At 41.4% G+C, this 288,358-nt stretch overlaps 9 protein-coding genes and 1 long non-coding RNA gene across 20 annotated transcripts in view; 6 read left to right on the top strand and 4 right to left on the bottom strand.

Annotated features, from left to right (window-relative positions):
* The window catches only part of rnf144b (ring finger protein 144B), a 23,258-nt gene extending 5,815 nt beyond the window's left edge, over positions 1-17,443 (bottom strand). Inside the window, 6 exon segments of the mRNA XM_061673751.1 lie at positions 4,233-4,440; positions 5,333-5,393; positions 5,988-6,092; positions 9,357-9,422; positions 9,424-9,623; positions 17,130-17,443. Coding sequence (XP_061529735.1) covers positions 4,233-4,440; positions 5,333-5,393; positions 5,988-6,092; positions 9,357-9,422; positions 9,424-9,534 — 551 coding nt within the window. The 5' untranslated portion in view covers positions 9,535-9,623; positions 17,130-17,443.
* LOC133401160 (uncharacterized) lies at positions 13,457-13,958 on the top strand. The gene is made up of 3 exons (XR_009768385.1): positions 13,457-13,514; positions 13,603-13,661; positions 13,752-13,958. It is a non-coding gene; the product is annotated as an uncharacterized LOC133401160 (long non-coding RNA).
* Positions 17,444-20,273: 2,830 nt separating the features above from the next.
* On the bottom strand, positions 20,274-30,502 carry iqcg (IQ motif containing G). Its single transcript, XM_061675638.1, has 9 exons — positions 30,374-30,502; positions 30,258-30,286; positions 30,032-30,154; positions 25,312-25,396; positions 25,066-25,227; positions 24,350-24,424; positions 20,895-21,026; positions 20,702-20,791; positions 20,274-20,418 (listed from the first exon to the last, which is right to left on the bottom strand). The coding sequence occupies exons 1-9, from the start codon at positions 30,500-30,502 to the stop codon at positions 20,311-20,313; spliced, it is 933 nt and encodes a 310-aa protein (XP_061531622.1). The 3' UTR covers positions 20,274-20,310.
* Positions 30,503-31,951: 1,449 nt separating this feature from the next.
* spire1b (spire-type actin nucleation factor 1b) lies at positions 31,952-66,910 on the bottom strand. 5 transcript variants are annotated; one of them, XM_061673744.1, is made up of 18 exons: positions 66,022-66,909; positions 63,499-63,527; positions 57,959-58,186; positions 57,610-57,735; positions 50,399-50,473; positions 49,961-50,125; positions 49,148-49,234; positions 44,443-44,572; positions 43,434-43,475; positions 41,204-41,254; positions 38,454-38,617; positions 38,248-38,341; positions 37,963-38,105; positions 35,189-35,326; positions 34,885-34,955; positions 34,732-34,759; positions 34,201-34,472; positions 31,952-33,735 (listed from the first exon to the last, which is right to left on the bottom strand). In XM_061673744.1, the coding sequence occupies exons 1-18, from the start codon at positions 66,344-66,346 to the stop codon at positions 33,480-33,482; spliced, it is 2,424 nt and encodes an 807-aa protein (XP_061529728.1). In that variant the 5' UTR covers positions 66,347-66,909; the 3' UTR covers positions 31,952-33,479. The 5 variants fall into 5 exon arrangements, with proteins under 5 accessions (XP_061529728.1, XP_061529724.1, XP_061529725.1 ...); XM_061673740.1 differs by lacking the exon at positions 43,434-43,475; XM_061673741.1 differs by lacking the exon at positions 41,204-41,254 and having other exon boundaries at positions 66,022-66,908.
* A 3,846-nt stretch (positions 66,911-70,756) lies between these two features.
* LOC133401154 (V-type proton ATPase subunit C 1-A-like) lies at positions 70,757-78,587 on the bottom strand. The gene is made up of 13 exons (XM_061673738.1): positions 78,451-78,587; positions 78,058-78,200; positions 77,148-77,215; positions 75,928-76,013; positions 75,628-75,722; positions 75,327-75,418; positions 73,048-73,146; positions 72,900-72,968; positions 72,644-72,736; positions 72,332-72,425; positions 72,115-72,212; positions 71,859-71,985; positions 70,757-71,257 (listed from the first exon to the last, which is right to left on the bottom strand). The coding sequence occupies exons 2-13, from the start codon at positions 78,187-78,189 to the stop codon at positions 71,159-71,161; spliced, it is 1,152 nt and encodes a 383-aa protein (XP_061529722.1). The 5' UTR covers positions 78,190-78,200; positions 78,451-78,587; the 3' UTR covers positions 70,757-71,158.
* Positions 78,588-82,813: 4,226 nt separating this feature from the next.
* LOC133401153 (antizyme inhibitor 1-like) lies at positions 82,814-95,794 on the top strand. 3 transcript variants are annotated; one of them, XM_061673736.1, is made up of 12 exons: positions 82,814-83,072; positions 84,436-84,557; positions 85,277-85,480; positions 85,618-85,791; positions 85,990-86,162; positions 88,354-88,488; positions 88,647-88,728; positions 89,062-89,136; positions 89,274-89,439; positions 89,546-89,664; positions 94,666-94,880; positions 94,946-95,794. In XM_061673736.1, exons 3-12 carry the CDS (start codon positions 85,379-85,381, stop codon positions 95,058-95,060), a joined length of 1,356 nt encoding a protein of 451 aa, XP_061529720.1. In that variant the 5' UTR covers positions 82,814-83,072; positions 84,436-84,557; positions 85,277-85,378; the 3' UTR covers positions 95,061-95,794. The 3 variants fall into 3 exon arrangements, with proteins under 3 accessions (XP_061529720.1, XP_061529721.1, XP_061529719.1); XM_061673737.1 differs by lacking the exon at positions 82,814-83,072 and adding an exon at positions 83,671-83,861 and having other exon boundaries at positions 89,549-89,664; XM_061673735.1 differs by lacking the exon at positions 82,814-83,072 and adding an exon at positions 83,671-83,861.
* A 15,310-nt stretch (positions 95,795-111,104) lies between these two features.
* Positions 111,105-244,113, top strand: ubr5 (ubiquitin protein ligase E3 component n-recognin 5). Its single transcript, XM_061673734.1, is given in 60 exon segments — positions 111,105-111,335; positions 120,240-120,284; positions 120,392-120,473; positions 120,816-120,892; positions 121,977-122,096; positions 123,455-123,734; positions 130,506-130,665; positions 132,510-132,659; positions 148,562-148,773; positions 155,922-156,038; positions 166,118-166,228; positions 166,344-166,498; positions 171,946-172,063; positions 177,838-178,022; positions 178,159-178,268; positions 183,638-183,651; positions 183,653-183,751; positions 185,401-185,547; positions 187,554-187,665; positions 187,779-187,933; positions 188,024-188,221; positions 188,340-188,550; positions 192,313-192,439; positions 192,569-192,720; positions 197,779-197,874; positions 199,409-199,521; positions 199,523-199,536; positions 199,617-199,714; positions 200,152-200,309; positions 200,407-200,498; positions 200,624-200,770; positions 202,289-202,407; positions 202,490-202,616; positions 209,699-209,828; positions 213,860-214,020; positions 214,156-214,395; positions 214,513-214,636; positions 216,532-216,643; positions 216,742-216,873; positions 220,799-221,056; positions 221,169-221,437; positions 224,035-224,246; positions 224,351-224,581; positions 225,124-225,197; positions 225,268-225,440; positions 227,462-227,608; positions 227,942-228,159; positions 228,382-228,502; positions 228,651-228,996; positions 229,144-229,231; positions 229,315-229,459; positions 232,262-232,392; positions 232,596-232,656; positions 232,823-233,004; positions 240,686-240,770; positions 240,852-241,007; positions 242,514-242,627; positions 242,791-242,935; positions 243,045-243,130; positions 243,288-244,113. Coding segments are annotated over 60 exon segments (8,517 nt in total). The 5' UTR covers positions 111,105-111,273; the 3' UTR covers positions 243,501-244,113.
* Positions 244,114-246,365: 2,252 nt separating this feature from the next.
* LOC133401151 (protein LYRIC-like) lies at positions 246,366-259,592 on the top strand. 3 transcript variants are annotated; one of them, XM_061673733.1, is made up of 13 exons: positions 246,366-247,013; positions 247,216-247,338; positions 248,497-248,569; positions 249,163-250,209; positions 252,133-252,183; positions 252,313-252,459; positions 254,639-254,710; positions 254,791-254,859; positions 254,984-255,120; positions 256,245-256,364; positions 258,140-258,250; positions 258,413-258,533; positions 258,803-259,592. In XM_061673733.1, exons 1-13 carry the CDS (start codon positions 246,684-246,686, stop codon positions 258,868-258,870), a joined length of 2,469 nt encoding a protein of 822 aa, XP_061529717.1. In that variant the 5' UTR covers positions 246,366-246,683; the 3' UTR covers positions 258,871-259,592. The 3 variants fall into 3 exon arrangements, with proteins under 3 accessions (XP_061529717.1, XP_061529716.1, XP_061529715.1); XM_061673732.1 differs by having other exon boundaries at positions 254,981-255,120; XM_061673731.1 differs by having other exon boundaries at positions 254,969-255,120.
* Positions 259,593-262,129: 2,537 nt separating this feature from the next.
* On the top strand, positions 262,130-269,214 carry LOC133401979 (lysosomal-associated transmembrane protein 4B-like). 2 transcript variants are annotated; one of them, XM_061675516.1, is made up of 7 exons: positions 262,130-262,310; positions 263,512-263,623; positions 265,189-265,262; positions 265,554-265,676; positions 265,780-265,878; positions 266,869-266,964; positions 268,329-269,214. In XM_061675516.1, the coding sequence occupies exons 1-7, from the start codon at positions 262,212-262,214 to the stop codon at positions 268,410-268,412; spliced, it is 687 nt and encodes a 228-aa protein (XP_061531500.1). In that variant the 5' UTR covers positions 262,130-262,211; the 3' UTR covers positions 268,413-269,214. The 2 variants fall into 2 exon arrangements, with proteins under 2 accessions (XP_061531500.1, XP_061531499.1); XM_061675515.1 differs by having other exon boundaries at positions 263,476-263,623.
* A 5,983-nt stretch (positions 269,215-275,197) lies between these two features.
* On the top strand, positions 275,198-287,955 carry LOC133401150 (calphotin-like). Of its 2 annotated transcripts, none has more exons than XM_061673729.1 (4): positions 275,198-275,487; positions 280,928-282,247; positions 286,388-286,450; positions 287,330-287,955. In XM_061673729.1, the coding sequence occupies exons 1-3, from the start codon at positions 275,400-275,402 to the stop codon at positions 286,444-286,446; spliced, it is 1,467 nt and encodes a 488-aa protein (XP_061529713.1). In that variant the 5' UTR covers positions 275,198-275,399; the 3' UTR covers positions 286,447-286,450; positions 287,330-287,955. The 2 variants fall into 2 exon arrangements, with proteins under 2 accessions (XP_061529713.1, XP_061529712.1); XM_061673728.1 differs by having other exon boundaries at positions 286,385-286,450.
* Positions 287,956-288,358: the final 403 nt, after the last annotated feature.

Below are 288,358 nucleotides of genomic sequence, written 5' to 3'. Positions count from 1 at the left end.
GTCACGGGCATTCCATGTTGGTTTTCGGCATTGCCGCTTACATAGAGTGATTTAGAGTGACTGTACCTCCACAAAAAAGGGTGCGAAGAAATCATGTGCAAGTACGACCAGTGCTACTAGTGCAAAGGTTCGTGTAGAGCCCTGCTCAAGGCTCAGTCATTGCACCAATCCTTCTCAACATCTATAGTATGTCAGTAATCTTCCTGATGCCAAGTTGTCGTGAAGTTAGTTGACACAGTTCTCAACTCTGCTGTGCGCATCATCAAGTCATGGCTCAAGTCAACCCCAAGACCGTGGCTTCCAGTTTTGTCCAACATTGCACATCCTGGACGACTAAGAGGCAATCGATATTGATGCCAAGACCTGGATAATAAGAATAAAATTAGCCCCAAATCAAGCAATTCCTTCTGGTTCATCATAGAGGACATTGCCGATTTTGACATCAAGATGGCATGGCCCAAACAATGGTGTGATGCTGAACAGTACATCGCAACAAAGATCTGATCCCTGACCCACCGCCAAGCCTGCAGGCTTCGATCTCCCCAGGAAGAAAAGGGTCACACTGAAATGCATACGAACACTCCATGCTCGGTCAGTCCACTTCCTCCACAGGTGAAAGATGAAAGACAGCCCTGCTTGCGATTGTGGTCACTGAGCTCAAAATAATGATATTTTAGTATAATATATGACCGTCCATTCCTGACTGAAACACACCACACACAGGATGCACTCCCCTGGCTTGCCAACCTTGACCAACAACTGCAGTTTCACCCTGCACACTGTCATACAAAAGAAGCGGATATGTTAAGAGCTTGTTGAATTGGTTGTAGAGACATTATTTCTTGGATCATCACTGAAAATGAGCCAGTTGCATCATAAAACATGCCAACTCTTCAGATTTTTACTGTAAATATTCTGTTTTTATTCTTCATCATCGTTCACCTTTAATTTCTATAGTAATACTGTAGCTCGCCTATGGCAACACAATGAGAGGTTCTAATCTCAGTTTGGGCCATTCTGTGTTTTTGGCATGTTTTCCCTTTGCTTGCGTCGGTTTTCTCCGGGTACTCCAGCTTCCTCCCACGTTCCACACATACAGACCTTTTCCAAAAAAATTTAATATCATGGAAAAGTTTGTTTATTTCCATAATTCCATTCAAAAAGTTAAACTTTCATAGATTATAGATTCAGGGCCCACAATTTAAACAATTTCAAGTATGTATTTGTTCATTTTTACATAATTTGGCCTTCCAGCTCATAAAACCCACGGTATCAGGAATTCAAAAAAATTGGAATACTGTGAAGAAATCACCATTTACTTGGAAGTTTTTATCGGGGAAAAAATAAATTAGGGTCACATTAAATCAATCAAAATTTGGTGCTTTCAAAACGATATGTTAATATTTGCTACTTGGTTGGGAATCCCTTTGCTTTAATCACTGCCTCGATGCACCATGGTATTGAGGCAATCAGCCTGTGGCATTGCCTGGGAGTTATGGAAGCCCAGATTTTCCGTGATCCTTGCTGTCAGCTCTTCTTTGTTTTTGCGTCTGGTGCCCCTCATTTTCCCTTTGATAATACCCCATAGATTCTCAATATGGTTTAGATCCAGCAGGTTGGCTGGCCAGTCAAGCTCTGTGATGGCATGAGCATCAAACCAGGCTTTAGTGCGTCTGGTGGTATGGGCAGGAGCCAGGTCCTGCTGGAAAATTAAATTTGCATCTCCATACAGATCCTCAGCAGAAGGAATCATGAAGTCCTCTAAAACATTCTGATAGACTGTTGCGGTGACCTTGTATTTACAGGTAAGAAAGCAGAGTTTACCAACACATGCGCTGGACATTGCACCTTAAATCATGACTAACGGTGGATATTTCACACTGGACCTCAAGCAGCTTGGGTTCTGTTCGTCACTCGTCTTCCTCCAAACCCTTAGACCTTGATTCTCAAATAAAAGGCAGACTTTACACTTTCGGAAAAGAGGACCTTGGACCACTGTCCAACAGTCCAGTCCTGCTTCTCCTTGCCCCAGTTGAGACGCTTCCTACGTTGGCTCAGAAGTGGCTTGGTCCGAAGAACCGGACAGTTGTAGCCCATCTTCTGGATGCGTCTGAATGTGGTGGGTTTTTTTTGGCTGAAGCTCACTGTCATCACTTTTTCTGGTTCCACTAGACTCTCCATTAATATGCTTGGATACAGCACTCTGTGAACAGCCAGCCTCCTTAGCTGTGAACTTTTGTGGCTTACCCATCATATGGAGGTTATCAATGATGGTCTTCTGGCCAGTCATCAAGTCTGCAGTCTTCCCCATAATGAACCCAACTGAGACAACTGAACCCAACAGAAGTAATTTAATGACACCTGGGGCAACCTGTGCAGGTGCTTTGAGTTTAGTAGATGATTAGTGTGTGACACTCAGGTTAAAACATTTATGGCCAGCAAAAGTTTGGCTGATTTCTTCAGTGTTCTAATTTTTTTAATTCCTGATTTTGTGGGTTTTATGAGCTGTAAACCCAAATTATGTAAAAAAATAAACAAATAAATACTTGAAATTGTTTAAATTGTGGGCCCTGAATCTATAATCTATGAAAGTTTAACTTTTTTAATGGAATTACATAAAATCTTCCATGATATTCAAATTTTTTGGAAAGGGTCTATATGCATGGTAGGTTAAAGGAAGAGTCTTAAATGCCCACAGACATGAATGTGAGTGTGAATGGTTGATTGTCTATATGTGCTCTGTGAATGACTAGCAACAAGTCCAGAGTGTAGCCCGCCCTTTTGCCCAAAGTCACCTGGGATAAGCAAGCTCATCCATGTCCTTAATGAGGACAGGCGCTATAGAAAAGGGGACCGACTCAGATTATGTATTTTGCAGTCTTGAAGCATGTTAGTTGAGATCTTTTTTCCCATAAAAGCTATTCTGATATAGTCCTTAGTTTCTACTGATCCAAATGACTGGTATTTGAAGTTTCCCAGTCTCTTTTGCAGCCAATAAAGATAGATTGCTTTAATCATTCCAGTCTGAATTGCTTGTGTGGACATTGCACATCTCCTTGCTTTGAGCAATTAACATTGCATCCATTTGTACAATTAAGAGAACTGTTCTTTTCGAAGCAAAATCTTTTTTTTCTTTTTTACTTTTTAAAGAGGCTTCCAGCCACACTACCCTGAGAACGCCCGATCTCGGCCGATCTCGGAAGCTAAGCATGGGCGCTCCCGGTTAGTACTTGGATGGGAGACCGCCTGGGAATACCTGGGTGCACGGTGGACGACTGGTTAGAGCGTCTGCCTCACTGTTCTGAGGACCCGGGTTCAATCCCCGGCCCCGCCTGTGTGGAGTTTGCATGTTCTCCCCGTGCCTGTGTGGGTTTTCTCTGGGCACTCCGGTTTCCTCCCACATCCCAAAAACATGCGCGGTAGGTAAATTGACAACTCTAAATTGCCCATAGGTGTGCATGTGAGTGCGAATGGTTGTTTGTTTGTATGTGTCCTGCGATTGGCTGGCAACCAGTTCAGGGTGTACCGCGCCTCCTGCCAGATGATAGCTGGGATAGGCTCAGAAAATGGATGGATGGACTTTTTAAAGACACAAAAATGTATTTGTGCAATGGCCACGTCAGTCACCTGATCTGAATCCGAAAAAGCATCATTTTCACTCACAAAACAAGCAGCAACTGAATGCTTTTGAAAAGCTTCTCCAACGAGGTGGGGGTAATGTCCATGAGTTCCAGACTTCAAAAGGTCTGTGTATTAAAAATGATGGTTGGAAGCTTTATGGCTACACTTATGTTGTATTAAGTATCATAAAAACTGTCACTGTTCAAGTATTTGTCCAAATACTTCTGGACCACCTAAACAAATTCCTGTTTCATCGCAATGGAGAGAGGGCTGCTTCCCGACAGTACACAGGCTCCTTCTGTACAGGGAGCAGTCTGGCTTTGGGCCCAAACTCCTCCCTTTGGCTCAAACACAATGGAATCACAATATTACTCAGTGCCTCCCAAGTGACATCAATCAGTCTGGCAGAGTCGCAGCTCCGCGAGCTAATATTAAGTCGGAGCGGAGAGTTTCCATGTGGATAAGATAAACACTAACTGTTGGAATAGTCAAGAGACCAACAGTTTAGCAACACATGTAAGTGTTTCTTTGCATACTCCTCACTCATCTTGTACAGCTATACAGTTTGTTCCACACTGAGCGGGTTCAGATTTTGTGCCTGCCTGACTGACCTGCTTGCATGAGTGTGTGACATCATGGGTTGGCGCTCTGGGCAGGTGTGGCTCCCCTGCCAGGGTTCTCTACACCCAGAGCAGAAGATGGCGTGACAAGTGGGGCACGGCACAGCGGAGGGCTGGCCCTCGGAGCCCAGCACCACATCACACACGGCCTGGCATTCAAGCACCGGACACCAGATTTTACGAGGATCCAGCTTCACTCCTGTGGGGAGCACATTACGAGTATGCATACACTTAGCATGTTACAAGTACAGTACAGTGGTGCCTTGACATGCAGGTATACCGGTAATTTGTTCCATGACCAAGCTCGTAACTGAGTTTACTCGGAAAGAAATATACACTTTTACAATCGAAATGAACTGAAATGCCCTTAAATCTGTTCCAGTCCCCAAACACCGCTTTTTGTTACATTACATATTTTTGATGAAGTAGCCCTGTATTGTATCAAAACATAACAGAAGCGAATGTAAAGAAATAAACTGCTTTTATAAAATGTAATAACTGTACATACTGTGGATGTGTGCCTTGAAAGGGGCGTGGCTTTTTGTGTGATTTCAGGTACTGGAGTAGCTTAGTCTGCATGTGAGTGTCTGGATGAGAGTTGGTAGCCAACAGCTGCTCCTTGCGAGCATTCTCATTTCATATTTGTGTGTTTCACTTTTCTGAAGGTACGTCAGCGACTGTGGCTCTCCTTGCCCACATGTGACGGCAAGGAGACAATGACGTAAAATACAACAACGACAAATCGACCAAGCAACAGCTTGTACCTCAAAAAACTTGCAACTCAGGTCATCCATAAGTCAAGGTACCAGTGCATACATTTTCTATGGCCAGGTGATTATAGTATTTACTTATTAAATATCAGCGTCTGGGGTAATGTATACAAATGTAATGCAATTGGAGTAACTGTAGCTTTTTGACATAACACAGTAATGTGTTACATTACTGTAGGAGGGGACAAAAAAAAAATCAGGCAGTCTCAAAATGAGGCTCCGTGGTGCTACTTGGTGTAGGCTCCAGCTGATATGCGACCTCAAATAGCCCAGTGCCTGTCGCCAGGCATCAGCACAATAGCGCAAAAATACAATACCCACCTCTCTCAAACTTCAAACGCTGATACAGCTTAGTCTGATCTGCAGAGGCCAAGTCAGCTATCTGGAAACACAGACAGAATAACCTTGATTATATTTGAACTACAAACTGGAAAATGTGGAGTATATTTTTTTCTTTTCATATTGAAGTTTAATGTTTTTATATTTATTAAAATGCAGTGAGATTGTAAATTAGGGGCTGCGGGAAGGTTTACATTTCTATTTTTGTAAACGTCTGGTTTGTTTAAAAGTTTTCTCTAAATATTAGAAAAACTGTTTTTTTCTGTGACTTAAGATATTACCTCATCTTTAAACAAAAAAAAATAGTAATAATAATAATTCTATCCTGTGCAGAATTTAACTTAACATGTTACAAGTGCACACCACTGTAAAATGATCACTTTAGTGTAGATAAGTTCTGTTAGTATTTATCATACCGCAGATAGTGTACATACTCTATATGTACTGTATAGTCAACTACTGGAATTCACTGTTCTTTATTTGTAATTTAATGTACAATTTCATCACAGGTACATACAGTTTTCTTCACAAAAAGTGTATAAACAAAGACATCTGGCGAAATTGCTCAAACATATTCTTTTTTTGTTTGCACATGGGCTTCACTTTGGTTTCCCTTGTTTTTATTGTCAAGGCATACCTCAGAGTCAAGTAGCACCCCAATGTTTCTGCAAGCCATATCTGGGCAGGTGATGGGTGTCCCCCCACCCTCCGTGATGGTCAGCTGAACATATTGCTGCAGACACTGGAGGGAAAGAAATATCTCATCAGCCTTAATCATAATATGATATAGAACAAGAAACTTTTACTCAAATAGCACCTTGTGCATCCATCTTATGTTCATGCTCGAATAGATACTAAATGGGAAAGCAGAGAACATTTTGAGAACTTCTGCAAAAACATAATTCATAAGTCATATATTACTCAACTATGAAATTATAGAAGTTTAGCTGGGATTTCATAAACATTGAGATATGCAGACTGATTTGAGGAACATAAAATAAAAACATGTTACGAAATGTCTGTGATTGGGTAACATTTATGATTTAATCATTGACCTGGTTATAAAATATTAAAAACAACAACAAACATTGTAAATGTTCCTCAAACTGAGCTGAAAAAAACATTGTCAGCTGTCATTAACATCCATCCATCCATTTTCTGAGCTGCTTCTCCTCACTAGGGTCGCGGGCGTGCTGGAGCCTATCCCAGCTGTCATCGGGCAGGAGGCGGGGTACACCCTGAACTGGTTGCCAGCCAATCGCAGGGCACATAGAAACAAACAACCATTTGCACTCACAGCCATGCCTACGGGCAATTTAGAGTCTCCAATTCATGCATGTTTTTGGGATGTGGGAGGAAACCAGAGTGCCCGGAGAAAACCCACGCAGGCACGGGGAGAACATGCAAACTCCACACAGTCGGGGCCGGGGATTGAACCCGGGTCCTCAGAACTGTGAGGCTGACGCTCTAACCAGTCACCCACCGTGCCGCCGCTTTCATTAACATATACCGCAATTTCTTGTGTATAATGCGGAACCATGTATAATACGCACCCCCAAAGTTGACCTAAAAATTCTGGAAAACCCTTCTACCCGTGTATAATGCATTTTTACAAGGCATGAGTTTTCTTCTACCCATATGATCAAAACCTGAAGTATTATCTGTATTTTGTTAGTTTTTTCAAAGAATTATTCTGAAGTTAAGCACTTTATTTGAACACATAACTTTTTTTAAATTTACCTGCTCTTATTTTGAAATTCACAGCCCTACTTATATTTAGTAAATGAGAATGAGATCATGAGATCTGATTGAACCATAAGCAGTTGATTTGCCAAGACTAAAGTTGAAACAATCATTCTATATGCTTGATCTAGGAGTAAAGAGGACAAAGTTGGGTGTATTTTATATGAAGATTTTTAAACCACTTTTATGGCCGTTAAGTCAAGTTCGTAGACTAAATTTGAGTCGATGGGTGTTGTCTTGTCTGGTTTCCGCAATATCTTAGACACGCCCCTTGGGTATTTAACCTCTGACTCCCACCTCTTCTTTCTCTTTCGTCTAGTTCTCTTGTTTTTACTTGTCCGCCACTCCTCCCCCTTCCTTTTCTTTTGTCCTCTGGCGCCTCCGGCATCACCACGTGTGCGAACACCCACCGCAACCAAGCCGGCGGAGTTTCGATTGACGAAACCGGCCACGCGGCTTTGATGGGTTTTTTTTCTTAGCCGTGATCAGTCGGCGGAGCCTCAGCAAGCAACTACCTGCATCCCGTACCGGTGACGCATGCAGCTACGAACTACAGCTGGGCTCGCCACAAGGTCAATCGGCAGGAAACCTACGAGCTCACCCCGAGGGAACAACATTTTTCTTCTTCCGCCTCTTTTGTTTTTGTTTTATTTTTCTCCACATTTTTCTACAACTAAACCATTCCCACCGACCAACTGGTCTACGGTGGTGGATATCTTACAATAAGCAAGAATGTACAACATTAGTGGCTAATAATTGTGGAAAATTACTAGCTTCACACAAAATCTCAACTTGGTTTTCTCTCTCTCTCTCGCTCTCTCTCGTCCGGACTGAACGCATTAAACGCTCACGTTTTCAACTTTAGTCCAGCAACACTGTGTTCTGTTTCCCTTTTCGTACACCTATTTTTCCTCTCTTTCACCATTATTCGTGTTTCCTTGTTGTAGTTAGACCCCTGTTTGTGTTTCCCTATAGATCCCTCGTAGATTTCTTTAAATATTCTATAAAATTCCACTCTTTGTTGTGTTTTGTGTGTGCGTTTTAATAAGGAAACTTCTGTAATCGAGTATTTGTATTTCATAAAATGGAGCAACCTTTAGATTATGAGACTGATAAAAGGTTTGTCGTCGGTTTTAATTGTATTCATTAAAAAAGTGACGTGGTGCCCTTTATGAAACAAACTAGCTTGATTTATAATGTTAAGCGTCAAATCACGCTAAACCGGAAGCAACGCAGGCGTCGCTGCTTCGACAAATTTATTTCTTAAAGTACGTTTTATCCAAATGCCAAGATACGCTACAGATGGGTACAATTCGTTAAAGAAAACATGAAGGGCCAAGCGAAACACTTAATTTTATTTTAATAGGATTCAAATGAAACTGTCAAGCATTTCAGAAAAGCATTATCATACAACAAAACAAGGAAATTAATTATGGCTGTTGTTCACTCAACACTCATTTAAAAAAAAATATTTCACAAATTCTGCCAGTTCTGTAAACTTATGGGCAAAACTGTACATATATGCAGTCATACGTACCCCTGTCATATTGGAATGAAAGTGTAGGCTATACCTTTTTCATAACCTCCTGGTGGCATTGACATATTAGAATGACAGTGTACACCTCTCATAACCTCTAGGTGGCGGTGGGATATCGGAATGAAAGTTTACACCTTTTGCATAACCTCTAGAGGGCGGCATACATTTATTAAATGTGAATGTTTTTTTTTTCATTTTTCCCTATACCTATGTATAATGCGCAACATTTTGAAAAATTTTTGGGGGGAGAAATTTGCATTATAAACAAGAAATTATGGTAGCTATACAAGTTTTCTACAGTTTATGAGGTCAAACTGATTCTCCTGACATATCAGCAACCCGTTTAATTACAGTTGTCATAGCAGGGAAGAACAACATTTCAAATTGCTACTTGTATGTTACAGACAGGAAACAATTTAGTCGTATACCTTTGTACCCCTGTTAGGTGATTGCAGACCCTGTTTATCAGAGATCATAAATGGGCTTAGTGACTCTGACTCAGAGTGACAGCTTCATAGTCTCTGGTGTGTTATGAGCACAGTATGAGCAGAGGGCAAACACTTTCATCGATCTAAATATAGCATGGACGAACAATTCTTTTTGGAGTGACCACAGTCCAAAGTACAGGAAAGGATTATGTTTCCTGTATGATACTATACACATAATGAAGAAACACATACACCCAAATTACTGTAATAGTTGTCACTAACGTTCATTTTTACTTACAGTTGTACAGAAGATGCACTCACAGCTGTGCAGTGTCCTGGTGAGTGCAGGCGGATGCTCACAGAGGACATAGCTTGCAGAAAACTGGACTGGACAGGGGGTCCCTGTTGTTAGAGGTAGAGGGATCTGGTTCTGTATCCTTAGCTCCCCAGCTCGGTGTTGAAGTTGTGCTGGTCATACTGGAATGAGGTCAGGAGCAAGTATGACTGAGTCAGACTGCTTCAAGCAAATCTGCTGGGAACGGGGTGGGGAGTAGCCTGCATGTTGCTGAAAAATTTACAAAACAGCACAGAATCAGTTGTCTCTTCTGTAAGTGTCATATTTAGAGATATAGTTGTCATAGATAACCCTCCACCCTGTACTGAGAATATCCAATCACCTTCCTTTTGGTGAGCAGGGTAGACAATGTTTAAAAACAAAAACAAATATGAACTGGGTTCCAAATTATTATGCATGTAGGATTAAGGTTAAATAAACATTAAGTTTTTGTCGGGTCAATTTTGCATGTTGTTTTTCCAGTCTCTTCAGATCACATACAAGTTGTTGGGAAAAAGAAGGATCTTTAGGATGGCGTTCTGGATGATTGGTGTATGGCCACCATCTCCCTACAGGGCTGCGACATCAGCAAGGTGGTGGCAGAGTGATGTTTTGGGCTGAAATAAACACGGGTGTGAGAGTAGGCCCCTTTAGGATGCCTGGATGTACCAATATAACTTCTGCAGAATATGAGTTTCAGTTTCTAACTGACCATTTCCTGCCATGGTGTAAAAAGAAGAACCGTGCCTTCCGCAGTAAAATAATCAACATGCAAGAATGCACCATCCCATGCTGCAAAAAAGAGAAATGAAGCTTTAGCTACTATGTGCATGAAAGGAGAAAAACCTACAGTGAGGCTACCAACATTCACTGAACTCAAGCCTACTGAATACCTGTGGAGCATCCTAAAAAGAGGATTGACCGTGGTATACCTCCAAACCACAACTCTGGGAGCCAATTCTTGCATCCCCGAATGAGATACAAGCAGAAACTCTGCTTTGATTTAATATTTCAATCTATGAGAGAGTTGTTAAGGTTATATCAAAGATGTAACTTGAGTGATAAAAAGATGATTTTTGGTTGAAATAGCATTTTTCTGTTTGTTTTTAAATGTGTGCCGCAAAAACTATTTCAGTTCTTTACACAATTACAATGTTTTAGACTGGTGTTCATGATCATTTTGAACACTAAATTTTAAATAATTTGGCCCCCCAAAAAATCTGTTGTATTATATAGATTATATATAAAAAGTATTTTCCCCTTCGCAAATTCTTTTTTTTTTTTCATACCCCCATTTTCATGTTTAGCAAAAAAAAATTATACAAAGATAAGTAAGACTAACCCAGGTAAGTAGTCAGACTACAGTTACTTCTTCAAAACGACAAGTTACTTTTGAGTCATCAATATTTCTCGCCACGTATTAATTTATGGCTTGTGGTGATTCGTACAAAGAGCAGTCCAGATGTTCAAAAACATTATACCGATCACGCAGACCGCTCATTACTCAATAAACACAACAAAGCGATTGGGAGGTGATTGTTTATTATACAATGCACAGTGATGGTACAGTACCATAAAAGTGCAAAGAAATGCACAATTTCACTGTCGCCACTATTATCATGGACCACAATTGGCATCTTGAGTGGCTACGGAAAGTATTCAGACCCCCTTAAATTTTTCACTCTTTGTTATCTTGCAGCCATTTGCTAAAATCATTTAAATTCATTTTTTCCTCATTAATGTACACACAGCACCCCATATTGACAGGGGAAAATATGGAATTGTTTAAATGTTTGCAGATGTATTGAAGAAAAACTGAAATATCACACAGCCATAAGTATTCAGACCCTTTGTTGTGACACTCATAAATTTAACCATTTCTTCTGATCTTTCTTGAGATGGTTCTACACCTTCATTGGAGTCCAGCTGTGTTTGATTATACCGATTGGACTGGATTAGGAAAGCCACACACCTGTCTATATAAGACCTTACAGCTCACAGGGCATCTCAGAGCAAATGAGAATCATGAGGTCAAAGCAACTGCCTGAAGAGCTCAGAGACAGAATTGTGGCAAGGAACAGATTTGGCCAAGGTTACAAAAAAAATTCTGCTGCACGTAAGGTTACTAAGAGCACAGTGGCCTCCATAATCCTTAAATGGAATACGTTGGGATGACCAGAACCCTTCCTGGAGCTTGCTGTCCAGCCAAACTGGGCAATTGAAGGAGAAGAGCCGTGGTGAGAGAGGTAAAGAAGAACCCAAAGATCACTGTGGCTGAGCTCCAGAGATGCAGTTGGGAGGTGGGAGAAAGTTCTAGAAAGTCAACCATCACTGCAGCCCTCCTCCAGTCGGGGCTTTATGGCATTGTGGCCCGACGGAAGCCTCTCCTCAGTGCAAGACACATGAAAGCCCGCATGGAGTTTGCTAAAAAACACCAGAAGAACTCCAAGATGGTGAGAAATAAGATTCTCTGGTCTGATGAGACCAAGATAGAACTTTTTTAATTCTAAGTGGTATGTGTGGAGAAAACCAGCCACTGCTCATCACCTGTCCAATACAGTTCCCACAGTGAAGCATGGTGGTGGCAGCATTATGCTATGGGGGTGTTTTTCAGATGTAGGGACAGGACGGCTGGTTGCAATCGAAGGAAAGATGAATGCGGCCAAGTACAGGGATATCCTGGACTAAAACCTTCTCTAGAGTGCTCAGGACCCCAAACTGGGCTAATGGTTCACCTTCCAACAAGATAATGACCCTAAGCACACAGCTAAAATAATGAAGAAGTGGCTTCAGAACAACTCCGTGACTGTTCTTGAATGGCAAAGCCACAACCCTGACTTAAACCCAATAGAGCATCTCTGGAGAGATCTGAAAATGGCTGTCCACCAACGTTCACCATCCAACCTGACAGAACTGGAGAGGATCTGCAAGGAGGAATGGCAGAGGATCCCCAAATCCAGGTGTGAAATACTTGTTGCATCATTCCCAAAAAGACTCACGGCTGCATTAGCTAAAAAGGAGGATTCTACTAATTAATGAGCAAGGGGCCTGAATATTTATGGCTGTGTGATATTTCAGTTTTTCTTTTTTAATAAATCTGCAAAGATTTCAACAATTCCATTTTTTTTCTGTCAATATGTGGTGCTGTGTGTACATTAACTCATTCCCTGCCAATGCCGTCATTAAGAATCCAGCTATTCCCTGCCAATGCTGGCTAAAGATGTCAATGGCGTTTTTTAACACGGATGGGTAGGGGAGAGTCTTGTGCAGTTTGTGTGATCGTCAAGCCTCTGGATAACTGCAATGAAGATTGGCACCTTGCCACCCCCCCCCAAAATATTGCTGCGACCGACAGGAATGAGGCCTTAGATCATGCGGAAATAAAGGATAACGCTCCGAGCCGATCGCGCAAAATGTTGGCCCATACATCTCTCTCGGCCGCTTGCTGGCTGTTCCTCTGCCGACCAGGATTTGAATAAATGGGATCCGAAATCGTCAAAGAGTGAACTCCCTTCTGGATAGCCAGGCGAGCTTCCTCCGATGAAGATCGACGAAGTCCGACGATGAAGGTAACTGGTTTGCAGCTCGCGTTAGCTACATTAGCGAGCAAACACGCTCCTTCAGTCCTTGTTACATAAAAACATAATTTAGTCCCACTAGTTCACATTAGACGGTGGATGACTGGTTAGCACATCTGCCTCACAGTTCTGGGGACCGGGGTTCAAATCTCGGCCCCGTCTGTGTGGAGTTTGCATGTTCTCCCCGTGCCTTGGTGGGTTTTCTCCAGGCACTCCGGTTTCCTCCCACATCCAAAAACATCCATGGAAGGTTGATTAAAGACTAAATTGCTCGTAGGTGTGAATGTGAGTGCTTGTTTGTTTCTATGTGCCCTACGATTGGCTGGCGACCGGTTCAGGGTGTACCTCGCCTCCCGCCCGGAGATTGCTGGGATAGGCTCCAGCATCCCGCAACCCTAGTGAGGATAAGCGGTAAAGAAAATGGATGGATAGTTCACATTACAATGTAACGTCTGTTGCCAGTAATGATTTGAATTTTCCATTTCGTCCATCTTGCAGGAATTTAACACCCGCAAGTCGAGGGTCTTTTAGGATTGCGAAGAAGGTAATTTTTTTTTTTTTACCCTTGCAAAACACGTCATCAATAAAAGGTATTCTCTAGTAATTGTATGTATTTTTTTTTTAAATTACAGGCTATGCATCCAGCAGGCGTTCGACTCCCCTTCCAGTACGCAGTGCAGACAAAAAAAAGGTAATTGAAAGCTTTTTTTCCTCCACGTCTCATGACTGCAATTTCAACAATGTATTTTTATAGTAGTAGTTATATTTCTAAACCGCTCAGGTTCTGCTTTGAGCAGACGGAGTGACTGGTTTCAAGGAGAAGGACAACCACACAAGATTCCATTCAATGCCAACAGAAGAATAAAATAAGATGTGGATAAAACTTTGCTATATTTGATGCGCAAGGTAATAAAAACCTGGACAATATCGCAAACGGTAGAGGAGGAGAATTTGGAGGGAAAAAGTGCAAGTGTGAGAGGCCCATTTGTTCATGCATTTTTGTCTAATGTAAATTCTGTACATAGTTATACTTGTAAATAAATAATTTTTCAGTCAAAAGTACTTTCTCAGTGTTGTTTTATGTTTAGATGTTTGAGATTTTCACGAAAGAAAAAAAAACATTGTGAGGATAAGCGCTAAGGAAGATTAATGAATTGTGTCAAAGTAATTGTTCTGCTTGATGTGTCTGTTTTTTTCTTCCAGAAACAGATTTGGCTGAAAGTAGCCTATATTTGACTGCTGATTACTAAAGAACGGTATCAGCTAGAGACAAACTTTTTTTCCTGATGAAAGAAGAGCGTCTGATCTTTCATTTGGAGGTTGTGGTGTTTACATCGTCATAGTACATAATATTCTGTGGGGCTTGGAAAAATCAGTAAAATTGCTCGAAAACGCCTGTCTGTCTAGGGGTTCCCCACTCAGGAACCGGCTGGCAGTGAATGAGTTAATGAGGGGGGGAAATGAACTTAAATTATTTTAGCAAACGGCTGCAATGTAACGAAGAGTGAAAAATTTAAGGGGGTCTGAATACTTTCCATACCCACTGTATTTATCAGTTAAGCGTCTTTAGAGAAGTGTAGAGAATTGTGTGCTTGTTTACATGTTTATGTACCATGTTATGTTAATGTATTTTCCATGTCAAGTCTGCACTAAGTTGCTCATTTAATGTGGCTTCAACTACACTAATATTTAAGTTATTGCTTCATGTTGAGGACATCCTTCTGTAACTTGTGTGGTGTAGATAAGTTTGGTTAAGCTAATGCTTTTTTTGGTACTGTGGATAAGTGAAATTCCTGCCACTTGGCAGCTGCTGAAAGTAACTAAAAAGTTACTTTTTTCTAACTTAGTTACTTGTGAAAGCAAGTAACCAGTAAAGTAACAAAGTTACTTTTAAGATCAAGTAATCAGTAAAGTAACTAAGTTACTTTTTCAAGGTAACTGTGGCAACACTGGATACATCCCTCGATATTTGTAGCCATTGAACCCATAGTACAGGTGGATAATGAACAATACAATTACTTGTGGCTTCTGTGCACTTGACATACTGTATATAGGATATGGATGATGACGCAGCCTTAGCATCCTGGGGTTCAGTTAACAGTATCATGCTCAAGGGTCCTTCAACATGGTCACAGGGGGACTGAGGATCAAACTTGCAATCTTCAGCTTGGGAGACAACCACTCTACCAACTGAGCTAAATTGCCTCAATTCAATGTTTTGATTATACAGTATATTGTAAATATTACACTTTTTTTGAAACAGTGAATTATGTCTCATCTGAGGACGAACGTCCCAATTAAAATATGTTTATTGTCTGGGGGGTGCTTTTATGAGCTTTGCCGCAATGGTTGGACACAGTGTAGCGTAACCAAGGAAACTGCGGCGTCAAATGCACTAATGCAGCCTGTCGGAGCAACTCCTAATCAAACATTACCCACCCAATGTTCTCTGTTTCATCAGGCTGTTAAAATTGGCTGGGAACTCCATTGATGCCCCCCCACACACACACACACGGCCAGTAGTGACCTACATTTTAAGTAGGTGACCTTTAATTATCTATTATTGATCATAGCAACTGGTGTAGCAAAGCATGGGGGTATTTTCATCTTTATCAATCAAAGATACACAGCTAGATGTGTCGCATGGAAAATAACAACAGGAAACACAAACGACAAACTGGTTTGTTAACAACCACTGTCAAACTTCAGGTTTGACCTTTTTAACCTCAACATTTTGAATAGCTGCATTTAAATGGCACCAAAGTTGACAAAACATTCAACGTCTGGTACTGAAAATCTGAATTTTTAAGATTAAAGAATAATAATCTTACAGTGACTAGGATTAACAGTAAACTCCTATACAGGAACGACAGATTACTGTTGTTACAGCTTCATTCATTATGTATTTGACCCTGGAAAAGATTAATTTAATTGGCATTGCAGGAAAACCTGAAAGGTCAAACAAAATTCATTCCATGACCTGGTTGACTTCCAAGTTGTACTAATTCCAAAACAAATGTTGCCATTGCAAATCATGTGAATTTAGTTTGTTCCTAGCAATCTTAAACTGTCAGTATCATAAAATATAGGTGAACTGTACAGGTAAAGTTTTAAGTACACAAAATGAAACTAAAAAATAAATAAATACCTTTATATAGAGAGGGAAGAGTTGGCAAGCTTTCCTGGTCATTTTGACGATAGTCATCATTCATGAGTCATTCACACACCATTTCATACAGTTTGAGCCTTTAATTTAACCTATCATGCATGTTTTGAAATGTGGGGGAAACCCTTGCAAGCAAAGGGAGAACATGCAACACACGCACACACACACACACACACTTCAGATGAAGAAGTGCAGCACTGTTTGTGCGCCCCTTTCACTGAAACCTCTCCTTGCATGCCTGCATGTTTGCTATCTGGCTCTCTGTGGTGTGCAATAAAAATATATAGCAGAGTGTAAAGTTCGCATTGAGACAATATGATCTGTCAAATAAATATTCAATTCACATTTGACATTAGAGATCCACTGTTTTGTATATCAAACAGCAAGATGAGATACCAATGAAGACTCATTGAAACTGAAAGAGTGTAACATTCTTGTCACTGATTTGTCAAACCCAATTCTCTTGTAATAGAGTTCAGTTTACAATACAGTAATAAGGTGTGGCGCTGGCCATGCAGTCAGTCATCTGAGATGGCATCCCAGCCACAGGGGATCATTGTTGACTAAAGAAGCAAGAATCAGACCTGCCTCTACTTTAAACAGTCAGTCCTTGTTTGCTGCAGAAAGGCAACTGGAAACATCATTTGCAAAGCAACTCCCACTCACTCAATTAGTCTCCTTCTGCTTGGGGATATATATATATATATATATATATATATATATATATATATATATACTATCCAGAACATATATTGTGGGATTTATAGGAAACCCAAAACCTATTGCATACAGGTGCCCAGTCCCACCATTTGGATTTCTTCGTATCATCTCTGACGTAATAGTCAACATTAAGATCATATCTACAATAAGCACAGCTCTGTAGCTTTCCCATGAAAGAAACATTCACCTTCAAGGCTGCATATTCGTCACAAGGGTCGACAGTGAATAATAAACGCGAAGTTTCCGTGTAAAGTGATGAACGCGGCCGCTTACCTTGCGTGTGGCCAAGTGTGAAGGAGCTGCTGCGTGGGTGGCGACACTCCCGATGCACAGCAGCCGCACTGCTTCCACAGCGCCACTGACACGCGTGGGTTTGTTCCTGGGTCTCCTAGCTGCTCTTCGTATGACGCTATCGTTCTCTCCACTCGTGCCGGTATTTGGTCACCGGCCGCAATAAGTCGCTCCCTTATCACCTCTTGAAACATTTTGATGTTACAAACAATTCGGGAAAAAAACTAAATACAAAGGTAAAACACTTTTACAAGGCCGCCCTTTGTTCCTCGTCGTCGTTGCGGCATGTAGATACACCGTTTGCTGGCTATTTTGGGCGTTTGCAGCAATGCTAACTTCCGACCTTGCCAAGATGGCGGCGGAAGAGACGAAAATTTACGCTCTTTTAGCAAAAAAAAATGTTTTTTATATAAATTATATATATATATATATATATATATATATATATATATATATTTTAAAAAATTAATATATTATATATATATATATATATATATATTTTATATATATATATATATATATATATATATAAATATATAAAAAATATATATTTGTTTTCCGGGTAAAACTTTGAAATACAGTCAACTCACTGACTACAATTGAAGCCTTGGACCACTGAAGATGCCTAAATCGGGTAGAAGAAGTGACATAAGCGGGGAGTGTGAAAGTGTGCCGCCTAATGATGACTTCCGCCGTTTGCCAAGAAATCTATTGTCTAAAATCCACACTGCAGACAATGCTCTTAAAAGAGGAGGTCATATATGACATTTCTCACTTTATGTCTAAGGCCCAAAAAGAGGAGTAATTCTGTACTAACTGGGACCTTTTGAAATTTGAGCTTCCGAAATTGTTGAGAAATTATTTGATAATAGTTCTTTGTGTGACTTTTACAAATGTACCCAGTATCTTAATTGTTTTTTTTCCTACCCCCCTCAGTGGCTCTACCAGCCTGTCCGCTCGAAATCCACCCAAAGGTGTTCTATCAGTTTGAGGTCAGGCCAGTCAAGTTCATCCACACCTTTATGGAGCTTGCTTTGTGGACAGACATGTTTGAACAGGAAGGGGTAATCTCCAAACTGTTTGACTGTCCAAAATCTCTTGGTATGCTCAAACATTCACTGGAGTTTGGGGGCTATTATTGTGGACATTTCCAACTTTGTGGGAACAGTTTGGAGATGGCCCCTTCCTGTTCCAACATGATTGTGCGTCAGTGCACAAATCAAGATTCATGAAGACATGGATGAGAAAGTTCGACATGGCCTCAACCCTACAGAACACTTTTGGATAGGGATGTCCCGATCACATTTTTTATTTTTTTTTTTATTTTATTTTTTTTTGCACCCGAGTCTGAGTCTTTGATTTGAAGTAGCTGCTGATACTCAGTCCTGATCCAATATATATAACTACCAAAACTCAACTGTTAATATTTGAAAGAACAACCCAAAAATACATCGGTTACGATGCTTATTATAAAACAAAGATATTACTGTTCCATTTGGCAAGATATTTGTACCTTTGGATTATGTTGTCACTTTGTGACATTTAAAATGTTATTAAATGAATTAAACCGATCTTTTTCACCTGATCTCGATCAGCTGAAAATCACTTGATCGAAAATCGGGGTGGTTCACTACTTTTGGATAAATTAGAGCAGAGACTGAGAAACAGGCCTTCTCCTCCAACATAACTTTACAAATGCGCTTCTGGAAAAATGCTCATGAATTCCCATAAACACACTGCAGAGGGTGGACCGATGTCATTTTAAACCCTATTAAGAATGCGATGTCACTTACAGTAAATTCATATCTGAGTCAAGGCAGGTGAGCAAATACTTTTGGCAAAATAGTGTATTATCAAAGTTGGTTGGTATTGACTTTTGTCTTGTTTGCAATTATGACATATATAAAATCCCTGTTATGATGTCAGCTTTTCACTGCCAGGCATTTATCTGCTCTCATCTAAAAGTGTTATTTTTCACCTGATAACTATTTGATTTGGAATAACATACATTCTACAGTATAGGACTACAAGTAAGCGCAAATCTCACTTTATGGAATATTGGTTTCATCCTTAAATTATGTCCAGCTAAAACGAATATTAACGAGAGATTTAATAAATATATTGACGTGAACAATAACTTTTCTGATGAATGCCCTGAAATGGTTGTTCACCTAGTTTTGTACTGCCAAACTGTTTTTTTTTTGTTTTTTTAGCATAAATCTCTAATTTTATTTACAGTAACATCAAAAAGAAAGTTGTGCTCGCTTGGATGAATGTGTTTTGTATATCCAATGTTCTTAAATGCAGCCAGCATTTAAGAACAATCAGAAAAATAAGTATTTCACCTGAATACAATAATGTAAATAGGTCATTCCAGAATTGGAGGACGTAAAACTGACCATCCATCCATCCATTTTCTGAGACGCTTATCCTCACGAGGGTGGCAGGCGTGCTGGAGCCTATCCCAGCTATCATCGGGCAGGAGGCGGGGTACACCCTCAACTGGTTGCCAGCCAATCGCAGGGCACATACAAACAAACAAACCATTCACACTCACATTCACACCTGGGGGCAATTTAGAGACTTCAGTTAAGCTAGCATGCATGTTTTGGGGATGTGTCAGGAAACCGGAGTGCCCGGAGAAAACCCACGCATGCACGGGGAGAACATGCAAACGCCACACAGGCGGGGCCGGGGAGCACACAGAGTAAAAAAGAGGCGGGGTGAGCAGTGGCTCATTTGCATGAGACATGACCGGGGGGCTTAAACCAGGCCAAAAAGGGGGTGTGTAAAGGTGTCATGTAATTCTTGATCCTTGTGGTACAGACATATTATCAAGACACCTGCAAAATCTTTTAAATTGTGAAAACTATTCTCTCTTATAAGTGAAAGGCATGCTCTGTTGGGTTGAGATCGTGTCACTGATGCCTTCAGTGAACTCTTGAACCCATTGAAATTTGGTGCAAATCTGGAAAAAAAAAATGCCATAAAGTAGTTTATTTAGCAAATTCACTTTCTGATTCGTGATGGAACACACAAACGCAAATACCGCACTTTTTCCGACTTTTGTTTCAAGTTTTAACAACAACCAGCACAAATCGGCATGAGGTTCTCTTTGATGCTACTTTTAATTTGAAAATGGACCAATATAAGTGAACACAACTCATTTCTTCTTCTTTCCTTCCTTCTTTTTCTTGCTTTTCTTGTCTTCTACTTTCCGATAAATGCCGAAGCCTTTGCGGACCATGCAGCCTCGCCACCAAGACTGCACCTATGAAGGTCAAATGTCATGGGTCAACTCACGAAAGCCCCATTTCCCCATTTCATTGTCATTGTTGCACACAAATGATCGCGCGGCGCTAGGGTGTGCTATGGCTCCTCCTGGAATACCAATAGCATCTCCCTGACACCCTCAAGAAATGTTATAATTTATCTGCACAATGCTGACAACCATAGACCCAGCAACATAACAGCCCAACCTGCCCAACCTTCACTGACAAATTTAAGTCTTGCGGTCGGCAACTCGGACAAGCAAATGAATGAAAAGTTGTTACCTTGAGAGCAGCTTTATTCCTAACCTCCAGCTGACGCAGTCTCTCCTCCTCTTCCCTTTCCTCCTTCACCACCTGCTCCATCTCGCTGAACTAAAACAAAAAAAAAAGGAACACCTAGTTATTAATGTCCATCCTGTTTTGCATTTGGAGAGGTGTTCACTTTTAAACATATTCAAAGCTGGTAGTTGTTCACCCTTTTTTGCATTGTGGTCAACTTTTCCAAGTTTGTGGTTCTCTTGTAGCGCGTGCGGGTGAGATGCTGCTCCTTCTCTTGCATGTTCTGTTCAGTGCACTGCTGCCACTGTCGCAGCTGCTCTTGTAACTCCTGCTCAATGAAAGGAACATGATGAGCTTGGGTTGCGAAATAAGAGCCATACATGTATAGGACACATTTAGAGAGAGAGAAAAATACAAAACAGTACGTAATTCCTTTAGTGTGGCATTTACAGCTGAAATGGCCAAGATAGAAGTAAAACTGAAAACTAGCACTTGTTATTAAATCACAGCACTGTCTCTGTGTTAAGTGATACAAGTATACACACGTACAGTATACAGTGGGTCCGGAAAGTATTCAGACCCCCTTAACACATTCACTGCCATTGACGGCTTCCATCCATCCATTTTCTGAGCCGCTTCTCCTAACAAGGGTCGCGAGAGTGCTGGAGCCTATCCCAACGATTATCGGGCAGGAGGCGGGGTACACCCTGAACTGGTTGTCAGCCAATCGCAGGGCACATACAAACAAACAACCATTCACACTCACATTCACACCTACGGGCAATTTAGAGTCGCCAATTAACTTGCCATGCATGGTTTTTTTGGGGGGGATGTGGGAGGACACCGGAGTGCCCAGAGAAAACCCACGCAGGCACAGGGACAACATGCAAGCTCCACACAGGCGGGGCCGGGGATTGAACCCCGGTCCACAGAACCGTGAGGCAGACGCTCTAACCAGTCGTCCACTGTGCCGCCCATTGACGGCTTTAGAAGTCAAATATCCATATTAACTGGGAAGGCTGGCAGTGAATGAGTTAAATTTTTCACTGTATATTACCCACTGTATAAAATGTATGTACATATAAAGATACACAGGCATATGTAAAGATATATTTAGATCATACAATATTAACTGCATGAATTGTACCAGTAGTTTTCAAAGGTAAAATGACTTGAGCAAAATAAGGTTGCCTCCCACAATCTTCTGAGCATCCTTTACCGTTTGTAGGCCCTCTCTCTCTGCAGCCAAGCAGCTGTTGGGCCAAGATGCTAGGTGCTGAGGATGCTCTCCACCACACATCTAAAAAAGCTCCTCAGGTCACCACTCTCCAGTCCGGCACGTCGCAGCTTCCGGAGGAAGTAGAGACGTTGGTGTGGTGCCTTCTTGTGCAGACAGGAAGTGTAATGGCTCCATGTGAGGCCCTTGGAAAAGTGGAATCCAAGGTATTTGTAGCTGGAGACCACGTCCACTGCTGCTCCTCCAATGTGCACGGGGGAGAGGATGTCTGCCCCTCCTGAAGTCCACCAAAATCTCCTTGGTCTTCTTCACATTGATGCAAATATTATTATCTTTGCACCACCCCACCAGATGTTCTACCTCCGCTCTGTACTTGGACTCATCGTTGTTGGTGATGCACCCCACTACTGTGTTGTCTGGAAACCTCACTAAATGACTGCTCGGGAATTTCACTGAGCAGTCATAGGTCAGTAGAGTGAACAGGAGGAGGCTAAGCATGCAGAGCTGGAGGGAGACAGTACTGAGGGTGATGGAGGAGACGACGATGATGTGGATCCTGACAGTCTGTTGGTCAGGAAGTCCAGGACCCAGTTCCCCAGTGATGAACACATCCCTAGAATGTCCAGTTTTTCACCAGGATTTGTGGGAAGATGGTGGTGAAGCAGGCGGACGTAGGACTTCTTGCTTTCTAGGTGGGTGATGGCTGTGTGGACCACTGATGAGACGGAATAAGCAGTGGCGGGGTTCTTCTTGTATGTGTATGCGTACTGGTGAGGGTCCACAGTGAGATCGATAGAGTTTTTGATCTGTGCCATGATCGGCTTCTCAAAGCACTTCATGACTATCGTGTAAGGCCAATAGTCATTCAGTCACTGTGGAGCTCTTGGGTACAGGGATGATGTAAGCAGCCTCTAGGCAGGTTGGGACAGATGCTAGGTGGAGCTAGGTGTTAAAAATGTCTGTTACCACCTCTACCAGCTGGTGGGCACAGTCTATCAGTATTTTCCCCGTTATGTACGGCCTTGCGGGGGTTAACCCTTTTCAGGGTCTTCCTTATATCTGCTGAGGGGGATCTGATGTTCATTGCTTGAACATAACGTGCATATTGAGGGCAGGGAGCAAGGAAAGTCACAGCTGTTTTACGTTCTTGGAGGGGAGACTCACTGTTCCAAAAATTCACGTCGTGCCAAGATGAAGTACATCACTTACTGTATGTTCAGATGAGGGACAGATATAGACAGGGACTTTAACCCATATACGCTACAATTTGGTATCTTTCTTCCAGCCAAAACAAACTTGGAGCGTACTGTATCCATAGCACCTGAGAAGACACACTGTCAAACTAATCAAAGCTAATACTGTATGGCAACAGTCGGAGAATGTTTCATGATAGCGAAGGCATCGCAGGGTTCTAGAGTCCTATGGTTTGCTGGAATCTTAAAGCTTTAGAAACGGCTTTGTAACCCTTGCCAGACAAACAGATGTCAATTACCGTATTTCTTGACGGTTCTCGAATTTGTTTGGATTGTGTCTTTTTTGTTTGCAGCTTTTTTACATCTTTTGTCCGACTTGACTTTGTCAGACAACTTCTGTTTAAGTGATTTCTTCATTGAACAGGTCTGGAGGTAGTCAGGATAATAATCAGATTTAGACTGGGAATAGTCACAGACGATAAGATGAAAAGAACGACTGACAGTTTCTTTGGAATGTTCAAGCCTGATTTGTCAATGAGTCCTAACCAGCGCTCGGACACGGAGCACTTTAAGCACCAACACTTTTCAGTAAGTTACCCGTCTTGTAGCAGTGTGTTGGTCCATGACCGTATTGGTCCACACTAAAAAATATAAAGGAGTGTCAGAAATTTAGTACAAGTGGTTTGATGATTAGGTTAACATTTGCCATTTCCTGAGAAACAACCACACAGTGAGCGGCACGGTGAGCGACTGGTTAGGACATCCGCCTCACAGTTTCTTAGGACCGGGGTTCAAATCCCAGCCCTGTCTGTGTGGAGTTTGCATGTTCTCCCTGTGGCTGGGTGGGTTTTCTCCCACATCCCAAAAACATGCATGGTAGGTTAATTGACAACTCTAAATTGCCCATAGGTGTGAATGTGAGTGAGAATGGTTGTTTGTTTCTATGTGCCCTGCGATTGGCTGGCGACCAGTTCAGGGTGTACCCCGCCTCTTGCCCGAAGATAGCTGGGATAGGCTCCAGCACGCCCGCAACCCTCGTGAGGACAAGTGGAACGGAAGATGAATGAATGAATGAACAACCACACAAACTGAAATGATGACTATTGTTAGTGTTTGTTTCAACCAGAAGTGTTTTTAACCAATATTTAATAACCCAGATTGTGGCTCTAATATGCCATTGTAGCAATATAACAATTGTTCAGTGCTATTTGTAATACCAACCGCATTTTGTTTTTTCAGGAAAATCTTTGATTCTTCATGAACTCGCTCCTGCAGGTTCAAATGGTCCTTCAGCAGCTAAGAGTGAGAGATTGAACGAGAGAGAGAAAGGGAGAGAGAGCTGATGTGATGTTTGAAATACATTTAACTTTGGACTCACATGTAAATATCCTGTTACATTATAATAACGTACAAATTACAATGAATTTATTAGGATTCACAACTGAAAAATAAAGAATTGAGAACTATAAAGCTGATTACTGCAACACAGCATATCATAGCAGTAGCAAGCCCGAGGGGCTTTTCTTAATATGTACGATGGGAAGTTTTAGAAAAAATACATTTTTGGTGGAGTATAATATAAATTATTTCACAAAATAATGTTATTGCTTCAATTTGGACCAGCTATTTTTGGGGTTTATGCAGTGTTTGTGGGATTTTGTCCAGGTACCCCGGCTTCCTCCCACACACCAAAAACATGTTTCTTCAATTGAAGACTCGAAATTGGCCACAGAATGTGACTGCGAATGGTTATTTGTCTATATGTGCCCTGCGATTGGCTGGTGACCAGTTCAGGGTGATCCCGCCTCTTGCTCAAAGTCAGCCGGGATTGGCTGCGGCTCACCCACACCATCACAGAACATGGACGGATGAATAGTTAAAAAGTAGGGTGAGGCGCTAAGGCAACACTTGGAAAAATAATAGGATGTTCCACTCACAACAACTTTGTCTTCAAGTCGCTTCTCAGCTTCCCTCATCTCATTTTGGGTTTTCTGGAGCTGCTGCTCAGTGCTTCTGTCCTCGAGATCCTTTCTTGCAGCATTTGAATCAATAAGTCGGTGCAGCCTATCGTTTAGATCCTCGTACAATGTTTGCAGTTCCTGACGGGAGGGTACGCGTTGAGGTTGGAAACGCATTCATTCACAACATCAACCACCAATGGCAAGTTAGATCTGCCGTATCACCTTCAGTTGATCGACTTTCTGTTGGAGCGTCGCTTGTTGTTTTGGAAGTGTACGTCTTCTCCTCTCCATCTCCCTCTTTGCCTCTCTGGGAGCAACATACTCTCATTATTATCACACATAACACATATCAGCTTACCTGATGAAACACATAAAGAAATGTGCTGCCCGGACAAACCAAAAAACAAAAACAAAAAAAGGCACCCGCGCATTCCCCATGACATCATTTGATGATGGTAAAGCAATCCAATGTTCACAACGTATTGTACAACCCCTATTCCAATGAAGTTGGGACGTTGTGTTAAACATAAATAAAAACAGAACGCAATGATTTGCAAATCACGTTCAACCTATATTTAATTGAATACACTACAAAGACAAGATATGTAATGTTCAAACTGATAAACTTGATTGTTTTTAGCAAAGAATCATTAAACTTAGAATTCTATGGCTGCAACACATTCCAAAAAAGCTGGGACAGGTGGCAAAAGAGACTAAGAAAGTTTGAGGAATGCTCATCAAACACTTGTTTGGAACATCCCACAGGTGAACAGGCTAATTGGGAACAGGTGGGTGCCATGATTGGGTATAAAAGGAGCTTGCCTGAATTGCTCAGTCATTCACATGCAAAGATGGGGGGAGGTTCACCTCTTTGTGAAGAACTGCGTGAGTCAACGAGGAAAAGAACCATCCGGACTGTTATGGACGCAAAGTTCAAAAGCCAGCATCTGTGATGGTATGGGGCTGTGTTAGTGCCAATGGCATTGGTAACTTACCCATCTGTGAAGGCACCATTCATGCTAAAAGGTACATACAGGTTTTGGAGAAACATATGCTGCCATCCAAGCAACGTCTTTTTCATGGATGCCCCTGCTTATTTCAGCAAGACTATGACAAACCACATTCTGCACGTGTTACAACAGCGTGGCTTCGTAGTAAAAGAGTGCGGCTACTAGACTGGTCTGCCTGCAGTCCAGACCTGTCTCCCATTGAAAATGTGTGGCGCATTATGAAGCGTAAAATACGACAACGGAGACCTCGGACTGTTGAACAGCTGAAGCTGTACATCAAGCAAGAATGGGAAAGCATTCCACCTACAAAGCTTCAACAATTAGTGTCCTCAGTTCCCAAACGTTTATTGAATGTTGTTAAAAGAAAAGGTGATGTAACGCAGTGGTAAACATGACCCTGTCCCAGCTTTTTTGGAACGTGTTGCAGCCATAATATTAAATGTTAATGATTATTTGCTAAAAACAATAAAGTGTATCAGTTTGAACATTAAATATCTTGTCTTTGTAGTGTATTCAATTAAATATAGGTCGAACATGATTTGCAAATCATTGTATTCTGTTTTTATTTATGTTTAACACAACATCCCAACTTCATTGGAATTGGGGTTGTATATGCCCAACAAGAATTCGATTGTTGTGGAGTCTTCTTCAGCACGTCCCAAAAATCATAATGGGGTTAAGGTCAGGACTCGCCACGTGTGGAAAATGAAATACAGTGGATACTTGTGGTTCAGCACCCCGGATTCACCTATTCGCATATAAAAAAAATAAAATAAAAAATAAAGTTCTTATTTTTCCAATTTGTTTTTTTTTTCTTTTTGGGGGGCTAACCAACCCTTAAAATGTTCATTGGCGGTTTATATCTGCTAATTCAATAATGTTTTGGGTTGAAAAACAATAACATATTTTTTTCTTTTATTAAATCTAATGATCATGGGCATCAATTATCTGCAAATTTTCGCTATTCAGTTGTACGGCCCAGTCCCTATCCCCTGCAAATAGTAGGGTTCTACCGTAATATTATCCTCCCTAAAACAGCATAATGAATTATGGAACTGCCTTCGTGTTGTGAACGACAACACAGGTCTTATAAACGCTACAGCACTTGCTACCAAAAACTATCAATTAATTCATCATTCTTCTTCACCTGATGCGGCCATCACTCTACAACAGTGTTAATCTGCATGACCATTTTGCATTGTTCCAAAATCCAATCTGCATGCTCTCTAGAAACAGAAACATTTATCTTTATTAGCCACAGTGACAAATGTTTTTAAGTTAACACAGCTCAATATGGCTATTGTGGAAATATTCTTACTTTCATTATTAAACAGTTTTTGGTTTTACTGTAATTTTTAAAATTTTATTTCCCACAGTACTTCCAGGTTTTAACAATATGTTGCACAGCCAGGAACCCAATTTAAGGAAGTTTTGTTTAGTTGTGAGTTGAGAAGCTTCTCATTTGTATGCTGCCAACTGTATTAAATGTACAATATTTATCCAGAGGGCCATCGGTAGTGTCATGGTTCCTATTGCAATCTTTTGGAATGCCCCAGCTGACTTTGGCCAAAAGGCAGACAACACCCTGGACTCGTCAACAGTCAATCACATGGCACATACGGACAGACAATCATTTACACTCGCATTCAGTGTCACTGAGTGGGAATTGAACGCAGGCTGCCTGCACGAAAAGTCAGGCCAGTAAACCATCAGCGACTCGGTATAGTTAGCCTCTTGCTCTCGTTCACGCGTCAGTCTTTCTTTTTTTTTTTTTCACGCGACTGGCTTGCTCTCCCTGGGTAGAGTGTTAGTAGAGCCAGACTTTTAACACACCCACCGTTCATAACCTGAAAATGTGTGCGCTGACACCAAAGAAGCGTGACTCATTGAAGTCTGAGGCTGGCTGTAAATCATGGAGCATGGAGTTTTCCTGGGACTTGTGAATGCCATTGAAATTCATTTGGAAAATATAGCACTTTAAAAAATACCTTCCATAGCGAACGGGTCATCACCAGTGAGACATGAGCACCGCTCCGTCTAACATGTTAGTCTTTTAAGGAGAGCATGTGGCTTTTTTAAACCTTATGAAATAAATGCAATAAAAGTAATGTAACAGAATACTGTTAATAAAAGTAATGTAACAGAATACTACATATGACTGAACGCATGTTTGGAGGTACATTAGTAAAAAGGTGTGTGCCTGCCACTCGTAAAAAAGTGTGTGCCTGCCACTCGGTAGATCATCAGTGCCCCACAACCTTCCTTGCGCCACAGAATGTGCAAGTTGCTTTAACATTTTTGACGCCCAAAAAAGAAGCAAATAAAAACAAATGATTGCAATGACTCACCATTGCGCCATGACAATGATTGTAGCGGCAGCCATGCACTTAAAACAAAACAAAAAACTCCAAGCTGCCAGCAGCATATTTGATGTGGAAATGCACCTTGCAGGTGGCAAAAAGTATGCTGGCGCCAATATTTCCCCCTAAATAAGGGCCAAGTAAAGTGGTAGGGACACATTGCAAACAGCCCAAAAGGTCCGCAGCTGCATGCCTTTTTTGACTAACGCACACAGGAGAATATGGCCCTATATCAGCTACGATAGGCTGCAGCTCACTACGACACTGAACAGGATGAACAGTCTGCCACTGCCTTGACCTTGAATAATCACATTCACAAACATGATTGGTGATGGTTGATTAAAGAATCTAAATTGCCCACAGGTGTGAATGTGAGTTTTTTTGTTTTTGTCTAGATGTTTGATCAGCAACCAGTCTAGGGTGTAAAGGAGAACTGTGATAACTGGTTAAATGGTAGTTAAACATTCAAACTGTCGCCCTGACATCGGTGGTCATGAAGTCTTTTGACCGCCTTGTGCTGGTCCACCTCAAGAGTGTCACAGGACCCCCTGAAGTTTGCCTATCGCGCAAACAGGTCTGTGGATCACGTGGGCAACATGGGACTGTACTTCATCCTGAAACATCTCGACGGCGCCCAGACATACACGAGGATCCTGTTGGTGGACTTCGGCTCTGCGTTCAACACCACTCCTCTCCTTCAAGCTTCTTCAACTTAACGTCTCGTCTACCATCTGCCAGTGGCTCTCCAGCTTCCTGACAGGCAGGACACAGCAGGTGAGTCTGGGGGACACCACCTCATCCACACGCACCATCAGCACCGGGGCCCCCCAAGGATGTGTCCTCTCTCCACTGTTCTTCTCTCTCTACACGAACGACTGCACCTCAACGCACCCGACTGTGATACTCCTGAAGTTTGCAGACGACACCACAGTCATCGGCCTCATCAAAGACGGTGACAAGTCTGCATATCAACAGGAAGTGGAGCACCTGGAGCTTTGCTGCAGCCACCACAACCTGGAGCTCAAGATGGTAGAGATGACCGTGGATTTACGGACATATCCTTCCCCACAGCTGCCACTCACGCTGTCCAACTGCCCTGTGTCAACGGTCGAGACCTCCATCTCTGTCAGGATATTTTTACATCGCGCTGCATTATTTGCATACTGTCGTTGATTACTGGGCACTTATGTGTTTGAGAACTCTGTGCACCATTTGCACAATCGTCACTATCCCAGATCATTGCACTATTAGTCACTTGAAATTGCTCTAAATTGGAGCTAAGGACTTCCTTATTTGCACAATTCCATTATATCAGCATCACCACACTAGTGGTACACTTTCATTTCTCAATGACTCTCCATACCTTTTTTGTCCTCAATGTATATTTTGTCATAGTTGCTGTTTGTTATACTAGAGTGGCTCCTACAACCAGAGACAAATTCCTTGTGAATCTTGTAACATATAATACTTGTCCAAGAATGCTGATTGTGATTCTGAGAAAATATTTTTTTTAATAAATAGTTCATGATTATTAAGGATGTATCATTTTCACATGATGTTGTTTGGTTGAACCTTTTGTTGCTCTCAGCATTCTTCTCCTGGTCCTGTCCGTCCACGACCTGCAGCAGGCAGGTGAAGCTCTGTTTCTCCTCTAGCTCAGCCTGTAACTTGGACACCTGCTGTGAGATATAGTGACTGGACGGACAGAACACAACAAACACCGCAGGGTTCACGAGCAACCTCGAGGTAAAATCCTTCCTGATTTATTTAACTGGCCGTAGAATGTGTCACTACTCACCAATCTCGTTTCACCTTTTTCACTCTGGCCTGAAGGCATAAACACCAAGAAAATACAGACATTGAGGATGATTGCACTACTGTATAGTCGACTATGTGGGACTGTCAAGTAGTCACCTGTGACTCTTCAGTACAGCATTCCTTGTGGATCTTGATGGTCAGAGCGTGTTCCAGTATGTCCAGCTGGTCTGAGCACTCCTCAAGTACAGCTGCCAGCCTGAAACTCTGGATCTGGGACAAATACATCTGGGGACATATTATTATTATTATTCATTCTTAAACTGCTCATTTGGTAAGGTATCGTATTGGTAACTTAAGTGGGTCTTCCAAATGGACTGCTGTAACACATCGTACTGTGAGGCAGTAAACCAGCCAATTAGCAAAGAAATAGGAAAATAATTACATTTATCATTGTGATCAAATGGTTAAAAAAGTGGAATTAAAAATATTTTCCATTTCACAATACGCAATTAAACAACAAAACGAACACAAACTTCAACACACGAAAGATTGTTTTACGTTGGCACAGTTAGGGGCAAAAATATGACGTCATCCGCCGTGTTGGTTGCTAGAGAAGTCGTCAATAATATACTAAACATAGTGCTATTAGGAGATTATGCACTGTACACGAGGGGGGGGGGGGGGGGGGGGGGAAACCTGATACTTGCCTCTATAACATGACGCCTGTGAATCTAGTGTCATAAAAGCCCCGTCGAGCCGGCAAACGACGTGGCTCGAGTCGAGGTGATAGTGTATACGTTGCTACGGTAACGTCGCTGTCACGTGGTGCAACTGCACTTCAACCTGAAATTCAAACAGACGCCCAAAAAAGTGTAAACTAAACTTCAAAGCGACAATGTGATAATCGTGTGTAAATGTGGTAAAAAGACATATTTGTTTGTACTGTCCAATCGAGTGCATTCATCATCAAGGACGAAAATTGAAACTGGGAAGAAAAAAAATATATATATACTTTATTGACCACTAAAAACGAGTACAACAACTCAAAAATAAGTAAGGGAGACTACAGGTGTTCTTTGATTTATTTTTTGTTTTTTTGTTGTCAACATTTATTTATTTGTTTAGTTACTCATTTACTCACTCAGCATGGTAACATGGAAACCAATCAGTAAGAATCTGGGCCCAAAGAAACACCAACAGGGTTAAGTCTGTCGTCTGTATTAAATAAGCTACCTTTTTTTTTTTTTTGAAAGTCCCCAAATTTAAAAGACATATACCACTGAAGCTACTGAAAATTACAACAACAACAACAAAATTAAAAACAATTGGGTAAGTAAAGTGCTATTAGTCCTTCAGGATTAAGCGCAGTGAGTCTTGTGCTGTTCAGTCGGTCACATTGAGGGAAGTTCTATAGATGGAAAGTTAAACCTCATTTGTAAAATATTTATTTTGATGACAATTAAGTAAATGGATTTTAATGACTGGTCCAGACCTTTAGCAATAGGAAAATGCAGCCCCATGTAAAATGGCCTACTGGTTTAAACACTTCTCTATTTCCAGTCTTTGTGGTACCTTTTATGTTTTTCTTTTATCGAAGCACCCTTTAAAGCACAAATATCTCCAGACACTGTTCGGAGTATTGCAGAGGTGTGGTGACACACAGACGTATTTTGAAATAAAATTTAAAAAAAAAAAAAAAAAAAAAAAAAAAGAGAAAACAAAAGTGTAGGCATTTCATTTGTTTATTTTTGATCACTTGTGGCACTCTGTCCAGGGAGTTTGAGCTTGATGGTAAGATATTGAAGGTACAAGCTACACCGTTCATGCATGATGGTATCACACTGTGATGCTTCTCCTGTGGACTTCCCCAAGTGAGCCAGCAAATCACTTCATAAAAACTTAGTGTACTGTAGATGACTGTCAATATATTTGCGCGATCATATAAGACAACGTTTAAGGCAGAAAATCCAAAAATAGAATTGCACATTTATTTCAGCCACCTAGTCTGTTTCTGGATGGCAAAGGAACAATGTTAAAGGCATTACATCAAGACTTTTTGTACGTACTTTTACAGTATGTCCCCGCTGCTTAACTGTAACCAAACGTCTGTACAAAAACAAGAATGTCAGGCATTTTATCTAAAGTAAAAGTCACCATTTTCAAAATGTATTCACCCAAAAAACTAAGTAAACGTAATGTGGATTATGTATTGCTAGCGCCCAACAGGAGCAGCAAGTTAATACATTTATAAGTGCCAAATATGAAAATGGAGAAAGCAGCTATTTGAAATAAATGATTGAAAGGCAAGTATGAAAGGTTATATCGGTGGTTATGATGTGTCTGCATGTGCACGAGAATGCACATTTAAAAAAAAGACATAAAACAGAATTACTGAACATGGGCACTATGAACCATATACAGTATGTTTGTTATGTTGTAAATACAAAATCATTTTGTTTGTGATTCTCACAGTAGTTTAATTCAAAACAGATGGATTTTGAATATTTTTTGTGAAATGCATGATTAAGTAAAATTTCAAATAAAGAACCGTTGTTTTATCAGACCACACAGTTTTTAGGATTAGTTTTTTTGTGTGTGTGTTTTTGTATTGTTGGTTTTTTTCCTCTTCCTTTTTATTGAGGAATACGAATAACTGATGAGATGTAATAAGTAAGGGTTTGAAGAATGTGATCATATGTTGGGGCAAGAATACATTATGCGGGTCAAACTGAGAACGACATACAGCGGCTGTCGTCTTAGGGCAGTACAACTGCACACAAATCTATTGTAGGTGATAAATGGATGAATGTAACAAGCGACTGAATACTGAATGGGGTCAAAATTCATCGAGCAATACTTGGTGGAGAAGCCTTCATCAAAAAAAGTTGAGTGTGCTGTAGAGATAAAAATGAGTACAAAAGTCAATTGAAACTAATACAAAATGTAATATTTGAATATCTTGACTCTCACTTTATCCCATGACTGTTGTGCAGGCCCCACAACGCTGTTTCTTCACTCTTGTGCTTATTTAGGTGTGAGCTGGGGTGGACCACCCTACCGTGCCATCCAAGAGGAGGACAGTTGTCCACTTTGACAAAAGTCAATGGGATTGTTGTCCTTTTTCTCCCGAAAGTAATTGAGTGGAAATTAAAGGGTCAACCATAATATGATCCAATTGATTGTAGATCTACACCAGACAGTCATCTGGAGGAGCTGTACACGATGACGAGAGACGGATGGAGACAGTCTAGATGGAGACAGTCTAGATCTCACTGATGGTTCGCTCTGAGGGCCGGTACTCCTCCCTTCCTTTGGGCGAGGACATGTACAAGGACTGCGTCTTGCGTTTTAAACGCGCTCTCTTGGTGGCCAGTGACAGGCTGTGCTTGCTGGAGGCGATGATGTCAGTGATGAACTTCTTGCAGTCAACACACACCTCCATGGTGGCCCAGTCTTCGGTCAGCTCTGATGGAAGCTCAAGTGCTTCGTGAGACTTTAAAGAGCCGTGCTTGGACAACCTGAAAACAACGGGATCACTGTGTTTTATACTGTATATCAATGTAATGTGGAATAATATGTATTAATATAATAAAAAGAAAAGATAAAATCATCCTGAAATAGTTGTATTAGAAATTCTGCCTTCCGAGAGGCATTCATTTAACACTGCACCAGACTGAGTCTGAAAGATAATTCTAATATTTGAGTTATTCGGCAACATTAGAGAGCGAGAGAATATTACAAACAACCCTAAATGCAAGCGACACAGGCATTAATCGGTCTATGTCTGTTTGTTTCATTGACTTCCATGGAGGTTATGATTTTTGAAAGCATGCAATATTTGAAAGGGTACTACTGTGAGCTGTGTGGTTATACACTTTTCTAGGTTGTTTAAAAAGGACCGACAGTAAAAATTCTATCTCGGTGTGCTTCAGCATCCCCAAAATTGTGCTCCAAACACATTCCATACAGTTCATATGTCTTACTTGGACATTGTCTTGTGGATGCTCGGTCGTCTATGACCGCTGGCGGACTTGTCAGATTTGACCTCCCCAGAAGCCTTTCCAGCTTTTTTGGCTCCTGATTTTGATGTGGTAGCTGCCGATGCGCCGTCCGCAGCTAAAGTCAGCCGGTCTTCAGCCACAGAGAGTCCTTGTCCCTCAGAAGTCACGCCACTCATCCTCTCCCTGGGTTGAGTGTTAGTAGACCCGATGGAGTAGATGGGAAGGCTGGAATAAGGTTTGGATGGCAATCTCATCTGTCATAAAACAATTCAAAAATAAGGTTGTAATAAATTCAACCAGCTTGTGATCTTATTTCAAATGATGACCCCCAGAGAGGTTATGTTTCTTTTAAAAACATAAAGGAGTTCAACATGCATTTTAACACATACTTTATTTAGTTTAATTCTGTCATTTAAAGTTTTGGTTGCACACAATTAAATTCTACTCGACTTTTCGTCTGCTTTATAAATTCAATAAATAGGATGAAAGTAAGAAGGATTTGTGACACTTCACCTTTTTGCAACACTGTGAACACACAGGCCTGTAAAGAAAAATGAAGCAATGAATGAAAGTTCTTTCGTGTTCTTTGCTTTTTTTTTTTTTTTTTTTAATTTAAATATTTTTTTTTTTTTTATCTGTGAAACTGTTATGTGAATGGTGTTTTACTTTTTGCAAAACTGGCAGATGTAGGACCAGGTGAAAAAGGAAAATCTTTTGGTCCGACAACAGAAGCAAAGCTGCAATGAAACCATGTAAACATGTGAATTGGAAATCAGTTTTTAACAAAAAAACAAACAAACAAATGTACCGTTAATGATAAAAGAATATAATTCAGCCACAATCAAGTCTGTTCCTCGAACAATATACAGCACTGTATGGTGAAGATTGCTGAAGCGCTCTTCATGTACATCGTTATTAAATAGTAAAGCATGTATAGTCTACTATGATAAAATAACATGTCAAAGCTTACCTTTCCCTTCTTCATTGCGGTGTAGACTTCTTTATACTGCTGAAATTTCTCCAGCTCTGCTTTTACCAACACCTGTCTGATGTGCATCACCTCCTCTACTGTCAAAGACAGACACTCCACAGGGAAACAAAACTCCTCCTGGAAAAAAAGAAAAATAATCACATGCACAACAGCACGCACATACATACACACACACACAGACACAGCAGTCAGTGTTCCTGGCAACATTTGGTGCGCCACACTTGCTGGAGGTAAGAGTGGGGGGCAGAGTACCTGGAGAAAATCCATGCAGGCACAGGGAGAACATGCAAACTCCACACAGGTGAGGCCAGATTTGAACCCAGGTCCTCAAAACTGTGAGGCAGATGTGCTAACCAGTCATCCACAAGCTTCAATAAAAGATGTTTTGTCCGTGGGTTGTAACGTAAGCAATCTAGATGTGTCCAAGTTGTGCGCTAGACTGGTAAAAAGGTGTAACATTAAAAAAAAAAAAAAAAAAAATACTGTAAATATTGAACAGTACTCTCCATAAGAATTGATAACCTTAAGAAAATAAAAAAATATTTTATTTGTCTCCTTGATACTGCCAAGCTGCACTGTAGGATGGATTATACAGGTCAATAAATTAGAATATGGTAGAAAAGTCCATTTATTTCAGTACTCATACATTATGTGGATTCATTCCATACTTTTCAGAGGGCAAATTCCTGCCTAATTTCTATTTCTACATTTTCACGAAATATTCTAGTTTTTAGAAATGGCGAATTTTGTGTTTCTGTCTGCTGTAAGATATAATCATCATAATTATACATGTACTGTATATTAAAAAAGTTTTTATTTTTATTTTTTAAACCTGTCCTGTTCAGCTGCATGGCCTTGCAGATTGATGGATGTGTATGCATTTTGTGCTGGAACAGCTTTGCTGTGCAACGGGGAAGTTTGAAATACTCCCTCTGCTTATTCTTTATTTTTTAAATTATTCTGATGTTGATTGAAAATGCAACCATGTCATGTCAGTCATTAAATATTTTATTTTGAGTGTGTGTAATGCCGCTATAGAACATGAATTGCACTTTTTGGATTGAACTACCTAAATAAAGCTTTTGACGTGAATCTAATTTCTTGAGATGTACCTGTACTACATACAAAAAAAAAAAAAAAAAAAAAAAAGTCTTTGGAAAGACTTGGAGAATTGGGAACACATACAACCAGAACCAATGGACAGTGTCACGCCTGAACCCTTGCTCAAGGGCTACCTGAGCAGCAGGTTAAAATCCCTCACATTTTCTTCAAAAGCATTCCGTGGTCCATCATCAACGTCTATTTTAGAATTTTGGATTTTAGTAGCAGTTCTTTTCTCTCAAGGTACAAGTCAAATACATTTCTGTTAAGCTTATTGATGTATTGTACTTTTGTCTAATTGTTTGGAACTTTTCTTGGGCAAAAAAAGGCAGGTGTACAAAAGACGCAAACTTTGAGGGGAACAACTCAAAGAATGTACAGTGGGTACGGAAAGTTTTCAGAACCCCTTAAATTGTTCACTCTTTGTTATATTGCAGCCATTTATTAAAATCATTTAAGTTCATTTTTTTCCTCATTAGTCTACACACGGCACCCCATATTGACAGAAAAAAAAAACTTAATTGTTGAATTTTTGCTGATTTATTAAAAAAGAAAAATTTTAATATCACAAAGCCATTAAGTATTCAGACCCTTTGCTGTGACACTCATTTAACTCTGGTGCTGTCCATTTCTTCTGAACATCCTCGATAGTTCTTCACCTTCATTGGAGTTCAGCTGTGTTTGATTATACTGATTGGACTTGATTAGGAAAGCCACACACCTGTCCATTTAAGACCTTACAGCTCACAGTGCATGTCAGAGCAAATGTCAATCATGAGGTCAAAGGAACTGCCTGAAGAGCTCAGGGACAGAATTGTGGCAAGGCTACAAAAAAAAAATAATAATAATAATAATTCTGCTTCACTTAAGGTTCCTAAGAGCACAGCGGCCTCCATAATCCTGTAATGGAAGATGCTTGGGACGATCACAACCCTTCCTAGAGCTGGCCGTTCGGCCAAACTGAGCAATTGTTGTTCCCAAAAAAAAACTCATCGCTGTGTTTTAGCTCAAAAGGGTGTTTCTACTAAATACTGTTTTCTACTAAATACTGAAATACTAAGGGTCTGAATACTTATGGCTGTGTGATATTTCAGTTTTTCTTTTTTAATAAATCTGTAAAAAAATTCAACAATTCAGTTTTTTTCTGTCAATATGGGGTGCTGTGTGTACATTAATACGGGAAAAGAAATTAACTGAAATGATTTTCGCGATACAAAAAAAAAAAAAAAAAAAAAGTTACAATTTTAAGGGGGTCTGAATACTTTCCGTACCCACTGTACATTGGAATCTCTCAAGTCAAATTTCCCAAGGGTCATATAATGAAAAAAGCTAAAGGTTTCGGGAAAACTCTTAAGTTGGACTCCCGTTCAACAATTTACACCATGTTTTGCTTTTTTATACGTAGCTCACCATATGAAAACTTTGTTGCAGTCATATATAATCCCACTGCATCAAACTGAAAGGCTTCAGTATGATGCCGCTGCAAAGAACAACTACTGACAGAACAACGACAAACAGAAGAAGAACCGGACAAGTGAAGACAACTACACACATGTATGGGAGGTAGGCAAAATAAGTGTATTGTGCATCCTGTAACATATTGTGTTCATCTTCATAGTTTTCAAGTGTTGAAAATCTTAACAGTAACTCACCAGAGACTTCGAATTCTGTTTAGAGGGCAGCTGAAATGGTCGGACATTGGTCGGCGTTTCCTTCTCGATCGAGTGTCTCCTCTGAGGGGTCCGGCGCCTCTCTGGCTGTGGCGTCGATGAGATGGGCAGGAACTGTGGTGGAGCTGCGATAGCAGTAATAGCGCACAAAAGGAGACATCAATTGGTTTTCATGAAAGTATGATGTATTAGAAAGACCTAATCAGCATTACTAAAAATATAACAAAATATGACGATTTAAGAGGTGAATATTAATTCAAAACTCACTCTTCTTTCCCAGTGCTGTCTCTGGAGATGTGTCATCCATTAGAGATGTTGTTACACTAGAGGTGCTTGCTGATCTGTTCCCTAAAAACTCATCCTGAATAAATATATGGAATATACAACAACACGTATTATAACAATTTGCTCTGCAGACATCAGATGCATTTTGGAATTAAATTATGCCTCAAAAAACACAAGACCCCACTGACATCAGAGTCGGAGGTGTCGAGTTCGGCAAGGCTGGGAGCCTTCAAAAGCTTCTTCCTCTGGGGCACAGACTGAGATCCGGAGGGTTCTGCTTTGGGAGATGCCGGTTCAATGGTCAAAGACAAAGTGCTGGATGTCCTCCTGCCCATGTACGGACTAAATTCATCTGCATAGAGCCACGCACAAAAGACTTGCATTAAGATAACCAGACAAAAATAACACTGGATCTCAAAACATTTTCTCATAGGTTTTCTTGCATCCATAGTTTTTGGTTTGTTATTAAACTTATATCCTGATTGTCTGATAATAATAATTTACCACAGTTTCTTTGAATGACGGTAAAGTCAAACAATGCAAGAATCCTAGGAATGGAGGACAATATTTGGAGATCCTTTTGAGGTCAGAGAGGGAAGGGATGGGTGAATTAGGTTGGTCAGAGGGCGAGGGACGGGAGGAAGCTGGTGTTATACACAGAGCACGGAGGCATCTTTCATGAAATATTCAAATCCTGGCCTCCAGACTTTCCTCCCCTAAATATTAAGGAAGAGAAAATTGCTTATACTATGAAGAAAAAAAACACAGTAGTACAGTATGTATACACAAAAAAACTATTCCAATGAAGCTGGGACATTGTGTAAAATGTACATAAATACAGAATACAATTATTTGGGAATCCTTTTCAAACCATATTGAATACACTACAAAGACAAAACATTTCATTTTTACACTGATGAAAGTTAGTTTTTCTGCATATATTCTCTCATTTTGAATTTGATGCCTGCAACACATTCCAAAATCCGGGAACTACGCTGAGAATGCCCGATCTCGCTCGATCACGGAAGCTAAGCAGGGTCGGCTCCTGGCTAGAACTTGGATGGGAAACCATCTAGGAATACCAGGTGCTGGGGTTTGGGCAGGAGGCCAATCACCTGCTTCCGTAAAGAGTACGGATTACAGAAACTGTAATTGCGCCCTAATGTGCCTCATGGCACTGAGAGCTCTGGAATAAAAAATAAATAAAAACAACACACACACATTCCAAAAAAGCTGGGACAGGGACAACAAAAGACTGGGAAAATTGAGGAATGCTTACAAAAATACAAAATATAAAAAATAAAAAAATACAAAAAAACCTTGTTGAACAGGTTAATACGAAACAGGTGAGTGTCATGATTGGGTATAAAAGGGCCCGAGTTCTCTGGGCCAGAGTTCATCTGATTGCTGCAAAGTGGAAAAACATACAGGTTTTGGAGCAACATATGCTGCCATCCAAGCAAAATCTTTTTCAGGAACATCCCTCCTTATTTCAGCAAGACAATGCCAAGGCACATTCTGCACACGTCTGAACAGAGTGACTCCGTAGTAAAAGAATGCGAGTCATAAACTGGCCTGCCAGCAGTCCAGACCTGTCTCCCAGTAAGAATGTTTGGTGCATTGTGAAGTGCAAAATACGACAACGGAGACCCCGGATTGTTGGGCAACTGAAGTTGTACATCAAGCAAGAATGGGAAAGAATTCTACCGACAAAGTTTCAACAATTAGTATCCTCAGTTCCCAAATGTTTATTGGATGTTGTTAAAAAGGAAAGGTGATGTAACACAGTGGTAAACGTGCCTCTGTCCCAGCTTTTTGGGCCTGTTTTACAGGCATCAAATTCAAAATGAATGAATATTTTCAAATAAATAAAGTTTAGTTTGAACAATAAATATCTTGTTTTGTCATGTATTCAACTGAATATAGTTAGTATAATATATGTATTGAAAAGGATTTGCATATCTTAGGATGCCTTTTTGTATTTGTTTTACACAGCGTCCCAACTTTATTGAAAGGGGGTTTGTGTCTAACAATGTATTTATTTCTGTTAACACAATCAACAGTTAGTAAAACAACTCTTAAAAGGAGGTGAAGGGAAGCTATAGTGGACATAAAAAGGCTATACAACCCTGTTCAAATGGCAGGTTTTTGTGGAAGAAAGAAATTAGACTAAGATACCAATTTTTCAGTATAACCTGTCCAACTCAACAGAAAAAACATGACGGGAAGTAAAAAATAAAAAACAGATAATGTGATTGCACAAGTGCGCGCGCGCACACATACACACACACACACACACACACACACACACACACACTCCCTCTAATAAATGGGGATGTGGCTGTGTTCAGAATTAAGCAATCATATTTAAACTCATGTTAATTGGGGGTAAGCACATACCTGCCACCATTTAAAGTGGCTTTGATAAAGCCCATATAAATTAAGGTGGAAACATATTTACAATTTTCTGAAGGACTCAAATATCAAAACACTTTGGGTGGAATTGATAACAGAGGGGGTAATTGTTCTTTTTCTTGATATATGAATGAAGAAAAAAAAAAAAAGGGCACTCTTGTCATCCAGGGCAAAAGGGGAGGTGCTTGAGCACCACTTGGGGTTTATGGATGCAGATTGAGAAGGAAGGTGTGAGTCAATGTGAAAGAAGTGTCTTGGGTCAAATGAAAAGCCACGGTTGATAATTGCTCCTCATTGAGGGGAAGAAGTCATCCATATGAGCTCATCAGCGAAGGGGCATTTTTGTGCTGCTGGATTCAAACTCGGGCTGAATGTTGATACCATAATTGTGCACTCAACTGCAATTTGGAGTCTTAATATTTGATCAGATAATATATTAGTTGAGAGCCAGGGAGGCAAACAGACAAAGCCATTGGGTTAGGGCTGGGAAAAACATTTTCAAGCAGCAGAGCTCATACTTTACCTAGTCCTGTACGGAACAAGTCCTGTGGCATACTGCGAGTTTTGCCAAAACCTAGAAGGGAATGCCTTCTTCATTACGAAAGCTACACAAACCTTTTACTTGATGTCACAGGTCTATCCTTAGTTAAACAAAGTTTTAAAATGGAATAAAAAGTGTGATTATTATTATTATTTGTTAATGCATGAATTTACTCTGTCGTGAAGGGCCTCTCCTTTCGAGACTCCACATAATTGGAACCCATAGGACTTTACAAAATTGCCCAAATCCTCAATTCACATTTAGATGATGATACACACATGATGTCTTTTTTAGTTTGGAAAATAATGCAGTTAGAGCGAAGCGCTGGTATGAAAAAGGCTGATCCTTTTAATTCTCTGACAAGCATCAAAGTGGTGGCTTTAGCAGCACCCTATGACTAACTGGCAACCCGTCTGGGTTGTACCCTGTCTCTCGCACAAGGTCAGCTCAGCTAGGCTCCCCTGTGCGCCTTAACAGGATACGTGGTAGAAGATGGGTCGATCGATGGCTGGATGGATGGTTTGGGCTGTGTAGGCAATGGACTAATGAAGGTTGTGGTTTTAAAATATAGTAACATACGCTGGTGTTGTCTCCGTGCTCACTGGGAGTAATTATCGTCTCAGTATTGAACCATGAAAAGGTGTCAAGGCAACCACAGAAACAAGCCATTCTCATCTACTTAAGGAAAATTGTTTTCTCTTTTTATTTTCATTGGTTAAATCAGTCATGGATCAAAGAGGAATGATGGATCTATTTATCTATATTTAATGTTGTTAATCACATAAAACCGAAAAAGAGCTAGGTCCGGTGTAAGACTATTGATAATAAAATAACTGCTGTATATTTGTTGCAAATACTGTCCAGTACTACAACACCATAAATGCCTGCTTTGATCCAGTGGCAGTTCTCGAGGGACCAAAACTTTTAAAACCGTTGATGATAGTAGTACGGCCCACCTGGGGAAAAAAAAACATTTCACTTGGACCCAGTCTGGTCACCATGCAAAAAAAACGGGCTAGAACCGTCACTGACCAATGCCCATACTTACTCTAATGTCCTGCATTGTCTAATTTTGGGCAATTATGTACCATTATATAAAAAAATGGGCCCACAAGTGCAAATGGAGGAGCACACATACAAGATAATCCCACAGCATGAATGATTCAGTGTGATAATAAAGATTACTGTATGTTAGGATGAGAGACACTGGCTTCAGTAAGAGAAAAGTCGATGCCTCAGTGACACACTGAGAAACATGAAAAAGCCTTTTGTACGATGTACAACGATAATGACTCCGAAAGATGCCACGTTGGCAGAGATACTTTTTCTGCAGCAGTCATTTACTTGAATAGGAAAAGACCAGAAGTACCAGCAAGGCAAATGTTATGTAACTAGTCCATAAGGTTGGACAGGAGAATTTTTTTAATACTCTTGTACAAACTTCCGCACATAACAATAGACCAAGACATTGCACTTAAAACTGGTGTATAAATTAAACACTGGCTTCTATGGTCACGGTAAGTAGTGAGGGGCGGTGGCAGTGGGTTCGACCACAAACTTTAGCGGCTAGTTTGAGTTAGTTGTTATCATCTTAGAGTTGATAACTTTTACATTTGGATGGCTCTTAAAATGTCACGTAAAACATTGCCTGTACAGTTAGTGTATTACTGTTTACAATTTTGGGTATTTCGTTTGGGAAGAACGTCACAGAGCAGATTGTGTTCAACCCGAGAGGTTTAAAAGATGCTGGTGTGAAACAACGTTAATATACCGAGGCTAATAGAGGGGGAATGCAAGTTGAAGAAGAAAGGAACCATTCCCTTGTAATTGTTTATTTGAGTGTAACACTGCCTTCCAAATCATGTTTCAGAAAATTTCATTTTGTTTTTAACATTTGAAATGAATAGATGTTTCTGTAAATTGTTCACTTTTTTTTTTTTTTTTTGAATTACACTCATCTGCATTCGCTCTTGGTGAAGAGTGTCCCCCATTGGCACATTGCACATCCACACACACATCAGCCAACCTTCACCAACTACTGAAGCATGAAATATGAATGCAGTGCACAGACGCTCTATGTGTGTGTGTGTGTGTGTGTGTGCGTGCGTGTTTGTGTGTGCATGCTTGATGATGAGCAGCCATAGCGAGTGAGAAGAGGAGAAGATATCATTTTAAATAACGAAAGCCAGGTAAGCAGCAAGAGGAACGTTACCTGAAGCATCAAAACTGAAAGACATGCTAAGTGGACGAATTACTGAAACGAGAAATGCATGGCATGGGACAGTCATTTGGATTAGGAGGTTATTTAAGGCAAAGGGTTATCATAAGTAATATACTTTGACTGCAGACAGAAAGACATTTTGGAAGTTAGCATGCTTAATTTGAGTTTCAAGTGTAGTTGAAAAAAAAAACAAATCTTTTACATTTTACAAGCAATTAGCAGCAGTGAGTGTACTGTAATTTGCATTCCACTCAGTATTACAATTGAACTCTCACTATATTGCGGGCTATATAGTTAGCAAAGCAATAGGAGGTGATAGCTGAGATGCAAATGGCAGCATTCGCAAAGAGAAGAGAAAGAAATTAATGTGTGTAACAAAAGTAGAGTATGAATACCTTTGCAACCTAACTCTTATGAAGTAATCCTGGGCTATTTGGGATTTGTAAGTCATTTGTAAGCACAGTCACAAAGTAAAAGTGGAAGACTCATACGTCACGTTAAGGGTAAGTTACGTACTGTGGGCTGTGTTTGCGACATACAGTAAGAGGTTCTTAATATCCGAGACAACAATGGAAATGGATTTTTAAACATTTCAGGCATCTATCCTGGGTGGGATTGCTGTATGAAATTGACATTTTGCCAAAATTAACAAATAGTATCTACAGATACAATATATTGGATCTACAATACAATATCTACTGTATGTAACTAATGAAAGGAAATAGGATAGTACGTATAGTCTTTTTTTTTTTTAGTCAAAACTGAACATTCGTAAAAAACCCAGCATTATAAAATGCATCTTTTATAGGCTATTTACAGTCCAGACAGTACTAATATAGACTATAGAGAACTGTGCATATAATTCTATGTATTTTAGTTGAGTTTTAGTTTGTTTTTATGGTTGATAAATAATAACATGTCAAACAGATGTGTTTGTCCCTGATCTCAAAAGTATGCAAAAGAGCAGCAGGCACAAACAAGAAGGTCTTGAGGGTCTTACCTAGCCTTCCCCTGCGGACCATATCTGGTGTCACGGGTCGAAGTTTCCTCTCAGATTTAATTTCTTCTAGGATCCTCTCATGCAGGGTGGGGGGAGGCTGAGTTGGTGGCTTCAGTTTTCGTGCAGACACCTACCAAACAATGTGACGATTGATAGAAAAACAAGTGCATTGTGATGCTTAAAGGCTGATCACAATTGTCTTCAATCATAAAGTATGCCAAATTTATCTAAGAACTAGATATTTTTGGTCATGTATGTGACCACAATGTAAATGACTGGGGATCTTCAAAACCTTTTATGATACTCTATATGTACCATAAAAAGTTGAGCAAAATTATTATGTTCCATCAAGGCTCCATTTGCATGTTTCAGATGACACAATCTCGATTTTTTATTTTTTTTGCACTCAATTAGAATATGCACATGGCAGCATAGAGAGAGAGAAATGCATGGAATCAGATCCTGTACCCTTCGAGTTAAAGCAGACATCTTTCAAATGTGAATTAAAATTCACTACATATCGGATATACCCCATCAACCGAGATTGGTAGTAATGTGCTACATTTACTCCATTACATATACTCAAGTAACATTTTGGATAAATGATACTTGTCAGAGTAGTTTGAATGCACCATACTTATGAGTTTTACTTGAGTATTCATGTGAAGCAGAATCGATACTTTTACTCTGTTACAATGATCAACATGCAGCAACATATTTTTTTCTTATTTTCACTTGTCACATCCGGGCACATACACACATTCAGGGTTTCTTCAGGGGGTTGATGTGGGGTCGGGGTGTGCGTGTGTCAGACCAGGTTTCAGTACGTCAGTGCTCTTTCCTGGTCTAGGAACCCTGCCCCTCGGCCCTGCCTGCCCCCAGGATTTTAATGCATTACACACACTCATCCCCCTTCTTGTAATGCACCACAAACAGCCATCTCCCGGGGGGGTCTTGGGGGTAGGCTGGTTTGGCTGGGGCCCTGGATCCCTCGGTGTGGGACATGTCCCGTCCACCGGGCCGCTCTCTGGTGGACTCCTGGGCCCGATCCCGCCTCTCGATTGAGTGGGAGGGGTCCTCAGCCTCCGCGGTGCAGGCACAGCAATTACAGGACACTTCTGTCAGTCATTGTGAATGCGAAACGGTGTTCGAAATTCACTTGCATGTGTCCGCAGACACACACCCATGGGACTTATTCACTGGGTGTGGAGCGACTCACTCATTGCGACAAATAACTTATGACTATGCAAATTTCCTTATGTATCCCCTCACTCACACTCTGGTCCTATAGACGTTTAGAATTTACATAGCCACTCCCACCACACTTCAAATTCTGTCCATAAAAGTGATGAACAGAATCGGTGACAAAGGGCAGCCGTTGCGGAGTCCAACCCTCACTGGAAACGAATCTGACAGACTGCCGGCAATGCGTACCAAACTCTGACACCAGTCGTACAGGGACCGAACAGCCCGTACAAGGTGGTTTGGTACTTCATACTCCCAAAGCACGCCCCACAGGACTCCCCGAGGGACACAGTCGAACGCCTTCTCCAAGTCCACAAAACACACTAGAGTTGGGCGAACTCCCATGCACCCTCGAGGGCCCTTACGAGGATGAAGAGCTGGTCCACTGTTCCACGGCCAGGACGAAAACCACACTGCTCCTCCTGAATCTGAGATTCAACTTCCCGATGGACCCTCCTCTCCAGCACCCCTGAATAGACCTTACCAGGGAGGCTGAGGAGTGTGATCCCCCCTGTAGTTGGAACACACCCTACGGTCCCCCTCCTTAGAAAGGGGGACCACCACCCCAGTCTGCCAATCCAGAGGCATTTTCCCCGATGTCCACGTGTTGTTGCAGAGTCGTGTTAACAAGGACAGCCCTACAACATCCAAAGGCTTGAGGAACTCCGGGCGAATCTCATCTATACCTTGCCACTGAGGAGCTTTTGATAGGACTCCTTCTACAGCTTGACGGCATCCCTCACCGCTGGTGCCCACCAACAAGTCCGTGGATTGCCGCCACGACAGGCACCGACAACCTTACGGCCACAGCTCCAGTCGGCCGCCCCGGCAATAGAGGCGTGGAACGTGGTCCACTCGGACTCAATATCCCCTGCCTCCCCAAGGACGCGGGTGAAGTTCTGCCGGAGGTGGGAGTTGAAACGCCTTCTGACAGGGGATTCTGCCAGACGTTCCCAGCAGACCCTCACAATACATTTGGGCCTGCCAGGTCGGACTGGGATCTTCCCTCACCATCGGAGCCAACTCACCACCAGGTGGTGATCAGTTGACAGGACCTTCGGCCACCGCCCAGCTCACACTGCACCCGAACCCTATTGCCCCTCCCACAGGTGGTGAGCCCATGGGAAGGGGGACCCACATTAGCCTTCCGGGCTGTGCCCGGCCAGGCCACATGGGTGCAGGCCCGGCCACCAGGCGTTCACCTTCGAGCCCGACCTCCAGGCCTGGCTCCAGAGGGGGGCCCTGGTGACCCGCGTCCGGGCAAGGGAAACCTAGATCCATATATTTCGTTCGTCATAGAGGTTTTTGGAGCCGTGCTTTGTCTGGTCCCTCACCTAGGACCTGTTTGCCATGGGTGACCCTACCAGAGGCGTGAAGCCCCAGACAACTTAGCTCCTAGGATCATTGGGACACACAAACCCCTCCACCACAATAAGGTGACAGCTCAAGGAGAGGGTCTGAAAATGATTCATTAATAAATTCATTCATTTACCGTATCGCTTATCCTCACTAGGGTCGCCTATGCCAGCTAACTTTGGGCGAGAGGCAGTGTACATCCAGAACTGGTTGCCAGCCAATCGCATGGCACACAGAAACTAACAACCATTCACACTCACATTCACACCTATGGGTAATTTAGAGTCTTCAATTAACCAATTAACCTAACCTACCATGCATGCTTTTGGAATGCGGAAAGAAACCGGAGTACCCAGAGAAAACCCACGCAGGCACGGGGACAACATGCAAACGACACACAGGCGGGGACGGACTTTTTTGAACCCGGGTCCTCAGAATTGTGAGGAAGATGTGCTAACCAGTCGGTCACCGTGCCCCCTCTTTGATCAACTCAATCAAATATGTTTTGCTCAGTCTTTCTGTGCGGGCACGGTGGTTGGGGTGACCCATGGAGAATGCTGCTATACATTAATGAAATTAGTTTGCTTGAAACACCGGTCAGGCATGTGATTGGTCTGGCTGGAGAGCTGTGGCAGTTCTGATGTTTAAATACATGTGATAGCTTTCCGGAAATCTTTGACATTATTATTAGTACGTGTAGTGAATATTGGAACCTTCCCACCTTCCCGGGGTGCTAGACTTACTATAGCCTCTGAAGCACATAAGAAGAAATGTGCTTAAGTTGACGAAAAGCGCACAGTTGCCACCTTTTCCCCTCTTACAAACATGGGAAACTGTGGCCTACTGCCAACAAGCAACAGAAAGTTTGCAAATTCCTCTCTCTGAAGTAACAAGTAATTGTAGATGCTATTTTTTTCTTCTTTCCTTCCTCAAGTAATTTAATAGAAGTGCTAAACCTCTGTGTTTAGCTCCACACTTCATGATCGTACCTAGAGTGCTACTGCGACTGCTACCCCAGAGAGTGTGCGCGTTAAAAAGTGAAAAGGTACAGGTTGGATATTTTGGGATGGTTTATTATGTAAACACTTCACCAAACTATATTGCTTGTTGAAAACAATGCTGGAGTAAACAAATCCCTCAGGTGAAAAAAGTATATATTCCCCCTATTTAATGCTATACTGGACTTGTCATACAAAAATTGGAGACAATCGCAGGACTATGCTGACAGCAATAGAATCTCAAATCAATGGAGAAGTCCAGATCCACTATTATCCTGCACAGGAACAACTGCTATGACTGGAATATACAGTCATATACAGTTATGTGTTTCTTAAGTTACATCACTCAGTCTAATGCATTTTGCTACATCAAAACTGCATGACTACGGTTTGTACAGTGCTGCATTGTTACGTGGTAATGTTGAAGGGTTTATTGGCTGAAAGCAGGGCATTTAAGGAGAACACTCAGTGAAGAGCTGAAAAAGATGTTTGTTCATTGGAACAGCCCCATGGCCTCTTTGAGATGAGCAGTCCACCATGAAAATATAAAAATTAAAAGAGAAGATTTATGTACAGTGAACACCCATTATTCATGGTGGATGAGGACCGAGCTCTGCCACAAGTGACAAAAATCAGCAAGTAACAGAAGGCCACCCAAAAAGGTTTGTAATCGCTTACAGATGTCACAAGATGGCGGAAAATCACTTTCTCTATTAGATGAGCCTACGGCCTGACGAAATGAAGTTCCTGCCCTAAATTCCACTTAGGTCCTGATCACAAAGAAGCCATAAGATGGATCTGTTCATTATATGTTTCAGCAACGTGTAGTGACAGACAGATGAATTAATTGCTTCTTTCGTTAGATGGCAGGAAGTACAATAAACATGGAATTCCAGCAATTGCCATTTTTGTTTGTTGGTGTGCCATGAGATTGTTTTACTGTAAAATGGGTGCCTTGGCTGAATGAAGTTTGAGAAACACTGGTCTAGTAAAAAAAAAAAAGCACATACTCCAACATAGCAATGGTCAGTATCTCACTAAGGGTGTTGCAAGCTTGTACTGGGAGGCATTGTGATAAGAGGACGTAAGAATTTAGTTTCACTCACGGGGTTAAGGGGTGGTCTGGATCGAATGAACTCCAGTATGACTTCATGAGCACTCTTCTTAAGCCTGGGTGGGATGTCTCCTTTCACCTTAACAAACACACAAGCAAATGCAACTACTGATCCATCCCTTGAATTGCAAAAATGATTTGAAACAATAGACGTTATTGCAGTTCATTTGGTCAAGGGTGAATGCTGTCATCCACCCCCTGTTGCGCACCAAAAGGGTGGACCATGATAGAGGTGGTCTCTGTCCATTCTCAAGTAAACTCTGGAGCTGTTTGGTTCACTTCAGTTCATATTGCCAGAAAAGATTAGGAATCCAGTCTTAAAGTCAAATGTAATTCTTTTTGTTTTTATGAGACCAAATTCAAGACAATAATCTGAATAATCAGCCAAGGCTAATGGAACAAAAGAAAAACTGCATTACGAAATACAACAAATTACAGCAGCAGTTGTATAGGGTTTAAACCAGGCCATTTAAATTTTTGGTTGCTGTAGTAATATGATATTAACGTATTTTAACATATATTTGTATGTATAGTTTCTGTCCAACCATGATTAATAACATTTAACAAACATTTCAATGCTATTGTCAGTGTCCAATGTCCATCATCTTTGAGACAAAACGTTCTTACTCATACCAAATGTACTCAATAGTATCATACTGGTTTACAATTGAAAATAACCCAAGGCTGTAACTATTTTCGCCTTATTATTCAAGCAAGTTGCTCTTGAGAAAACTAGAACATCACAAGCGCATTAAGCAGACCAACACATAATCACATGTTGACGCTGTCCAGATTGGATACTAACCATGACTTTGCGCAGTTTGTAGCGTTTGGACCTGATATCATTCATGAGCATTTCGTAGGGAGTAAGCTGGTACTCGGTAGGCAGCGGGTCATACTGACGCTCCTGCACCTTTTTCAGCTTTACTCCTTCTCGAAGGTCTCTCATCACCTGAACCCAAAATCGAGCCTGACAGGAAGTAAAGGGCATCAGAAAGCAGGGAGGCAAAACAAATATAGCATGACCCTTTGAAAGATAATTTATTTGGACAATCTGGATAATGCTTCCATCCAGTTAAATATGGTTGCTAAATCTATATGAAGTTGTAAAGGCATTTATTAAGACGGACTTGTAGTATTGTTGTGGTCATGGTTTGATTTTTATTAAGTCAGTTAGGCCTTTATAATTGAGTTGAGACAGGTTCAGTAAATTGGTTGAGATCCATGATAGTTTGTATGTTACCCAATCAGCATTTTGTAAGTCATTCAGGTCTCTTCTGGAATCTTCTGTTGAATCCTCCTCCATTTTACGAAGATTCTGTAAGAGAAAAGAGAAGGCAGAGTTAGACTAAAGAGAATAAGTGGATTTTAAATGTCATATTATCCAGAGTGAAGACTTTATATACTGTAAATTGCACTTCCCGACTTGACAGCTCTCATGCGAGTGATGGGTGGGAGAGCAACAAATCTGCAAGGTGCCGTTTTCTGGCACCCTACATTAGGGTACGAAACAGTGGTATAGTATGTAAATTATGGATGAGATACTTTTTTTCCATTAATTGGCACTCTTTTCTTTCTGTCAAAAACTCCAAAGGCTTGTCTTTTGCCAGTCGGGGACATAGATGAAGAAAAATCACTCCTCACATTTTTAGATGAGCATTGTATGCAAACAGTGAACAAAAAGTGAAACCCCAATTCCAGTGAAGTTGGGGCATTATATAAAACCTAAATAAAAACATAACGCAATGATTTGCAACTACTTTTCCCTCTATACTCAATTTTATTACACTGCAAAGACAAGATACTTAATGGTCAAACTGATAAAGGTTTTTTGTTTGTTTTTTTGCAAATATTCACTCATTTTGTATTTGATGCCTCCAACAACGTTCCAAAAAAGCTGGGAAAGGGGCATGTTTACCACTATTTTACATCACCTTTCCTTTTAACAAACCACAATAAGTGTTTGGGAACTGAGGACACTAATTTTTGAAACTTTGTTGGTGAAATTCCTTCCCATTCTTGCTTGATGTACAACTCCAGTTGCTCAACAGTCCGGGGTCTCTCGTCGTATTTTGCACTTCATCATGTGCCACAAAGTTTCAATGCGAGACAGGTCTGGACTGCTGGCAGGCCAGTCTAGTAGTAGCACTCTTTAAACTCTTTTACTACGAAGCCACGCTGTTGTTACACGTACAGAATGTGGCGTGGCACTGTCTTGCTTAAATAAGCAGGGATGTCCCTGAAAAAGACATTGCTTGAATGGCAGCATATGTTGCTCGAAAACCAGTATGTACTTTTCAGCATTATTGGTGCCTTCACAGACGTGAAAGTTACCAATGTCATGGGCACTAACACACCCCCGTACCATCACAGATTCTTGGTATTGAATTTTGCGCTGATAATCTGGATGGACCTTTTCATCTGTGGCCCAGAGGACACGACCTCCATGATTTCCAAAAACAATTTGAAATTTGGACTCGTCAGACCACAGCACACTTTTCCACTTTGCGTCAGTCTATCTCAGATGAGCTCGGGCCAAGAGAAGCCAGCTGCATTTTTGGGTGTTGTTGATATATGGCTTTCGCTTTGCATGGTATAGTTTTAACTTACATTTGTACATGTAGCAACAAACTGTCTTAACTGACAATGGTTTTCTGAAGTGTTACTAAGCCCACATGGTAATATCCCTGACACAATGGTGGTGGTTTTTAATGCAGTGCCACCTGAGGAATCGAAGGTCACGGACATTCAAGAGTGTCTTCGGACTTGTCACTTAAGTGCAGAGAATTCATCCGATTCTCAATCTTTTGACATTATGGACCAGAGATGATGAAATCCTAAATTTCTTGCAGTTGTACATTGAAATACGTTGTTCTTAAACTGGTGGATACACTAGGTTCCAAGTCCCAACTTCATTAGAATTGGGGTTTGAAGACAAACCTTCACATTAAGACCTAAGAATAAAAGTGAAAGTGAGAGCCAGTGTACACCCTGAACTGGTCGCCAGCCAATCGCAGGGCACATATAGACAAGCAATCATTCACTCTCACATTCACACCTACGGGTAATTTAGAGTCTCCAATTTAGAGTCTCCAATTAATCCATGTTTTTGGGATGTGGGAGGAAACCGGAGTGCCCGGAAAAAACCCACGCAGGCACGGGGAGAACATGCAAACTCCACACAGGCGAGGCCAGATTTTTTTGAACCCGGGTACTCAGAACTGTGAGGCAGATGTGCTAACCAGGATATATGGATATTTTGGGATGGTTTATAAAGTAAACACTTTATAACACTCCCCCCTATTTAATGCTATACTAGACTTGTCATACAAAAATTGGAGACAATCGCAGGACTATGCTGACAGCAATAGAATCTCAAATCAATGGCTGTGACTGGAATATACAGTAAGCTCTATTATGTGTTTCTTAAGTAACATCACACAGTCTCATGCATTTTTGCTACATCAAAACTGCATGACTACGGTTTGTACAGTGCTGCATTGTTACGTGGTAATGTTGAAGGGTTTATTGGATGAAAGCAGGGCAATTAAGGAGAACACTCAGTGAAGAGCTGAAAAATATGTTTGCTCATTGGAACAGCCCAATGGCCTCTTTGAGATGGGCTGTCCACCATAAAAATATCCAAATTAAAACAGAGACATTTTCTGTACAGTGAACTATTATTCATGGTGGATGAGGACCGAACTCTGCCACAAGTGACAATAATCAGCAAGTAACTGAAGGCCACCCAAAAAGGTTTGTAATCGCTTACAGATGTCACAAGATGGCGGAAAATCACTTTCTCTATTAGATGAGCCTATGGCCTGACTAAAGGAAGGTCCTGCCCTAAATTCTACTTAGGTCCTTATCAAAAAGACACCATAAGATGGTAAAATAATAATTTATAATATTTTTGTATTAGACATGGCTCCACGAATTGGCAGATTCGCAAATGCCAAACCGTGAATATGTGAGGGTTCAATGTACATTGAGGAAACAGAATTCATCCACAAATCCATTTTCTATAGCAATTATCCTTTTCGTGGTCAGAGCAGGAGCTGAAGCAGACTGGCATTGGGTGCGAATTCATAATACATAAAACATAAATCATAAATCTCCTTTAACATTTGTCGTCCTTGTATTCAACGTTGGTTTGCTGCTTTTCTGTGAATGTCTTTTGGCAGGAGACATTTAAAGAGACAACAAACATTGCTTGGCCTTAAGACGGCTCCCCTGTGGGTTGTCACAACACTGCTATACAGATAGGCAATGCTGTGTGGGCGAGGGAGACGCACATATGCGCAGGCACAGATGTATGCATACATTACCCAACAAGTAATATATTCCCATTCACGGACACGTAACGTAAGCATCCATGCGTAATCACTTAAACAGCAGTAATAGGTTACAGTAGTAGTAGTTACAGTTATGAGAAACAGTATGTCCCTATTCAAATACTAGCATTTTGTGATATAAGACATGGGAATAACAATCATTTCAAAACTTTTTCTACCATTAATGTGACCTATAACCTTTACAACTCAACTGGAAACATCCATCCATCCATTTTCTGAGCCGCTTCTCCTCACTCGGGTCCCGGGCGTGCTGGAGCTTATCCCAGCTATCATCGGGCAGGAGGAGGGGTACACCCTGAACCGGTTGCCAGCCAATCGCAGGGCACATACAAACAACCAACCATTCACACTCACATTCACACCTACGGGCAATTTAGAGTCTCCAATGTATGCATGTTTTTGGGATGTTGGAGGAAACCGGGGTGCCCGGAGAAAACCCACGCAGGCACGGGGAGAACATGCAAACTCCACACAGGCGGGACCGGGGATTGAACCACGCTCCTCAGAACTGTGAGGCTGACGCTCTAACCAGTCGCCCACCGTGCCGCCCAACTGGAAACAAACTAAGTCAAAACAAAACAACTAAGTATAAGGTGGTTGCACAACTTGGAGAACTTTGTAGGTGAGAAGGAGATTTTTGTAAAAGATGCAATACTGTACAGGGTGCCAGTGAAGTTGAATGTAAATAGGCAGTGAAAGGGGATGTCATGACTTACTTAACGACACAAAATACAACTAAAGGTTTCAGGACTGGTGTCACAAAAGATACATTTCAAATCCAAACTACAACCTCAACTTTACCCATTCAAAATAATCCCCTGGAGTCTAACGCACTTTCTGCCACGCCTCCATGCAATCCTGGAAGCATTCTTCCAGGATCTTCCGCAGCTCCGCCATCACGGCCATGTTGATGTCGTTGACGTCTGCAAAACAGATACCCTCCATGACCCCCTTGAGCTTGGTAAAGAGGGGGGGAATCAAACGGAGCTAGGTCGGGTGAATGGGGTTTGCTCCAGCACAGCAATGTTCTTCTCAGCCAGGAACTGTCAGATGCTCAGCGCATTGTGAGTAGCCGTGTTGTCATGGCAGCCACGAGTTGTCCTGCCACAACTCTCGCCTATTTTTCACGCACTAAAGCAAACGCCGCTGGACCTCTTTGTAGACATGCTCATTGATCATCTGGCCCACATTTATGGGCGAAACTCCTAGTTTGGGTTTGAAATACAGCATATATTCTGTGACGCCCGTCCTGGAACTATTCTGACACACCTTCATAGTTCATGCAAAATAGAATATAGAAATTCGTTATTAGAATAAAGACATTGAAATCAATACAAGCCATTACAGCTTTGCGAACCCAAAAAAGTTAATGGTGGCCAAAGAGTTTAGCACTAGTAGCACAGTACTTTAGCAATTAATTCTGCGGCAACAAGAATCCATAATATAACCCTGTATATAACTTACTGTATCTCTTGATATTCTGTAATGTACAGGGAACATAAAGTCAAGTCACCCAAGCTGAGTTGGGTGGTGACACAAAACACTTTTAGAGACATTATAAAAAATAAATAAATAAATAAAGTGATGGGGTTGAATTTGTATGCGATGAATAAGGCCATTGGAATAAACTGTGATTAATTGGAGCCAAATTAACCCTAAAAGAAGAGGAAAAAGTCCATGCTATAATAGCTTAGCCCAGCCATTAGTAACGTTACATTCATTCTGCTTTCTTTTTCTATTTTTTTCTCCCACCACTAACAAGAACAGTTATGTAACTGACCAAATTCCCTCTATTCATTCACATGCATTATGCACACTGAAAGGGCAGTTTTAGAAGAACATAGCAGGACGGAACCCTGAGGTGGAGACACATGCACGCACACACATAAATACAGTACACACCTTCCAACAGGAAGTACACTGCTGCCCAAGAGGCAAAGCCTTCACGTGATGTCAAGAGGTCAATGAACAGTAGAAAAACATTGCATGTTCATGGCAACAGCCTAACAGTGGGTGATGAGGAAAATAAATGCACTGAAGAAATGATCCCGTGTTCAACCACATTGCTGTTGCTCGCCCCTCACATTTCCAGTCTTGTCATCTAGTAGAAAGCTGTAATCACATTATCTTTGAAGTTAACGCAATGTAATTAGGCTCCCAACATCAAATTATTATGTAGCCCAATCTGAAATAACCTGACATTGAATAAATGACCCGCAGTAATAATGTTAATGCGGTTGGCATAATCTATCAGTTTGTGAAAAGTTCAGCTATTTCATGGAGCGACCCCATGACACAGCACCAACGCTATTAGTGCTGGCGTCTGTCTGAACATTGGTTTGGAAAGTTAGTGTGACTTGGCAGTTTTGTCTGCGTGTCAGCATGTCAGATCCTGTCTTCTGTGTAGGACATGCTACTTTGTCTTCATTGTGGCCCAGCCTGTCAGCTCAAGAGCATGTCTTATCAACACCACACTGCACCGCTACCTCAGACCTGCTCGTCATTTGTATTTGTTTTTCACACCGAAACTGTAAGCCTTTCGACATATTAAACTGACAGTCAATGAAATGTATTTTTGTTATTTATAGAAATGTTTAAATACTTTATAGCCCCTCCATTGATTTGTGGGTGACATTTCCTATTAGTGAAGAACATGTAAAAGAAAGAATTACACTTCTACTATAGAGATTAGATTGAAGACATAACTTAGATCTCTAAAAAATCTGTTGCAGATTTAGAGATGCACAATTATTTCGACAATGAATTAAACCTCCTCTGCACTCAAAATGGGTGGCAGAAACTATTGACTGGGTAAAATGGACTCAAGGTAAACTTTGTATTGTATGATTACGTTGTAATTAACAAGAAGGTTCTTGTTCTACTGTACCGAATGCAGTGTAAGGAAGGGTCTCGTTCCAAACCAAGTCAACAAGTGAATTAGTTAGAGGTCTGACTAAAAGTATGTGGCGTTATGTCATAGCATGACTCCTAAAGTATGTGCCGTGATAAGCCTATTCATTTATTTATCCACAGGCATTGGCACAGATGCATTCAAGTATCAGCTGACTCTCTGAATGCTGTCCACCTTCCTGGGAGCCTCAGTAATGTGCATGCCTATTTCATTTTTTCCTTTTTATAATCGTCGTGGAGAAGCTTATCCCATCTGACTCTGAGCGAAAGACAGACTGCACCCTGGGACTGGTCTCCAGTCAAGCGCAGGTGACAAAGAGGTGGAGAACTAGTTAAACTGAACGTTCGCACCTACACTCATTGAGTGGGAATCATTTCCACACTGGCTGAATAACGACACCTCTAATGTTGTGCCACTACCTGGAACAGAATCATCAGTACAGCAAATCGAAAATGTAGGCCAGTGTAATGCATCATTTCATGAGGAAGGCCACTCAGTAGTGGAGTCACTGACGGTGTTGTGGTTCCTTCACCTGACAACTATGCAAGCAGTGTAGGTTCAGTTCCCATTTAGTGCAGGTGTGAGTGTTTGTCTGTCTCTTTATGTGCCCTGCGACTGACTGGCGACCAGTCCAGGGTATAGTCTACTTTTCGCCCAAAGTCAGAACAGTTCCAGCTCACCCATGCCACTTAACTGTATAAGCGCGAAAGAAGACGGCACATAACACGGGAGCTGTGCCGTCGAGGAGGCCTTTGCTCTTTGCACATCTTCAAGATGTAATTAAGTAACAACTTCACACCGACATCAGGATTTTAAATATTCAGATACAATAAACTAAGTCACCAGATTAAAAAAAACGCAGGATAAATACATAACCTCTGACCTCAGTCAACATCTGAAAAGAGAACCCATGGATTCATACTGAAATTCTTTGCCAAGGAGGCTTTGTATGGAGACCTAGTTTTGAAGCCTTCACCATGTGCCCTGGCAGTTTCAGAATGTTGCTGTCGTCCCAAGCACTCTTGAGGCATGTACTGTAAGCCTACAGCACTAAATCTCCTGCTTCACCAAGTCTTTCATAGCAAAAGTAAAAGGTCAGTCATCATCCCCCTGTAAAGATTGATGTGACGGGGCAGGACTTCTCCACGACCATAACCATGACGAGGGTAATAAAAAATGACGACTCACCTCTTTGGCACTCTTGATCTTGTCCAGGAAAGTCCGTAGTTCCCTGGCCTCTGTGTACAAAGCCCGACATACAGCCTGGTAGTGACTAGGTGCATCCGACTGACTGGGTAGATGATCCGTACACAGCTACAAGAAAGGCAGAGGTTTAAAAGAGGTAACTGAAAGGAGTTGAGAAAAATCAAAGTGACATTTTTTTTCACTGGGCCACAAATACGGTACTTGGCAGCACTCCTGGCTAAATGCATCTGGGTTTAGTTCATTCGCTTTATACACAATGTGTGAACGGATGGATTTTTAAATAAGTTTTCACACTCCAAATATAACAAGTATGGCAGCCAAATGTCCGTACCTTGAGGATACCTCTGTAGCCATGGACACTCGAAATGTTGTCAGGGTCGTCGTTTTCTTCCTCAGTTGCCTCATAGCCTTCGTCGGGGCAGACGTCTCTTTCGGCCTCGGCTATGTTGAGCATCATGTCAATGAGCTGCTCCAGTGGAGGACTGAGCTCCCTCTCTTCATTCTCTTTCAGCCCATAGTCCAGAGCCTTGTAGATCATGATGCCCACAGACTCTATCACCTGCAAGTGCACATAGAACACCATACACTTAGAATCCTAACAGTATTTCGCTATCCAATAACCTAAACACTTTACTCTGTTTAAACTCTTTCATACCGAAATGTCAGCACTCCATCTTGTTGGAACCAGACTGGTCTCGAGCTGCATGAGTGTCTATAGATGAGTGTATAAGGCATGCTGCCCTTGAAATGCTATATTTAGTCACTAAAACTGCATATTTTGCTATTATCTCAAAGCAATAAGGTTGTTGGGCATCTTATTTTCATGTAAAAAACATTTTATAAAACCAAAAGCTTTTTTTAAGAAACCAAAGAAAATCTGTCAGTTTCCACTAAATCATGTCACATGCAAGCAGTCCAAAGGCCCATGCCACTCCCTGGCACAGAATCTGACCTTCTATGTTATACTATAGACAGTAACTGCAAACTTATCTCCATACATGCTTCACAGTCATATAATACTAATATTTTCAAAATCATTATTCCTTATTGCACTGTTTTTATTTACTCCCTGCACTCTTCATGCAGCGTTATCAACTCTTCATAAATTCATTTTTGGCAATTCCGACAATTCTGACACCAATTTATAACATTTCAGGCATAAAACTATTAAAACCTCCTTCGAACAGATTGAAGTATTGTTATCTCACAAGGGTCGAGCAGACAGAATGCTAAATGTACTCCTGCTGTTTCTAGAAAAATAATCTGAGCTAGAGCCTTTAATTGCCATTTTTATCAATTTGATTCTTTTGTGTTGCTGTTTTCTCTGTTTGGACTGACGAAGCATAAATCTGGAATGAGAGCGTCATGCTTAATAAAGCCAGAAAATCTAGGGTCCAGAAAAAAATGTGTGAAGTGAGAAATCACACAGTGAATTAATCAGCTAGCCGGAGCACTTTAAAAAGAGAGAGAGAATCGGACAGACTGGTGTAAACAAGTGATTTTTTAAAAATTTATAAAAAAATGTAAATGAAATTTTAAAAAAATGGGCCCAAACAGAGACGCATGGAAGTTTTAAAACGCGAAATATGTGATAATTACAAACCATAAACAGTGTTCCCTACCTAAACCACGGGTTCATCAGTTGCTCCCATGGTATAGCACAAGTGATTTAAAAAAAAAAAAACAGTATTTTGTTACAGTAAAGCACTCACGTGTGGGAAAGGGAAGTCACAGTCGCAATTCCCAGACGTTTATTGCACCGGTAGGACAGTAAAGCGCTTAAACACAATGAGCACACCCACGCAAGAGCTGCTGTCGGATGACACACACTCACACGAAAACTCGCCGATGTCACATGTCACGAGGCCCCCGGCCTCTCTATATTGCGGCATTTTAAACAGGGGTTCACTGTCTTCTTACATCAATGCATTTGGGTTTCGGTTCTTCAAGGGTATGGCTAAGTGCCACCTCTTAGTCTGTGCCAGAACACACATGCTTACATACAAACACATAACACAAGCAGACAAAACATACTCCCCCAGGGGCTGTGAAGAAATGTATAAACGTATGGATTGCGCGGAGAAGGTTTTCCGGCTTTTTTCTTTCTGGACCTTAAATTGCTTGTCTTACCTTCAGAGGATCTGATCTGTAAGCATACTTACTGGACACTCAAAAGAAGATGATTCTGGCAATAATTTTCACTTCGAATGTGGATGAGAGGTACGCTAAAGTTCTTTCATTATAGCATTCATTTAACTGATCTGCTCTTCATAAAAAAGAAAGGATTGAAGACTGATTAATTGTATTTTTTTTTTTTTTTTTTAATTCCACTTCAACTATTTCTTAAAATAAATAAAAATAGCATCTGGGTTTATTTTAACGGAAAATAATGAAGTCATACTGTATTTCATTTAAATGACTGGGCGGCTGTGGCTCTGACTGAAGGGTCAGCGGTCTGAGTCTCAACACTGACTGTCTGTTGTCAAAGTGTCACTAGGCAAGACAGTGAAGCCTAAATTGCCTCACCCTGTCAATGAGAAACTGCCTCTCAATTTCCTTACCTGCTTAAACAAAGGAAATGTATTTTTTGATTCAACTGCAAAAAGGTGACTGTGATTTTAAGGCATCTGAACATGACAGCTACCCAACCGAGCATATCCAACTCAACTTATAAATCTCCCCGAGTGCTTCCCGGCATTCCAAGATTATTTTTTTGAGTCACTTAAGCATGACTGCACTTCTTTGCAAACTGGCTGTCATATGATAGCATGTCTACTTTGTTTTTCTCTGGTCAACAACTCCCCGAACATTAAATTTACAGTGGAATACGTAAGGTCAAACAAAATCCATTTGAAATCCGCAGGTCGATTTCTAATTTGAATTATTTAAAAAAACACATATTTTTTCAGATGGTAACAAAGTGTGCTTGTCTGTACAGATGATCAGATAATGAAATGTTCAACCACATTTCATCTAATCTGATCCTAACTTGTCAGAGATTTAACAGGAAACTTGTTTTAAAAAATTAATGTTCTGTCACTTATACCTCTGTCAAATCTATTCAGATCAGCTCGCAAATGGTCATGGCTTACGTGGGATTGCGTTATATCTTATTCCCTTCGATCGCTGAATCTGAATGAAAGCTGCATTTAGCTTTGAAGATATTCGATTTTAAATCACTCAATTTCACAGGTGACAAGTGTTTAAGCCAAACATCTGCACTCTCTGAGCTCAGAGTTGTTACATAATTTGTTAAGAAAAAACACAAACAAAACTTTTTTTCTATTTCCACCTTGACACAGAAACTACGTAGGAGTTACGAAGGTCAGTTTTCATCACTGACGGTTACATGAAACTTCTCAATTCCAAAGCTGAGATATCAAGAGAAAACATAAGAGGCATGAGTAATTTAACGGAATGGGGTGGGGGGAAAAAACCTAACACTAAATTTTTACACTGTATCACATGACCACTCAAACTGAAGCTAAAAACGGCTCATCACATTCTTTGAGACCACGTGCACACAATGTGCTTACTATCCAACATGGAATTGTTGTGGCTGTAATGGAAATAAATATACACTGCATTCCAAATGATTATGCAAATTATATATTTTTCGCAAATTTTCCAAAAGTTGATATAAATCATAGTCGGCATAATTTTCAAGTCATCAACTGTCAGAATAGAATTCAAATGTTTTTGAACAAAACTCACAATGATAACAGCATTTTTTCTTTTTAATATAAAACTTAAAATGCACTGTTCCAATTACACACAACAGTTTTCAAGACATTTGACAGGTTTATAAAGAAAAAAAAAAAAAAAAAAAAAAAACATTAATTGATTATTGAGGCCATATTTGCTGAAGTCAAAAGCTATTTTAATCAAAAACACACGGTTGGAATCTAATAGGGTTTTGACAGTAACTTATAGGCAACACTGTTGCCAGAAAGTTTTACTGTTAAATTCTTTTTTAAAAAAGCATTAAAAAAACTGGAGGTGTGAATAAATAGAAGCATATACCACAAGGCTTTTTTTTGCAACAGTGCCACATTGTTAGTGTTAAGTGTTTCTATAAAATAGATTATGATCATTCTGTTTCTTGTATTGCCATACATTTTTTTGGCACATGTCTCTTGTTATATACGCATCTTCTTACTGACACCGAAATGCTTAACACTGTGGAGCCATGAATATTACAATGCTGGGATAGATTACCGTACGCTTGGACATTGCAGTAAATTATACATTTAAATATAGCTTCCACTGCATCATGGGATTTTGTTTGCTGTCACACAGTATAAACAGAGAGTTACTATATACAGTGCCACCAGAAAGTATTCACACCACTTCACGTTTTCCACATTTTGCTACATGTACCGACCTATTCTAAAGCAAATTTGAGTATGAGTTTCTTTTTTCTAAAAAAAAAAAAAAAAATTTTTTAAAAATATCCCATACCACGCATGTTTTTTTTTTGGGGGTGTGGGAGGAAACCGGAGCGCCCGGAGAAAAGCCACGCGGGCACAGGGAGAACATGCAAACTCCAACTAGATGTGGTAACCAGTCAGCCACCGTGCCGCCCATTATTATTATTATTATTATAACACTGTGCCAACACTGTAGTTCTGCTTTCCTTTTGGCTTTGGCAATTGCTTTAAAGTACTTGTTTCGCTCCGGAACTTGTCTAGCTACCATGTCATTGGCTGAGAAAACCGGACGTGGTTATGTTAATCAGCCCCACTGTTACGTACTGTATGTGGGGAAAGTGCAGTACGGCTCCCTCACAGACACATTTTCAGAAACAGGGAGATATCAAAAGATTAACTTGGTTGGTTGTTTAATTTCACAGTTTGAGTGGGCAGGTACACCAGAGACCCAACTTTCTGAATACAAACAGCAAATTTTCCATAACTTGACCCGTTTAAATTATAAATATAAACCCTAGAAAAGCACGCTGTTCTACCGTTAAATAATCTCCTTGGCAGAGGCACTAATTACCCCAATTGTTTCATTTGGTGAAAGGTCCAAACCAAGAGCGCTCTTCCAAAATGAAACAAAAAACAAAGTAAAAATTAAAGAAACAAAAACAATCTGTCTTACTCTTCTCATTTGGTGAACATGCTCAGACTGACATAGTTCATTGTTTTACCAGTATACAATTAATGTTGGTAAAATTTGCAGGTCTGGGTCAATGTCTTCTTGTCAGAACAACCTCATTATTTGTACTATTTTGGACAAGAGTTCTGCAAATACAGCAAACTGGAAAGAACTCAGTATCATGCAAAAGGTAATCGTGGTCAGCAGAAGTTTCTACAATCAACAGACTGACAAGAAAAAGAAATGTGAATACATACACAGGCGGGACTATCCCCCTTTTGCATTCTGGGATGGGGAGAATGCTTCAACTTCAACTCAAAATTGAGAAAATAAGTCTGTAAATGTGTCTGCATTTACATGAAAATTGTGTGCCACACCTCCCACAAATATATGGAAAGTGGACATTTTTAGTGTAATTATACTCACAAAAATACCAACAAATGGAAATTAAAACCACACCGCTTGCCCTTTTGCACGGAGAAGAAGTCAAATTGATTTGAATGGCGCTTGAGAAAAATAACTGACTCTCAAGTAAAACAAAAGGAAACAAGGAACCTTGTGTAGTTGATATTTTGCAAATGCCGGTATGGCAATAAAGGAGTAGTTTGAAACTGAAATCAATATTTTGTGTCACGTTTCGGCTAGCATTTTGATCAAGGTTGAGCATTTAAATGGGGTAAAACCTGTAACATGACCAGAAAATAAAGAATAATTCAAACAACAGTAAAATATCCTAATTTGCAAGAATTCAAATACAAGTGAGTTACTCACCTCTGTCTGTGTGCTCAGGTTGTATTTACCTGTAGGATAAAAAGAAAATGTGTTACATGTTAAGCGGCAGAAAACTACTCAATAACACATCTTACATGGACCACCCATCCATGCATCCATTGTCTGAGCCCCTTCTCCTCACAAGGGTCGCAGGAGCGCTGGAGCCTATCCCAGCTATCATCGGGCAGGAGGCGGTGTACACCCTGAACCGGTTGCCAGCCAATCGCAGGGCACGTCGAAACAAACAGCCATTCGCGCTCACATTCACACCTACGGGCAATTTAGAGTCTTCAACTAACCTGCCACGCATGTTTTTGGGATGTGGGAGCAAACCGGAGTGCCCGGAGAAAACCCACGCAGGCACGGGGAGAACATGCAAACGCCACACAGCCGGGGCTTGAACCGTGAGCAAGACGCTCTAACCGGTTGGCCACCGTGCCGCCCATGGAACCCCAAATATAACTTAATCTAACCTATAACACAGTATTTTATCATATGGTTCTTACTCTAACTGCATTAGTGAAAATGAGAACAAAGAAACTAATGCAGGTAAAAACATTACCAATGGAGCAAACAATTGTGTGTGACCCAGCATTTATGAACTTTTTATAACATCACAACTATGTGTGTATGTTTTCAAATGTAGCAAATAGGAGATTTGGGACCATTTGTCCTGTAATGACACAGCAAAGGCAATGTAATAAAGATCATGTCAACAAAAAAAAGTTGGGTTACTGAACTGGTCATTGTTGCTTTTACATATTATTTTTGCCGAATTTAATTCACCGGGAAGATGAAACAGACGATATACTGCATATATCCATCTTTAAAACACACATTAAAATACATGTTATATTTGTCTCTGACTTTTATAGTTTGCCGTGCCATGTTTTTATCCCTTTATTTTACCTCAAGCTCTTTGAGTAGTTTGAATAGGATGTGGTTTTGTGATGACACACTAACGCCTGTTCTAAAAGGACTCTTTATGAATGTGATCTTTTCCAAATGAAGGAAAAACCTGAATAACTTTCCCGGCAGCATTACCAAAGCTGTTCCGCGTAAAATTAGCTCGCTAATAGACAACAACAAATGGCCTTTCTGTCACCGGCTGCAAAGGCATCAGCGTCACAGCAGCTCTGACATCATCTTGTGATATTTAATAGTCATGCTTTATTCACCTTTTGGCTGAATTGTTCTTTTGATATTCACATGGAGGAAGAGCCGAACAATATATCATAATCCATTTGTGGTTCACTTTTTCGATGACTGCCAGACGTTCTTTATTCAAGCGTATGTAGGAGGTGATGTTCCGTTTAGTGCAACTAAAGGTCATATTTGAAAATGAATGCAGCTCTGTGATGTAAATGTGAGCATTATTATCGGTGTAAAAAGCTTCTTTTTTTGGGAGATTGCGCATTGGAGTGATCCTAAGGTTTTGGCTAGTTGATGTGCATCCTTTCGAACTGCATGTGACATAGGTTTGTGTGTGTTTAGCAGCAGCAGAATAGGGCAGACCCTGGGCCTTCATATAGTCAGACACATAAAAAGGCAGTCAGTGAGTTATCTACAGCCTCATTACATGCAGTATGGGCGCTTAAGGAATTCTACCATACCATTAACATGTTGCAGTTCGACATGACTGTGGGACGTGTCTATATACAGTATAGAAGTGCATGGTGTTGACAAGATGCAGTTGAACAACAAATGCTTAACATGATCGCCCTTTATAAACAGATCTGCAAATGTCCCCTGAACAGTGATTCCCAACCAGTCCGCTGTAAGTGATCATCAAGGTATGCGGCACGGGAAACGATCCAATTTCACGTCGTTGGGATAAATATGATTCATTTACTACAAATGATGTATCTTTGTTTATCTATCTATGCCGGCGACATATAGTGACAGGCAGAACAATTAAATGTTCTTCCACTAGATGCCAGAAAGTACATACAGTCATTCATTTGGCCATGTGCCATGACATTATTTGTACTACTGCACGGGGGCTTCATTGTGACTGCTCATGATCTGACTCTCACGAGAGTGAGGCTGTGCAACCTGTGCTCCATGGAAACACCTGGGCCTGAACGCGATCAGTACCCAGACATGCGGCCTAATCGCATGCATTCCCAGGTAAAGCCCATTGAGCAATGAGCATTATGAGCTGACGTGACGTGGCAGAGCAAGATAAGAGGAGGACAAATCCCCGTGATCCTTAACATGTGATATTAGCGCAAAGGAAAATTCACCGAGGATTAAAAATAACATTGCCAAAAAAAATAAATAAAAAATAAGACCACCACGGGACGGTGGGAGAGAGTGCGCCTTTGTTTGTCATTGGTCTTGTTGACTTGGTATGACAGTTGATTGTATGGCTAAATTACCATTTGCGCACAAAATGGGTGCGATTTGCTCACACAGTGGACAATGCTCTCGTATTCTTGTTTATTAGCCTGTAATATGCCCAGTATGGCCAAGATAGATATTGAGCAGAGCTGCACTCCCACTCGACGTGAAAATGTTTACCTTCACAGCTCGGTTTGTGCAATCTCACAGATCCGTCCTTTGCAATACGAACATCTCCCGGTCCTGATATCCTCGCCTCGGCCGCCGCCGAGGAGCATCTCCTTCGCCGCTGTCCCTTCACCAGCGTCACGCAGCACTGGTAACACACGGCCCAAGCCTGCTCTTCGTTGATGGGCTGGCTGTAGAGACCCAGGATCTCCTCCAAAGACAGATCGTCCGACCGCGCGTCCTCCGTGGAAGTCATCGTGCCGTGGTGCTGATGCTCATCGAGCCGGCTCGCAGCATCAGTCAGTCCTCCGTGCAGTCCGCCTCCATGCTCAGCCATCCTTTCATTATCTCAGCGCTGGATGGAGGAGGCCCGGTGGCGAGAGCTAAAATGGGGGAGGCATTGATGCTCGCCCACCTCCTCCTTGTGGATCACCACCAGCAGCAGCAGCAGCAGCAGCAGCAGTCTGGACCCACGGAGGAGCTTTTTCTCGATTTGCCCGCTCAAGGCTCTGATGCAGACAGGCACAAGACGATGTGCGGCTGAAACCTGCTCACTTTGCTTACTGCGTGGAATTGTGCGTGTGTCTTACTGAAATTCCCTCGTCACGTCCCCCTCCCACCACCACCATTCATTTTCTCAAAAGTCATCATCAAAAACAGTCGAACGTTCAAACTAACACTAGAGCATTGTTGCCCAACCTTTTACTGAGCCAATTTTAACATTTGAAAAATGTCATGGAACACCACCAAACAAAAATGCTATCCTATCTCCGCAAGGGAACACTGGAGCTCCGCCTTAGTGACCATAGGGTTCTTGTTCTTCTTCCCCGGTTACTCAGCTTGGTCGGACGGCCAGATCTAGGAAGACTCCTGGTTGTCCCAAACCTCTTCCGTTTCCGCATAATCGAGACCACAGTGCTTTTGTATCCTTCCCCGGATTTGTGCCTTGACACAATCTGTTCTCGGAGGTCTGCAGACAATTCCTGAGACTTCATTGCTTGGTTTGCGCCGATATGCACTGCCAACTATGAGGCCTTCTGTAGACGGGTGTGTGCCATTCCAAATGATGTTCAATCAACTGAATTTACCACAGGTGGACTCCATTCAAGTTGGAGAAGCAGCTCAAGGATGATTCGTGGAAATCAGATGCACCTGAGCTTAAGTTTGAGTGTCATAGCAAAGGGTGTGAATAGTTATGTAGCTATTGTTTGAATTTGTCTTTTATAAATGTACACAAATGTCTGAAAATATGTTTCTACTTTGTCGTTATGGGATATTTTAGGTCAATTTATTCAAAGAAAATACAGTAAAATGTGGGGGAAAAAGAAGGGGTGTGAAAACTTTCTGGTGGCACTGTATATGAACATGTCTCCTAATGTCCACTTCAACCTCTGAAAATAGTACGACTGGCCCAATATTATGGATTTCATGGACGTTAACCGTTTTCCTCTCCATAGGCACTCACTATACGGGAAAAAGTTCATGTTGAGGAAAATGCTTAATGTCCATCAAGTCCAAATTATTGGGCCGATCGTACTGATAGTTTCAGAGGTGGAAGAGCGCATAAGTAGAGATGTCCAGATACATTTTGGTGACAGTTTTGTGACATTAAGCATTTTAGATTGTCCCGGATTGCAGGCGTCCAAGTCGTACCTCCGCAACCTGGCTCTCAATAGTCTATTTGAATGTCTCTCGGTAATAACGATTGCCTGCAATGCCAAACTTTTCGGGATGTCTTTGTAGCTCACCCCCAGCCTAAAAGAAAATTTGATCACACTGTCGCCTCTACCTTCATCTTCTAAAGAAGGTGCGTTTGATTTACTGAACCAACTGTCTCATACATAGCCACGGCTACTTCGTACAAATGCTGTAAGTATTCCGTTGGAAGAAAACAACTAGTATATGCGCACGCTAACTATTTTGTGCGCACATAGTAGTAGTTTTTGTGCACAATGTCGTCGTTTTTATTTCACGTGATATCTGGGTCTCCGTATTGTTGAAATCTGCTTTTTTTTTTTTAAATCTGAGAACGACTATTAAACTAGGAATGCACGTTCTTGCGACAAGATGATAACATACCAGGAAAAGCAGTACAGTAATCCCTCGCTATATTGCGGTTCACTTATTATTCAGTGCATCGTGGATTTTTTTTAATTGGTCAGTGTAGTGCAGTTACCCACCTAAATATCTTCGATAGTTAACTTTATTATTATATGATATATTACTATATTTTAATGTGGCAGCAATGTCTCACATAAGGTCAATTGGACTCCTTTTCTTAACAGAAAAAGACAACTTACTGGGTAGTCTCAACTGATACAGCTGGCAAAATTGCTTGAGGATATATAGAACATCATCAAAAAAGTCCCTGTTTATAACACGAGCCAAAGTTTTAAGAAATAAATTCACAACTAGCAAACTTAGCCTGACATATAACTAACGGACATACTCAAAACAATGTCGAGAAGAACGAATGCATGTAAAGAGCAAGGTTTAGCTTTATTTTCTTCAACTACAGAAGTGTTGTTAATTGCCTTTTCTTTGTTTAAGCAGGTAAGGCAATTGAGAACAGTTTGTTATTTACAGTGCTGACATGGAGGCAATTTAGGGTTCAATGTCTTGCCCAATGACACTGAAAAGACAGTTGCAGCCCGTATTTGAACCACCGACTCTTCAGTCAGTGAACGACCTGCTCTACCAACTGAGCCACAACTGCCCCAATTAAGTTAAAAACATCACCGCAATTAATTCTTGGTACGCATACTGCTGTTAGCTGACCACGAGCAGCAGTGCCAATGCTTAAGGCAGGAACTCGCCTCTTCACACCATGTTCCATGGCTGTTCTAGTCATTCAAGTAGAGCAGAAAGGCATGTGCATGTGTAGTGTGGATGGGGTCCTCAAGTGGACAAATAAAATACCTGCACATCAATAAATAATTACATTATTGGCATTGGATTGAATATGTGAAACGTATACATTTATATAATAATGTCATGAATAATTAGTCGCTACTTTGTGGATTTCACTTCTTGTGGGCGGTGTCTGGATCATAAACCCCGCAATAAACAAAGTGTTTACTGTACACACTTGTCGGTCCTAGCTGCTCATTAAACCAACAAGAATAAACGAACAAAATATGCACTGGGAATGTCATCACAATGAAGCCACTCACCTCACGTGCACAAAGCGTAATCTCCCTCTGCACGTTCATCACTGGTCACAAAAATTAAGGAGGGTTACAGTTACTGTAACGTCTTGCCTTCCTAGTTTTACTTTTTGCTGTCTTGCGCATGCCCACCACCTTGTTAAGTGATTCTGCTTTTTCCCCTATTCCTGTATGTTATTGGGTGCGAGTTCTGTGGCTGAAATGAAATCCTCAAATGGTATTTCATTGGGTGTGATTGTATAGTTTAGTCCTTGTATGAGGACATTTCATTTTGTCCACGTTAACTTTTTCAGTGATCAATTACGTACCCATTTGATTGTTATATTGTTTGTATTCTTGTTCATTCCCTTGTTTTTGGTGCCCTCTAACTTGCAAAAAACAGTTGAAGACACATCGCAGTAACATCATGGGACCCGCTGAAGGCAGCAGGACCTGGCCGAAACGTCAGGTAAATGAAACCTCTTTTCTGATGTATACAAAGAACCCTATATAGTATATTAATACTATATAAGGTTCTTTGTAGAAGGTTAAGAAAATCTTATGAACCTTGTTACAGTGAAACGAAAGCAATTATTAACACTGAAACGAAAGCAATTATTAAGGTGACAAAAAATGGAAAAATCAATCAAGCCATTGCACAAACATTGGCCTGAAAGAAAGAACAACAGATGTTGATTCAGTCGATCAAGGAAAACAGCAGCTGACATCAGCAGTAAGGGGTGAAGGTATCGCAATCTGTTGTTTGCAGAAGTATTTGCAGAAAAGTGGAGACACGAGGCTCAAAGTCATTTTATGAACCGGAGTTTAACATATATGCTATAGAGCATGCATTTTACCTGCTTAAATAGCCAAATGAGGAACGTAACCTCCCTAAACAAACAACAACTGAAAGAGTCTGTGGTTAAAGCCCTAAGAAGCATTCCAAATGTTTGCCACCAAACTGCAAAACTTGTCAAGCGGTTTACTTAACGCATTTATTGCAAGCAAAGGATTTGCAACTAAATATTAACTATTATTCACGTAAACCTTTTCCAATACCATTTTCTGATATTAAAGGCAAATGTTTTCAGCCTACAGCACAGCAAATAAAAAGGCCCATTTCACTGTTCAAATATTTTTGGAGTATAACTACCCGTAAACAAATATTATTAGTAATTAACTCAGTAGCCTTAGTCATACAGCTGGTTGTGTACAACTGCAATGTATAGAGTACATGCTTTTACAAAATATTATATGCTTTTGGGATACGACGGCAGCTAGCTAGGACTTTACATTTGCTCCAACTCCACTGGAAAATATGTTTGGGGAAAATGTATAAAATGTCAATAAAGGCATGGTGTATTTCTAATTGCTGGGTTACGTGGCAAGTATGTACGAGGGCAGCACAGTGGATGTGTGGTTAACTTGTTTGTTTGAAACATTTGTATTGAAATAGTCTGTTGTACAAACTGTCCACACAAGCCTAACAGATGTGTTTTTGTTTTTTATTGTACTGTATGTTCATTTGTAAATTCACAAAATTGTTTAGGGGGTGGTCATCAATAAATTTCATCAGTAACGCTCAGAATGTCCAGATATACTTCTCTTTTGATAGCTTTATATACATGACAATGTGTTTTTTTTTTGTTTTTTTTTTACACACAATCACACACACAATTTATGTAAACACAATTCACTAAGCATTAGTACAGAAGACGCAGATATCAATATTGACGAGTACAAGTGGAAAAGAAATGCAACTATATGACTGTCCACCATGATTTTCACAAGGTGTAACTTCAAAACAAATGCAAACAAGTCTTTAAAAGTCTTTGTAAAAGTGAAAGAAGCTTGTGTGTGTGTATTTGACCCACAAGGAATGAGCATGCACCATTGACATTCAAGTGTTGCAGTGAGGTATGACGCAAGCAAGTGGGAAGGTTTGTTCCATGAAAAAAGAAAAAACAGTTAATCATCACCATGAAGACAGAGTAGGGCAAATCTTACACTTTGAACTCCAGAAGGTTGCAGTCAATCTTGTAATAGACGTAAGGATAATATTCTTGCTGGCTCAGATTCAAACCTGGAATATCCATTGCCGACTGGGGGGGGGAGGAATACAGTGATGTGCATGGCGAACAATGTAAATATATGCAACTATATCCTCAACACAAATAAATGACAATTGATATTAATTCAAAAGCTGACACGAAGTTTGTCTTTTCTACAAAGTCTATATGCAACTGCATCCTAAACATAAATATGATGAGTAAGTGATATTAAAAAGCTAACACGATGTTTGGCTTTAATACAAAGTCTTTCAGCGCACGAGAAGCAAGAGTTGTGGCAAGACAACTGAAGGCTGCATCACGTCGTCAATACACGCAAACACCCAGAAATCCAAGCCTCAAGACAATTTCACCAAAATGGCATTTTGAGAAACCAGAGGCGGTAAAATGCACACTTAAGCAATTAATGTAATTTTCAGTTGTTTTTTTATAATGCTCTTAATATTCAAAGTTGTTAACAGAGGTTGGCTGTGGGTGATTAGAAATCTAGACTATCCAAACAACCCTGAATCACTGGCTCACAGAAGATGCTCATAACCTCACATCAGTAGCTCATCTTCGTGCTTGCTTTTCTTGATACAGTGAAACTGAAATGAGCAGTAAAAACTATAAAATGCATATCCAAAGCACTCACATCAATGATTGCTGCTGCGCTGCTGTCCAGGTGTTTGTATAGGTCATTAAGCACCTCCCTCAGCTTTTTTGTAGTTTTCTTGTTTGGCTGAAGCAACATGGCCTGGAAGTTCACTGGGAGCCCATATCTGAAGGGACACCACATTTCCAACAGCTTTACCACCACAGTACAACAGTTGTTTGGAAAGTGTTGAAATAACTGAATGTAATCCAAGCGCTGTCAAGACGGTGTAGTCCAGCTTTGTCTGACATAGTACCTTAGAACAGATTCTACAAAGACCCTCAGTGCTTTGATGTGGATCCAAGCGATAAAGGCTTCACTGAAGTTTACTTTCAGCCATCGAACGAGTGGTCCCTGCGCCATACGGGTACAGTTAAGGTAAAAAAATAAATCAATCAATAAATAAAGGGTATTTCTTATTGAATATGTAAGATATGTGGTCAATACCGCAGATAATGCTGTGTCCCACTTACAAATTGCTTCTTTTTATCTGTAGATAGTCGCGTCATCTCCTCTTTATCTGCCTTCATCTCCTCTTCATTGTACTGAAAGTCTCTCACCGAGAACCTGCAAACAGAATGTTAAGGTTGCTTCAGTGTCCTGGATTTACATTTGTCATGAACTGAGTGAAATTCAAGCTGCGCGAAAGTGCTTTTGATTTAAAAGAAAAAATACACGATTTTGATCAAATTATTCACTGACAACTTTCATTGACTTTGTCCTCCATGTAAACGACTCATGACTGCTTACTGTGACAGTCCTCTCAACACAGTTGAACGCCTTACTTGTTCTCTCTGGCTTTGTGTTTGAAGTCATCAATAGCTTTCCGAAACAGAGTCACGCTGAACAATCCACTGTCACTGTCCTCAAACAAAAGACTGGCAGAAAACATTCGTGTTATCATGCTATAAAGACAACAATCCAAGTACATGTGTATCTAATTAATGTGAAGTCATAAACTAAAACTCAAAAACACCACAGGAATTGAAATAATTTAGACTGTGCAAAATGTTCCTCATAACACAATATGCCACTGCTTACTTTGAGGATCGAGGCACCACCATCTCAGCAAGTGTTTCATATGTTTTCTGCCAGTCAGCATAAGATGTTCTGAAAGTGTGACAGAAAGGCCATCTTTTGTCATATTTTATAAGTCCCGTGCCTGATTGAAGATAAATACGGTACTCACTTTGGAACAACAGCCAGCAAGGTGATAAGGTACTCAGAGTCAAGAACAAAGTCTTCCTTCTTGACAATGTCAGCCAGGCTCCTCGTCAGCAGGCTCCCTCTAACGGCAGACACCAATATTACAAAAACATGTGAGGGAGGTCAGTGTCGACAAAGCTTTGCAAAGCTGTGCTGACTTTTACCAAACTGACATAGTCACACAAAGTCATTGATTCTTGAAGCTTGACCTATGACTAAGCATTGGTCATGCAGAAAATTACACAACACGGATGCTTCCTTTTCAGTGGTAAGTATTTTGGGTGGGCTCAAGTCCACCCAAAACTTGCCTTAGCCCAAAAAAACGTATTTTCATTTCTTTGGGTTTTTTGTTGTTGTTGTTGTTTTGAATGTTCTATGGTGATAGCATACGCTTTGGCAATGACAGAAAAAGTAACCCTCGTGAAAATTGGTAGAGAAATGAGCAAGTTATGACTTAATTTCAATGTCCATGCATTGCCTTTGAAGGGAACATCGACCTTCTCAACATGGCCGCCACGTAGGCACGTCGGTTACCCGGGCTTTTACAGTGCTCTGGCTATAGTCTTCGTATTTATGGTCCGAACCGCTAGACACATTTCCAGTTGTGTGATTGCTAATGACCAGGTTATGCTTGCTTTGCAACCCTGACACAATCTATGAAATAACAGTTGACCACAATGATGCTTTCATGCCTCCTCATGAATTGCTATATGTTATGTGTCGGCACTGAGTTGGCAGGGGCTTGTAATGGTGCGTACTGCATACTGAATAGCAAAGAGTTATTTCCCAGTGTATCTGATACGATATGAAATGTCTCCGTGAAGTATCTTTGGCCAAAATAGGACATGTTCATACGTGGTGTTTTGACATGCCCAGCAAAAACGCAAAAACTCAAAATCTCTCTCTCTCTCTCTCTCTCTCTCTCTCTCGCTCTCTCTCTCTCTCTATATATATATATTTTTTTTTCTAATCAAAATTAATTAAAATTAGGCGCATCAGATAAAAAAAAAAAAATATATATATATAGCAATTTATATATATATATATATATATATATATATATATATATATATATATATATAAATTGCTAGTGGAGTATATAAAAAAAACAATAATTATCCCCTGGCAAACTTTTTGTCTACTTTTTTTCAAGTAAACATTAGCTTGAAACAAGTTAAAATTGTCTAAAAGCAAGGTGATGAGTCTTATTTTTTAAAGATTTTTAAGTTTTTGCAGCATGGGTGTTTTATTTCCAGTTTAAAAAAAATGCTGGCAGTATCAGGTCACTTTCATTGCATAACTACATGTGCTAAATCCAGTTAAATGCTAGTTTACGACAGGACACCTTATGAAACACTGTTTGCCTGTTTTTCAACAGACATGCGCTATTTTCTTTAGAAGTCAGTCAGGTGCAGGTGAATACATACAAAAATACATTACTGCATGATGTGTTTGTCTTTGTTTTTTGTGTAGTTATACTGTATATACTACATTTCAAACAGTGTTGTCTATTACTCTAATCAAAATAAAAACATTTTTTTTTTTTAATAGAGCTAGAGACTAGCCAAAATGTTTTTAATATTTCTTTCCTCTGCGATGAAATACTCATTGTATTCATACTGTTACAAAAGTTCTTTACAAATTCTGGTTTATTGTCAGAAAAGCAATGTGTTGAATAAATAAATATCATAATATTAATAATAATTCTTATTATCTTTTAGTGGCAATGCAGCCCTATTTTGCGTCATCCACCAAATGGTCTTTTTCAAGGTCTAAAAAGTTTGATTACATTTCAGAAGGGTACTTTCCAAAATTAGGTCATAAGCTCAGCCCACCCAAAGGACTCGATCTAGATTCACCCTTGTCCCTGTAAAATAACGTGTCATGGAATGGGACATTAAATTGGCAAGAGTAAGCTACAGCGTACTCCATCAGGTTTGTTTGGGCATTTTTGCTCAACTTCCTTTTTGGCCAAGTATAATGGTTCAAGGTATCAATAATTATTGGAAAAATTACCCCCCCAAAAATTGTGTATTGTATTCAATATTGTGGATTATATTATATTGAGTAATCGTTCATCTAGTATTGTCATCTTCGCTAACACTGGGGGTACTGCGGCGACCAGGAGAACATACTTCATCTCCAAGATAGTGAGTGTATTTACCCCCTTACTTTAATGTTTTCCAAGCTCGTTAGCAAATTTCCAATTACACTGTAAATATCCGAGCATTATGAATTGTATTTTTTAGAAAATTCACCTACACATTTTTCCTTTCAAGGTTCTGTAGGTTTCCTTTCAGGTTGTTATAAGACGATGCTCGGGTCTTCAAGTCGTTGTCAATCTGGGTGACTTGCTGTAAAAGAAGAATCAGGAAGAAAAAAAAACACACAGCCAATTTTAGAACACTTAACCTCAAAGCAGCACACTGTTGTAGGTTTTCCCACCATTACCTGACTAAGGTAACTAAAGTTCTACAAAATATAAGGCTGCGAAATTAAGGAATGTTTTTTTTTAAAACTGTATTCCTATTTACGTCACAGTTAACTGAAAGACTCAGCCTACCTTTGAGATTATTTCAGAGATGTTTTTAAGTGACTGCTTGATAGGGTACTTGGCCATGTCCCATTGAAACCGCGTGATGTAGGTGATGAGATCAACTGTTAAAAAAAAACATTTTAAAAGAAAGAAAAACACTTGTCAGGTAACAATTGCAATAAATTAAGGTGCAATGTACAGCCTTAATATGAGAGATGTGTTACCTCATTGTTATTGGTTATTCATTTAGTATTATGGAGAATAACCAAGCAAGTGACGAACACATTTATTTTTGGTACTAAAACTGAATTATAACAATTGCTATACCTCCATTGGCCAGCAGGTTCTCCTGCACTTTGTCTCGACTGTCTTCCAACACATCAGCCATGTACTGGGCCACCTTCTTCACTACACTGTGAACAGTTGAGAGTCATCGAAACATGTTGTCCCAGCACAAACGGCATGAACAAACAACATTCCCAGTGTAAATCCATACATTTTTCACACCGCTGATCCTCACTAGGGTCGCGAGTGTCAGCTAACTCTGGGCGAGAGGCGGGGTACACCCTGAACTTGTCGCCAGCCAATCGCAGGGCACATATAGACAAACAACCATTCACACTCACACCTATGGAAAATTTAGAGTCTTCAATTAACCTACCGTGCATGTTTTTGGGATGTGGGAGAAAACCGGAGTACCCGGAAAAAACTCACAGAGTCACGGGTATAACATGCAAACTCCACACAGGCGAGGCTGGATTTAAAACCTGGTCCTCAGAACTGTGAGGCAGATGTGCTGCACGCCAGTGTAAATATTCACCCTTAATTCATTCTGCAAACAAGACCATTGCGTCATCTTCAAAATCTTACACAAACATACATACGAACGTGAGAGGGTTTTATCTGTATCTTATGCCATGGCAGCCACACACGGGTCAAGATTTTCCACCATAGTTTGGGGAAGCCAAGAGAAGGCAGAAAAAAAATTCTAATCACATCAATAGTCACTTTTAGGTTTAATGTTCAATTCTTGTTGATGTGACAATTGTAAAAGCAGTTAAGTATTCATTTTCCAGACACTAATGAGGAACTTCAATGAGGAACTGGATTAAACAGAGGCCAAAGTCAAACCAAGATGTTAGGTTGGCCTTACACATTCTGAGCAGTATCCACAGAGGAAACCGGCAGACGGTAGACGCTGCGGGTGAGATTTTGATGTCAAAATGTCCAAAGGACTATAAAGGACATTCAAACATGCTGGCAGAACATAGGTCACTGGCTATAAATATGACTAATGAAAGAGCGGCTGGTGTGCCACCAAACTGCAAATTGCCAGGTTTAGACAGCAGGTCTTGCTTGCATCAGCACCATGCGAAATTCCTCATTGTTACAACAGAAGAGAAGGGATTAAACCAGTACTATCAGGGAGTTGGGAATGTTTGAGTACAATAAGGGTTTTTCTGTTGACTGGGGTGTAACATTAATAACATGTATAGATATGCATCGACAGACAGAGAATCTAAACCATAACTGCAAATATAACTTACCTTTCAACAAAGGAATCTAATTTGGCTAATTCGTCAGACAGCCCAACTAAGACATCTAGCGTCCCCACCTATTTACGGACACACATGCAAAGAACAAAACATGTATCATAAATTAAAATGAGATATGCTATATTTTGAGGTGAAGGTTAGGCAGGCTGTGTTTAAACAGCGGCTTCTAGGATCCAGTCAGCCTACACTGACTACCAGGGAGCCCTGTGTATTTAGGATGGCGCCTCGTTGTCCTGGGCCACTCATGCATTACTAAAAGTTCCAGGAGCACATTGCAGCACCGTGTGGCACCAAGGTCAATGGGGTTACTTCACCTTAAACACAGACACGACCCAAACCAGACGAGCTGAGCTGCTCTGGATGAAAACTTCACCAAATCAACACTTCAACATGCAAACAAAAGATCTGTTTAAAGGCTGCTTCCCCTACACAGAGGCGGCTTACTCTTGACAGTGGATTCATTAGGTGAGTGTATTTTGTTTTGTTATTATTAAAGGGAGAGAAAAAGGTAAACCTCAAGGTAACATTAAGGCATTGTGATCTTATCCCACCAAAAATAACAGTATTTTTATAACATTCACTGACTGCACATTTTATGTACAGTACTGAAATCCAACACAAGCGCTGTATCAATAATTCTGCAACAACAGAGACGCCAATGCTCAGTTTAAACTAATCTGTGACAGTTTCAGCAGTAATTGTGCTTAGCTATATTGCAGAATATATGATACAACTTGTCATTTACAGTTTGTACCTAATGATGTGGCCAGTTAGTGTAACTGCTGGAGTCCACATATCTTAACATTGTAAATCGATCAAAGATCAAAAAGCTGTCGAGCAATTAAAAAAAAAAAAAAAAAAAAAAGATTATGACCAGTGAAGCCGATAAATCCACACGAACCTTCAAGTCGGGGATGCTGAACTTGTGGTTGCTCGAGAGGTTGTTGTTGCGTGTGGTGGCCGTCATCATTTTATCCCATGTTTGCTGGCAGGTCTTTTCTCCAGGAGCAGAGATCAACCAAAACTCAGTCATTATGCTGGCAGCTAGAAAAGTGAAAGGAAAACTACATTTAGACTTAAGTGCGGTATCACGTTTGCAAAAAAATGTCAAAACAATATTTTTGGTTTAACTCAAACAACTCCCTCACAATGTTCGTACATGTGGATAGTTAACTAAAAACCCAAAAGACGAATAAAAGATGGATGAGGTAAAGCACATTCAGCAGTGAGTAGCCACTGTTAGTACAGCTCTTGGTTAGTACAGGTTGACTAATATTTTCAATGCTTTACTCACCTGCCTATTTAAACGTGATCGTTACGAGACGAATACAACCTTTTGTGTCGTATTATAGAATCTTAATTCTCATTGTGGCTTGCCATTGAAGCATACATAGTTCGGGGGGTTTCTTGACAGCAGCATCAGAGTCAGGTGACCAGCCAAAGGAAGCGGAAGCTCTCGCCAACACTCAAGGACAAAACCGAATAGCGACACCTGCTGGTTGGTGGGGTTACTGCAGAGGTCCAATTGCAAAATGTGGACGTCAACCATCGGGGGGGGGTCTTCATTCTTTGTACACTAAGTATTAAGAATAGTCAAATGTAAATAATGTAAGTTCATTTTCATATTATAACAACAAATACCCAGTAAAAAAAAATACCGTATTTACAGGTGAGATTCCAAATTAGCCCATCGATTGCATGCATGTTTACCCAACCTTTTTAGCCTTCATTTTGTTGAATTTCATATAATCGTTATCAAGCCACAAACAAAATAAGGGGGTGGCAACTTAAGCCAAAAATTCTAAAGTTGTAGGAATTTTTATTTTTTTTATTTTTTTATTTTTAAATTGGATATGAACTAAATTCCATGTATTTACAAGGAACAATGAGGCCTCCACCCCAGACCTCAGGGCCAGTCAACATTCCAAGTGCATTATTAATGCATCAGAAAAGTAGACAAACACTCTTGGATGCCAAGTCAGCAACATTTGAGTTTTTAGAGATACTAAATTTAGAAAAGTCGCCTCAGGTTTCCTGACTTTGGGTGTCTCCAGTACAGATTCTAAGGGAAACACTCCCAAAGGGACATGTTTATAGTTCAGTGGGTCTGGGGTTCATTGTTTGGGACACAATGCTTGGTCTGCCTGGAGCCAACCCTCGACATCAAACAGCAGGGTGAGTTTGCCCATGGCTGGCTTAGTTCCAGTCTGCTGGGATGTTATCAGGACTCAGACAATCTCAAAAGCTATAATGCAGGCTACTGCTGAGACCATTGTCTGAATCTTCTCAGTCAAAAACAGATAAAACTCCTGTTTGGGCAATACATAACAATGGAAGAATAAGTGACTGCAAGTGTCTGTGCATGGAAGTCTTCAGTTCACTGCATTCACAGTCATTGCCAACCATTACCCAATCCTTATTAATTTACAGGGAGATATTTGCATAAAAACTTTGCTCATGCTGTGTTATTGACTTTTGAGTAGGAACACTACCATATTCGTGAGTCATGGTGCTGAGTTAAGTGCCGTGCTTGGTCTTCCATCTTTCCTTTTTGTGAAACTCCTGTGTGGCCCATTTTTTCTTACACTCCGATTGAGAAGCAACAGTAGTTTGCAGAAATGACTGACAAGATGACAATTGTCAAGTAGTACATTCCTCAATTGTGTGCATTCACTTAAAATCTACTGAGACCAAGCCACTGTGAAATACATGTATCTGTAAAAATGTATATACTGTCTGACATGTCCATGTCTATGCACTCCATGTTTCCAAAAAGTACTATTTTATATATTATACTACTGTTCCTGACAGTCAAATATAATTTTCTTATAAACAATATAGATTGCCTGTAAATAAAAACTAAATGTTATCTAATGCAGTAAGGTATGAAGTTTACAGTACAAATAGTCATGTCATTATCTTGACACCGGGAAAATAAGGGTGAACCAATTCTTTATTATTGAGATAGTGTTATTGTTGAGCCATAAATCTTGGTGTATCGCTCCACCAGTTTGATACAATTGTTAAAAAATGTCATGTGCGGGAACACCCCACAGATAAAGCTAGTCCTTCTCGACAACATTAAGTTGAACAAAAACATAAATAAGAATTGTGGCAATTATACTATTAAATAAATCAGAATCAGAATCATATTTATTTTGCCAAGTATGTCCAAAAAACACACAAGGAATTTGTCTCCGATAGTTGGAGCCGCTCTAGTACAACAACAGACAGTCAATTGACAGAGAAGACTTATGAGATATAAAGACATTGAGAAAAACAGTCACTGAGCAATAAAGTGTTGCTAGTTCTCTGGTAATGCCGGTACAATTTATTATTATTTTTTTTTGAAATTGTGCAAAACGATGCAGAGTCCTCCTAGCACTTAGAGCAGTTTGAATGAATGAATACTTATGTGAACTGTTGCAGGCAGCACAGTGAGAGATTCAGGGCTCAAATCTCAACTCAGGCCTTCCTGTGTGGAGTTTACGGGTTCTCCCCGGGTATTACCCCGGTACTTTGGCTTCCTCCGACATTCCAAAAACATGCATGTAATTGAAGACGCTAAATTTCCCATTGGTGTGATGTCACAGTGAATGGTTGTTTGTCCCTATGTGCCCTGTGATTGACAGACGACCCGTCCCATGTGTCCCTCGCCTCTCGCCCAAAGTCAGCCGGGACAGGCTCCAGCGCTAAATGATGACAAAAAGTACAGAAAATGGATGGATGAAGATTTGCTACAATTGGAAGTTATTGCAAGTTGAACACCACTGGTGCTAAAGGGCAAACCTTAAAAAATTCAACACTTTTATCTCTAAACCTTTAATGTATTTTTCAAATGTAAAACTGTTAAAAGAAATATGAGATCCAATCCAAACTCAACTGCTGTAGGCGAATTTCACTTACAGTACATTAGACATCTTCGATCAGATATTATTTATATATTTTTTTTAAAAATCAGATTGTTGCTCTGACACAAAACAATAATCTCTGAAAGTTTGATGATTGGTTGAAAATGAGTATGGACAAATTTAACTTAAAGTCTCAGGTATCTCGGCAAAATATCATTCCAAATAAAAGTTTTTTTCTATGTTTATTCTAGCTGCCCAATTAATTTGTACTCACACAATAACAAATATTTTTTTTAAACATTCATAACAACTACTTCACAAGCCTAAAGCAGAGCATTTAGATAGACATTCCCTTGGAATATTTATCAAGCACATGTAGGTAGTGTCTTTACACAGTCCTTGCTTAATATTCAGACGAGTCAGAGGAAATGTTTGTTTGGGTTCCTTTTACTGAGCAACATCTCTGCTGAGTGACTTAAGGACACTATATTCAGTTATGCAAGACCACACAATATAATAGTGTTAACTTGTTAGTCACGTTCATACTATGAATGAGATACGTTAACTCCACACAGTCACAAATTGGAATGTTAGGGTCACTGATCTTAGAGGTTTTGCACCTGAATTGTTGATTTCCAATTGCCTTTTTGATCATTCCAGCCAGTCTATACAGGGCTGAGGTAATCTATTTGGAATACACTGTCCACAAATAAGAATTTCCACTGCACAATGCAGTGGAAATCCCCCCCCCACAGTGGGTGGTACACATGGCCTGCATACCCAGATGCTGGGATGACTATTATGATCCAAACAATGGAAATTAAACATTTGCATCACTGGAAGCAACTCTAGATGCTTTGTGTGATTGGACATTCGTACATATAGAGTCGTATTTAGTGTCAGAGAAACACAAAACACGGAACACCTTTTGTATTGCAGCCCAAGAAAAAGTCGTTACTTCTTCAACAATTACAAGGCGTCCTGGAAAAAAAACAAACAAAAAAAATACATATATATCACTCATGTGACAAAAGCTGATCTTGTTTTGTTCGCGTCCAGTATAACAGGGAATTTATATTTCAGATAATGTCTAGTATTCCACTGATGTACATCTATTATTTAATTTTTTTTTTATGCTGTGCTATTTTCCTCGGACGGTGCAACAATTCCATCCATCCATCCATTCTCTGAGCCATTTCTCCTCACAAAGGTCACGGGAGTGCTGGGGCCTATCCCAGCTACCATCAGGCATGAGGCGGGGTACACCCTGAACTGGTCGCCAGCCAATCGCAGGGCACATACAAACAAACAACCATTCGCACTCACATTCAGATTCACACCTAAGGGTAATTTAGAGTCTTCTATTAACCTACCATGCATGTTTTGGGGATGTGGGAGGAAACCGGAGTGGCCGGAGAAACCCCACGCAGGCACGGGGAGAACATGCAAACTCCACACCGGCGGGCCGGGGATTGAACTGCGAGGCAGACCCTCTAACCAGACGCCCACCATGCCGGCAACAATTCCATGATATCCCCAATCTGAAATTGGGTGACCCTGAGGAAAAGTTGCTAAAAGATACAGGAAAGGAACCCATGTGTGTGTGTGTGTGCGTGTGTGTGTGTGTGTGTGTGTCAGTGTGTCAGAATGAGTCCGAAAAGCTCCAGAGAGACCTCTGTCATGTTCAACAAGCAGTTAAGCTTTCCTTGGCATACTCCTCTCGAGGAGGGACATATGCAAATGGAAAATGTTGCCCCTTAAAAAAAACACACTGCCTCAGACCTTTGCATGTTCAGAGATCAGGAACTCAACTGAGATGCAACAAATTAGGGAAAGTCAATCGATTCTGATTTTGACCAAAAAAACATAAAAAATACATTAAAAAATTACAAATTTAATTACACGTGCATCTGCTCCGCACCTGGTAGATTGCTTCTTTAAAACGCTTCGGTTTTTTGTTTGTTTTGTTTTTTATTCCTGGGGGGAAAAAAGTGAACATCTACAAACTTCTTGCATTTTATCTTCATCAATAAGGCATGGGAAACACAATGAAGACTTAAATCAGGTAATGAGTAAAGTTCACGTCTGAATTTGAATTTTACAAGCTGGTAATTATTTTTGTTAAACTTGCTTTGATAATTATGACATAGTGTACATTAACCAATGTAGTTACAATTATATATATAATATTCGCAAAGGCAGCGTGGGTTCAGTTCCCACTCATGACAGTGTGACTATGAGTGCGAATGCTTGTCCGTGTCTATGTGTGCCCTGCGACTGAAAACAGTTCAGAGTGTAGTCTGCCTTTCGCATGTCATGAAATGCTTTGATATTTCTGATGAACATAATGTGTATGAACATAATTCCAAATACAATGATATATAAAACATTCGCAATGTTTATTGTTTACTACCAAGGTGGGTAGTAGTAGAAATAGTCCTTGGTAATACAAACTGCTGCCAATTCTAAGCAATTATACCATCAGAATCAACGATAATGTCATTGAGCCCTAAACTGATATTATTTTTAGTTTAAATAATAATAATTTTCAGAGCGGAATCTGTGGCGTTATGGTTGTTTTGTTTCTAAAATTATGGATTTATTTTTTTATTTTTTTTGTAACCGGATATGTGATATGCGAGCATTGACTTGCCTTGACGCTGTCCTCTGACACTTCCGCTACGACCGAGGTGCTCCGATTGCAACCGCCACAATTTAGCTGGTTTCTCATCATTTGATTCCACCCCACGTCCATGGCAGTGTTTATTTTCTCCTTTAGTAATCCCACCACTTGTTAAAAATTCCGCCCAAAAGGAAAAAGCGTTCTGCCCCCTCGTTTGGGTTTCCAACGAACGTAAGTAGCTACGCATGTTTACAACTAGTTTGTTAGCATACGTTTGAATGAAGCGGGTGATTAACGTCAGCGTGGTTTGCTTGTAACTCCAAAACATGAACTAAATATTTCACCATATGCCACAAAGTCGATTTTTAATGATGTCACGTTGCTGCAGCATAATGTCTCACGTCCGTTATGTTGTCAGATTGCTAATGCTAATCTGTTGCTGTTCAAATGTGTCAGTGACCAAATGGTTATGTTTAGTTTTGACTGTGACTATACGCTATATATTATAGCTCATTTAAAGTTAGTAACGTCAGTCACGATGCGTCACTAAATAGCACAATAACAAACTATTTAATCCACTACACTCCACAAAAACAATAACAATAAACAGCACACTTTTTACTTCGTCGCTCTTGCTGTTTGAAACGACCGCGATAGCTTGGAACTTTGCACTGTTGATTAATTGACTTTTCATGATTTGCATAAAGAAAAGGGATAATGTGCATTCAGGTAAATTATTGTTGTATGTCTGGCTTGAAATGTTACCCTGCCAGTGTTTGATTCTTCCTCATGTGAATTACTGCAGGTCTATAATAACTGTCCAGAGGATCTAGGGGCGGCTCTGTACCGGGAGCCATTTGACTTCAACGCCGAGCCACCTTGGGATCCTAGTTGATAGTGGAAGAGTTCGCCCAAGGACTCATCCATGTAAGTTGTTTTCTGCAGAACTGATTTTTTAAATGTGTATTGTTTTTGTGTGCATTGAAATAGACTTGCAGCATCTCCCAGGATTGTAGTTATTTTAGATGTGACAAAACAGATCTATTTTGAGCATTTATTTTGTACATTATGTGTATCTCTTTTTTTCTGTAGGTATTTTTAGGACATCCAAATGTCAATGTTTCTTTTTTGTGCTGCAATTATTAGCCTGCTGACCAGTTAAATGCCAGTTTCACAATAGAAATGTGGGCAAATGATGGTTATTTTAAACTGTATCAAGGTTTCATTAAGTCTTGGTCTATTTATTTTGAGTGGGAGGTGTGTGTCAACACTTGCTGTTTATACCAAAGTACACTGTGAATCTTGTATGCACTTATGTAAAATAACCATGTATTTTTATGGCAAGACCACCCTCTTTGATAGCTTGTCCAACAAATGCATGTGTCCTTATTTAATTAGTAGTTACTTAATTGCCTAATAATACATCAAAACCAACCTTTACAGATCAGTAGCTGCAGGATTTTGGTGTTATGCAGTAAAGCATGTGAGCCATGTGGCCAAATGTCAGCCTTTCGGAAGAATATGTGTCCTTATCAACTCAAGTCAACTTGGATTAATGACAGAAAAACTGTAAATGAGTGGGAAACTATCACTGATGATCCCCAAAATGTAAATGTCTCATCATGACTTTTCTGATTGTCTTTCAGTTTGTTAAATAAGTCTAGGACCCAGGGGCTCGAGAGTGAGCAACATTACTTTTGACTAGCCAGATTCTTTATGCCTGTTGGACACAGAACACGGTTGAGAGGATGAAAGGAATCTCAGATGAACCGCATTTTTCAGTGGGCCTTCTGGAAGGCGCCACATCTCTCTGTGATGTGATTGACAATCACATTTATGAACAAACTTGGGTAAATGATCTCACTTTGACACATCATACTTAGTGATTGCATGTGCATCTGGAGTCCCGACTGTTATTTTTACAGAAATATTGTTTGTTCTGAATTCAGAATACCCTTTTTTAACTCAAAGCTGTTTTCTTCCCCAGTCTGAGAAGAAAGCTTTCTTTGTCGCAGACCTAGGAGTTATAATGAGACAGCATGTTCGCTGGCGAACACACATGGCCCAAATTCGTCCCTTCTATCCTGTCAGATGCAACAGCAGCCCAGGTGTTATTGAAGTATTGGCTGTACTTGGCACTGGATTCATATGTAGCAACAAGGTAGTTTTTATTTTATTTTATTTTATTTATTTATTTTGTTCCACAAATACATTTCACAGAGTAATATTTAATCCTTTTCCAAATACTCTTTATCCACTCAGGACATGAATCATTCAATGATCTCTCTTGCAGGATGGACATTCTTACGGTTGTTTACATGGATTATATCTTAAAGAAATATCACTGTTTGCATTTCAGTTTGAACTTGATCTGGTCCAGAGCCATGGAATTCCATGTGAAGACATCATCTATAGTGGAGTTTGTAAACAGGTTTCACAAATCAAGTATGCTGCAAAGACGGGCATTGACCTCCTGGTGTGTGATAATGAAACAGAGCTGCGCAAGATTTCACGCTCTCACCCGAATGCCAAGTAAGAAGTAGTATACAAAGAATGATGAGTACGTATTTTTTTAAGTGCCAAAGCATAACAAAAATGATCCCTGGGCAGGTTGAAAGGATATTATTTATTGTTGTAGCGGTTGATGGAGAAAGACAAACAATTAGTTACTTAAACAATAAACATACAAAACATTAAACCAATTATTTTGCTTTTGCTTGGCACCCCAGCAGTAGAACTATTTAGAAATGGCAGTATTAACTGTTGTTGTCATCTCATGCATGGCTCTCAAGCAAACAACACAACATATCAATCTAGAGATTGACTTAAGCAGGCTTCTTTTCAGCTTTCTGCTCCATTCAACTATCCGAAGCTACACTACCAGTCAAAAGTTTGGACACACTTTCTAGTGCTATTGAATCAAAAAGTTGTCCAAACTTTTGTCTTGTAGTGAATCTGCGGCTGCAACTCCAAGAGTAGCTTGTTTACATTCAACCGTCCAAGGTCTCTTGTTTGTGGGAGGACTTTGTAATCGCCTCCCGAGAGCAATTAGACTCTGGCTAAGGGAAAATTATCGGCATAGCATTTGGCTTAGGCTCCTTTTTTTTTTACATGTAGCTGTTGGATCTTTTAGCAGCTGTGAATGATCTCAATGCATTGTGAGAACACAGACTACTTTTTTGGAAGTTGTTTACATCAACAAGAAATCACCCATTCCTGTCAGTGCTTGCGATTAGACCTAAAATTGCACAGTGTAGTATAATAGTGACACTTACTTCGAGTTATTCTGTGCAGACAATTGATATCATTTTGTGGCCAAGAGGTGGTAATAATCCTTCAGTGATTTTCGGGCTCACCCACATTGAAAATAAACTGAAAGGGGTTTTTCATTTATTTATTTTTTTTGCATTTTGGCATTTTCCACATGGATAACAATGTATCCATCTGAACAATGCAAAAAAAAAAAAAAAAAAAAAGACCCTTTCCGTTTTTATAACCCCGAGTCTCCCCAGAGTACATAAATGTCCAAATGCCGCCAGACCGCCATGATGTGGACTCCCAGTATGTAGAAACATCACTTAATCGATGCATCCCAATATTCCCCTCCCCAATTCGATACTGATTCTGCAAATCCTCTGAATTGATTCACCTCCTGGGCAATGGGAGGAGCTCTGCTGAATCCACATGCCAGCAAAAAACAATAAAATGTCGATCAAAGCAACTTGGCAAGAAGCCGGTGTGAAGACAGTGCCTTCAACTTGTAAAGCTGACATTTGGTGACATTTTGGATTCGCCTTTAAATGTGTAACACAAGAAATAGAGAAAAGTAAGGTCTTTTGTAAGCTGTGCCAGTCAAAGTTTTTATTTTCATCACAATTTCCTGGAGAAAACAAATATTTAAGTGTACATGCACTTATTCAGTGTTTACACAGAACTGTCATCTTTTTTAATTTTGTACTTCTGGGCACAAATAGGTTTTTATTGTGCAATTTATTTTTATTTTTAAGATGTTTTGTCAGAAATGTGAGGGGACATAAAAAGTGCTCACATGGTCATGAAAATAAATCTGATAGCAAAGTATTTAAATTGAATTGCAACTTAATGAATCGAAATGATATCGAATTGTGAGGTTCTTAAAAATACCCAGCCCTACAGTACGCTGCTTTTGTTAAACTAACTCTCAATCCATGCCTCCCTCACGCTCATTGGTGTGACAACAAACATGGTAGAAAATAGCCTTATGTTCAGGCTACAGAAGCTAATGGTTCTTTTTGGACCTCTTCTATAGCAACATTTGGTGCTCCTTTACCACAATGGTTAGCATCAATGATGCTAACACCCAATAAATGCTCCCAGGTATCCCATCCTTTAAATTATTTTCTCCAAAAATCAGATTTTAATTTCCCCCAAGCTCCCCACACCCCATCGCTTATGGAAAAAGAAAATGATACAAATTACATGATGATATTGTCATTGACATAATTATCATTGTATATCTGTATATCATGACATATCATAATGCAAAAGATGTTTCTGCATTGTGCTGTGCGATATGGAAACATTTTTATATCCCTGTATAATGCAAAGAGATTTCAAGAAATAACCTGACTGCTCACTTAGTTTTTCTGTCTCATCCATGTTCCATGTAGTGAAAATAATTCAATGGAGGCGGAATTTTGTGAACAGAATGCATCATTAACAAATTAATTATCCCTTCGTTTAGGCTGCTCCTTCAGGTGTCAACAGAAGCATCAATCCAGGACACTGAATTGAGCATGTCATTTGGCTGTTCGCTCAAAGACTGTCGACATCTACTGACGAGTGCAAAGGAGCTCGGTGTGGAGGTGGTGGGCGTCAGGTGAGGTATCGTCAGAATTGTACTAGTTTATGAAGATCATACTGATCAGTTTGTCATCACAATAACTTTTGCATGCAACAATTTACAGTAGTCCCCCACTAGTTAATGAGAACATTTGATTCTTTAACCATGAACCAAATTTTTTTCCCCCCTTTCAGATCCTTAATTTCACACGAATGCAAGGATATTCATGTGTACACCAATACCATCTCTGATGCTCGTTGTGTTTTTGATATGGCGGTAAGTAAAAATTATTATCATAATTTTGCATTCAAAGGTGCCTACCGTCCCTTGATAAATTGAAGTAAAAAAGCTACAATGTACCACCATACATTAGGCCATTCACAGTTACTGTAGCCAAAGTGTCAGTTGAGGATCACCTTTTATGGGAGGAGCCCCACGCTAAACAGACCAGTGTAGCAAGGAAAACAATCTTGTTCTGCTCTTATTGACCAGTTCATTAGTATTGTTTTTTACTATCACAGTCACTTGACACTGATAATGATTCAGAGATAGTCAGTGCCTATTGTAAAAACTGCTCGTGAACCATTTATGAATATTTGTCTGTTGTAGGAGGAAATTGGTTTCAAAATGAAAATCTTGGACATAGGAGGTGGTTTTGGTGGCTCGGACACGCAGCTGGACTTGGTCAGTACACCTCATCATCCTTTTTGTTCTGAAAATTGAGAAAATAACTCCCCCCAACTAATAATACAATAGCCATTAACCATCAACTTGGAATATGATTGTAATATGAAGTCATTTATTGTCAATATCTCTTCAAGATCAATCATGCAGTCATGTCTATGGTGGATCAATACTTCCCCCCTGTTAGTGGAGTTACCATCATTGGGGAGCCTGGCAGCTACTTTGTGTCCTCTGCTTTAACCCTTGCTGTCAACATCATCTCTAAAGAGGTAGTGGTGCAGGACTGCCAAGATGAAGCACATGGTCAGTGGCATTGCACTGGCACCAAATGGAAAAATCTTACTGATATTTGCATGCACAACTATAAGACAAAAGTATCTATAATATTTTGTGTAATCTCGCCACTAAGCAGATGATCCATATCCCAGTGATGAGCCTGAGTTCCAGTACTACATGAATGAAGGAGTCTATGGATGCTTTGCCTGTAAACTCACTGAAATGGTGATCACTGCTCCCAATCTTCAGACGGTGAGCCCACTGTCATCATATAGCCACATTATTTATTCAGTTCTCATTATGGCTCAATATGCATGTTATTAAGGAAAGGCACAATAGAAACAAGGTTCCTGCTGATTGTCTTAATTTGGTGTTGTTAGCGCTTGAGGAGCTTTAGGCCTTTTCACACTGCACTTGGCAAGGCGTTAGCACATTTTGATGTGCCACCAAGCGTCACGTCAATGCAGAGGGCATGTGACGCTCAGCGTCGCGTCGTCGGATAAAAAAATATTTGATTCTGGAACGTTGACGCAGTGATGTCAAAAAGCTCCTCCGATGGGAGAGGCTGGCGGAGGCATTTCTGAGTGCTATTTTGGCAGAGTTGTACTGTAAACGGCAAGGGGAAAATGGAGGAAGTTATAATACATGGGGTTTGTCTTTGTCCCGAAATCTGCTTTAGCCTGAAATATACCTCAAAGCAGTCTTGGTAAAATTGTAGCTCACGAACAAGCCAAAACTCTCAGAGGTTCTGATGAGCCATTACAATGGGATGAAGCCTCATCCTTTTTTTTCTGCAGCTTGTCTCCTCCTCCTTAAAATCAGTAACGGCAGGGCTTTCTTTTGTAAAAAAGACAGCAACAAGTTGCCAAGGTGCGATCAACTTCTTCAGCGGGAAAAACCTTTGTTTACTTCCCGGTTGGCTGCTACTTCAGCACTTCCAAATATAGGATGACCGCACCTCTGTTGCCATCAACGTTGCCCTTTGCAGTGTGAAAAGGCTTTTACACATTGCACTTGGTTTTCACGGGGTAGGACGCAGGGACAATGGCGTGACGGTGCGAGCTTGCCAATTAGGGCTTTGGAGGTGCTGATTATCATCCCAGCCGCTTCACACTCTGCTGCGAACTGCTCCAGTGAGAGTTGCAGATCACTGCTTAATGAAGCCAACAGAACGACATCATCGACAAAAAGCAGAGATGCAATACTGAGGCCACCAAAGCGGAGCCCCTCTACGCCTCGGCTGCGCCTAGAAATTCTGTCCATAAAAGCTATGAACAGAATGGGTGACAAAGGGCAGCCTTGGGGGTGTCCAATCCTCACTGGAAAACAAGTCCGATTTACTGCCGCATATGTGGACCAAACTCTGACACTGGTCGTACAGGGACCGAACAGCCCGTATCAGGGGGTTCGGCATCCCATACTCCCGAAGCACCCCCCACAGAACTCCCAGAGGGACACGGTCGAACGCCTTCTCCAAGTCCACAAAACACATGTAACCTGGTTGGGCGAACTCCCATGCACCCTCAAGGACCCTGCCGAGGGTGTAGAGCTGGTCCACTGTTCCATGGCTAGGACGAAAAACACACTGCTCCTCCCAAATCTGAGGTTCGACTTCCCGACGGACCCTCCTCTGAAGGAAGGCTGAGGAGTGTGATCCCCTTGTAGTTGGAACACACCCTCCGGTCCGCCTTTTTGAAAAAGGGGGACCACCACCCCAGTCTGCCAATCCAGAGGCACTGTCCCCGATGTCCACATGATGTTGCAGAGGCATGTCAACCAGGACAGCCCCACAACATCCAGAGCCTTTAGGAACTCTGAGAGAATCTCATCCACCCCCGGGGCCTTGCCACCGAGGAGATTTTTAACCACCTCGGTGACCTTAACCCCAGATATAGGAAAGTCCGCCTCAGAGGACACAGACTCTGCTTCCTCATGGGAAGACGTGTCGGTGGAGTTGAGGAGGTCGTCGAAGTATTCTCCCCACCGACTCACAACGTCCCGAGTCGAGGTCAACAGCGCCCTCTCCCCACTATATACAGTGTTGGTGGTGAACTGCTTTCCCCTCCTGAGACGCCGGATGGTGGACCAGAATTTCCTCAAAGCTGTTCGGAAGTCTTTTTCCATGGCCTCACCGAACTCCTCCCATGCCCAGGTTTTTGCCTCAGCGACCACCAAAGCTGCATTCTGCTTGGCCAGCCGGTACCCATCAGCTGCCTCAGGAGTCCCACAGGCCAAAAAGGCCCGATAGGACTCCTTCTTCAGCTTGACGGCATCCCTCACCGTGGGTGTCCACCAACGGGTTTGGGGATTTCCGCCACGACAGGCACCGACGACCTTACGACCACAGCTCCGGTCGGCCACCTCGGCAATAGAGGCACGAAACATGGTCCACTCGGACTCAATATCCCCCGCATCCCCCGAGACGTGGGTGAAGTTCCGCCGGAGGTGGGAGTTGAAACTCCTTCTGACAGGGTATTCTGCTAGAATTTCCCAGCAGACCCTCACAATACGTTTGGACCTGCCAGGTCGGACCGACATCTTCCCATACCATCGGAGCCAACTCACCACCAGGTGGTGATCAGTTGACAGCTCCCCCCCTCTTTTCACCAGAGTGTCCAAGACATGCGGCCGCAAGTCCGATGACACGACCACAAAGTCGATCATCGAACTGCGACCTATGGTGTCCTGGTGCCAAGTGCACGTGTGGACATCCTTATGCTTGAACATGGTTTTTGTTACGGACAGGGTAATGTGGGCTGGGTCGTTACCCCCCCACGTGGGTTACCCTGCTGCATGTTACCCCCCCACGTTACCCTTTCGGGCTGTGCCCGGCCGGGCCACATGGGTGCAGGCCCGGCCACCAGGCGCTCGTCTTCGAGCCCCACCTCCAGGCCTGGCTGGCTCCAGAGGGGGACCCCGGTGACCTGCGTCCGGGCAAGGGAAAACCTCTTCCTAAATTGTTTTTCTCACAGGGTTTTTTGTAAACTTAAACAGTCATGTGATATTTGCACTCATATTCACGCCTGCGAGCAATTTAAAGTCTTCAATCAACCTCCCACACATGTTTTTGGGATGTGGGAGGAAACCCACGGAGCACGCAGGCACGGGGAGAAGATGTAAACTCCACACGGGCGAGGCCGGGATTTTAACCCCGGTCCTCATCTGCGAACCAGTTGGTCACCCTTTCTTTCTCTCTCTCTCTCTCTCTCTCTCTCTCTCTAAAATTTTAGACAACAGAATCAGCCTTTGCTAAACGGTTAGTATTCGCGATTAGCATTAGCGTGCTAGCGAAGACCATTTTAGGTATAACCCAAAAACAAAAGAAAACGCTAACTACCATTCAGCTCACTCATACATCATGTTATATGTACATTACACATCTAATAGTGTCTTAAAATCACTTACAGACGCTCTTCTGTTGTTTTTGGCAATGCTTTTCCACTGGTCCAACAGTACGTCCGTCTGCAACAAATGTCCGTGCAGTAAACATGGACAGTGGCCAAATGGCTCCGGGTGGCGTAAATTGGTTGCAGGTGGCGCAAATATGATTTTTTTAAATACTTTTTATTGCCTCAAGACAGAAAATTATGCGGCAACCAATTTTTGTGCATAAAAACAAAGTTCAATTCAGTATATGGTGGAAACAGCGTTTGCTTTCTCCACATGTGCGGCAATGAACTTTTGAACTTCTTGATGCAACTGGGATGTAGTTTCATCGACAATGCCGTGGTAGATAGAAATCATGCAGTGAGTATTGAGGTGCTCTCTGTGTGTGCCTTCATTGTTAGGATCCTGCTCCTGTTGTGCACATGTGGTGCACGCAATGAGACACATTTGCAGTCACCAAGTAGAAGTAGTCATGATCGAATATTGTTCTTCTAACTCGTCTTTCACAGTTTGAAGAATATATACCAGTGAGTATTATTATATTTTACATGTGTTTATACAGCGTTTGTGTACCAATATTCATTTTGAGCGGTATAAGTGCCGCATGTTCGATGCAAATTTGTGTTAGCTTGTCAGTGGTGTTTTTCAGTCATTGTATGTTAGCTTTGAGCTAACTATTTTTGTGAACAACAAGTATTTGAACATTCAATAGGTGCAATTCTTTTGTGACATGAGTTTAGTTTTACAGTGAACTTCAACTGGAATGTCAATAAACGACTAAGCAAGCAACATTCACTCTTACTCCTTGCTGCTATGGGAGCAATTTAGCAAGCTGCTGTTGTGATCACGTGGGCTCTCCATACCATCCGGGCGCTATTGGATAGAAGTGCTGGAGCGGAGAATGGAATGGACTGCTTGTATAAGATTTTTAGATCCAGTACTCGTTTTTTTGCGGACATCACGCCAATCTCAAAGACACTCCTAGTTGTAAAGCAACCGAATAGGAAGTATCCTATTGCCTTTTCCTGCTGGTTTCGATTTAAAGGAGACCACAGCTCGGGTATTTGTATCAACTGAAAGTCGTGGCTTTGCTTGTAGTAAAGAGAAGTAGGGAAGAGACGAGCAGCAGCTAAAAGGAGGATATGCGGGTTCATCCGATTCTAATGGCCCAGCAGCATCTGGTGGAGTTTATGCTCATCCGTGAGCTACAGCTCCATGAATACTGCTTTGAGGTGTACTCCAGGCTGAGCAGGGAGCAGTTTCTCTTTTACCAAGTCATATTACGTCATCTGTCTCGTGTTCGATAGCTCAGGACACTGGAACAAAGCGTGAATCCGGTATATGCGGAATGTCACCAAACCCGGAAAACAGGTTAGCTGACTTCCAATGCATGCTGCGCTAATGAGCATTACTACTAGTTGGAAGCCAAAGCTAAATTTGTGTTTTCTTTCTTTCCGTGCTTCGACCTGTTTTGCCGAATGCAGAAGTAGGTTACGCATATACCCTATTACAGATTTCAAATTTGTTTTTTACCTCCATACTCTTCCTTGCAGAACTATGCCAAAATATCTTGCTGTTTTCACTCTTAAATCTCTCAGTCACTATCCCACCGTGATGTCGTCACAGTATGCCGCTGCCCGAATTAAACATTTTACAATGCGGGCGCAGCAGCAGACGTCCACCTTGTGTACCGCCGGCCTCCATTGCATTGACGCTATGCTGAAACAGCGCATACGCAATGAATGTATTTATGGAAGTGCAGCGTGGAAGGGCCTTTATGTTTAAAAAGTTCAGTTCTAACCCATTAAACTCATCATTTGGAGTGTTTTAAAATGCAAATTAAAGTTTGTCTTTGTATGCTGGCAGAACACTTGTTCCAAAGGTCCAGTGTTCTGCAGCAGCCTGTGGGGCCCCTCTGGTGATGGCCTGGATCTGGTGATGGAGCACTGTCTGCTGCCAGAGCTTAACATTGGAGATTGGCTCATGTTCAGCCACGCAGGGGGCTACTCTCTCGGCCAGCCTCTTGGCACCTCTGACTCATCCACACCACCTGTATTCTACGTTGTCTCCTCTAAAGACTGGTAAGGACTACATTTCCGTGTCAATAAATCTTTACAATGTGTGATTCGTCTTCATCCTCCACTAGGTTTGACATGCAAGATTTGGGGATCACCCAGGAGGCAACACTGAAGAACTTCTCATTGGTCCCATATTTCTTCAATGCCTGCCTAACAGATGCGGCACTTTCTATCCCAGCTTAGCTGTCACCAGACTGATACTGCTTTCTGTAACTCATCAGTGTTCCAGGCTGAATTTGGTAGAACAGAAGTAGCTTGTTATGAAACAAAATGGATGACTCCTTGACCATAAACTACTGTTTACATTAATAGTAATTTTAAAATGTAATATAAAGTCATTGTCTTCATTGCCAGTCTTGCAGATGTGTCTCTCTCGAGCAATGCATTTAAACATTTGAACTAGTTTTTAAGATCTTTTATTCGATTGGCTGTATAGTATATTTTGTTTAAAGAGAACTTGCTGACATTTAAAAGCAATGTTTTGGTGATTCTGTACAGGACAGTGGATTCTGATGTGTTTGATGAAGTTATTAAGAGTGTAATCAGTGTAGTACACGGTTTGCATGAACACTTACGCTAGCTTGATTGGAAACGCAATGGTGCAAGATTAAATTCTGCCCTTTGCTGCCTCATTGACCACTGAAGCACTGGCATGTAATGTCACACAAGAAAGCCGGTTTATTAGACAAGCATGTCCTGCAAATGGAAAAAGTAAGTGTGGGTGGCGGAATCTGCAAATATGTTATAGGTTATTTATAATGCAATAAACCTCACTTTGTTTTAATAGTTTTTGCCGAATTGTTAAATATTTAAGATTATGTCATGTCTAATTGCAGTGTCCTATTGTCTCCTTGCTCGAAGCCTGTTAATAGTTGCAGCTTTGCTTGTCAAAATGAATAAAAACATGGTAAAATCAACCATCTGCCCATACGTGTCCGTGTGGTTTGCTGTAATGCTGTTATTTTGTCAGAATACTCAAAGAATAGAAAATATCCATCATCCATTTTCCAAACAGCTAGTCCTCATAAGCATCCGAGGTGAGCTGGAGCCAAAACAGGTCATTTTGGACAAGAGGGATGTACACCCTGGACTGATTGCAGGACAACTGCAGAACACAGATGATACAATCACATTCACACCTAGGGCCTGTCCTTGAGAAGTATCTTCACCATTAGCACAATTGGCATTGTTCCAGATTATTGCACTGCTAGTCACTTTAAACTGCATAAATGTCTTGAAGTCTGTGCGCCATTTGCACAATGGTCACTGCACCAGTCACTGCACTATTAGTCATTTCAAACTGCTCTAAATTGCTAGAGGACTCTGCATCATTTTGCACAATTGTCAAAAAAAATAAAATGTATCGGTATTACCATATTACTGGTAACATTTTATTGCTCAGTGACAGTGTTTTTATGCCTCAAAAGTATTCTCTGTCAAATGACTGTCTGCTGTCGTACTAGAGCAGCTCCAACTACCGGCGACAAATTATTTGACATGCTTGGCAAATAAAGATGATGATGCTGATTTTGATTTATTCACCTCCTTTCATCCCGAATCTACATTTTATTACTTTTTGTTATATTATCAATCATTTCACAAAACACTAACCCGAGCCCACCAAAATGTCCTTTACAAACTTTTTAACGTCAATCTCATTACGCGAGCCGGCTATTAAACTTTGGTCCGTTCTAACTTCCATCCCTCCGGTATTACGTTCAAGTAATTCTGTAACACTTAACTTTTGCCTTACGCATTCCCCAATTTCTGACCTTCAATAACTCCATCACACCAAACAAATTCCCTTTTTACACGCACTTTTAACCACTTTACATAAATTGTATAAATTACTAAAAAAAGAAAAATAACGTTTCGCAAAATAAAAACAACCAAGTTTAAAAAAATGAAGGGAAAGTACACATTGTTGTTTCTCAATTTGTATGTTAGCTGGTCTGCTGTTTAACTCATGTTATCTAATAATGTTCAGTCGACTTTTCTTTATGCTTGGTGGCAGGGGCAGATTTGAGGGGAAAACATGGGAGAAATGATAATTATATTTGAAGTATATAATATTTGTTTGTTGCGTGGTTAGTTTTGTTGATCGCCATCCGCAAAAGCTAAATCAAGGCAACTGGACTGTTCTTGTTTGTTGAAGACATATCACCATTAATCCAAAAGGCTCCTTCAGTTCTAAATTTGGAGTGTGGAGTCCCTCTATTTATGCCTCAGTGGGTGGGTTCCCTGGGGGTGGCCAACAATAGGGTGTTGTTGTTAGTGAAATGACCAGTCCTGCATACCAATCAGTTGATCACTCGTCTTGTGGCAAAACAGCTCATTAGGGCACTCTTTCCGTTGAATGGGCCTATCTTTGGGGGAGAGATGTCAGGACATTGTTATAGGCTGACAATAGGTGACGCCTCAAACCTCCTCCTCTTTTTATAAATGACCATTTTTTTGAAAAGGCAGAGCTCACTGCACTAAGTGAGGAGTGCGGTGAGGAGACCAAGCAGCCGCTGCACGGGCGCATGGCGCAGCATCGATGGGATGCTTCTTCGGGTCCAGAATCAGCGGTTCATTTGCATCTCAAGAAGAAGTGACATTCCTTTGAAGACAACAACATCCAAATTCTGGATAGGGAGGACCGCTGGTTTCAAAGATGTAAAAGAAGCCATCTACTACATGTCAAACGAGAAAAGCTGTCTCTACAAAGAGGAGGAGGTGGGATGCATCACCTATTGTCTGCCTATAACAAAGTCCCAACAAGTTTACAATGTCAGCAAGGAGGTGGTGGAGTGATATTTTGAGCTTGAATAAAGGGGAATGAGATGGTAGGGCCCTTTAGGTTACCTGAAGATGTCAAAATTAACTCAAAATATTCCTTTCGAAATTCCTGCCATCTTATAAAAGAGACCGTGCCTCCTGCAGGAAAATAATCATCATGCTAGACAACTAATGCCATCCTGTGCCACAAAAAAATGCCAAACAAATTTGGCTACAATGGATAGAAAGGAAGGATAAACAGCAGTAAAAATCCATCCATCCATCCATTTTCTGAGCCGCTTCTCCTCACTGGGGTTGCGGGCGTGCTGGAGCCTATCCCAGCTACCATCGGGCAGGAGGCGGGGTACACCCTGAACTGGTTGCCAGCCAATCACAGGGCACATACAAACAAACAACCATTCGCACTCACATTCACACCTACGGGCAATTTAGAGTCTTCAATTTATGCATGTTTTTGGAATGTGGGAGGAAACCGGAAACTCCTCACAAGTGAGGCCGGATTTGAACACAAGTCCTCAGAACTGTGAGGCATATGTGCAACACAGTCGCCCAACATGCCACCCCCTAAATTCTAATAAATTTTTTTTTTACACATTTGAACAAATGTTTACAAGAAATCAATATTACGATTCAAGTACAACTTTCAGCTCCTAGGGTTATTGTTGAGTTAAATGAGCCCGCCGGGCCTGTGATGTTTTTCCAAAGTACCTCATTCCAAACCCACACTGTGACGTTTACGGCGAGGGACAAATCTCCTGTGCTTCTCCATGCTGCAAAAAGCGCTGAATACAAAGTCAGTCCGACATAGCATCTATGGCTATCAGCTTGTCGTAATGCTAGCTACTGTATTGTTAGCAAGCAAGGATATTTTGCTGAACGAGTTCTTGCCGTCGCCGACTGCTACACACGAACGCGGCTGTATAACACTAATGCTATCTGTTTTAAGTTATATTTTTGGGGCATGCACAATCAAAAATACAAGTATGTGATAGACTTACATGTCGAGCAGCAATGAAGCCACGTCTCTCTTCTTGAGTCCATCCAGTTACTCAGGGTGTCTAAGTTGACGCCAGAAATACTAGGTCCAATGTGTATCCTAGTTTTGTTTCTTTCTCTATCAGATTCCCTTTGTTTCACCTTTCTAGTTTCTTCGCTCTGCTTTTGTTTCCTTGTATTAGAAACCCCAGTTGTGGGCAAAAGAGCGATAAGGTATTTTCAGATTTGTCGCCGAACTTGCGGACGCCTCCACCATTGCTCCCAAAGCTTCCTTCTGGCGTAAATTAGCATACACGAGAAAATGATTGACACACTCCCAGGCCACGCCACCACTCCATACTGTGTCTGATTGGACAATTCTCTGCATCAGGGAGACTTTTTAAATTAATAATGAAAATTAAATTCAAGGCACTAAATGAGGCTGGAGAAAGATGAGTGTCATGATCAGTGCCCTGAATCTCCTCTGCGGAGCATTTGTCCTCTTTTTTCCCTCCCTCTCCAGTGCTGATCACCTCCTCGCCTGTGCACCTGTTTTCAATCAGCACTCATCACAACCTGCGCTAACAGTAAACCTGCCAGTTCTAGTGTTCCAGTGCCAGAGTATTCTCGCACTTCCGCGTGCCTTCCCATGTCTCCTGCTACAACGTTCCCCCCAACCACACTGCCAAGCTCACTCACCTGCTCACGCTCCAGTCTCCTGCTTTTGGGTCCACTATAAACCATTTGGTTGCATATCGTCACAGAATACTCGGGACCCAGCGACTCCGGAAGCGTTGAGGGACGCGCTAGTCCACCAAGGCACCCAAATCGGTCGACAGGATACAATTCTCCAGCTAATTATAGACTCAATCAGCACCCTCACACAGCCAGTATCCCTCATTTCTGCTCAGATGCACCCTGGCAACCCCCACCTCACTGAAACCCCTGTGAACACTCCTCCTGAGCCCGTTACCCACAACCAATTCCCCCTCCCCCACAAAGAACCTCACATTCCCCCTAGATCCTTACTCTGAGGATCTAGGTTCTTGTAGCCAATTTTTATTGAACTGTGCCCTGGTGTTCGATCTACAACCTCTAAGTTATCCCACCGATAAAGCCAAGATTGCCTTTGTAATTAACCTCTTGCACGGTAAAGCTGCTCGGTGGGCTACCGCTTTGTGATAAAATTCCTCCCCCTTGTTAGTCTTCTTTGAGTAGTTTTCTGCCGAATTGAAGGTTTTTGACCACCCCGTTAAAGGCCGGGAAGCCTCTCGGTGGCTGCTGGCCCTTACTCAGGGCTCAAAATCCACAGCCTCATATTCCATCGAGTTTCGGGTTCTGGCAGGTGAGGGTGGGTGGGATGAGGCAGGCCTGATGGGGATTTTATCCAAGGGGCTGTCTGAACGTCTGAAAGATAAATTAGCGGCGAGAGATGAGCCCACCTCATTAGAGGGGCTAATTTCTTTAGCCATTAAATTGGACAATCGTCTTCGAGAGAGAGAGAGGGAGATCGAGGGCCTGTCTCGCACTCTAGCACCCTTTGCAGGTATAGCCCTTCCAGCAACCCCGCTGCATGCAGGCAACCCGGCAGACATCTCATCACTCCCCACTGGACTGGAGGAGCCTATGCAATTGGGCAAAAACTGTCTTGAACCTCTGGAGCGTAAGCGCCGCTTTAGTCACCAGCTTTGTATATACTGTGGGAAGCCTGGTCGTTTCATCGCCTCCTGCCCACTTAAGCCAAAAGACCAGGCTTCCCACAGGCCGAGAGTGCCAGTTAGACCCCCAGCTCTCCCTCTCGCATGACCATTCCTTCTTGCATCCTTGGACTAAACTGGAATACTCCGGTAACCGCCATCATCGACTCTGGAGCTGACAATAATTTTATTCACGAGGGCTTGGCGTGTCGGCTACTTCTTGAACCACTCCCATTCCCCAAGAAGGTTACTGCCCTGGACGGGCGCCTCATAACCTCTGTGACTCACCAGACCTCACCGATCACCCGCCTCATCTCTGGCAACAACTGGGAAACCCTCCAACTGTTCGTCAACCCCTCTCCAGAGACCCAATTAGTCCTTGCACTCGTTTAAAGAAACACAACCCCACTATCGATTGGACCAACCTGTCAATTACCCGGTTGGAGACATTTTTTCCACTCTAACTGTCTTCGCTCAGCCGTCCCGACCTCCAGTGAGCCTCAGCCACCATCAGCACCACTCGATCGCTCCCTGGTCCTAGAAGAATACCACAATCTCCCTTTGGTTTTCCGTGAGGATTTGGCCATCTCTCTACAATCGTCAACTCGCCCATCCCCTCCACCCGCAAGGAGCTACAACGCTTCTTGGGTTTTGCAAACTTATACAGCAGATTCGTTCGAGATTAGAGCAAAGTGGCCGTTCCCCTCACGAGCCTCACCTCTACCAGCTCCCTGTTTCATTGGACACCTGCTGCTTCCCATGCCTTCAAACGCCTTAAGGAACTGTTCACCAGTGCCCCGATCCTCAGAAATCCTGACCCCTCCATCCAGTTCACTGTAGAAGTAGAAGATCCTGAAACCCAGAAACTCCACCCCTGTGTCTTCTTTTCCCGTTGCCTGTCACACGCCGAACAAAACTACAACGTGGGAAATTGTGAGCTACTGGCGATTGTATGGGCCTTGGAGGAATGGAGTCACTGTTTGGAGGGGTCTGAGACTCCTTTCATTAAATGGACACAACTCCAAACTCATCCCGGAAGCACCCGAACCCTCCAATTCCTCAAACAACACTGCTGGTGGCCCAGCCTGGCAAAAGTCACCCGGGAGTTCGTCCTAGAAGTCTGTGCCCAGGGAAAAGCCTCGCATCTGGTCTGCTGCGGCCTTTACTCATCCCGAGCCGCTTCTGGTCCCACATTGCCTTGGACTTCGTTACCGACCTCCCCCCCTCTGAAGGTAACGCCGTCATTCTTACTGTCATAGATGGTTTCTCCAAGTATGTCCACTACGTGCCGCTTCCCAAGTTACCTTCTGCTCTCCAGGCTGCTAATCTCGTCCTCGTGTTCAAACTTCACGGAATACCGATAGACATTGTCTCGGACCGAGGCCCCCAGTTCTCCTCCCAGGTCTTGTTATATATTCATCTTTTGCTCAGTATGACTCGCATAGAATTGGAAAGTGGACTTTGACCACTGTTTGTGCAGAAAATTTACTTTGACCCGTTTTGTGCAAATATGCTGCTGCTTGTGTAAACTTGTTTACAGGCTAGGGCAGCGGATTAGGATGACCAGGAAGCAAGTGAGGCTCAACAGTCATTGGCTGAAGCTGCTCCTCATGCACTAGTATAAATTGTGAGGGCTGCTAGGAGAGGGGTGCCAATTTCCTATCCATCTGCACTGTGGATGTGAAGTTCGGTGTCAGGGAAGAAAACAGCCCAGAATTCTGATGAAATTGTACTCTATGCTGAATTCCTGATATAAAACGTATCAAATTGTTAGTGTGAGTTTTTTGACTGGTTACCTTTCCTCAGAGGAAAAAACGAACACACATTTAGTGAGTCTGGCAGTAGTTTATTAATTTGTAATTTGGGCCAGTGGCCCTAGATAATAGGAAACAGCGCCATACTCTCCAACAGTCTGGAAAGAGTTCTGTAAGGCAGTGGGCACAGCAGTCAGTCTGTCGTCTGGCTACCATCCGCAGTCCAACGGACAGACGGAGCAGGCAAATCAGAATCTGGAGTCTGCTCTTTGCTGCGTTGCCACACGAAATTCCGCCTCCTGGAGCACCTTTCTCCCGTGGGTTGAATATGCCCACAGCTCCCTCACCAGCTCCGCCACATTGCATGCTATGGTTTCCAACCCCCTCTGTTTAAAGAGCAGGAGCATCCAGTGGCGGTTCCTTCAGTGAAGGAGCATCTGCGACATATCAAGGCTATTTGGAGGGACGTCAGGGCAGCTCTTACCCGGTCGGTCTAGAAGAACAAGCAGTTGGCCGATCTCCATCGCTCCCATGCACCTGAGTACAAGGTTTGTCAGATGGTGTGGATCTCCTCCCGGGACCTCCCCCTTCAGACCGAGTCACGTAAGCTCACACCACGCTTCCTTGGGCATTTTCCTGTCACTAAAATCATCAACTCCACATCAGTACAATTAAAGCTTCCCCAGAGCCTCAAAATCCATCCCATGTTTCACGTATCCCTACTTAAGTCGGTCTCACCACTGCTCTAAGCCCTCCGGCCGTAACCCCCCCCCCCCCGAGTCATCAACAACCACCCTGCCTTCATGGTGTCGCGCATCCTGGATGTATGCCCCCATGGTCGAGGGTTTCAGTTCCTTGTGGACTGGGAGGGTTATGGTCCGGAAGAACATTGATGGATCTCTTGTAAACTCCTCTTGGATGACGCTCTCATTTGGGATTTTAATGCGGCCCACACTGGGAAACCTGGAAGTTGGGGCAGGGGGTACTGTCCTGATCAGTGCCCTGAATGTCCTCTGTGGAGCGTGCGCAGCGCTTTGTCCTCTTTTTCCCTCCCTCTCCAGCACTGATCACCTCCTCGCCTGCGCAACTGTTTTCAATCAGCACTCATCACAGCCTGCACTTAAGCCTGCCAGTTCCAGTTTTTCAGCGCCAGAGTATTCTCGCACTTCCGCGTGCCTTCCCGTATCTCCTGCTACGTCTGCCCCAACCACACTGTCAAGCTCACTCACCTCTCCAGTCTTCTGCACGCTCCCTGCTCCTACGGACCAAGCTCAAGCGTTGGAATTCTTGACCCCGCGCTTCCCCCAATAAAACCACTTCCAACTGCTTCCTCAGTCTCAGTCTGCTTTTGGGTCCAGTATAAACCATTTGGTTGCATACCGTCACAGTGAGTTTGCAAAAGATCATTTAAATGTTTTTTTGTTTGTTTTTTCCTCTGTCAGCACATGCAGAGAGTTATAACAAAAAAAAGTGTTTTTTTCCCAATTACCCATTTCACCTTTAAATAACATGTTAGTGGCGGCACGGTGGACGACTGGTTAGAGCGTCAGCCTCACAGTTCTGTGGACCCGGGTTCAATCCCTGGCCCCGACTGTGTGGAGTTTGCATGTTCTCTCCGTGCCTGCGTGGGGTTTCTCCGGGCACTCCGGTTTCCTCCCACATCCCAAAAACATGCATAAATTGGAGACTCTAAATTGCCCGTAGGTGTGACTGTGAGTGCGAATGGTTGTTTGTTTGTATGTGCTCTGCGATTGGCTGGCAATCAGTTCAGGGTGTACCCCGCCTCCTGCCCGATGACAGCTGGGATAGGCTCCAGCACACCCGCGACCCCAGTGAGGAGGAGAAGTGGCTCAGAAAATGGATGGATAACATGTTAGTGATCTTTGTCACTTCTCGCTCTCTTCATTTACTCTCCACATCACTGCACCACAGCTAACGCTAGCATCCTGTTGCTGCTTACTGACTTAGCAGCGCTGTTTCTCTGTATGTCCCAGACATTTTACACATGTTACATTGTTATTAAGGTAGAATTAAGTACTGTACCAGTATATCCCCTATTGAATGGACTCTGTCTGGGAGTGAGAGAATAAGAGAGCCGAAAAGTGACAGCAAACAACTTGAGGCAGTCGCTCCCCCCTCACTGGATGCTACACGCGTATGCGCGCACACGCACACACATACACACAAACACACACACACGCACACACACAAGAACAGTGGTGCCGTACAGCTCCTTCCACCAGGTGGATTGTGGAAGAAACCATTTAGCATTTTTTTTTTTTTTTGCCAAGGTGGGTGTAAGTAGTCTAAGGCAGTCTTAATTTGATCAAAATAACCTTACTGAATTTTAAAAGCAAAATTTACTTTATCTTATCACTTATGATGTCATTTTTTATAACTGAAATATTTAAACAAAATAAATAAATCTTCAAAACTTTACAATTCATTTCAGCTTTTGTTAATTTGTTTCGTGTATTGGTAATTAGTTTTTTGAAATGTAAGAGTTTTGCATACTTTTAGCGGGAACTGTATATATATATACCCAGTGAGGACCAAAAGTATTCAGGCCCCCTTAAATTTTTCACTCTTTGTTATATTGCAGGCGGCACAGTGGACGACTGGTTAGAGCGTCAGCCTCACAGTTCCGGGTTCAATCCCCGGCCCCACCTGTGTGGAGTTTGCATGTTCTTCCCGTGCCTGCGTGGGTTTTCTCCGGGCACTCCGGTTTCCTCCCACATCCCAAAAGCATGCATGAATTGGACACTCTAAATTGCCCGCACGTGTGAATGTGACTGCGGATGGTTGTTTCTTTGTATGTGCCCTGCGATTGGCTGGCAACCAGTTCAGGGTGTACCCCGCCTCCTGCCCGATGATAGCTGGGATAGGCTCCAGCACGCCCGCGACCCTAGTGAAGAGAAGCGGCTCAGAAAATGGATGGATGGATGGATGGATGTTATATTGCAGCCATTTGCTAAAATCATTTAAGTTCATTTTCCCCTCATTAATGTACACACAGCACCCCTTAAAAAAGAAAAACTGAAATATCACACAGCCATAAGTATTCAGACCCTTTGCTCAGTATTTTGTAGAAGCACCCTTTTGAGCTAATACAGCCATGAGTCTTTTTGGGAATGATGCAACATGTTTTTCACACCTGGATTTCGGGACCCTCTGCCATTCCTCCTTGCAAATCCTCTACAGTTCTATCAGGTTGTATGGTGAACGTTGGTAGACAGACATTTTCAGGTCTCTCCAGAGATGCTCAATTGGGTTTAAGTCAGGGCTCTGGCTGGGGCCATTCGAGAACAGTCACGAAGTTGTTCTGAAGCCACTCTTTCGTTATTTTAGCTTGAGTGTGCTTAGGGTCATTGTCTTGTTGGAAGGTGAACCTTCAGCCCAGTCGTAGGTCCTGAGCACTCTGGAGAAGGTTTTCGTCCAGGGTATGCCTGTACTTGGCCGCATTCATCTTTCCTTCGATTGCAAACAGTCGTCCTGTCCCTGCAGCTGAAAAACACCCCCACAGCATGAGGCTGCCACCACCACGCTTCACTGTTGGGACTGTATTGGACGGGTGATGAGCAGTGCCTGGTTTTCTCCATGCATACCGCTTAGAATTAAGGCCAGAAAGTTCTATCTTGGTCTCATCAAATCAGAGAATCTTATTTCTCACCATCTTGGAGTCCTTCAGGTGTTTTTTTTAGCAAACTCCATGCAGGCTTTCATGTGTCTTGCACTGAGGAGAGGCTTCCGTTGGGCCACTCTGCCACAAAGCCCCGACTGGTGGAGGGCTGCAGTGATGGTTGACTTTCTAGAACTTTCGCCCATCTCCCGACTGTATCTCTGGAGCAAAGCCACCGTGATCTTTACCTCTCTCACCAAGGCTCTTCTCCCCGGATTGCACAGTTTGGCCGGACGGCCAGCTCTAGGAAGGGTTCTGGTCGTCCCAAACGTCTTCCATTTAAGGATTATGGCGACCACTGTGCTCTCAGGAAGCTTAAGTGCAGCAGAATTTTTTTTGTAACCTTGGCCAGATCTGTTCCTTGCTACAATTCTGGCTCTGCGCTCTTCAGGCAGTTCCTTTGACCTCATGATTCTCATTTGGTCTGACATGCACTGTGAGCTGTAAAGTCTTCTATAGATAGGTGTGTGGCTCTCCTAATCAAGTCCAATCGGTATAATCAAACACAGCTGGACTAAAATGAAGGTGTAGAACCATCTCAAGGATGATCAGAAGAAATGGACAACACCCGAGTTAAATATATGAGTGTCAGAGCAAAGGGTCCGAATACTTATGGCTGTGTGATATTTCAGTTTTTCTTTTTTAATAAATCTGCAGAAAATTCAACAATTCTTTTTTTCCTGTCAGTATGGGGTGCTGTGTGTACAATAATGAGGGGGAAAAATTAACTTTAAGGGAGTCTGAATACTTTCCGTACCCACTGTACACACCCACTGTGTGTGTATGTATATATATATATATATATATATATATATATATATATATATATATATATATATATATATATATATATATATATATATATATATATGGTTGTTTGTTTATATGTGCCCTACGATTGGCTGGCGACCAGTTCGGGGTGTACCCCGACTCTCGCCCGAAGATAGCTGGGATAGGCTCCAGCACGCCTGCGACACTAGTGAGGATAAGTGTTACGGAAAATGAATGAATCTTTCAAAGTATGTTATTGTGCCTTTTCATATTTAAATGTATGTTCAGTTTTTTTTAATTCACAAAAAATAAAAAGTTTGAATTAGAAATGGGTTTTGTGAATATGCGGCATGGGGGGAAACTGGTTAGCACATCTGCCTCACAGTTCTGAGGACCCAGGTTCAAACCTGTGTGGAGTTTGCGTGGGTTTTCTCCAGGTACTCTGGTGTCCTCCCACATCCCAAAAACATGTGTGGTAGGTTAACTGAAGATTAAATTGCCCATAGGTGTGAATGTGAGTGCACATGGTTGTTTGTCTATATGTGCCCTGCAATTGGCTGGCAACCAGTTCAGGGTGTTCCCCCCGCCTTTCGCCTAGAGTCAGCAGGGATCGGCTCTAGCACACCCGTGACCCTAGTGAGGATCAGCGGTACGGAAAATGAATGAATGTTTTTTTTTTATGCTATTTTATTGTTTACAGTATATTTACCAGCTGTTTGCTTGGCAGTGACCCTGTATGTTCTGAGATCTATTTGATTTATTATTTCATATCCAATATATTTGTATATTTAATTAATGAAGATTCTATCAATATAATGTTTTCCTTCTGCCACTTGTTTAGCAGAGCTCTTCTTATTATACAGCTAATTTTACATCAGCTGTGTTATATTGAAAATAAATTTCCAAGGAACTCACATTTTAGCTTTTTATACATGCAAATTTATTGACATATTAACACAAATAACACGGGAAGAAATCACTGTGATGTTGCGGGGACATTGTGGGCCTAAATGTTTCCGTGTGACATTGCCTTGGTGAAAGCGCAAGCAAAATTTTGAAAAATAATGTAAAATCACAACTGACAGCGTTTTATATTTTATTTTTTAATAATAATAATTTAAAAAAAGAACTCATGTTTTTCATTTTGTTATTTTCAAACAATCCAAGGCTTTGGAATACTGTAATTTGCCAGTAATTTAAATATTTGCCTCTTTAGGTGAGGTAAGTGTATAACTTCCTCCCAATCATTTGCCAGCTGTAAAAATGATATTTTATTTGTTTAGAAAAACTAACAAATCAAATTTACCCCACATTTTTATTTAGGTCTGATCACAGAGAAAAACCTCGGTCAGGCCAAAGGATTAGGTAAGTATCAGCTGTCTAGACCCACCACAAAACACAAAGAACAAGAACAACAGCCCAGCTGGACACACAATGGGAAAATACGCGCATAGAGACTTGGACGGCTTTGGCACTGAAGATGTTCCTCAAAAGCATATTATCCATGCCTATTTCTTCCATCTTATGCACAAGTGAACACAAATTCATATAATAAAAACATTCATTTAGCGCTTTATTTTACGTTTGTAAATTCTTCCATTGTGGTAGAGAGTGTAGCTTTTTGTAGTATGCATTATTCATATTTTGATCATTCTTCACAGGAGAGTTGTGAAGACTTGCCTAATCTTGACTGGGATAGACTCTACTGTAGCTCCTTCAAATAATATTTGTTAAATGGTGTGAATTTATCTGTACATTCCTTATGCATATGTTATGCATTCACAAAGAATGTGCAAAGGGCATCGTGCCTGTCACTGCATTATTTACCACTGGAGGAGGATTTTAGTTTTGTTTTGTTTTCACTTGAGTTTATTGTTGTTAAATGTAATAAATGTAGTTTCACATGCATGAAATGTTAGGGATTGTCACTGTTTTCCTGCTCAAAGAGCATTCAGTACTGGAGCAAGTTTGTAAAGGGTCGAAAAAGTCGTAGCACCTGGCTCTTGCAGGTTGTGTTTCCTTCGTTAGGAGCGGAGCTCAAGGAAGATGACCAATTTGTTCTGACAGAATGGTACCTAGCTAAACTCAGAAAATAAACCCTGACTTTAACTTCGTTTGCTCAGAAAAACACATTGTTGTACTAAACTAACAAAATGCAATTGTGTGGAACAGCTTGACATAAAAATGTTAAGTGAAGTACTTTTTTAGTTTATGAAATTCCCCTACTGCCTCATGTCAAATAGTGTCTGGTGCCCTTGAGCAAGGCACCAAACCTCCCACAACCCCACTTTAAGAGGTGCCACTTCCTTCTCATTCTCCTCTCTTGAATGTAATGTCTGCCACCTGCTGGTGCAAACGACATGTTTACAGCCAGCCGAGAGGGCCAGCCAGATACTGTAGATTAGATTAGATTAGATTAGATTAGATTAGATTAGATTAGATAGATAGATAGATAGATAGATAGATAGATAGATAGATAGATAGATAGATAGATAGATAGATAGATAGATAGATAGATAGATAGATAGATAGATAGATAGATAGATAGATAGATAGATAGATAGATAGATAGATAGATAGATAGATAGATAAAGTCACTCACACTAGAACATTAGGCCTAGAATAGCAGCATGTCAGAATAGCTGCATTAATTACCCTGAAATTTAAAAAAATGAATATGTTGTTTTTAACAGTTTATAAATCAACTGTTAAAAAATTTGCTTCGTAGACATTGATAAAAGTATAGTCAGTACCTGTAACTTGAACGGTACATCATCATTGTTCGAAATTCAGCGCGTGAACCTCCGTATATTTGAACCTATAACGCAAAAATACCTGTACATGTAAACAAAAATATGTAGCCATAGTTCAAAAGGTTGACCTGATTGAGCAAAACCAATGTAATATTTGGATTCAGCACATCAAAATTGTCCTAAATCTGCAAAAAAAAAAAAAAAAAAAAAAATCTTAGACAATAAATTTGTTGTTGACCAGTGTTATTTGGTCCCATATCAGTACTTTTTAGGGAATGCGAAATATTTTCCATTTATAACAATGTTGCTGCCTACAGATTTTATGACATATTAACTTTTGGCTGTTTAAAGACATTTGGGTGTGGTAACCACCATTATTATGGTTGTTGTCTCTTGCCTGTGTCAATATACACTCTGACCTATGCATGACTTCTGTTCCTTATGTTTAGTATGTATGATCATTCTTTCTCTGTTTTACTGTGTCACTGTTTCGAGATTCCCCCATGATTCTTCAGAGACCAGGTTCGGGAACATAGGCAATTGTGGTGGGTACACAGGCAGTTCTCTGGACTGTTTCAAAGTCCCTCTTTAACACTGTTACTACTGTGCCAGAATAAATACACATTTATGGCATGTGCAGTTTCACAGTTACATGTTTACAACTATTTTACTTGATTCAACACACAGTGGTAAATCTAAAGTCCATTTTAGTGAAACGGGTCAAATTTGAGCTAGAACAGCCTCAGTGTAGACTAACTTTGTTGCACCTGTACAACAGAATTACACTTTCAAATAGAGATAGGTGAGTACCAAGTACCAGGTATCGGTACTGGCCTGACACCAGCCTTATTTCATGGTATTGGGTACTTGTGAAGACTGCCGTTACCAGCCACCGATACTTAAGGCGAAACATCCGACATTAAGTAAGTCCTCCTCACCAGTAGTTGGTGGTAGACTGTAGCAGTTTGACACATCGGTGAATTATCATGGATCAGGCTAGTGGTATCGGTACTCAGAATCGGTGAGTACTCAAAGTGAATACGCATCCTAGTAATGGTATGAAAAAAGTGGGGTTGAACATCCCTACTTTGAATCAATCAATTTATTTATATTTATTTATTCATGCACAATTAAGACAGACCCAATGTGCTTTACAATAATTACAAATAATTTGAATACAAGCAGTAATAGTGCAAACAACAAAAACGTTCTGGACTTTTCAAATAAAACAGGAAAAAAATTTACATCTCAAAGCAATAACGCACATTTCCCTACAAACATACTTAGGACACACGTGGGCTGGATAAACACAAACACACGCACACGCACACACAATTTACTCAAAAGCGCAGAGGTAAGTTATAGGTTTGTTTGTTTTTTGAAAATGACCACTGATTTTTACACTCGTGAACAATCTCAGGCAGGTTGTTCCAGATGCGTGGGGCATAGATGCAAAAGGCTGCCTCCCCTCAAATATTTTCATGTTTGTGGAGTTTGGAAAACCTAAGAAAAAGTAATAGAATTTCAGGGTGAAAAAATGACAAATACACCCAAATGGCAAATGGGTGAAATTTGACCCGAACAGTATATAAGTGTTAAGATATCTGCACCAGGCCTGGGTGTACCCCTTTTTCTTTCCCAAAGAGGACAAGTGATACAGAAAATTGACGGATGTAATGGTTTCTAACATTAATGGATACAGCCACACATTTATTTTGGAAATGAAGGACCTTTAGGGATAATACTGTCACACGTTTCCTGTTTGTGCTCGCGCTCTAACCAGCAGAGCGCGTGCATGTGCTCTCATCAACACACACTAGAAGCTTGCTAGAGTTAAGATGGCGGCATGTGGGTGAAGAGGCTGGGCTCTAAACTCGAGTTTTCGCACCATTAAACGATTCCTATGAATCCGAAAATATACTGTAGTCGAAAGAACAACAATTTTCACATCTTTCGCACCGCTGAGTGTGATTTTGGATTGCCTCCATGACATCCATACACTTCGTGGTTCACCCGTTGCCCGGGACTGAGGATCAGCTCAATGACAGGTATTCGGTCGTGGCCCGTGGAAAATAATTGTATATCGTCTTTTTCTGCGGCTTATGTTGAACAGTGTTAAAGTTACTGTTTGTGAACGACGCTGCCGCTCTCATGTGCGTCATTTAGTCCTCGGACAAGTTCAATACCCCACTACTGTAGCGGTGAGACAAGGCCCGGTATGTGAACAACCCTCTTTAGCCTTTTGCTATCTATCCATGTCGGTCAGCCGCCAGCTGCTAACCCGTTCGTTACCTTACGCTAGCGAGCGATCACGGGAAAGGCTAATGCTAGCCGCCTGCCTCTCTGGAAGGATTGGCTCACAGTCAAAGTTGAGATGGACAATGCGGGTTGGGGGATGGGTTAAAAAGAGGGAAATAAAGCTCGCAAAACACTTAGTTATTCAGTATACACGAGCTTGTCCTCTACATTACACGTGATTCAATTTGACGTGTTTCGAGATTTCTGTTGCCCGTGTCTTGTCGATAATACATATCGACGACGAAGCTAATGTTAAGCTAGTTAGCTCAAGGCTAATTAGCTAATGCGTTTCCACGCTTTTGTCAACGCGATACATTTGTATTACAGGGGTTTCCTGAAGTATGGTGCTACCAAGAGCCTAGATCGTTAGTGACCACATTTTTTTCTCTTACTGACCTTTCTTTTCAACATACTCTAATGCCTATATAGTATATTAGCTAAGTGATTTCACGGTAGTCGAGAGAGCCGACAAGATAATAATTTGTGTTATGCTTGTAAGATACTAGATTCTGTTGTTTTCAACGAGTGACTATTTTGTTTTCTTTGCTTGCCAGACTACCAACAGGCTAATTTATTAACAGTAAATTAAATTGCTGAAGATATTGAAAGAAATTGAATTCTCGTGCTTGCATCATAGTACTTATGGACGTTTTACATAAATGCGGAATGATAATTGTATTCAACTCGGAGCAAATATAATTTTATCGGATGACTGATGTATATAATCCAGTGAGATGATGATCTTTTCTACTCTGGAGAAGTCACATTGTTTTTAGACTAGGGGTAGTTAAATGCAAATCTTTAAGGGCCACAAAGAATTTTGTGAATCAGAGGTCCATCTATTGAGGTAGGGGAGGCAAAAATTTTTTTTATTCAAAATGACAAAACTACAAACTAAAATAAAATGTAATTTACATTTTTACATAAAATAGTCAAATAAAACTAAACACGACCCTGAGTATATGTGTGTCTTGCTACTCAGTCATTGACGCGCACAGCTGAACGAACCCTAAAGGCGCTCACACCCTGCACGTGTTTTTCCCAGCGCCCAGGGTGGCAATTTCTATTTTGACACTGTTATAACTAGGCTTTACACGATGAGGATTTTTGGGGCCGATCAGCAAGTTTAAAAAAACTATCACCAATCCGATCACAAGATGGAGCAATGTCTATTGAAATGACCTGTTCATTTACTGTATATACTTGTTGTACTTCTTCTTTTCCTTTTGGCTTGTCCCTTTAGGGGTCACCACAGCGCGTCATCCTTTTCCATGTAAGCCTATCTCCTGCTGCATCCTCTCGAACACCACCTACCCTCATGTCTTCCCTAACGACATCATCAACTTTCTCTTTGGTCTTCCGCTCTCTTGCCTGGCAGCTCCCTCATCCTTGTACCAATATACTGACTCTCTCTCCTGGATGTGTTTAAACCATCGAAGTCTGCTCTCTTTAACTTTGTCTACAAAACATCGAACCTTGGCTGTCCCTCTGATGAGCTCATTTCTAATTTTATCCAACCTGGTCACTCCTCAACATCTTCATTTTCGCCACCTCCAGCTCTGCTTCCTGTTGTCTCTTCAGTGGCTTGGCCTCACCACTGTTTTATAAACTTTGCCTTTCATCTAGCAGAGACTCTTCTGTCACATAACACACCTGACACCTTCCTCCACCCGTTGCAACTTGCTTGGACTCGTTTTTTCACTTCCTGTCCACACTCACCATTGCTCTGGACTGTTGACCCCAAGTATTTAAAGTCCTCCACCCTTGCTATCTCTTCTCCCTGTAGCCTCACTCTTCCCCCACCACCCCTCTCATTCATGCACACACATTCTGTTTTATTTCGGCTAATCTTCATTCCTCTGCTTTCCTGTGCATGCCTCCTATCTTTCTAACTGTTCCTCCACCCTGCTCCCTGCTTTCACTGCAGATCACAATGTCATCTGCAAACATCATGGTCCACGGGGATTCCAGTCTAACCTCATCTGTCAGCCTATCCATCACCACTGCAAACAGGAAGGGGCTCAGGGCTGATCCCTGAAGCAGTCCCACCTCAACCTTAAATTCGTCTGTCACACCTACAGCACACCTCACCACTGTTCTGCTGCCCTCGTACATGTCCTGTATTACTCTAACATATTTCTCTGCCACTCCAGACTTCCGCATGCAGTACCACAGTTCCTCTCTGGGTACTCTGTCATAGGCTTTCTCTAGATCTATAAAGACACAATTTAGCTCGTTCTGACCTTCTGTGTACTTTTCCATCAACATCCTCAAGGCAAATAATGCATCTGTGGTACTCTTTCTAGGCATGAAACCATACTGTTGCTCGCAAATACTCACTTCTGTCCTGAGTCTAGCCTCCACTACTCTTTCCCATAACTTCATTGTGTGGCTCATCAACTTTATTCCTCTATAGTTCCCACAGCTCTGCACATCACCCTTGTTCTTAAAAATGGGCACAAGCACACTTTTCCTCAGGCATCTTCTCACCTGCTAGAATTCCATTGAACAAGCTGGTCAAAAACTCCACAGCCACCTCTCCCAGATGCTTCCATACCTCCACAGGAATGTCATCAGGCCCAACTTCCTTTCCATTTTTCATCCGCTTTAATGCCTTTCTAACTTCCCCCTTACTAATCATTGCCACTTCCTGGTCCACCACACTTGCCTCTTCAACTCTCCCTTCTCTCTAATTTTCCTTATTCATCAACTCCTTGAAATATTCTTTTCATCTATCTAGCACACTACTGGCACCAGTCAACATATTTCCATCTCTACCCTTAATCACCCGAACCTGCTGCACATCCTTCCCATATCTATCCCTCTGTCTGGCCAACCTGTATAGATCCTTTTCTCCTTCTTTAGTGTCCAACCTGGCATACATGTCATCATATGGCTTTTGTTTGGCCTTTGCACTATGTCGCATCTCAATGTATTCCTTTCGCCTCTCCTCGGTCCTCTGTGTCCCACTTCTTAGCTAACCTTTTTCCTTGTATGATTTCCTGTACTGTGAGGTTCCACCACCAAGTCTCTTTCTTTCCTTTCCTGCCAGAAGATACACCAAGTACTCTCCTGCCTGCTTCTCTGATCACCTTGGCTGTAGTGGTCCAGTCTTCTGGAAGCTCCTCCTGTCCACCGAGAGCCTGTCTCACCTCTTCACGAAAAGCTGCACAACACTCGTCCTGTCTCAGCTTCCACCACATTGTTCTCTTCTCTGCCTTTGTCTTCCTAATCTTCCTCCCCACCACCAGAGTCATCTTACACCATCCGATGCTGTCTAGCTACACTCTCCCCTACCACTACCTTACAGTCAGTAACCTCCTCCAGATTACATCGTCTGCACAAGATGTAATCCACCTGTGAGCTTCTAACTCCGCTCTTGTAGGTCACCCTATGTTTCTGCCTCTTCTGGGAAAAAAGTGTTCACTATAGCCATTTGCATCCTTTCTGCAGTCTACCACCATCTGTCCCTCGAAGTTCCTTTCCTTACCCATCACTTCTTCATCACCCCTATTTCCTTCACCAACATGTCCATTACTATCTGCACCAATCATGTCTCTCTCTGTCTATGTCTCTGTCTATGTGTCTCTGGGATGCTCAGAACTACTTCGCCTAGCTCCTTCCAGAATTCCTTTTTCACCTCTCGGTCACATCCTACCTTTGGGACATCGCCACTAAGCACATTATACATAACACCCTCAAGTTCAAGTTTCAGTCGCATCTCTCGATCTGATACTCTTTTCACCTCCAAGACATTCTTAGCCAACTCTTCTTTTAAAATAACCCCGACTCCATTTCTCTTTCCCATCTACACCATGGTAAAATAATTTAAACCCTGCCCCTAAACCTCTAGCATTACTGCCTTTCCACCTGGTCTCCTGGACACACAATATATCAACCTTTCTCTTAATCATCATGTCAACCAACTCCTGAGATTTTCCTGTCATAGTCCCAACATTCAGTTCTCGGCTCCGTGCTTTCCTCTTCTCTTTCTGCCGAAGAACCCGCTTTCCACCTCTACGACCCACAGTAGCTGAATTTCCACCGGCGCCCTGCAGGTTGACTGCGCCGGTGGCGGACATTGTTAACCCGGGCCACGACCGGTCCGGTATGGTATTCTTTGGATGAACGCTCATATTTGTTTGGCAAAGTTTTATGCCGGATGCCCTTCCTGACGCAACCCTCTGCATTTATCTGGGCTTGGGACCGGCCTACAGTTTGCACTGGCTTGTGCCCCCCATAGGGCTCCATAAAGGGTGGAAAGCACGGCTCTAGTCAGGTCATGTATTCTAATCAGTCAGGTCAAACCAACATTACAACATGACAGAAATAATGGGTGCTAACTTACTGTAATTAAATTACTTTATTGTAATGAAATTACTTCACCCACACCGAAACTTTAGAGCATCGTTCGACAGAACGGCAGCATGTTTACGCACAACTGTTAGTGCTAGCACTAGCTTGCTGGGCTACATAATGTTTTGTTGCCTGCTTGCAAGTGTATCGTATTAAAAGTACGTGAACATACCTCAAGCAAGCCTTAAACAAACGTCCTCTCTTACTGTGCATCGGTGACCAACACACGTTTTCCCCCATTTTGTCCTTATAATACAGTCGCCGCGACCCACTCTTGGTGCAAGGTAAAGCCCAATGATCGTAAGAAATGGGATGCGGTGGTATTTTATTGCAGTAGTCTGACATAATGCAATCGTGAGCAAATTTGTTTTGTAGTCTGATCCGGCATGTTGTCTGTCTCACACCGCTGACATGTTTTTTTTAATAACTTTATTGGCCATCAGATATTTACAGTACTCCGTCAAAAGACACGCGACAAGGCTAAAAATCAACTAGCTTTAGGATTCAAATATACTGTGCACACGTTGGCGACACGAAGTAAATGTCTTTTGCGGTCATTAATTGGATCGGCGAATTATGGCATTAAAGCCGAGCAGCATAAAATGCTAAATATCGTCTGATACCAATCAGGCCGATCAAATCGGTGTGAAGTCTAGTTATAACAGAAATCCCTGGCTTTGCTTAAAATAGGGAGAAAAAGACGTGATACAAGTAAAGCATGTGTGGTTATTAAGCCTGTCATGATGATTACTATATCGACTTATCGTTTGATAAATAAAATGGACACAATAGTTTCACTCTGTAAATTGTTGTTGTGAGCTGGCATGCATATCACACAGTGAGCCAACAAGAGTTGGATGGCTGTGTCATTAGACACTCGTGGGCTCATGGAATGCCGGTGTTGGCTCCGTCCAGTACTCCACAGCCTTGCTCCATGTGCAGCGCGTAGATTCACCCAACAGAGACATTTAAGGGAAAGTTAACTGTTTGGTGTGTTCACTAGCCCTAGCGTGAGCTAAGAGCTAGCCAGGTAAGGAGCTAAACCACTCGCTCCACGGCCATGATGTCATTTAAAATGTTAGCACCTCACAGTTATGTCTTAGTCCTCAACTAACACAAACACGGCGTTAACTTTTTATTAAGCATAACCTCAGTGGCACATGTTATTCAGCCAGTCATTGACTACAGCGAACGTCAACGTATATTGATTGACAGGTGGAAGGGCTCGTCTTCAACGGACCAAACACACAGTAGCCGGGTTTCAATGGAGACTTTGTTGTCATTCCGATCGAAATCATTCCAATTGAAGATCGCTGGTCAACTGTTGACATGTGAGGTGATCTATTCCGATCGGGTGTATATATTACCAGATTACTGGTAACCTCTTGTTGCTCAGTGAATGTGCTTTTATGTTTTTATGTCTCAAAAATATTCACTGTCAATTGACTGACTGTTGTCGTATTAGAGCAGTTCTAACTACCGCAGACAATTTCCTTGTGTTTTTGACATTCTTAGCAAAGAGTCTGATTCTGATACATGTGCACTACTCGGAACAGCCATGTGACATGCGCACTTGGTCGTGAGTTATCAAGATGGAAGTCCGTTGTCTATTCAGCACAGTAGTTGGGATTGTTTTTATACGTTTTAAAAACAACGTATAAGTAGTTAACAAGATCAGTTGCCTACGACATACATGCCAATCAGTTGCCTTTTGGCAAAATTGGCCGTTTTGAACTCAAAATAGCCGTCGCTGTAGTCAGACTGTTTCGCACTCCTCGAACGCTGGCAGCGAGATCCATTTCACACATCCACCATCCATACACAGATGTAATTGTGAATATTACTCCGTGGCAGACTAATAGGCGAGCGCATTGGCCTGAGGTTCCGCCTGTGTGCTCGGGACCTGCTTTGAATAAGTCAGAGGAGTTGACGAGACCAGACAAAAAACACCTCCGCCGCTTCTACTAATAAGAAGTAACGGTACTTTTACTCCGTTACAATGATCTAAATTTCGGTCGCTACTTTTATCGGTCAATTATTGCTTTTTTTATCAACTATTTTGTGCGCAAGACTTCGACTTCCGCATTGGGCGCTTTTTGCGCGAGTGACGTTTAAGTCAAGTTCACCAATCAAACGACACCAGAAAGTCAAGTGACCTCACGTCTTCTATTGAGCATCCCGGACGTAGGTATTAACACGAGATAAACCAGCCCGGCTCGTCGTGCGTACGTGGTGGCCATGTTGGGAAGGTCGTCGTTACCATGAAGACAACGGCGCGCTACTCGTTTTTACATTTAGATGAACAAAAACCTTCATGTATTGTCGTATTTGTCTGGCACTGTCTGCCCAAATGGCCGGCACGGTGAGCGACTGGTTAGCACATCTGCCTCACAGTTCTGGGGACCGGGGTTCAAATCCCAGCCCCGCCTGTGTGGAGTTTGCATGTTCTCCCCGTGCCTGGGTGGGTTTTCTCCGGGCACTCCGGTTTCCTCCCACATCCCAAATATATGCGTGGTGGGTTGATTGAAGACTCTAAATTGCCCGTAGGTGTGAATGTGAGTGCGAATGGTTGTTTCTATGTGCCCTGCGTTTGGCTGGCGACCGGTTCAGGGTGTACCCCGCCTCCGCCCGAAGATAGCTGGGATAGGCTCAAACAGCGCGCGACCCAAGTGAGGATAAGTGGTAAAAAAAATGGATTGATGTCTGCCCAAATGTGGATATTTCAGCTCACTTGTAACTTGAGAAAACACCGTGCAGTAAATTGCAGGTGTTTTGTTGTAGTTTTGACTGTGTGCACTCTGGCAACCTTCGGAAACACTCTGCAATGATCGGTGCATATCCGGAAGTGTTTCTGCTTCTTTGTTTTTGTGATTTCACGTGCGATTACGCTTGATTTCTAGATCAGCTGCGGAACAGAATCTTTGCATGTGGTGTTCTGTGTTGAGATTATTGGAACACACTACATACTAGGCTTTACACGATCAGGATTTTTGGGGCCGATCAGCGAGTTCATTTACTGTATATACGTGTACTTAATTGCTAATATTTACAGTAAATGAATCTTTGTTCCTTTATTTATGCCAGTGAGGCATAGTGACGGACAACAAATGGTCTTCTCTTAGATGGCAGGAAGTATATACAGTAATTAATGTATCCACTTTTTGTGACATTTTTGTTTGTTGGTGTGCCGTGAGAATTTTCAATTGTAAAATATGTTCCTTGGCTCCATAAATGTTGGAAATCACTGCTCTAGTCAGATCGTGTATTCTCATCAGTCAGGTCAAACCAACATTACAACATGACAGAAATAAAGGGTGCTAACTTACTGTAATTAAATTATTTTTAATTAAATTACTTCACCCACACTGAAACTTTAGAGCATGATTTGACAGAATGGCGGCATGTTTACGTCCAACTGTTCATGCTAGCAGTAGCTTGCTAGGCTACATAACGTTTTTGTTGCCTGCTTGCGAGCCGTATCGTATTAAAAGTATGTGAACATACCTGAAGCAAGCCTTAAACGAACGTCCTCTCTTGTCCTGATCACTGGTGACCACCAACACACGTTTTCCCCCATTTTGTTCTTAGCAAACACACGGCGCGATCCATTATTGTTGTCGTCGCCATGGTGACGAGTGTATCCGGGCGCGTTTGCGTTGACACGATGAAGCCCAGTGATCGTAAAAAACGGGATGCGGTAGTATTGGAATATGGATTTTATTGCAGTAGTCTGACCCTAGTGCAATCGTGAAAGAGCAGTGTAGTCTGATCCACGCATTGCGTGTTGTCTGTCTCATACGTGTTGTCTGTTCCACACCGCCAACGTTCTTTTTTTTTTTTTTTTTTTTTTTTTTTTTTTTTTTAAATAAATAACTTTATTGGCCGTTAGATATTTACAAGACTACGCCAAAAGACATGCGACAAGGGTACAAATAAACTAGCTTTTGGATTCAAATATACTGTACACGACGGCAACGCGGAGTTAATGTCTTTTGCGGAGGCAATCAATGACGTCATTGATCGGATCGGGGAATCATGACATTAAAGCCGATCATCATAAAATGCTAATTATCGGCCGATACCGATAAGGCCGATTTAAAATCGGTGTAAAGTCTACTACATACAATACAACCAAAACACCGTGCAATACTCTTCTCGCATTTGCTGAGCTGCCAAAGAGTGACAGCTCAGCAAATGCGAGAAGAGTATTGCACGGTGCATTTTCACCAATATCAGACAAATGGGTGTTGACTGTTCCAGCTTTACGGATCCAGTATTTTCCTCTCTTTTCTTTACAGACTGCGTGAAGTTTCAGAGAAACTCAACAAATATAATTTCATTAGGTGAGTTAGTTATTAATATTATAGCATGAAAGTATTTAATTAATCCCTTTACATATTGTTTAGTCATAAATTCTTAAATAACCATTTGTTATTGTGCATCAATTCAGTCATCCACATCTTAGCCTGTTGGAGCAGGCCACCCTGAAACAGTGTGTTGTTGGGCCAAACCATGCTGGGTTTCTTCTTGAGGTAATACTCTTTTACATCAATTTATTAGTGCATGCACATGATCAATTCCCCACTTAAGATGTGAAATACATTAAATATGTAATAATCAGACTTTGCCACATCCGCGACCCTAGTGAGGATAAATGGTACAGAAAATGGATGGATGGATGCTAATAAATTAGCTTATGTCTGTTTACCAGTTGACTGCAGTTCTTTGGCTTTCTTTTGAGATTATATCTCTATTGATGATTCTAATTTGTAAATGAAGCATGGATTACTGTAGTAATTTGATGATCAAAAATCCATTGTGTACTTCACTACCGAAAGTGAACTCAAATTGAATATTTTGACTATCTATTTTAGGATGGACGTGTGTGTAGAATCAGCTTTGCTGTCCAGCCTGATCGCCTGGAGCTTAGCAAACCGGATGGCAGTGATGGGTGAGCTATTTTATTTTTTTATTTTTTTATTATTAGATCTTCTACACCCACTCTTTCACCTTTGGTTGTGTGTTGGAAAATTGGTGGCTTGAAAGACATCCTGTTTTGAATTTACCAAGGCTCACTGATGATGGTTTACTTGAACCTAACTTTTTTTGGACTTGTGCCCAAATGTTTGCAGTTGGACTGACTTAGGCTTTGATCTCATTGTTGGTAGAAAATACAGGTATGTCATCATGTACTGCCCCCCCCCCCATCTTGGCACCACTCTTTCTTTCTCAAAGTTGATAATGTTTGTGGTTTTATGAATTCGTTTATTTTACCATGTATCATCTTTCTATTACTAAGGCTTTGTCTGCCTGTAAGCATGTATTTGGTCAATGTCTTGATGTGGATATCAGAGACCACCAGCTATGTTTTCTGGATTTTATTTAGCTGCTTAATGTGCAATAATGCTAATCATTTTTGTGCTGTGGTAGTCTGAAAATCTAATTAGGGAAGTTTCATGGTCCAGATTGTTTTTTTTTTTTTAACTGAGCTTGATATCTGTGTTGTTTCAACTTAGAAGTGCTTTAGATTATAATCAGCTTGTTGATTTGTCTTGATCATGCTGTTCTGTTTGTGTCACTTATTAGAGACAGTTTTCCTACTTTAATGGCCTTCTGCACATTTGGAATTATAATTTTTTTTTTTCTTTCGAATTTTTGTGTTCCTATAGTTATTTATATTCAGTGAATGACATTCATACAAAGTGCCTGTTTTAAACAAACCAGTGTAGAAACCTACAAACAGCATATCTTGAAATAAGAGAAAGCAGCTGCTGCCCCAAAATGTCGAGAACTTTGAAAAGTGTCGGAGGAACGAGTTGCAGCCAATTCTGATTCCCAAGGGTGTTGTTGCCATGCTAGTCTTCAACATACCGATTCATATGAATAATGTAAAATTGTAAGAATATAGTGCCTGAACCAAGGGGTATCATTTGCCAAATACCTGGGTTATATTTTTTCCACCCAGGTAAGAAAGAAATGATGGTCCTATGTGGGACACTTAGGTTTGTAACTGATCTCCCATCTTTTGTTTACAGTTCAAAGTTGAGCACTGGTTCAGGGACAGGAAGGAGCTCCAGGCCAGGCAGGACTAGTGATCCGCCCTGGTTCCTGTCTGGTTCTGACACACTGGGCAGACTGGCAGGCAACACCCTTGGGTAAGTTCTGGCAGGGTTGACAGAGACAAACGGTCCAGTAAATTTTCAACATATGGACCACAGCTCTGATGTTACAGCTGGATCGTGGTGTATTCCCTGTCAGATTCAGTACTACACAATCTTTATCCACCTTATTCCTACCCCCGCCCCCCATCAGCCTTTGCATGAATTATGGGGACAACTTCCAGTTTCAACCGACCGGCGTTTTGTATTCTCTATCTGTTACACTAACTCTGTCCCATTACTCTTCCATCAACCCCACTACTTCCGATTAGTCACCACACAACCTAGTATGTGCTCCTGAAACCAAGGGAAAATTCTGGTACATAACAGCTACAATATTAAATGAAAATTAAGATTAATTTACTGAATTGTTGAACAATTTGTCTGTACTGAAATTATGGCATTTTTGGTTTATACTGACCAGCAGTCAAAATTTGCACATCACGTGACTGTTCAGATAAAGTTAAAACAAAATTTTTGCCTGACTAATACTACAGTTTTGTGTCCTCCATGTACCTGAGGTCATACTTGATATTCTTGTGACACTTAAGCATCTGGCGTCTCTTTTTTAGGTGGTTTGTTGTAACCCAACCACAATGTAGGATACAGGAGTTTCTCCATGGGCTTTTTCTCCACCAAATGAAACAAGCACACAGTACAACGTTTTAGGTGGTGTTTTCAAATACAGGTTTTTCAGCTACAACCTTCTGGATTCCTCATCCCCAGTTAGGCGTTGGAAACTACCGATTCTCACAGCAATATTCTCTCTTTGTCCGCGGTGCATATTCAAAACATTGCTCTAGTAGCCACAGATGGGACTTGTTCTGGTTGTTAGTACAACAAAAGTTCCAGAGCTGCACAAGGACATTTTGAAAAGCAAATCATAAACATTCAATTACACCACCCCGGGAGATGGAAGCAGCAAGTAACAAATGGGTCACTGCTACACCAGAAGTCGTGCCTATAATCCTTTCCCAGGAGCTCCCCCAGGAATAAGGTGGATGGAGCACTCCAGTATAGCAATCAAGAAAAAAAAAAAAACTGGTCACCAGTTGGGCAATGTCTTGTACAGTATGTGCTCATAAATGTATTGATGATTACTTGCCTCACAAACTTCAGTATGTTTAAATGTTAAAATCAACTTGGTTTCCGAAAGAAATTTTGTAAAAAGTAAAATAAAAAATTAAGTCATACCAGTTTTGTTCTTGTGTTACGAGTACTGAAAGCCACCCACCTGTTGGCTGTATCGCTGCTGTCACAGGGACATATCACCTTTTAGCCTGATTTAACTTAGTGTTTTGAGCCTTTTCTATGTCAGTCGTACCTGAATTTGACTTTTTTGTTTTGTTTTACAGGAGTCGCTGGAGCTCTGGTGTAAATGGAAGCAGTGGTGGAGGTGGAAGTGGAGGTGCAGCAGGAGGGGGTGGAACAGCAGGCGGCACCAGTGGGAGTGGAGGGAGTGGAGGAGGAGGTGGAAGTGGCAGCACTTCAGGGAGATCATCAACAGCAGCTCGTGACTCTCGTCGACAGACCAGGGTGATTCGTACTGGAAGAGATCGGGGATCAGGTCTTCTAGGTAGCCAGCCTCAGCCAGTCATACCAGCCTCAGTCATCCCTGAAGAACTTATATCCCAGGTACAATTGAGCTTTCATTATGGAATTTATAGTATACATATAGAAAATGTACTTTTAATTTCCTTCATACAAATAGTAGGGTCTCTGGAGTAACTGGCCGTCCATCAAGTGTGAAATGTCACAACCAAGTAATTTTATGGTGAGCTGCTTGGTTCCGTAATTGTTTCTACGCAAGCTGTTACAAATCTTAACAGATTGTGACATCACAAGATGACTAATTTGAATAACACTACCCCAAAACAGACTTTCTACACCCATGACTTGGCTGCTAGGTTGGGCAAAGATCTGCCATTTTCAAACGACAGCTGGGGAACACAGAAACATTTATCATGTTAAAGACAAAAGCTATGCAGACTTTGACCTGTTATCCTGAGATCAGACCACAGGATTTTAGCCCTGATATTGGCCCGATTAGCTATCCATTTCCCAGATCGGGCCTGACATTTTATGTCGGGAACGACAAAACCTCTTTAGTGTGACATAATCTACGACAAACAATTTGGCCCGATGATAGCCCTACGATGCCAAAATGAAAAGGCTAGGATATCTTCTGTGGAGTGTGACATATCGACAACTCTCCGACAGGGTACCCTGACATCGACCAATAGGATTGCGTATTGTGACTGGCACATCACCTTCAGCGCTTGCTGTTGTCAACATACTTGCACGCCATTGTCAACATTTATTCACGCGCACAAACCAATATTTACCGTAACTTTAGAGCATGATTCGACAGAATGCCGGCATGTTTACGTTACAAGCGTTAGTGGTAGCACTTGCTTGCTAGGCTACATGACGTTTTGTTGCCTGCTTGCAAGCCATATCATATTAAAAGTACGTGAACATACCTCAAGCAATCCTTGATTGAACGTCATCTCCCGAGCACCGGTGACGAGCACCACAGGTTTTTTCCCCACACAATACATTGGCACGATCTATTGTTGTTTTCGTCGCCAGGGTAACGAGTGTGTCCGGTCGCGTTGACCGGTGACACATTTTCTGGTTCTGCCTCTACGGCAGTGTTTTAGATACACCCCAGTGATCGTAAAAGACTGGATGCGGTGGTATCCGAATACGCTTCGTGTTGTTGTTATTTGACCGAGATATGGCAAGATTTTATGGCTGTCGTCTCACATAGTGCAATTGTGAAAAAACTAATTTGCCTTGTAGTCTGAACCAGGCATTCGATGCAGTGATTAGCATTAGCTAACAGAGGTATTATTGTTAGCATCTGCTATCTCGTGCTTACTTGAATGTTTGGCAAAGTTGTTGACTTGGTCGTGTGTTCATTGCTGATGTTTGGTGGATTCGTCAGCTTGTTGAAGTGCCGCCTCCATGAATGAAAATAACATAAGATACAACCCATGCTCGTCTTGGGATACACTGCAGTAGAGGAAGCAGGGTGAACAATCACTCATGCACCTGAGAGAGCGCTACCCCGCCCAAAACTGGTTGATTTCAGAAGGGCTGTTAAGAGGGTGATGTGTGTAATTCCTGATTTTTGGGGTAATTTGACCAATGCATCAAAGAGATATTTCATTAAGAAACTTTGGAACCATTTTTAATTGTGGAAAAAGTCACCTTTAGCACACACACTGTTCCAAATTAATGAACATAATCAATAATTGCAGTTGCAAGAAAAGGTTTGTGAACCCTTTGGAATTACTTGGATTTCAGCATAGATTGATCATAAAATGTGATCTAATCTTCATCTAGGTCACAACAAAGGACAAACAGACTGCGTAAACTTCTGTCACATCAACAGTGGAACCTCTGTTCATGAACTTCATTCGTTCCTTTTTTCGCAAACCAAAATGCAAACTAAAGCAGTTTCCAAGAGAGTAGTTATCTTGTCTCTGCATGTACAAATTTTTACTAAATCAAGTAATCTGTTTGCCATTTATTGTTAAGAGTAATACAAGATCAGTTTGAAATGATCTAAAACTGTTGTTGGATCATCATTCATGGTATATGTAAACTGTCAATTTAGGCAGTTAAACCTTTTTTTGCCTGGGCGGTGTGTTTGCGATCATTGTCATGTTCAAAGACCCAGCCACGTTTCATCTTCAATGCCCTTGCTGATGAAAGGAGGTTTTCACTCAAAATCTCACGATACATGGCCCCATTCATCCTTTGCTTTACACGGAGCAGTCGTATTGGTCCGTCCCTTTGCAGAGAAACAGCCCCAAAGTATGATGTTTCCACCCTCATGCTTAACAGTAGGTATGGTGTTCTTGGGATGCAACTCGGCATTCTTTCTCCTCCAAACACGACATGTTGAGGTTTTACAAAACGTTCTCTTTTGGTTCCATTTGACATTCTCCCAATCCTCTTCTGGATTATCCAAATGCTCTCTAGCAAACTTCAGACGGCCCTGGACATGTACTGGCTTAAGCAGGGGGACACGTTTGGCACTGAAGGATTTGAGTTCCTGGTGGCGTAGTGTGTTACTGATGATAGCCTTTGTTACTTTGGGCCCAGCCTTCCATTTTCTCATAATTGCTCCCATAGTTGATTTCTTCACACCAAGCTGCTTACCTATTGCAGATTCAGTCTTCCCAGCCTGGTGCAGGTCTACAATTTTGTTTCTGGTGTCCTTTGACAGCTCTTTGGTGTTGGCCATAATGGAGTTTGGAGTGTGACTGTTTGAGTTTGTGGACAAGTGTCTTTTATACTGATGAGTTCAAACAGGTGTCATTAATACAGGTAACGAGTGGAGGACAGATCAGAATCATCTTTATTTGCCAAGTATGTCCAAAACACACGAAGAATTTGTCTCCGGTAGTTGGAGCCCCGCTCTAGTACAACAGACAGTCAATTTACAGAACACTTTGGAGACATAAAGACATTGACAAAAAACTAATTGTGCAAAAAGATGCAGAGTCCTCTAGCACTTAGAGCAGTTCGAATGACTAATATTGCAATAGTCCGGTGCAATGACCATTGTGCAAAGGGCGCTGAGACTTCAAGGAGTGTATGCGGTTTAAAGTGACGAGTAGTGCGATCATCTGGGACAGTGTTGGTTGTGCAAATGTTACAGATACTCCTCAATCAGTGTGCAAATGGAGCAGATGCTACTCTGGGATGAGCAGCACAAAACCAGACTGTGATGGAAGAACACAGGACTGATTCGATGACCGCTGTGTAAAACTGTCTCAGCAGCTCCGGTGGCAGGCCGTGCTTTCTCGGAAGCCGCAGGAAGTACATCCTCTGCTGGGCCTTTTTGAGGACGGAGTTGATGTTGGTCGCCCACTTCAGGTCCTGAGAGATTGTAATTCCCAGGAACTTGAAGGTCTCGACGGTTGACACAAGGCAGCTGGACAACGTGAGGGGCAGCTGTGGCGAAGGATGCCTCCTGAAGTCCACGATCATCTCTACAGTCTTGATCGTGTTCAGCTCCAGGTTGTGTCGGCCGCACCACAGCTCCAGCCGCTCCACTTCCTGTTGATATGCAGACTCGTCACTGTCCTTGATGAGGCCGATGACAGTGGTGTCATCTGCAAACTTCAGGAGCTTGACAGTCGGGTTCGCTGAGGTGCAGTCGTTCGTGCAGAGAGAGAAGAGCAGCAGAGAGAGGACACAACCTTGGGGCGCCCCAGTGCTGATGCTGCGTGTGGATGAGGTGGCCTCCCCCAGCCTGACCTGCTGTGTCCTGCCTGTCAAAAAGCTGTAAATCCACTGGCAGATGGCAGGTGAGACGCTGAGCTGGAGAAGCTTGGTTGAAAGGAGTTCAGGGATGATGGTGTTGAACGCTGAGCTGAAGTCCACGAACAGGATCCTCGCGTAGGTCCCCGCACTGTCGAGGTGTTCTAGGATGAAGTGCAGTCCCATGTTGACTGCATCATCCGCAGACCTGTTCGCTTGGTAGGCAAACTGCAGGGGGTCCAGCAGGGGACCTGTGACTCTCTTGAGGTGGTCCAGCACGAGACGTTCAAAGGACTTCATGACCACAGATGTCAAAGCGACAGGCCTGTAGTCATTCAGACCAGAGATTGCAGGTTTCTTGGGGACTGGAATGATGGTGGAGCGTTTGAAACAGGATGGAACTTCGCACATTTCCAAAGATCTGTTGAAGATCTGAGTGAAGACTGGAGCGAGCTGGTCCGCGCAGACTTTGAGGCAGGATGGAGACACATGGTCCGGGCCTGCCGCTTTGTTAATCTTCTGTTGTTTGAAGATGCCTCTCACATCCTGTTCATGGATGGTTAACGCAGAAGTCAGAGTTGTGGTCGCGGGTGCGGCCGGGTGGGGGTGTGGTGTGAAACTGTCCTTTTCAAATCTGCAGTAGATGGTATTCAAGTCGTTGGCTAGTGTGCTATTGTTCTCAGCTTGGAGGGATCGTCGCTTGTAATTAGTCAGCGATTGGAATGCATGCCAGACTGATTTAGAGTCGTTCGCGCTAAACTGTTTTTCCAACTTTGCTGCATAGATCCTCTTTGCAATTTTAATTTCTTTAGTAAGCTGGTTTCTAGCTCGATTATACAGGGCCCTGTCCCCGCTCTGATATGCATCTTCCTTAGCTTGGCGAAGCTGCTTAAGTTTAGCAGTGAACCACGGCTTGTTGTTGTTGAATGTCCGAAATGATTTTGTTGGTACACAAACCTCTTCACAGAAACTGATTATAGAATGTGACAGTGTCCGTATATTCGTCCAGGCTGCCAGCTGAATTTTCAAAGACACTCCAGTCTGTGCAGTCTAAACAGCTTTGAAGTTCCATCTTGGCTTCAATGGTCCACTTTTTGACTGTTTTCACTGTAGGCTTTGCACATTTAAGTTCTTGCCTGTACGTCGGTATTAAGTGAATTAAGCAGTGATCAGACGGGCCCAGGGCTGCACGAGGTATAGCACTGTATGCGTTTTTTACCGTAGTGTAGCAGTGGTCTAAAGTATTATTTTCCCTGGTAGGACAGTCGATGTGCTGCTTGTATTTATGGAGTTCGTGGTTGAGTTTAGCTTTGTTAAAGTCCCCGAGAATAATGAGGGGTGAGTCCGGGTGTTTTTTATTCCAATTTCGTTGACTTGTTCGGCGAGCGTTAGCAATGCGGCGTTCGTGTTAGCTTGAGGCGTAATATAGACTCCAGCCAGTATGAACGATGCAAACTCACATGGCGAGTAGAATGGTTTACAGTTCAAAAACAGCGACTCCAAATGCGGGCTGCAGTGTGTGCTGAGCACCGTGACGTCCGTACACCATTTTTCGTTGAAATGGAGGCATATCCCGCCGCCCTTTGTTTTCCCCGATGATTCCATGTCGCGGTCCGCTCGATGAATGTTGAAGCCGGGAAGCATGACGGCGCCATCGGGTACAGCGTCGCAAAGTCAGGTCTCCGTGAAGCACATGGCCGCGGAACGTCCGAAGTCTTTACTGGTCTTTAACAGAAGATGAAGCTTGTCCATTTTGTTGGGTAGGGAGCGTATGTTTGCGAGGTGGATCGACGGGAACGCCAATCTGTGTCCTCTCTTGCGGAGTTTCACCTGAATGCCGGCTCGTTTCCCTCCGTGGCGCCGCTTCCGCCTCCATGCGCCCAAAACCGCGGACGCCGCTCCGGTGAGTAACTCGGGGAAAATACTGAGCGGATTTTCGAAAGTTGGTGACAAAGTCCGGAGTAGCCTCTTTGATGGTTAGCAGGTCTCCCCTTGTGTAAGTGAGTCGTGTAAGGTCTCCAAAGACGGACGAAAAACACAAAAACAAAGACTATACTAGAGAGCGCGTTACCGAGGCGACCACACTGGTAGGCGCCATCTTGGAAAGGGAAATCACCTGATCAGCCTCTTAAAGAAGTTACACAAGTTACAGGTCTGTGAGAGCCAGAAATCTTGGTTTGTAGGTGACAAATACTTATTTTCCACCATAATTTGCTAATAATTTCTTTAAAAATCAGACACTAGGATTTTATGGATTACCATTTTTTTGTCTCATTTTTTCTCTCATAGGTGAGGTATACTCATGATGAAAATTACAGGCCTCTCATCTTTTTAAGTGGGTGACTATACCTCGTGGGTGACTAAATACCTTTTTGACCCACTGTAGTTTGTGAACCTTAGCAATATTTTTCTGAAAAATGTGATTGTGAACCAAGGTTCCACCTAAATTGGTCTTTTTTTCTTTTTCTCCTCCACTTCACTCGACCAGTGGAGGATCTTAGTGTACATGAAGTCATTCCTTGCAAGTGAAGGCAAAAAATATCAGCCAAGCAACGTCCGGGCTCGTATCTCTGGTTGGGGCGCTTTTAAATTGAGGTAGCACTGTGTTTTATTTATTATCATACAATTACAGGGAACGGTAAGTTAGAAACTTGATATCTTTTGCAAACGTCATTTTGACATCTCAAAGTACACTAATGCCGCCTACCATCTCACACCCCATTATTTCAGCCCAAAACAGGACTATGCCACCTCCATGCTGATGTTGTAGCGTTGTTGGGATGCAGATGTTTATCCAAGAACCATCCAGAACTTCATTCATCTGGACCTTCCAAAGTAGCACTGCATTGGCGTATTCCCTGCTTTTCTTCTGCAGAAACTGACATGTTTTATGTCTTTTCAAATTAGTCTCAGCTGCTAAACAAATGATCAAATCTGTCTGAGATTATCAGTATCTAAATTGACAGGCTAAACGTGCAAAAATATCACCAGAAAAATAAAAACACATTTAACTTAAATCCTTAATGCAAAATAATTTGGAACACAGTGTAGTCACTAAGTGTGCACTAAAATTGACAGTTGACATACTACTGCTAGTGATTTTTTAATATACATATTTATTCCCAGGCCCAAGTAGTCCTTCAGGGGAAATCTAGGAGTGTGATCATTCGGGAACTCCAGAGAACCAACCTGGATGTCAACCTGGCTGTCAACAACCTGTTGAGCAGAGATGATGAAGATGGAGATGATGGAGATGACACAGCCAGCGAGTCTTACCTCCCTGGAGGTATATCATTCAATCTTCTTATCATCCTTTCGGCTTGTCCTGTAAGAGGTCGCCACAGTGTGTCATCTTTTTCCATGTAAACCAACAGTCTCCTCCTAAAGTATTGGAACGGGAGGATCAAGTCCTTTGTTTTTGTTGTAGCCTGAAAACATTTGGGTTTCAGATCAAAGGATGAATATGAGACAAAAGTTCAGAATTCCAGCTTTCATTTCATGGTATTTACATCGAGATGTGCTGAACAATACAGGACAGAGCACATTTTGTTTGAAGCCACCCACTTTTCAAGTGAGCGAAGGTATAGGAGCAAACATTATTAAATTAACTTAAAGTGAATAACATTTAATATTTGGTGGCCTGCCCGTACCAGGCCTTTACTGCAGCCTCTTTCATTTGTTTCTCCCTTCAGTCTCCTCTTCAGCAGGTAAAATGCATGCTCTATTGGGTTAAGGTCCAGTGATTGACTTAGTCACTTTTCCCCCCTAATGAAGTCCTTTGTTGTGTTGGCAGTGTGTTTTTGGTCATGATGCTTTTCCTGATTAGTTTGGAGGCATTTTGCTGTAAATTGCCTGACAAAATGGTTTTGTACACTTCAGAATTAATTCGGCTGCTCTATCATGTTATAACATGAATACAGACTAGCGAGCCCGTTCCAAAAGCAGCCATACAAGCCCAAGCCATGACATTACCTCCACCATGCTTAACAGATGAGCTTGTGTGTTTTGGATCATAAGCAGATCCTTTCGTTCTCCATACTTTGGCCTTTCCATCACTTTGGTAGAGGTTAATCTTGGTCTCATCAGTCCATAAAACTTTGTTCCAGAACTCTTGTGGATCATCTCTGCACTTCTTTGCAAAATCCAATGTGACCTTCTGACTCTATGCTGATGAGTGGTTTGCATCGTGTGATATGGCCTGTATGTTTCTTCTCTCGAAGTCTTCTTCGAACAATGGATTGTGATACCTTCATCCCTGCCCTGTGGGGATTGGCAGTGATGCCACTGACTGTTGTCTTTGGGTGTTTCTTCACAGCACTCGCTTTTCTGTCAGAAACTGCTCTTTATACCCTTGGCTGACCTGTTTGTCTGTCGCTCAGTACACCAGAAGTTTTTCTTTTTTCAGGTTATTCCAAATTGTTGTATTGGCTATGCCCAATCTTTGTGCAATAGCTCTGATCGATTTTCCCTCCTCTCTGCTTCAAAATGGTTTGCTTTTTTTCAGCAAATGTAGTTTTCACTGGTGAAACCCAAAGCCAACAAAAAGAACTATCTAATGTTGAAGCAATCAATCTAAAAGGCAACACCTGAGCAACTCAAAACACCCATCAGTCACATGTTCCAATACTTTTGCTCACTTGACAAGTGGGTGGTGTCAAACAAAAGGTGCTCTGTCAGGAGTTGTTGAACCCATCTAGATGTAAATACCATGAAATAAAAGCTGGAATTCTGAACTTTTGTCTGATATTCATCTTTTGATCTGAAACCCAAATGTCTTCAGTCTACAATAATAACAAAGGAATTTACCTGGCCGTAACAATACTTTTGGAGGGGACTGTATCTACTATCACTACGTCTATAAACCTCTTTGGTCTTCCTCTAACTCTCTTGCCTGGCAGCTCCACCCTCATCATCTTTCTACCAGTAAACTCCCTCTCCTCTGGATGTGCCCAAACCATCAAACTCTGCTCTCTCAAACTTCTTTCACTTAGGCTTAATATTACGTGATAAGAAGTTGGGAATTAAGTCTTGATAATTGTATTACTCTGTTAGTGACATTCTTAAGAATGGTGACTGTTTTTTCTGTGAAAATGATTTTACCCCCCAGTCTTTCTGCCTTTTCCCAAGCAGAGGACCTGATGTCCTTGTTGGATGCAGACATTCACTCAGCTCATCCCAGTGTGATTATTGATGCAGATGCTATGTTCTCTGAGGACATAAGCTACTTTGGATACCCCTCTTTTCGACGATCTTCTCTGTCCCGCCTAGGATCGTCCAGAGGTAATTCTCAAATACAACTACAGCATCTTAACACGGGAACTGTGTTGGAAAGTCATATTAAAATCAGTTAATTCATAAACCAAAAATGATAGTTGAACAAGTGACACTTGTGATACTTTTACCAGAAAGGTAATTTAGACGAAAAAAACCAAAAAACTGAAAATGCAAATAAGGGCTGCACCATATTGTACCATCCATGATATACAATTATTTGGTATCGTGAAATTTCTCGTGTTTTATACGCTCTCGAGTATAATGCACACCCCGAAAATTGACAAAAAAAAATCAGGAAAGCCCTTCTTCATATGTATAATGCGCAAACATGACTTCCGATACATAAATATGCAATAAATGTGAGAAGCAATCCTCATTTTTTTTCTTCTAATCAATTCTGATCGGTAATATTAATAATACTAAGGTTGAAATGTTCTTAATGTATTTAATATTGTGGCACACCCTAGTGTTTAGTTTTATCACTGCGGCTTTATGGAAGTATTTTCCCCCTACCATGTGACATTTGGTACATCAGCCGGTTTGCACAACGTATTCAAAGCTAGCGAGGTCGTGTAACGTGTTCACTCCTGGTCCAAGATAATAAAGAAGAATAGTTAAGACACAGCAAAAGCTACAAAGGGCGAATAAACATACACAAGCTCGATTAACATTCACATTATAACAATTATTTATGGGATTAGGGGACTAACTGACTTTAAACAGCATTTTAACAACTATACAACGGCACGAGGCATGCTGGGACATCCTCTGACAGCATGCTGCCATAATGACACAAACTATGACGTCATTGTTAAAACATGGCGGCTCACTATGAGAGCGTGCCTAGCGCCAATATATAGTTGTTAAAATGACGTTTTATGTCAGTTAGTCCCCTGATACCATGAATGGTGATAATAATGTGACTGTTAATAACACATATGTGCTTTTCCCCCATCTGCAGCTCTTGTTGTGTCTTAACTATTTTTTTTTTATCTTGCACCAGGAGTGAACGTGTTATCCGAGCACATGACCACTCTAGCTTTCAGTATGTGGTGCAAGTTGGCTGATGTGCCACTGACGAAAATGATACTAACCCTACTTTGTTGCGCTTCTCCAATAATGGAAATGATATTTTGCAGTGTTGGTGGAGTGCTTTTGTTGCACTTCACAGCATGAGACGTCCACGCTTATGGCAACATACAGTGCATCTGGAAAGTATTCAGTGTTTCGCTTTTTCAAATTTTTTGTTTACAGCCTCATCCCAAAATTGAATACAATTATTTTTTCCCTCAACATTCTACACATAAAACCCCATAATGAGAACATGAAAAAAGTCTTCTTTACATTTTTACAAATTTATTAAAAATAAAAAAGACATCACATGTACATAAGTATTCGCAGCCTTTGCTCAATACTTTGTTGATGCACCTTTGACATTAATTACAGCTCCAAGTCTGTTTAATATGATGCCACAAGCTTGGCACACCTATCTTTGGGCAGTTGCGCCCATTCCTCTTTGCAGCACCTCTCATGCTCCATTAGGTTTGATGGGGAGCGTCTGTGCACAGCCATTTTCAGATCTCTCCAGGGATTTTCGATCTGATTAAAGTCTGGTCTCTGGCTTGCCAACTGACAGACATTCACAGAGTTGTCCTGAAGCCACTCCTTCTTTGTCTTGGCTGTGTTCTTAGGGTCGTTATCCTGTTGGAAGGTAAACCTTTGCCCTAGTCTGAGGTCCTGAGAACTCTGGAGCAGGTTTTTATCCAGGAAGTCTCTGTACATTGCTGCATTCAACTTTCTCTCAATCCTGACAAGTCTCCCAGTTCCTACTGCTGAAAAAACATTCCCACAGCATGATGCCGCCATCACCATGCTTCACTGTAGGGATGGTATTAGTCAGGTGATGAGCAGTGCATGGTTTCCTCCAAACGCGATGCCTGTCATTCACGCCAGAAAGTTCAATCTCTGTCTCATCAGACCAGAGAATTCTCTTTCTCAGGGTCTGAGAGTCCTTCAGGTGCCTTTTGGGGAAACTCCAGGTGAGCTGTCATGTGTCTTTTACTAAGGAGTGGCTTCTGTCTGGCCACTCTACCATACATGCCTGATTGGTGAAGTTCTGCAGAGGTGGTTGTCCTTCTGGAAGGTTCTCCTCTCTCCACAGTGGACCGCTGGAGCTCTGACAGAGTGACCATCGGGTTCTTGGTCACCTCTGGCTTGACTTTCCTTTCCATAACAAGGAACAAAGCAACAACAATGGCGACCGTGGAACAGAGTCTGGTAGAACAAATGGACCTAGATGACACGTTTAATTATTCTGTAAAATCGATCGAGAAGGCGGCGGCGTAGGTGCTATGTGGAACCGGGAGGAACGCTGATACATCACAGCATGTGACTAAAACGCAGAGGGGTCGCGCGGGCCAATTCGTCGGTCACGTGATGCAATGCGGGCGTTGTCGGCCGCACAAGCATAAGGAGGCCTTAAGGCCCTTCTCCCCCGATTGCTCAGTCTAGACGGGCGGCCAGCTCTAGGAAGAGTCCTGGTGTTTCGAAACTTGTTCTATTTACGGATGATGTAGGCCACTGTGCTCATTGGAACCTTCAAAGCAGCGGAAATTTTCTGTACCCTTCCCCAGGTTTGTGCCCCAAGACAATCCTGTTTCGTAGGTCTACAGACAATCCCTTAGACTTCATGCTTTGTTTGTGCTCTGACATGCACTGTCGCCTGTGGGACCTTTATGTAGACTGGCGTGTGCCTTTCCAAATCATGTCGAATCAACTGAATTTACTACAGGTGGGACTCCAATTAAGCTTTAGCAACCTCTCAGGAATAGTCACCTGAGCTCAATTTTGAGCTTTGTGGCAAAGGCTGTGAATACTTGTTTGTGTAATTTCTTAGTTTTTTATTTTTAATATTAAAAATTTTCAACCCCCAAAAAAAATCACGTAATTATGGGGTGTTGCGTGTAGAATTTTTGAGGAAAGAAATTAATTTATTCTATTTTGAATGAGGCTGTAACATAAAAAAATGAAGTGCCGAGAATACTTTTCGGATGCACTATAATCTGCAGCAGATTGACTTGTTACTCTTTCAAATTCTAAAAAAGTAAAGCATAGATAATGGAATTAATTTCACCAAAATACTTTTTACTTTATAAAATACAATAGCATAAAGAAATAGCCAAACAAAACCTTTAACAAATGTATAGTAAACCCTCGGCTATTCAGTTTTCTGTTTCCAAATGCACTGTTTAAAATTTTCTTCTGTGCAACTTCTCAACTATTGACTGAAAAACTTACCAACTCGTCTTTTTTGTGCTCTTTCTGTTTGTTGTGCCCTAAGTTGCCACAAAATGGTGCGATAGTTGGTTATATTTATAGTTTAAGATGAAGATGGAAATAGAAACCTGGGCAGGACGTCAGTTATTTGAATCTTGTCAGTATTCGCTGTAGGGCTTGGTTAGGGGTTTACTGTATTTCAAATTTAGCTAGAGTACTAAGCAGAATGAGTTGTGCTCTCTTTTTTCTTTCCACATCCTAGCTTGTTATTGCTCAGTCAATTGTTTACATTTTCATGTCTGATGCTACATATTGTTACAGCGCAAATACTGACATGTTTTGCTGTTATATAACAAATAAATAATGCTGCTGGCTACAAGCTAAAATCATATTAGCATTTTTAACTATAGTCATAAATAGGGATGTCACGATCACATTTCTTTAAGTCTGATTCTGAAGTTAAGGATCTGCTGATACAGTCCCGATCCGATACCTCGACAATACATTAAAAAAGAGCGCACATCCAAAATTTCTCAAATTAATATTGTGTAGCCTATAAATGCAGCCCTATGGGGGGCACAGGTCAGTGCAAACTGTAGGCCGGTCCCAAGCCCGGATAAATGCAGAGGGTTGCGTCAGGAAGGGCATCCGGCTTAAAACTTTGCCAAACAAATATGAGCGTTCATCCAAAGAATTCCATACCGGATCGGTCGTGGCCCGGGTTAACAACGTCCGCCACCGACGCCGTCAACCTGCGGGGCGCCGTTGGAAAGTCAGCTACTGTGGGTCGAAGTCAAAGAAGAAAAAGAGGTGGAACGCGGGTTCTTCGGCAGGAAGAGAAGAGGAAAGCACAGAGCCTAGAACTGAATGTGGGGACTTTGAATGTTGGGACTATGACAGGGAAATCTCGGGAGTTGGTTGACATGATGATTGGGAGAAAGGTTGATATATTGTGTGTCCAGGAGACCAGGTGGAAAGGCAGTAAGGCTAGAAGTTTAGGGGCAGGGTTTAAATTATTTTACCATGGTGTAGATGGGAAGAGAAATGGAGTCGGGGTTATTTTAAAAGAAAAGTTGGCAAAGAATGTCTTGGAGGTGAAAAGAGTATCAGATCAAGTGATGAGGCTGAAACTTGAAATTGAGGGTGTTGTGTGTAATGTGATTAGTGGCTATGCCCCACAGGTAGGATGTGACCGAGAGGTGAAAGAAAAATTCTGGAAAGAGCTAGACGAAGTAGTTTTGAGCATCCCAGACAGAGAGAGAGAGTCGTAATTGGTGCAGATTGTAATGGACATGTTGGTGAAGGTAATAGGGGTGATGAAGAAGTGATGGGTAAGTACGGCATCCAGGAAAGCCCTGAGCCGCTTCCTGTTTGCAGTGGTGATGGATAGGCTGACAGATGAGGTTAGACTGGAATCCCCGTGGACCATGATGTTTGCAGATGATGTGATCTGCAGTGAAAGCAGGGAGCAGCTGGAGGAACAGTTCGAAAGATGGAGCCATGCACTGGAAAGAAGAGGAATGAAGATTAGCCGAAGTAAGACAGAATATGTGCATGAATGAGAGGGGTGGTGGGGGAAGAGTGAGGCTACAGGGAGAAGAGATAGCAAGGGTGGATGACTTTAAATACTTGGGGTCAACCGTCCAGAGCAATGGTGAGTGTGGTCAGGAAGTGAAGAAACGGGTCCAAGCAGGTTGGAACGGGTGGAGGGGAAGGTGTTAGGTGTGTTATGTGACAGAAGAGTCTCTGCTAGGATGAAGGGCAAAGTTTATAAAACAGTGGTGAGGCCAGCCATGATGTACGGATTAGAGACAATGTCACTGAAGAGACAACAGGAAGCAGAGCTGGAGGTGGCGGAAATGAAGATGTTGAGGTTCGCTCTCGGAGTGACCAGGTTGGATAAAATTAGAAATGAGCTCATCAGAGGGACAGCCAAGGTTGGATGCAGGACTTTGTATCGGTCTGTAGTGGTAAAGAAGGAGCTAAGCCGAAAGGCGAAGCTCTCGATTTACCGGTCGATCGACGTTCCTACCCACACCTATGGAAAAAACAAGATCCCAGGTACAAGCGGCCGAAATGAGTTTCCTCCGCAGGGTGTCCGGGCTCTCCCTTAGAGAGAGGGTGAGAAGCTGTGTTACATCACCTTTTCTTTTAACAACATTCAATAAACGTTTGGGAACTGAGGACACTAATTGTGAAAGCTTTGTAGGTGGAATTCTTTCCCATTATTGCTCGACGTACAGCTTCAGCTGTTCAACAGTCCGGGGTGTCCGTTGTTGTAGTTTACGCTTAATAATGCGCCACACAATGGGAGACAGGTTTGGACTACAGGCAGGCCAGTCTAGTACCCGCACTCTTTTACTACGAAGCCACGCTGTTGTAACACGTGCAGACTGTGGTTTGGCATTGTCTTGCTGAAATAAGCAGGGGCGTCCATGAAAAACACGTTGTTGGATGTTCTCCAAAACCTGTATGTACCTTTCAGCATTAATGGTACCTTCACAGATGTCTAAGTTACCCATGCCATTGGCATTAACACAGCCCCATACCATAACAGATGCTGGCTTTTGAACTTTGCATCCATACCAGTTCGGATGGTTCTTTTCCTCTTTGGCCCAGAGGCCACGACGTCCACAATTTCCCAAAACAATTTGAAATGTGGACACGTCAGACCACAGGACACTTTTCCACTTTGCATCAGTCCATCTTTGATGAGCTTGGGCCCAGAGAAGCCGGCGGCGTTTCTGGGTGTTGTTGTTGAATGGCTTTTGCTTTGCATTGTAGAGTTTCAAGTTGCACTTACGGATGTAGCGCCGAACTGTCTTTACTGACATTGGTTTTCTTAAGTGTTCCTGAGTCCATGTGGTGATATCCTTTACACATTGTCAGTTTTTGATGTAGTGCCACCTGAGGGATCGAAGGTCACGGGCATTCAATGTTGGTTTTCGGCCTTGCCGCTTACATGCAGTGATTTCTCCATATTCTCTGAACCTTTTGATATTATGGACCGTAGATGATGAAATCCCTAAATTCCTTGCAATTGCACGTTGAGGAACATTGTCCTTAAACTGTTCGACTATTTTCTCACATACCTGTTCACAAAGAGGTGAACCTCGCCCCATCTTTGCTTGTGAATGACTGAGCAATTCAGGGAAGCTCCTTTTATCCCCAATTATGGCACCCACCTGTTCCCAATTAGCCTGTTCAGCTGTGGGATGTTCCAAACAGGTGTTTGATGGCCATTCCTCAACTTTCTCAGTCTTTTTTGCCACCTGTCCCAGCTTTTTTGGAACGTTTTGCAGCCATAAAATTCTAAGTTAATGATTATTTGCTAAAAACAATAACGCTTATCAGTTTGAACATTAAATATCTTGTCTTTGTAGTGTATTCACTTAAATATAGGTTAAACATGTTTTGCAAATCATTGTATTCCGTTTTTATTCGTCCCAACTTCCTTGGAATTGAGGTTGTATAATACACACCTCCAAAGTTGACCTCAAAATTCTGGAAAAAACCCTTCTATGTATAATGCATTTTTTACAATGCATGATTTTGCTTCATGAAAACATGAAGTATTATCTGTATTTTGTTGTTTTTTTTCGCAACAATTGTTCTGAAGTTAAGCACTTGAACACGGAATACTTTTTTTTAACTGCTCTTATATTGAAATTCACAGCCCTACTTGTGTTGAGTAAATTAGAAAACACAGTTGTTTTCATATGTTTGATTACCCAGGCAGAATTTGTAAGATGGGTACAATTCTTTAAAGAAAACAAGGACCAGGCGAAACACATTTAATTTTATTTTAATGGGGTTCAAATTAAACGGTCAAGCATTTCAGAAAAGCATTATCATTAAACAAAACATAACCATAAATAAATTAATGATGGTTGTTCAGTCATATTAAAAAAACAATATTTTCCAAATTCTCCCAGGGTATGTAAACTTATGAGCACAACTGTACATATGCAGTCATACGTACCCCTGTCATATTGGAATGAAAGTGTAAGCCACACCTTTTTTATATTGCCACTAGGTGGCGATGGCATTTTGGAATGAAAGTGTACAGTTTTTTCATCACCACTAGATGGCGGCATATATTTATAAAATGTGAATGTTTTTTTCCATTTGCCCCTATACTATTTAGTATAGGGGTAAATATATATATACTGTATAATGCGCACTATTGACTTTGGGGGGGGGGGAACGCATTATACACGAGAAAATTATGGTACATTTAAAAATGATTGCATAAGTGTACTACCACCATATAAAAGTATCGTTTATGATTAGTCACACTATTTTTAATATTTACTAGCAAAACAAACCAATTTACCTATTTTAAGATCATAGGCCCAAACTGATTTTCTATAGATTTTGTTTTGTTTGTTTGTTTGTCTTTAGTTCATAAAGTTATTAATATCTTTGCACACGACTCTGTTTGTTATAGTGAAATGAATGACAGACAAATTAAACAGGCAATCTTATCTCTATCAGTTAGCGGTATAGCCGACCCCCACAAACACACGCACCCACCCTCATAATTTTGAGACGATCATATGTGATGTCACTCGGGGAAACAACTTTTGGTTTTATTCCCGTGACAAATGTAGCATCATTGATAATGTGTGTAAAACGAAAAGCTGTGGGTGACTTGCGGCAGGAGGAGTTTACCGGCTTACCTGATTTAAAGGTAGGTGCGGACTCGCTAGCTTGCTCACCTTCAGTCCAGATGAGTTGACAGCTCACACTTGCCAGCGTCAATATACAGTAGGTACGGAAGGTTTTCAGACCCCCTTAAAATTTTCACTCCGTTATATTGCATATTTGCTAAAATATTTTTTTTTCCTCATTAATGTACACACAGCACCCCATATTTATAGAAAAAAAGGAATTGTTAATCTTTGCAGATTTATTAAAAAAGAAAAACTGAAATATCACAATGCCATAAGTATTCAGACCCTTTGCTGTGACACTCATATATTTAACTTTGTTGCTGTCCATTTCTTCTGATCATCCTTGAGATGGTTCTACACCTTCATTGGAGTCCAGCTGTGTTTTGATTATACTGATTGGACTTGATTAGGAAAGCCACACACCTGTCTATATAAGAACTTACAGCTCACAGTGCAATGCAGAGCCAATGAGAATCATGAGATCAAGGGAACTGCCTGGAGAGCTCAGAGACAGAATTGTGGCAAGGCACAGATCTGGCCAAGGTTACAAAGAAAGGTTCTGACTTAAACCCAATTGAGCAACTCTGGAAACACCTGAAAATGGCTGCCCACCAACGTTCACCATCCAACCTGACAGAACTGGTGAGGATCTGCAAGGAGGAATGGCAGATGATCCCCAAATCCAGGTGTGAAAAACCATCATCCCAAAAAGACTCATGGCTGTATTAGCTCAAAAGGGTGCTTCTACGAAATACTGAGCAAAGGGTCTGAATGCGTATGGCTGTGTGTTTCTCTTTTTTAATAAATCTGCAAACATTTCAACAATAGTTTTTTTTTCTGTCAATATGGGGTGCTGTATGTACATTAATGTGGAAAAAATTAACTTAAATGATTTTAGCAAATTTCTGCAATATAAAAGAGTGAAAAATGTAAGGGGGTCTGAATACTTTCCGTACCCACTAGGTACAGCGGCTGAAATATGTATTTAACAGTGAGTCAGACCTCACTTACCCCAGGCTCAGCTGCTCCTTAGAACCAAGGGAGTCCTGACCAGCTCTCAGTTTAAAGGGTTTAAGCTCCCCGTTGTTCCTGTGTATTACACAGTAAACCGTAACCGGCGACGGGAGCTTGCTTAAGCCGGTGTCGAGAGAGATTCGCCAAGGTTCTCACACCCACTTATGAAGTGCCAGCCCCGCTCATGTTAGGCTTTACTTTTACAGAGTAACCTTAGTGGATGTCAGGTAAAACTCTAACCGCGCTCCTTGAAAGCGGCTCTCTCTCATATGGTCTAAGGCACTTGTAATTGACCTAGGTAGAATTAGACAGTCATGATACGACAGCCAGGACCTGTTGTTTAAAATTATAGACAAAATAACCTTTAAAAATAGAGAGAGAATAATCAATGGCTGTGTTGACAATGTTATTAGGTCTGCTAACATTGATAACGTTACATTTATTACTCTTAAAATAAAAGGGACATTTTTCTCTGCTCAGAAAAAGGTAATTTAATGAACAGAATTTTGCAAGGGCAAGGCTTCAATTAATAAAATTCACAAAAAAGAACTCTGTGAAACATCTACTCACTTACAAATGAGAGAGTGTTCCCCCCCCTGCCCTTTGAGATGAAAACCAAACCAGTCCAAAAACCATTTTTCTCACTAAATGTATTTCAAAAGGTGCTACTGACATGGAAATTTCACCGGATGTTGGGAACAACCCAATTAATCCATCGATAGAAAGAAAGAAACACAAATAAGCTCAGAAATTAATTTGTTTAATAATGTGAAATGACACGGGAAAAATATTGAACACGTCCACTGGTATTTACTTAATACTTTGTACAAAAGCCTTTGTTTGCAATGACAGCTTCAAGATGCCTCCTGTATGGACAAACTAGTCGAATGCATTGCGCTGGTGTGATTTTGGCCCATTTCCTCCACACAAGCAGTCTTCAAGTCTTGGTTCCGTGGGCTTCTTTTATTACCTTGAGTTTCAGTTCTTTCCATGTATTTTCGATTGGATTCAAGACAGGTGATTGGCTGGGCCATTCTAGCAGCTTTATTTTTGTCCCCTTTGAAACCAATTGAGAGTTTCCTTGGCAGTGCGTTTTGGGTCAGTATCCTGCTGAAATGTCCACCCTCGTTTCATTTTCATCGTCCTCGTAGATGCCAGCAGATTTTTGTCAAGAATGTCTCTGTACATTTGCCCATTCATCCTTCCTTCAAGAATGTGAAGTTTACCACTCCCATTTGCTGAAAAGCAGCCCCACACCATCATGTTCCCACATCCAAACCTCACTGTTGGTATAGTGTTTTTAGGGTGATGTGCTTTTTTTTTTTTCTCCTTTTAGTTAAATTTTGCTCTCATCAGACCAGACTATTCTCCCAGTATTTAACTGGCTTGTCCAAATGTTGTTCAAGAAACTTTAAACGAGCTTTGACATGCTTTTTTTTTTTTTCTTCTTCCCCCCCCCACCAATGGGGTCTTGCATGGTGAACGTGCATACAGGTCATGGGGCCAGACTGCATTGCTCACTGTTTTCCTTGTGACAACAGTACCTGCTAATTCCAGGTCTTTTTGAAGCTCTCCACAGGTGGTCCTTGACTCTTGGACAACTCTTCTGATTATTCTTTGCACTCCTCTCTTCTGATTATTCTTTGCACCCCTCTCGAACGAGGCAAATTTATGATGGTATGATTGGCTTTACAGTTGCGTATTATGAACTTCACTGGTGGTACGGTGTTTTTAGGGTTATGTGCAATGCCATTTCTCCTCCAAACAAATTTATGATGGTATGATTTGCGTTGCACTTACGTATTAGGAATTTCACTGTTGGTAAGGTTTTTTTCGGGTGATGTGCAGTGCCGTTTTTCCTCTAAACGTGGTGGTTCTTGGCTCTTGGACAACTCTTCTGATTATTCTTTGCACTCCTCTGTCAGAAAAATTGCAAGGAGCACCCGATCGAGGAACATTTATAATGGTATGATTGGCTTTCCACTTATGTATTATGGCCCCCACCATGGAACATTCAGAAGCTTAGATACGCGCCCTGTAACCAATGCCATCGTTATTTTTTGCCACAATTAGTTTGCAATGGTCTTGAGACAGCTCTTTGCTCTTACCCATCATGAGATGTCTTGACTCACACTTTGGCAATGGGACCTTTTTTTTCCAATTAGGACTGAACCAGCTGATATTCATTTGCAGTGACAAGGGGCAGGATTGCTATTTGATTATTTATTGATTGATCATTGATAGATTTCAGGTGCTGTCTTGGCTTTCCATGTCTTTTTGCACCTCCCATTCATGATAAATACTTTTTTCTTGTCATTTTGCATTATTACACACACCTTAATTTCTGAGCTTATTTGTTCTATTTTCTTTATGTATTGAATACTTCATTGTCAATAGCACCTTTTGGAAATATATTTAGTGAGGAAAAATGGTGACGTGCTACATACTTATTTCAGCCGCTTGTACGTGGTGGCCATTCCACTGGCCAGACACACCGGAGTACTAGTGTATGTGACATGCATTTGTTTTGGGTATTTACGCACAGGTATTTTGGTAATAGCATGTCCTATCTTTAAGAAGCAGTCAATTATGTTGCAGCAGGCAAACATAATTCTTTCAACCATTAAAACATGCACTCGCACAAATGCAAAAAGATGAAAATGTTAATCGCACAAGCTGGGAAAAAAAAGGTCTCATATGTGACCAATTTGGTCGCAGTCTCCCGCCCTGCCTGGCATTGTTAGTTGTCAGTTATAATTACAAGTACACCTCCATAAATTTGAATAGTGTCAAAAGCTTAATTTAGTTCGGTGAAAGCGCGAAATATATATTTCTTTGTTTGTACAACATAATTTTGATGATTATTGCTTACAGCAAACGAAAACCCCAAATGAATGAATCTATTTATAATGAATGAGTACTGAAATAAGCTTACTTTAAAAAAAAAAAAAATGTTTAGACACTAATTTATTGAGCTGTACCTGTACATTTGGTCACAATAACTTCCAATCCTCCACAGCTTCTGTCAGACCTTTGGTTAAATGATCAACACCATGACTGCCGAGGAGGCGTGTCTGAAGAGCATTGCTTTTCATCTTACATTCTGCAGTAATATAGTGCCGTAATTAAGTCAAGTAGCTCTCGACGTCCAGCCGTTCGAGGTCAGAGCAGCAACGATGTTCGCAAAGTGGTTATCACGGGTCTCAAGTGTCCATGCAGCATGTAATGAAACCCAGCATTGTACATAAGTTAGAAAAGGGTCGCATGTCAACCAATAAAAGTAGCAATAGCGCGGTCAATTTCTTCGGCCCTCTTTGACTCATCAGAATCAGAATCATCTTTATTTGCCAAGTATGTCCAAAACACACAAGGAATTTGTCTCCGGTAGTTGGAGCCGCTCTAGTACAACAGAGCTGTCCAAGTCACTTTGTAGGATGCGTGCTGCTTTTTTTTCCGTCTAGCACTTATTTTCTCATTGGGGTGATGTCGGCGTAAATGTGATGTCATGTTTGTTTTATTTCCACCGACGTAGTTAAGCATTATGTGAAACTTGAGACATACCGTTATACTATTGTCTACGACACGCTTGCCATCTGGGACATATTTAACACTAAAACCAAAGTAGTTCCAAATGTCAGATTTGAAGGATGGTGGAGGATTTGCCATTTCAGGACGGTCTATGGTACTAGCCATGTTGCAACGGCGTGTTAGCTTCGATCTCAGCAGCTTGGAGTGCATTCGGAAATATCCTCCGGCGCTACTCTGCTACACTCGGGACCGCGTACTCTGAAAGTAGAGTTAGGGCGTCAGGGAGACTTTCGGAACGCACCCTTCCTTGGTCAAAATGAAAGCGAGAGCATCAGCATAGTGGATCTGCGCTCAACAAAGGCGCAACGCGGAGTAGTATAGCAAAGCTCCTCATTGTCAGAGGTTTCTAGAGCAAATTTGATTTGAGTATAGTTTTCTTACAAAAAACATCTACATAACATATCCCATAATGACAAAGTAAAAACATGTTTTCAGACATTTGTGTAAATTTATTTAAAAAAAATTAAACATTCAAACATAAATGGGTACATAAGTATTCAGCCCCTTTGCTATGACACTCAAACTTAAGCTAAGGTGCATCTGATTTCCACTGATCATCATTGACATTCTTCTCCAACTTGGAGTCCACCTGTGGTAAATTAAGTTGATTGAACTTCATTTGGAACGGCACACACCTGTGACACACACCTATCTCTATAAGGTCTCATAGTTGGCAGTGCATATCAGAACAGAAACCAAGCAATGAAGTCTAAGGAATTGTCTGCAGACTGCCGAGACTGGATTGTGTCAAGGCACAAATCAGGGGAAGGATACAAAAGAATTTCAGTAGCATTGAAGGTCCCGAAAAGCACTGTGGTCTAGATTAGTCGGAAAAGGAAGAAGTTTGGAACCAGCGGGATCCTTCCTCGATCTGGCCGTCCGACCGAGCTGAGTAACCGGAGAAGAAGGACCTTGGTCAGAGAGGTGAACAAGAACCCTATCTATGGTCACTAAGGCGGCGCTCCAGTGTTCCCTTGTGGAGATAGAACCATTCAGAAGGCCAATCATTGTTAACGCACTCCACCAATCAGGCCATTAGAGTGGCCAGACTGAAGCCACTTCTCGCCTGATTGGATTTTGCCAAAAGGCACCTTAAGGATTCTCATACCTGCAGAAACAAAATGATCTGATCTGATGAAACCAAAATAGATTGTTTTGGGCCTGAATTGCAAGTGTCATATCTGGAGAAGAAGAGGCACTAGTCATCACGTGGCTAACACAATCCCTCCTGTGAGGCATGGTGGTGGCAGCATCATGCTTTGGGGCTGTTTTTCTACTACAGGAACTGCACGACTAGCCCGCATAGAGGGAAAGATGACAGCTGCCAAATATAGAGAAATTCTTTGAGAATGTGCTCTGGAACTCAGACTAGGGCGTCGATTCACCTTCCAACACGAGAATGACCCAAAGCACTCAGCCAAGATAACAAAAGAGTGGCTTCTGGAGCAGCCTGTGAATGTCCTAGAGTGGCCCAGCCAGAGCCCTGACTTGAATCCAATCGAACATCTCTGGAAATACCTAGAAATGGCTGTCCACCAATGCTGCCCATCCAGTCCTGTCTGACCTTGAGAGGATCTGCACAGAAGAACGGGAGAAAATGACCCAAAGCAGGTGTTCTAAGCTCGTAAAGACATAACCAAGAGTTGAGGCTGTGATTGCTGCCAAAGGTGCTTTAACAAAATATTAGGCTAAGGGTGTTAATACTCATGTACCCATTATGTTTAAATGTTTACATTTTCAATAAATTTGCACAACTGTCTGAAAATGTTTTTACCTTGTCATTATGGAATATTTTATGCAGCTTTTTTTTTTAATAGAAAAGTGTACTCCAATCAACTTTAGAACAAGTCTAGCAGAAAAATGGAAAAAGTGTAGGTGTGTGAATAATTTCTTGTGGCACTGTATATATAGGTGTGTGTGTGTGTGTATAGGGTCCACACGCACAAAGAATTATAAAAAAAAATAATAAAAAAACAGGAATGGGTTTTTAACATATTTAGAAACTATATGAAATATAATGTAAACTGAAGCAGGTTACAGAAATTACAGATCAAAATGCAGGATGATTAATATTTTCATGGAATCGTATGGTGCATTTATACATATTTTTATTTTATTAGTTTACGTGTTAGGCTGTAATGACAGTCCATGCAGCTACGTAGTTGGTGGTATAAAGTCAAAGTCACGTGGGTGACTGCCCGTCTACAAACGACACTATTGATTTATGACCAAACTTGCATGTCCTAAAATAATTCAAACTTGTTAAACTTCTATTTGAAGTCGTTTGAATGCATCACACTTGCCGTCTGATGTTCTCTCAACTCTTTGATGACTCTGTTCAGTGATGGGCTTTGCAGACTTATTGAGAAGTAAAAGTTGCTCTCAGGGCGCTCGGTCAGTGTCTTCCTGTTCATGAGCGTGGTGCAATGGGCCAATAGAATCAAGGCAGACCGTGTCTGTGTGTGTCGCGCGCGTGCACGCGCACACACACACACACACACACACACACACACACACACACAAGGAGTGTGTCTCTTTCAGAGACTTGTACGCGCACTAAAAAAAACCAAAAAGTTACATTGTGTAGTATAAAATGAAGCAATTACTGTTCCATTTGGCAAGCTCTTACCAAAGTACCTTTGTATTATTTTGTCACTTTGTGACATTTAAAATATAAAAAAATAATAAAACCAATCTTTTTTCACCCAATCTTAATCACCTGAAAATCACGTGATAGTCGATTTTCGATCACTTGGTCGGATCGGGACATCCCTGTTAAATATATATTCTAAAAAATATATTATCTAATTTTGATTTTGTGTTTTGCCTACCCCTAATGCAAAACTAATATAGGCTTGAGCTGAATTATTTTTTTTTTTAAATGACCTGAGCTTAATTATCTTCCCTTCAGCCTATTCTTCTGGGTTTGTAATCTGAATGTTTGGTGATAAAAGCTATACATGGTTGGTGTTATATGGTGCATGGCTGTAGTACAAAATATGAGCTCTCTGAGAAAGGCCCGCTATGCCCACCTATTTTAACAAGACATTTTCTAGGCTATCAAGACTATCCTTTAAAAAAAAAAAAAAAAGGAAAAAAACTGCCAAGTCTACTCTCATCCAATAGCATGGTTTCTCAGTTAATACACGTTCTCATCTACTGGCATATTAATATAAGAGTGTGCACCTATCAGTGTTAAGACTTCCACCCAATATTCAGCAGTGCAATTTTTATTTGCAATACAGTGATTCTAAAGAATCTTATATAATTCTCTATATTTAAAACTATGTTGACGGGTCTTTCCCAGAGAGTGGCTTACTTCTATCCCACTGGTGTGACCTTATTGCATACCAGTTCTCCTTCTTCCCTTAGAGCGCGACTCAGAGCTATTACGAGAGCGCGAGTCTGTGTTGAGATTACGTGAACGCCGGTGGCTGGACGGGGCCTCGTTCGATACAGAGCGAGGATCCACCAGCCGAGATGGGGAACCATGCTTGGACAAGAAGAACATCCCAGTTCAGAGCCCTGTGTCCCTTGGAGAGGAGCTTCAGTGGTGGCCAGACAAGGTAGGAGGAGCACACACAGCTAGGTGCGCTGGACCTGTAACATGAGCATTAGAGCAAGTCCACACAGAAACGAAAATTTGGCTTTTTTGAAAAATAATCTGTCAAGATGGAGTCTGTCAGGAAATATTCCTGTCCACACAAAAACACTTGAGCTGTGCGGTTAAACGATATGCAGTCCTGCTCTCCATTATTGGCACTACGTGAAGTTTAAGTACTAAATGTGTAATATCTCCTGGAGAAAATGAATCAAGTGAAACATTTTTCTATCGAGAACTTAACGTTTGATACAAAAGAAAAAGTTTTATGGACAGGTGAGACAAAAATAGAGCCTTTTAGCAATGCACACAAACAGTATGTTTACTGTCGGCACAGTGTAGCCTTTAAGCCAAAGAACATCCCCCCCCAATGATCAAGCATGGTGGAGGATCCATAATTCTATGGGGCTGGCATCTGTTAGTGGAGGCCTTGATTGTATCACAGGTATCATCAAATCAGATTTATCAAAAGAGATTTTGAGCGAAATGTCTTACCCAGTGTAAGAACACTTGTTTAATGCGAAGATCATGGGTCCTCCAGCAAGACAAAGACCCAAAGTGCACATCCAAAAGCACATAGGAATGGTTGAAAAGGAAACAATTGACTGCTTTAAAATGGGCAGCACTGAGTCCTAATCTCAATCCAATGAAATGAAAATGAAATATGCCACTGGAGAAAATAAATGTGCAAATGTTCAAGAGCTTGAACAAATTTCAAAGGAAGAGTGGGAGAAAAGTGAGAACTGCAAAAGCTTTGGAGGCTGTCATTGATGCCAAAGGGTGTACAACCAAATAATGAAGAGTGCCAATATTGCTGCACATGCTTTTTTCAGTTTTTCTTTTTCTTTAAAATTATTATATCTAAGTTAAAAAAAAAAAAAAAAACTATTTTCATGGTTAAATTACTTTGGACTTCCAGTTAAAAGATCCTGATGATAGAAGTTTGGTAAATTGCCATTTATTTCTGATGATATTATACATGCAAAAAGATGAAGGGGTGCCAATAGTGGTGAGCAGGACTGAATTAGGGGTGGAAAGGTTCACTATATCCACGGTCCAGTTCTTATCCCTGGTTTTGTGGTTTTCAGTTTGGTTCGCTACACGTTGATTCTTAGGAAAATCAATGATGTCTTGTTAAAACAGAAAGTATATCTTCAGAGCATTACTATTTCTGTATATATATATATATTTATTTTATTTATTATTAACCAGGAATGTATATTTGTTGTCTATACCAGCGGTATGTAGTGACAAGCAGAAATCAATTACATGTTCTTCCATTGGATGACAAAAGGTACAATATACATCTGTAGCCACCTGTTGTCATTCATATAACATAAGTCATGGCTTCCTTCAAATAGTTATATCATCTTTGTGTTCCAGTAAACAAGCCTAAATTTTACAGTACCCGATAAGTACATTTGACTAAATTGAGACAAAATCATTATTTTAGCATTTATGGGAGTTTATTTGATTACTGGCTTTTTTCTGTCCTTGATGTAAAATTTAAAGAAAAAATATATTTAAATAGATTTTTTCAATAACCAGCAGTGGGCGTGCCAAATTACAAGTGTCTAAAATTTCATGTTATTAGTATATTTTGAAAATTTTTTTAAGCGATTTTATGGTGGTATTTTACAGTTTTCACCCAGTCCCTAGCACAGGGTTTGGATATATGAAGCTCTATCTTTCTACTAAAAAATGCTAAAACGGTGTAACTTTTACCATAAATTCCTTAACATATAATAGAATTAATGATTTCTCATCATATATACAAAACATTTCAAATTCTGTCTTTTATTTTTACTAAAGTAGGTCTGTCCCTTAAAGTTGCTGTCGTTACCGCCACATTGACCATTTTCAGATCAATAAATATCGGCAGCCATATTGCGGAAAGACACGTTTCATGTTGATGCGCGCGAGAGAAGGTTTCCCTGCATGCCAAACAAAGAGATGAGTTGACTCAGAGGCTTTGTACATGCCTGTACTGTACGGGTACTCAAACAAGGTGTGTGATTGGTTCCCGGCGTGACATCAACCAATGAGACCACGAGTGGATTTATCCCGTCTGCTGATTGGCTGCGCATCATCGCAGCCTCACCCAGCATCTTCACTTGTCGTGTCTCGCCAGTCTCGTCCACGTTGTTTTGTTCGCAATAGCTTTTTTTGTTTAAGCCATATTTTTTTTATTAGTTAAGCAAGCCCTTACAATGCCACAGAACCGCTGTGCACCTGCAAAAGCTTCCTCCAGGGCGCTTCCAGGAGTAAGAAGATGACCATCAGCAAAAAAATGAAACTTTTAGATTTGATCAAAGAGGGCAGAAGTTATGCATCTGTGGAACGCCATAATGGCGTGAATGAATCTACAGCGCAGTAAATAAAGAAAGAGAAAGAGGAAGCAAACATCTGCAAAACTGCTTCAATTACGAAGCAAAATGTAATTGTGAAAATGGAAGCTGCATTGGCATTGTGGATTGCTGATTGCAGGGAAAAGAGTGACTTTGCACACTGATATCAGGACAAAGGCCAAACCTCCGCCACCAACACAAGCCTCTTCGCCTCTCTCAGAAGGCAATGTTGATGAATGTTAATTACTGTATAAGGTTTTATAATTAAAGATTTAAGTAAATGTGTACTGTTGTAATCTTTGTCTCAAATATGTACAGTATAAATACGGTTTACATATTTTAAACATTCTGGTAGCCACGTACACATCCACGAAAATTCCTGGGGGGGGGGAGCAAATCCTACTTCGCGGGTTTTTCACCTTTCGCGGGGGGGTTCTGGTCCCCATTAACCGCGAAAAACGAGGGAACACTGTATTTGGACTCGAACAGATTCTGACGCACAGAAAGATGACAAGGTAAGGTAGGTATATATAGTTTTGGTGACATTTTGTTTTTGGAAAAAACGAAAATCAAAAGTACCTGAAAAGAAACACCCTCATGTTTTGTGACATTTTTGTTTGGTGGTTTACAGTAAGGTTTTTCTAATGTAAATTAGGTGCCCAGGTTGGAAAAACACAGATCTAATCATTACCTCCTAAATAAAAACTCGTTATCGTTTGACTAAATTGATAGCAAATCCTTTTAGCATTTGTTTTGTGACATTTTTTCCTCCTAAATAAAAGCTCAAGTTATTAAATTTCTTAAATGATGCACATAGACTGACGTTTAATAATTCATATCCAATAGGCGTGGATGAGTGATTGTGTATTATCATCTACCTGATTATAATTATACGTGAATGAGCTCAGCTTATGCATAAAGTTCACTCCATGAACATCTCTTCTTTCATGTGACATGGACACGATTGAGCTCATCTTTTTGGCTCTAAACACCACCACAGTAGATATTAATTGAAATGAGCAAGATGTGCTTTAACTGCAGACTTTTAGCTTTAATTTGAGGGCTTTTACATCTAACCATATAAGCGGTGTAGGAATTATAACAGTTTGTGTATATCTACCACTTATATGCCTACTACTTTTTGAGAGGGCTGCTGAGCTGCACTGCATGATAGCATCGCGTTACCTCGGGTTGCTGAAGTAGGTCTGACGCATATTTCTCGATACCAAATTAGGACTCAAAAACGTATATACCTTTGCAGGTTCGTTTCAGCACTATTAATTTTCTAGGCAATATGCTCAAACCGATTTTTCCTACCTTACAATGCTGTCCTGGAGCCAAAGAAATGCTAAAAACAAATGTCTTTGGGTTGAATTTAAAGGTGTTGGGAAATGTAGTTTTCCATGGAAGATCGACACATTGACAGCCACACAAACGGGCATCGTTACTACGTTACGCAGAATTCAACACCAGCTCAAGGCAGTCGAAAGACTGTATAGGGTGTGTTTGAAAATATCCTCCAAGTGTGCTCTGCTACAGTCCGAACTGTTCAGAAACACAGAACACTCTTGGAATGCGCACTCTTGGAGTTGAGTGAGGGCGTCAGATTGAATTTCCGATTGCACTTTATAAACACCGCCACAACCACGTGCGTTGGCTTGCATTAGCGCTTCCACACTGTGTCGCCACATCAGTAAATGAGGAGAAGAAAAAAAGAGTTGGCGTGCCTACGAACCGAACGGGATACATGCCGACAGTTGAACCGAACGGTTTGGGCGGTTTAAAAAAAAAAAAGGGTTCTACCCCTACAATATATTGCGGTGCGTTACGAAGACCTCAACCATACCATATAAATCTTAATAGTTTAAATCTAGGGGTGCACATGCAGTGATATGAAAGTGTTTCGACCCTTCCTGATTTTTACTTGTTTTTTTTTTGCATTTTTGTCACACTTAAATGTTTCCTGTCATCAAACAAATTAACTATTAATCAAAGACAGCACAAGTAAACACAAAATATTTTTTTTAAATGGTGTATATATATATATATATAAAAATTTCACTCTTTTATATTGCAGCAATTTGCTGAAATCATTTGTTAATTTTTTCCACATTAATGTACACACAGCACCCCATATTGACAGAAAAAAAACAGAATTGTTGACATTTTTGCAGATTTATTCAAGAAAAACTGAAATATCACACAGCCATAAGTATTCAGACCCTTTGCTGTGACAAATTTAACTCTGGTGCTGTCCATTAATTCTGATCATCCTTGAGATGGTTCTACACCTTCATTGGAGTCAAGCTGTTTGATTATACTAATTGGACTTGATTAGGAAAGCCACACACCTCTCTATATAAGACCTTACAGCTCACAGTGCAATGCAGAGCCAATGAGAATCATGAGATCAAAGGAACTGCCTGGAGAGCTCAGAGACAGAATTGTGGCAAGGCACAGATCTGGCCAAGGTTACAAAAAAAAAATCTGCTGCTCTTAAGGTTCCTAAGAGTACAGTGTCTAAAATAACCCTTAAATGGAAGACGTTTGGGACGACCAGAACCCTTCCTAGAGCTGGCCGTCTGGCCAAACTGAGCAGTCGGGGGAGAAGAGACTTGGGGAGAGAGGTAAAGAAGAACCTAAAGATCACTGTGGCTGAGCTCCAGAGATGCAGTTGAAAGATTTTTCTAAACAAAATACCTGAAGGACTCCAATATGGTGAGAAATAAGCTTCTCTGGTCTGATGAGACCAAGATAGAACTTTCTGGCCTTAATTCTAAGCGGTATGTGTGGAGAAAAGCAGCCACTGCTCATCACCTGTCTAATACAGTCCCAACAGTGAAGCATGGTGGTGGTTTTTCAGCTGCAGGGACAGGATGACTGGTTGCAATCGAATGAAAGCTGAATGCGACCAAGTACAGGCATATCCTGGACGAAAACCTTCTCCAGAGTGCTCAGGACCTCAGACTGGGCCGAAGGTTCACCTTCCAACAAGACAATGACCCTAAGCACACAGCTAAAATAACGGAGTGGCTTCAGAACTACTCTGTGACTGTTCTTGAATGGCCCAGCCAGAGCCCTGACTTAAACCCAATTGAGCATCTCTGGAGAGACTTGAAAATGTCTGTCCACCAACGTTCACCATACAACCTGACAGAACTGCAGAGGATCCGCGAGGAGTAATGGCAGAGGATCCCCAAATCCAGGCTTGAAAAACCTGTTGCATCATTTCCAAAAAGACTCATGGCTGTATTAGCTCAAAAGATGGGGTAAACCCTGAACTGGTCGCCAGCCAATCGCAGGGCACATATAAATAAACAACCATTCGCACCTACAGGCAATTTAGAATCTTCAATCAACCTGCCACGCATGTTTTTGGGATGTGGGAGGAAACCGGAGTACCCGGAGAAAACCCACGCAGGCATGGGGAGAACATGCAAACTCCACACAGGCGGGGCGTGGATTTGAAGCCCGGTCCTCAGAACTGTGAGGCAGATGTGCTAACCAGTCGTGTCCCGGTTTTTAAATAAATCTGCAATAATTTCAACAATTCCGTTTTGTTTTTGTGTCAATATGGGGTGCTGTGTCTAGATTTGGGGGGGGGGGGGGGGGGGGGAATAGCTTAAATGACTAGCAAATGGCTGAAATATAACTGAGGGAACATTTTAAGGGGATCTGAATACTTTCCGTACCCACTGTATGGTGGCGGTATTGTAATCTCATTCAGCATTTAGAAGACCTGCTGTAATAAATTGAACCATAAAAAAAAAAATAAAAAATCCAGCCATCTGTTTGTGACCTATAGCGGACTTTGATTCTGCAGCAGGACGATAATCCAAAACACCCCAATAAATCCACCTCTGAATGGCTGAAGAAAAACAAAATGAAGACTTTGGAGAGTGGCCTTGTCAAAGTCCTGACCTGTATCCTATTGAGATGCTGTGGCATGACCTTAAAAAGGCGGTTCATGGTCGAGAACACTCCAATATGGCTGAATTATAACAAAATCATTGCAAGTTATCGCAAACGCTTGATTGCAGTTGTTGCTGCTACGGGTGGCCCAACTAGTTATTAGGTTTAGGTTATTTAACGTGTTGTGGAGAATTCTTTTTAGTGTTGGGTAAATATGCCCTTTTTGGGGAATGTTTTTGTGTGATATCACCTATCAGAAAACTGTTCCAAAAACTCCCTCAAATTAGAGTAAAACTGTATATAATACCTATGATTTCTCAACATATCTCTCCTTGACCCTTTTGTCTGCTGGTTAGAAAACTCCATCTCCGATTGGCTATGTTTCAGTTAAAAATATCCACGAATATGGTTGTATGAGCTGAAATTCCAATGGGTTTTCAAAGTCCATCCATCCATGTTCCGAATCGCAAGTCAACTCATCAAAATTACTGACGTTTCAAACGGCATTACTTTCTCTGAAAATGCAACATCAGTAATGCAAATGGAACATTATTCGTGAGAGAGCACGATGGGCACAAGGGAATTTTCTTTTGTAGTAATTTTTTCGTGAATTTATTTATGGAGGATTTTAGAGGCGTTTGAAGTCCTCGTTCAATGTTTTTTTTTTGTTTTTTTTTTAATTTTATTTTTTTTTTATTCCAAAAATAAAAAAGCCTCTAGTCACGTTGTTGGTATATGGAACAATGACAAGAGGGGGAAAATTAGTGTTAACGGGCCCGAAATGTGTGCATTCTTGTACAAATTGTATTTATGGCTTTTCAGCACATTGATGATCTCAAACTGTTCCCTTCAGGATGGTGTGAAGTTTGTCAGCATTGGGGCCATGTTCTCAGAGTTGGTGGCTGTCAGCTCCAAAGGAGAACTTTATCAGTGGAAATGGAGTGAACCGGAACCATACAGGAATGCCCAGGTAAACAATTGTATATTGTAAAAATATACACTATATACTCAGGCTGCTCAATAATGGAAAAAAAAATGACTATTTATTTTTATTTTTTTAACATAACAAATACATAACGTACTCATGATGTCTACCGTGATTTCTCCTGTATATATTGCAATGTGCAATCCCCCCCACCCCCAAAATCTTAAATTTTCAGTCGCTATACATAGGTAGAGGAAAAGTTATAAAATAAATAAATAAAATAAAAAAAAAATCCTTTATAATAAAATGAGATATACGGATATATAAATATCATTATAATGGTATGCAGTAAACCCTGGCTATATTGTGGTTCACTTATTGCGGATTCAGTGCATCACAGATTTTTTTTCCAAATCATATTTACATATGATAATTCGCCGCTGACCATATGATAGGACTTTACATATTTTTTTAATTGTCGTTGTAAAAGAAGCATTTTCTAACCTAAAACGAAGAAAAACAAATAAAAAAATCATTAACACATATTACAAGGAATAAAATACCTGTATAGTACACTACAAGAGCCCAGTTTTGGTTAGTGCTGAGTGTGTCTTTGAACGCATCGTTTCTCGGTCCCTGCGGGCGAGTCGAGTGAGTTTGTTGGCGGTGGACAACAATGCATATGAGATAATTAGGCTAACGTCTCGTCATGTATCATTGGAAGTAGTGGTGCTCTGATTAGACTTTACACCGATCTGATCGGCGTGATCAGTGTCGGACGATAATTAGTATTTTATGCTGGTCGTCTTTAATATCATAATTCGCCGATCTGATCAATGACGTCATTGATCGGCTCCGCAAAAGACATTTACTCTGCGTCGCCGCCGTGTATGAATCCAAAAGCTAGTTTATTTTTAGCCTTGTCACGTGTCCTGTGACGTAGTGCTGTAACTGTCTGACGGCCTATAAAGTTTTTTTCCCAATCTTGTTGGTGAAACAACATCCCGGCGGTGTGGCACTTTTTTGTGGACTCTGGACAACACCCGTCCATTTTGCCGGCCGGGACAGTGAGAAAGTTAGAGTTGCCATGTCATTGACAGTATTTGTTAAAGTAATTTAATTACAGTAATTTAGCACCCATTATTTCTGTCTTATGTAATGTTCTTTAAACTTTAAACTTATGACAGTGGCCAATCCTTGATTGCCCCCTAGAGGTCATTGTTTTACCTTTTTTCTAAAATGCTAGAGAATACTTTTGAAAATACTCAGTATACAGTACACAAGTATATACAGGAAATGAACACATTTAAACAGACACATTGCTCCATCTTGTTATCGTTTTTTTTTAAAGTCGCTGATCCGTGATCGGCCCCAAAAATCGTGATTGTGTAAAGCCTAGCTCTGATCGATTGGCCACCAGTCATGATCGCACAGTTAACTTGGAAAACGCGTGATCGGCACTTGTCTATCAATGCCTTTCATTGCTGATCACAAAAAAGGATCACCCGCGACTTGTAGTTTGCATCCTGCAGAGAATATATGTGCAGTGTAGCGCAAAGCTGGGCAATTGATTCAAATTTGAGCATCCTTTAAGATGTTTGTTGACACCCCAATTGGAGTTTACTGTAAAACTAAACACACAACAAAAATAATTACCCTAATTTTATATTGAAATACAAGACATCGTTTTAGAAATCGCAGCTTATGCTAACAGTTAATGGAAAACCCTATTGATGGGCTAGCTAATATTAGCATTTGATCACATGAGGGATTTATTTTCAAATATTGAATATTCACATAAACGCCGTAGTAACACAGACAGTTAATAGAACAATACTCACGGGCCTATATTCTTCCTAATTTGTGAAAAACAAGGTTGTCATAACGCGACTTTCTTCTTCTACTCTTTTTTTAATTACTTAATGTATTTATTTAGATAGCTAGCTAGCTTACAGTAAACGAGTAGCTCCATCCATGTACCACAACACACTGCCCCAAAGAGGCCAAGGAGGACACAGCAGGAAAAACAGCTAGTCATTGACTGTATAAAAAGTAAACTTTAGACCGAGCTGATCGGCTTCATCGGTATCGGCCGATAATTAGCATTTTTTGCTGATCGGCTTTGTCATAATTCGCCGATTGATAGGCTCCGCAAAAGACATTTACTCCGTGTCGCCGTTGTGTACAGTATACTTGAGTCCAAAAGCTAGTTTATTTTTTAGCCTTGTCACGTGTCTTTTGACGTATTACTGTAAATATCTGACAGCCAATAGTAATTAAAAAAAAAAAAAAAAACATGGCGGTGTGAGACAGACGGCCCGACCCGTAATGCCTGCATTAGACTACAAGACAAATTTGGTCTTTCCCCATTGCACTATGTTAGACTACTGCAATAAAATCTTCGCATCCCGTCTCTTACGATCACTATGCTTTATCTTTTCAACTCAAACGCGACCGGATACACTCGTTACCATGGCGATGACACTGGGGCACGTGTATTATAAAAACAAAATGGGGAAAAACGTGTGGTGGTGGTCACCGGTGCTCAGGAGATTACGTTCATTTAAGGATCGCTTGAGGTATGTTCACATACTTTTAATACGATACGGCTCGCGAGCAGGCAACAAAACGTTATCTAGCCTAGCAAGCTAGCACTAACAGTTGTACGTAAACATGCCGGCGTTATGTTGAATCATGCTCTAAAGGTTCGGTGTGTGTGAAGCAATTTAATCACAAAGTAATTCAATTACAGTAAGTTAGCACCCATTATTTCTGTCATGTAATGTTGGTTTGACCTGACTGATTAGAATACATGACCCGACTAGAGCAGTGATTTCCAACCTTTATGGAGCAAAGGCACACATTTTATAATAGGAAAATCTCACAGCACACCAACAAACAAAAATGTCACAAAAAGTAAATACACAGTAATTACTGTATGTACTTACTGCCATCTAAACGAAGAGCATTTATTTGTTCTGTCTGTCACAATGCCTCACTGGCTTAAATAGAGGAACAAAGATACATTATTTGAGTAATGAGTAATTTTTTGAGCAGTTAAGTAAAATTTGATAAATTCCCACGGCACACACGAAGATCGCTCATGGCACAATGTGCCATGGCACACTGGTTGGGAATCACTGGACTAGAGAATACTTTTGAGTATATACAGTAAATGAACAAGTCATTTAAATAAACACATTGCTCCATCTTGTGATTGAATTGGTTAGCGTTTTTTCAAACTCGCTGATTGGTGACGGGGCCCAAAAATCCAGATCGGGTAAAGCCAAATAAAAATACTTTTTTTTTTAATTATTATTATTTTTTTTTTTCTTGACTGTGACATTAAATCTGACTAGAGGACTCTGCACCTTTTTGCACAACTGTCAAAAACAAAGAACAAAAAAGCGTATTGTACCGGTATTACTAGATTAAAGCAACCATTTATTACTCAGTGACTGTTTTTCTCAATGTCTTTATGTCTCAAAAGTATTCTCTGTGAATTGACTGACTGTTATCGTATTGTGGCTCCAACTACCGGAGACAAATTCTTTGTGCATTTTTGACATGGCAAAATAAAGGTGATTCTGATTCTGACTAAACTTTTCATGTTTTAGGTCAATTAGGATTACAACAAAATATTTGTATTTGTTAAATACCAGAATTATTTGGTTTGCTTTGCATTACTATTTAGTTTTTTTTTTTTTTAAACATTTTACTTGTTACCGTTTTTCTGTTCTTCTTTTAAGTTATAAAGCATAGTTTTTGTAGTTATATAACTTCAAAGGTGTAAAATAAATGATCATGTTTATTAATCATGATTTCAGTATCAATCAAAATAATTGTGATTATTATTTTTTCCCATAATCACCCAGCCCTAGTGTAGTGTCCCCCTTCACAGTGCGCAGGCGTGCAGTACCTGCCAAGTAACCCCAAACAAACGTGTGGGATCATATAGCCAATACCACTCACCATAAATAAATTGAAAAATGTACAACTATTCCACATGAATGATATCAGCAGTGATCGGCAGATCTCACTCATGTTTGATTGGTATCAGAATCTGCAGCATAAAACCCTGATCGGAGCACCCTTAATTGGAAGATGTTACAATACTTTGTCAAACCCTACGATGCCGCCCAAACAAGATACCTGCTGGCTGGAAATTAGCGGCGGAATAAGATGGTAGCATCAGCAGCTATCTAGCAGTAAAGATGGAACTTCTCGACCTGTTGTGGGAAGGTCAGACAAGCAGAAGGTTTAAGCCCGTCTGTAGCAGGGTTATAATAGAGTTGGATTTTCCATTGTAGTTCGTTTATGTTTCGTTTGAATGAATTTTTGGAGCAGTTAGGTTTTTTTTCAAAAATTCTTCACTTTAGTTTTCATTAGTTTTTTTTTTTTTTTTTAATCTGTATTTAATCCCCTAAATAGTTGATGTGAATGCTAATAGATGTTATGTATGTTTATCTCCCCTCAGTATTTTGTTGTTGGGTGTTAACTATTTTTTAAGTATTCTGGAACCAGATGTGAATGTATCATCCCAACAGATGGCCTGTCTGGTTTTCAGTACATCATGCAATTCGTCTCATGTGTCAATGCCCACGTGAGAGGGGGTAACCCTGACCTTAAAGTTGCAGTCTCATAACTAAATTTGAGAGGGCGTCACAGACACACTATAGGAAACATTAATCAGGAGATGGGTGATCTCAACAAAGTTAATATAGCTGATTAGAATGAATTAGAGGTATAAATTAAATGAGAAATGCCACCATCATTTATTGCATTTGAATATATGAATGGATAGGATGTTTTTGGTGCGCATTGCACATAGGTGGAGACTTAAGACTTAGAAGTCCTTGCTTTCTGGAGTAACCATTGGGGTTGCGCACTATACTCGAGCATATTATACACAGCAAGTTACGGTATACATTTTTTTGGACAGTTTTTAATGGCTTTAGTAGAAAAACTATGCTCAACAGAGCACAAAAGTTATTTGTGCGAAGTGTACCTCTATTTAAAGGTAATACTGAGCAGCTAAGTGTCCATCCAGACCGGAAATAAAAATAATTTAATTGGCCTGTAATGCTGTAGTACGTATTGTCATTAGCATGTTCTTAACACTATTGTTTTTAATCAATCTGTAATTTTACGTGTTAAACCCAATCTGCATTCATCACTATATATTCATTACTATATTTGAGTGGATTAGTTTATACAGTGGGGCAAAAAAGTATTTAGTCAGCCGCCAATTGTGCAGGTTCTCCCACTTAAAAATATGAGAGAGGCCTATAATTTTCATAATAGGTATACCTCACCTATGAGAAAAAAAATTAGGGGGGAAAAAAATCCAGAAAATCACATTGTGTGGGTTGAAGAATTTAACAAATTATGGTGGAAAATATGTATTTGGTCACCTACAAACAAGCAAGATTTCTGGCTCTCACAGACCTGTAACACCTTTAAGAAACACATTTTTCAGAAAAATATTGCTCAGGTTCACAAACTACAGTGGGTCAAAAAGGTACTTAGTCACCCACGAATTGTGCAAGTTCTCCCACTTAAAAAGATGAGAGGCCTGTAATTTTCATCATAAGTATACCTCACCTATGGGAGACAAAATGTGTGTGTGTGTGGGGGGGGGGAATCCATAAAATCACAGTCTGATTTTTAAAGAATTTATAAGCAAATTACGGTGGAAAATAAGTATTGGGTCACCTCCAAACAAGCAAGATTTCTGGCTCTCACAGACCTGTAACTTAGGTAACTTCTTTAAGAGGCTCATCTGTCCTCCACTCGTTACCTGTATTAATGGCACCTGTTTAAACTCATCAGTATAAAAGACACCTGTGCACAACGTCAAGCAGTCACACGCCAAACTCCGCTATGGCCAAGACCAAAGAGCTGTCAAAGGACACCAGAAACAAAATTGTAGACCTGCACCAGGCTGGGAAGACTGAATCTGCAAATGGTAAGCAGGTTGGTTTGAAGAAATCAACTGTTACTTATTAGAAAATGGAAGACATACAAGACCACTGATAGTTTCCCTCGATCTGGGGCTCCACACAAGATCTCACCCCGTGGGGTCCAAATGATAACAAGAACGGTGAGCAAAAATCCCAGAATCACACGGGGGGGACCTAGTGAATGACCTGCAAAGAGCTGGGACCAAAGTAACAAAGGCTACCATCAGTAACACACTACACTGCCAGGGACTCAAATACTGCAGTATCAAACGTGTCCTTCTGCTTCAGCCATTACAAGTCCAGGTCCTTCTGAAGTTTGCTGGAGAGCATTTGGATGATCCAGAAGAGGATTGGGAGAATATCATATGGTCAAATGAAACAAAAATAGAACTATTTGGTAAAAACTCAACTTGTCTTGTTTGGAGGAGAAAGAATGCTGAGTTACATCCAAAGAACACCATACCTACTGTGAAGCATGAGGGTGGAACATCATGCTTTGGGGCTGTTTTTCTGCAAAGGGACCAAGGACGACTGATCCCTGTAAAGGAAAGAATGAAGGGGGCCATGTATCGTGAGATTTTGACTGAAAACCTCCTTCCATCAGCAAGGGCATTGAAGATGAAATGTGGCTGGGTCTTTCAGCATGACAATGATCCCAAACACACCGCCCGGGCAACGAAGGAATGGCTTCATAAGAAGCATTTCAAGGTCCTGGAGTGGCCTAGCCAGTCTCCAGATCTCAACCCCATAGAAAATCTTTGGAGGGAGTTGAAAGTCTGTGTTGACCAGCGACAACCTCAAAACATCACTGCTCTGGAGGAGGTCTGCATGGAGGAATGGGCCAAAATACTAGCAAGTGTGTGAAAACCTTGTAAAACACATTGCCAACCAAGGGTATATAACAAAGTATTGAGATGAACTTATTTGATTGATCAAAAACTTATTTCCCACCATAATTTGCTAATAAATTCTTTCTGCACCCTTGGGGCCCTGGCTGGCCGGGGGACAGCCTGAAAGGGTAACGTGGGTCCCACTTCCCATGGGCTCACCACCTGTGGGAGGGGCCATAGGGGTCAGGTTCAGTGTGAGCTGGGCGGTGGCCGAAGGCAGGGACCTTGGCGATCCGATCCCCGGCTACGGAAGCTGGCTATCGGGATGTGGAATGTCACCTCTCTGCCAGGGAAGGAGCCCGAGCTGGTGTATGAGGTCGAGAAGTTCCGACTAGATATAGTCGGGCTTGCCTCCACACACAGCTTGGACTCTGGTACCAGTCCTCTTGAGAGTGGTTGGACTCTCTTCCGCTCTGGAGTTGCCCACAGTGAGAGGCGGGTATACTTATTGCCCCCCCCGACTTGGCGCCTGTACGTTGGGGTTCACCCCAGTGGACGAGAGCAGAGTCTGGGGCCTCTGAGACGGGGTCTCTTATCTCTGGGATTTAGGTCACCGACGTGGTTAAAAAGCTCCTCTGTGCCAAGGCCCCGGGGGTGGATGAGATTCGCCCGGAGTTCCTAAAGGCTCTGGATATTGTGGGCTGTCGTGGTTTACACGCCTGTGCAACATCGCATGGAAAACAGGGACAGTGCCTGTGGAATGGCAAACTGGGGTGGTGGTCCCCCTTTTTAAGTGTGCACCGGGGGGGGGGTGTTCCAACTACAGGGGAATGAGACTCTTCAGCCTCCCTGGTAAGGTCTATTCAGGGGTGCTGCAGAGGAGGGTCCGGCGGGAAGTCAAATCTCAGATTCAGGAGCAGTGTTGTTTTCATCCTGGCCGTCGAACAGTTGACCACCTCTACACCCTCGGCAGGGTCTTCGAGGGTGCGTGGGAGTTCACCCAACCAGTCTACATGTGTTTTGTGGAACTTAAAAATGGGCTAATTCCTTTATTACATTATTTTTCAAGGTTATCTTAATATTTTGAATGAATAAAAATGATTATAAAATTATTTTAAGTTGTTTTGTCAGTTTTACTGATTGTATATTTTTGCCGTGGTTTTGTTTCAGTACCGGCATCAAAGCATTTTATATAAGTACAGTATCGAAGTCAGAATTTTGGTATCTGCATACCACTAGTGCAGTGCATGTTGGGTACCTGAGTTCTTTTGACCTCTTCATCGCAGGACCTTGACCAATTTCGCATGCGCACGTTGCGATGATGATGATCAAACAGTATATTGTACAGCCCTACTATATACAGTGGTGTTTGCCCCTTCCTGATTTATTTTTTGCATGTTTGTCATCCTTAAAGGTTTCCCATCATTGAACAAATATAAATATTCGTCAAAGACAACAAAAGTAAACACAAAATGCAGTTTTTATATGGTTTTTATTAATAAGGGAGGAAATAAAATCCAAATTTACATGGCCTTGTCTAGAAAAAGTGATTACCCCTGAAACCTAATAACTGGTTGGGCCATCTTTAGCAGCAACAACTGCAATCAACCATTTGCAATGAGTCAATGAGTCTTACAGCGATGTGGAGGAATTTTGGTCCACTCATCTTTGCAGAATTGTTGTAATTCAGCCACATTGGAGGTTTTTCGACCATGAGCCGACTTTTTAAGGTCATGCCACAGCATCCCAATCGGATTCAGGTCAGAACTTTGACTAGGACACTCCAAAGTCTTCATTTTGTTTTTCTTCTGCCGTTCAGAGGTGGAATTTCTGGTATGTTTTGGATTGTCGTCCTGCTGCAGAACCAGTTTGTTTTATGTTGAGGTCACGAACAGATGGCCGGACAAACCGAATTAACCTTTTTACACCCAAATTTGACCCAGCTCACTAGGCTTCGCTGAGAAGTCAGAAATTACTACACTCGTGCCTTGAAATATGAGTGATTCGTTTTTCGAGATATGAGCGGTCGTTCTGTCAAATTTTCTTGCTTTGATTTGCGAGCGGAAATTCAAGATAAGAGCACTCTATGCTGTAAGTGAACTCAACTTCGCAGGTAGCAGCAGTTCGGCAATTCTTAAAAAAAGAGGTTTCAAGCTGTTTATTGCCAATCCCCTATGAATGTAACTGTCAAATTTAACATAAAACAAAGAGAATTACATCTTATGCATTTAAAACAATCACATAACTTTGCCTTTAAGTCCAGGACAGATGTCGAGTGGAGGACAGATGAGCCTCTTAAAGAAGTTACCTAAGTTACAGGTCTGTCAGAGCCAGAAATCTTGCTGGTTTGTAGGTGACCAAATACTTATTTTCCACCATAATTTTCTAATAATGTTTTTAAAAATCATTGTGATTTTATGGATTTTCTTCCCCCTCCCATTTTGTCTCTCATAGGTAAGGTATACTTGTGATAAAAATGACAGGCCTCTCCTCTTTTTAAGTGGGAGAACTTGCACAATTCGTGGGTGATTAAATACCTTTTTGACCGACGGTAGTTTGTGAACCTTAGCAATATTTTTCTGAAAAATGTGTTTGTGAACCAAGGTTCCACCTAAATTGGTCTTTTTTTTCCTTTTTCTCCTCCACTTCACTCGACCGGTGGAGGATCTTGGTGTGTAAACCAAGGTTGTTCGTAAATAAAATGGTCTTGTCCACTGGGTTGTTCCTAAACAGGGGTTCCACTGTATTCTCTCTCCTCTGTGAGAACAATGACTATTACTGTAGCTTAGTAGGGGGACCTTCCCTGCCTTCCTTTTAATTGGGCTGCATCTACATCGAGGAGAGATCCGTGCTGCCCTGTATGTTATGGTATGTTACTCCCCGGAAACTTTAAATTCGGCATTGCCTGTGTACTGTCAAGACACATCAAAACGTTTGCTTCCAAATATGTGACGTAGGACATAGCAGGGGTGCAAAAGATAAACCACGATATATAGAGCGGTGGTTCACTTTATTGGCGAATTAACGATGATGGAATCATGAACAAATATTTGGGTAATTACCAGTGCTCTTAATTCAGAGCAGTTGAGGCATAAACCGTACATTGGGTGGGGGTATAATACAATTGTTAACCAATGTCTATATTGATACTAGCAGCGATCGGTGAAATGTTATACAGAAGTCATGTGACTCTGTGTTTGAGTTGTCACTGTACCCCCCCCCCCAAAATAAATATTCAGTCTTTTCTGTTGTGTGGTTTAGCCCCATTTACGCAGTGTGACTGAAGCATCATTGAGAGCTACTGTCTCACTATGGTCATTTGTTCCATCAGAATCCTTCCATTCATCATCCACGTGTGTCTTTCCTGGGTCTGGCCAACGAGAGGATCACCTTATTGTCAGCCAATAGTATAAGAGCCACTGTAGCAACAGAGACCAACAAGGTATATAGCTTTTTACCCTATGGACATGATGTGTGATTCAGGATGTACAATTACACACCAATCACAGTTGCACATGTGTATTTAATGAATCATTATTCATTTGTGTGTTATATAGGTGGCAACTTGGGTTGACGACACACTAAGCTCAGTAGCCGCTAAACTGGAGCACACTGCCCAAGCTTTCCCTGAACTTCAGGGGGAACGAATGGTGTCCCTCTACTGCTGTGCACTCTACACTTGTGCACAATTGGACAACAGCCTCTACTGGTGGTAAGAATACACTTACAATCAGATTAATAGTTTTTTTTTCTCTTTCAAATAGTATGATAGGCAGAGTCACATGTAGTGCTGGGCGATATGGGGAATATATATCGTGGGGGCGATAGAAAAAGGTAGAAATTGTAATTTCTCCATTTTTCAATTGACAAGCAAAGATTTACACAATGAATGCTGTAGGGCTGAAACAAGTCATTAATTTGAGCACCTTGATTTAAAAAAAATACTGAGGATGCCTCTGGGAACCATTTTTTTTAAATTTGTAAAGCTCAAAGAACGTGCACACGGGCTATTTTTAATGTGGCAGCGCATTTACGTGACCTCAGCAAAGGAAGAAAAAGATGGAAGCGGGGCACAATTTGATTGAAAGGAATTGGAGTGGTGGGTGAAAAGATGAAAAATGCAAGAAAAAAAAGACAGTAAATGGCAAAAGTGGAGTAGTGTTTGAGTAAAATGGAACGCGAGCGTGTAATCGTCGAAACACTGACCTTTATCTCCACCAAAGACGGCCAATATGTGAGCCGCCTTCGATCCGAGATAAGGTAACTCAAATCAGCGAGATTAACTTTATTGTACCTTACTAACACCACGTTAGCCCTGCGGAGCTACCCTCTCGTCCACCCGGGTGAACCTCAATATACAGGCGCCGAGCCGGGGGGCAATAAGTATACCCACACCTGCTTGGCACCTCTCACCGTGGGCAACTCCAGAGTGGAAGAGAGTCCAACCCCTCAAGAGGACTGGTACCAGAGCCCAAGCCGTGTGTGAAGGCGAGCCCGACTATATCTAGTCGGAACTTCTCGACCAATGTTTTTAGGCGCAAAATGTAAATTTTAACTTGCAAACTGCGATGTGAGACCGCTTTATTCAAGCATTACCTACTGTTGCACAAGTTGATTTAGCAGCTGTACTACAGAGGACCTCATTTTTCAAAGAGTACGTAGAACAGGTTCTAAACTGGTTTGTTTGAGTGAAATTTAGAATGTAAGTACAAAAAAATCTGCATTCGTCAATTATGCATGCCAGTGAGGAATGAGTTGATAAATCCCGCCTGTTGTAGACTGCCACACACTGAACTTCATTTGTATTGAGAAATGCCTCCAATTGACTTTATATTGTTGTAGCAATCATTTTAAGGAATCGAAAATCATGGCAAAGAGAGAGAGTTATATCTCAGACTTGTTTGAGAAGGGAAACGAGGCAAAAAAGATTGTTTGGAACAGTTAATGCAGGTGTTACCAACAAAATAAAAAAATCAAGTAGGAGAATGTATAACCACTGCTGTTAATTCTGTTATGACTTACGGCCCTATTTCAGAGAAAAGGCCAGTCTCAGAAATAAAATAAAAAATAAGTGTTTTGACATCAAACTCGATCCCAACAGATGTCACAACCCACAGACAAGAATGATCTTTAATTAAATGGAGGAGGACAAGCAACAGCGTTCATCCATCTTGTTTTCCTTTCGGCTTGTCCCGCAAGGGATTGCCACAGTGTGTCATCCTTTTCTATGTAAGCCTATCTCCTGCATCCTTCTCTCTAACACCATCAGCCCTCATGTCTTCCCTCAATACATTCGTCAACCTTCTCTTTGGTCTTCCTTTAGCTCTCTTGCCTGGCAGCTCCATCCTCATCATCCTTCGACCAATATACTCTCTCCCTCTCCTCTGGACGTCCCCAAACCTTCGAAGTCTGCTCTCTCTAACTTTGTCTCCAAAACATTTAACCTTAGCCATACCTCTGAGCTCATTTCTAATTTTATACAACCTGGTCACTCCTAGAGAGAACCTCAACGTCTTCATTTCCTCCACCTCCAGCTCTGCTTCCTGTTGTCTCTTCAGTGCCACTGTCTCTAATCTGTACATCATGGCTGGCCTCACCACTGTCCTATAAACTTTTCCCTTCATCCTATCAGAGACTCTTCTGTCACATAACACACCTGACACCTTCCTCTATATTCTGTTTTACGTCGGCTAATCTTCTTTCCTCTCCTTTCCAGTGCATGCCTCCAACTTTCTGTTCCTCCACCTGCTCCCTGCTTTCACTGGAGATCACAATGTCATCTGCAAACATTATGGTCCACGGGCAATCTAGTCCAACCTCATCTGTCAGCTTATCCATCACCACTGCATACAGGAAGGAGCTTCGGGCTGATCCCTGATGCAGTCCCACCTCCACCTTAAACTCCTTGTCACACCTACAACGCACCTCACCACTGTTCTGCTGCCCGCATACATGTGCTGTACTATTCTAACATACTTCTCTGCTACTGCAGACTTTCGCATGCAATCCCACAGTTCCTCTCTGGGAACTCTGTCATAGGTTTTCTCTAGATCTACAAAGACACAATGTAGCTACTTCTGACCTTCTCTTTACTTCTCCCTCAAGGCAAATAATACATCTGCGGTACTCTTTCTAGGCATGAAACCTGCTGTTGCTCTCAAATACTCACTTCTGTCCTGAGTGTCCTCCACTAATCTTTCCCATAACTTCGTTGTGTGGCTCATCAACTTTATTCCTCTATAGTTCCCACAGATTTGCACATCACCTTTATTCATAAAATTGGGCACCAGCACCCTTTTGCTGCATTCCTCAGGCATCTTCTCACCCAGTAGAATTCTTTTGAACAAGCTGGTCAAAAACAACAGCCACCTCTCCTAAATGCTTCTATACCTCCACAGGTATGTCATCAGGACCCACTGCCTTTCCATTTTTCATCCTTTTTAGTGCCTTTTTAACTTCCCTCTTACTAATCATTGCTACTTCCTGGTCCACCATACTTGCCTCTTCTTTCTTTCAGATTTTCCTTATTCATCAACTCCTCAAAGTATTCTTTACATCTGTCCACCAGGCTGCTGGCACCAGTCAACACATTTCCATCTATATCCTTAATCACCCTAATCTGCTGCACATCCTTCCCATCTCCATCCCTCTGTCTGGCCAACCTGTAGAGATCCCTTCTCTCCTTCTTTTGTGTACAACCTGGCACACGTCGTCATATGCCTCTTGTTTGGCATTTGCGACCTCTAACTTTGCCCTACATGGCAACTCAATGTATTCCTTTCGCCTCTCCTACTGAGGAGTGTCCCACTTCTTCTTAGCTAACCTCTTTCCTTGTATGATTTCCTGTACTGTGAGGTTCCACCACCAAGTCTCATTCTCTCCTTTCCTGCCAGAAGAAATGACCAAGTACTCTCCTGCCTGTCTCTCTGATCACCTCGGCTGTAGTGGCCCATTCTTCTCGAAGCTCCTTCTGTCCATCGAGAGCCTGTCTCACCTTCCCGAAAAGCCGCACAACACTCTTCCTTTCTCAGCTTCCACCACATGGTTCTCTGCTCTGCCTTTGTCTTCTTATTCTTCCTCGCCACCACCAGAGTCATCATACTCACCACCATCCTATGCTATCTAGCCACACTCTCCCCTACCACTACCTTGCAGTCGGTAACCTCCTTCAGATTATATCATATGCACAAGATGTAATCTACCTCCGCTCTTGTAGGTCACCCTATGTCTTCTGGAAAAAAGTGTTCACTTCAGGCATTTCCATCCTTTTTGCAAAGCCCACCACCATCTGTCCCAAGTTCCTTTCCTGGATGCTGTACTTATCCAACCCTTCTTCATCACCCCTGTTTCCTTCATCAACATGTCCATTAAAATCTGCACCAATCGCGACTCTCTGTCTGGGATGCTCAGAACTACTTCGTCCAGCTCCTTCCAGAATTTCTCTTTTACCACTAGGTCACATCCTACCTGTGGGCATAGACACTAATTACATGAGACAAAACACCCTCAATTTCAAGTTTCAGCCTCATCGTTCGATCTGATACTCATTTCACCTTCAAGACATTCTTACCTAACTCTTGCTTTAAAATCACTCCTACTCTGTTTCTCTTCCCATCTACACCATGGTAAAACAGTTTGAACCCTACCCCTAAACTTCTGGCCTTACCGCCCTTCCACCTAGTCTCCTGGACACACAGTATATCAACCTCTCTCAGAATCATCATGTCAATCAACCCCCAAGCTTTTCCTGTCATTGTCCCAACATTCAAAGTCCCCACATTCAGTTCTAGGCTCTGTGCTTTCCTCTTCTCTTCTCTTTCTGCCGAAGAACCCGCATTCCACCTACCCTTCGGCCGATCCGGTATGGAATTCTCTGGATGAACGCTCATATTTGTTTGGCAAAGTTTAAAGCCGGATGCCCTTCCTGACGCAACTCTTTGCATTTATCCGAGCTTGGGACCGGACTACAGTTCGCACTGGCTTGTGCCCCCCATAGGGCTGCATTAACAGGTTTCATCTATGAATACAAGGATCATTGGGGAGACGTCACTACGTAGGGTTATTCATTAGGGACCACAGACGCTCTCCCAACAGAACCACTACATCTACCAGTCACACTGTAGATAAAATAAAAAGCTGAGCTGAGGAGTTTGAGAAACATTTATTTTGGCAGTTGAGTTTGTGAAAATCCAATCATTCAAATTGTCTACTAATTGTCTACTAACTTTTGTTAATTAGAGGAACTTGAACGTGTACTATTTGAAATTGCTTAACTCTGTAACACTCTTAGTGCATACTATTTGTAGTTTCAATATTCTACCACAAGTTTTTTTGTGTACGCATGGTCAGAGCTGTGGCTAAAATTACGCAGGAGCGCGGGAGTATAAAGAGACCTTAAGATGTAAAATGCATCTGACCCCCCCACCCCCAAAAAAAAAAAAACAAGAACAACTAATGGCTTCTATGATCAAAAATCTGCACAGTACTTGAATATAAATAATCACACAACTACCATATCATAAATGTGGACATTCTCCCGAATGCGAATATGTTCTGTAAATAAGTGCATTTTTGATGATTGTATGCTTTGAAATCTTTTTTTTTTTTTTTTTTTACCTCAAAACTACAAATTGTGAAATGCCTAATTTATTTTAATTTTTCCTGTGACAGTGACAAAGTTCTATTCTACGCCTACATGATAGCGTTCACACCTTACTAAACAAACCACACTGGCGAAGCAATCGCACAACAGGTCGTTTCAACTCACTCAAATATGACAAGTATGAATGCACCTGAAAACATTCAAATTCGTGTACAGTGCGATTGAATCCAGAAATGTTTATTGGTGACCTTTGTAATGGTTTTCTTTATTGAATAGCAGGTTATATAAATTTCAAACATGGAAGTATGCCTCGAGCATTTTTCAAAAATCATACAATACACATAATTTAAAAAATGGTATTTGGAAATCTCAGCTGGTCCAATCCATAGTTCTATAGATTTTCATTCATTATGGTCATAAATCATTGGGGACAAATGCAATGAGAAACCAATGTAACAACTATATCTGACATTATATCAAATTGTCTGTGTGATGTTCTGAATTATAATGGAATGTAAGAGAAGCATAAATATCAATGATCTGTTATCTGTCTATAGGGGTGTGGTGCCTTTTAGTCAACGGAAAAAAATGCTTGAAAAGGCCAGAGCCAAGAATAAAAAGCCCAAGTCCAGTGCTGGAATTTCCTCAATACCTAACATCACAGTGGGAACTCAAGTAAGAGCAATCTTCTTTTTTTTTTTTTCCCTTCATTTTTGTTGTTATGACTTACCTGCAGGCCACATGTGTCGCTCACCTGCCTTGACTCACATGATCTGAAAGTAACATCCCCTTCTTAAACAATACGGTTTAATATGACGTCGGTCCACCCTTTACCACTATAACAGCTTTAATTCTTCTGGAAAGGTTTTCCACAAGGTTCAGGAGTGTGTGTCGGGAAATTTGACCACTCTTCCAGAAGTGTATTTTTGAGGTCACACAGTGGATGGGATGAGAAGGGCTGTCTCTCAGCATGCACTCTTAATTTATCCAAAAGGTGTTTTATCAGGTTGTGGTCAGGACTCTGTGCAGGCCAGTCAAGTTCATCTATACCACACTCTCTCATCCATGCCTTTATGGACCCTGGTTTTTGTGCAGTCATGTTGTAACAGGAAGTGGCCATCCCCAATCTGTTCCCACAAAGTTGGGAGCAATGAGTTGTTCAAAAGCTCTAAGTATGCTGAATCCTTCAGAGTTCCTTTCACTGGAACTAAGGAGTCAACAGTTTGGACAATTCCATGCTCCCAAATTTGCGGGAACAGTTCTTCCATTTCTAACACGGCTGTGCACCAGTGCACATACCAAGATCCATAAAGACAGGGATGAGAGAGTTTGGTGTAGATTAAGTTGACTGGCTTTACGTGTTGTCTGTCTCAGACGTGTTGTTTGTTCCACACTGCCGACATGTTTTTTTTTTTTTTAAATAACTTGCCGTCAGGTATTTCCAACTACGGCAAAAGACACGCGACGAGGCTAAAAATAAAGTAGCTTTTGGATTCAAATATAATGTGCACGCAATGACGCGGAGTAAATGTCTTTTGCGGATTGATCGGATCGGGGAATTATGACATTAAAGCCGATCAGCATAAAATGCTAAATATCGGCCGATACCGATCAGCCCGATAAAATCGGTGTAAAGTCTAGTATTAATATAGTATATAGTATATATACTTTTATTTTGAAGTTGGCCCGCTCAGCACGTTGGCGGGGTGTCACGGTAAGACATTATTATTGATTGTAGCAGCTGCTTTGACTTCAACTTTTCGGTTGGCCTGACCACAATGAAAAAAGGCTGGGACTAAATAAAGAGGGAAATCACAACTGTCGTTCTCTGCAGTTTGTGACCGTGCATGACTGACCGATGGTCGAGCAGAACAATGGAGATGTACCGTCCTTGACAATTCACTATATTGATGACAGGGATTTTCAAATGAAAAGTCAGTGCTTGCAGCCTTATGTTATTGCCTTCTATGCAGTAACTGTATTTGCTTCCATTAAGTTAGAATTCGTGATTGCACTTTGTAATAGCACATTTATTCAGTTAGCCCTTGCAAAAGTAGAATTATTTTGGGAACATTTATTTTTTCATCTCTCTTATTTTTATTATATTGAAATATTCATTTTTAACTGAAAACTGTTGCATTTTGTTAAAAAAATAGTGCAATAAAAAATATGTTTTCCTGAAGATGAGGAATAACGGTTATTAATAATCATGATTACAATATTGATAAAACTAATCGTGATTATTTTCGCCATAACCGTGCAGCTCTAGCGGAGACTGAGAGCCAGGCCTTCTTGTCCAACATCACTGTGTGACCTCTTCTGAATGAGAAGTTAAAAATGCCCTACACACACTCCTAAACCTTGTGGAAAGCATTTTCAGAAGAATTAAAGCTGTTAAAGTAAATAAAGGGTGGACCGACATCATATTAAGCCCTACTGATAAAGAAAGGAATGTCACTTCAGATCATATGTGAGTCCAGGCAGGTGAGAGAGCGACAGAGAGAGAGAGAGAGAGAGAGAGTATACACTTTTTGACAAAATTTGACTGAATGATTTAGGATCTTATGCCGCAAGTGCTGACGTCATCGGGAATAGGACCGGAAATAGGGCCGTAAGTCATAACGGAAACAGCACATGGCACGACCGGAAATCTCCCCCACCCCTCCCAACCGGAAGTCATACCAGACATCGGGCCGAAAATCCCCAACCGGAAATGCCAGGAAAATGATTTACGACCTTAAGGAATAGACAGTCCCCAAAAGGGCCCCCTCCAGGAAGTCATGATGTCACAGAAAATCAGATTTACGACGCTATGGAATAGACAGGTCCCCAGGGCACCCCCTCAGTGGTCCCTCACATCCGGTCACCTACCCAAAGACCTGTTGCTTGATTGATAACACAGTTGTCAATAGATTTACGACCTTTGAGAGTGAACAGGTCCCCAACAGGGCCCCCTACGGAAATTCCATAGACCCCTTCCACCTGCAGGAGGCCTCTTTCCAAGTGGGCCCCCAAGCAGGCCACCCTAACTTCCAGTCACATCCTCACACCTCACCCCCCCACACATTCGTAGCCGTGCCCCAACGACCCTGTTGATAGAATGACAATACAGACCCAAACTGTTCACTTGGGGCAGAGAAAATGTGATATTACGAAAATCCCTTATTCCCCCGCTATCTATGGGTGGTCTCTTTACATCAATAAACAGCCAATCATGTATGTTCTTCTAAACAATCTTAAATTGTCATAACTCCCCCAAAGCCATGTCTGGGCATGTTCAGTCTTGACCTGTCACAGTGATGTCATCTTTTATCCATATAGCAACATGCAAACAACACACACCCGCACCTCGACAGTTCTTCCACTAGAAGTGTGTGAGTCAATTATCATTTAAGTAAATTTTTTTCCTCAATGTATACGCAGCACCCCATATTGACAAAAAACTGAATTGTTGAAATCTTTGCAGATTTATTAAAAAAGAAAAACCGAAATATCACACAGCCATAAGTATTCAGATCCTTCGCTCAGTATTTACTAGAAGCACCCTTCTGAGCAAATACAGCCGTGAGTCTTTTTGGGAATGATGCAACAAATTTTTCACACCTGCATTTGGGGATCCTCTGCCATTCCTCCTTGCAGATCTTCTCCAGTTCTTTCAGGTTGGATGGTGAACATTCGTGGACAGCCATTTTCAGGTCTCTCCAGAAATGCTCAATTGGGTTTAAGTCAGGGCTCTCGCTGGGCCATTCAAGAACAGTCACGGAGAAGCCACTCCTTCGTTATTTTAGCTGTGTGCTTTGGGTCATTGTCTTGTTGGAAGGTGAACCTTCGACCCAGTCTGAGGTCCTGAGCACTCTGGAGAATGTTTTCGTCCAGGATATCCCTGTACTTGGCCACATTTATCTTTCCTTCGATTGTAACCCGTCGCCTGTCCCTGTAACTGAAAAACACCCCCACAGCATGATGCTGCCACCACTATGCTTCACTGTTGGGACTGTATTGGCCTGGTTTTCTGCACACATACCGCTTAGAATTAAGGCCAAAAAGTTCCATCTTGGTCTCATCAGACCAGAGAATCTTATTTCTCACCATCTTGGAGTCCTTCTGGTGTTTTTTAGCAAACTCCATGCAGGCTTTAATGTGTCTCGCACTGAGGAGAGGCTTCCGTCGGGTCACTGCATAAAGCCCCGACTGTTGGATGGCTGCAGGTATGGTTGACTTTCTAGAACTTTCTTCCATCTCCCGACTGCATCTCTGGAGCTCAGCCACAGTGATCTTTGGGTTCTTTACCTCTCTCACCAAGGCTCTTCTCCCCGGATTGCACAGTTTGGCCGGACGGCCAGCTCTAGGAAGGGTTCTGGTCATCCCAAACGTCTTCCATTTAAGGATTATGGAGGCCACTGTGCTCTTAGGAACCTTAAGTGCAGCAGAATTTTTTTTTGTGTGACCATGGCCAGATCTGTGCCTTGCAACAATTCTGTCTCTTAGCTCTTCAGGCAGTTCCTTTGACCTCATGATTCTCATTTGCTCTGACATGCACTGTGAGCTATAAGGTCTTATGTAGACAGGCGTGTGGCTTTCCTAATCAAGTCCAATCAGTATAATCAAACACAGCTGGACTCCAATGAAGGTGTAGACACAAGTTAAGAACCATCTCAAGGATGATCAGAAGAAATGGACAGCACCAGAGTTAAATATATGAGTGTCACAGCAAAGGGTCTGAATACTTATGGCTGTGTGATATTTCAGTTTTTGTTTTTTAATAAATCTGCAAAAATGTCAATTCTGTGTTTTTCTGTCAATATGGGGTGCTGTGTGTACATTAATGGGGATTTTTTTAATTATTATTATTTAAGCAAATGGCTGCATTATAACAAAGAGTGAAACATTTAAGGGGGTCTGAATATTTTCCGTACCCACTGTATATCATAAACTTTCGAGAGGACCGCCGTCAAAGGCATGTCTGGGCATGCTCAGTATTGACCTAACAGTGATGTTACAGTATTTAAACATTTATTTTCATGTTCATCACTAATGTTGATGACTAATGTTGGTGTTTTTGTTACTTTTAAAGTATTTCTTCACAATTTACTTCATATACTTTACTACTGCTGCATTTAATATATATTGACTTTAGTAACATTCGATCAAGTTTCTTCACTTCAATTAATTACTACATTGTGATATTATCATGGAAATATTGCCTTGATATTGTATCTATGTAGTGTACACTTTAGTTCTCCCAATATCATTGTTTTAGTATCAAGTTGTTGGTTTAATAAGTGTTAAAAAACAACCAAGAAAAAAACATTTGCATTGTGTTGTGATGGTACTCTTAGTATAAAACTGGTAAAGCTCATATTCTTACATTTGAAAATACCCCACTTGCTTGTTAATTCATAGCATATGTATTTCAACATTTTGCTATAATGTTTACAATCTATCAATTCATTTGAAACTAATCTATGGTCGTATGGCTAGCTAATATGTCGACAGGCTGTCTCCAAGGGGACGAGTTATTTTGTACTTTACTGTGCTTACCTGTAGTTGTAGCAGCACATGGTTTCGAGTGACACTGTTGCTCAGCATAGACGAGGTCTAGCCACAATCTTGACTCAGGCTAATGGATCCAACGAGTTCCTTTCTTAAACTTACGTTTGGCTGTACCTTGCAGAGGCTGTGCTAGACAACGCTGACACACTACGAATAATATGAATTCCTTATAGTAGAATGTAAGCTATACATGCGTACCTTTCTTGTCAGACTACTGTAGAGAGTTATTAGCAGAGGCTGGAGTAAGTACAAGTCATAAGTATTGTAAATTTCAAATTCAGGATGAAAGTATGTAAGTGTGTGTGCAAATGTTTGTAAGTGTGTTGCTGCAAATGTTTTTTCTTGGTTGTTGTTGTTTTTTTTAAACACTTATTAAAGGAACAACTTCATACTAACACAATCATACTGGGAGAACGAAAGAGAAGTTGTGTGCATACAATATCATGGCAATATTTTGATATCACAATGTAGTAATTAATTGATCTGAAGAAACTCATGATCGAATGCCCAGACATGCCTTTGGGGGCGGTCCTCTAGAAAATTCACAATGATATATTTGTTATGGTTTATAAGAACACAGGTGTTTGTACAGGTGACTGGATGTGAGGGACCACTGAGGGGGTGCCTTGGAGACCTGTCTATTCCCTGGGATTTGCTGTGGTGATTTACAGGATTTGCTGTGACATCATGACTGATGTCACGGATTTTCAGCTAACCAGTCAATTAACTGCAATGTATCTAGCTGTCCACTCTTTGGTTACAGTAACTCTGGTTAGAACCCCATCAGATGGGTGCCAAAAATTGCACAAATCACTGGATTGAAACTTGACTGAAAAATGTTATCATGCTGATTGTTTCAACTGGGACAATTTACACTCACCCGAATATTTCCTTAGGTTTGCCTGAGGAATAACCCACTTTACCATACTGGGGCAGTGGCCTTTTCAGTTAACGCAGGGATTCCCAAAGTCGGCCTCTTGTTGGAGTCTGTGTGGAATATGAACGACAGCTGCAGGTTTCAGATGCGCTCGCCAGAGAGCCTAAAGAACATGGAGAAGACCACTAAAACCCAAGAAACAAAGTCAGTTTCACTGTATCCCCCATTTTTCATCCAATACACTCAAATTTGGTTCATGTTTTATGAGTCTATGACTGTTAATTATATAAATTTAATAAATCGACGAGATCAAATAAATCCAACTCTTTCTACCCATTAGGACGGAAAGCAAACCAGAGCTGGTGAAGACTGAGATGGGCCCTCCCCCTTCTCCAGCTTCTACATGCAGTGATACCTCCTCCATTGCTAGCAGTGCTTCATTGCCGTACAGTATGTCTCTGCCTCTTGACCTCTACTTTTCTCGAGCTGTCATGTTTTGGTTTTTCTCCCAAGCTTTCAGCCTCAGCACCAGTCTGTCACTCACTGTGCTCTCATTAACCCAATGACTCTGAAACAGATGGTGCACAGGCTTTCATCATGAAGTATTTTTCTTTTCCCCCCAACTGAGCAGTTGTCTTGTTGTATATCTCATATCTGCAATGTAAATACAGTGTTTCCAACAGGACCGCAATCTATTTGTGGTGATGCGTATCTGGCGGCTGGCCGGGGGTTTTGGGGTGGGGGGTGGGGTTAAGTTAAAGGAACACTTACCCAATATCTTATAATAATTTAACATATATTTCAATAAAAAAACACAATCTCACACAAACATGAATATGTACATACAAACGAAGAAATTATTATAAAATGTAAAATCAAGCACTTACAGGGCTCTACATTAACTTTTCCATTGATAGCACTAGACCATGCATGATGTGTGTAGTCTAACGTACTGTAATTGGCATTGTATATAATAAAGATTGACAGTGACTCGAGTTATAGCTGCTAAATATTTTACTGTGCATATGAAGTTTGTCTGCAACAAGCAGTCGCTGACTAAACAAGTAATTTCTTTTAGATCATTTTAAAAGAAATTTGCATGTTCAAATAAAAGCAAAGCATGCATGTGTTTACATGTATTTTATGTATTGTTTTATTGACTTTTAATAAATGCTGTAATTAAGTTTACGTAACGGCAGCATAACTTTGACTTAATCAGCATACATGAAGGGTTTGGATGAAGGGGAAAAAAATAGGGCTGCATGATAACTATCGGTGCGATGACTATTTGTCCTATACCAAAAAAACTGGACGGATAACAAGAGCCGTGTCATTCAGCGGCGCACTGTTCATCAGCGGCTGCTGTTTGCTTTGGACAGTCATGGATAGTTTCACTAAATGCTTACACCACCAAAAATGTTCGATCTCCGCAGTAAATTAGCATATGATCGGCAGCACTTGCTGAAATTACGATCATCCGGCGAGCTCGTAGTTATGACGCTCGCGTCCTTCGAAGAGCAGCTCTCGCCGAGACCTGGCAGCATACTAAGCAGCGGGCTCGCATAGCAGCTCAAGCCGACACAGGAGTAAGCAGTGGCGGTTTTGGCCGCATGCAGAAGCTAATCGTCTCTAGCAGCACTAAACCCTTCAGGGCTCCTATAGATCGACCTTTTCAAGAAACAATCTTGTCTTTTGTAATTTTTATAATACCTTTGCAAAGAGAGAGAGTGTCGAGAGGTTACAGTTGCTTCGCGTCTCTGAAGAACACGGAAGAGCAACACACAATTAAACCATCACACAGTTATCTTGTCCTTAAGAGAATAAGGTTGGTCCAACCACCGAGACAGTATGACGGAAGGGAAGGAACAATTAAGCTACTAAGTACATTCGAAAAAGTTACACAAGAACGAAGAACTATTGAAGTAACAAAATTGCACAAAACTATGGGATGATATAATAAACTATGGGATAATATAATGAATATAGACTATATTTTGTCATAACAAATCCCCCCCTTTTGATAATGAATCTAATGAAAAGAATAAAAATCCAGTTTCACACTATCAAGCAGTTTTAAGAAAATCCTTCATAAGCAGGTTGTAAGTCAGTCTCACAAAAAAACAGTCAGCATGAGGAAAAAGTTTAGGAAAATGTCGGTCACAAGTAGGAGAAGAGAGTGTTAGAGGGTCAGTGGGGGCCACACGCATATACTGAACAAGCGCAGAGCCAATCATGCGGGAAATTAAAGACTTGACCGAAGGGACAAGACAAGAAAGAGTGCAAGAAGAGCGACACTAAAAAGAAGTGCAATACGACATAGCCAAGCCTGCCTCCCGAATCCAGTGAACCAGCCAGAATCAAGAACCTCAAGAACGTTTTGGTTAAGGTACTGTGGACAGATAAAAGAAGTCCGAGGAAAGAGTGATGAGAAATGTGTGGAAGGCACTACATGTGGGTTTGCAGTGGCACGGAAAAACAAACATAGCAGTTAGCGCGATTAAGAATCACCTTTATTGTCATGAACATGCATGCATGGACATGAAATTTGTTCTCTGCATTTTACCCATCACAGTGAACACACACACTTGTTAGTGGAACACACTGGAGTAGGGGGCAGCTGAAGATACCCAGGGAGCCGTTCGGCATATCGGTGTCTTGCTCAAGGACACCACAGCCGTGAGTTCGGGGGATGTTGCCGGATGGTCCGGTCGGGGTCTTGAACCGAGGTCCCCCACGGTGGCAGGCGATGATCTTAACCACTGGGCCACGTAAAGAAACCAAACATTCGTGTAGGAAGTGAAATTAGCAGAGGTGGCAGCAATCGCATGTCGAAGTTGTCACGTCTCATAAGGTACAAAATTATCAACTGTCAAAGTGGGAGGACCAATACACATAACGATCACAATAATTATGGCAATTAATGGTAAACAACAGAGGAGGGGTTTGAAAACACCTAGAGATGTCATATTCATTCTTCTGTCGGGTTGCAGGACGCAAGTGTGTGTAGTGTGGGCCAACAGTTGAGGTGATGGATCGTTATGACCTATCGACATGCAAGCCTTTGCGGAGTGTCACCTTGCAATCACTTGCCAGCACTGGTTGTAGCTAAAAGTGTATACTTAAAGTGAACCTTTTTTCGAGACTATTCAGCCTCGTCGAACTTATCCAGCAAGCTCCTCCTTTCTGGTCGCAGTCAGTATACGTCTTTATCAGGCCGGGCCTTCCGACCATCTGTTGCAAAAAGTGAAGGAGGAGGTGGAGTTGAAGACTTGTGGAGTAAATTAGTCAAAAACATGCAATACCTGGTCATGTTGTCTTCGCAAAGACGTGTCCATCGGCAAGCCTGGAGGGTTCAATCCGACATTTGGAGGCCCTTCTGCTCGGCGGCAGGCCTCAGTGAGCGCTATCAACTCAGCCGCTCACGCTGAGTAATGAGAGGTTAGCGATGTGGAAGTCATCAACAACAGCACTGTGTTGTAGCGGAACCAACACGCAGCAGACAGGTGAGAGGTGCGTTTCTCCTATAAGATAGAATACACACAGTGAGGAATGCACAAAGTTAGCGGAGTCCCACCCCATGTATAGTCACGTGCGACGAGAACAGCCTGTTCACAGGCGGCCACTGCGTTAAGGCACACAGGAAGGGCCCCGTGCCACCGGATCAAGTTGATGGAGGAAGTACTCCACCGGGCGAAGGAGGTCGCCATGGCGCTTGTCCGCAAACTGAACAAAGGGCTTGGATGAATCAGGAAGCCCAAGAGTGGGGGAGGACCGCAGAGCAGACTTCAGATGTTTGCTAATCGCGCTGAAGTTTGCTACGCCAGAGAAATGTGCAATGTTTTGGTTAGGGTAACAGACAACAAAGCTGCGCAAAGTCATGACTAGATTGGAAGGGGAAAAAAATGGCAGTCTAAGGAAAAAGAAATATCTCAAAATGCCACAATGAAAGGAAGTTTGTAGCATTTAACATTGCTTTAAGGATAAAATATCTTTGTTGAAATTGCTAAAATTGTCTTATTTAACTTTGAATGCACACTGACAATTATTCCAATCTAATAACTCAATTCAATCGATATTATTTTGAGTTGAGTGGCGCTATTCTAAGACTTTGAGACAGTAGCCACAGCGAACAACAGATCTTCCTGTAATAAATCAAACAATGCACTTTCACCAAACGACCAAACTTCACAGTGTTTGTCTCTCAAACACCACACACATACCTGTACATACACGCACCAACACATCAGTAATGACCAGACCGTCGTTTTCGCCCATAGGTTGCGCACACGTCAGTTGGAAAGTCTTCAGTCTCAAACATCGTTAAAGCTTCTCTCGTTATTTTAATTTCTGTAAAGCACTTTGTTACATTTTTAATGTATAAAAGATGCTATATAACACCCCAATTCCAATGAAGTTGGGACATTGTGTTAAACATAAATAAAAACAGAATACAATGATTTGCAAATCATGTTCAACCTATATTTAATTGAATACAGTACAAAGACAATATATTTCATGTTCAAACTGATAAACCTTGTTTTTAGCAAATAATCATTAACTTAGAATTTTATGGCTGCAGCACATTCCAAAAAAGCTGGGACAGGTGGCACAAAAAGACTGAGAAAGTTGAGGGATGCTCATCAAACACCTGTTTGGAACATCCCACAGGTGAACAGGCTAATTGGGAACAGGTGGGTGCTATGATTGGGTATAAAATTGGTCTTGTTCAAACCTGTTCATTGTGTGTGTGGGAGGACAATTATTTTTGAGGATTGTAGATGTAAAAACAAAAAAGGAACATACTTTTTGTCAAAATGGTATGAGAGTGGTACTTGCCAAGGTGGAAGGCAACAGTAAAATGTATTCATTTAATTTCCCCCCCCTTGTTCACTGATCTTGTGTGCAAGTGATGTGTTCATTTTATTGCACAAATAAAATATACAGTTGCCTCCAAAAGTATTGGAACTGCAAGGTCAATTCCTTTGTTTTTGTTCAGTACTGAAGACATTTGGGTTTCAGATCAAAAGATAAATATGAGACACAAGTTCAGAATTCCAGCTTTCATTTCATGGTATTTACATCGAGATGTGTTAAACAACTCAGGACAAAGCACCTTTTGTTTGAAGCCACCCACTTTTCAAGTGAGCAAAAGTCTTGGAACAGACATGATTAAATTAACTTAGTGAATAACATTTAATATTTGGTGACATAACCCTTATTTGCAATAACTGCATTAAGCCTGCGACCCATTGACTTCACCAGTCTGTTTTTTTTTTTTTACTGCAGCCTCTTTCAGTTCTTGTTTGTTTCTCTTCAGGAGGTAAAATGCATGCTCTATTGGGTTAAGGTCCGGTGATTGACTTGGCCAGGCTAAGACCTTCCACTTTTTCCCCCTGATGAAGTCCTTTGTTGTGTTGGCAGTGTGTTTTGGTTCATTGTCTTGTTGCATGATGAAATGTCTCCCTATTAGTTTGGATGCATTTTTCTGTAACTTGACAAACATGCAAAAAAAAAGAAATCAGGAAGGGGGCAGACACTTTTTCACAGGATTACCACACTTCTTCAATGGCCATGAAATAATTTTATTAATGGGGAAACAAATCATGCTTGTTCGTACAGACTGTAAATAGACATTGAAGAGACTGTAAACATTCGCAGTCGTTCATTGCATCATCACACTCAGTTTGCTACGTACTGCAAATAACATTTGTTGTCAATCATTGGATCATTACATCATCACACTCGCACAATTTCCCTCAGTTAATTGTAAGTTAAATTTGCTGCATGCACTAACATTTAGTTTGATGTAAAACTTGCAGAGCGAAGGCGCTCCTACCCCAGCCCCCAAGGAGGAGGAAAAAGTGAATGAGGAGCAGTGGCCTCTTCGAGAGGTGGTGTTTGTGGAGGATGTTAAAAATGTCCCTGTGGGAAAGGTCAGTACTTAAAATGTTGTGATCTATTGAACGTTGCACGTACAGAGTGACTCTGGAAAGTATTCACAGCACTTCACTCATATTCCACATATATATATTGAATACATAGCATATTCCAAAATGGATTTGAATATTTTTTTCCCCTGAAACGTCAAAACACAGCACCCCATAATGCTTTACTAATATAATGGTTTAACTTTATTTTTCTTTTGCAATTTTATAAAATAACAAAAACACAAGAAGTCACGTTTTTTATTTTTTTTATTTTTTATTTTTTTAAAGTCTTGATTGCAGTCCACCTGTGGTAAATTCAGTTGATTGGGCATGATTTGGAAAGGCACACACCTTTCTAAATAAGTTCCCAAAGTTGACTGTGCATGTTAGAGCAGAAACTAAGCACTAAGTCAAAGGAATTGTCTATCGACCTCGGAGACAGGATTGTGTTGATGCACATATAAGGGCACAGAAAATTTGGCTGCTTCAAAGGTCTCAGTGAGTCAGCTACTGGGGCCTCCATCATCTGTAAATGGAAGAAGTTAGCAACCATAAGGATTCTTCCTAGAGCAGGTGTCACCAACCTTTTTGAAACTGAAAGCTACTTTTTTGGTACTGGTTAATGCAAAGGGCTACCCGTTTGATACACACTTCTGAAATAACTAATTTGAAAAATATATATATATTTGAATGACATTTTTACAGGTCGTAAAGCAACACAATTAATCTGAGGTACGATATTGCCAAATGGAACAGCAATAGTTTAGTTTGTAACATTTTGGGTTTGTGTGGTGGTATGAAAAAGACTTGAGGATTAAAGAATGCTTATCTGTTGAGACAGCCACGGCCGGTTGAACAGCACCTATTGGTTCACACATGAACCCCCCAAAAATGTACTATTAAAGATCTGTATTTTGTCACAGCAGTAGGTGGAATATATATATTTTTTTCAATTTTAGTTTTCTTTAAATGTAATGTTTGCATCTTTTTGTGCTGCACCACTCAGTGCTGTGAAAATATTTTGTTTACTTGGTTTGAACCACTGCTGCACTAGACTTGGTTATATAAAAAGGTATCATCAGGGATCCCAGACCTCTATTTAGTGGAATTCTGCTATTTATTCTTATTATTTTTATCTGCATGAACAAGCGTAGAGGAGCGGTGAGACAGGGGCTTGTGAAACTTATATGCCCTCAAAGTCCTGCCAAGTCGAAACTATATGCCCTCAAAGTCCTGCCAAGTCGAAACTATATGCCCTCAAAGTCCTGCAAAGTCCTGCCACAGTACTCCGCCTCTGCCTCGTCTGTAGTTGCTGCCTTAGTTGCATCAACCAAGTATTGAGCAATAGCTGTAAGTATGTGAAGGATGTGATTTTATTTTATTTTTTTCCCTGTATTTTTCACATATTAAAAACAAATATCTAAATGATTGCCCTCGTCATTAATTAATGGGTGTTTGTAGGGCTTAAATCCATTTTGGAATAAGGCTGTAACAGTTATAGTGTGGAAAAAGTGAACGGCTATGGTGTGACTACTTTCCAGATGCACAATAATATCGTGCACCTAATGAGAGCACTTGTCTGTGGGTTGTCTCTGTATGTTTCTATACCATTAAAGTTCAGTTTAACAAATTCCCATTCTAAACGTGTGCCCTAGGTGCTGAAAGTGGATGGTGCATATGTTGCAGTGAAATTTCCGGGGACATCAAGCAGCGTGAGCAACCAGACCACCACTGCCCCCCCAGATTCGGACCCCTCTTCACTGCTTCAGGACTGTAGGCTCCTTAGAATAGATGAGCTGCAGGTAAGAACAAAAATAAATAAATAATTATTCTGATGCCCACCCATGTACAGTTGAAACCAGATGTTTCCCGTCATTTCTCGTGTATAATGTGCACCCTCCCAACCCCCAAATTGTAAAAAGTCAACAGTGTGCCTTATACATGGGTATAGGAGCAAATGGAAAAAAACTTTCACATTTTATAAATGTATTTTGCCATCTAGTGGTTATGAAAAAGCTGTACACTTTCATTCCAAAATGCCACCGCCACCTCGTGGTTATAAAAAAAAAAAAAAAAAAAAGAAAAGAAAAGTGTAGCCTAGACTGTCATTCCAATATGACAGAGGTACGTATGACTGCATATATGTACAGTTGTGCTCCTAAGTTTACATACCCTGGCAGAATTTGTTAAATGAAAAACAACCATCATTAATTTCTTTATGGTTATATTTTGTTTAATGATGATGCTTTTCTGAAATGCTTGACCGTTTAATTTGAATCCCATTGAAATAAAAATTGCGCCTGGTCCATGTTTTCTTTAAAGAATTGAACCCCTCTTACAAATTCTGCATGGGTAATCAAACGTATGAGCACATATGTATCTTTTCTAATTTACTAAATAAAAGTAGGGCTGTGAATTTCAAAATAAGACCAAGTAAATAAAAAATTAATAAAAAGGATTGTGTTCAAATAAAGTGCATCATAATAATTATTTGAAAAAACTAACAAAATACAGATTATACTTCGTTTTGATCATAAGGGTAGAAGCAAAATCATGCATTGAAAAAATGCATTATACATTGAAGGGTTTCCAGAATTTTGAGGTCAACTTTTGGGGCGCATATTGTACGTGGGTGCGCATTATAGACGAGAAATTACGGTTCATTGAAGAAAAAAAAACACGCTTTTTTTTTCCCTCTGTCTGACATGAAATAAACTTTTTTTTTCGTTTTAGGTCTATTAGGATTACAAAAATTATTTGTATTTGCTAAATGCCAGAGTAATGATAGGATTTTACATTTCATTACTTCAAAGTAGGAAGATTACATATAGTATCCCTTTAAACAATTTGGGAAAACCCAGATGTTATTTCTTGGGACGCTTCTGAAGTTAATTAGAGACATATCTGTGAATGTATTTAAACTAGGCACACGTGAAACCCACTGCTTCATTTTGCACATCATGGGAAAGTCAAAAGACATCCGCCAAGATATCAGGAAGAGAATTGTGTATTTGCACAAGTCTGGTTCAAGTCTGGAATTTCCAGATGCCTGAAGGTGCCACGTTCATCTGTTCAATATAGGCTTTACACAAGCAGGATTTTGGGGGCTGATCACCAATAAGCAAGTTTAAAAAAAAAAAAAAAAAAAAAAAAAAAAAAAACTAACCGATCCGATTACAAGCTGGAGCAATGTGTCTATTTACATGACTTGTTCATTTATTGTAAATACTTGTGAGGATAAGCTGTACAGAAAATGAATGGATACACTACACAAGGGTTGCGGGCATGCTGGAGCCGTCCGTCCCAGTGCAACTTATTCTCTAGACAAAAGTTAAAACACCAATGACCTCTCAGGGGCATTCACGGATTGGCCACTGACATAAATTTAGGTTAAATCAACATTACAACATGACAGAAATTATTGGTGCTAACTTGCTGTAATTAAATTACTTTATTGCAATTAAATTACTTTAATAAATACTGTTAATGACATGCTTACTCTAACGTTTTCACTGTCCCAGGTATATGGAAGGGTGTTGTCCAGAGTTTGAGTACGTCTGACATTGTCAATACTGGAGCAACATCTCAAGACGTCAGCCAGGAAATTAAAGCTTGTGTGTCTTCCAAATGGACCATAAACTGAAGCATACTGCCAAACTGGTTACAAAGTGTCTTAAGGCAGTGTTCCCCAACCTTTTTTGCACCGCGGACCAGTTTATAATAGACATGTTTTCTCACGAAAAACTCATGTTGGGTCACACGTATCTCCAGGTACCACTGTACTTGTTAATTTGGTTTGTCTTCGCAGGTGGTCAAAACTGGGGGAACTCCAAAGGTTCCTGACTGTTTTCAACGCACACCCAAAAAGCTCTGTATCCCAGAAAAGGCAGAGATCCTGGCTGTTAATGTTGATTCCAAAGGTTTGTCATTTGTACACATACTTGTATCCATGTAATTTAATTTGCTTGTGTATTATGGTTTTGTTATGCAACAGAGAAAATGTCTTGCAATAATAAAGATTGTCATCTTCTAGGAGTCCATGCAGTACTGAAAACTGGTAACTGGGTTAGGTACTGTATCTTTGACTTGGCCACTGGCAAAGCTGAGCAAGAGAATAACTTCCCGACTAGCAACATGGCTTTCCTAGGGCAGAATGAGCGTAATGTGGCCATCTTTACTGCAGGACAGGTGAGATGATGTACTGAATGGGTGACATGCTTTTTTAAAATGAAGCACATGGCATGATATATCGTTAATGTGAAATCATTCCTCCTGTAGGAATCTCCAATTATTCTTCGAGATGGAAATGGCACAATTTACCCAATGGCTAAAGACTGTATGGGTGGAATTCGAGATCCTGATTGGCTAGATCTTCCACCAATAAATAGTCTAGGAATGGGGGTGCACTCTCTGGCCAATCTCCCCTCTAACTCCACCATAAAAAAGAAAGCTGCTATTATCATTATGGCTGTTGAGGTAAATCTTATTTTACATGCAGCTGTATTTAGTTTTCTAAGAAGCTTGCTGTACTTTTTACCTTGTTTAAAAAATATGCCATGCGCGTGTGTGATAAACTCTTCCTTGTGTTATTTAGAAACAGACGTTGATGCAGCATGTTTTGCGCTGTGACTATGAAGCGTGTCGGCAGTACCTGGTGAATCTTGAACAAGCATTTCTATTGGATCAGGGCAGCCATGCCCTTAGTGCACTTCTTGGACATCGTTGTGATGGAAACCGCAACATACTTCATGCTGCTGTTTCTGTGTGCTTCCCTGTTAGTAACAAGGAAACCAAAGAGGAGGAGGGTAAGCCTGATCTCTTAAGCGTTCGTCAACAGTTCGACTTTACTATCCTGCATCGTTTAACTCTGGAAGACCACTAATCGCTATTCAGTGTTTGGCATTTCGTCTTCCAATTGGCCACTTTACCAGATGACTTTCGATTCACCCGTCCGTCTGCTGCCATTGCCAGACTATAACGCTCTGTGGAGCAGCAGATTGTCCGGCTAAGACTGCAACAGTATTCATACGTCTGCGTGGGTCTGAGTGTGAAAATAAGCTGGTGGTGAATTAGAATAGCTGTTTTTTCCCTCTTTCTGTAACGCCCTAAGATGCTGCCTAAACGCCCTTTTCCTTCTAAGGGCCTTTTTACACTGCACTTCGCACAGCACAGTGCCCCGTTGAACAACTCATTCATTGTGTAAGTGTTGCGGCGGCGCAGCACCATCCCATGGAGGCTGGCAGCCTTAATTGAATTGTTCATTTCAGGCAGCAGTGGGGTGTGACTCCATCTTGGCACATCCAATTGGAGAGATGGTGGTAGAGTGATTTAAAGTGATATTTTGAGAGAGTTATACAGTGAAAAGAGCAGCGAAAAGTAAGAGAGAAGAAAATATAAGAATCAGTGATTAATCGGGTGTCCCACTGCCTTGATCTCTGGGACACAAGACAGATGATGTACCATGACCTGGTAAAAAAATAATAAAAAAGTCAGAGCAATGGATCGAGAGCTCCAGTACTTTGGATCTACCCAGTTGGTTGAAAGTTATAGAAACGTGAATTTAGCATTTTTAACGCCAGGGCTTTCCCTTGTAACAGTGATAAATATACACTGCTGAGCTGCGGCCTTTATACATCCAAACCAGCGGAAAGGGCACCAGGCTACTGCCTGTCCTGTTGCTATATGGGCAAGCTTGTGCTGTGCCGTCGTTGTCCTGGGCGAAGGAGCTAAATGGGGGGGGAAAAAACTTTGACATTTAACTGTATGCCGCCAGCGTTTCATTCTAATATGCCACTGCCATCTAGAGGTTTTGAAAAAGGTGTAGCCTACACTTTCATTTCAATATAACAGATGTACTGATGACTGCATATATGTACAGTTGTGCTCATAAGTTTACATACCCTGACAGAATTTATTAAAGTTTTTTTTAAATATGATTGACTGAACAACAACCATCATTAATTTATTTGGTTATGTTTTAGTTAATGATGATTCTTTTCTGAAATGCTTGAAAGTTTAATTTGAATCCCATTAAAATAAAATTAAATGTTTTGCCTTGCCCTTCATGTTTCCTTTAAAGAATTGTAGCCATCTTACAAATTCTGCCTTGGTAATCAAACTTATAAGCACAACTGTGTGAATTACAAAATAAGAGCAAGTAAATACAAATAAAGTATTGTGTGTTCAAATAAATGGCTTAACTTCAGAATAATTATTTGAAAAATAAAATCCAGGAAATACTTCGTTTTGATCATATGGGCAGAAGCAAAATCATGCATTGTAATTATCCATAGGTAAAAGGGTTTTCCAGATTTTAGAGGTCAACTTTGTGGGTGCGTATTATACATGGGTGCACATTATACACGAGAAATTACGGTAGTTTGGGCGTATTAGTCAGTGTTTGTGTGGAAAACGCAACAATTTATTCTACAACTTGGAGGCTTGCCCACACCACGTTTGGAATCATTATTTGGTAGTGCAAAAAGGGTGAGAGCCTACAACAAACAGAGCAGTCCAGTTGTCGATTGATTCAATGCCCTGAGAAAGTACATGTTTTCAGATGTACTTTTTTGTGCTTGCTGTGCAGCTGTTCTAGTCTCTATATACAATTTTTAAATTACAGTACGTGCTATTTTTACTGTTCATAGGTAGTTCTGGCGGCGGCACGGTGAAGACTGGTTAGATCGTCTGCCTCACAGTTCTGGGGACTGGGGTTCAATCCCCGGCCCCGCCTGTGTGGAGTTTGCATGTTCTCCCCCGTGTCTGCGTGGGTTTTCTCCGGGCACTCCGGTACCGTTCCTCCCCCATCCCAAAAACATGCATGGTAGGTTAATTGACGACTCCAAATTGCCCGTAGGTGTGAATGTGAGTGTGAATGGTTGTTTGTTTGTATGTGCCCTGCGATTGGCTGGCAACCAGTTCGGGGTATACCCCGCCTCCTGCCCGATGATAGCTGGGATAGGCTCCAGCACGCCCGCGACCCTATCGAGGAGAAGCGGCTCAGAAAATGGATGGAAGAATAGGTAGTTCTGGGCGATCTGGCGTAAATTTTATGTCACGATGTTCGATATGACTCGATTTATTGTATGAAAGTTTATAAATGGATAAAACAGGACCAGACCAAATTGGTTTACATTATAGAAGGTTTAGGAGGTTTATTTAACAATTATAAACATCACAAAGAAATAAATTACTTTTCTCTAAAGATATTTCAAAATATAATCTCAAAATTAGTGATGCACCGAAATTAAAATTCTTGACCGGAACCAAAAAACTGAAAATGAGAAACCCAAGGACCATAACTGAAAGCCGAAACACCCGAAGATGTTATGCCCATTATTAGTAATATTTATCATTTATGGCTATGACTGAAGAGCTGCCAACCTCTAAAAATTAACTTCCAGAACAATTTGTCTGGATTTTCATATTTTGTAAATTATGTCAAGAACATTGCTGCAGGACATTTGTTAGTTTAATCTATTTATTAGGATTTGGCTCTGTTATAGGTGTTCATCACTTAATCTTAGGTGGCACCAATGCACTTAAACATATCCAGTCTGCCGGAAATCGAGAAGAAGAAACGTGACGTTATGTGGAACGAATACAATGCAGTGATCTGTAAATACAGCGACTAAAAAAAAAAAGAAATACAAGACCAATTCTTGAGAATGCAACGCTGTACAAACCCAACTGTCCGGAACAGTTGGCTCAGACAGCGACGGCCGGCCCACTGTCAAACTATTTGTGTGAATACTTTCCGTACCCCACTGTAGGCCGGCCACTCTTTGGAAGGTTCACCACTGTTTTCTTCCTTTAAGGATATTGGCTCTCACAGTGGTTTGCTGGAATCAGAAAGCTTTAGAAATGGCTTTGTAACCCTTTCCAGACTGATAGATATCAATTACTTTATTGCGTATCTGTTTGTGAATTTCTTGGATTCCTGGCATTTTGTTTCAGTTTTTTAAGATCTTTTGGTTGACTTGATTTTGTCAAACAGGTTTTATTGAAGTGGTTTCTTGATTGAACAGGTCTAGAGGTAATCAGGCTTTGGTGTGGTCAGTGTTAATGAACCAAAGTGTGATTAGCCTCAGTTAATTCATGATTTAACAAGTGGGGGAAATAAGAATTTGAGAAGGGGGGCAGTACTTTATGTATGCATATGTATTGTATGTAATAGGTATAATAGCTTAGCATTAGAAACGTCACAAGTCGTGTTTGCGCGCAAATGTGCGCGTGCATGCATGTATATAGAAAATAATATAAAGCCAGAGAGAGGTGCATTATTATTATTATTAATCAATTTATTTGAAAGGGGACAATGCAATTTCATAAAACACATGCATGCTCATTTTCATTCAGTATTTAAATTTGATCAGGAGATCTATTTTAAAAACGTATCATTTGATGTTTGTATGTATATCCTGTAGCCTATTGTGACATTTGGAAGCATTTACGATTAGAATATTTTCCAAGGATTTTTCCTCCTCCTTTGAGTCACCACTCTATTTGAGTGGCTTGCTTTCTTCTGCCTCACATACTAATGCTTGGTACCCATTGTTAAATTTCAGAGGCTGAAAGGTCAGAGCGGAACACATTTGCTGAGCGCTTATCTGCTGTCGAGGCTATTGCAAATGCCATCTCTGTGGTCTCCAGCAACAGCTCTGGAAATAGGACCGGCTCCTCCAGTAGCAGAGGGTAAGTGATAAATTGTTCAAAGGATGAAAAGGAAAATGTCTTTGCGTTTTTAAATAAATTTCGTTTGATATATTTGTAATGTCTGAAACTTATAGGATGTCCATGTCTTATTACCTGTGTTGCCTTCAGGCTTCGGCTGAGAGAAATGATGCGGCGCTCTCTCAGAGCAGCCGGCCTTGGCCGCCATGAGTCAGGCCCATCCTCCAGCGATCACCAGGACCCTGTGTCACCACCTATTGCCCCACCAAGTTGGGTCCCCGATCCCCCGCCCATGGACCCTGGTGAGTAGGGTTTGAACGGTTTGTGATTTCAGACAACGCGATCAGGTGATCGCCAAAGCTGTGGGTTGTTTTGCAGCGCTTGCGACTGACCCAGAATCAGTGTATCAACAATGTATAGTATCCCGCCCAGCTCACCAATCAGAAGTGCTATGCTTCCTGTGGACAGGTCATGCAAACCAATCAGCTCCAAGCTGGCAAAAAAATAAATTTTTTTTAAATAAATAAATAAATAAAATAAAAATCGCACTTCCACCCATGCTCCCTCCTTTCTGGCTGCTCGCATTCTGGTGGGAATGCTACACGCTAAACTAACTTAATCTGAGCCTGCAGTTTCGAGCAGCGCTTACCTGTGCGACTACATACTATTCTTCCATGGTGTGGTTGCTCTCCTCTTAGTAACTAATCCTCCCCTCATGAATGCGAATAAGTTACACCTCTGACATGTGCTGTCATCACTAAAGATGGACAAGGAATAGCTAAGCATTGGACACCCCGAGCAAGAAGAGATCACAAGCTAATCGTGAAGCTAGCATTCAATGCAGAGAAGTGAAACACCAGAATAACTGCTTAGGTGTACAGTACGCTTTTAACATAACTCTGCATGTACACACATGCATAAACCGGAAATTAATATTTTACCACGCACATCCGGCAGGACGAGCAGGTTATAAGGCATAGGCTTGTCCAGCCCAAAGTGAATAAAAGCACCCCCAAAATTTTAGAGCTCTTTAGCATTTTTCATTTTTTTTTACTAAGTGTCCTTTTTTATTAGCAAATAATGGTGGAAAATAAGTATTTGGTCAGCTACAAACAAGCAAGATTTCTGGCTCTCACAGACCATCCGTATAAAAGACACTTGTCCACACCCTCAAACAGTCACACTCCAAACTCCACTATGAGCAAGACTAAAGAGCTGTCGAACGACACCAGAAACAAAATTGTAGACCTGCACCAGGCTGGGAAGACTGGAAAAATACTAATAATAATAGTCCTTTTAAACGGTTCCCACAAGCGGGACTGCACAAGCCACACCTGGCGGTGCATCTGCATCAAGAGGGACATCATCCGCCCAAGCTGCCTCATCATGAGACCAAAAGCTTGCAGAGCCATGTCGCTAAAACCCACGACAGAGGGGTCTACACAGCCGTCCTACAGGGATGCAGAGAAAGTGAACAATCAAATTACCAACACGCCCAGCATTATGTCTTTGTGAGAAAGTAGTTGGTCACCCGACATTGAGGCCCGCACTGTAGACCGAAGTGACTCCTCCGGGAACACAATGAGGGACGCTATGGCTTGCTCAACATCTGGCATGCGGTCCAGGCCAGCCTCAGCAGCATCATGCATGGCCCCTCGTGCACGGCCGTCCGCTGAAAGCCGTGTATGAGACCCAGCATCTCTTCAGCAAGAATGCAGCTCCCTCAAATAGTCCCCCGACGCGGGGAAAGAAAAGGCATAAGAGAGCTGACGCTCCAAGGCACTGCACAAAACTACCTGCATCCAGCCCATCCACCTCCGATGAGCTCCGAGTCGAGGTCAGGGATCCCGGATCCGAAGACACGGAGGCCTGACCATCGTCATCATCCAGGAATAGAGACTGCGAAGCCGCTTGGGAGATGGCATCGTTCTCCCGATCAAGCACTGTTATAGGCGTGTTGGAGGACCTTGGCTCATCCGCCGAACTAGCAGGGTGATGCCGGCCCGAGGCTAGCACCCCTCAGCCCCAGAGGCCTGCAACTGCCACTTAAGCGCGGGTCGTCAGGCAGGCCCTCACCTAGGTGGGCAGGACCGAGGCACCTCAGGCAGCGATCACGGTCACCAGTGGCCTCAAATAGGGCACTACAGGTTAACACAACAATGAACAGGCAGCCAGGACTCACTACGTGTAAGCTGAGGGAATAGGGCACGCACATCGCCGACACAGCAAACAAGAACCACGCAGCAGGTGCTGCTGACGCTTTGCACGAGGCAGTAACAAGTAGCACGGGCATCAACAAAACTGCGTAAGCTGAGGGAAGGGGGCGTGCACGCCACCTACACAGCAAACATGCACCGCATCAGACGCTGCCAACGCTCAGCACGAGGCACTAATAAGAACCACACTGACTAAGAAGACGGTGTAAGCCGAGGAAAGGGGGCGGGAATGTCACTGAGACAACAAACACTGCAGCACCCAGATTCATAGGAAAAACAGGATCACAGTTCGAGAAGCTGTAGCGCCGTAGGCTGGGAGAGGCGGCACAACTGCTGAAATCACCAGCAAAGGCCACCAACTGAATCGAAGGATAAACAAAAGTGCCAATAAGCTGGGGGGAAAGGTGCGAACGGTGCCTAAAACCCAGCAGAGGCAGGCCAAGCAGAAAAAATTTAGCCGAGCTGCCTAATCTCTTACGCAAGGCCAGCCGGACTGTAAAACAAGTAGCGACGTCGCGGCACGCTTGGCAACTATCTCGCAAGCAGCTCACAACAAGAAGCCGCAACGACCGGGAGAGGGGTTACGCACACTGCTGTCACCAGGAAAGGCCACCAAACAGTCCTCAACTCAGCAGAGGTGATTCGAGCAGCCTAACCGCTAACACAAGGGTAACTGTACCGTCAAACAATAATAACGGCACGGCACACGCGACAACTATTTAACAATCGGCTCACCCTCAGCCGTGTAAGGGTGAGCAAAACGCTACAAAGTAAAATGTTAAACCCAGCAGAGGTGGAACAAAATAAAACAGATTTAGAGTTGAGCAGCCACGGCACTAACGCCAGGCTAATTGACCATAAACAAAGTCACTCCGCAAGATACGGAGCAACTAGTCCAAAAGATTTAGGAGAACAAAGATCGGTCACAACCTTACCGTAGAGAGAGGATAGTTGCTTAACCACATCGTTCCACACGCCACCGCACCGCAAACAAGTCAGCGCATAGCCACAAATTACACTATACATAACACCCTCAATTTCAGCTTTCAGCCTCATCACTTGATCTGACACTCTTTTCACCTCCAAGCAGAGGTGGGTAGAATAGACAAATATTGTACTCAAGTAAGAGTACTCTTCATTTAGAATATGACTCAAGTAAAAGTTAGTCATCCAAATAGTTACTTGAGTAAGAAAGTACTCAAGGAAGAAACTACTCAAGTAAATAGTAACTTGTGAGTAAATTCTTTTTTTTATTTTTTTTAAATCAGAACGTGAAAATCAAATAATTAAAAAAAAATATATATATATATATATATATATGCGTGTATGTGTATGTGAGTTGACACACACACACCTGCCACCATTTCAATTAACTGTCCAAAAACCAACAACACATGCATTGGGCCATACAGAAACATTATTTGCTTTATTCACTTAAATAACTTCATGAAGAAGCTGTTACCACAAGATGTTTTCTCAAGTTAGAAGTGGGCTCAAATATCCAAGTTTCCAAATTTTCACAATCCAGTCACAATTTAAGAGCTGCATGACAAAGCTATTGTTTTTTGGAGTCTGTAAAGTAAACACAGTCGTGCGGCTGTTTCCCCCCCACAAAATGAGTCATGATTGGCTCGCGAAGGCTGCGTGCGTGGTCATCTGACTGCCCTGTGTCGTCTGATTGGTGAATTGGAGGCAAATGATCCCGTTTGATTGGCGCAACGGGCGCCCTATGCGGAAGTCAAATATGGAGTCTTAAAAAAACGCGCAAGAATGGATGAATAAAGTAGCGAACGGCATGTCGATCATTGTGATGGAGTAAAAGTATCAACCCTTCTTCACATAAGTAAAAGTAAAAAGTATGGTGCATTTAACGTACTCTGACAAGTACAGTTTATCGAAAATGTTACTTGAGTAAATGTAACGGAGTAAATTTAGCGCGTTACTACCCACATCTGCCTCCAAGACATTCTTAGCTAACCCTTCCTTTCAAATAACCTCTACTCCATTTCTTTAGCTACACCATCGTAAAATAATTTAAACTTTGCCCCTTAGCTTCTAGCCTTACTGCCTCTCCAACTGCACCTACACCTGTCTAACATTTTCCTTATCATCATGTTAACCAACTCCCTAGCCTTTCCTGTCATAGTCCAAACAGTCAAAGTCACTACATTTAGTTTTAGGCTCTGTGCTTTCCCCTTCTCTTTCTGCCTAAGAACCCGCTTTCCACCTCCCCTTCTTCTTCGACCCACAGTAGCTGAATTTCCACGGGCACCCTGTAGGTTAACAGGGCCGGTGGTGGACGTTGTTATCCCAGGCCACGACCAACCCAGTATGGAATTCTTTGGATGAACACACATACTTGTTTAGCAAAGTTTTAAGCCCGGTGGCCTTCCTGACGCAACCCTATGCATTTATCCAGGCTTGGGACTGGCCTACAGTTTGCACTAGCTTATCCCCAACGCCCCATAGGGCTGCATTTAACAAGTGGAGAACATAGTGTATTTGGTCTTGGCCATAGTGGAGTTTGGAGTGTGACTGCTTGAAGTTGTGGACAGGTGTCTTTTATACTGATGAGTTCAAACAGGTGCCATTAATACAGTTCACAAGCGGAGGACAGGGGAGCCTCTTAAAGAAGTTGTTACAGGTCTGCGAGAGGAAGAAATCTTGCTTGAGAGCAAGAAATCTTGCTTGTTTGTAGGTGACCAAATACTTATTTTCCACCATAATTAGTTAATATATATAGTTAATATATATATATATATATATATATATATATATATATATATATATATATATATATATATATATATATTCTCATTTTATCTCTCTCATAGGTGAGGTATACCTATGATGAAAATGACAGGCACAATTGGTTGACTAAATGCTTTTTTGCACCACTGTACTTTGTGAAATTCAGAAACCAGTAAGAATCATTGGGGGGTAAAAAAATTCCTATTCAAATCAGTATTTTCCCCACTCTACATTGCAATAATACTTAGTCTAAATGTGCCGTGATATTGCTGTGTTTGAGAGCATGCTGTGACATTTTATTCTGTTTGAGACATGAGCGAATTGATCTAATACATTCTGAAGAAGGTGAAATATAGTATTTTGGTAACTGTGTTATCAATCTTGTCTTAACAGATGGTGACATTGACTTCATTCTAGCACCACCTATGGGTTCACTCACAACAGCCTCCACTGGGACCAGCCAAAGCCCGAGCACCTCTACCATACCAGGTCACTAAGTTGCTACATGATGAAATAGAAATACAGTGGAAGTGATTGTTTCGCTTTATTTGTCTTGGTCTTGCATTGGACCTCCGTGGCCATGACCAAACTCCCGTATTTTTGCTTCCATAAAGCGCACTGTATTAAAAGGCGCAGTCTCAGTTACGGGGTCTATTTCTATATTTAACACATACACAAGGCGCACCGTATTATTGGGCGCAGGCATGGTAAAACATACGCTATCTTAAAACATACGTTAGCATTCATGCATGCTAAAACATACACGAGCATGCATGCTCGCGTATGTTTTTAAAAAGGCAGCAGGAGCAAAACTGAGTTTGGTTGTACTTTATTGACGTATTTAACAATGTACTCACGTTATTTTTTTATCATTCCTCATCCACAAATCCATCAAAGTCCATCTTCTGTATCCGAAATGAAGAGCTGGGCAATTTTGCCATCAAACATGCCGGGTTCCCTCTCGTCATTGTCGGAGTCAGTCTCGTTGCCAGGGGGCTGTTCAGCAATGATGCCGGCTTTCGCGAAAGCTCGGATAACAGTCAAAGCAGATACCTTAGCCCAGGCATCCACTTGCGAACCATGGATTCGTTGATCTTGAATTCTCTCACGGCTGCTCGATTCCCATGTTCCTCCGCGTAACTGATAGCTTGCAGTTTAAACTGTGCTTCGTAAGCGTGTCTCTTCTTAGGGACCATTTTCGGGGGTCCTTAGCCAATATATACCTACTGGGGGCGTGCCTTTAGCGTCCTCTTTCACGTGCACCCTTCCCCCTTTAACGTCCGCATGCTGTCCTCAGTCACGTCCGCCTTTCCTCTATATAAGCAGCGTGTCGGCAGGAAATGCTCCCAGTCAGTCAAGCGGAGCTGCTCATCAAAGTCACACAACATTTACAGATTTTGGAACTCGGTGCACACATAAGGCGCGCCGCATTATAAGGCCCCCCGTCCATTTTGGAGAAAATGTAAGACTTTTAAGTGCGCCTTATGGTCGTGAAAATACGGTACTCTTGTAATATGGTTAAAAGGTAGAAGTCAAAATGTTTGTGGATGGGTTTGACCAAACTTGTGATTTGCCGATGTCATGAATTTTTTTTAGAATGTCCTGATGAGATTCATTTTAGGACCAACAAACTTTGTCTGTGCCAGTGAGGCCTAGTGTTGTGTACATATCTGACAAGCCATTCCTATCTCATGGAACTCTCAGAGAATTTCCATAAAGCGGCTCCAACTACTGGAGACAAATTCCCTGTGTGTTTTTTGGACGTACTTGGAAAATAAAGATGATTCTGATTTAACAAGCCTTTTCCAGACCTCTCTACAAGGCAGCCTAATATGCCAAAGCCACGCAACCAGGTTGATTCTAAAGTATTTAATGTAAAAAATACATTGTACGCTGTGTTCATAAGATGTTGTATTAGTTGGGTCATGTTTTTGTTTTACGTTTTATAGCAGTGTGTAGTAGAGTTTAGCTCTCTTCTGTGTTGCAGCTTCTCACAATGTCTATTCTCCCTCCTCTATATTAGCTGGACCATCCACGGAGCCATCAGTTGTTGAATCGAAAGACAGGAAGGCCAATGCTCACCTTATCCTGAAGCTGATGTGTGACAGTGTTGTTCTGAGGCCACATCTACGTGAACTTACTCTCTGCCAAGTATAATTCTTTATTAAATTTTATACATCATAATATGCTTTTTATTTTTGTCTTTAACTGATTTTGCTTTCCTTTTAAAGGGATGCACGTGGAATGACCCCATTCATGCTGGCAGTCAGTGGGAGAGCCTACCCGGCAGCCATCACAGTTTTGGAGGCAGCACAGAAAATGGCCAAAGGTCAGTTAATGTGTTGACTTCCTGCCTCGGCTTTGTTGTAATTTGAATAGATTTTATAAATACACAATTTGGTTCCAACTGCAGCTATTGAAATATACTGCAAACCTAGTTTTTATTTCTGATTAAATCTTTGTTCACTCATGAACCCCTCTGTGTGATGAACTGTCGTCTGTTTGCTCATTTTGCCTAGGGAGATCATTTGCGTCACTGTATTCCACTGGGGAACTCTAATATATTATTTCCTCGGTGTACTGCTTCAATCTCCTGCAGAGACTTTTCAGCATTTTGTCTGCTGTCATAGCAGTAGAATAACTACAGCTATTCTGTAAATTATGACTCGTGACCTATTTTGCTGCTCACTATATGTTGTAATGTTTCAATTCTCACACTTAAGTTTTTTTGTTTGTTTTGTGTGCATGAATGTCTTAAATACATAGTAGGTGACCCAGGCATTCCAGAGAAGGAGGACTCAGACTCTGTTTTCATGGAAATGATTTGTCCCCTGGGGACCAACCCTGACGATTCACCCCTTTATGTACTGTGTTGCAATGACACATGCAGTTTCACTTGGACTGGAGCTGAACACATTAATCAGGTCAGCCCTCACACTGAACCAATGGACAGGATTGCTGCAAATAATTGAATGACTTGTATGTTGAATAGAACTGTCTCTGACTCACACTTTGTATTAGGACATCTTTGAATGTCGGACATGCGGATTACTTGAGTCTCTTTGCTGCTGCACTGAGTGTGCAAGAGTGTGTCACAAAGGACATGACTGCAAGTTAGTATTGAGTATGGCTGTTTTTAGCCTTGTCCATATCTCATATGTTATGTTGCTCTAAATTATTCTCATCTTAATTCATACCACTTGTTGGATAATAAAATTGTATTGCTGTGTTTTGCCAGGCTCAAGAGGACCTCTCCTACAGCATACTGTGATTGCTGGGAGAAATGCAAGTGTAAAACACTGATTGCTGGACAAAAGGCTGCACGCCTGGATTTGTTGTATAGGTTGCTTACGACGACTAACTTGGTTACAGCACCGAACAGCAGGTAAGTTATACATCTGCAATAAACTTGAATTACTCATATCTAGGCATGTCACGATATTTTTTTATGATATATTTTCCCTAAAACTGTCACAATAAATAGTTTTTTTTAATGCCTCTGAAATCATAATAAAAACGGCCCACCCTTATTTTATTTTATTGCTTTTAAATCAGTATTGTTCTAATTTCCTTTCTTGTTTCTCTATTAAATTGGGTTTTTTTTTAACTCTGTGATATGAATCCTGTGGGTCTGAAATAAAGAATAAAGAGCTGCAAGACCAGCCTGGTTTATAGGGAGTCTTCTATTCCGATTATAATCAGTTTAAAAGCCCGAACCAAATGAAACTGCTCCATATAAGCACCTCATTCGGAATAAACAGTCCAAATTCGAATGGAATTTAATTGTTTCACAGGGGTGGGATATTCCTTTTTCCAAACTGATCAAAGTAAATTTTCGCCATGTATACTGTCATTCAGAAGAGCCGGGAAATGCTCTTTCTGCACATGCTTCGTCTTGACGTAAATGAGCGGTGACGTCATCGTTTACGCATGGTGTCAATATGGCTACTCCTGACATAGCTCATATGCGACTGAAATCTTGTTTTTAACAAATTATAAGTTCTTTTCATCAAGTGATTATTTTATTTATTTAAATGTATAAAAACAATCCCAACTACTGTGCTGAATAGATGATCGACCTCCATCTTGATAAATGACGTGACGTTCATGACGAAGTGCACATCATGTATGCTCCCGAGCGGAATAGATCACGTCACTTGTAAACAGTTCACCAGAGATCTTCAAATGGAATGATTTCAATCGCAATGACAAAAAAGTCTGTCAACCCGGCTACTGTGTGGTTGGTCCGCTGAAGAAGAGCCCTTCACCTGTTAATCAAATGTACGTTGACGTTTGCTGTAGTCAACGACTGGCTGGATAACTTGTGCCACCAAGGTTTTGCTTAATAAACAGTTAACGTTCCCGTGTTTGTGTTACCTGATGACTGAAACACAGTACAACTCTTATAGGCGCTGATGTTTTAAAAAAACGACATCACCGCCATGGAGCCAGCTGTTTAGCTCCTTAACTTGTTAGCTCGCAGCAGGGCAAGTGAACACAACAGATGGTTAACTTTCCCTTAAGTTTCTCTGTTGTGTGAATCTACGCACTGCACATGGAGCAAGGCTGGGGAGTATTGAACCGAGCCAAGACCGGCAAGAGTGTACTGGTCCGCCAGTGTTCCATGAGCCCACAAGCGGCTAATGACACATCCGTCCCACTCTGGCGGCTCACTGCGTGGTCCACACGCCGGGTCACCACAACTACGACAATTTATCGAGTCCGGAAAAATTTGCTTGTCCATTTTATTTATCAAATAGTAAGTCGATAGAGTAATTATCGTGACAGGCCTACTCATACCTGTACTACTTATTGATTTTCTAATGTAAAAGTTCTAGCTTGGCATGGAAAGAGGATTTTCAATGCAAGATACGTTTCTGATTCATGTTATTTCCATCTCTAGGGGCGAGCATATACTACTGTTCCTCGTGCAAACTGTTGCCAGGCAGAGTGTTGAGCACTGTCAGTACAGGCCACCACGCATCAGAGAGGACAGAAATCGCAAGGCTGCAAGTGCAGATGGTAGGTTTGCCTTAAGCTCATGTTTTACTTAAGTCTCCTAATGCCGATGCTGTATGAAAATGTCTCCTTGTCTCCATTTGAGATTCTGATATGCCAGATCATGACCTAGAGCCCCCTCGCTTTGCTCAACTGGCTCTGGAGAGGGTTCTGCAGGACTGGAATGCCCTCAAGTCTATGATCATGTTTGGTTCTCAAGAGAATAAAGACCCGTAAGTAACAAACCTATTCACTTCCAGCAATATACAGACCCTTTCCAAAAAATTTGAATATCATGGAAAAGTTTTATTTCCATAATTCCATTCAAAAAGTTAAACTTTCATAGATTATAGAATCAGGGCCCACAATTTAAACAATTTCAATTATTTTTGTTTATTTTTATGTAATTTGGGCTTCCAGCTCATACAACCCACAAAATTAGGAAGTAAAAAACATGTAATACTGTGAAGTAATCACCATTTACTTCTCAGTTTTTGTAGAAAAAAATAAATTAGGGTCACATTAAATCAATCAAAATATGGTACTTTCAAAACGATATGTTAATCTTCAATACTTGGTTGGGAATCCCTTTTCTTTAATCACTGCCTCGATATGACGTGGCATTGCCTGGGAGTTATGGAAGCCCAGATTTCCTTGATGCTTGCTGTCACTTCATATTTGTTTGTAGGTTTTGTGCCCCTCATTTTTCTCTTGATAATAACTCATAGATTCTCAATGGGGTTTAGATCTGGCGATTTGGCTGGCCAGTCAAGCACTGTGATAGCATGGGCATCAAATTTTGGGTTGCTTCTGGCAGTATGGGCAGGGGCCAGGTCCTGCTGGAAGATGAAATCTGCATCTCCACACAGCTCCTCAGCAGAAGGAATCATGAAGTCCTCCAAAACATTCTGGTAGACTTGTTGCGGTGACCTTGATTTTAAGAAAGCAGTTTACCAACACCTACACTGGACATTGCACCCCAAATCGTGACTGACTTGCCATTTTCACACTGGACCTCAAGCAGCTTGGGTTCTATTCTTCACCAGTCTTCCTCCAAACCCTTGGACCTTGATTCCTGAATGAAAGTCACACTTTCATCAGAAAAGAGGACCTTGGACCACTGGCCAACAGTCCAGTCCTTCTTCTCCTTGGCCCAGTTGAGACGCTTCCTACGTTGGCTTAGGCTCAGAAGTGGCTTGACCCGAGGAACGTGGTGGTTTTTGAAGGTGTGACTTCCGTCATATTCCACTCTATCTGGATCTCTGTTTGATGATAAGCTGAAGCCCGTGGTCATCTCTTTTGTATGTGCATCTTCTCCTGCCAGATTTTGTCCTTCCATTGACATGTTTGGACACAGCACTCTGTGGACAGCCAGCCTCCTTAGCTATTAACTTTTGTGGCTTACCCATCCTATGGAGGGTATTAATGATGGTCTTCTGGCCAGTTGTCAAGTCTGCAGTATTCCCCATATTGGACCCAACTGAGACAATTGAACCAAACTGAAGCAATTTAATGACACCTGGGGATACCTGTTCAGGTGCTTTGAGTTTAGGAGGTGATTAGTGTGTGACACTCAATTTAAAACATTTATCACTTGCAAAATTTGGGCTGATTTCTTCACAGTATTCAAATCTTTTGAATTCCTGATTTTGTGGGTTTTATGAGCTGGAAGCCCAAATTATGTTAAAATAAACATATACTTGAAAATGTTTAAATTGTGGGCCCTGAATCCATAATCTATGAAAGTGTTTTTTAAAATTATTATTTTATGGAATTATGGAATTAAATAAACCTTTACATGATCTAAAAAATTTTTGGCAAGGGTCTGTATTCAGAATTTTTTTTTTGGATCCATATAGATACAGTGGGTACGGAACGTTTTCAGACCCCCTTAAAATTATGCTATATTGCAGCCATTTGCTAAAATAATTTCAGTTAATTTTTTTCCTAATTAATGTACCCCATATTGATAGGAAAAAAAGAAATTATTTGAAATTTTTGCAGATTTATTAAAAAAGAAAAACTGACATATCACACAGCCGTAAGTATTAAGACCCTTTGCTGTGACACTCATATATTTAACTCGGGTGTTGTCCATTTCTTCTAATCATCCTTGAGATGGTTCTACACCTTCATTGGAGTCCAGCTGTGTTTGATTATACTGATTGGACTTGATTAGGAAAGCCACACACCTGTCTATATAAGACCTTACAGCTCAGTGCATGTCAGAGCAAATGAGAATCATGAGGTCAAAGGAACTGCCTGAAGAGCTCAGCAGACAGAATTGTGGCAAGGCTCAGATCTGGCCAAGGTTACAAAAATAATTCTGCTGCACTTAAGGTTCCTAAGAGCACAGTGGCCTCCATAATCCTTAAATGGAAGACGTTTGGGATGACCAGAACCCTTCCTAGAGCTGGCCGTCCGGCCAAACTGAGCAATCGGGGGAGAAGAGCCTTGGTGAGAGAGCTAAAGAAGAACCCAAAGATGTGGGTGAGCTCCAGAGATGCAGTCGGGAGATGGGAGAAAGTTCTAGAAAGTCAACCATTACTGTAGCCAGCCACCAATCAGGGCTTTATGGCAGAGTGGCCATAAAGAGTAGCTTCTCCTCAGTGCAAGACACATGAAAGCCCACATAGTTTAAAAAAACACCTGAAGGACTCCAAGATGGTGAGAAATGAGGTCTGATGAGACCAAGATAGAACTTTTTGGCCTTAATTCTTAGCGGTATGTGTGGAGAAAACCAGGCACTGCTCATCACCTGTCCAATACAGTCCCAACAGTGAAGCATGGTGGTGCCGCCTACATGCTGTGGGGGTGTTTTTCAGCTGCAAGGATAGAACGACTGGTTGCAATTGAAGGAAAGATGAATGCGGCCAAGTACATGGATATCCTGGACGAAAACCTTCTCCAGAGTGCTCAGGACCTCAGACTGGGCCGAAGTTTCACCTTACAACAAGACAATGACCCTAAGCACACAGCTAAAATAACGAAGGAGTGGCTTCAGAACAACTCCGTGACTTGTTTTTTAATGGCCCAGCCAGAGCCCTGAATTGAACCCAATTGAGTCTCTGGAGAGACCTGAAAATGGCTGTCCACCAACATTCACCATCCAACCAGACAGAACTGGAGAGGATCTGCAAGGAGGAATGGCAGAGGATCTCCAAATCCAGGTGTGGAAAAACTTGAAACTTTCCCCAAAAGACTCATGGCTGTATTAGCTCAAAAGGGTGCTTCTACTAAATACTGAGCAAAGGTTCTGATTACTTATGGCTGTGTGATATTTCAGTTTTTCTATTTTAATAAATCTGCAAAAATTTCAGCAATTGTTTTTTTCCCCTGTCAATATGGGGTGCTGTGTGTACATTAATGAGGAAAAAAATTAACTTAAATTATCTTAGCAAACGGCTGCAATATAACAAAGAGTGAAAAATTTAAGGGGGTCTGAATACTTTCCGTAACCGCTGTACTTAAGTTTTAATCGATTAGTCCCGTAAATCCAGCCACACACCGAGCGACACGAACAAATATCACTCTGAAACGTGCAATGCGTGGGGTAAACTACTTTTTATTAAGGCTGCCGCACACCGAGCGACACGGCTGAATCCGACTGAACTGCCGCGCAGTTTGCGTGGTTTGACAGTTGTTTTCATGAGTTAACAATATTACAAATTATATCTATTATTAAACTAGGAGTAGAATAAATAGTAACCAGTTAATGTCAACATTATCTCTGGTTGTCTCATGTTCTGACGTAACTTCCGGTTTATGGCGCATCAATGTTTTACTCTCGTTAAATGTTTGCCATGCGCAGTCTGTCCTCATGAAATATAAAAGATATTGACGAGGTAGGGCTTTGGATTCCAGCACCCAATAACAGTAATCGGGGTTGCTGTTAAACCCTCCCAGCCCCATCAAGAGACTGTAAAAAGGGGTTTGGTCATGAAAAAGACTTATTATTAGATAATTTTTTAAACAGACAGTTTGACATTTGATACAGAGTTTAGCAAGAATCATGGAAGTTAACACAAATTTGCTTTTGCGGGCCAGATACAATGATGTGCCGGGCTGGATTTGCCCCCTCTTTTAAAATTTCCACACACTCTATTATTCTCGCCAACATCCACTTTCTTTAGCAAACCCACGTATTCCTTAACTATTTATATTTTTATGCTTTATAAATGTGCTAAAGTACAATATACTGTATATGCAGCATCAGACACATACATGCTCGCTGTTCTGGGCGTCTATATACCCAATCGCTCAACTCTTATTTTTCTTCAATGGTCTGGTCCAATCAGGTTCGACTGCATCGCGCAGTGTGTGGCAGGCCTTAGTTGTCGACCAGCTGTGACTAGTTTAGGCCTTTTCACACTGTACTTAGCAGGGAGCAGCACGCCATTGACGAACCCATTCATTGTGTACGTGCTGCGAGGGCGCGACAACAGAACATCGCTGTGTAACGTGGCCGTGATGCCGTGCCTCGAGTTGAAAACAATTCTCAACTTGAGAGTGCCTTCCCAGTGATGTCAGATGGTGCATCCAACGGGAGAGGGGTTGGCGGAGTGATTTCAGAGTGCTCACAGCAATAGACCAACCATTAGGGCTGCACAATTACCGTAATTTCTCGTGTATAATGTGCATTTCTTTCTCCCCCAAAAATTGTCAAGTCAATAGTGTGCATTATACATGGGTATGGGGGAAAATGAAAAAAACTTTCACATTTCATAAATGTATGCCGCCATGTCGAGGTTATGAAAAAGGTGTAGCCTACACTTTCATTCCAATATGACAGTTTAATTTCAATCCCATTAAAGTAAAATTTAATTTAATGCCTGGTCCTTCATGTTTTCTTTAGAATTGTACACATCTTACAAATTCTGCCTATGTAATCAAACATATGAGCACAACTGTGTATTTTCTTATTTACTAAATAAAAGTAGGGCTGTGAATTTCAAAATAAGAGCAAGTAAATAGAGTATTACATGTTCAAATAAAGTGCTTAACTTCAGAACAATTCTTTGAAAAAACCCTAACATAATACAGATAATACTTTGTTTTAACCATATGGGTAGAAGCAAAATGATGCATTGTAAAAATGTGTTACACATAGGTAGAAGGGTTTTCCAGAATTTTGAGGTCAACTTTGTAGATGCGTATTATACATGGGTCCGCATTATACACGAGAAAGTACGGTAATCGAATTTTAATTGTAAACTTGGTCGTTTTCTGAGGGACTCAGATGTCTTCACGGACATCTTCAAGACGTCCTTGAGTCATGGTGTACCCATGTTCTTCAAAGCCACCACCATCATCCCGGTCCCAAAGAAGTAATCTCCCTCCTGCCTTAATGACAACCGTCCGGTAACGCTCACTCCCATCCTAATGAAGTGCTTGGAGCGGCTAGTCATGCAACACGTCAAGTCCTCCCCCCCCCCCCCTCCCTCCTTGGACCCCTTCCAGTTCGCATATCGGTCCAACCGGTCAACCGATGACGCCGTCTCCACCGCCCTCCACTCTGCTCTCACACACCTCGACTCTAAGGACTCATGTCAGTATATGTCAGTTCATAGACTTCAGCTCAGCATTCAATACCATTACAAACTTTACCAGCTGGGGCTCAACACTTCGATGTGCAACTGGCTGCTGGACTTTCTGACAGGGAGACAGCAGGCAGTACAAGTCGGCAGCAACACATCCAGCACCATCATTCTGAACACCGGGGCCCCTCAAGGTTGTGTGTTGAACCCCTTCCTCTTACCCTGCTGACCTATGACTGCACACCGACATACAGCTCCAACCTCTTAATCAAGTTTGCAGACAACACAACTGTGGTGGGTCCCATCAGCAACGGAGACGAGACAAACTACAGGAGTGAGGTGAGCCGCCTGGTCACGTGGTGCATGGACAACAATCTCTCCCTGAACGTGGAAAAAAACAAGGAGATTGTTGTGGACATCAGGAGACTCCCAGCTTGGTCCCCTGAACATCAACGTTGCTGCGATGGAGAGAGTGCGCAGCACCAAATTCCTTGGAGTGCACATTACCGATGACCTCTCCATGACCAGCAACACCTCATCACTGGCCAAGAAAGCTCACCGGTGTCTCTAATTCCTGCGCAAGCTGAGAAGAGCCAGAGCCCCGACCCCCATCATGTGCCCGAGGGACCATAGAGAGCATCTTGTTTTGTTTTTTTTTACATTCAAAATGTGACCACTGCGGCATATTCAAAGTGCTTCATTTTAAGCATTTTCCACAACCTAGTCAGCCACCAGGGGGCGCACGCATAGTTAAGGCTTCATTAAGCTCCGATACTGGGCTCTGGTGCCAACTTCGAAATAAAAGCCTAAAATGGTATAGATGTCCAGTGTAGTAATATACAAAGCTTTTATTTTGAAGTTGGCCCTCTGAGGACAATTGGGGGAAAGGCGGGGTGTCATGGTAAGACACTATTAACAATCATTGTAATGGCTGCCTTGACTTCGACTTTTCAGCAGGCCTGACTGCAATGAAAAAAAGATGTACCGTCCTAGACAAGTCTGTGCTTGCAGCCTAATGTTATTGCCTTTTATGCATTAACTCTATTTGCTTCCATTAAGTAATAGCACATTTATTCAGTTAGCCCTCACTAAAGTAGAATTTGTTTTTTGGGGTGACAATTATTTTTTTTTTAAGTAGTGCAATAAAAATAAAGATTTTCCCCTGACATGAGGAATAATCGGGATTGATAATTATGCTTACAATAGTGATAAAAATAATCTGTATTATTATTTTGGCCATAATCGTTGAGCCCTGCAACCAGTGAAAAGCATCCATTCTACTTTCTGATAGGCTGCTAAGCAACTACTTCCAAATATGGGCAAGCTTGCACCGAAACACGTTCGTCCATGTGTCCTGCCCCGTGGTGAACGCCATGAGCAGTGTGAAAAGGCCATTTGACTGTGATTCCATGTCGGCTTGCATCTGTGCAGGGTTCTACGACGTGATGCACCAGCACAGATGTTTTTGGCCAGTGAAAACGCCAATTGTAGAAATGGCAACCCAAATTGAAGACAGAGAGAAAGAGTTGATCGAATTATGGCGTGCACAGCCTTGTTTATATTAACTGTATTGTCAAGAATTACTGAGAGTAACGAAAAGCCACACTTGTCGCAATTTTTCTGTTACAGCCAATTTGATATCGGTAGGTGTGTGACTAATTTGTTCGCGATTGTCGAGTTCAGTCGTGTCACGGCTTCACATTCTTATCCACCTGTGAGAGTAACTGTATTACCATGCACAGACTTATTTTGTGACTTTCTCTTTTTTTTTTTGTTAGTCTGAGTGCCAGCAGCAGAATTGCCCACCTCCTTCCTGAAGAACAGGTGTATTTGAATCAGCAGAGTGGCACGATTCGCCTTGATTGTTTTACCCACTGCCTCATTGTCAAGTGTGCTCCCGACATCACTGTAAGTCCACTCAGCACCATGCTTTATTCACATTGCTCCTGCTGTATTGTGAAACCAAGAATCTATTTTTATATATCAGGTAGGGCTGCACGATAATATTGAGCATTGTCATTGCAATGTTCTTATGCGCAATCGTCCCTGCGATCTTGGTGTACTTAATATGCAGTGAATCAATTGTAATCTAAAGAAGACAAGCAGAGGGACCTGTTTGGACATTTAAATAAGATTAGTGCAATGTTTCGGTAAATTATGACCCTTGAAAAAACATGCGGAGCAGTCCAGACTGTTAAATACTGATCACCTTGTATGATAACTATGAATGAGGACCCGGAAAACAGTGTACACCAACTGCGTTTCCTGTATCGCTCTTCAGAATGAAACTAACGCTTTCGTCATAGACTGTTTCATACTCCTTGAACACTGGCAGCTATATCCATTCACACATTCACCATCCACACGCAGATGTAACTAATATGCGAGTGCATTGGCCTGAGGTTCCGCCTGTGTGGTCGAGACCTGCTTTGGATAGGTCAGTTGACGAGACCAGAAAAAACACTTCGGCCGCTTCTGCTGTTAAGAAGTAATGATACTTTTACTTAGTTACAATGATCTAAATGTCGCTCGCTAATTTTATTTATAAATTATTGCTTAACTATTTTGCGCGCGAGACTTCGACTTCCGCATTGGGCGCTTTTTGCACCCATCCAATTTAAGCGCTAGTGACGTTTAAGTTTAGTTCACCAATCAAACGACACAAGAAAGTCACATGACCTCACACATTTTCTATTGGGTTTCCTGAGCATACCGTAATAACACGAGATAAGAAGGCACGACAATCACGGCTGATTGTCGTGCCTTCGTGGCGGCCATTTTGTCGTGGCGGCCATTTTGGGAAGGTCGTCGTTACCATGAAGGCAACGGCACGCTACTCTCGTTTACATTTAGATGAACAAAAACAACAGCTTACATTTATTGTTGTATTTGTCTGGCACTGTCTGCCCAAACGTGGATATTTCAACTCACTTGTAACTTTAGAAAACACCATGCAGTAAATTGCAGGTCTTGTAGTTTTGACTGTGCAGACACACACACAGCAACATCAGAATTTGCACGTTCACCTTTTATTTTGTAATTTTTTTATTGATGTTCATGCTGTGGTTAAAAAAATAAATAAATCAGAAGTTACTATTTACTCAGTACTTGAGTAATTATTTCAGTGTGTACGTTTTACTCTTAAGTAATTTTTTGGAGGGCTACTTTTTACTTGTCACATTATTGTCAAGTAACAGTACTCTTGAGTACAATATTTGGCTGCTCAACCCACCTCTATTGCTACTCTTACGTTTAAGCAAGATTTTTGCTCATCAGATCAGCCAGTGTCGTATTTGTTGCACTGTTCTTGTATTTTCGCGTTGAGGTGCTGCGGGTCGTGGCCCTGGTTGTGGTCGCAGTGGAACCGCGAAGCACGCGCAAGATCGGCCACAAGAGTTGATCCGCTAGTACATCTTGTATTAATCAGGAAACCCAGCTACAATTATCTAATTAGTTTACGGATATTAATGTTACTGGCAGCGTGGGTTCAGCTCCCACTCAGTGACGGTGTGAATGTGAGTGTGAATGGTTGTCTGTCTATCTGTGCCCTGTGACTGACTGGCGACCAGTTCAGGGTGTAGTCCGTCTTTCGCCTGAAGTCAGCTGGGATAGGCTTCTGCGCCCCGCAACCCTAACCAGGATAAGCGGTGTTGAGAATGGATAGATGATGTTAGTTTAATGTATTAAGTGACAGAGCGATGTTAGGGATTATATCACAACACAGAATGAAGTAACTTCAAATTCAGAAATGGCCAATAAAAACAGAAAATCATCAGAATCATCTTTATTTGCCAAGTATGTCCAAGAAACACACAAGGAATTTATCTCCGGTAGTTGAAGCTGCTCGAGTACGACAACAGAAAGTCAATTAACAGAGAACACTTTTGAGACATAGACATTGAGAAAAACAGTCACTGAGCAATAAAGGGTTGCTAGTTATCTGGTAATGCTGGTACAATTTTATTTATTTATTTATTGACAATTTCAAATATACAAATTATTGTACTTAATATTTTCCTGGAGGATGCATTTGGGATTAGCCTTTGAAGTTGGTAATAGTGGAAAAATGAAGTGAAGCAGACAATGATTTTAGTCAATTATTTTCCAGAATGAAAGTGGTTAAAGAGATGGATGATATTCATGTGGCACAGCTTGACGCAGGCAGCAGGTGGAGATGGGCCTGGGTGAAGTTGAAGGCCAGAACAAAAAAGCAAAGAAATGAGGCAAATTTTAATCTTAAATTTGTACATCATGTACTTGAGCGGTGTAAATAAGTTTTTCTGCGTGAAGATTTTTTATTTTTATTTTTTGGCATTCACGCCAAAGAGTTCAATCTTTGTCTCATCAGGCCAGAGAATTTTCTTTCTCATGGTCTGAGAGTTCTTCAGGTGCCTTTTGGCAAACTCCAGGTGGGCTGCCATGTGCCTTTTACTAAGGAGTGGCTTCCCTCTGGCCACTCTACCGTACAGCCCTCATTGGTGGAGTGCTGCAGAGATGGTTGTGCTTCTGGAAGGTTCTCCTCTCTCCACAGAGGACCGCTGGAGCTCTGACAGAGTGACCATCAGGTTCTTGGTCACCTCCCTAAGGCCCTTCTCCCTCGATTGCCATTTAGCCGGGCGCCCAGCTCTCGAAAGAGTCTTGTTGGTTTGGAACTTGTTCCATTTACGAATGATGGAGGCCACTGTGCTTATTGGAACCTTCAAAGCAGCATACATTTTTCTGTACCCTTCTCCAGATTTGTACCTCGAGACAGTCCTGTCTCGGAGGTCTACAGACAATCCCGTTGACTTCATGCTTGGTTTGTGCCCTGACGTGCACTGTCACCCGTGGAATCTTATATGGACAAGTGTATGCCTTTGCAAATCATGTCCAGTCAACTGAATTTACCACAGGTGGACTCCAATTAAACTGTAGGAAGCGCTAAACAGTGGAAACATGATGCACCTGAGCTCAATTTTGAGCTTCGTGGCAAAGGCTGTGAATATGTACATGAAATGTACATGTGATTTCTTATTTGTTTTACTTTTAATAAATTTGCAAAACTTTATAAAAAAAAAATATATATATATATATTTCACATCATAATTAATGGGGTGTTGTGTAGAATTTTGAAGGGGGAAAATGAATTTATTCCATTTTGGAATCAGGCTGTAACATAAAATGTGAAAACAGTGAAGCGCTGTGAATACTTTCTGGACGCACTGTAGGTAAGATATTTATTGTTCAACATTACAATTTCAATGTTCTTTAGAATTGAAAGTTATTTTTTCTTAAATTATATCAGTGGCATAAAAAAAAACATCAACAATATACTATCGTTTATTGTGATAGTTTTTGGGAACATATATCATCCTAAAAAATTGCTATCGTGGCAGGCGGAAACAGAATATATTGAGAGAGCAATGGATAACACGAAAATATTGTACAAATTGTAGAAATTCAAATCTACAATATAGCGGAACCACTAAGCAACAACTGTCATATAGGGTGGATTACTGTATCTGTACTTCATGACGATAAGTTGCAGGGACTCATTGTTTCCAGACATGTGCATCCTGGGATTCACATAGTGTAAAATTATCTATGAATATGAATGCATATTATGTTAAAACATGTTGAAAGAACAGATTGATTTTTATATTATTATTTCAACTTCTTGTCTGGACTGTTACTCAATGCTCCAGTGCGTTTAAATACTGGTAGACTTTATACAAATGACTGTTTTGCATAATTTATTTTCCACTGAAAAGCTGTCCAAATTTATTTTCCACTATAAGCTGTCCAAACAAATTAGGTAGGTTTATAAATAAATTTAAAAAAAAATATATATATATATATATATATATCGCAATTTAATTTTTCTCCAATATCGTGCAGCCTTACTAAGAGGTCATTCAACTGATAAACCGCTGTTATTCATTGTCTTATCCCTCTGTCAGTTCATAGACACTTTACTTGGTACACTGGTGAAGGAGCTGCAGAACAAGTACACTCCTGGCCGAAGAGAGGAGGCAGTCAACGTCACGAGGAGATTTCTACGCTCTGTATCCAGAGTATTTGTAATCCTCAGTGTGGAGATGGCCTCATCCAAGAAGAAAAAGTAAGACTTCACATACAAGTGAAGGGGGAAAAAAACCACAAGGTTTTTTACCTTATTATATAGGTAGTTTTAGTTAAGCTTGTTAATGAATTGTCAGTCTGATTTTTCCGAGTCCCAATTCTTTCTTCCTTACAGCAACTTCATCCCCCAACCCATAGGCAAATGCCGTCGTGTTTTCCAAGCTCTTTTACCCTACGCTGTAGAGGAGCTCTGTAATGTGGCAGAGTCGCTAATCGTTCCTGTGCGAATGGGCATCGCAAGACCTACAGCTCCATTTACTTTGGCTAGTACAAGTATTGATGCCGTCCAGGGCAGTGAGGAGCTCTTCTCTGTTGAACCACTTCCTCCAAGACCTTCACCCGATCAATCTAGCAAGTGTGTTGATTTTTATTTTATTTTTTCCACCAATGTTTCCTCTTTTTATCTGTGACCTACAAATTATGATAATACCACAAAATTATCTTATTTTATTTTATTTTCCATTTTTTTCAGCTCCAATCAGACTACTGCTTCCTATATCATTAGGAATCCCCAACCCCGGCACAGCAACCAGTCTCAGCCTGTCAGAAGCAGAGATGAGGAACAGGATGACATTGTTTCAGCAGATGTGGAAGAGGTGGGAGTTTTTAAACATGGCCACAGTTAACAGAGCATGCAATTATTTTTCACTCCTCATTCAGTCCTCAGGACTCAGAACGGTTTGAATGTTTTACTTTGAATGATAGTCTCTGGAGAGTTGTTTCTTCCCTCCGTGTTGGATTTACAATGTTCCCAATGATTTTACGAGTGTTCCTTTTCCTAAAAAGTTAATGCAATTAATAGTGAATTATATTTTTTTAATCACCAATTATATTAGCAATCCATAATTATGGGGATTTTATTGAATATAAACACAATGATGACAGCAGTATCCCCCCCACCCCCAAAATGAACTCAAAATGCAATGTTCCAAATTAATTTGCTCAACAGTTTAAAACAAATAGGTTGTGAAGGACTGAACAAAACCACTTATTCCTTTAATTGTCTAAAGATTATATAAAACCAAAAATGTTTTCTTTCATTTTGCAAGCCATTGGACTACTCCATGCTTTTAAGAAAAATTCAACCAGTGCGACTTTGGAATAATAACCTGCATACTGGACAGTGCAGGGGAATTCTCCTATATTCCTGCTGTTGCTTGTAAGGGAATCAGATCAAATTAATTATTTTCATTATATATAAAGATTGTCCTTATATACTTTTATTGCTTTGCAATAAACCAAAGGGAAGCAGCAATTTATTGTTGTTTATATTATTTTTTTTTACTGGTTAGACTAGTTTTTTCCTCAAAGATTTGTTTAATTTGTGTTAGAATTATGAGTGTCCTTGGAAAAAATGTCTCCACTGTAAGGAGTCCATGGACTCCAAAAGTTTCAGAGTCCCTGTTTTAAACAGTGAAATACTAATGGCTAAAAATTAAGCACTGTGAGGTTTCCACAAGGAAAAGCTTTGAGAAATAGTGTTAACAATTCAGAGCGCTAATATACAAGTGACAAACCTGATCGAAACGAGACTTGGGGGTGGGGGGAGCGTCCAGTCATTGACATCGTCGCTCATTCTCCTCTTTTGTGGCTAGGTGGCAGCCATGTTGGCAGGGGCGGAGTTCCAATCAGGAGATCATTCATGGACATTGAAATTAAATTGTAACTTGCTCATTTCGCAACTTATTTTCATGTTTAATTTTTTGTCAACACAAAGCATGTGTATCAATACAAAACATTTGAAGACAAAAGCCTGTTTTTTAACTGTGAAAGGTTATTCCCTGTTGTCCCAATACCCTTTTTGTGATTGTACAGCGTTGTGTGCAGCCATATGCAGCTTAATGTGCACACATCCTGGTTTTCTGTTTGCCATTCATACACATGGAATGCGTTTACGACTTTGACCCTACTAGCTTAGCGTTGCCATAGGGGTATGTCGTATCTACCTATTTTCATGTCTTCTTAAATGTTTTTAAACGCTGCCTTTTTTTAAATTTTAGTTTTTTAAACAATATTATATATGAGCAGCGTAGTTACAGTCCTAATAACTCTTATTAGACACTTAAACGATGACACACATACCTTCATATGGCTCCGGCAGTGACCTAAACCGGAAAGAATTGTTTGGCTTTGTTTTGCCGAAAGTGAAAGTATCACGTTATATAACGTGGAATTTATCACGGAACTTGAAATTTATCATGTTATAATGTGACACCCAGTATCACGTTAAAAGGTGAAATTGATCATGTTTTAATGTGAAATTTGTTTTAAAACGTGAATCGTATCAGGTGAAACATGGTACTGAAATTCTTTTTTTTTTCTGGTGTGGCAGCAATACGCTTCCGTAGATACCTGTCAAATACTTGAAAAACAATTATGCAAAAACCTGCCCAGAACAACAAATACTAAAATGTTAATTCAAATTTATTTAAATCATGCAATATATGCGTAATAATTTGGAGCACAATGTTATGCTGTGCTCATCTCTCAGGTTGAAGTTGTTGAGGGAGTAGCAGGTGAGGAAGACCATCATGATGATCAAGAAGAACAGGGAGAAGAAAATGCTGAGGCAGAAGGGCAACATGATGAGCATGATGAAGATGGTGCGACACTGAGGTTTTTTTTTTTTTTGACACTTGAAGCTAAAACCCTGCCCCAAACAGAGCTAAAGTATTTCCTCATCTGTGGTTATCGTTCTTAGGGAGTGACATGGAGCTTGATCTTCTCGCAGCGGCTGAAACTGAGAGCGACAGTGAAAGTAACCACAGCAATCAGGATAATGCTAGTGGCCGTAGGAGTGTTGTCACAGCAGCCACAGCTGGCTCTGAAGCAGGTTGGGTTGTATTTACCTTAACTAAACCGAAATAGCCATTCTTCTTTCAACACTTTCCAGCATTTTTCTTTGTTTTTTTTTAAATAACTGGTCATACATCTTTCAAGACTCTAACTCTGTGCTAATTATAAATGTGTCCTGCTGCACTGCACTGTATTTTCTCCTTTTACTGCAGACCAATTTTGTCCTCACAAAGTCACTGGCTCTTTTCAGCATTTAGGGTTGTTAGATGTTCTGGAGACCTCATGAAACAGCGCACAAATGACCCCTGACTCAATATACCCAATGTATTTCAATTACAAGCAGTAGGGTGTCTTTGCATTTTCTCCTTTTTGGTATGAGCTCCTCTTCAGTTAGGGTTGGGCATTGTTTGAATTTGATCGATTCCAATCCCGATTCCGGTTCCAAACGTTTCTCGATTCTTTTAGTGGGTCTGGGTCAAAAAAGTTTGCATGGTTTAAGAAAGGGTGTCCAAATTATGAACATCCATTTTCTTAGCTGCCCGCAACATAGACTAAAATGAACATTTGACACGGGGTTCTTTATAACTAGTATCCATCTCAAACCTATGAACTAAAAGGCAAAGTGTTTGGAACTAACCCAATTGACTTAATCTTTATTAATTAATGTTTCAGCTAAAAGACAACTAGAGCATTGTTAAAATCATTATTTGGGACTGTTTTATCGCGTCAAATGGTTTATATTTGCAAGTTTTAACTTGACTTCCTGTTTTAAGCTTTTAGCCTTCTATTTTGAAGGGTACGCACCGGAACTCAGCATTTTGGCACAAAAAGTAACTTCACACGGCACCGGTGATTTATTTATTTTTATTTATTTATTTTTTAATGGGTGGAACCAAATGTTATAAAACGTTGATTCCTTTTCTTACCCATCGATGAGGCGCAACGTTTGTGATACTGTGAGGCGTTTATGTGAATTTTGTTCCCAATTGTGATGTAAAGTTGTTACGGTGGAGTTTTAGCTTAATGTTAAACTTTTTTTTCAGTCATCGGCTCTTAACGTTGGTTTAAAGACTAAAATAAACGCTAAAAACCATCAGTGCAAAAGTGCAACCAACCGTTTACTTTGTTAGCCGTCTCAGTGTTGGCATATACGTTTTTTATTGTTTCACTCACCTAATTGAGCGTTGTAAGTTCCGTGCGATGTAGGCTGGGACTCGGAGGGGGTGGGAGCCTGTCAGACGCTACACATCCTGAAGGCCTCCTTTGCACAATATAATCTAATTCCAAGTGTTGCACTGAGGCGATTGGTCATTCATTTTAACAAAGTTAAGACACACTTTTGTTCGCCACCGCCGGCGTTCTTCTTCGTTGGGTTTCGCCACTTCTTCAGGGTCGGCGGACTAGGCAGCGTAACTGGGAACCAAAATTTTCAATTTTGAACGATTCCAGGAGAACCGGAACGTTAGTCCACCGGTTCCAATCAGTTCTCGATTTTTGATGCCCAACCTTCAGTGCATACACAGATGACAGGACAAGAGTGAATTTTTAAAATGCACGCAGGCGTTTACTATTTTTAATGTTGGTCGTTTGTTTTACTAATACTGCTTATCACCTAAATGACTCTATTACAATGATTCCCAGGTCAGAAAATTAGAAACTCAAATTCCAATGAAGTTGGGATGTTGAGTAGAATGTAAATAAAAACAGAATACAATGATTTGCTAATCCTTTTCAACCTATATTCAATTGAATTATGTGATCAGGACATCACTACATTATATAACGTCCCGATTTCATTGGAATCGGGGTTTATATTTATTAACTACAAATGTAACTTTGTACATACTATCTATGCCAGCCACATATAGTGAGTGGCAGAACAATTAAATGCTCTACATTAGATGACAGAAGGTAAAATAAACCTATGTATCCACCGATTGCCAATACACACACGTCACACCAATACTATATGACCATGATAACTAAAGTCATAATGGTATACTGTTGAAAAATTACTGAAATACAAATATCAAGTACCAGCGGTCAGGAATTGCCGTCAAGCTGAAGGAGTCCTATCGGGCCTTTTTGCCCTGTGGGACTCCTGAGGCAGCTGATGGCTACCAACTGGCCAAGCGGAAAGCAGCTTTGGTGGTCGCTGAGGCAAAAACCCGGCCGTGGGAGGAGTTTGGGGAGGCCACGGAGAATGACTTCTGGACGCTTTCGACAAAATCCTGGTCCAGCATCTGGCATCTCAGGAGAAGGAAGCAGTGCACCATCAACACTGTATTGTGGGGATGGGGCGCTGCTGACCTTGACTCGGGACGTTGTGAGTTAGTGGGGAGAATACCTCGAAGAGCTTTTCAATTCCACCGACACGCCTTCCCATGAGGAAGCACAGTCTGGGATCTCTTGAGGCGGGCTCTCCTATCTGTGTGGTTGAGGTCACCAAGGTGGTTAAAAAGCTCCTTGGTGGCAAGGCCCTGGGGGTGGATGAGATTTGCCCGGAGTTCCTGAAGGCTCTCTATGTTGTGGGGCTGTCCTAGTTGACAAGCCTCTGCCAACGTGGACATCGGGGACACTGCCTCTGGGTTGGGGTGGTGGTTCCCCTTTTTAAGAAGGGGAACCGGAGGGTGTGTTCCAAATAACAGGGGGTTCACACTCCTCAGCCTCCCTGATAAGGTCTATTCACGGGTGCTGTAGAGGAGGGTACTTCTGGAAGTCGAATCTCAGATTCAGGAGGAGCAGGGTCATTTTCATCCTGGCCGTGGAACAGTGGACCAGCTCTAAACCCTTGGCAGGCCAACCCTTGCTATATTTAACTTTTAGCTGAAACATTAATTAATGAATATTAAGTCAATTGGGTTAGTTCCACACACATTGCCTTTTAGTTGATACTTTATAAAGAACCTCGAGTCAAATGTTCATTTTAGTCTATGCTGCGGGCTGCTAAGAAAATGAAAAAATTCGGAATCAAGAATTGTTTGGAACCGGAATCGAAATAAGGAACTGGAATCGCTGAAATTCAAACGATGCCCAACCCTAAACTCCGCCAAGGCTGCCCTTTGTCACCGATTCTATTCAGAACTTTTATGGACAGAATTTCTCGTTGCAAAGGGGGTCTGGTTTCGTGGCCCCAGTATTGCATCTCTGCCTTTTGCAGATGATGTGGTTCTATTGGCTTCATCAAGCTCTGATCTCCAACTCTCACTGGAGAGGTTCGCAGCAGAGTGTGAAGTGGTTGGGAGGAAAATCTGCACCCCCAATTCTGAGACCATTGTCCTCAGTCGGAAAAGGATGGAGTGCCCTCTCCAGGTCGGGGATGAGTGGAGGAGTTCAAGTATCTGTGTTGCGTCTCCAGTGATGGGGACTTTGTATTGGTCTGTTGTGACGAAGGAGCTAAGCCAAAAGGCGACACTCTCAATTTTCCGGTCGATCTACTTTCCTACCCTCACCTATGGTCAAGAGTTGTGGTTCGTGACCGAAAGAACAAGATTCCAGACACAAGCAGACGAAATCAGTTTCTGCCGCAGGGTGTCCAGGCTCTCCCTTAGAGAGAGGGTGAGAAGCTCGGTCTGGTAGGGGCTGAGAGTAGAGCCGCTGCTCATTCACATTGAGAGGAGCCAGATGAGGTGGCTCGGTTATCTGATTCGATGCCTCCTGGACCCCTCCCTGGTGAGGTGTTCCGGGCTCTTCCCACTGGGAGGAGACCCCGGGACGACTCAGGACACGCTGGAGAGACTATGTCTCCCAACTAACCTGGGAACGCCTCGAGTTGCCCCCGGAAGAGCTGGATGAAGTGGCTGGGGAGAGCGAAGTCTGGGCTTCCGTGCTAAAGCCACTGCCCCCACGACCCAACGTCAGAAAAGCAGCAGGAAATGGATGGATGGATGGACAGATATTAAATGTAGATGAATACTCATGCCATTAACTTCCTGTCTGTATTTTCTTTCTTTTTATTAAAGGTGCCAGCAGTGTCCCTGCCTTCTTTTCAGAGGACGACTCCCAGTCCAATGACTCCAGTGACTCAGACAGCAGCAGCAGTCAGAGCGATGATGTTGACCAAGAGACGTTTCTGTTTGACGAGCCCCTGGAGAGGACAACTAATGCTTCCCATGCCAACAGTGCAGCTCAGGCTCCTCGATCCATGCAGTGGGCTGTTAGAAACACCCCCAGCCAAAGGGCTACTGGAAGTGCCCCCCCCAACTCCTCAACATCAGCTGGTAAGTGGATGTAGTTTTTGGCCTTTTTGCATGAATACATTCTTAAGTGACTGTAGTTAAGTGTGAGTAACAGACACATAATGTATCTTAATATGGGCACCTCTTATTACAGCGAGCTCCACCGGACTCATATATATCGACCCAACCAACCTGCGTCGCTCAAGTGCAATCAGCTCCAGTGCGGCTGCAGCGGCAGCCGCTTTGGAGGCCAGCAACTCCAGCAGCTATCTGACATCTGCCAGTAGCCTAGCCCGGGCCTACAGCATTGTCATTAGACAAATCTCTGATCTCATGAGTTTGATTCCCAAGTACAACCACCTTGTCTACTCGCAATACCCTGCCTCTGTGAAGCTCACCTATCAGGATGCGGTCAACCTGCAGGTGAGCTATAGCAATCCCACCAATTCTGGAAATATTTATGTACACTCTCCCCCAAAAGTATTGGTATATAATAAGGCCAATTCCTTTCTGATGTAGACGAACATTTGGATTTGACGTCAAAAGATGAAAATGAGAAGAGATTAACATTTAAGTTTTTACATACATTAGCACAAGAAAATAAGGAAATGTATCTTTGATAGATGCTTTCTTTTTCTAACAATATTTCTTGGTTATAAATCTTATGCTGTCAGAAAGCCAGTTTATTTCCGTTTTAAATGGTACCACCCTTGTAAGGAACATGCATTTGTGGGATGACCCTCATGAAAAATTTGCCAAATATTCTCGGCCAATGACAAACAACTTATTGTGCTGTTGCCATTGACTCTTGTTTTGAGTTTATGATACCTGAGAAATGTTATATTCAGCGATGAGTCTAGATTTGGATGGAAAGGTCAAAGTATGGAAAAGACAGAGAACACAATGCTGATTGCTGCAGTGATAGAGTAACATTTAGTCGAGGCACTGTAACCATGTGAGGCGGCATCACCCTCACTGGAATTATGAGTCTTGTCATCATTGGAGGCAATTTCAATGCAGAGAGCTGTCCAAATGAGAGTCTGCAACCAGTGGCAATCCCATATCTCCACAGTCTGGGATCCAACCCTATTCCCCAAGATGATGCAACGAAGTTTATCAGAGACTACCGTTACAATTTGGGAGTGGAGAGGATGGAATGTCTTGACCTAAACCTCACTGAACGCTTTTGGGATCAGCTTGGCCTTGCTGTTCGCGTCACAACCACATTGGCTGACTTGTGACACATGGTGGTTGTAGAATGGGATTCCATCCAACACCAGTGTGTAACCAGCATTAGGGATGTCCGTATGCAACATTTTCACTTCCGATCTGATACCGATATTGCAGCCTTGAGTTTTGGCTAATACCGATATTGGTCCGATCAGATTTCAGCAATAATTCACTTATTTCGTAGTATGGAATGTTAGAAAAGAATTGATGAAGTGATATTACTCAAACGGAGAACAATAATCAGCAACAGTAGGTATAAGGAAAAACTGACCCATTTATTACTAACCAATGGGTTACATAAAGTAACTGCTGTGCCCGTCTTCACCTGCAGGCAGTGTGGTGCATGCAATGGGATACACATTTGCAGTAACAAAGAAAGTAGAAGTAGTCATGATCGACTATTATAACTAGTTTTTCACAGTTTGAAGAATATATGCCAGTGAGTATTGTTATATTGCCTGTTTGTATGTTTATACAGCGTTTGTGTACCAATATTCATTATTTTGAGCGATATGTGTCGCATGTTCAATGCTAATTTCTCTTAGCTTGTCAGTGGTGTTTTTCATTCATTGTATGTTAGTGTTGAGCTAACAATTTTTCTGAACAAAAAAGAAGAAACGAAGTTTGATGTATTTGAACATTCAATAGGTGTAATTCTTTTGTTTTACAGTGAACTGGAGTGTCAATATACGAATTCAAGCAAGCAATATTCACTCTTACTCCTTGCTACTATATTATCACCGTAGCAATCTGTTGTGAATGTGGGCTCTGCTGGGTAGAAGTGCTGGAGAAGAGCGTAGAATGGACTGCTTGTATAATTAAGAGTGGTAAAATCTGAGATTTTAGATCTAGTCCGATCCTTGTTTTTTTTTTCTGCTGCCACCAGACCAATTTCTGATCTCAAAGACCGGATTGGGACAGCCCCTAACCAGAATGAGGAAAAGGTGCAGGCTGTTGTGGCTGTGTCTGGTTCTTCCACACGCTACTGAGGCTTCTGATATCAAGTGAATGAATGTTTCAATTGTTAATGTCTTGCTTCTTCGAAAATCAATCATCCAATCCATCAAACGAGTAAACGGCTGCAGCAAAATCACCCAGCAGGAGAAGATATGGCAAATTTTTCATCGCTGCAACCCACATACTCCGCTCTGCTGTCACAAATGTGACATCAGCAACAATCTTCTGATGGCAGCAGTGTAAAGCATGAACAAAAGTACTGAAGCTATACCAGAAGTTGCAAACCAAGAGTAATGGAAAGGCCAGGCTGTTATTTACATATCCAGCCTGGCTGTTTGAAACAGGTTGCCACAGATGAGTGAACAAGTGACAAGTTAAAGATGTCTGTAAACACGTCTGACAGCTCTGAAGAGCAGACCTTCAGTCTGGGTCGGGGATGTTATCAGGGCCTGCTGCCTCGACAGATCTTTGCACACTTCGGGTGATGACACAGTAAGAGCGGGGGGCTTTGTGCTGCCTCTGTTGGTACAATCTCTGCATCGGTCAGTGTTGAGTGCGTCAAAGTCTGCGTAGAACTCGTTCAGTTCATCTGGCAGTGTGCCGTTGTTGCTGTTGGTCGTGATGATGTTGCTCCTCTGTCGGAGGTCTATGATGTGATGGAGGCCTTGCCATGTGTGTCTGGAGTCAGCTGTGTTGTAGTGTCCCTCCAGCTTCAGCCTGTAGTGCCTCTTGGCTTCATCACTGACTCTGAATGTTTTCGTTTTCTATATTTGAGTGTATTTTTTTTCTGCTCTATATTAAACAAGATAAATGTTCTCCATGTGTTGAATCAGAACTATGTTGAGGAAAAGTTGATTCCTACCTGGAATTGGATGGTGTCCATCATGGATTCCACTGAGGCACAGTTGAGATATGGCTCATCTTTGTCATCTGCTGGAGACCCGGGTCACCCCAGTCACCCCCTGCATGCCTCTCAGCATTCAGCTCGGCGGGAACGCATGACTGCTCGGGAGGAGGCCAACCTCCGCACCCTAGAAGGCCGCAGGTAAAAATAAATAAGTAGAAATCTCTCACTAGTAGTTAGCCTTAATATTCTTTTGCACAATTGGTTGTGATTTAGTAAGGATGATCTCACTCATTTTGTTTCAGGAGAGCGGCCACTCTGCTGACAGCTCGCCAGGGCATGTCTGCACGCGGTGACTTCCTGAACTATGCCTTGTCACTCATGCGCTCCCACAATGATGAGCACTCAGATGTGCTTCCTGTGCTGGATGTCTGCTCGCTGAAACACGTGGCATATGTTTTCCAGGCACTTATCTACTGGATTAAGGCCATGAACCAGCAGACCACTCTAGAGGCCCCACAGATTGACAGAAAAAGGTAACTGGGAATATCATGAGTCACCTAGTTTGATTTTGAATCTAGGCCGATATTAAGAAGGGTCCGAAATTGCCAGCATTTGAGTTTAGTTGTAACATGCAAAATTGTTTGTTACCAGGGGGCACCAACCTTTTGGAAACTGAGAGCTACTTCTTCAGCACCAGTTTGATATACACTTCTGAAATAACAAACTTGCTCAAATTATCTTTAATAATGATATTCATTTATGTGATCATGTTATTGATTTCCCAGAATAATTAGGAAACTGATCAATATCAGTATGCAACACTTTATTTCTATGAATCTCTGCCACTGCCATTTTCACATGATCACTTCTACAACAGTCCTAGATAATCACAATGGCCCTTCACTAATGAACTATTTTTAGAAAAGGCCCGCTGGCTACTTATGTAGTCCTTGGGGGCTACCCGGTGTCTGCGGGCACCATGTTGGTGACCCCGGAGATCTGTCTTATGCTGTTTCATAAGGTCTTGTTACCTAACTATAACATGTTTGCTGTCCATATTCATGTCTTTCTGTAGGAATCGAGAGATTTTGGAATTGGGTTTGGACAATGAGGACTCTGAACATGAAAATGATGAGGACACCAATCAAAGTAAAGCAAAAATAATTTTCAAAACCCTGGGATATTTTCATTGCCTAACAATGGCTTTGTCTTACTCCAGGTTCAAATTTACAGGACAAAGATGAAGATGCTGCTCCTGCTGAAACGGGTCAGAATCATCCTTTCTTCCGTCGCTCGGATTCCATGACCTTCTTGGGATGTATCCCACCGAACCCGTTTGACGTTCCCTTGGCTGAGGCCATTCCATTGGCAGACCAACCTCACCTCTTGCAGGCAAGAATTGTTGCTTAGTAAATCTGCATGGGCTTAGCCCTAGAAGCAGTAAAGTCAGAAATGAAAGCTCAGTAGCCCACCTCCATTCAGAATGTTTTTTCCCCCCTTTAGGTAAACATTTTAAATATAAAATAATACAATTATATTAAATGTACCTTTTATGAAAGAAACACTGTTTCAAGTAGTTTTGTTTTTGTTTTTTTTAACTTATCTGGTTTGCAAGGATCCTTTGTCATGTTTTAAGTCACTGTTTTACCTTAATCACTAACCCTTCACCATATACAATCCCCTCCAAAAGTATTGGAATGACAAGCGTTATTTTTGTTGTATACTGAAGACATTTGAGTTTCAGATGAAAAGATGAATCTGAGACAAAACTTCAGAATTCCAGCTTTCATTTCATGGTATTTACATCTAGATGTCAAACAACTCAGGACAGAGCACCTTTTGTTTGAACCTACCCACTTTTCAATTTAGCAGAAGTATTAGAACGTAACTGATGGGTGTTTCTAATTGCTCAGGTGTTGCCTTTTAGATTGATTGCTTAAACATGACACAGTGCTTGTTTGGCTTTGGGTTTCACCAGTGAAAACAGCATTTGCTGTTTGGCAAATATGAAGACCAGAGAGCAGTCTATTGGAGAAAAGCAAACCATTTTGAAGCTGAGAGAAGAGGGAAAATCGATCAGAGCTATTGCACAAACATTGGGCAGAGCCAATACAACAATTTGGAATGTCCTGAAAAATAAACTACTTGTGTACTGAGCAACAGACATCGAACAGGTTGGCCAAGGCTATCAAAAGCAGTTGATGACAAAAACATTGTGAGAGCTGTAAAGAAACACCCAAAGACAACAGTCATTGACATCACTGCCAACTTCCACAGGGCAGGGGTGAAGGTATCACAATCCACTGTTCGAAGACTTTGAGAGAAGAAAGATGCATGCCATACCACAAGATGCAAACCACTCATCAGCAAAAAGAATCGGAAGGCCAGATTGGATTTTGTAAATAAGGAGATGAGCCACAGAAGTTTTTGAACAATGTTTTCTGGACTGATGAGACCAAGATTAACCTCTACCAAAGTGATGGAAAGGCCAAAGTATGGAGAAAGAAAGGCTCAGTTTATTATCCAAAACACACAAACTCATCTGTGAAGCATGGTGGAGATAATGTCACGGCTTGGGCTTGCATGGCTGCTTCTCGAACGGGCTCGCTAGTCTTTATTGAAGATGTAACTCATGATGGTAGCAGCAGAATGAATTCTGACATCTACAAAACCATTTTGTCTGGCAATTTACACACAAATGAATCCAAACTAATCAGGAAAAGCTTCATCATGCAAAAAGACCCAAAACACACTGCCAGCCCAACAAAGGACTTCATCGGGGGGGAAAGTGGAAGGTCTAAGACTGACCAAGTCAATCACCGGACCTTAACTCAATAGAGCATGTATTTCAGCAGAAGACTGAAGGGAGAAACCACCAGAAACAAACAAGAACTGAAAGAGGCTGCAGTAAAGGCCTGGAAAATAATTTCAAATGAAAAATGCAACGGTCTGGTGAAGTCAATGGGTCGCAGGTTCGATGCAGTTATTGCAAGTGAAGGTTATGCCACCAAATATTAAATGTTATTCACTTTAAGTTAATGTCTGTTCCAATACTTTTGCTCACTTGAAAAGTGGGTGGCTTCAAACAAAAGGTGCTCTGTCCTGAGTTGTTTAACACATCTAGATTTAAATACCATGAAATAAAACCTGGAATTTTGAACTTTGTCTCATGCATCTTTTGATCTGAAACCACAATGTCTTCAGAATCAGAATCATCTTTATTTGCCAAGTATGTCCAAAACACACAAGGAAACAAAAACAAAGGAATTGAGCTTGCCGTTACAATACTTTTGGAGGGGACTGTCATACTGTTGGTGTATCAGTGAATAAAAGAGTCTCAGGTGAGAGAAGTACCATGTCTGGTGTATTCATTTGTAGCAAGATGAGGCTTATTTATCTACTACCCTTTTCAGCCTAATGCAAGGAAGGAGGATCTGTTTGGGCGACCCTCTCAAGGCTTGTACTCCTCTTCCATGGCAACCAAAGGCCTGGCTGAGGCAACCGTGGACAGAAACTGCCTGGAGGTAAACTTGGGCTCCTCTCTACCCTCCCCTTCTCAGGTATACCACCCCTCTTCACATGAAAAACAGGTGGGCAGCTGTGTTCTAATATCTAAATAATATATTTTTCATTGCCCTACTTTTATATACAGAATTCTGTAAAAACTATTAGGATTGCTTATTTCCACTGCTCAAGCAAAGCATTTGAAATAATGGCAAGAAAAGCAACATACAGTTACGTCTATTTTGTATGTTATGTTGCTTTGTCATTCAAACTGATATTGGAACACAGCTTATGCTTGCTTACTTTGTTCCATTTTCACATTTCCATACTTTCACCACCACACTGTCATCACACGACATAAGTCTACATTGAATTCAACTCACCTTCAGATCCTGCCCACTAAGATGTCTTACTCAGCCAACCTAAAGAATGTGATGAGTATGGAGACTGCCCAGCGGGCTTCTGAGAACCAGTCACTAGCAGACCAGGAGCTGGAATCCTCAAAAGCTGGCCCTTCACCCCATGACCTTGCTGCTCAGTTGAAGAGCAGCCTGCTCGCTGAGATTGGCCTTACTGAAAGTGATGGACCTCCTCTTCCATCATTCAGGTAGCATTCGCCATTTTTTCATGCTGATTTAATACATTAGATGCAAAATACTCAAACTATAAAACTTGTACTTGCACCTATGACATGCTACTGTTTAAAATAGTCTGTGAAATGCTAACACTTTGAGCATAACTTTAGCTATTCAACTTGGTATCGTTTAATGTAGTGATAATATGGTAACAGACTATACATTGATACTCCCTGGTGCCTCACTGTGTGCAGACCTCATTGTAGCTTCATGGGAATGATGATTTCACATGACATGCTGCTTGGACGCTGGCGTCTGTCACTCGAACTCTTTGGTCGTGTCTTCATGGAGGATGTTGGGGCTGAGCCTGGATCGGTACATATCTCCTTTTTTAACTAAAAATTATACAGTTCATTTCATTTTAACTTTTGGAACCCTTGGTGATGCCTCAAAATTTTTAACAAAATTTACATTTAAGGCTTAATCATGATTTATTAATTTTTTTATTTGTTTATTTTTCTAGATTCTCACTGAGCTTGGTGGCTTTGAGGTAAAGGAGTCCAAGTTCCGCAGAGAAATGGAGAAGCTAAGGAACCTGCAATCCCGGGACTTGGCCTTGGAAGTTGATCGGGATAGAGACCAGCTAATACAACAGACTATGCGTCAGCTAAACACTCACTTTGGCAGGAGGTGCACAACCACACCAATGGCTGTACACCGGGTAAAGGTCACCTTCAAAGATGAGCCGGGCGAAGGTAGTGGTGTGGCCCGCAGCTTCTACACAGCAATTGCGCTGGCACTCCTCTCCAACGACAAGCTGCCCAATTTGGACTGTGTCCAAAGTGTCAGCAAGGGCATGCAGGCCAGCAGTACGTGTCATCACGATTACAATTCAAGTATGAAATTACAAAAAAACTACACTGTATTTTGCAACTTGAGTTCATTCTTGCATACTGAGCAGTTAATTTGAGATTTAAAATGAACTTTAAAGTAAACTGTTTTTCTTGTTTGTTTAGATCTAATGCAGCGTTTGAGAAACCGAGATCGGGAAAGGGAGAGGAGAAGTGGAGGTCTCCGAGCCGGCTCCAGGAGAGACCGGGACAGGTGAACTCTAACTTCACATGCCTCTTTAAGAACAAGCCACCATTCTGTCATTTAAAGACATGTTGCATATCTTTTTGTTACAGAGACTCTAGGAGACAATTATCCATAGACACCAGGCCATTCAGGCCGTCATCAGAGGGCAACCCCAATGATGAGCCTGACCCCCTGCCTGCCCACAGACAAGCTTTGGGGGAAAGACTTTACCCACGTGTTCATACAATGCAACCGGTCAGTAATGAGTAACCTCATCCATTAACAGTTAACACTACACCCCGCCACACACGATCACGGTACAGGGATAATGTTTGCCAGTCGGGGAAATGGTAACCATAGTAATAGGGTGGGTGGTGGGTATTCACATTTCTTCTGGCTTGACTCCTGGGGCCTGCCCCCACCCCTATTGCCCTTGTCCACTCTGTCCCTCTGCCTGTCCAGCTGCATTTTCAATCAACATCAGAATCATTTAAAACATTTTAAATAAGCAGAGGGAGTATTTCAAACTCTTGTTGCATAGTAAAACAGTTCCAGGACAAAAGGAAAACAGATCCACCATTCTACAAGGCCATGCAGCTGAGCAGGGCAGGTTAAAAAAAACAGATTAGATCGAATTAGTTGGATTTGTTTGAATACATAAAGAACATTTTTTTACAATTACACTATAAAATTATCGAGAATGTTCTTCCAAAATCTGACATAAATAGTATAGTCTTCTTTAGAAGAACTGTATAAAGCATATGTTAAATTTATTCAGTGCATATGGCCAATGCAGGCATCTCTTTTGATGATAAAGGAGAAACAAAAATTTTTTTTGTGCAATTATTTTTTCCTTCACATTTTATATTTTAAAATAGTAAAAACAACAGCTCCCATAATTGCAGTAGAAACGTAACAAGTGGCCGCTATTTTAATTTTCTTTAAAAAAACAAAAAAAAACAGGGAATGAACACTTCCAACATGACTAAAATCTTCCATAAATAAATGTAGGTCAAAACAATTGACTAAAGTACACAACCTATTCTACTTCCCACTCTGCTATTCTCACGAATAATGTTCCCTTTGTGCTATTTAAGTGGCGTTTTTAGGACAAGAGAAGCCGTTTAAACGTCTGTCATCGTGACGCGTCAACTTGGAGAACCCAGCACTGGGTCATGAAACTTCTTAGCCAATTTGGCTAAACAGTATAAAAATCCCAAGCCACACGTGTGTAGTTAGCCAAGAAAAAAGCCTAAAAGTTATAATCAATTAATATGAACAACAAATCTTTAATTTACAATTGAATTGTAAAAAGAAAAACCTTCCATCACAGTAGAATATTATTTTATTTTAACTTCATACCTTGGAAAAATTTAATGTTGTATAATGACACGCTTGACAGGAGCAGTAGCACTGCTGTCAATGTCAGGCAAGTGTAGAGATGAAGTGGAGGGTGACGCAACTGACACTTTTCATCACCAAGATGTGCGTATAAACGCGGTTAAAATGCTAAACTATATTAAATGTTAAATGTTCCTATAAATTAAAGTAAGTGTTGAGATGATTCACCTATTTGATAATCCTCAAGAAGGATCTTAAGGACTTTATATAGAATTTTCTCAAATTCTGACTTTTTTAATTGAAGATAAGCAATATTCTTAATCTTTGGTAGATATTAGTAGGCTAACTTTAGCTGTCCGATTATTGTAAAAGATTTCAAAAGTAGGACAGAGTGGTCTAAATTGTCGAGTTTGCCTTGGGCCCCCAGCTAGCTACGCCCTGGTTTGAGCCAGCGCCACCACCACTCGGCATGACAACCAAAATGGGATTGGCTCTCATGCATTGATGAAGGCAGCTAGCTAGCTGCAAGAACTAATTGCAGGACACATTGACCATCGACACTTAAAACATACGTCGCGGTAATGAATCTGCATGCTTCAATTCAGTGCCAAGCGGCATCGGGTTTTTTCTTCCCCGATGCACTCCTCCCCGCAGCTGGGAAAGCCCGTGAGCCTGACTGCTTAGCGAGCAGCGGCTGGATGGAGGATTGAAGCCTTTTACGAAGCAGAGGAAAATCTAGACCATTAACACAGTTCACACACAGCAGAATGAGCGTGCTCACTTTAACTTTTATCAGGAAGGGCTTTTGAATTTTGACACAGGCAATTTTGATTCACCAGCATGGGGAACGTGGGCAATATTCGCTTCGTCACAGCTGTTTGAATTAGCCATTGGTGAGGTGGCGAACAGGCAGCACGAACCCTGAGAAGCCCTCGTAAATACGGCCCGTATGAGCTTATTGGTGGCGGAGAAGGGCTTCCCTGAGTGGCAGATGAAACAAAAAGGTCAAGGAGCTATGTGGAGAAATAATTAATTTATATTGTTTTACTCTAATTTGCAGGCATTTTATGACAAGATTTTCTACAGGCAATATTGCACAGAACAGTCCCCAAAAGGCAGATTTTTTTAGACATAAAAGACACAATATCTTTGGAGCGCATCTTCCGATTCTCAAAATTATTGGTGCCTTGTACTCAGGTTGAAGTGGCCATTCCATCCAGACTCAGGATTTTGACATTTTTAGAAATCTTGTCGTGTTGCTAATTACACTTGCCCACCATTGGAAATTACGACCACAATTAATAGTTTTCAATCAATATCTCTCTGTATAGTAAGATGGTTTGTAAAGGCACAATTGTTGATACAGCTTTAGTATTGGATCTCATTAGATCTGCTTATGTACTTAATGTAGCGGACAGTCTGTATATTTAACAAGAAAGAAAATCAAAATAATAACCTAAACCATTGCTGACCTTATTTGAACTTGTTTTGTCCTAGAATTTTAATTGCACATATTGTCTACAGGATCATAAAAGGGTTAGGGTCGATTATGACTGCACATTTCTATTTAAAATTGACTTTATGGGAAAAATAAAAAGAAATGAGCCATGCCTTTTTCAAACAACTGGAGGGTGTTTGCGTTGTTTTGCATGCGTTCATCTTGTACTGTATAAAATTCTTCCCAGTCTAAACTAAGACTTGTTTTTTTATCTTCAGGCTTTTGCCAGTAAAATCACAGGCATGTTGCTGGAACTGTCCCCTGCACAACTGCTGCTGCTGCTGGCTAGTGAGGATTCTCTCAGAGCCAGAGTAGAAGAGGCGATGGAGCTGCTTATTGCACATGGAAGGTTAGAATGTTTTCTCCTCTTACACAATGTATTTATGATGAATTTAGCAACCAACTCTCCATTTTTACTGCAGTGGACCATTTTCTTTTTTTTTGTTCAAAATACCTCGATAACTCTTAATAACTGTGATATTCAGGTTCAACTGAATCCCTCTTTACAACAAACACTATCTAATGGGACTAACGAACTCTTGTCTTACCCAGGGAAAATGGCGCTGACAGTATATTGGACCTGGGTCTTTTGGAGGCACCAGAAAAAGCACAAGTAAAATATATTGTTTTCCTTTCTGTTACTGTCACTTAATTTTAATCAGATAACAAAGTGATATGATATTGTGAAACTGAAATGTTTTTTCTGTTGTTTTTGTGCTTTGGACATAAAATTGCCCTTTTCTGTCCATTAATATGTTCTTCTCTTGTTTATTACATAGCAACAGGAGAACCGGAAGCGGCATGGTTCAACACGTAGTGTGGTGGACATGGAGCTAGATGACCCAGACGATGGGGATGACAACGCTCCTCTCTTTTACCAGCCTGGCAAGCGAGGCTTCTACTCCCCTCGGCCCGGAAAGAACACAGAGGCCAGACTCAACTGCTTCCGTAACATCGGCAGGTAATGAACAACATTGACCCTCACATATTCACAGTTTGGCATTTGCAAATTCACCTATTCTCGTTTTTAGCCTACCCCCTTTTATTCGACAGAAAAACACTTATTCGCCTAGTATCAATTTTCTGTGCCCCCAAAATAGATGAAACTTGCCTGCTCGACAAAACACCTGCGGTAGAAAGTGTAAGTTTCCCCTATAGATAGCTTATATAACACACTTGTGTTTGGCATGAGAGAGTGAATTGAAGGAGCGTGCAGAGTGGCCACCATCTTGAACCAAGAGTCCCACGAAGGTCCCACCTTTCCATTCAGTTCATTTCTTTTGAGACTTTTGGCATCAGCTCACTCAAAAAAAAACCTAAAGCACTGAATTTCTAATAATAATACATTTGTTTGATGATCTTAAACATGAAAGTGGGGAAACTATGCAAAACTATGAGTTGAAGGTGGCCAATACTTTTTCACAGCACAGGAAGTCCTCGATTTAAGAACGAGTTCCGTTCCTACGCAGGCAACGTAAGACGAATTTCCGCGTAAGTCTGATTTCACTTTTAAAGTCGAAATTTACGGTGAAATCCTTCTGTTACGGGTATTGTCCTACGTGATTGTGACAGCAAGCTCAGTGTGTCGATGTGTGAGTGAGACGGGACTGCGCAGGCTTCATCCGACGGGATTGTGAAGGAGGAAGGAGTGCGCGCCGGTGCGAGTGTGTACAGTAGCAAGTGTAGTGACGGCGACTGGCAAAGAGTAACGATTAGCAGAGGACCCGTTGACGTTGAATGTGCAGAGGAGCTAACAAAGCCATTAAAGCAGCAAATCGGTGCTTTGTGCCTTTATTGTTGCCGCCACCCAGCTCAGCTGTGCAACGAGAGAAGGGAGTTAACCCCTGCGTCTCCCGACCACGGTCAGGTGACCGTAGCAGGAACGGTTAACACTTCGTAAAAGAAACTAAAATACATTAAAATAAAAAAAAAGATGCTGTATTTACCATTACTGCTGAGAGTGTGAAAAAAGGAGGGCGAAAAAGGCAAAGATACTCCCGCCGCACAAACACATACAAGCATTATGCACTAGCTAAGCAGAAACACTATGGTGCTGGGACAAAATGGCGGACGAGGCACGGGCGTCGTAAAGTCGAAACGTCATAGGTCGAGTGCGTCGTAACTCGAGGGCTTCCTGTATATATATCCATACACACACACACAGAGCGGTTGAAATAAGTATTTTACGCGTCACCATTTTTTCTCAGGAACTATACTTCCAAAGGTGCTATTAACAACCCAAGTAATCCATACATACAAAGAAATTAAGTTGTGTGTAAAAATGTGAAATGACACAGCGAAAAAGTATTGAACACGTGAAGAAAGGGAGATGCAAAATGGCATGGAAAGCCAAGACAACACCTAAAATCTATCAATAATCAAGCAGCAATCCAGCCCCTTGTCAGTGCAAATGAATATCAGCTGATTCAGTCCTAATTGATGGCCTACAAAAAGGTCTCATTGCCAAGGTGTGAGTCAAGACACATCTCAATGGGTAAGAGCAGAGAGCTGTCTCAAGTCCATCGCAAACTACTTGTCGCAAAACATAACGATGGCATTGATTACAGGTACATATCTAAGTTTCTAAACGCTCCAGTGAGCAGTGTTGGGGCCATAATACGTAAGTGCAACGCCAATCATACCACCATAAATTTGCCTCGATCGGGTGGCCATCGCAAGATTTATGACAGAGTGCAAGCAAGAATCAGAAGAGTTGTCCAAGAGCCAAGGGCCACCTGTGGAGAGCTTAAAAAAGACTTGGAATTAACAGGCGCGCGTGCGTTTGTCAATGCAGGCGCTCGGGTATACGAAGCTAAGATTTTCTGACGTTGAACTGGTAGCTGTACAGTTAATGGAGTTAATAGAATTTGTTCCAAAGCCTAATCCTACCGCGATGATGTGGGAATATTTTGAATTCAAGCCAGATGAACGCAGCCACCCCGCTAACACCAACGAACTGGTATGTCAAATGTGTAAGTCGCAGCAAAGACCACACAACTGAAAACCTCAAAGTGACAAAATTCATTTTAAACACAACCCTGCCAACCAATTTCTTCAGCTGGGAACAAAAAACACAGTGGGACATCTCCTGACTCCCGTCAGCTTACAATTATGGAACCCTTTGCCCAACAATGCAAATACAGTCCCCTCCAAAAGTATTGGAACGTCAAGGTCAATTCCTTTTTTTTTGTTGTATTCTGAAGACATTTGGGTTTCGGAACAAAAGATGAATATAAGACAAAAGTTCAGAATTGCAGCTTTTATTTCATGGCATTTATATCTAGATGTGTTAAACAACTCAGGACAGAGCACCTTTCATTTGAAGCCACCTATATATATATATATACATATAGGTGGATACGGAAGGTATTCAGACCCCTTCAATTTTTAACTCTTTGTTATAGTGCAGCCATTTGCTGAAATCATTTGTTCATTTTTTCCTCAATGTACACACAGCACCCCATATTGACAGAAAAAAACTGAATTGTTGAAATTTTAGCAGATTTTTTAAAAAAGAAAAACTGAAATACCACACAGCCATAAGTATTGAGAACCTTTGTTTTTCGCACCTGGATTTGGGGATCCTCTGCCATTCCTCCTTGCAGATCCTCTCCAGTTCAGTCAGGTTGGATGGTGAACATTGGTGGACAGCCATTTTTAGATCTCTCCAGATATGCTCAATTGGGTTTAAGTCAAGGCTCTGGCAGGGCCATTCAAAAACAGTCACGGAGCTATTCTGAAGCCACGCCATTATTTTAGCTGTGTGCTTGTTCTTGTTGGAAGGTGAACCTTCGGCCCAGTCTGAGATCCTGAGCACTCTGGAGAATGTTTTCATCCAGGATATCCCTGTACTTGCCCACATTCATCTTTCCTTTGATTACAACCAGTCGTCCTGTCCCTGCAGCTGAAAAACACCCCCACAGCATGATGCTGCCACCACCATGCTTCACTTTGGGGACTGTATTGGACAGGTGATGAGCAGTGCCTGGTTTTCTCCACACATCCGCTTAGAATTAAGGCCAAAAAGTTCGATTTTGGTCTCATCAGACCAGAGAATCTTATTTCCCACCATCTTGGAGTCAGTCAGGTGTTTTTTAGCAAACTCCATGCAGGCTTTCATGTCTTGCACTGAAGAGAGGCTTCCGTCGGGCCACTCTTCCATAAAGCCCCAACTGATGGAGGGCTGCAGTGATGGTTGACTTTCTAGAACTTTCTCCCATCTCCCCCTGCATCTTTGGGTTCTTCTTTACTCTCAACAAGGCTCTTCTCCCCCGATTGCTCAGTTTGGCCAGGTGGCCAGCTTTAGGAAGGGTTCTTGTCGTCCCAAACGTCTTACATTTAAGGATTGTGGAGGCCACTGCTCTTTGGAACCTTAAGTGCAGCAGAATCTTTTTTGTAACCTTGGCCAGAAAGTGCCTTCACACAATTCTTTTTCTGAGCTCTTCAGGCAGTTCCTTTGCCCTCATGATTCTCATTTCCTCTGACATGCACTGTGAGCTGTAAGGTCTTATATAAACAGGTGTTTGGCTTTCCTAATCAAGTCCAATCAGTATAATCAAACACAGCAGGACTCCATTGAAGGTGTAGAACCATCTCAAGGATGATCAGAAGAAATGGACAGGACCAGAGTTAAATATGAGTGTCATAGCAAAGGGTCTGAATACTTATGGCTGTGGGATATTTCAGTTTTTCTTTTTTTTAATAAATCTACAAAGATTTCAACAATTCAGTTTTTTTGTTAATATGGGGTGCTATGTTTACATTAATGAGGGGGGAAAAGTAATGGTTTTAGCAAATGGCTGCAATATAATTTCCGTGCCCACTGTGTGTGTGTGTGTGTGTGTGTGTGTGTGTGTGTGTGTGTGTGTGTGTGTGCGTGCGTACGTCCAGACACTTTCCAAAAAATTACAATATCATGGAAAAGTTTATTTCCATAATTCCATATATTTGTTTATTTTTACATAGTTTGGGTTTCCAGCTCATAAACACCACGAAATCAGGAATGCAAAAAAATGTAATACTGTGAAGAAATCAGCCCAAATTTTGCAGGCCATAGACTAATCTGCTCAACTCAAAGCACCTGCACAGCTTTCCCCAAGTGTCATTAAATTGCTTCAGTTGGGTTCAATATGGGCAAGACTGCAGATTTGACAACTGGCCAGAAGACCATCATTAATACCCTCCATAGGATGGGTAAGCCACAAAAGTTAATAGCTAAGGAGGCTGGCTGTTCACAAAGTGCTGTGTCCAAGCATATCAATGGAAAGTCGAGTGGAAGGACAAAATGTGGCAGGAGAAGATGCACCAATAAAAGAGATAAGTGTGCGTTATAGCAGCTTATCAAACAGAGAAGATTCAAGAATCTAGCAGAGATCCAGAAAGAGTGGAATGAGGCGGGAGTCACAGTTTCAACAACCACCACATTCCGACGCATCCGGGAGATGGGCTCCAACTGTCGGGTTCCTCGGGTCAAGCCACAATTGAGAATTTATGGAGTATTATCAAGAGGAAAATGGTATAATGTATATGTATGTTTACATAGATATACATATATATGTATATACGTGCAGTTCAGCGCTACATCCGTAAGTGCAACTTGAAACTCGACTATGCAAAGCAAAAGCCATTTATCAACAACACCCAGAAACCCCGCTGGCTTCTCTGGGCCTGAGCTCATCTAAAGTGGACTGATGCAAAGTGGAAAAGTGTTCTGTGGTCCGACGAGTCCACATTTCAAATTGTTTTTGGAAATTGTGTCCTCCGGGCCAAAGAGGAAAAGAACCAATCCAGACTGTTCTGGACGCAAAGTTCAAAAGGCAGCATCTGTGATGGTATTGGGGCTGTGTTAGTGCTAATGGCATGGGTAACTTACACATCTGTGAAGGCACCATTAATGCTGAAAGGTACATACAGGTTTTGGAGAACATCCAACGTGTTTTTCATGGACGCCCATGCTTATTTCAGCAAGACAATGCCAAACCACATTCTGCACATGTTACGACAGCGTGGCTTCGTAGTAAAAGAGTGTGGTTACTAGACTGGAGTCCTGCAGTCCAGACCTGTCTCCCATTGAAAATGTGTGGTGCATTATGAAGCATAAAATACGACAACGGAGACCCCAGACTTCAGTACAGCTGAAGCTGTACATCGAGAAAGAATGGGAAAGAATTCCACCTTCAAAGCTTCAACAATTGGTGTCCTCAGTTCCCAAACGTTTATTGAATGCTGTTAAAAGAAAAGGTAATATAACACAGTGGTAAAGATGACCTTGTTCCAGCTTTTTTGGAACGTGTTGCAGCCTTTAAATTCTAAGTTAATTATTATTTGCTAAAAACAAAGTTTATCAGTTTGAACATTAAATATCTTGTCTTTGTAGTGTATTCAATTAGATATAGGTTGAATATGATATGCAAATCATTGTATTCTGTTTTTATTTGTTTAACACAACGTCCCAACTTCATTGGAATTGGGGTTTTATATATATGTGTGTGTATATATGTATGTATGTGTGTGTGTGTACATATATATATATAAATCAAGCATTATACTGTAACTAGGAAAGCTTGAAAATAAAAATGCATGCCATACATACCATTTTGATCCCTGTAGGACAAATAAAATTACTCCTGTTTTTTTTTTTCTATTGGAAACATTTACATTATTAAAAAAAAGGACACGTTCTCCTAATATCATTGCCATACAACACGAGTGTAAGGGTGAACTTATTTGGATCCATTTGAGGTATCAATTTAAAAAGAAAGACCCAGTATAGATAACAGATTTCATAGCCTGTGCAAACGAAGCCTATTGTTTCGCTGCTTGCATGCTTTGGCTGTTCACTACTACGTTAATTTCTTGTGTATAATATGCTCTCGATTATAATGCGTACACCCCCAAAGTTGACCCCAAAAATCAAGAAAAGTCTTCTACCCATTTACAATGCGCACCCATGACTTTCTTTCCATTCATACATTTATACTTTTAAATAATTTTTCTGATTCTCATCAGTTACAGTGTATTATTCATACTGAGATTTACTTGCTCTTTAATTATGTGTTTAACTGTGGTGTGCCTTAGTGTTTAGTTTTGACAGCTTTAAGTAGGTACTTTCCACCTACCACATGCATGTACACATACACGTGAGCCGACTTGAACAACATAGTGAAAACTATATAGGTCATCTGTCTGGTTACCACTTTCACTCCTGGTGCAACAAGATGCAGAGGGGGGATAAACACACAAGCTCTATTAACATTCACATTATGACAACAATTTAGGGGATTAGGGGACTAACTGACATAAAACAGCAGTTTAACACCTGCACGTCTGATGTTTGTAGCAAACTGATCCGTGTCAAAATCAGTATAGAATGAGTTATGATAAATTTACTGGAGCCAAACTAACTTACCTCAATACAAGTGAATGGAAGAAATGACTGGGGATTCCCAGTTCAAGATGGCGGCTAGGTCTGCATGCACTCATCCAGCCGAGGTTCCCTCTATTGGTTTATATATCTCTATGGTTCCCCCCTACATACACGGTCACTTGCTCTGCTCCCTGCCCCCGACTGACTCATCCAATCACAAATGAAACAGCAGCCAGGTTAGATTTGTGATTGACAGTCAGTGGGAAAGGCTAGATAAGAGAGGGTCAATGTCTGCTGCAGCTGCTTTGGTTTATGATAGTTTCACCAGACTATGACTAATCACGGCAACAAAACCAGTGGCATCTGTAACAAAAGTGCCGTGGAACATCGTGAAAACATATCTACAAGCGCCAGCTCGTGTTGTCACTGCGTGGATCACTGGATCCTGCAGTTTTGGGTCAGTAAACACAGAAACGGAAGCCATTCTATGCATCCTCGGCCAAGCAGCGCCGTTTCACACCAACACGGGCCACCTCATGAGCGTGTGCGCCATCAATGTAACTCCTCCGCTTTGCTCTGCAGTCAAATGTTTTCACATTGGACTCCACCACTACAGAATTGCTGAGGGGCTGTATGTACAGGCACTGTTTTTTTTTTTGTGTGTATCCGAATGCTGTAGCTGTAGGCTGTTCACTGTACTGTATTTTTAAGGGTGCAGCAACGTTTGAAGATGTTTGTAAGCGTTTGAAATGCTATTAGTGTTTTGAGATCATAAATTTTAATATATTTATGGTTTTAAACGATTAGTTTAAATATTAGTCAGTTCAAAATTCACAAACTGTCTTTGGGAAGAGAGGGATATGGCTATATATATTTTTGTAAAACCAGATGGTTAATAGGACTATAACAAACGGATTATTTATTTTATGGAACAGACATATTGGGGAAACATTTGTGTTGCAAATTGTCAGTAATGGAATAACATATAAACCAATTATGTAACATGCATGTCGGGTATGTTCTACTTCCTACTCCTTTTTGAGCACTGCTTTATTAATTTATTTCGGTTTATCCAGTTTTGTATGTAGTCTTAGAAATAAACTGCTTCATTCATTCAATATAGGCTATTCGCGGGTGGGTTCATTCCATATCCCCTGCCAAAAGTGGGTGTCCACTGTATTACTGTTGGTCAAAGATGAGGTGTTTGTCTTCATTCTTTACGTGACTAAAATTCTTCAACAGTGACTTTGTAACATGATTGTCATTTTCACCATAGGATATTGGGGTTGTGTCTCCTCCAGAATGAGCTCTGTCCAATAACATTGAATAGGCATGTAATCAAGGTCTTGCTTGGAAGAAAGGTAGACAAAACCCCTCCTCAAATACAATTTGTGACATAAAATTGATTGTACTAACAATTCCTACTCTGTCATTCACTGCAGGTGAACTGGCATGATTTTGCATTCTTTGACCCGGTCATGTACGAGTCTCTGAGGCAGCTTATCCGCCATTCACTGGCTGGTGAAGCAGAAGCAGTATTTTCTGCGATGGACTTGGCCTTTGCCATTGACCTTTGCAAAGAGGAAGGGGCTGGACAGGTAAATTGACCTTATGAATATTCTTTCAACAAAGAACAGCTTCATCCCAGGTGGTTGCTTGTAGCGCTGTCATATTAAACAGTGATCCATGTGTTTTAGTTGTTTTTTGATGGGTTTTTTGGGGGGGTCTTAGATTGGTGAAAATCTGCAATATGGATGGACCTTATATAAATTATAATTTATAGTACTTTTACCCCTTAACATGCTTTAAACATTCAAAAACACTTTACCATTTTAAAACACACCTTTTAAAGGATTCCTTATCACCTGTTCTCACTCGCTGTCAAGAAATAGGAGACGTTTGTATATCACTTTGAAGAAACAAATAGAAGACTCTACTTGCAGTTTTCCAAATAAGAGGCCAAGCGTGCTTCCTTCAAGCTGTCGTTTTCAGTCCCAGTCGAGGTTGACTGTAAAACTGACACACAAAACAAGACAAACATTGTATATTTAAACACAAAAATGTTTTACCAAACCATATCATTTTGTCTAACGAACGTGCGCTATTGTAATCCTAACATAATGCAAAAAGGACAGGCTAACGTAAATTAGCATGGATTTTACAGTAATTGTAAAGCTTCACACAACTGCTACTTTAACACACACATTGAGCAGCAATACATACAAACGGAGCATGCGATAATATTCACTGGAATTTATTCTGTGGTCTGTGGAAATGACAATTACTGTTTAATATAACTCATAAATAACACTAAACGGCAAAAAGGGAGAAAAATATAAAGAGAGGTGTAAATGGCTGCCAAACTCGCTGGTGCTGTCTTTTGGGGACTACAGTATTGGTTGGGGACCTTCTCTACCTCTTCTCGCTGTTAATTATGTTGGATCTCTTCCAGTAGACCTCAATGCTGCCTAGCATGTTGCATCACAACGTGGTACTACACTGAAGGCGCACAACTTGATATTCAGACTTGTCTATACTGTAAAAACCCATAAACGATCGCTTAAAAATCTGCAACAAAGGGGGGATTCACTTTACATCCAAGTACTGTATGCTGAGTGTGCTTTGATTGTAGCAACATATGGAGATTTCTGTATAGTTTGAATGAGCACCACTTGCAGTCAAGGCAGCAACGGAGACAGCAACACTGCTGCCTATTGGATGGAGAAACGGGCTTACCCACACGTTAATATTCTCAATTTGTGGGTGTGAATATCTTGAAAACTGCGTCACGTCAAAAATAAATGCGCATGTCCGCTGAGCCACAAACGCATCAACAATTCACAAGTAGAATTTAATATGTACAAATAAGTAATGAAAAATGCAACACACAACATTAAAAATCACGTATAAATTAATGATATATTTGTGGATCTGAAAAATGTGTCAATCGCAGATATATTTGTAGAAATAATTTTTAGACAAATGTCTCCTTATATTAAACAGCCACTGCAAGTTATAAAACCCCACAATGCTTCCAGCCAACTCAGGATAAATGACACCTATTATTAACCTTGTTAAAGTTGACAGTTTTCTTCCTGGTCTAGGTGGAGCTTCTCTCTGGCGGGGTCAACATGCCTGTAACTCCCCTCAATGTGTATGAGTATGTGCGGAAGTACGCAGAGCACAGAATGCTTGTGGTAGCTGAGCAACCGCTGCATGTGAGTCCTTTTCCATGGAAGTGAATACACCATCAGTACAGTTATCGAGTGTTCTACTAAACTTTCATGTTTTGTCATTATAAAATACCATGAAATGTTTCTGGTTTGGAAAGACTGCCTATCATGTTAATTGACATGTATTCACAAACTTTGTCCATCCAAGGCAATGAGGAAGGGTTTGCTGGATGTACTTCCTAAGAACGCCCTGGAAGATCTGACTGCTGAGGACTTCCGATTGCTTGTCAATGGTTGCGGAGAGGTCAACGTGCAGATGCTCATTAGCTTCACATCCTTTAATGACGAGTCTGGTATGTCTGCTTGGTCTGGATCTTACATCTGTCAGTCATCACCATTACCTTACAATACAATTCTTGCTATTGTACACTGATAATACTAAAAGACTTATTTGTTCAACAGGGGAGAATGCAGACAAACTACTGCAGTTTAAGCGGTGGTTTTGGTCTATAGTTGAGAAGATGAGCATGACGGAGCGGCAAGATCTGGTAAAATCTGATTTGTAAATCTACACGCATGACTGGGCCTTACAGCAAAAATTATTTGTAATAATTAATCATTCTTCCTTCTCAACCCAATACTGAATAATTTACCATTACAAAGGTTTTTCTGAATGGTTATACTAATTAATTTTCTCGTCATCAGGTATACTTTTGGACTTCCAGCCCATCCCTGCCAGCCAGCGAAGAGGGCTTTCAGCCAATGCCTTCCATTACCATCCGGCCCCCAGATGACCAGCACCTCCCCACAGCCAATACGTGCATCTCGCGCCTCTACGTGCCACTCTATTCTTCAAAACAGATACTCAAACAGAAGCTCCTGTTAGCCATTAAGACCAAGAACTTTGGTTTCGTGTAGAGGTTAAACAGAAAAGTTAAAAAAAAAAAAAAAAAAAAAAAAAAAGTAAAACATGTTTACTGTTGTGTAATATTTACTTAGCTCCATTTTGTAGATTTATTTTTTGTCTATACAATTTTATTAAAATTCGACATACTGTCGCTATCTCCCCAGACAATATTTGTGTTGTGAACACAGTTATTTTCATTTCCTTTTTTTTTCTTTGTATCAAAACTAAAATGAAAAAGATCTATCAGTCCAGAACATTCCTGCATTGGCACTGTAAAATGTAAAGCCCACAGCTCTGCTCTATTAGCTTAAACGTATGCTTCCCAGGAATTTGGTCTGACAGAAGGCTGTCTGCCGAAACCCAGCCAAAGATGACGGCAGTAGAGGTATTTAAAAGAAGACACTGTGATTATTATTTTCCTTCCCAAGAAAAGTACTATCACTGACAGTTCACTGCTGCCTTTCTGGAAAATCTTCTTTTTTTTTTTTTTCTTGTACAGGGGGAGTACGGAATTTCAAAATAAACTTCGATGCAAAACGTTGGACATTCTTTCTTTCTGTGCACCAAGCAATTCAGATGATAACTGCAGTAAAGATTTCAGTTGCATCTCAAAATTCAGGGATTGTTTGCTCATAGCTTTCTGATATGATATCGGTGCAAGACAAATCAGGATATGTTTGCACAAGATATTTGACGAAAATGGTACCTAATACCGATTACATTTTTGCACAGACAATAAATTACGCTGCGTATTTCACTGCAGTCAGTATAGCCTCTTCGATTTTCAATACACATCTGTTCAAACAGCCATCAAGGTAAAGCACTGCCATTCTGCTTCAGTCAGTTACAAGTCTATCCAGTATGTGAAATTTGGATAAAAATCAGACCTGGCTGGCATTTCAGAATTAAAGCCATTTAAAATCTGTAAATGTTACTCAACTAATTTCAGTGTGGCATTTGAAATTGTACCCGTTATCACTAAACCATTTCAGTAACAGCAGATACTAGACTATTCCATGATGAGTTTCAGGTCTAATGTAACTCAAATAAAAGCCCATCGAAATCTGCATATGTGACTAGCGTTAACTGTAAATTTACATATAACCTCCCTGATATCACTTCAGGTGGTAAATTATCCCATGACGCATGAAGTTTCATTAAAGTCTGATACAACATTTCAGAATAAAAGTCATTAGATCTGTCAGTGATCTCTATCTTCACGTAACCTTTCCAGTTCTTGCAGTTTTCAAAACATTCCAGGACAACACACAAGAAGTGTTAAGATCTGGTATATCATCATAGTAAAGGCTCTTTGAAATCTGGATATGTGATTATTATTATTACATGTAATTTCAGAGACACTTAACCATTCTACTTCTATGAGATCCTACTCAACTATCCCATGATGGTGCCCAGAACGGATGTAGCATTACAGAATAGAAGGCTTCTTAACGTCTACATTGGATGATTACATTCTTCTGATTTCAGAGTGACAAAATAAAAAATAATCCTCACTCACTCACTCACTTTTGGCAGTTACTTGACCAGTGGTTCTCAAACCTTTTATACCAAATCCATCCATTCGCAGAGTCGCTTCTCCTCATAAGGGTCGCGGGAGTGCTGGAGCCTATCCCAGCTATCATTGGGCAGGAGGCGGGGTACACCCTGAGCTGGTTGCCAGCCAATCGCAGGACACATATAAACAATCAACCATTCACACCTACGGGTAATTTAGTGTCTTCAATTAACCTACCATGCATGTTTTTGGGAAAACCCACGCAGGAGAACTTGCAAACTCCACACAGGCGTGGCCGGGGATTGAACCCAAGGTCCTCAGAACTGTGAGGCAGACGCTCTAACCAGTCGTCGCTTTATGCCAAGTACCACTATAAAGACCAGCTTTAAAGGTTAAGTAGTAGGCCGAAGTGTTCATCAAAATCGATGCAGAGGTTGAATTCTTAAAAGGTTTATTTTTGTAAACCACTATCATGCAGTTTTAACATTAACACTGCTTAAATACAGAAAATGTTAAAAAATATATTAAAGATCCAACTCAATGGATTACAAAAGTTAAAATTTTGTATTAAATGTTCGAAAACAAACTACTAAAAGATAAAATGCAAATGTATTGAATTTAAAAGAATTACCGGTATACTTAACAAAGGTACTGGAATGGATTAACAAAAAAAAATAAGCCACTAACATTTTTCACAGTATGAGGATTTCAGTGATTCTTTGTACCACTGGAAGGACTCGTATACCATAGGTATGGTATCTTATTGTTTTCGTATTGTCACTTCCATGTCTATTCTTGACTGTGTGGGGTTCGCATGTTCTCCCTGTGGATGCGTGGGGTTTTCTCCCATATTCCCACCACATGTATGGTAGGTTAATTGAAGACTAAATTGCCCATAGGTTTGAATGCGATTGGCTGCCAACCAGTTCAGGGTGTACCCTGCCGTCCGCCCGCAGTCAGATGGGAAAGGCTCCAGCACACCCGCAATCGTAGTGATGACAAGCGGTGTAGAAAATGGATGGATGGACTACACGAACACAATATCGGATCAAAACATTATATTGTTGAAAAGTTGCTTCATTTAAATTTCATAGAGAAGGCACTACAATATCACGTTTCCTTGAACTTGGAAAAAGTAACGTTCATTGTCTGAAAAAACATTCACGATAGGCCAAAGCAGGTGGAAAATGTTATTTGATTTTTTTTTTCATATTTAATTTCAGTATATTACATTCTGTCTGTAAAAAAAATGGACGTTTTCGTCAACATTACTGGTAGCGTCACAGCTGGGAAATTCTGTAATGCATAATGAATTAGTAGTGTTGGGCGAAATTCGGGTTTTCTAACTTCCGGTGAGTATTGAATGCAGCACAATTTTGAGAGGGCATCGTTCCTCCTACAGTCGAAGCCATATGAGGTGAACCGGTTTGCCTGCGGACACAGTAGACACGTTGTGGGTATGCCATACGATGATATCGTCGTTTACGGACTACGAAGCAAATTTAGGTTTTGAAAAAAAAAGAATGGGTCAATTGAGTTGGGCTAGCTGTTAGCTAGCTAGGCCGATGTAGTTATTGAAAGAGGTGATGCGTTTAATGTTGTTTCGCAATTTTTAGCTAGCACTGCAGGCTACGTGGACTAAATTGTGAATCGTCGGGTAGCTTTTTTAGCGACACACATGGAACAGTGGAGGGACGCGGCCTCTCAGCAGGCCAAACTGCTTGCAATTCGGGTGAATGAATTGTTGTCCAAGGGCCAGGAGTTTTTGCGAACCGAGCTCGGAGTGGATCTGGCGCTCAGGCCCGAGCTCATTCCGCCATGGGTGATCCTCCTTGCGGTGTGCGCCGGCTTCGTGCTCATGCTTGCAATATGGGCCTCGATGTGCCAGGCTCTCTTCAAGAAGCGGCCTGCAATCACCGTCGTGCAGGACACCGTCGAGGTAAAACCAAGTGCCAGTAAACCTGTCAAATCGGAGGAGCCCAAGAAGAGGAAGAAAAGGCCGGAAAAGGCACGTAAATAAAACCGCTAATCACATTTTAATCACAACTGTACCCTAATCCAAATTAGCTACTAAGCTAACGCTCCGGACTAGCATTCGACGGAAGCCTCCCAATGTTCCTTAAAAAAAAAGAAACAAAACAAAAAACATAATGCATTCATTTTGTTGTACATTTGCTGAATTTTTTTGTCGTTCTTTATTTCGTCCTCAGAAAGTCCAGCCAAATGGAAGAGCTGTCACTGACGCACAGGACGAAGACGCCATAGTTAGTGGAGCTAGAGTGCCACATCAACAGCCACCTCCTCCAGAAACCATGAGTGAAAAAGCTGTAGAGGTAATGTGTGGGCCAAAGCCATATAATTTCCCTAAACCTGCTCTTTTGAGCATTGTGTCAATATAGCTGTGACCCACATCACAGTCAAGTACAGATGCCAGATATTTAGAAAGTACTCAACCTTTAAAAAGATAATTCGATTAACACTGTCAGAGGTATTCACCAACAGTAGTTATTGTCAGACTGAAGCGTGTTTCTAGTGTTTTCATTATTACATGAAAATGGAAAAATGTTCACTACATTTCTCAATATGATGTTACATTGTATCATCTACATGGTGGTCTACAACATTAACTTTTGGTTGTAATGTTCGATAAATTGTTCTGTCCCACAACAAATCACAATCACTGATGAGAAGCATAAGCATCATGATTGAGAATTGTCAGATCAGCATTGGATGTCCTTAATAGGGCCCGACCGACCGAGAGGGATTTCTTTTAGGCCGATTCCGATATGTGGCAGAATAAAATTGATAACAGATTAAAAGGCAGATTTATATAAAAAAAAAAAAAAAAAACTTGTTGGGTTTATAACAACAAAGATATTAATTACAGGCAAAACATTTAAGTTTTACAACAGAGAAAAATGTGTTTGAATCATATTGTAATGTTTAAAAAATAAAATTGATTTGAAAAGGGCTAATTAGTATTTCCCGATTAATTCAGCCGGCCCTTAGTGCAGGTGTTCCTAATGTGGTTGAATGTATTTTATTGATCCTGTGAAAAGAAAGGTAGTTGGGGGAGGACATGCTGTGTCAGTGTCACCCTTCAGTGATGTAACCACAGCAGCTGCCCGTGTTGGGTTTCAGTGTTAGCTGTAACCTGCAGATGTTGCAAACCTCCAGGGGGTTGTCAACTGTCTTAAGTCAAAGCAATTAATTCAATACCACCTCTGTGATGGCATTATGTAACAAAATGTCAAATAGGTGTTATGAATCTATGTAGTTGTGCAGATAGAGTGGATGGACTTAAATTTTTGGAATTATTAAAACGAGATATACTGTGCATGTAGTTTCACCTATAAATAGACTTGACTTGAGTATGCTTATTTGATTGACTGCTTGCTGATAAAATCCTATGTCCTGCTGCCTAGTGTGTTATAGGTCATTCTCCTACAAATTCAATTGTCTTCTTTTAATGACTTTATTTCTCATCTTAGACGAAGTCCAAGAAGAAAGTCAAACAGGCAGTGAAGGAGACGGTGAAAGCTGTTGGAAAGGAGCCAGAGGGAGGTAAACTATGATAACTCGTGTTCATTCAACTACAAAAAAAAGTTAGTTGTGGGAAAACTGAGTGTGGTTATTGTTTAATTAAGCCAGATGTTTTAATTGTCCAACAGGTTTTTCCAACCAATGCCATAAATATTTTGGAGACATGATGCTATTAATTGAAACCGTAGAGGTGTCAATTGAACAATGTTTAAGTGTGGTACAGTATTGTTTCTCAAGCTAATATTTTGGTTACATTACAATGCTTAGCTACAACAGCAATACATTAAAAACAATAGTAATTTAATTCATTCCATGACTGAAGTCATACGTCAATTGACTCACACGTAATCATCACATAATTTACCAAGGTGGAGGTCAATCGTCTATTCAGCACATTAGTTGCGATTGTTGTGATACCTTTATCAAAGCAACAACCTGATAAAAACAAGTTACAAGTAGTGGATAAACATCTCCACCACAGACGAGCACTGTACATGTGTACATGGAAGTATTTTTTTTTTGTGGTAGGATGTGTCTAAGCAGTCTGCTTCATCATTGTACCTTATTCATAACTCAATTTTTTTTTTTTTTTGTAATTCCACATCACTCTTCAGGCACATGGGAGACTAAGGTCAGCAACAAGGAAAAACGGGAAAAACGCAAGAAGGACAAGAGTTCCAGCGATGGTTCCGCCAGTCCTGGTGGTGGTGGTGGCGGCAGCACTCCTGTGAGCGCTACTCCAGAGCTGCGCAAAGCCTCATCTAATCCAGAGCAGCGCAAAGCCTCAGCTAATCCAGAGCAGCGCAAAGCCTCAGCTAATCCAGAGCAGCGCAAAGCCTCAGCTAATCCAGAGCAGCGCAAAGCCTCAGCTAATCCAGAGCAGCGCAAAGCCTCAGCTACTCCAGAGCAGCGCAAAGCCTCAGCTACTCCAGAGCAGCGCAAAGCCTCAGCTACTCCAGAGCAGCGCAAAGCCTCAGCTACTCCAGAGCAGCGCAAAGCCTCAGCTACTCCAGAGCAGCGCAAAGCCTCAGCTACTCCAGAGCAGCGCAAAGCCTCAGCTACTCCAGAGCAGCGCAAAGCCTCAGCTACTCCAGAGCAGCGCAAAGCCTCAGCTACTCCAGAGCAGCGCAAAGCCTCAGCTACTCCAGAGCAGCGCAAAGCCTCAGCTACTCCAGAGCAGCGCAAAGCCCCAGCTAATCCAGAGCAGCGCAAAGCCCCAGCTAATCCAGAGCAGCGCAAAGCCCCAGCTAATCCAGAGCAGCGCAAAGCCCCAGCTAATCCAGAGCAGCGCAAAGCCCCAGCTAATCCAGAGCAGCGCAAAGCCTCAGCTAATCCAGAGCAGCGCAAAGCCTCAGCTAATCCAGAGCAGCGCAAAGCCTCAGCTAATCCAGAGCAGCGCAAAGCCTCAGATAATCCAGAGCAGCGCAAAGCCTCAGCTAATCCAGAGCAGCGCAAAGCCTCAGCTAATCCAGAGCAGCGCAAAGCCTCAGCTAATCCAGAGCAGCGCAAAGCCTCAGCTAATCCAGAGCAGCGCAAAGCCTCAGCTACTCCAGAGCAGCGCAACGCCTCAGCTACTCCAGAGCAGCGCAACGCCTCAGCTACTCCAGAGCAGCGCAAAGCCTCAGCAGCCACGCCATCTGTCAACCAGAAGAAGAAAAAAGGTTTGCGTGTTCATGAAGGCTGTACTACTTTCAGAAAGTTTTACAGTTCTAAGTTAAATATGGTGGTCAACGGACAAGTATTCCATGCCTTTCTGATGTTAGTCATTTTACATTACTTTTGGAATTATCTTTTGTCTCCACATTGTTGTAACAGTTGTTGTTGGCGCAATGCTCTATAAATACAGTGGGGCAAAAAAGTAGTTAGTCAGCCACCAATTGTGCAAGTTTTTCCACTTAAAAAGGAGAGAAAGAGACCTGTAATTTGCATCATAGGTATACCTCACCTATGAGAGAGGAAAAAAAATCCAGAAAATCACAGCTGATTTAAAAAAAAATTTATTAGGAAATTATGGTGGAAAATAAGTATTTGGTCAAAAACAAAGGTTCATCTCAACTTTATATACCCTTTCTTGGCAATGACAGAGGTCAAATGCTTTCTGTAAGTCTTAACAAGGTTTTCACACACTGTTGCTGGTATTTTGCCCACTTCCTCCATGCAGATCTCCACTAGAGCAGTGATGTTTTTGGGGCTGTCGCTGGGCAACACAGACTTTCAACTCCCGCCAAAGATTTTCTATGGGGTTGAGATCTGGAGACTGGCTAGGCCACTCCAGGACCTTGAAATGCTTCTTACGAAGCCACTCCTTCTTTGCCCGGGCGGTGTGTTTGGGATCATTGTCATGCTGAAAGACCCAGCCTCGTTTTATCTTCAATGCCTTTGCTGATGGAAGGAGGTTTTCACTCAAAATCTCAAGATACACAGCCCCATTCATTTTTTCCTTTACACTGCTCAGTTGTCATGGTCCTTTTGCAGAAAAACAGTGCCAAAGTGTGATGTTTCCACCCCCATGCTTCACGGTAGGTATGGTGTTCTTTGGATGCAACTTGGCATTTTTTCTCCAAACACAAGTTGAGTTTTTACCAAAAAGTTTTATTTTGGTTTCATCTGACCCTATGACATTCTCGCAATCCTCTTCGGGATCATCCAAATGCTCTCTAGCAAACTTCAGACGGGCCTGGACATTTACTGGCTTAAGCAGGGGGACACGTCTGCCACTGCAGGATTTGATTCCCTGGCGGTGTAGTGTGTTACTGATGGTAGCCTTTGTTACTTTGGTCCCAGCTCTCTGCAGGCCATTCAGTTGGTCCCCCCCCCCCCAGTTGTGGTATTTATGCTCACCGTTCTTGTCATCATTTTGACCCCACGGGGTGAGATTTTGCATGGAGCCCCAGGTTGAGGGAGATTATCAGCGGTTTTGTATGTCTTCCATTTTCTAATAATTGCTCCCACAGTTGATTTTGTTTTTGTTTTTTTTCTCCTCTCTCCTCACCAAGCTGCTTACCTATTGCAGATTCAGTCTTCCCAGCCTGGTGCAGGTCTACAATTTTGTTTCTGGTGTCCTTTGACAGCTCTTTGGTCTTGCCCATAGTGGAGTTTGGAGTGTGACTGTTTGAGGTTGTGGACAGGTGTCTTTTATACTGATAACGAGTTCAAACAGGTGCTATTAATACAGGTAACGAGTGGAGGACAGAGGAGGCTCTTCAAGAAGTTACAGGTCTGTGTGAGCCAGAAATGTTGCTTGTTTGTCGATCAAATACTTATTTTCCACCATAATTTGCTAATAAATTATTTAAAAATCGGACAGTGATTTTCTTTTTTTTTTCTCATTTTGTCTCTCCTAGGTGAGGTATACCTATGATGAGAATTACAGGCCTCTCTCATCTTTTTAAGTGGGAGAACTTAACAATTGGTGGCCGACTAAATACTTTTTTGCCCCACTGTACATGCATCAGGGAAATAGATTGCAGGATTCCCTATTGTGCTGTATGTTCACACATTTGCCTGAATGTTTTCTCTTAACAGAAATACACATGGAAATGTACCTTGCATTTTATTGACCTTACGCAATCCTTTCTTTCTAGGAGAGTCTTCGAAAGTGACAGCAGAGAAGTGTAATGCTGCTGTGTCTCACGGTAATTGTCAGTGGAATGCATCTTAACACTGGTGTCTCATTCAGACATTGATCAATTTTACTGTGTTTGTGTCATTAACTTGATCTGTGTATCCTGCCTAACTATCAAGCATTTATTTGTTGGTATCAGTTAACAACATTGAGACACCATTAGTAGCAGCAGGTGTTGTGGCTGACAGTCAAGCTGTCAAGGTTCCTCACACTGTTGCTCCAAAGACTCGAGGCTCGTGGATTGCCACAAGAGAACCAGCGCCACTGTGGAAGACAGACATTGATGGTAAAATGGAGACATATAATTTAATTATTTCATATGATTTTGAATTATCTTAGAAATCATAGCAATAGAATTTCAATAATCGATTCCTGGTACAATCATCACAATTTCTCCTAACTATGAATTGATCATGGTCAAGTCTCAAGCACCTGCAATAGGTTATGGATCATTTTCATGAAATTTGATGAGTAACTGGAAAGGGGGGTTGGTAATCAAGTTTTTTTTAATGGCGCCGCCTTTGTTTCATATGGGTAAATGTCTTCCATGCAGAAACAGTCACGCTTTAAGTCCTATTTTCAAAAAGTTATTTAAATTTGTAGTAATGGCAATCACTATTGACAGAGAAGATGGTCGTGGCCCGTTGAAATACATTTGTTTTTATAACTATAAATAGTACATAAACAGCTTCGTAAAAATTGAGTTGCACAATTTACGTTCCCCTTGAAACTCTGCGGATACAAGTGCATAAATGATCTTAACGACTCATTAAACCCATTACACGCCTTATAAAACCGTGATAACAGTAAAGACGTGCAATAGTGCCGACACTTTATTAATTAATTCGTACATATATATATATATACAAATCTCAGAAATAACACCATTTATTTTGCTGTCTGCTAATGAGTAAATGCAAAATGGCTGCCTCATCCTGGCTCTTCAGCTCAGAGATCCCTCTGGTGTATTGCAAGTTACAACATAATGAGACTGTCTCCAGTGGCAATAAGGGTAAAGACAGCTTGAGTGTGACAGACCATTTGTAAAATAATTTTAAAAAGGAACTCTGAAAACACTTGCATGCATACATTTTTGTGTTAATCAATAGGAGACAAATCTTACACAGTATATCAAAAAATCTCATTAGCATCTTCATAAAACATAACCATGAAACTTTATTTTGGACACCTAATGGTAAAGACATTTTTGCATTACAAGTTTGAAGAGTTTATTACTTTAGAATATTTTTCTTATAAATATGACCTTTTAAAGGATTTCAACTGCCACAAATAGCAAGTAAGCTTGCTTTTACCTGCTCTATCTCCAGTGAAAGGGCATCCCGTCTGTTTTTGCTTTTGGGTCCATGATTTATTCTGACAAAGCTTTTAAAGTTTTCCTGCTGTGCTGAAGGGTTGTTGGCAGTAGTTAAATCCCGTGCTGTGCCAGTGAGACAAACTCCCTGTCTGCTTTCGCATCAGCCTTTTGTGGTAGGAAACAGCGGCATTTGGAGACTCTGGGCAGTTGTCCGTTTCTCAGAATTTTCCCCAGGTTCTGTGAAGGCACTAGCTCGTCAGTCGCAATCTTAGCCGTTTCCGTTGGCAACACGTAGCAACAAAAACAGTAAAAGTTCGCTTCGCAGCTGAACTTGCACTTGGTCTGGCGAGCCGTCAATACAACGGCGTTGCCCGATAGCGTCACCTCTAGGCGACACACAGTAAGTGAACAATTCCCAAAGGACTGTTGGAACTTACTTCCATATCCGTTCTGTATGTATTTATCTGAAATTGATACATTTAAAATCAATGCCAAAAGCTCATGTATGAAATTGACAGACGAAAACAACGGATATTTTCGCTATAATTAGTTTGTTAGTTTTGCAAACGTCAAATCGCGTTTTAGTTGACATTTTTAAAAACATTCTCATTTTTACATTTCATTTGCAAAAGTTTTTCGATTTTCGTTTACTATAATAACCTTATGTATGACTGAGACTTAAAAATTAAATTGCAGTTCAAATAGTGTTGCAGGGGGTTTCTGTTACACTTCACAAGTGAGCGGAGCCCTTGCTGACTGATGAGTTAAGACGCTGGGTTTGCAGTCATGTTGCTGGCTGAAATGGCAAACTTGTTGCTCGCAGGTTGTCATCTATCTGGTGACCAGCCATAATTGGGCCTAAATGCGCTCTCCATTCGATTAAGTCATGTTCAACTTCAGTTTAAGATGTAGTTTGTCCACTATCATATGAAAAAGCACAAAACTGTTTTCTTATGAAGCTCAATGAATCAAAACAACTAAAATCATCTTTCCAAGTTTTGAAATTAGGTTAATTTCTCAGAGGAAGCAACACAAACAAAGGGAGTCATCATCTCTACACATAACCATTCAGATAATAGTATTTGTCATTAGAATTCATCTAAAGAGAAAAAAAAAGTACTTTTATTCTTTATTTATTTTTCTTCCCTAGAGTCATGGACTGTGATTGATCGTGTTCCAGCTGATCTAGTTTCCTTTACTAATCTGGGTGTTGCCACAGCTGGTAAGTGCGGTGTGCTTGCAGTGTTTCTCTCACCATTGGAGGAAAACGCATGAGTCATGGTGTGGTGTTTGTGTGTTCAGATCCGCAGCTGGTGGATAAAGCACCATGGCTCAGTCAGCCCAAAGTAGATGATGAGTGGTCAGGATTCAGTAAGAATTTGTAACCTTTTTCCAGTATTCACCTTCTTCCCTCTAAACTGATAACCATCTACTCTCTTTGCCTCCTCTTTACCGCAATTGTTTTTTGACTCTAATTCAGATGGTGTTTCAGCAGATCCCAGCTCTGACTGGAACGCCCCTTCTGAAGTTTGGGGCAACTATGAAGAGCCCAGACCTAAGCCCACTCCTGTTCAGCAGCAGCCTCGGAGTGCTAAACCTAAATCTAAACCTAATCTACTGAGTTTAGCTACTGTGAGTAAGACCTCAGAAAGACCTACAACTGTTTAAAACGGCAAAAATTATCATAAGATAGCCCCTGAGGGCTCTGGACCGCAGGTAGCAGTCCTCCTTTTCTGCCTGACGGTGCCTCATGTCTCAATACATTGAAGTTAAGTGAAGAACTGAATCAAAATGTCAGCCCTATCTAAAGATGATAATTGGTTTTGATTGATACTGACATTAATTTAACACGGTTTCCATATAATTTTTTTGTCACGCTACTATTACAGAGGGATTTCAAAACACTACATGCGCCTTAATGATTTAAATGCAGTTCAGTTTAACATCACTGTAACCTACAACCACAATAAATGAAACCTAAGTCTCTGTGGAGCAATCAAAACCTAACATTACGGCAACACTTTGAACTTTTATCATGTCAACATTGGTCACAAAAATTGACCTGCATTTATTTATAAATTAGTGTCATTGTTAAATGCAGCCGGTCCTCGCCTGCAGTTCATGTTTTTTTTTTTTTTTTGTCTTTCTCTCTCTTCTCCTTTTGGACTTTTGTTGTGCAGCTCTTGCCCTGCTGTTGAAACAGGACAATCAAAAGTATGCTTGAATAAGTTGTATTTTTCTGTAGTTTCACATAGTTAAGACTCATATCATCAATTCTCAGAAATTTTAACAAATACACTTTAATAACCTTTTAAATATTTGATATACTGACTGATCCTCAAGGGAGAACCTTTCCTGCTTTGCTCAAGGGTATGTCAGTCAGTGGCTTAGGAGGGAATTTTTCACTCTGGAACAACCGGTCACATCCATCTATTTTTCAAAAGTTCTTAGCTTTTCTTGAGCGTCTTTTTTTTTTTTTTTTTTTTTAACGACAAAATGCAAGAATAACCTGTTTATGTTGGTGTCATGTAACAAAGATGTTCACACATTTAAACCATTTTGATTGGTAAACTGGATGGACAAGATAGAACACTTGATAATCAAGTATAATACCACACCCCCACAAATAATGTCCTCCAAATTAATGTATTACATCAGTTTCATCTTGGTGAAATAAATGTGCACGTTGGTGTGTTGTTTCATCTCTGCATTCCTGTTTGGATTGGAGCATCTTCATATACATATGTTTTTGTTAGGAGGAGCAGGATGATGAAGATGAAAAGCACAATGGAGAGGCTGCTCCTGATGGAGCTGCTAAAAATAAAAAGAAGAGAAAGAAGAAGAAAAAGGCAGCAGAGGAGGGAGAAGTAGGCCAGGTAACTACCTAGAGTAAAAATGTCTCCATGTTCACGTATGTGAATAGTTTTGTGTGTGTGTGATTGGAACTCAATGAATATTGTTGTTTTCACACAAGCCTTACACAAATGTCAGTATGTCATAGACGGTGGAACCCCCAAAGTGGGATGTCCCAGAAATCATGTGCAATTTGGAGTTCAACCAAAATGCTCTGGGGGAAAAACGAAACTTGCAAGCTATCAACAAATGTTGTGAGATGAGAAATGTTTGCTTTGGAATTCCCCCCCCCAGGTCAACCAAGAAGAAATAAAACTTGACAAATAATGAGCAATTAAACTACTGCATAACTATATGCACCTCACTTTGCAATGCTCACATATGTATTTTGTACGAAAACTATGTTTTGAATTACAGCAATATCTTTAAAATGCCTCTCCAAAGTTTAGCCGTTTTTCTTTAATTTCATTGTATGCCACTGGAAGAAATAGCAATTTGTTGAACTTTTATGGTACATGTGCTATCTTGGACAAATAATAATTGATTGATGCCTGTTGTGATACATAGTTTTCAATTTAATTTTTCATTTATAGTGTGGTTAACTTCTCTTTACATCTTTGACATGTTAAAATGTGTAAAACATTGCCTGTAGTGGTAAAGGTTGTCATGATTGTGACCTGTGGTGTGAATTAATACTAATATTAATGGAGGATTATTAAGGGGTGACGAGCAGAATCACATCATTCTACCTTAATCTATAAATCGAAGTTTAACTAACAGTAAACAATTTAAATGAACAATATCCTTCAATTTTCTGTACCGCTTTTTCCTCACTAGGGTCGCGGGCGTGCTGGCGCCTATCTCCGCTAAATCTGAGCGAGAAGCAGGGTGCACCCAGAACTGGTCGCCAGCCAATTGCAGGGCACGTGTAGATAATCATTCACGCCTACGAGCAATTTAGACTCTTCTATTAAGCGGGATTCTTTCAGATGTCGTCAGAGATTTCTTCAGCGGAAGCGTTTTCACACTTGAGCTCATTGAGCCGTCTCAATGGTCAGGCAGTTCTCCGACTCTTCACCTTTGTCCTTTCATTCCCGTCGCTTAACTGTTTACATGTATTGAAGCTAGTTTATATTGAAGCTTCTAGTTTGTATTGAAGCTAGTTTTCATATTTAAAGCCTGTGTTCTTGTCATTCAAGACCCCGATGTATGTTCGCAAGCGTTGCATGCAAGGTTGATAACACGATCACTCACTGGAATGACAGTCGTGGACCAGATTACAGCGAGAGAGAATCATTAAAATTGGAACATTTAAACAGTTGATGAAAGCGCACAAAAAGTAGTCAGTTGCCTCCAAGGAATGTGTTTTTGGTGGCCATTTGTCCATTCTGCTGCCCCACCGTGGTCTCTCCTGCTGATGGGGGGGCAGCAACTTTGCAGGGGGTTCTCGACAAGACCACGTGCGGGGCTGAGGTTCCTTTGACGCATGGAGAATGCTCTGCTGGGTTCATGGACAATCAATGTAAAATGTGTACGTGTGACGCAGGAGTGATTCCGAATTGTCTGCTTGTAGACCTTAGCCATTCTCGCTACAGACCGTTTGAAGCTTTCATTTTTCATTATTTCTCGTGGGAACATGTTTTGAAAATGCTACAACTTGGTCAACCAGCATTACTGAACAGTTTGTTTCGACTTTGGAGTCAAGTAATTATCAGGGGTAGATACTCTATTTTAGTTGATCACATTTAAGATCACTAAACACCTTAAATCTAACTGCACCTGCACTAATCCTGTTTAGGTTGAAGTACCAGAGAAGAAGTTGGAGCCTACAGCCCCATTGAAAGAGGAGAAGAAAAAGAAGAAACAGAAGCAGCAGCCGCCTGCTCAAGAGCATCCTCCTCCTGTTGAGGTTGGTGGCACTGAAATATTGGGCCATATCACTTGAAGTATCCTATACACAGTGGAACGTCCATGTTTTGTCTCATTAAACAATAAAAAGTCGAGATTAATAATCTTTTGAAACTCAATTTTGTACTCCACCCAAGCTGATATGTAGTCTCTTGCATTTTAGGTGCGACTGGAGCGACCAGCGAAGGTCAGCACATCTCGGAAACCTCTTGCCACACAAGTGCCACTGAAGCAACCTGAGGGACATACCACAGTTCAGATCAACCTTCCTGCTCCAACTCAACGTGAGTGCAATATAGCTTGGCCACTTCAGCCTCAACTGTAAACAACATTGTCATTGCTCGGAAAATATTTGTAAGCTTTCCCTGATTTAATTGTTGACTGTTATAGCGCTGTACAGTTTTTTTTGTTTTTGTTTTTAATAGACTGACAAAATGTCCCTCAAATCCCTTCCTTCTGAGGAAAAAAAGATCCATATTGCTGACACAAATACTTTCAAGTTGTATTTAAGATGAGGGAAACTGACTAAAGTGCCCCCCCCCCCCCTTTCCAGAAAAAACAGAGGAAATCCAGGCCGCCAAGCTGTCTAAGAAGAAGAAGAAGGCAAGGAGGGAGACATGAGTCCGCTTTGCAGTCAACCATATGCAAAAGACTTGACATCCTGATTATGCAACTTTTAAATAAAAGAACTCGGACCTACGGTCACCTGGATGGACTTCAAACACCGACTGAAAAATGAGATCATTTTATACAGTCGTTACGTCATGGAAAAGTAAACCTAGAAGCAGCGTAATCTAATGTCATGCTTTGTGAATTAATTTTTAAACATGCTTTTGATACTGTATTGTAATTCCATTGATTGAACTAAGTGAAGGAGCTAGTCAATTAGAAATATAGATGTAAAGAAATTGTATTATTATTATTGTGGTTACTATGAGGTTACTCAGCATGACAACATTATGCTGAACTGGCCTTTCGTTTTGTCGGCTGTATGGTGAGCATCATTGAAGGAAAAAGGTCCGATGTTAATTTGGACATTTTGACTCATTGTGTGTACGTCTATTCTTATTTTTCATAATCTGAGATTTCATCAGACTCTGTCCATGCGGTTTATCAATTTGTCTGTGTACTGAGACTGCCAATCCCTTCCAGTTTTTACAACATACTGTAATATGCTCTCTGGGTGGAGCCATGTTAGACCCTCTGACTGAAGATGCACCATGTCTTCAACTTCTTCCTGACTTTCCAACTGTAATTGATTCTAAAGTCTAAAGATTCTTTTGTTTAAAAAAAGGTGGTTGGTAATAAAAGTAAAGCAAAAGCCATATGTTAAAAGACCAAAATTACTGTGGATTTCCTTTCCTTTCGGCTTGTCCCGTTACGGGTCGCCACAGCGCGTCTCCTTTTCCGTCTGAGCCTGTCTCCTGCATCCTCTCACCAACTGCCCTCATGTCTCACTACATTGATCAACCTTTTCTTTGGTCTTCCTCTAGCTCGCTTGCCTGGCAGCTCCATCCTCATCATCCTTCTACCAATATACTCACGATTTCTCCCCTGGACGTGTCCAAACCATCGACGTCTACTCTCTAACTTTGTCTCCGAAACATCTAACTTTGCCTGTCCCTCTGATGAGCTCATTTCTAATCCTATCAAACTTGGTCACTCCTAGGGAGAACCTCAATGTCTTCATTTCTGCCACCTCCAGCTCTGGTTCCTGTTGTCTCATCAGTACCACTGTCTAATTCGTACATCATGGCTGGCCCCACCACTGTCTGATAAACTTTGCCCATCATCCTAGCAGAGACTCTTCTGTCACATAACACACCTAACACCTTCCCCTCCACCCGTTCCAACCTGCTTGGACTTGTTTCGTCACTTCCTGACCACACTCATTGCTCTGGACTGTTGACCCCCAGTATTTAAAGTCCTCCACCCTTGCTGTCTCTCCTCCCTGTAGCCTCACTCTTCCCACTCCCCCCCTCTCATTCATGCACATACAGTGTCTAGAAATATTTAACGTCACCGTTTTCTCACTAAATAGTCTTCCAAAGGTGGTATTGATGTGAACATGTCACCAGAATAAGAGTTGTCCAACAGCCAATGACCACTTGTGAAGAGTTTCAAAAAGACCTGGAATTAGCAGGTACCTTTGTCACAAGGAAAACTGAGTAATGTACTCCACCGGCATGGCCTGTATCCACGCTCTCCACACAAGACCCTATTGCTGAAGAAAAAAAAAAAACATACTGCCAAGGAAACCGAGGAGTGTCCCACTTCTTCTTAGCTAACCGCTTTCCTTGTATGATTTCCTGTAGTGTGATGTGATGTTCCACAGCCAAGTCTCCTTCTCTAATTTCCTGCCAGAAGATACACCAAGTACTCTCCTGCCTGCCTCTCTGATCACCTTGGCTGTAGTGGTCCAGTCTTCTGGAAGCTCTTCCTGTCCACCGAGAGCCTGTCTCACCTCTTCCCGAAAAGAATCGCAACACTCGTCCTTTCTCAGCTTCCACCACATGGTTCTCTGCTCACATTATACATAAGTTCAAGTTTCAGCCTCATCGCTCGATCTGATGCTCTTTTCACCTCCAAGACATTCTCAGCTAACTCGTTCTTTAAAATAACCCCTACTCCATTTCTCTTCCCATCTATACCATGGTAAAATAATTTAAATCCTGCTCCCTGGACACACAATATATCAACCTTTCTCCTAATCATCGTGTCGACCAACTCCCGAGCTTTTCCTGGCATAGTCTCAACATTCAAAGTCCCCACATTCAGTTCTAGCACTCTGAACTGCTGTTTGGTGCATAGGCAAAAACAACAGTCAGCAAACCATGTTTTGACTGTTGGTATGATGTTCATTTTCTGAAATGCTGTGCTACATTTACGCTAGATGTAACGAGACACACACCTTCCAAAAAGCTCAACTTTCATCTCGTTAGTCCATATAATATTTTCCCCAAAGTCTTGGGAATGATGTTTTTCACTATATATATATATTTTCTAATCTAAAGCTTTATTAATGGCTTTTTTTGACATTTTCCAGACAGATAGATGTCAATTACTTTGTTTCTCAACTGTTCTGGAAATTCTTGAGATTGTGTCATTTTGTTGCAGCTTTTTTTTTTTTTTTTTTTTTTTTTTAGATCTTTTGTCCGTCTTGATTTTTGTCGGGACAGATTCTTTTTAAGTGAGTTCTTGATTTAACAGGTCTGGAGGTAATCAGGCTTGGGTGTGACCAGTGAAAATGAATAAAAAATTGCGATTCGCCACGATTAATGCATGATTTAACAGGGGGTGTAATTACTTTTAATATTTTTCTTTGCTTAATAAATGAAATCACCATTGACAAACAACTTCAAACGTCTGTGTCAATGTTCTTTTTTTTTTTTTTTTTTTTTTAACGCAGCCATAAAGAAAACACAATTTTAGCTAGTTGGGCTTCAAAACAATCATGTCGTGCAACCATGCAAAGGACGTCAGCATCGCGTTTTCCGGGTTATGTCACGTGACGCTCTGCATGACGGATTGGGGTTTGTATATTTTTACATTTACCAAATATTTGTATTTATTTTATGACATAAGTGATGAATACATTTGAATGGCATTAATTATAAATAGTGAACAACATTCAAATCTGAGAATGAATTATTTGATTATGAAACTATTATACATACACTTTTTAAACGTGGCCGTTGAGCACAAATGTTTTCCAACAATGCGGTATACAGCACCGTATGAGTTAACCCAAAAACAAAAAATAAATCTATAAAAATGTGACTGGAATGTTTTATTTTGAAAGACGGAAGTTGTATCACACATGTTCCGGCATTTTGACGCTGGCGCTCTTCACGATTCATCTGCTCGCAGAGATCGGTAACAAGCAGGGTGCAAGTGGTGGACTGGACTGGACTGTGGCGCCACGCTGTGAGGGAGCGCCGACGTAGTTTTGAAAGGTTGACATGATGACGACATCCCCGTGGGACCAATGGTACTCCACAAACTGCTGTCTGTGCTGTCATGTCCGCACTGGAACCATCATCTTGGGGGTCTGGTACATGGTGAGCACCGCATATCAGCCGTCATCCAATTGAATGACAAGTAGTGATTATGGGCTGTTTTATATTTACATGAAATGTAACTCACCTTCCATCGTGGGATTATAAATTAGAGGGAAAAACAAGCTCCTCCCAATAAATACATGAATTGTGGGCCTCCTCAGGTAGCGGCCGGCTTTTGTTACAGGCTGCCTATTGAATTTTCCGTTCCTGATCAGTGTACGAGTCATTTGTTTGGAAAACTGTTCTTGACCAGACTAAACCAAATCCCCCCGCCCCCTCCCCCCACCACCCACCATTTTTAAAAATTGTATTGATTTATTTCTTTAAATACAATTAAATATTCACTGGATTTCTGCACTTTTACATCGGTATTATACACTAACTAGACACTTTATAAGATACACCTGCCTATTGGGCTGCTTTAAGGGAGCGCTGTCAAAATTGGAATGAACTGTCCTCGCCATCCATCCATCCATTGTCTGTACCCCTTGTCCTCATTAGGGTTGCAGGTGAGCTGGAGTTGAATTCATCAATATTTACTGACTGTTCTCACGTTTCTAATATTTGTTTCAGTAGTTCAAATCAAAAAGAAAAACTCATATTGTACAGATTTATTAAGCACATAGGAAAGTACTTTTCAGAAGGCCAATTTCTACCTAATTTCTCGATAAGGGGTGTTCAACCTTTATGAAACTGAGAGCTACGTCTTGGGTACTGATTCATGCGAAGGGTTACCAGTTGTGAAATGAAAAGAAAAAAAAAAAGATTATTATATGTCATTATCAACAATTAATTCTGTTCATTTATGTGAACCTTCAGACCATGCTAATGATTTCTCACAATAATTAGGAAGCAGAGAAATAGCAATATGCAACACTCTATTTCGGAATGAAATCTTTGCCAGTGTTTACATTTTCAAATGGTGACTTCTGCAACTTTCCTAGAAAATCACAATGTCTCATCAGTGGCGAGCAATATTTAGAACAGGCCCGTGGGCTACTCATGCCTCCTACGGGGCGCCACGTTGGAGACCCCTGTTCTACATTAAAATCATTTTGATTGTTTCTTATGTGTTAAAGCGGTGGATTCTAATTTCTTGTGGTCGTGGAGTTGGCGTTTTCTGGGTCTAACCAATCACATTGCACCTGCCTCCTTGTCTCCATAGTTAGTCTTATCTGCCCATATGCTGTGTGTCCCTAAGCTCATCAACGCTGTGGTGTTACTCATCCTGCTCACGGCGCTCGGTGATCCTGAGCAGTACCACCTGACCACCGCTGAGTTGGCTAATGACTTGGATGTCATGGATGACGCCAGTAAGTTGCTCAGAGTACTTTGCTCTTAGTCCCGACAGTTTGAAAGACATTCTGAATGGCACAGGTCCACAGATGTCAAGATCAAGGTTTTATTTTGTTTGTTTTTGTGATGCCAAGCCCAAGGCACAGCACAGCACAGCACACAAGCTTAATGTGGATCGACGCTGAGCATTTGAAAAGCGTCCTTAACAGTTGGAGCAGGTGTGCACTCAGAACAGTCTGACAGGTGGGACTCAGTGACAGCCACTGTTAGCCTTTGGATTCCAGTGTCCTTTTGAGGGATTAAGCTGACTGATGATTTTTTTTTTCTGCCAAGCGAGTGCTTTTGGACTTTTGAGCTTCAATCCAATAAACACACTGTGGTTCTGTGATAAGACAGAATGAAAGCCAAGAAGGACTGACCAGTGGCTGGCCTGTCATCAATTATTAATTGTGCAAACCCGACCCTTCTATGATATTGTTGAAGAGATAGCTATCCACGTAGTTCACATTCAGAATGAGGAAAGTTATAGCAGGATAATAGCGGGTTACTGTAAATGTTTGATGAAGTGGGGGGAAAAGAAATAAAGCACCTTCAGTCCAAAGTTGCGTTCCAGAAAACACCCGCAATAGACAAACTAGCAACCAATTGCTTGCTGCATTATTTACATACATTTTCAAGTTTCATATATGCAATATAATCGCAATACACAGCATGTGATACTTCAGAGAGGTGCAGGTATTTATTTGTCCACTTGAGGTCACCATCCACACACTCAAGGTGGGTGTCCTCTTCTTGTGGGACATGAAAGTCAACCCCTGCGGACGTGAGAAAGATGAGTTATTTGCTGGCTCAACCATTAGGCAATGTGCCACACAGTGATGGTCTTGGAGTTGGAGGCAGTGCAAAGCATCATGGTCCTTACTGCCGCTTCCCATAATTCATTGCGGCGCTCTTTTAACTGCAGATTGTAGAAAATCAAGATAAACTTTGCTCTTTACTTGCATTTATTCCATTTTGTCATGTGTTTGTGCATTAGCTATACGATACGTCGAGCTAGGTTGGCATTTGTGAATTTCTTTCAATGGCGATTGAGGATGTTGTTACCATGACGTGGGGCAAGGGGATTGAACAGGAGAGCAAGGTCTTCTACTTGCAGGAGGATTAAGGGGGGGGGGGGGAGCAAGTGCCCATAAGGACAACAAAGCGTTCGCTCGTGGGGGCAGCAGTTCATCCAATATCGCTAAACACAAATGCCGCGGCGTTGACAACTTCACCAAGCAATCAAGTATATATATCAGAAGCTAACATGCTAACGCTCATTGGTGCAGACAACAAAACTCAGTGCAGCTCTGCTTACCCTTTGGCTTTGATATGATACATGGGGCGTTGCACCTGTGGGGGATGTGGGTGTTTCTGTAGCATAGTATCCTCTGCGAGCTAGTGCTGCCTGATCTCGCCCAGTTTTCCATACATCCCCTATAATAAATATGATCCACTTTTCTTTTTTTTAAACCACATTTGGCAGATTCATTTTACATTCTCTTCCACATACAATTAGGTTTGCCTTGTCTTTCTGCTTCAGATATGTGCATTGCCTCGGCCATCTCTCTGCTGATGATACTCATATGTGGGATGGCAACATATGGTGCATACAAGGTAAAACGTATATTTATTTCCGTAATCCGGTACATGTTAATACTTGGTTAAAGTACCGCAAGTGACAACGGTACACAGTAGTCGTTTGTTTTGTCCCGAAGTGTGATTTGGCTTTGTACTTACAGACTAATGATGAACAGCCTCAACCGAAGAAATCCAGATTATTGTACATTTATTAACATTCTCCCTGCAACACAGGTTTAAGATGTGTTTAGTGCAAAGTTGGATTTTTAGGATTTAGCATCTTGTGCAAATTGATCCGAAAACCTGCAATCCAAATTTCTGTTCCAGATGCGTGGTGCCTGGATCATCCCATTTTTTTGCTACCAGATCTTTGACTTTGCACTCAACACCCTCGTTGCTGTGAGCATTGTGGTTTATCCTAACACGATACAGGATTACCTGCAGCAATTGGTAAGAAATCTACATAATAGTAGTGATAGTAATAGTGATTTCATAATGAGATTTCTTTTACATGTTCAGATATGTCCACGCTTTACCTTCTTCTCCCTTTTAGCCTGACAATTTCCCTTACAAAGAGGAGATTGCTGCCCTGAGTACTGTGTGCTTGGTTCTCATCGTGCTGATCTTCATCAGCTGTATTCTGGGCTTTAAGGTATGTTCTTTTCATTTGAGGAGATTCTTTTTTTCAGCATGATGTTCTAGTCGCAATTTTGGACAATGCTATGCTTCCAACCAAGTGGAAACAGTTTCGAGGGTGACCCTTTCTGTTCCCCAGTGCACAAAGGAAGGTCTGTAAAGTCAGTTGGGAGAGTTTGGTATAGATGATTGGCCCACACAGACCCCTGACCTCAACCCAATCAAACACATTCAGGATGATCTAGAACAGAGATTGTCAGCCTGGCGCTATCACGTGACCAATGCGCTCGCTTTGTGAGCGTTATGGCAAGAATGACAGTATGCACGCTTATCTGTTTTTTAGACTCGCTGATCGGCTCCCAAAATCCTGATCGTGTAAAGCCAAGTGCCAACCCTGATTGCCCCTCGGTCTGATGTGTTAAGAGTGGATTCGTCCCGATTTGAGGGTCCTAAACAGGTCGGGGCGGACAAATTTCAATCGTGAACACCTTTAATATTTATGAGCAAAACTCTCCATGTGTGCGGGGAATGGCGACTTCTCCCGAGTCATGACTCCCAAGAATGGTAGCCCATCAAAGAAGCATCCGAGACTGACGAACACGGAAACGACAAGAAATAGAAACAAAAATGTCACGTCATGCTATGTCGTTTTATGTATGAAAGTGGGTTCCCCGGACGGCAAGCAGTATTTACCAGAGCAAGTCGTTTTTTTTTTTTTTTTGTTAGAACGTCGCCATTTTACAAGGCTCCTGGCTCCGGCAACCTTTGGGAACAATTGGGAAACATCGGCGTGCATCCTGAAGTGTTTCTGCTGCGTTTTTGTGAGATCACGTGCGATCATTATGTGGAAAAGTAGAAGTATTCTCTGTGCCGGTGTTGTCCTTAAAACTCCCACTTGTGCTTAATAGGATTGGCGTCATTCGCAATGTCCGTTTCTCACGAATAAACTCAAAAGGAGGTTTGATTTGATATAGTTCACTGTTATCATACTCTTTTCTTCCGCCAGGCTTACCTGATAGCCTGCGTGTGGAACTGCTCCAGATATGTGTGCAGTCGCGGCACTGCTGCAATTCTGCTTTATGTCACAACCAATGACACAACGGTGAGTCACAGAATTAGAATAGAATAGAATTCGTCCTCAGTGTGATGCAGTCCATACAGTTTTACATCGCTTCAAACTGCAACCACAATAATACCAATATCGTGAAATGAAACCTGTTAATGGAAAGTAACAACTACAGTATTACAGGATTGATACAGCACTTCTCATCAGATTGTACTCTCTTGTCGTCTGTGCTCTGTTGAACTGTTTCACTTTGTGAAAAGTCACATATAAAAAGCACATGGACAAATTGAATTTGTCCCCGTATCCTGGTTAGGCCACCTGTGTGAACATGAATCAAGTTTTCTATTGGCTCACACTAACAGCGTTGGTTGACCGCACGCAGTCAACATGCCAGATTCAAATGTGCAATAAAGCATGCATTTGGTCGCCATCCTTAGGCCCTCGTTAATTCTCCTATTCTAATTGGTGCTTGAGTACATGTCCAAAATGGAAGTCAAAGGAGTGTTTATGAAGAATAATGTACAACTTTGTTCCATACATCAAGGGCCCATTTTTATCTTCTTCGTTAGTTCCATCAACAACGATGAAGTCATCATGTTGTGTGAGGGAAGGACGTAGAATGCCGGCCTGGAGCTTCCGATTGATTTCCACACGGAGTGTCACGTGGCACACATACGGTAGAAAGATGTGGCGCCATGCTTTCATGCGCTGTGGGTACACAGTTTGCAATTCTTTTACAATTGTACAACTTTCTTACACTGTCAACACCTAAAAGGCTGTTCGGATGTCGTTGAGAAACACATTTTAGTCCTGATTACTTTAGCAGAGTCCGTTTATTCGAGCATTGTAATCATGACTTGAAAGGCGCGACTGTTAAATAGTTTTTTTGGAGCTTTTGCTTAGTTCAAGCTAATTAACCAACCAAAGCTTGATCGATGTGAATATTTACGACCTTTCGGAACCCAAAGCAGTCTCATGGCATTGTAGACTGAGATGAGACTGAACTAACAAGGAACCCAAAACCAAAGCTCAGAACAAATCATGACAATTACAACAGATGTAGTAATGCTCACTTTTGAATAAACCTTCCAAAGTCAGAGAATTGGTGGACCCCATTTCTCATCCAAAGCCAGCTGAGGTAGACTGTGAACAGGACAGCTGGAAGAAAAGAGACGGATAGTTTGTAGGGGTGAAGAATTGTGCTGCATCGTTTGTTGCGTCTCATTTGAGGGCATGTGCCCCAACTATTACTGTACAGTAGCGCAAATACTGCTTGTGCTGTGTGCAGTGACATTCCGAATTGGTTGTTGCTGTGACAGTTGCAACATGAGAATGTTGTGGAAGCATGATAGGAAATCCCTCTCATTTAAAAGTGCGTGTCCTTTCCTATTTATGCACAGGTCCTGCTTCCGCCGTATGACGACGGTGTCAGTGTTCCTACCAAACAGGCTGCTCCTCTGTCCTCATCCACTACGACAGCATGACAACATTCCCAGGATCCCTCTGATCGGAAACTAATGTGAAGACAATCCATGTGTGCACCACACCCTTATGCTCATGTTGTTTCTCAACACACATGTTTTTGAATAGACAAAGTCATCACACACACGTAGGCTGTAAAATGCACATGCACACACCGTACCACCAGCGTGACCTACTTATAACCCTACTAACTGTATGTAACTCATTAGTCCAACACACACTGACTCCGTCCGAGGAATTCCGGAAATGGTTTGATGCATTTGATTTTGTCGATATTAGCGTTTAGAAAGCACCAGAACCTTTACTGGATAAAAGATGATATCTATATCTACTCTTCGTGTACATGTAAGTGTATCGTGTGACTTTCATATTCAAGCGATCAAGGCCCAGAGTAAAGAGTGAAGGGCTGACATGTGATTCCTGTTTGTCGTATCTCTTCTAATGATCAGGCTAGGAGGCCTTCATTTATCCTGTTCTTTCTGATTGAGTAAAACATGTTTTGACAGCATCCTAATCTAAGGTTATGTGTAATTTTGCCTTTCTGTTGATGAGAAAATTTAGTCTTTGGATTAGTTTTTTTCTTTTTGAATGATTCAAATCGGTTCTAAAGTTACTCGTGGCAAAGATGTGAGGATGTCTGTCAGGCCTCGATGTTACAGGAGCAAAAATGTATGTGGACCCATTTGTGTTTTTTCAATTAAGTCAGTGTTCCGCTGTGTCGAAACGCACACGTGTTGTACCGGATACGCTTTTTTGCGTTCGTGTTCTGCGGAAAGCAAATGCCCTGCTGGAATGTGCGAACAAAGTGCAAAATTAACATTAAACTCAAATTGAGATTTCAAATGTTTGTGTTTCAAAGTTATTAAACAATCTGGAAATCACTGTATATTAAGCTTACATTTGTCATGATCCTTATGAGAGGCTTCATGTTGACAAACAGGTGGAGGGTTAGAGGATGACATCTTTATGCTACACGGATATCCGATTCTCACAGGGTCCACTGCTACGATAAACCTGACAAATGCTGCATATCAGTTGTTTCAGACTAGGACGCACCTCAACATTTGGTGACTGTATTTGCCAGCTCTGTTTTCAGGTACATTTGAAACAGCAGGGGACAATATAACAAGACAGAATGTGACAATGTGTCTGTTGTGGGCTTTAAACTGAAGCAGCTTGAGAAAACTGTTTTACCGAATGTGTAAGGAATTTTAAAACCGCTAATCTAACAGGGTACAGGAAGTGATTGTTTGACCCCGTTTTTTCAACATTTGAGGTGAGGCAGTCTTTTGCGCTAAGAGATGATGGAGGGCGGGTGGAGTACTAAACAACATGACTAAACAATGGTCTGTGGACTGTGTAAAAGGGCTTGCCCTCCAAATGAGAGCCACCACTACTTTATACAGATGCACTATCAACATACTGTATGTCAATTTACTCAAGAAGATACTCGATTCTTGCGTATCGGTTCGAGGTCAGTAAGCACAACCAAAAATTAATACATAAGGTTTATAAGGATTGTAAGGCGCACTGTCGATTTTTGAGAACATTTAAGGATTTTAAGTGCGTTTTATAGTCCCAAAAATATGGTACATGTGAAAGTAGTGCTATCAAGAAGAATATAAAAAGTGTACCGCAATACACCACTAAATAAATAAATGAAATAAAACCATATTCAAAAATACAACCCCAATTCCAATGAAGTTGGGACGTTGTGTTAAACATAAATAAAAACAGAATACAATGATTTGCAAATCATGTTCAAACTATATTTAATTGAATACACTCCAAAGACAAGATATTTCATGTTCAAAGTGATAAACTTGATTGTTTTTAGCAAATAATCATTAACTTTGAATTTTATGGCTGCAACACGTTCCAAAAAAGCTGGGAAAGGGACATGTTTACCACTGTGTTACAGCCCCTTTTCTTTTAAAAACATTCAACAAACGTTTGAGAACTGAGGACACTAATTGTTGAAGCTTTGTAGGTGGAATTCTTTCCCATTCTTGCTTGATGTACATCTTCAGCTGTTCAACAGTATTTTACACTTCATAATCTTCTTTTCCTTTGGGCTTGTCCCGTTAGGGGTCGCCACAGCGCGTCATCCTTTTCCATGTAAGCCTATCTCCTGCATCCTCCTCCCGAACACCAACTGCCATCATGTCTTCCCTCACGACATCCATCAACCTTCTCTTTGGTCTTCCTCGAGCTCTCTTGCCTGGCAGCTCCATCCTCATCATCCTTCTTCCAATATACTCACTATTTCTCCTCTGGACGTGTCCAAACCATTGAAGTCTGCTCTCTCTAACTTTGTCTCCAAAACATCCAACCTTGGCTGTCCCTCTGATGAGCTCATTTCTAATTTTATCCAACCTGGTCAGTCCGAGAGCGAACCTCAACATCTTCATTTCCGCCACCTCCAGCTCTGCTTCCTGTTGTCTCTTCAGTGACACTTGTCTCTAATCCAGTACATCATGGCTGGCCTCAACACTGTTTTATAAACTTTGCCCTTCATCCTAGCAGAGACTCTTCTGTCACATAACACACTTAACACCTTCCCCTCCACCCGTTCCAACCTGCTTGGACCTGTTTCTTCACTTCCTGACCACACTCACCATTGCTCTGGACGGTTGACCCCAAGTATTTAAAGTCCTCCACCCTTACTATCGCTTCTCCCTGTAGCCTCACTCTTCCCCCTCCACCCCTCTCATTCATGCACATATATTCTGTTTTACTTCGGCTAATCTTCATTCCTCTTCTTTCTAGTGCATGCCTCCATCTTTCGAACTGTTCCTCCAGCTGCTCCCTGCTTTCACTGCAGATCACAATGTCATCTGCAAACATCATGGTCCACGGGGATTCCAGTCTAACCTCATCTGTCAGCCTATCCATCACCACTGTAAAAAGGAAGGGGCTCAGGGCTGATCCCTGATGCAGTCCCACGTCCACCTTAAATTCTTCTGTCACACCTACAGCACACCTCACCGCTGTTCTGCTGCCCTCGTACATGTCCTGTATTATTCTAACATACTTCTCTGCCACTCCAGACTTCCGCATGCAGTACCACAGTTCCTCTCTGGGTACTCTGTCATAGGCTTTCTCTAGATCTATAAAGACACAATTTAGCTCCGTTCTGACCTTCTGTGTACTTTTCCATCAACATCCTCAAGGCAAATAATGCATCTGTGGTACTCTTTCTAGGCATGAAACCATACTGTTGCTCGCAAATACTCACTTCTGTCCTGAGTCTAGCCTCCACTACTCTTTCCCATAACTTCATTGTGTGGCTCATCAACTTTATTCCTCTATAGTTCCCACAGCTCTGCACATCACCTTTGTTCTTAAAAATGGGCACCAGTACGCTTTTCCTCCATTCCTCAGGCATCTTCTCACGCACTAGAATTCTATTGAACAAGCTGGTCAAAAACTTCACAGCCACCTCTCCTAGATGCTTCCATACCTCCACAGGAATGTCATCAGGACCAACTGCCTTTCCATTTTTCATCCGCTTTAATGCCTTTCTAACTTCCCCCTTTCTAATCATTGCCACTTCCTGGTCCACCACATTTGCCTCTTCTACTCTCCCTTCTCTATCATTTTCCTCATTCATCAACTCCTCGAAGTATTCTTTTCATCTATCTAGCACACTACTGGCACCAGTCAACATATTTCCATCTCTACCCTTAATCACCCTAACCTGCTGCACATCCTTCCCATCTCTATCCCTCTGTCTGGCCAGCCTGTATAGATCCTTTTTCCCCTTCTTTAGTGTCCAACCTGCCATACATGTCATCATATGCCTCTTGTTTTGCCTTTGCCACCTCTAACTTTGCCCTGTGTCGCATCTCAATGTATTCCTTTCGCCTCTCCTCGGTCCTCTCAGTGTCCCACTTCTTCTTAGCTAACCTTTTTCCTTGTATGATTTCCTGTACTGTGAGGTTCCACCACCAAGTCTCCTTCCTTCTCTCCTTTCCTGCCAGAAGATACACCAAGTACTCTCCTGCCTGCTTCTCTGATCACCTTGGCTGCAGTGGTCCAGTCTTCTGGAAGCTCCTGCCGTCCACCGAGAGCCTGTCTCACCTCTTCCCGAAAAGCTGAAGCTGCACAACACTCGTCCTGTCTCAGCTTCCACCACATGGTTCTCTTCTCTGCCTTTGTCTTCCTAATTTTCCTCCCCACCACCAGAGTCATCTTACACACCACCATCCTATGCTGTCTAGCCACACTCTTCCCTACCACTACCTTACAGTTGGTAACCTCCTTCAGATTACATCGTCTGCACAAGATGTAATCCACCTGTGTGCTTCTAACTCCGCTCTTGTAGGTCACCCTATGTTCCTGCCTCTTCTGGAAAAAGGTGTTCACTACAGCCATTTGCATCCTTGTTGCAAAGTCTACCACCATCTTTCCCTCCAAGTTCCTTTCCTGGATGCCGTACTTACCCATCACTTCTTCATCACCCCTATTACCTTCACCAACATGTCCATTACAATCTGCACCAATTACGACTCTCTCTCTGTCTGGGATGCTCAGAACTACATCATCTAGCTCCTTCCAGAATTTCTCTTTCACCTCTAGGTCACATCCTACCTGTGGGGCATAGCCACTAATCACATTATACATAACACCCTCAATTTCAGGTTTCAGCCTCATCACTCGATCTGATACTCTTTTCACCTCCAAGACATTCTTAGCCAACTCTTCTTTTAAAATAAACCCGACTCCATTTCTCTTCCCATCTACACCATGGTAAAATAATTTAAACCCTGCCCCTAAACTTCTAGCCTTACTGCCTTTCCACCTGGTCTCCTGGACACACAATATATCAACCTTTCTTCTAATCATCATGTCAACCAACTCCCGAGATATTCCTGTCATAGTCCCAACATTCAAAGTCCCCACATTCAGTTCTAGGCTCTGTGTTTTCCTCTTCTCTTTCTGCCGAAGAACCCGCTTTCCACCTCTTCTTCTTCTTTGACTTCGACCCACAGTAGCTGAATTTCCAACGGCGCCCCGCAGGTTGACGGCGCCTTTGGCGGACGTTGTTAACCCGGGCCACGACCGATCCGGTATGGAATTCTTTGGATGAACGCTCATATTTGTTTGGCAAGGTTTTAAGCCGGATGCCCTTCCTGACGCAACCCTCTGCATTTATCCGGGCTTGGGACCGGCCTACAGTTTGCACTGACTTGTGCCACCCATAGGGCTGCATTTATTTTACACTTCATAATGCGCCACAGATTTTCAATGGGAGACAGGTCTGGACTGCAGGCAGGCCAGTCTAGTACCTGCACTCTTTTACTAAGAAGCCACAGTGTTGTAACATGTGCAGAATGTGGTTTGGAATTGTCTTGTTGAAATAAGCAGGGGCGTCCATGAAAAAGACGTTGCTTGGATGGCAGCATATGTTTCTCCAAAACCTGTATGTACCTTTCAGCATTAATGTAACTTACACATCCTTCACAGATGTGTAAGTTACCCATGCCATTGGCACTAACACAGCCCCATACCATCACAGATGCTGGCTTTTGAACTTTGCGTCCATAACAGTCCGGATGGTTCTTTTCCTCTTTGGCCCGGAGGACACGACGTCCACAATTTCCAAAAACAATTTGAAATGTGGACTCGTCGGACCACAGAACACGTTTCCACTTTTCATCAGTCCGTCTTAGATGAGTTCGGGCCCAGAGAAGCTGGCGGCGTTTCTGGGTGTTGTTGATAAAGGGCCTTTTGTTCTGCATAGTAGAGTTTCAAGTTACACTTACTGATGTAGCAACGAACTGTATTTACTGACATTTCTTTTCTGAAGTGTTCCTGAGCCCATGTGGTGATATCCTTTACACAATGATGTCAGTTTTTGATGCAGTGCCGCCTGAGGGATCGAAGCTCACGGGCATTCAATGTTGGTTTTCGGCCTTGCCACTTACGTACAGTGATTTCTCCAGATTCTCGGACCTTTTGATGATATTATGGACCGTAGATGATGAAATCCCTAAATTCCTTGTAATTGTACGTTGAGGAACATTGTCCTTAAACTGTTTTTTCTCACGCACTTGTTCACAAAGAGGTGAACCTCGCCCCATCTTTGCTTGTGAATGACTGAGCAATTCAGGGAAGCTCCTTTTATACCCAATCATGGCACCCACCTGTTCCCAATTAGCCTGTTCACCTGTGGGATGTTCCAAACAGCTGTTTGATGAGCATTCCTCAACTTTCTCAGTCTTTTTTGCCACCTGTGCCAGCTTTTTTGGAACATGTTGCAGCCATAGAATTCCAAGTTAATGATTATTTGCTAAAAACAAAGTTTATCAGTTTGAACATTAAATATATTGTCTTTGTAGTGTATTCAATTAAGTATAGGTTGAACATGATTTGAAGAATCAACTTGTGAAAAAGTGAAAGACTCAATTTGATGTTCGAGTCCCTCATTTATCCTGCGGCAGTCGTCAGTGCAGAGTCAAGCTTCCCATACCCCATCAATTGCAATGCTATGATATATGTTTAATAGATCTTCTTGTCGTGTAACAAAAAAAAATAAAAGTCTTTGTACAGTTAATTGACAAACTCTTTATATATCACATGGTGGCAAAAGCCACAACTGCATTGAAGCCCTTTGCAGTCACTCTCTTTGCTCACATGCTACCATACATATTACCACAAGGTGGTGATTCCTTGTAGTGGTGGAAGGGGAGGAAACAGAGGTGAGGAAGGGGAGGACACACAATCCATACAGGTTTCTCCTCTCCAATCCCCACCCTCCACTCCTCCTCCTTTTTGAGAACAATGTGAGCGTGTGCATGAGGTTGACAGGGAACAGTGAACAACAGATGTTTCGGGGACAGCAGGCCACTCATGGTCACACAGACACACACGGAGTGTAGCTGTGCATGTGATCACAGCTACAAACTCTCCATATTTGTCAAGCGTGATTTGCTTGAGTCATAGATTCATAATTTTTAGTTGAAGTGTGTTTTAATTCCGCAAACATGGGCTGCTCCTCATCCAGTGCTCAGACTGTAGATCAAGAAAAAAAACCTGGTACCAAGCCAGAAGAGAGCAATGGAGGCACACTGGGTAAGTTGTGAGTTACTTTTCATTTAGACATCAACAACTATCTATACATGTGGAAAAGTGAATATTTTCCTTTAGTGAATCTTTGTTGGGGGGGGGGGTCTTTTCCCGACTGCTCTGGTACACCGTGTGCTTTCTCGGTGATGATACGGTAAACAATGAACTCTCGGTAATTTTATGGTTGATAAATGGACATTCGTGTGTCTATGTTATTTATTTTTAATTTTTTTGTACTGGTGGTAATTGTAATTGAACATTTGTTACATTGTAAGTCCAAATAATATGCTTGTTGAACATAACATATACCAGCACAATCTAACAATTTCATATAACGGAACATTAAAACAACAAATTGTTGATTATTGCGGTGTAGAATTTGCACTGCATCAAAACAAGATGTGTTTCTAACGAACTTATAGAAAAAAAAAATGTCAGGATAGCTCCTTGTGAAAGAATGTGCGCTGAGGTACATTCCTCTGTGTGGAATAACGCTTCCAGTTGTTGTGTCTCAACATTTAGGTATGCTCTTTACTGGAATAAAAGAATGCAGAGTAACTGCCTCTGTTTATTTAGTTGTTGTTTTTGGCGCATTTACAGGGCTGTGCCCATGCCCATCAAGGGAGTCCACATCACCATGATTGTCCATTCATGGGTCAAACCTACAGTCACATAGCTATAATGTCATACCAGGCACAGCTTAGCGCTGACAAAACCTCCACACATACATGCATGACAATCCCAGCTATTGTTAGTCAATATTCCTTTTTATTGTGAATGCACAAATCCAGTTGGCACTGTGTAAAAGTTGGATTCCTACCGGCCTAAATTTAAAAAATGAGCAAAAAAATACAGTAATACTATGTACTATACAACAGGGGTTTGAGCCATTACATTTTCCAAGCATGTCAACTTCTATGCCTTTCTGTGACTCTTCCAGTCTCACTGTTGCCCCCTACCGATGACACTCTAAGCTCAGTGGCAACTTCCCTCAATGGTGAGGTACCGTTGATCAATTGTTAGATGTCATCTTGGTCTCACAATGTCAAAATGTGAAAGAGGACGTGTTTAAATACCTATTCTCGTTTAACCAGGAAATTCATTGGTCCATTCGTGACTCAAACAGCTGTTTGGTGAATTTTGCCGTTCAGCTCCTTGTTAGAGAACAGAAAGTTGTGCAAAAAATACAGAAACACTTAAAAATTTGCCATATGCATTCAAAAGTATAGAGAAGGTCAAATGAAGTGTCCCTCAAAAGTTAAAGTGCGTTTTAGGTTCACCTTGAAACTTCACCCAAAGGCCGAATATCCCTTTGTGATGTCAGTGTTAATGCATTCATTTTTTCAAGCACCTGTAGCTCATTTCTTTAATAGGCTTACAAAATACAAATGAGAACAGTTGGTATACTCTTTTCCGAAACGGTGCTTGTTTCATGCGACTTATACAAACACATTGTGTGCTATCTCAGTCGCCAGTGGTCCCATCTACTCCCTGGACTCCATGTCTGCCTCCTCCCGACCATGTCACTGTTTTGACTGCCACCTCTGTCATCATTGGCAGACAAATCATGTTGACACGCGGGTCATCCATGTATGCAGACACTCCGTTTCAATACATATCTAAGTTCTATCCAAAGTTGCAGTGTCTTGTGGTATCCAGTCATTTATATTAAAGATAATATATTTCGAAATTCAAAAAGAACAAAAATCTGCTTAAATTACAAATGCTGTTATACTCTTAACCCCTGTTCAAAAAAATGTTGCTCTACTCTTTAATACTGAGTACCATGATTTTGATGTAGCCAAAAACAGCAAAATTCACTTGAGCCTGAGTTTGCCAGCTTATTCTAGCGACACCGTTGAAAGCATAACATAGTCGATTTTGTTACTCACTGACCACGTCCATGTGAAAATGAGAGAGCTCACCATCCGACCAAAAGTTCAACTTCTAGAATAGTGTGCTACGGAGTGCTTTCATTTTCCATTGGTATTTGTCGGCAGGAAGAAGGACTCAATTGCAGAAAGAGAGAAGTATCCAAGTGCAAAATCACAATGTACTAAACACAATGATCAACACAAACTATCGAAAGGCAGAGCATATACCAAAAACTCAAGGGCCAACGTAAGGGAACAAGGAGAGACGTTCTGGCGCCAAGTGGCTGCAACACAGAGGCTTCCCAATTCACCATGCCATCACATGTTCTTTCAGTTGGCAAAAGTCTAAGTTTCTCTGATGGCACCACGAGTAAACAAACCCTTCTATGTCATTTGACCACGGCAGAGTGATTGAGAAAACAGGCTAAATGGCATGTGGGGTGTCACAGTAAGTCTTCTCTACTGCTGTAATTTCAATGTGTGCAGTTTTAGTTGAAAAAAGGTTACGTGAGGCAAACTGCTCGGAAGGGAGACTCAATGGCGGCTTGAGCTAAACTGCAGCTGAGATGCACAGCCTTGCAGACTAACCATTATAGATTGCTAAATTGTTCAAAGACAACCCATCCAAACCTTTTACACATGCTTGTGAGAAAATGACTTAATGATGGAGGTTTGGTTGCCAGTCTGTCTCTTTTGCAGTGGCTACTCCATCACCAGACAGTTCTGCTATCTTCTCTGTAGAAGGTTTTGGCCAATCAAACCCATTTACAGAGAAGGCACAATAACAATGGACAAAAAGCAAACACACACACAAATATATACACACACACTTGCGTATGCACACACACGCTCACGCACACACACACACACAAACCATGCTAATTTTAGCACCCAAATATAATTGCTTTCAAGATCATAACATTTATTTTATTTGGCATCACATTTTGTTTGTGGGCGGACCAAAAAATGCTTGGAAAAATATGCCTTTTGCAAATGTTTGTGTTCGTGTGAAGGCGGCCTGATTTGAGAAAGCAGGCTATCACATTCCTTTCCACCTATCAACTCTTGGCTCTTTACACCATTTCAGACCCACTAATACAATCATGCAGCTGCTGAGTCGAAACCTTTCAGCCATTCAGTGAGCAGATGCATTCTGATTTGTCCTGTTTGGGGGTAATCTTTGAGAAAGTCAAACAGGCTAGGCTCTTATGAAACCTTCATGGATTTACTTTAGGTTATTGCTCCTGAGATTTGACTTGAAAAATCTGTGCACGCTTTGTTTGCTCGTGTACTGTACTTTTGCCCCAAGGCTAACGTTTTGTCGACACACAATTCAAGTCAGTAGATGTGAGTTAAGGTGGGGTGTGTCTCAGAAAAGTTATTGTCAGATGTGATTTATTTCCTCTGAGCGTGCCTCGCCGAGCCTCCAGGATTCAACTCAGTCTCAACTCTCTCAAGTCTCACTTTAGACTCAGGAAATGAAAATTTTGTTTCAGCCATTCTTTGTGGCTCATCAGAATCAGAATCAGATCAGAATCGTCTTTATTTGTCTAAAAAACACACAAGGAATTTGTCTCCGGTAATTAGAGCCGCTCAAAAGTTTACTCATTGTTTACTTAAAATTTCCTGTCGTCAATTAAGATTTTAACCATAATCCCAGTGTATTTTTTTATTTTATATGTGTATAATTAAAAAAAAAAGACGAGCCAGCATCTGCCGTGTCGTCAAAAGGAGATGGGTTTGAATCTCGCCGCAGGCCAGGAGTTCGCATGTTGTTTGTGTTTGTATGGGCTTCCTCCCAAACTCAAAAATCATTCATCTTCAGTTAATGGACGACTACATTGTCCATAGGTCACGGTGGGAATGTGAGTTTCAATGCTTTGTCTATATGTGTCCTGCAATTATCTAGTGCTGTGTGTACCATCCCCTCTTCTCAAAAGTCAGCTGCAATAGACCCCAGCTCGACCATGACCCCAAAAAGTATAAGTAGTAGAATACAGATAGTCACAGACCATAATCAGAATCTTTATCATCAGAATCATCTTTATTTGCCAAGTATGTCCAAAAAACACACAAGGAATTTGTCTCCGGTAGTTGGAGCCGCTCTCGTACGACAACAGACAGTCAATTGACAGAGAACACTTTGGAGACATAAAGACATTGACAAAAAACAGTCACTGAGAAATAAAGGATTGCTAGTTATCTGATAATGCCGGGGCGGCACGGTGGCCGACTGGTTAGAGCGTCAGCCTCACAGTTCTGAGGACCCGGGTTCAATCCCCGGCTCCGCATGTTCTCCCCGTGCCTGCGTGGTTTTTCTCCGGGCACTCCGGTTTCCTCCCACATCCCAAAAACATGCATTAATTGGAGACTCTAAAATTGCCCGTAGGCATGACTGTGAGCACGAATGGTTGTTTGTTCCTATGTGCCCTGCGATTGGCTGGCAACCAGTTCAGGGTGTACCCCGCCTCCTGCCCGATGATAGCTGGGATAGGCTCCAGCATGCCCGTGACCCCAGTGAGGAGAAGCGGCTCAGAAAATGGATGGATGGATGGATGGTAATGCCGGTACAAATGTATTTTTTTTTTTTTTTTTTTTTTGGGACAATTGTGCAAAAAGATGCAGAGTCCTCTAGCATTTAGAGCAGGATTGATTAATGCAGGATCAGGTCCCAGGATTTTGTTTTTGGTTCCTAAACACATTTGCACCATTAAACAAAGTCATTTTCCCTCCCCTGTCCGCAAATGTTTCTCTGAATTATCATGTAACATAATTGCTGTGTGAAGAATGGATTGATGTGTTGCCATGTTTTTAAAGATTTCATACATGCAAATCAGTCGCCTTTCGGCGAAATTCGTCGTTTTGAACTCAAAATCGGACATTTATGTGAATCTTATAGCTCCGATGCGTTTTTCCTGGGGGAGGGGTATTAAGCGACGGAGCGATGTTAGGGATTATGTCACAACACAGAACGATCTAATTTCAAATTCAGAAATGGCCAATAAAAACAGAAAAATATTGTACTTAATATTTTCCTGGAGGATACATTTGGGATTAGCCTTTGAAGTTGGTAATAGTGAAAAATGAAGTCAAAAAGATAATGATTTTAGTCAATTCTTTTCCAGAATGAGTGCTTAAAGAAGAGGAGGCTATTCATGTGGCACAGCTTGAAGCAGGCATCAGGTGCAGATGGAGATGGGCCTGGGTCAAGTTGGAGGCCAGAACAAAAATAAGCAAAGAAATTAGGCAGATTTCATTTTAATCTTAAATTTGTACATCAACATGCACTTGAGCGGTGTAAATAAATGTTTTTCTGCGTGAAGAAAATGTGTTTGCCTTATTGTCCTCTTCAGTCTTCTAGATTGCTTAATGTATGTTAAAATAAAAAATAAATCTCTGCGGAGGCCTGGAGAATCCCCCCAGACCCCCATACAATGTTTTTTTTTTTGTCACCTTTTTTTTTTTCATGCCTTAGGTGTTTTTTCATGTCTGAGATTTACATTGGATTTGTAACTATGATTATCTATTCGCCTCAGCTATAAATCATTATGCCTTTTCTTGTCTGTTGGCAGCTGTTCAGAACGGCATCATTGCAGAGACCATTGAGGACAAAATGCAATTGCCTGTAAGTGACTTGGCAGATGATCTTCAGCAGGAAGCTGATGATGGGGCAGAGGCAGTGTTAGTGGTAATGGAAGCCCAAGAGGATCTTGGCTCTGGTGAAGACATTTTGACTGATCTTGAACCACAACCAGATCCTGTCAGTGTTGAAGAACCTGGTTCAGCTTCTTGTTCATCAAAGGCCTCCGGTGACTCAACATTTGCTGATGTTGCTGCAGAAGCCTTGGACCCTTTGATGGCCAAACCACTTTCCGAGGAGGAGATCCCTGCCATGGGAGATAGTGAAATTAGGCAAGCAGAGGTCCCTGCTGAAGAAAATATTGAAACTTGTAAGACAATTGTTCCTGTCCCAGAAGATGATGATGTGATTAAGGGTGAGGTCTCAGTTGTAGAAGAAATGAAGGCTGATAGACCTACTGTAGATGTTGAACCTGTGTATGCTAAGGTTCCTGCTGTTGTAGAACAGGCATCTGCTGTCCCAGCTGGGGCCTCTCCTGAAGTTGCCAATCCTGTTGTTGAACCTGTGGTAGCAGATACACAGGAAGCAGTAGCTGATGTCCCTGATGAGGTGGCCCCTTGTTTAGAGACAGCAACTGAAAATTCTCCCCTGCTTCCACCTTTAGTAAGGCCTGAATCTCCTGCTTCAACTGAAGCTGCAATCAATGAAGTTGAACCACCAGCTGGAGCTACACCAGGTGATGGTTCAGTAGAAGATCGAATCACTGCTAAATCCTCTGAGGTAAATGAATCTCCTGCTTCAACTGAGGCTGCAATCAATGAAGTTGAACCACCAGCTGGAGCTACACCAGGTGATGCTTCAGTAGAAGATCCAATCACTGCTAAATCCTCTGAGGTAAAAGAAGCTACCATAGATACAGGGATTGCAGTGGCGACGATTCCGGAGATGCTTCCTTTAGTTCCAGTTACAGATGAGACACAAGCTGAGTATACATTAGCTGTTGAAGAGTCCAAAGAAGCTCTTGTGATGCCTTCAGAAACTGTTCCACAAGCAGAACCCTCGTGTCCTGCAGAATCGACCGCTCCTCAGGAGCCTGCCTTGGTAGTCCTGGAGGTTCCAGTAACTTCAACATTGCTTTTAAAAACATCATCAAAGGAAGCCTCAGAAGTTCCACCAGCTTTTGGAGCCTCTTCATCTTCTGTGGCGATTGATTGTGCCGTTGAAGTTCCTGTACCCAGGCCTACACAAAAAGAAATTGAGGCCAATTCACCAGTCACTGCTGCTGAGCAAGTTTCTGAACCCTCAACTCAAGGTATAAACTGACAGAACACCTTGCTGGTGCTCTTTTATTTAACGCCGCCAAACACAAAGTCAAGAAATATTTGTTAGATTACTGTTTGTTGGTTTGATGGGTTAAAAAAAAAACAATATTCATGAAATGGAGGGGTGGCACATGTGCCAAGCAAGAAGAATAGGTGTACGTAATAGAAATGCAGACAGATTTTCACTTTTTGCTGTTTGGAACAATTGAACTCCACCCCAGAATTCTGTCCGTCAGTTACAAATGTTTTAAGTCATCGTCATAAACCAGGAAGTAGCCTGCTAATTAATATATGACTCAGCGAAAAGCTTTTTACTTTTGCTTCTACTACTTAATTTTCGATGGAATTACTATTGACATATTCCCCTTAACAATGGTTTGACAATCAATAAGTGAAGTGAAGTGTGTGGTAGGTGACATTATTGTTTTTGTTTTTCCATGTTCTCTTGAGGTAAAACATTTAGTTGATGATGACAGCTATAATTTTACAGAACTTGATTTAACGCAGCGTTATACAGGTATTATCTGTCAAACCTACCATGGTAACTTGGTTGTCAAGGTGTCATACCACATCTCAACCTGTTAAATAATGAATGACTGACAAATTCTGACAAGCTTTTTGGAAAGACTTCCAAACAGTGCAACATTATGGCTGGCTGAAATAACCGACTAATCCACGCAAAGTTGGGCACTGGACCTGTCCAACACATTTAGACAGCTAATGAATAAGACCAAACATATTAGAGCTTGTTTACATGCAGACAAACAACTAATGGGAAAAGTCCCTTATCTAGCATGTAAACATTAAGATTGGCATTCATTATGCCAAAGCTTTGATAACTGTTACCATGCAGATATCCAACACACAGTTGGCTAGCAACCAAAAACACACAATGAATTGTTTACCTCTCTTTGAAGTGAAGTCCAACAATCCATTGCACATGGTCCTGTCTGGAGTACATTGTTTCCAGCAGACAACACCTCGTTAGTCTGTGAACACACACATATGCACGTAGGGATGCAGGCACACAAAAACACATGCGCGCATGCACACACACGCGCAAACAAAATGTAATACTTGAGTGAGTTTACTGTGGTAGCATTTTGTCACCACAACAGACTCAGCCACGCAAGTTTCACTGTGCACCATTTACAATAGTTCCTGGTTCTTCACATTACATAAGACAAATGCTCAACAAGACAAACCAGATCCCAACCAGGCACGAGAATTATTATCGTACAGGTGGGGAAAGAAATTTAAAGAGTATTTAGCTGATTTTACAACTTGATAAAGCTGTAAAATCTCTATACTTACCTTTACCTTTGTCTTTTTCACTGCTGGGTTTGAGAGAGGCACGTTCCTTGTTCTTATTTATTTATTTTTTTGGCTCATTTTAGAGTTTAGAATAGATTTGCCATGCAACCGTATAAAAGCTTCTGATGTGTCCCCAGCTACGTTCTCCATGTTAGGCAAGGTAAATGTATTCATACAGCGCATTTCATACACAAGGTATAACTCAATGTGCTTTACATGATTAAAAGCATTTAACAACAAAGAGCAAAAAGACATTTAAAAAGAAAGCAAAGAAAATCAAAAGACAGTTTACTAAAATTACTAAAAACATTCAGTGCAAGAAAGACCATTTAAAAGTGGAAATGCTCTAAAATGCTTAATCGTAAGCATGACAAAAAAAGAATTGTTTTTAACCTGGACTTAAAAACATTGCAATTGATTTCACTTCTGTTAGCAACTTTTTTCCATTTGTGTGCTGCATAATAGCTAAATGCTGCTTCACCATGTTTGCTTTGGACTCTGGGCTCCACTATCTCAGAACCCTGCTGGGTTTATGTCCCATGAGCATTTCTTTAATGTATTCAGGACCTAAACCATTTAGTGATTTATAGAGCATTAGCAGAACTTTAAATTCTATTCTATAGCTGACTAAGAACCAGTGTAGAGGCTTTAGAATTGGAGTAATGTGCTGTGATGACTTTGTTCTGGTCAGAACCCGAGCTGCAGCGTTCTGAATGAACTGCAGTTGTTTAATGCTCTTTTGCAGGAGTCCAGTCAGAAGACCACAACAATAGTCCAGTCTACTGGAGATAAAATCATATATGACCTCCTCCTGGTCTGGTTGGAACATGCAACCCTTCACTCTGGATATGTTCTTCAGCTGGTGGAGGCTGTTTTAGTAATAGAATTGATATGAATCACGAAAGTCAGCTCGAAATCTGTCAGCACACCAAGGTTTCGGACTTGGTCTTTGGTTTTTAAAGAGTGTGACTCCAGGTATTTACTAACAGTGATGCTCTCTACTGCCAAAAACCATTAGCTTGGTTTTGTTGTGGTTTAAATTAAGGAAATTGTGATTCATCCAGTTATTTGTTTTAGACAGTGACACAACACCTCAATTGAACTGTAGTCATCTGGAGACACTGCTAGATATAAATAACTGTGTGTCATCTACATAGCTAAGATAGTCAACAGTCAAGTTCTGAAGAATTTGACTCAAAGGTAGCATATACAGGCTGAACAAAAGGGATCCAAGAACTGACTCTTGAGGAAACCCGTGTGTCATTGCCTTTCTATAAGATTGGAAACTTACAATAGTTACAAAATAACTCGGCATGGTGGTTGACTGGTTAGCACATCTGCCGCACAGTTCTGAGGACCCGAGTTCAAATCTGGCCTCGACTATGTGGAGTTTGCATGTTGTCCCTGTTCCTGCGTGGGTTTTCTCCAGGTATTCCGCTTTCCTGCCACATCCCAAAAACATTTTGCATATTCATGAGTTATTTGTCGCAATAAGTGAGTGGCCCTACACGCAGTGAAAGAGTCCCAGGGGTATGTGCCTGCGGACCCCATGCAAGTGAATTGACACTGTTTTACATTCACAACGACTGACAGAAGTGTCCTGTAATTGCTGTGCACGGACCGCGGAGGATGAGGACCCCACCCAATCAATCGAGGGGCAGGGATCCACCCCAGAGCAGCCCGGTGGACGGGACACGTCCCACACCGAGGGACCCAGGGCGGTCCGCCGGCCCCACACAGGCGCCCCAGCGAGTGCCCCCGACAACTGGCCACCCTTAACACAAGGTTTAGGAGTGTGTTTATGGGAATTAGTAACCATTTTTCCAGAAGCGCATTTGTGGGGTTACACACTGACGTTGGACGAGAAAGCCTGGCTCTCAGTCTCCGCTCTAATTACTCCAAAAGTGTTCTGTAGGGTTGAGGTCAGGATTGTGCAGGCCAGTCATGTTCATCCACACCAGACCCTGTCATCCATGTCTTTATGAACCTTGATTTGTCCACTGATACACATTTCCAAACTGTTACCACAAAGTTGGAAATGCCCAAAATATTAGCTCCAGTGAAGGGAACTGTGAATGCTTCAGCATACCAAGAGATTTTGGACTGTCAAACAGTGTCATTACCCCTTCCTGTTCCAACATGTCTGCGCACTACTGCACAAAGCAAGGTCCATAAAGACATGGATGAGAGAATTTGGTATGGTTGAACTTGACTCTCCTGCACAGAGTCCTCCCCTCAACCTGATAGAACACCTTTGGGTTGATTTTGAGTGGACAGTGAGCCAGGTCTTCTCGTCCAACATCAGAATGTGACCTCACAAAATATGCTCCTGGAAGAATGGGCAAAAATTCCCGTAAACTCACTCCTAAACCTTGCTGAACCCCATCCCACAAGAATTGAAGCGGTTACAGCTGCCAAGGGTAGACCCACATTATATTAACCCTTTTAGCACCATAATAATAGATATATTTATTAGTTTCAGAGCTTACAGGGGCAGTTTGAATGATTAAAATTGCACGACATAGCAAGGACGTAGTTACGGTCATTTGAAATACACATGCGTCGCGGTGTCACCGGTGATCCCCGTGGTTTTAAAAGGGTTAAACTATATGGATTTAGAATAGGATATCACTTAAACTTATATGTGAGTCAAGGCAGGTGAGCGAATACTTTTGGCAATATAGTGTACGTGTGGTATATTTGGCACGTGATTAATCACGATTAATCAAAATTCAAATGTGTGATTAATGTGATTAAAAAAGTAGTCAATTGCATTTCCCTATGTGTATGTGTGTGTGTTTGTGCCTGTGTAGTAGTGTCTGAAGCAGAGTGCCATCAGGATATGGAGAAAGAAAAAGCCAAAAAGGAAGACTGAATCGGTAAGAGAAAATAAACTGTAATACAGAATCAGAATGACATTAACCAATAGAAGAACATCCATCCATCCATTATCTGAGCCACTTATCCTCACAGGGGTCGCGGGAGCGCTGGAGCCTATTCCAGCTATCATCGGGTAGGAGGCGGGGCACACCCTGAACTGCTTGCCAGACAATCGCAGGGCACATATAAGTAAACAACCATTCACCCCTACGGGCAATTGAGAGTTGTTAATTAACCTACAATGCATGTCTTTGGGATGTGGGAGGAAACCGGAGTGCCCGGAGAAAACCCACGCAGGCACACGGAGAACATGTAACTCCACACAGGCGGGGCCGGGGATTGAACCCCGGTCCTCAGAACTGTGAGGTAGACGCTCTAACCAGTCAACTACCGTGCCGCCTAGGAGCATGTCACGCAGTAAAACCAACCAGAATCAGAATCGGAATCTTTAGAATCATCTTTATTTGCCAAGTATGTCCAAAAAACACACAAGGAATTTGTCTCCGGTAATTGGAGCTGCTCTAGTAGGACGTACCACGTGCAGTGATGGACAGAACTATTGTATACCTGAGGAATTTGCAGAAATTCCGAAGAAGGGTCAGCACTATAAACATTTGAGCTATAAAAAAAAAAAAAAAAAACATACACATTTACCAGTAGTGTGAATGGTTGTTTATATGTTTGTGCCTTGCAATTGAGGGGTGACGAGTCTGTGGTGTACCCTGCCTCTCGTGCAGATTGTGGTTTCAGCTCCAGCTCACCCATGACCCTAATGAGGACAAGTAGTATAGAAAATGGATGAATGGAAGGAAAAATTTAATAAAATGTTGAATAGTCATAGTCATAAGTGTTCGTTAACTGTTTTTATCATCTTTCAGACAGGAGAAAACTGCTAAAAAAAAAAAGGAAAAAACTCAAAGCTGCAAATATAAAGGCAAGTGATGGAAAAAGGTGATGCATCAACAAAGCCAACCTACCATTGTCTGTATTGTCGTAGTTTTTATCAAGTGTATACATGTCTGATAGATGAATACACAATGTGGCTTAATTTTCCACCTATTAGAACAAGTTTTTAACAGATTCTATTATTACTATATATTGGAGATGCTATGTAAACAAATAAGATGGGTAACATGGTCCAAGTGTAGTTGTTAATGGTACTATAACATACTATAAAATGTTTTAGTTATGTCACATTTCAGAAATGTAGTCATATTGTACTTTGATGTGTATGTAATATCTTTGGCATCTTCCTACTAATGTGGTTGGTGTTTTTAATTAAAAAAAATTGTTGAATTACCTCCAGTTCTGAATGACGTTTTAAAATAAAAATCCTGAATGTCCAACAAAACTAACTAAAAAAACGTAATTCATGGAATGTGCAGAAAGATTCCTTTTTTATTACTATTGTCTTTCGTCATCAGCATTTTTGTCTGTAATACAGAACATTCCTTATACTGTATGGGATTCTGCTAACAGTGAACAGAATAAAGTTTCAGTCACTAATCCCATTTTGTGTGTGTCTCTATCTGTGTGTGTGTGTGTGTTTTAAAGGATACATCATTTTTGAAACAATATTACATTTTGTGCAAACACAGAAGGGACATTATTAGGTGTACAAGAAATAACGTAAGGACCATGATGGAGGAATGTGTCGATTTAAATGACCTATTCATTTACTGTATATAATTTTATTACAATAAATAATGTATCTTTGTTCCTCTATTTATGCCAGTGAGCCATCGTGACAGACAGAACAAATGAATGGTCTTCTAATAGATGGCAGGAAGTAAATACAGTAATTAATGTATCCACCTTTTGCGACATTTTTGTTTGTTGGTGTGCCGTGACATTTTTCAACTGTAAAATATGTTCCTTGGCTCCATAAAGGTTGGAAATCACTGCTC

Source organism: Phycodurus eques, chromosome 4 (genome assembly GCF_024500275.1).
Source record: "Phycodurus eques isolate BA_2022a chromosome 4, UOR_Pequ_1.1, whole genome shotgun sequence".
Lineage (NCBI taxonomy): Eukaryota > Metazoa > Chordata > Actinopteri > Syngnathiformes > Syngnathidae > Phycodurus > Phycodurus eques.
This window is presented reverse-complemented; position numbering and strand designations above follow the sequence as displayed.

Bases quoted from the DNA above. Each gene is read 5' to 3' on its own strand.
- LOC133401153 (XM_061673736.1), top strand. From the start codon at position 85,379: ATGAAAGGAATCTCAGATGAACCGCATTTTTCAGTGGGCCTTCTGGAA. The intron at 85,481-85,617 runs GTAAATGATCTC...TTTCTTCCCCAG, and splicing joins ACATTTATGAACAAACTTGG to TCTGAGAAGAAAGCTTTCTT. The intron at 94,881-94,945 runs GTAAGGACTACA...ATCCTCCACTAG, and splicing joins GTTGTCTCCTCTAAAGACTG to GTTTGACATGCAAGATTTGG.
- LOC133401154 (XM_061673738.1), bottom strand. From the start codon at position 78,189: ATGACTGAGTTTTGGTTGATCTCTGCTCCTGGAGAAAAGACCTGCCAG. The intron at 75,723-75,927 runs GTATAGCAATTG...TTTTTTTAACAG, and splicing joins GAACCTGCTGGCCAATGGAG to TTGATCTCATCACCTACATC. The intron at 72,426-72,643 runs GTAAGGCGTTCA...TTCTGTTTGCAG, and splicing joins CACAAAGCCAGAGAGAACAA to GTTCTCGGTGAGAGACTTTC.
- spire1b (XM_061673744.1), bottom strand. From the start codon at position 66,346: ATGGCTGAGCATGGAGGCGGACTGCACGGAGGACTGACTGATGCTGCG. The intron at 38,342-38,453 runs GTCAGTGGGGTC...ATATTTATTCAG, and splicing joins TCGACACCTCCGACTCTGAT to GATGAGTTTTTAGGGAACAG. The intron at 34,473-34,731 runs GTGAAGTGTCAC...GTTTTATGACAG, and splicing joins GTTCACAGTGTTGCAAAAAG to ATGAGATTGCCATCCAAACC.
- LOC133401979 (XM_061675515.1), top strand. From the start codon at position 262,212: ATGATGACGACATCCCCGTGGGACCAATGGTACTCCACAAACTGCTGT. The intron at 262,311-263,475 runs GTGAGCACCGCA...TTGTCTCCATAG, and splicing joins TCTTGGGGGTCTGGTACATG to TTAGTCTTATCTGCCCATAT. The intron at 265,677-265,779 runs GTAAGAAATCTA...TCTCCCTTTTAG, and splicing joins AGGATTACCTGCAGCAATTG to CCTGACAATTTCCCTTACAA.
- iqcg (XM_061675638.1), bottom strand. From the start codon at position 30,502: ATGTATTTGTCCCAGATCCAGAGTTTCAGGCTGGCAGCTGTACTTGAG. The intron at 30,155-30,257 runs GTGAGTAGTGAC...CTGTCCGTCCAG, and splicing joins AAAAAGGTGAAACGAGATTG to TCACTATATCTCACAGCAGG. The intron at 21,027-24,349 runs GTTGGTATTACA...TTCATTGAGCAG, and splicing joins TCCTGAAAAAACAAAATGCG to GAGTTACAAGAGCAGCTGCG.
- LOC133401151 (XM_061673731.1), top strand. From the start codon at position 246,684: ATGGAACAGTGGAGGGACGCGGCCTCTCAGCAGGCCAAACTGCTTGCA. The intron at 247,014-247,215 runs GCACGTAAATAA...TTTCGTCCTCAG, and splicing joins GGAAGAAAAGGCCGGAAAAG to AAAGTCCAGCCAAATGGAAG. The intron at 252,184-252,312 runs GTAATTGTCAGT...TGTTGGTATCAG, and splicing joins TAATGCTGCTGTGTCTCACG to TTAACAACATTGAGACACCA.
- LOC133401150 (XM_061673728.1), top strand. From the start codon at position 275,400: ATGGGCTGCTCCTCATCCAGTGCTCAGACTGTAGATCAAGAAAAAAAA. The intron at 275,488-280,927 runs GTAAGTTGTGAG...GTCTGTTGGCAG, and splicing joins GAGCAATGGAGGCACACTGG to CTGTTCAGAACGGCATCATT. The intron at 282,248-286,384 runs GTATAAACTGAC...GTGCCTGTGTAG, and splicing joins TTCTGAACCCTCAACTCAAG to TAGTGTCTGAAGCAGAGTGC.